A 288,358-nucleotide genomic window follows, 5' to 3' on the forward strand; every position below is an offset into this window, starting at 1 on the left:
GCTGACATGGTCTTTTTTCCCCCTGTAATTCTTCCCTGTATAAATTCCAGTTGTTTCTGGGCGTTGCATAGAAGGATGTTTCCTGAGCCCTTTACCATGGTTTTTTATTGTGTGTGTGGGGTCAGTATAACAAAGTTTGTCTGTAAACCCAGATGAATGAAAGATGGAGCACTCAGGTTAAAAAGCAGAAAAAGTTGGGCAGCCTTAGAAAGCTGTAATGTGCTGATCCCGTCTGGATGAACTGTACCCAGCTGCGTGATATGCAGTAAGGCTGCTCATTTATAGAGCATTTCTTCCAAGATCATACAGTGTGAATACTGAGACATGTTTGTGCACAATCTTAACGTAACATAAACCACAGCTTTATGGGGGTCCCTCATCAGCTCTTTGCTGGCCACTGTATGAACTGGTATAGAATGGGAAACTGTGCTGTCTGAAGTTTATCCATCTTTCTTCTGATACTTGTCTGGGGAGGGCCATCTCCATAGGAATTCAGTTAAGGTGAGACATGCTCTTTTATTTTGTATGAGTAACTGAAACCCTATCCTATAAGCTCATAAAATGTGATTGCATACAAGATGTTGATGGCCTCAGGGAAGTTTTGAACAACTGGGAGTCATTATCAGGATTTTGCAGAAAAAAAAATCCATGATCTGATGCATTTTCCAACAGTCTTTGCAAAAATACCGAAGGAGTTGCAAGCTTCAGAGGCAATACCCATGTAATCCATGTGTACCTTTATAACTGTGGACAAATGAAAAACCAGGAATTTTTCCCAGATATACCCAAATTGTTTCTTGGGACTTCCATGCCTTTGTAATTTCTCATTAAAATGGCTGTATGTAACAATCTGTGCACAGAACTACTTGCAGAGAGTAGTATTTGAGAACAAACTAGTAAGTTAATACCTCCCTTGACCTGTATCTGGTAAAGCCACATTTTAGAAACCCATCATTTCTAATAGGAAGAAGTTAACCTAGTAACGTGCAGTTTTAGAATGATAGATGAGTTGAGGCATATGAGCTATTTAACATTGTATTTAGCAGCACCTTCTTATTCTAAGTCTACAGACTGACAAGAAGCCCAAGGAGGGTGGGGAAGGGGCTGCAAACCTCTCAGTGCTTGCTTTGAGTAATGGGACCAAAGTTGGAGCTGAATAGAAACAGCCTTCCCATCACTCATGCCTTACTCCAGTATTTTGACTGTGCTATTTCAACTTGGTTTAAAAGGAATTAGCCTCATGGCTTCTTACTAGCCTGCACCTTAAATCTTTTACATGCCCTCTACGACCCTGGCCTTTCAATTTATAGACTAATATTGTCAAAGCTGAGTTGTGTGAGTGACTCTCAGCTTGTTTTGGAAGATCTTAGCCCAGAAAGTTATGTATTTGTTATTTGTGTATTGAGAAGGCCAGAATGATGCCCCTGTGTCACAGGCAGTTGTACATCCCACTTTAAAAGTGTCACAGCTGGTTAGCCCAGCTGCCTGGCACTCACCGCTTTTCTGAGAAGGGCTTCACAAAAACCCTAACCTGTGCAACTTGTAACTATTCAATTACATTTAATTTAAAATGTGATTAAAAAGTAAAATGACACTTTATAAATGACACTCAAACTGTTCCACCATACTCCAGGTGGAATCCCACCTACTTCTACTCTTGAACCACATCTTTCCCTGAATGTCTCCCTGCACTGCTGATGGGAAAAAAACATAACTTAAAAACCATTGCAGAAAGCGACAGAGGGAAACACTGCCTCTTTTACTAATGCCTGATACTGACAGCCTGCATACAAAATCTTAAAAGCTCTCAGGCACTTCTTTTGTGCCCACTTTTAAAGGGTTTAATGAAACGTACAGAAACCGACATTGCAAACCTGTAGATTTGGATGTTATTTTGCAGTGTCAGTTTGTTTCTTTTTTTTTTTTTCAACATCACACAGCAACAGTTTTCTACCTTTCTGCCTCAAATTTCAGTCAACAAATAATGAAGGCTATTTTCAGATAATAAAATGTTTCTGTTCTTTGGCCTGTTAATAACAGGTAGGCAGCCAGATAATGCCACAGTAAATATGTGGGAATGCTAGTTACAGAGCAAAATTTTAGTCCTTCCAGGACAAGCAAACACAATTAGCAAGTTTATCACCATACTTATGATTAAGAATAGTTAAGATTACAAGCCTTTGTTAGACTGTGCTGCAAGATAAAAACAAAGGCTCAATTCCTTCCAGGGAGAGCAGACCTATATATAATCCTCATATAGGAATATATAAGGAATATATAAGGAAAGTAGTAAATTCCTTAGACTTAAACTGATATTCCTTAGACTTAAACTGTTTTGAGTGCCAGTTAATGATCATTCATATTCTGCAACAGCCTGCAAAGTCAGATAACATTTCTAGAAGATGTAGTAGATTCAGGGAAAACAGAGATTGGGCATTCCTTCGGGAAGTAAAATGGCTAATATATCACATTTAATGAAACTCTGCAGATTTGCTTTGCTTATGGAAGAAGTGAAGGACTTGATTTTTTTTTTCCTTTTTGTTTCACTATGGAGAATAAGGCCCTTATTCTGCAAATAGTTAGGTATGCATTTAACTTGATGTACAACATATATTCCTGTAGATTCCACAGGACGGAATGCCGTGGATTAACACATCTGTAACTGCTTACAGGACTGGAGCTAAAGATCTTCAAAAGAGAAAATCAACTGAGATAGTTTTTGAAGTATGGAAGCAAGAGAAGGGGAACAGGGATGCTTTCAGACATTGATCTAGATCCCCACTGTGCATATTAATTCTGTGTTTCCACAGCTGGTATGTGCCTAAATTTGGGGGCAGGTGGAAGAAGTGGGCTCGGATTCAGTAATTCAGTTTTCCAGACCGGGGTTCACTCCTAGGACTACTCGAGCCACGTGTTGGTGTACTACCCCCGGCGGCACTTAACACATCCTTAAATCCCTCCAGCTAAGAAGCGGGGTCCAGCACGGGCAGGAGGGAGAGGAAGAGCGCGAAGTCTGTCCTGGGGCTGCGGCACAGGGGGATTCCTGAAAGTCCCAGCCAACAGGTACGGAGAGATTTTTCTCGGCATATTAATCCTATCGACTTAAGTAGGAGCGTTTATCCTTTTTTTCGGCTCCATTCCCCCGTTCGTATGACAGCGCTATCGTCGTCCAAACGTGTAGTCGGCGGCTCTTTATTAAGCCTATATAAATATCACACGGTACCGGCGTTCAGCATCTCCGCGCAGAGCAGGCTCGTACGCCTGTAATCCCGGGCAGTCCTGCCGCTCGCAGGCTTTGCAGCCGGGCAGCCGCCCCGACTCCGCTGCGGCCCGGCTCTCGTCCTCCGCTCGCCCCGGCCGGGGCTCCCGCCGCCGGTGACACACCGGAGAACGGCCGCCCCCGTCCCCGCGCTGCCCCCGCCTCCCGCCCCCGCCCGCTCCCCCGGGGCGCCGCCGTCACCGCCGGCAGCCGGAGCAGCCGCTGAAGCCGAGGGGCGGCGGGGCTTGCCCGCCTCTCCCCCCTTCCCATCCCTTCCCTTCCCTCGCCTCTCCCCGGTGCCTATATATAGCCGCCTCCGCCCGAGCCGGCCGGGAGAGCGCTCCGTACCTGCGGGAGACGGAAAGGACAAAATAAGAGAGGAGCGGCGAGGAGTGACTCCCGGAGCCAGCCCCGCCAGGAGGAGGACGGGCCCGGCGCCGCTGTCCGGTGCTGCCGCCCCGGTGCCGGACGAGCCCCGCGGGGGCGGCCCGACCTGCGCGGCGGGGCGCGAATGGCGGGGGCGCTGCCGGGGCCGGGCGCGGAGCCCGACCCCGGCCCCGGTGGCTCGGGGCGCAGCGGGAGGAGAGCTCCCTGCGGGCGGCGGCGCTAGCGGGGGGTCCGGGGCGGCAGGGCCCTCCCCCCCGCCGCCGAGGCGCGCTCGGCGGCATGTGCTGAAGTGCCTCGCAGAAGCCGCACAAGTTGCCTGCGCGGCGCGGCCCCGGCGGCCGGACGGCGGGGAGCGCCCGCCGGCTCCCGCCCGACCCTGTCCCCCCTGCCTGGGGTCCGCTCCCCGGCGGGGCTGCCGGCAGCCGGGGTGATGCGGCTCGTCGGGAAGTGAGAGGCGGCGCGTCTCCCCACCCCGGGCCGAGGGACCCCCCAGCCTCGGAGCCTCCCATGCCTTCGGGGCCCCCTCGGGGGGCGGCGGCCCCGCGGGAGGCGGGGGCGGTGCTGCCGTGATGGCCCTGGAAGAGAAGAGGGAGAAGCGCCCGCCCGTCACCCCCATGATGATCGAGGAGGAGGCCGCCCTGCGGAACGGCAGCCGAGGGCTGCCGCCGGGCCCCTGGGCCGAGGCGGCAGGGCCGAGACCCCGCACCACGGAGCGGCACATCGCCGTGCACAAGCGCCTGGTGCTGGGCTTCGCCGTCTCCATCCTGGCGCTGCTGGCGGTGACCATGATCGCCGTGCTGCTCAGCGTCCGTTTCGAGGAGTGCGGCGCCGCCGCCGACGGCCCGCCGCGGGCCGGCGGCAACGGGAGCTTCTCGGGGTCGGCCCGGCAGCCGCCCGGCGTGGGGCAGCCCCCCGGCCGGTCGGAGGAGGAGGCGCGGGGCGGGGAAGCGGCGGCGGAGGAGGAGGAGGAGGAGGAGGAGGAGTGGCAGCGGCGGCGGGAGCTGCCGCCCTGGGCCCGGCCGCGGCTGCCGCGGCACCTGCGGCCGCTGCACTACAACCTGATGCTGAGCGCCTTCATGGAGAACTTCACCTTCAGCGGGGAGGTGAACGTGCAGCTGGAGGTGCGCAACGCCAGCCGCTACATCGTGCTGCACGCCCACCGCATGCACATCGAGGCGGTCCGCGTGGCCGAGGACAAGCTGGCCGGCGGCGTGCGGGTGGCCCGTTCCTTCTTCTACCCCCAGACCCAGGTCTTCGTCGTCGTCCTCAACCGCAGCCTGGAGGTGCAGAGAAGTTACAACCTCAAGATCATCTACAACGCTCTCATCGAGAACGAGCTGCTGGGCTTCTTCCGCAGCTCCTACGTTCTCCACGGCGAGAGAAGGTACCGGAGCGCCCGCGTCGCCTCAGCTGAACTCGGGCCGAAGTTGGCAGCCCCCGCCCCTCCGCGACAGCTCGCGCCGAACTTCGGTCGGGGCGGCGCTAGGACCCGGCGGACCCCGGCGCCGCCAGGCGGCTGAGGCCGCGGGCTCTGCTCCGCCCGGCGCCGGCGGCTCCGGGGTACGGGGCTCGGCCGGCTGCCGCGGCGGGGCGGGGGGAGGAGCGGCGCGGCCCCCGCCCAACGGCCGCCAGGGCAGCGGGACGCCCGGCCCGTGGGGGAGCGCCGGCCGGGCCTCGCCTGTAGCCGGCGGGACCCCCTCCGCCGTCCGGCTGCTCCCGAGGGCTGGGGAGGCGGAGCTGCGGAGGCTCGGGAGGGCGGTGGGAGGTGGTGGCCGAGGCTGAGGGGGCGCGGCAGCGGGCTGGGGCCGGGCCGGGCCGCGCTGGGGTTAGCCGGGGCAGGCGCCAGATGAGCGCTGCGGCCCGCGGGCCAGGAGCTGCTGCTGCGCGGCCTGGAGGTGGGCGGTGGTAACGAGTGACCGTGCACGGGTGGCAGGGGTGAAGCACACCGCCCGCGGTGTCCCTGGTGGGGGCAATCCCGGCAGGGAGGCTCCGGCTCCCTTTAATAAAGGCTCCCTCTGTGTCCGGCTACCGTGTCTCCTCGTGGGCAAGAGCCTTGTCAGGTCACGACTGGCAGCGTGTAGGGGAGCGGGACTTCTCCGCTCTTGTGTTTTTATTGCGTTATCGAAAGAAAGAGGCGGCGGGCAGTGACCTGAGACAACGCGAAGGCGCTTGTGCCACCTGCTGCAGCTGAATCGCGGCGGGGCAAACCTGGTTAGTGTCCACCGTTCTCACGCAGAACAAGGCTCGATCTTGAGCTGTGTTTACTCCTGTTATTGTAGCCCTTGGGTCCCTGTCGAGGCCCTTGTAGGCAGGGTCACTTCGGAGGCCCCCTTCATGCACTGAGAGGCTTTTTTTTTTTTTTTTTAAAGTAGTTTTTGAACTACAGTCAGGGTTTGTAATAGAAAAGATGGCATAAGCTTCTTGATAGTTCTGGCATGGTTTATCATTTTAGAATTAATTTCTTTTTAAGCTGTCCTTTCTTGAAACATCCGTGCAGTGACAGGGTCTCTCTGAGTGTTGCCGTGTTGTACTGCGAAGTGGAGAATTTATGGTTGGAAGAATTGGGCAAAAAAAGTAAGTCAGACAGAAAAAGAGCGCTCACCAACTCAAGTAAAATCAACAGCCCTTGTATTAAAACATATTTTTGTTAATATGGTTACTGGCAGTTTGAAACAGCCCGATGTTAGAACCACAAGTAGGATTGAGATTAAGTTTGTGCAACTTGTCGTCACAATGAAATAAAATGGAAATTTGGAAAAGCATGGTTGTAGGAAAAGAGAGATAAAATGCTTTTTACCACTGAGGAGTGAATGACTGGGATAATTGGGGGTTCTTACAGACCTGTGTGGAAATGGGCAAATGAGAAAACAAAATACTGTTTACAGCAGGGGGTATAATTCACTTGACAAACCCAAGAAATTATTTAAGCAGTTATTATTCTTGTGTATTTAGAGTTTGCATAGGAATAATTGAACTGTCAAATAGGTGTTGCAGTGGCATTTCTCCAAAGTTATTGTATTACACTTAATACAGATGTCCCAGTTACGATTTAAAAAACAACAAAAAAAGGCCTATTCACTTTTTGAATCATCAAGATAGCTTAAAACATGGGGTGGAAGGCAATGGTAAAATGCGTTTCCCAGTACTCTTTGTGTAACTTTTCAGATACCAGTTTGTTTTTAATACACTTGAATATTGTCATATTGGGTGACATCCTTACTTCGTGTAAGGTGGCATTGTTACATTGAAATCAGTGGCATTTTTTTCTTTACACCAGCTCAGTTTTATTTCTTTCAGTAAAATGTTGTTTTAAAAAATGTAATCAGTGCGTGGTTATAGTTTCAGGTGTTTAATAGAAATACTGTTTTTCCTTTTCAACTCTCACAGGCTGAACGACTCACTATAGTATAAAGTAAATAGTACACATTCTAAACCAGGGAACTTCATTGTTCAGAGCGTGCTCTTGCAGAGTAGTGATTTGCGTTTTGATGAATAACCTGTTTTTAATGTAATACATGTAACTGTAACCCATTTTTAATGTAATACATATAACCATTTTTAGTCCTTAAACATGGACAGCTTCTACTATGATAGATAGACAGGCTTCTGTCATGCTCTGAGAGACCTTGATGTTCCAGCAGGACTTCAACTTTTTGACATCTTTATATTTGATTAAAATACAGCTGTAGCTGTATCAGTGGTTGCTATAAAAGGGTCTAAACCATCATTTTTCATTTCTGTTGTACCTGAAGAGTGAAGAACTGGCTAACTGTGAGGCTTCACAAACATAGTAATGCCTTCACTCTATAATTTTTTTTTTTCCATGCAGTTACTTAATTTTCTGTGGTCTTCACAGGTGAAAGTCATAAATCAGCCTGAAATGTTGATAGTTGCGTAAAAGTATTTATTTTCTACTGAAATTTTTCATACTTTAATTGAAATGTAAAATGCAAGTGATACGCTACAAACTTCCTTTGCGTTATGTGCCAGAATTTACTGGCAGTAATCAACAAACATTTAATACAGGGCTGCTATAGAGTACCATAAGAATATGCACGCATAATTTAAATGAACATCAAACTTTGGCATAAATGAAAAGGAAAAAAAAATCTTACATTTTGCAGACAAAACAAACAGACATGTTCTTCTATCTCATAACAACCAAGATGTCAAAATAGATAGGTTGTTGAGGAAACACATGTCTTCCTTTAATAGATGAGGTGGAATTAAAACACCTGCAAATTACTGCCGTGGGTATGCTGAGAAGACAGGCTGCAAGGCTGTCATTCCCAGAAGTACAACTTTTTATGGTGGTATTTTTTGGGACTTGGAGATAAAAATGTCAGTGCCCAGAGAGGTGTGTAGGGAGATGGATGAAGTACTCAACCTGCTTTTCACTTTTGGCATGCTAGAGAAGTTTTGCTTGGTTTTTCCTCCTAACATAGAGAGAAATAGATAAACATAGACAGTGTTTTTTGGTTTGGGTTTTTTTTTGTTTTAAATGTGTAAGGGTTTAGTCTTTGCGAAGCAGTTTTTAACTTTTTTGTTTGTTTTGCTTTATGGCACAACAAGCAAATCGATGTTTGATAGTAATGCACATGTTATAAATATCACTCTTATTGGTAGTTGATGTATTTTTAGTATGAAATATTGATGGCCCAGTGTTTGCCCCATTATGTGTATGCAGATATATCTATCTGTCTGTGAGAATGCAGAAGATGCAGAGTTTATCAGGTTCTGTTAGTCTGGTGAAGGGATTTTTTCAATGGCCTAAAACGTAACAAATATTAAAAGACTACTGGTAGGATCTCTATGAAGGAGGGGGGGGAGGTGCGAGGAAAGCTTCCTTATTTAGAGAGTGTCAGAATATATACAGTATTCCCTAAGTATGCATTTACATGTGTGTCTGAGCTCATTAAAATTGTTAATTGCAGAGGGAAGTTCATCATTCTTGCTTTATTAATAACAGGCCAGTACAGTTTTCCATGCTCACTTGAAGCTTCTGTTGATGTCTGTCGCTGTTTAGAGTGTGCCTAGAATGCAGAATGAGGTCCATTTTGCATCAGGAAATACTTTGCATATAAAGTAAGTTGCTTTTCTTCATTTAATTGACTGATTTGGCTTTGTTGCACTAGTGCAAATCCACTGATAATATGGAATTTTGTTGGATTAACAGTGGAATACCAGGACCAACTTTCTACCTTACATTTAGCAACCTTATGCAGAACTATGATTTTGTTAATCCATGTTTTATAATGAGACACGAAAAATGCAATATGCTGAATTCCTTCAATAATTGCTATCCAAATAAGGCTTTTTATTTTAGACAAAGGGCCAGGGCCAACTGGATCTGTGGTGGAAAGTTTTTAAAAAATTAGCCTTATTTGAAAGAGATGATAATTTCACTGGAAAACATGTATCTAGTTCCATCAGGTGTGAAGGCACTATAGCAAGATAAAAGTGTAACATTTCAAGAAGTATATTTCTTTGTTGTTTTTTATAAAATAATGCTCCAAAATATGTATAAAACCCAAGAAGTTTTAGAAAAAGTTAATTAGATATTTTATTTTTCTTATGGGCTACCTATTTTTTTTTTTGCTCCCTTGGTCTTAGAGAGTATTGTATTGAAGGGTAATCTTTATGGGCTGATTAATAATAGGTGCCACCATTTTCATTACATCAAATCTATCCACCCATCTTCTTCCCCTGGAGGAATAACAGAGATTTTCCTCCTTCAGAGATCTTTTCATAATTTGACCAGTTAGCTGAGAACATTGATTCGTTCTGTATAAAATACACCAGAAAAGCAAAGCTCATGTAGAAGAATGGTGAACTACTCTCTGCTTGTTTAATTGTTTGCTTATTATTGTAATTCTGCAAAGCTCACAGAATGATTTTTTAGATTTACAAAGTCACAGCAGTGCTGTATAGTAGCGTGTCTCAGATCTACATGCAGTCAGTACAGGAGGAATCAGCAGTGAAAATCAGTGACCTTCCTGAGTGCACTATGTGACCATAAGTTCTCATGCCCAAGGAAAGGCAAAGTGCCCTGCTGGTGTCTCCCTGAAGGCTGTTAAATCCCGGTTTGAACTGAGGGCTGTGCTTGTTTTGCATTGTGTAACCAATATTGGCTAGCTTATCTTCACATATTGATGAACAAAACTGCTAGGACCTGAAGTTTGATACAAGGCGAGTGATTCTTTCTTTAACATCAGTGTGGCATCTGCAAATTTGTGGGAAATTTGTAGGCTGTTACTTTATATCAATTGTGTTGTACAGGTAGTGAGAAAGTGATAAGCAGTGTTCACTGTTTTAACACTGTATGCTTTGTACAGTTTGTTTTTCCTCCCCCTTAAAGCACAATAGTCAAGCAGTGTCTTACTTGGTACATGCATGAATCAAGCGCTGTGCCCAGTTAGTAATTGCTTTGTTGTTTTTTTTTGTTTCCTTCTTTTCTAGGTTTCTTGGTGTGACGCAGTTTTCTCCTACTCATGCCAGAAAAGCCTTTCCTTGCTTTGACGAGCCCATTTACAAGGCCACTTTCAAAATCAGCATCAGGCATCAAGCAACTTACTTATCTTTGTCCAACATGCCAGTTGAAACTTCTGTTTTTGAAGAAGATGGATGGGTCACAGATCACTTTTCACAGACCCCTCTCATGTCCACGTATTACCTAGCCTGGGCAGTGTGCAATTTTACATACCGGGAAACTTTCACCAAGAGTGGAGTAGTTGTAAGTATTTCTAATGTTGAATCAAATACATTTCGTTGTTTTGAAAACTCTTACTTTTTATAAGGGATCGTAACATCACATACTTAAAGTATTTTCTTGTTTAGAATTCCAAAAATTTGCCAGTTTACTTAATGATAGCATGTATTGTTTGGGACGTTTTCTGAATGTCTGTCTAACATTTTTTGATTGTCTGATGCTTTTTGTAACTGGTTAGTTTAGTAGGTTGTCTGATGAAATTTTAAGCTTTCAGATATGCCATTTCACTTCACTTTGGTTTTCTTGGGGAGTTTTCTCTTGTTTTTCCTGTAGCCTTTTCAACACCAGTGTTCATGGGACTATTTATTAAAAGAAAGCGGTAATACTAGCAGGTTTTCCAGTCTCTTTGCTTCAGTGCTGACATGTCCCTTGGTGTGCTGTGTGCTAGCTCAGGAGGCTGATAAAGTAATTTCTATCTTGGATCTCTTACTCGGGGAGCAGGACTTTACAACCTATCAGCTTCCTATGGAGGTCCAGGTTGATGGAAACACTAACTTTCTGGAGCTGTCGTTTCCAAATATGGGATGGTTCCAGCAGTTATGCCATGAAAAAAAAGAGAGAAAATCCTTTGTTTGTGTCAGTTTTGTTTTTGTTTACAAACATCAAGCTCAGAACTGTATAACAAGCCAAAACATACATGAGAAATGCTGTCTGCTTAATAGAATATTTCACAGCACTGTCATCTTGATTTTTCAGGTGAACATACAGAGAAACCTTCTTAGTTACTGTGAATAACAAAACAGAGGTAGTTTTGGAAGCAGATGGTTAGGCGTCAGTTTAAGCTGCGTGCCTGAATAAAGCGGGTATTTACGTTATACTTCTGAAAATGCTCTGTGACTTTGTGCTATAGCCTGGGGGCATGAGGAGGGACTTCCGTGGCTGATCAGGTCAGGAAACGTCTCCATAAGCACCAGCATTGAGCTGCTATAGAGGGAGCTGAACCCACCTTCTCTGAGCCTAGTGTATTCTTCTTTGCCTTCCTTGTGCCAGCCTTCAGCTCTTTACATCTGTATGATCTGGCTGAAAGCTGTCCTGCAAAAAAAAATCAAAATGTGTTAAGTTTTCAACAAAATCAGTTCTCTGATCTGGCTTTTTGCGTGACTGCCAGAGCCCTAGTACGTATTCAAGGCTGTGCTGGTGGAAGGTGGACCCAGGACAGCTCTCTGCATTGACATTGCTCATTTAGGCTATACTGAAGTGATCAGGAAGTAAGTCTTGGTTTTATCACTGGAGCAGCTGGGTAGGACACTGGGGGCCTTTCAACTCCTTTACAGCCCTTTCATACTATAGCCAGCAGACTATGAGACTACACTCGGGCCACACGAAATGACCGGAGGAAGGATGGCTAGGAAGTGGTTCTCTCAGGTGCTTTAACCTACGAGTGTAAGGATGTGGGAACTGCTGAGGCCATGCTTGCAGTCCTAGTAATTATCTGTGATGGCTGAAAGCCTTTGGGTTTGTGAGTTGTTTTTTTTTGTGTTTTTTTTCCTTTTTTTTTTTTTTTTTTGTCTAGGTTGTTTCTCTGTCCGTTCAGTGAATTGAGGTTAGAAAAGGATCTCAACAAGTGCCAAGGCGAAGAAGTAAGGAGGGAGAAGTAGATGCCTGGTTCTTGGTGTTGCTACCAACAGGTTAATTATCTGTACAAGAGGGATTGCTCTTGGGACAAGGAATTGGTTGCCTCTGGCTGTTGTAATAGAATGGTTTGCGTTGGAAGGGACCTTAAAGATCACCTAGTTCCAACCCCCCTGCTGTGGGCAGGGTCACCTTGCACTAGATCAGCCCCATCCAGCCTGGCCTTGAGCACTTCCAGGGAGGGGGCATCAACAACTTCTCTGGGCAACCTGTTCCAGTGTCTCACCACCCTTACAGTAAAATTTTTTTTTCCTAATATCTAATGTAAATCTCTTTCAGTCTAAAACCATTACATCTAGCCCTATCACTACATTTTATCTCCTGATAAAGAGGAGTGTTCACTGGCCTAGTAGAACAGGGTGAGATATCAGGCTATTTGTTACTCCCTATCAGCCAGTACTGAAACAGACTTCTATCCAGGTAGGAGTTGATGATTTTCATTGTAATGTGCTCTGCTGCTGAAGGATTTAGTCTTAAGCTAGGAGCGGCCTGGTGTTTTTCAGCTTTAGAAAACACTGGTTACTTGAGGTTCTCCTTTAATAAGATGGAAGTTCTTGGTGTATACTCTAGTAGGTAGGTCTCGTGTTCCTTGTGCTCTAATACAGCTTAACACTTGCAAGTTTATTCTACATACTACTACCTTGTTAACTCACTTTGAAATGTCCTAGGCTCATCTGAGAAACAGCTGCAAGCAGTAGCTTCCAACATCAGTGTAAGCAAGTATGTGAAGCATGGGGGATAGACCTCAGGACCATCAGTTTAAAAGATACAGCCTACTTCTTCTTTAACTCAAGGAGAACTTCATTTTCATTTCAGTTTTTCAGAGCTTTTATGCTGTAGACTTTTGCTGCTTGAGTAGGTTTGATACTCTGAATAATTGATAACTTTCTGTTGTTCTCATGTTCTGGCAAAACTGTTCTCAAGAATTCAGGTTTAACAGGAATCCAAAGAGAAAATCCAAGTATTAATTTGTTAGGAATTTTTGGCTACTAGAACCTGATAATTATTCTTGAGCCTGTTGGTTTAGCACATGTAGGACATGCATGTGTATACTACACTGTCTTGACTGTACCACTATACAGAACTTTGCCAACAATTATATAAATTAGTAGGTAATTTTCGCAAAGACTTGAAGACGAAAAGCCTATATAGATTAAGATTCTTATCCTACAAAATTGTTCAGTTATTCTAGAGTTTTAGCTCTTGTTTTTGATAATGCCCCTATCACAGAGGTACATTTATGCCCAGGAATACCAAAATAACTTACACTGAGTTCTTGATTAAATGTGTCCTGCTATTTTTCAGTCCGTTTGTGATATGATCATGTTTAATCATTGTTTAGTTTTGTTGAAAGAGTATTTTTTAAGGTATGAACTCATGGCAAACACTTCAGTTCAGAGTTGTGTTCATTCAGATGAATTGCTGAGGTAATCCATCTTTTTGAGTCTTCTGTATTGCAATACCAGGAGTTCATGGAGACTACTGGATGAATTTGAAATTATCTAACTCCTGGCATATGCAGTTCTAAACTTCTTGGTTTCCTCTGAAGCTACTTTTTCACTAAAATTTGGTTGCTCCCATATCCATAGCAATGAACATAAACATATGATAAAAGTAAGTTTGCTTCTAAAAATGAATTAATGTTCAGTAAAAATTAACCGAACTTCCATATTGAAGTATCTTGATAGGCCATTTCTTGCACTGGGGAATCTTTCTTCAATTAATGCAATGTATATTTTACTTACTTTGTAGACATAGAGTAGACACCTAAAAGACACCAGCTTGCATATACTTTTGCTTTTGTTTTGGCACTTTCATGAACCTGCCTTTGGTTCACAACACATTTTGGGGGTGGTGATGGTGCTGGCTGTCCTTTCAAATTTGGCAGCATGATGATGATTAAAATCTCACCTTTCTTCCAGATGCACAGTCTTACTAAAGTGCTATGGTCAAGGGTAGATAAATTCCCCAGGGAATAGAATAAACAGTGAGATTTAAAACAGATATGTTCCTCAAAAGTGGTTGAGTGTTATCTGTTCAGTTTTTCTCAAAGAATGACATTGACCTCAAAGTTAATTTTAACATAAGTGTGAGATTCAAATACAAATCAAGTTATAAATAGAAACTGACTTTTGGAAAGCTTAGGTAGCCAATCAAAATAGTAATTTTGATATATCCTATATAATTCTTGCAGGCTTGAAGATGTTCTGTATTTCATACACTAAAATTAATTTGGAAAGGGGAATTAAGACAAGCAGTGCTTTTCTGGGAGCACAGCTCAGTGGATGTGAATCATTAGCATTACTCTTTAGTCCATGTGGGTCTGATCAGAATCCCTTCCAGAGCAGGTAATTTAGAAGCAGAGTTGACTTTTTATATGCGTAACAGATACATGATGTGGTTCAGATTAATTTGGGGTTACAGGAAATCACTGCGACTGCCTTTGCCTTTGGGCAGGGGCTTGATTCCTGTGGAAAGGACCGTGGTGCAGTCATCTGTGCTGCTGAGGATTAGGGAGCAGTGTAGTTCTGCCAGGGTGCTGTCTGAGGTAAGGCTACAGCGAGGGAGGAGGGGTGCCCTTACGACAGGCTTAGCTGATCTTTGTATGTCTCTAGCAGTTGTGCTAGAGGTAGCTGGTGAAAATCATGGTGTCTGTGCACTGTCGTCTTTGCACAGTACTATAATCTAGAAAACTCCACTTACCTTCACATGCTTTCTTGCTTCTACTCCTATGTTGTGTTTCCCAGTCATACCTCTTATGTGTGTTTTTTGTCAGTAATTCTTAAAAGCAAAATATTGCTGGCTGGATTGTAATGTCTGTCACGTCATCTCTGTGTCTCTTTCCTTCATTGTTATCTTTATCTGTGCTTTCAATCCACCAGGCCTTTTCCTACTATTGTTACTTTATTTTCCCCAGCTGGATTTATTCTGCGTGTACTTCATGTTTAGCTGTACTTCTGTTCTCTCTGTTTCTCATTCCTTTGTCAGGTGGACATGGAAACTCACCATATCCGGCATGCCTTGTCACTGTCTCATAAGTTCTTTTAATTCCTTTTTTTTTCCTGCTGATTCTTTCTCTTTTCAGTTAGTGGAAGGAGTGAGCACTCAGGGACAAAGCAGAGTGTATCGGTGGAGATGAATGCATTGCTAGAAAGAGATGTTTTGGGGAGATTAATCTTCTACCATTCATCTCTCTTGCTGTGGATGGAGTATGGAGATACGTATGGAAATATTAAAGTGTCAGCTGGCAGTTTTAAAGCGTTGGGCCCTTGTCAAGGGAGAGTATCTGCTGAAAAGAAAAAAACGAATGTGCGTGGGAGGGAGTGGAGTCAAGCAGCACTGTGGGCGCGGGGGTTAGGAGAGCAAGGGCGGGCCAGGGCAGATGGGAGCGAGTGGCGGTGAAGGGAAGTGGCTCTCTGGCTGGGTGGTGCTGGGTGGGAGGAGGAACGCCGAGGGAAGGCAGTGCTGAGAGAAGATTTTTGCGTGGTTTCACTTCTGCTGCTCCCGCTCCTATTCCAAAACAGTTGCAGCATATGTTGCAGGACTGGCAGCGTGTGGGCCTGACCACAGCTTGCTCAGCTGCTCAGGGCAGGGCCTCCACTGGCTGGCTGAATCCATGCGTGTTACATTTTGAAGAGACCTCTAGAGCCGGGTACGTCTTGGTTTCAGTTATATTAAACATTGCTATGGAGTCATCGGTGCCGAGTAATTTGTCATGATACAGAGAAAGACCTTGAGGCTAAGAAAGATCTTATGCGAAGAGTCATACCACAATAAGGCCAACCTTTATTGAACTGCTGTTGTTTTGTTATTACTTTATCTAAGATGTAATTGGAGATCACAAGTGCCTGGTTAGTAAAGATCTTACTTCAGTACTTCACAGCACAGTTAAGTCTTATGCTGGCCGTTGAGGAGGAGCTGTAATAATCTGGCTCAAGAAAAAGAAGATAATTACTGTTTCCATAGTGCTCTCTGGCTTGCAGAAAGCCTGCATAAATGTCCCAGGACTGAATTCTCTTAGGCATGTGTTTGGAGGAGGGCTCACTCAGTTTGGCTCAGCATCACACACAAAGGTAGAGTGGTCTCAAAAATGGGATCAAGCATACCGTAATAGTTGCTTGATTCTGCACAAGTGAAAAATCATTTTTGCCCCGGAAGAGCTAGTGAACAGTCACATAAGTAAACTTAGGTTAGAATCAGTGCATGTCCAATCACTCAGTTTAGGTCCAGCACCATGGGACCATGGTTTTATGTTTGTCCTTAAGACAGGATGACTGCAGGTAGCGTAGTGCTTCTAGCAATCCATGACATGCTGGAGAGCTGGGCTGGGCATTCCCTCATCTGCAGTGCAGTAAGCAGTCTAAGGAGACTGAAGAGCTGACGTTCATTAATAATATAAAAAAAAAAAATCAGGTTAAACAACTATTCAGAATAACTTTTTCCCCAATGGGTTCTGTCATTTGTTAGTTGCTAGAAAAAAACCCCCAGAACATCAGTTCTTTCTAAAAAAAACTCTGCCCTTATTGTGCAGTTCACCCTGTAGCTTTTAGTAAATAATTCTGTATTTGAAAAATTTTTATGTAATAGCAGTAATGACCTCAAGACCAGGCATTTTCTGTTAGTTAATGACTACCTGGGTTAAAGGCCTGAGGCTTTGCCTTAGGCCCGCTCTTCAGCTGCTGGTTATTAACTGCCAGCAAAGTCTCTCCATTAGTAATTATTTATCAATCAGTATTGGAGCAATTACACACCAGATAATTCTTTGTGAGTGAGCAATTTGTTTACAGCAGCATGATTTAGCTATCAAAAGTAGAATTAGTCCGCAATTAAAATTAATTTTTCTTCCTCTGCAACCTAAATTTAGTCCAGCTCCAGAGTTGAGCTCTACTTTCTAAGCCCACCTATACCTGAAAAGTAACTTTTGTTAGCCCTTCACTTCCACTGGGAGGCCACACATGTATCTGATAAACAGATAGCAGCTAATATAGGAAGCCTGGTGCGATGCAGACTTGTAATGTTTAATCTTTCTGTGTCCTTGGAATGCTGCTCTGATAGTGATATGGTGAGATTCACTCATGTTTGGTTTTCATTACAAATGTCCCACTCTTGCCTTCCCCAAAATAGCTTTCATCAAGCAGTTAAAAGTAAATGAATGTTACAAAGAACATGGTGGGAGGTACGCAGTTACACTGAGCTGGAAAAGCACACACACATGTGAATGTGGCTCGGTGTGTTGCTGCTTTCTTTTGCTTGTATGAAATTTTCTCTGCAGTAACAACAGAAAGGCTGGTTCTGCAAGTACCTGTTACCCAGTTCAGTGCTTACTATTGTGAATTGTTTAATTGAAGTGGGAAACTGTAATATAATACATTAGTAATCCAAAGAAATGGTAGCTTTTTCAGATTCACCGCATCAATATTTGTTTACGCATTCTGTTTCAGGTTTGTATATTGAAAATTACTTCTAGTTTATTAATTTTTAAATACTATAGCTACAAAATATTCTACAAACAAAAACCTATGTGATCAGCATCCATGCTAAACTGAATATGCCAGGGAATCTGTTAAAAACATAAATTGCAAACTTGCAATCTATTATTATTGATTTCTGGTTGAATTTGCAAGTCAAATGCCCTAGGAAAACACTGTACATGTGCTTACTCCTTTAAAAAATGCTCTCCATCAGCACTTGTAGTACATGCAGTATTTACATGTGATATTTGTTTTATTAACATAAACTCCCAGCTGCAGTCTGCAAATACTATTATTGAGTTGAAAGACTTGAGTATGGTTTGTTTTGGTTTTGGCTAGGAAGATCACCCGTAAGTATCTGGTGGCAGTGGTGTACTTAACTTTATATGTAGTAGCAAGAAGACTGTTGAAAAGCACAATTCAGTTTCTTAATTTGTGGCTAATTTGTATGTTTATGGCTTGCCTGCAGTAACAGGGAGCAGAGAGAGATGCAGCACGTGTTATTCCCAGCCTGATGGCTGTCAGAACAGTATCCCAATTGCAAGAGCAAAGTACCTTCAAGAGCATTGCTTCATCGGGCTAATGAAAACAAAGAATGGTCTGAGACTCGTAGTACTTTCCGCTCCTTCCCTGCCATTTGCTCAGAGGAGAGTAGTGTGAAAAAGTCGCTGCAGTTCCTCCCATTTCCCACATTACAAGCAGGGGAAGGAGGGAGATGGAAGAGGAAGGACTCTCTTTCCTTTTCCTTTCATGTACTAATGAGCATATGCTTAGCGGTACCGTGACACTATAACTCGCAGTGAAGGCTGAACACTTGAGCTGTACTCTGCTTTCTGTATTACATTCTTTCATGTCTCCGTATGCCTCTTATGTTCTGCTGTCATATTTGACTTCATTAACTTATTCGTTAAGGTCTCTGTCCTTGGCATCAACATGAATTCTGCTCTCTGACATCCAAGGAAATAGCAAGAGTCTATTAACATGTTTCCATAAAAGTCATGCTCTTGCTATAAAAGCAAAAATGAAGTGCCAAATAATCTGTAGGAGGTATCTCACCCCAGGACAACGTAAAGGTGAACACATTCCTGCACCAGCCTGAACATCTGTCAGTCAAACCAGTGTTATCCCATATACCTACCATAGTAACTGTGCTCTGTGCAATGAAAATAGATTACTGAGGCAGGTGGCTTAGTTGACATCTAGTTAAGTGACAGATACAATATTCATGAGGGAGTGGTGAGTACTTTTATTTATTTATAGACCAGTCTCTCCTCCAGTGTTTAGTTAAGTTTTAATCATATTTTTCATACAGGAACAAGAAGTTTAGCCTATTTGTTCTCAGGTTTTATAGCCAGTGGTGGGAAAGTAACCCCTCATTCCAGAGATTTCGATGTTGCCAGTCCAACTCCTCTTTTTCTGACAGTCAAGTGTCTGTAACATTCACCTTTTAGGCTTGCCTTTACCTCGATTTTTTTGTGTTGGAAAACCTGCACAAGTGCAATCTTTTTTTTTTTTTGCCTTTGTCCCAGTATTTTTTACTGCCTGGAGTAGGAGAAAAGTTCTATGGTTTGTGGTGTTACCCTCATTGGTACTACTAGAGGACCCAGTCAGTTTGATTTTTCTGTGAAAGTGTCTGTAGGGTTAACAAGACTCTTGTTTCCAGTGGGATGCTTTCATTAAGGTACCTTTTCTGAATACTTTTTTATCAGATGCCAGAATGGCACAGCTTCATAGCGTAAGTGTGTTTTTCCAGGGTCCAGCCTGGCATAAGACTGGCTTCACATGTCCTTCCTGGCTACTCTCCAAGGATGTAATTTGCACAGGGCAAACTCTGCAGCTGTGGGAATAGCCAGAGTGACCCTCTACCACCTTGCAGTCGGTGGTTTCATTCTTGAGTTTATTCCATTTCATAGCAGCTGCTGTGTCTGCCCAACTGCTGGAGCCCTGCATGCGGCCCCGTCTCCTGGCACCTCTCTCATGCAGGGAGGTGGGGACAGGTGGCAGAGAACCAGCCACGTTGGCTTGGTTCCACCGAACGGTACCCCTAGCAGATCCTCCATTGCTTCTGTCTGGCAGCTTTCTGGCTGCTGTGTGCTGTTGAGACATAGCAAGAGCAGCCAGAGATGAGAACTGAGCCTGTTATCTTCTTATTTGCAACAGCATAATTTGAAAGCAGATTATGTTTCTCTTTGAAGGGTAAATGACCTAAAGTGTATTAAAAAAAGTTATCCCACAGTGGATTATCCTGAAAAATACTTAGCGATGCATTTTGTTTCACAGCATGCAGTCAAACCGTGTGTCAGTGTGGGACAGAATGAGAAGACTAATACCTTATTTATTTGAAATGACTACGGTGGGGGACAGGGTAAGAAGCAAACAGTGGTTATTAGCATTCATTGGGGGCACCTCTGGGGGTACCCACACTTTCTTCCCTCTCACCCTCCCTTTCCCGAGAGCGGTGGTTAGTTTGGTAGTCACAGCAGTTTGGAACCTCAATTAAGAGTTTGTATCCTCAGGACAGCAAGCAGTACCTTAGTTAATAAGGATAAAAGAAGAAGGGAATAAAAGGTGGAGGAGATAAAAGAAGAAGGGAATAAATGGTGGAGGAGAAAGAAGGGGATTCCTATGGATTAATTTCAAAGGAAGAAGTATACCTACTGAATCATTCACAGACCACATATGTGTTTCTTATAGTTCTTCAGTCCGCTGGCTAATTAAATCACAGTCCGTGGTTGAACAACAGTACGTCATGCTGTGTTTTGCTTTACTGAAAAGTGTTCCTATATGTTTAAAGATTGGTAATGTTGTTTTGGAGTAACTTTGTTCATTGTTACCCTTTAAATACCATGGGGGAAAAAAGGGAGACTGATTTATACCTGGTGAGAAAGTTTGATAGTTTTTTTTGTCTGACCTGAGTAATTCACATAGAAGCCCAAATCTGTATGTGGGAATGTCAGTGAGTGATAACATGTACTACTTCATTTAAGTCATATGTATGAACGCGTATGCCTTCGTAAAATAAACACTTGTATTTTTGGCTACCGCTGTGTTAGAGAAGACATAAGCTTTTCTCCCTCCAGACTAAAAGAAGAATTCTCCTCATCTTACTGAAGTTCTGCTAACTGGATTCAGGTGATGGAAAAGGATTGATGCCCAAACCTGGCCTTCTTCGCTTCATTAACCTCTGTTTTTTATTCCTTAGCAACTCCACATGTTTAAAATGTGTTAAATATGCAGGTCTAGAATAAGAGCATAGAGTCATCACAGGGAATATCTGATATATTTCAGTCCACAGTACTTTTACTATATCACCGTTCTGTGATAAGCATGAGCAAAGGCAGTAGTAGCATTCTGCTCTTATTTGCAAGGCTCCTATCATCCCATGCTCAAGCTGTATTCATGCAAATATTTTTCCATGAACTTGCACAGTGAGTATGCATCTGTGATGCATATAAAGTGTATGTTTGCCTTTATGCTTGAATTTAAAAACTCTTGCTATTCTAGGGAAAGGAATGCGTATTATTTCTTCTCCATTCCCTTTGTTTCTTTTGAAGGAGTACATAGCAGGGGTTTCTTCTGGAACCTGAGACCTTCCTCAGTTTGAGGTTTAGTTAGGATTCTCCATGGAGCTGTGATTCTTAGTATGCTTTATTGTGACCTGCTGTTTTACCCATGAAACATGGAGTGATGTTTCCTTTTTTGTGTTTATTTTAAAACCTACAAGGCTATACTTCACTTCCCTTGGAGCTGTTCAACGTTGATTCTTGAGCCAAGCCCATTTGGTCTGAACTGGAAATTTAGGCGCTTAATATGATCAGTTCTAAGCTTATATTGCCGTCACCCATTGACCCTGACAATCACTTTAAAAAAAGTTTTAATATGCAGAGGATTAAGAAATAGAGGAGACTCTATTAAGTTTTCTATTTTAAAATATTACATCTGTTGTGGACAGGGATAGCAATGAGTATTTTAAAGTTAATAGCCCCCAAGGTAGTAGAAAGATGGCTTCACTGGGAGTATGATATCTTGGTGTAGAAAAAGAAAGTTTGAAACTTTTCCTTGTGTCTCTCTATTGCTTGGCTTGTGATGATCCACAGAGGACTCATCATTCAGAGTTGGTGTGGGAAGTATTATATAAAATTTGTCTGCCAAGTGAAGTTACATTAACTTCTGTTCACAAAAAACATGTGAGGCATGCAGAGGAGATATGGTGGTATCTTGGATTTAAGAACCTTGTGCAAACCTTTTCAAAACTGTGCTGTGGAAAGCATGAGGAGGCTTGAGAAAGTGAAAGTGGATGAAGAAGGCCACTTCTCAGACAGCTTGGGACTCCTTGCTATGAAAGAACTTTGAAATGCCTAACTGGCTTGTATGTGAGAACTGCTTGAGCAGCAGAAAAAGTTCAGCGAAAGCATAATTTAGGTATGGAAATGAAGATTTGTAATTTGCATGGTTACAATAGGGCATATTATAACATTTGTCTTTACTACAAAATACTTTGATGAGTCACACATGACTAGGAATGATTATACTACCATGAAGTATTGTGAGGATAAAAAGGATCAGTGAATCATAGTGCAGCTGGTAGTGTAGAGTTGCCTGGTTTCATAGTTTCGTTATTCCGGGGTTGATGGCTAAGAAGAAATATCCCAAGTACTGTTTTGTACGTATGTAAGTACTTTAGCAGCATTTGAAGTATTTAAATACATTTGATTATACAGTCTACTCCCTAATTGAGCTCACCAGTACAATGATACCTTGCAGTACCTACATGAGGAAGTCCAGAAAAGAACAAAACTGATTTCCCTGCAGAATCTATCTGCTCTGGAAGATGCTTCCTCTCAAATGTGGAGGAGGTTTACTGATGCTTGGCTGCCTTCATGAAATTGAAGTACTGTAACAGTTACAAAAAACATATACAAGTTGAAGTGCTTTTCCATATTTATTGAGCTCTGTCACCTGAACTTGGACAAGCTCCCCACTACCTACCAACCCTTAACCACAGATTTTCATTTTCTCTTCTTTTTCTTCAGTGGCTGCTTTGTGGCATCTAGTCACTTCAGACTTGCTGTCTTTCAGGTCCAAGGATTTCTGTGTTTTTGATTTAGCAGACCAAGTTCAAATAATGTTGCTGAACTATAGGTTGCAGGTTAGTCTTCTGTGTAACACAGTGTAACCGAGAGCTGCTACTGAGCAGAGTTGTTCCCCCCACCTTAGCCTGCACGTTTTTGCTATATCATTTCTGTCACATCTAGTGATCTGTGGCTGAACAGTGAGCCTGTGCAATATTCATTGCAATAATCCAAAGTGAAACTAAAGAAAAAAAATTAATAACCTTTTGACCGAACCACCTCACCCAATATGTGGATAGTCCATGGATCTAACTTGGGAGGAGGAAGAAATGTGTGACTGTCCTTTTTAGTGATATGCTATCATAACTGTGGAGTAAGAACAATGTAAAACAAATATAAAAATATGAAAGTATTTTGCCAGACTGAATGGTGGAAGTGTCAGTCTTCACATCCAAGATGATCTCATTATTACTCAGGTGAAGAAGTTAATGCCAGGTGCTTGGTATGTGTGAATTACAAGTGAGACCCTTCAGAGGGGTGAAATGTTTTTACCATTTTTCTATCTGTACCTCACTTTCTTGATTATTAATAACCCATTATCAGTTATTTCCTGGAGTCTAGCTATGTTGGGCACTAGAGTTGGGGGAAAACCCCCCTGTATCATCCACTAGGAAGAGGCATTGTGAAGGGACCCACAGTCAGAACTGGCCTTCAAGTCATGTGTTAGATTACACTGAAATATTTTTTTGTCTTTTCAAAAAAAACCCACGCTTATATGTAAGAATAGCCACAGAGGAAAATATTTTACTGTGTCCTATATGGAGACCAGTTTAGAGATGACGTCCAGTGGAGTATTACTCCTAGATTCTACCTATTAGTGACCCTGACCTGGAGTTATACATGGGCCACTGGTTTAATAGCCACTAAAGGACCTGTTCTCTGTGAATGTACATTATCCGTGTTGGAAGCTGTTGCACTTTGCTCTCCATGACAATTGGTGGCAACAAGATCTGTATTCTACTTACGTGTCTTGGTTACTTAAATGCATTTATTCCACATTTTCATTGGCTGCCCTCTTCTTTTGCTGTGGTGACCAGTGACTGGTCGTTCTTCATTTGCTTCTTGTGTACCAGTCCTGATTTTACAGATGATTTAGCTCTCCTTTTTCAGAACTCAAAAGTACTTAATCTCTCCTTGTATGGGATTCACTTCCCATCTCTTCTTATTCTTATCACCTTTCTCTGGGCCTTTTAAGTTCCACAGTGTCTGTTTTGAAACACTGAGTGAAAGAGGGGGGTGGTGCCACAATTGCCCGCAGTGCTCAATGTTTATATGCTTGAGTTTGTTCTGTGGCATAATAATGTTTTGGTTTTTATTCTTTCCTTAATCAGTTGTAACATTGTGTTTGCCTATTGAGTATCTGCTGAGCACTGAGCCGACGTTTTCAGAGAGCTGTCCACAGTGACTCCAAGAATTCTTCCCTGAGCTATAGCTAATTTAGACTCTATTACCATATATGTGTAGTTATGGTTATTTTTTCCTATTTGTGTTTCTTTGCACTTATTGATGTTCAATTTCATCTGCCATTTTACCAATTAGCAGCTCAGTATCATGAGATTCACCTGCAGCATTTTGTACATATGACTATTCTGAATAATTCTGTACAGACTGCACACTTTTCTACTTAGAAGTCCATGTCAGTTCTGGACACATTCCTTATTTTTTGTGTCTGCTGGTGTGGCAGAAGAGTCCGTGGCTAGCAAGAACATGGCAATTACATGTTCTGTTTTGTGGCAGGAAACTTTCATGGAACTTTACTGAAAAGTCTTGCTTAAAAAGATTTTGACAATGTGATAATATAGAGTCAGAGAATCATTAAGGTTGGAAAAGACCTTTAAAATAAGATCATCAAGTCTAATCATCAACCCAACACCACCATGCCCACTAAACCGTGTTCCGAAGTGCCATGTCTACAAGTTTTTTGAATGCCTCCAGGGGTGGTGACTTCACCACTTCCCTGGGCAGCCTGTTCTAATGTTTGACAACCCTTTTTGATGAGGAAATTTTTCCTAATATCCAGTTGTGCCCTCCCTGGCACAACTTGGGGCCATTTCCTCTTGTACTGTCTCTTGTCACTTGGCAGAAGAGACTGACACCCACCTTGCTACAACCTCCTTTCAGGTGGTTTTAGAGAGTGATGAGGTCTCCCCTCAGCCTCCTCTTCTCCAGACTAACATATATGTGCCTAAATAGGTGAATAGAGAGTATAAAGGTTGTTAGTAGAAGTCATAGGTAATTATGGTTCAGGTCACTGCTATGTGAGAAGTCGTAACATTTGCAATTGCTATGCTGAAGTTGACCAACATCTTCAACATTTTGAGTGTATTTTAGTCAGTGTCAGCTGACCTGTGGTAGGTGTATCTGTTCTGGAATATTCTGAATCAGTCTTTAGGCTCTGTTAACTCTATTGAACAAACCTCCATTGACTGACAGTGGAGGTACAGCTACCATCTTGTATGCAGAGACATGAACATCATAAAGAACTTTAGGACTTGAAAGACATCTGAGGTGTCTAAGCTGTAGTGTTTTGAAGGTAATTGTTATATTTGTTTTTTGAACAAATTTTAGGAAATTAAACATTCTGCTTTATTTCAAGAGGAATGTATTGTTTGTCATGACATTAAAAACTTTGGTTTTGTTTTGGTGGGAAACAGGGTTATGGCAAACTTGATTCAATGCTAACAAACTAAGAATGGCAAGTTCAGCTGATGAACTGAAAAAATCAGTTGTTTGCATGTCCCTGGTGAGGTGCTAACACACTTAAAGGCCAAGTACTAGAACACCGGGAAGATTTTTCTTCGTTCTTTATATTTCCCGTTCTCCTGATTTTTATGGAATACTACTAATCTACACATATAACAAGTTAAATGCAAAAAAATTGTAAAGTTATTTTAAAATATGGAAAACTGTTTTTGCATTGGTCACTTTATTTTTTTATTAGAACTTTCAAGGCTGCAGTGACAGGAAGATAATTTATCTTCTTAACAGAAAGCACATTCAAATCATGAAAGAAACATCATGCCCTTGTTTGAAAGTCGGTCTATTTGAGAGGACAGCTAGTGAAGTATTTAACCGATCTTTATATATCTGGACAATGCCAAATATACAGCTTCTTTGGGAGCTCCAAAATGGAAAAAAGTTGGACCTTCCATACCTGAACTTTTAATCTGAAAGAGCCTGTCTGTGGTTTTGTACCATTTTCTGCTCATCAGCATTCAGCAACACGGCAGGATAGAGGAAAAATAGAGAAGCATAAGAAAAAGATAAAAGGAGACTGAGAGCTGAAAAAAGATAAATGACTTTGCCGTCAGTGCAGTATAATGAAAATCAAATCAGTGCTTGGCAATGCACAATAGCCCAGTATGGCTAACCCCAGACAGTGTTTTAAGTAAAATACATGCCTTTTGTATTTTATTCTTGTTTTCATATAAAGATAAATAATTTTTTTGTTAGTTGATTGCAGGGGAAATAGACATCCTGATTCTGTAAAGTCGTGAGTGTGACTTACGTGTTTAATGTCTGTTCATTTATTGGCTTTGCCAGTAATGGAATTTTGTTGTTGCCAAGGTAAAGCCTGTTACAACTTCTCTTTGGTTTGTTTGGGCTGGGTATAAAAAGATTCTGCAAACAAGATACACTCATCTTAAAAGTGTAAAACCATTATTTGTTTGATAACGCACACTAAAGCTACCTAGGAGTTAATGAGCTGCTAGGCTCAGTGCTAGTGTGCTCACCGTCGCTCACAATCTTTGCTGACCTGGCAGGCAGTGGCTGGGGGAAACGGTTGTCTTGCATGGCTCCTTTCAGTAGACCCTCAGTCTTGGTGAGCTGCCATCTTCCACCAGCTCTGATGACGCTGATGGTGGTGATGACTGGAGGTGATGATTCCCCATGGGACGAGCGAAGCTCTCTTTCTGTTTTTGTACCTTTGTGTTGGCATCTTCTTCTTGAATCCCTGAGCTAGCGGTGGTGTCTCGATAATCTTCTGTTTAAAAAAAACATGAAAAACTTCCATGTTTTTATCTGCCTCCAGACTTTCTCATAGCTCTTCTTCAGTAGTTACACAGCTAGGCAAAACCACAGCTGACACTTGGCGTGCAGGCAGCTGATCCCCTGGGTGGTGAAAGCAGAGTTACCAGAGAGGTTTATAGGCTGTAGTGGCAGTATTTACATGACCACATTACATTGTAATCGAAAGTAGTATAAAAAATAATTGTAACAAACTGATCAATTTCATTTTATCAAAAGAAATTAAAAAATCGTACCTTTTCTGTGTTATTTTCAAATAATATTAATGTTTCTAATTATTATGCATTGCCAGAGTGCTGCACTGTTTGTGGGAAATGCACAATGGAAACATAATTCATTTTTGAATGTGCTTATACTGAAACCAAAACATGAAATCGAATCCACAACAACTTCGAAAGACTTCTGCAAACTTGCATTTTGTTCCCGATTGGATCTGACAATGTATTTTTAATGAATGTAGTCTTGAACATCTGCAAACTGTTTGCAAGCTGGAATTTTCTTTTCGACTAGCTGACTGTGGAATCACAGAATCTGTAATCATGGATGCTGTGTCTCCACAGTACCTATTTGCAATATAATAATCATAATAATAGCAATAATGAAATCCCTTCCCTCCCAGTTAAAATTCAATGTTCTGAATAGCATTTCATACTAGTATAATGTGCTATTGGCTGTTTATCGTGGCTCACAGACGACTGCAAATGGCCTCCAAACACCTTGTACAGCTGAAAATACCCAGAAAACAAGGGTTGTTCCTCTCCAGTGTCTTCATTTTAATAAATGAATCCCAGAATCTACAAGTGTACAGGAAACTTCTGAACCAGACCTCTTTTTTTCTTTTCAGATTAGATTACAATGTACGAACCTGTTGGGAGCCTTGTTTTTGTGTCCACAGAATGAACTCGGGTTGCTGCTAACTCTTTCATCATGGGAGTTAAATGAGACAGAATTGTTCACAGGGTCATATTGTTCCATCCATTCCTGTACTTTCTAAATATTTGTGTTGTTAGTGATTGTTGTAGATTTTAAGTCCTTGAATGCATCCATATGAATGCAGTGCAATATAGGAAAGGTACCAGTATATAAACTAGCAGGGGTAGGTAACATACCCACGAAGATCAGGTGTAGAGACACCACTAATTTAAATGGAGAGACTGTATAGTTGTGATCATGCTGTGTAACGTGGGAGTAAATGCATCACAGATCAACTCTTCAAACATTGCAATGTTCAGTGTAGACAAACCCTTAATCTTGTATTTGCTTTCTTGGCTCGGTTTTCTTTTTAAGCTGCGGGACCAAAAGGGAGTGAAGTGCTGTCAGATCTTCTCCTTGCTGCGCTTTCTGGCTTGCTTATGTGATCGACCTGGTAAGTCGATCTATTTCCATAATTCCTGAGCCCTCAGTGACCAAGGACTTGATGCCTGTTCCAAAATACCTGCTCTTTCTAGCATGTGGTGAAGATGCTTCAGTTTTTATGAGCTCAAAGGCCACCAGCTATTAAAATGCTTTTTTTCCATTCAGTACTACCCTAGAGCTTTCAGAACGTCTGTTGCTCGAGAGACTGAAAAACCCTTAGCCATCTCAGCAGTAATGACAAAGTAAAAATCAGTATTCAAAGATGAGTAATTTCTCAGGGTCTTATGAGAGTGTGCTTTGCAGAGTGTGCATCAGTGAAACTTGGGTCAGAGAAGGCCAATGGAGTGGCCTTTGCTGCCGCTTAAGGGTCTGCGGTATGGTGTCCAGATACAGAAAATGATGGAGAAGAATGTGGAGAATGATGGCTGTTAGCTGACTTGCAGCTATCGCACAGCTCATATTTGACCCCGTTCCTGTGTTGGCGTAAAATGAATGAAGCACATCTGTTCTTTTTAGGGAGAGATGAGTAATCCTCAGTGGAGTACAGCACAAGTACAGCATGGTGATCCCTTAATTGGCACTGATTTAGCTGCCTCTGGAATGGCAAGTGGGATGGTAATGTCAGCAGAGCGTCGTATCCCAGGTCATTTACTGTGCTGCAAGTCAAGGCTTATTAGCTCAGACACGGCTCTGCCTCTGCCGTACACGTGTCTCTGAGCAATGCTGGATCGTAACACGCAGCGATGCCAGCGCGCCTGCGAGCTCCTCTGCACCATGCTCCGCTGCCTCGGGGGGCTCGCTCCTCACAAGCACGGTCCACACTGCTGCTAAGGTTGCTCAAGTCTCCACGTGCCCTCGCCTCCAAAAGCTTACCATTTTCTGAGACTGAGCTCACCATCTATAGGCCTGCACTGATCTTGTGGTTAGTTTGTTGTTTTTTTTTTTTTTTTTTTCCCCTGTGAGTAATGAGGCCCTTTTGTTTTCTTAGAAAGAAAAACAGAGGTGAAGTACCTTAGTAATTGTTTACTGTAGTCTGTGACTACTAACCTTTTTAAAATTTTTTTTTCATGAACAAGCTGAGCAATGATCAAATGCAGCTGTAAAAGTTACAAGACCTGTTTGAGTTTGTAAGTGTAATGCATGGAGGCACTTGGGGATTGCAGCTGGCTGGGTAGCGTTTGGGAGTCCCTGAAGCACAGTAGCTGGAGGCTGGCTGTCTCTCGTAGGCTTAATCCCTTGGGGTGCTGCTGATGAGATTGACTCATCCTTGAACCAGGGAACTTTTTAAACTTTGGCCTATAGTTTAAGAAGGAGTCAATGAGCACTGAGGGGATGCAATCCAGCAGTGATGCTTCTCTCTGGGATTTCTTTCTTGTTCCCTCATCATTTTTTTTTCTTTCCTCTGCCTAATAGGAGATGGCAACTTTGAAGACTCTCATGGGAAAAGCGTAGTAGATATTTTAGAGGCGGTAGCAACAAGCTCCTTGAGAGCTTTAAGCGAAAATGGCAGCAGAATATTATTCAGTGATATTTATACAAATGTTTTTCTTAGAAGCTTCTGGTAGCAGTTTCCTTCACTTCATATGCTGGTCTGAAGAGTCTCAATTCAGTATTAGTTTATGCTTTCTCTGCTTAGCTCCTTCAGTCCCCTTCTCTTTTTAATAATCTTCCCATATCCCCATGGCATTAGTGGCAGTTTGCCTTTTACAGAAGTTACAGGGACCGGTACCTCCTCATTAATAATTTGTTGCAAATAATTAGAGTATACAAATGGTGGGACAGGATCGAGTCATTTGTCCTTCTCTTCTGCCCTCTCAAACACAGAGTCAAGCACCAGAAACTTGGGGGAAAAAAGGGTACTGGAGGTCCTGTTCTGATACACTGAACCTAGAGAAAGCTTCTGTATAAAGTCCCTGCTTTATCCTTTCCAGTGTTTATATCCCATGGAAGCTTCCAAAAGATTGTGCATTTATGTCAGTACTTGCTAAAGTGCCCAAATGCTCTTGCTGCCCATGCATTGTTGATATTGCCCCTAATAATTGTTCTTAATGTTTGTTAATCGGGATACTTTGAGGTGCAAATCCTCTGGTCATAGGCATAGCTTATTCTGTGGATACAGACAGGGTGAGAGCAAATAAAGCCTGCCGTTTTAAAGGTTCACCTTGCACTGTGCAGCCAGGGTATGTCTCATGAGAGGGAACATTATCTGAGACTCTAAGAAAGTGTTAAAAAGAGAGAAACTAATGAAGCTGTTGTATTGATGTGGATGTCAACTGGAAGCTAAGCGGGGGAATAGCTTTCTTCATCAGCTAAGAAGAGGGAAGGAAAGACTGTTCAAACGGTGGCAATCAGCTCCGCTGTCAGCAAATGAATATTTCTGTGGAGTCTGTTTTATTGTGCTTGGAATTATTGTGGCAAAAATGCTTCTGTCTTCTATTTGCCTGATTGATTGGTTATTTAAGACTTAAACCTTTAGTGTGAGTTCAGTTTTGCCTGTGGTATGACTGCCACACCTGCAGCATCTAAAAGTTTGGAAAGCCCAGGTTTCAGAAGTATTTATCTTTTTTCCATTTTCCCATAATCTGTTGGACCCTGGTGTTGCATTTTATGCTAGTTAGCTTCCTGGGGAAGGAATTGCCTTGACTTTTTTATGAGAAAGTGTTTTAATCCTCTTTCTTCTTAGACAGGATCCTGTTCTAAATAAACTATTTTAATCTAATGCTAACCAGCACATCAGTCTGAACGAAGAAGTCAGCTGTCACCAAATTGTTGCATTTTGGGAAGTCTGTCTGATAGTCATCCAGACCTAGTTTAATCTCAGCTGGTTAGCTGACTGGCTAGCTGTCCAGATGTGGTCCAGATGAGAACCAGATATACTGTTTGAGCTGTGGCTGATCAGAAAGTGTTAGCAAACAGCCTTTTTACATGCATGCAGGAGTCATCGCTGATTGACTAGCATCTTCCTAATAGAAAATATATCCTGAGTAGTGGAGGTTTTAAGATGAGGAATGTAATTTGAAGGATAAAGTATGCAAAAAGAATTTTTCGTAATAATAAACAGCTGAGCATTTCATATATTGGAAAGGATTTGATTAATAAGCCTGGAGTTGGACATTTTATAGTATTTTTTTTTTTAATTTAAACAATTCACATGTTATATTAGTATGTGTTCCGTAAATTAAAACCAGTGTGCCTCAGTCTCTTGTTTATCACATTTGTCTAAGTTTGTATATGTCAGAGCACTTGAATTTTGCAGCTTCTTCTGTCTTCAGGTGCAAAAAGCCTCTGTTTGCCAGTTCAGATTCTTTGTGTATATATGATCTGCCACTTCTAATCTGTGTTTCTGCTGGCTGCTGGTTAGGCGGTTAATCACTTTGATCCCTGGTTGTGGCCTTGATCTTTCTCAGATGGGAGTCCTGAGACAGGAATAATGTTCTAATTGATTCAGCCCTTCTATTTTGCTTTCTCTATTTATAATTGTAATTTGCCTTTGGAATTTTTTTTTCCTAATTTTCATGTTTTACAGTGAGGTTGGTGTGCCCAGAAGGGGGCTGGAATCCTTCCAGCCATGGATTGGAGGTGTTATTGATAGATAACTGCCTCTCCCCTAATTTATCTTTTCTGGCTGAAGTGCTTATTCTGCCCATGTTTTTTTCAGAAGCTAGTTGTGCAAAAGTGTTTGGATGCTACTAGTAGATTCAGCTTTTTTGTTTTATTTTTATATGGTACTGTGGATTTGGAGGGCTTTTAAAAATATTTAAAATATTAGTTGACAGTCAGAAACAGATCATTAATGATTTTTTTTTTAGTGGATTTTAGTGTGTGTCCATATGAAAAATTTGATTTCTTGTTTCCCTATTTCATGGTTTATGGATTTTGCTTTTACTGGTCAACTTGTTTGTCTCTGCTCCGACAAGTTTTTAGCCTGAAGGAACTCTTGCTGTTAGTATGGTTACCGCTCTTATTGATGTAACCCGTTTTTGTTATGGATTTTATACCAGGCAGAGCACAAAATTTCCCACGTGCATATTTTTCTTGCTCCTAAAGGCTAGGTACAGTTTTTCAAAAAGTATTGTGGGCTCCAGCACAATGCAGACTTGTCTACAAAATGCTGAGTTTCCTCAATCCAAACAAGTTTTAAAGGGTACTTTAAAACTCAGCACCTTAGAGTACTAATTTGTTTACCTTGCAAACAGTTTTTCTGTTAAGTTTACATGTAGCTCACCAGATACTTTGCTGTGTTCCTTTATCGCTGCTGTTATAAGCTATGCGTTAAGCTCACAGATGAACTGTGCTCCTGCTTTGCTTCTCTTAGGACAGTATTTTGTCATCTGTTCCCTTTAGTTACCATAGGTTGTTTGTTTTTTAACTAATACCAGTCAAGATTTACTGCAAACATATGATGAGTATGGTGAAATGTATCTTCACCAGACTATGGTTTCCACTATGATTGTGCTGAATTTATGTGAAACATGAAAGTACCGATGTGCCCTTGCAATCATCTTTGTTGGATTTACGTGTACAGTCTCTGTGTCTCCTCACAGGTTTTTTTGTTATGCTCTGGACAAGTACATCACTTCACTTGGTAGCTATTTTGTAGGGGATGACTTTGCTGAAATCTCTTGAAGTTACTTCTTTTAAGTAAATAACAAAATAGCCTTTCCCTTTAAACAAAGCTAAATGGTCTCAGTCACTTGACGAAAGATGTTCTTATAGGAATGGGATGGTTACTCTTAGACATGAGTGAAAGTGGGGAACTATTTTTCAGAATGTCTTCAGAAGTTGAGCAATTTCAGTTCGCGATATAGTTTAGGTCTGGTTTTTGAAAAACTTGTTGTGACTGAGGGACTTGAAAACAGGATTCTAAATTTAAAAACAAATTTTTTAGTAGAAGAGGCTGTTTTCCAGAAAATGTGTTTTAGGAATAATAATTTGATGATTTATTATGAAAAGATGATTTATCACTTTAGGGCAGTGAGGAAATTTGAGTTCTATTTCCAGCTCTTTTTCAGATTTTCTTATTGCTATTAAGGCCATCTTTCTGCATCCTTCATTTATAAAATAGAGATGATAACAGTTCATTTCCCTCCATGTTTTGCCTGTCTCTGTTTAGACGGAAAGATCTGAGAGTAACAGTCCACCCTTGCTCCTATTTAACGTAGCTGGCTGAGCACAGGGGAACCTTGTTGTCATATCGACAGCCTCTAGACAATGCCAAAATATAAATCAGCAGTTATAATGGTTGCATATTATAATTTCAAATGAAATCACTCTAAGGTAACATCTGTGTGCTTGTGACAGAGCAGTCGCTAGCCAGGTGAAATTGGTCATGCTGTAGGGCTGCTGAGTGTTGTAGGTCACTTAATAGCACTTTCTTTAAACTTGTGTACTTCTGTAACTCTGTTTTTTATCCAAGAATAGGTGAAGTATTATTTATGAATGATGTGTGATGTGAATGCTTTGACTGTAAAATAGCCAATGAAAACTACTCTGGATAAAATAATTCTTTTAAATGCCAATCCAATCCCACTTACACCAGAGGAAAGTTAAACTGGCGTTAACCCTTGGGATACATCTACTGCAGATTTTTCCTGGAAGGAAAAGCCACTCTCACATCATCTTAACACTGGTGTTGTGATACAGAGCTGTTATGTGTAATACGTAAATAATGTAAATCTTAGTGCTTTGTTTCTTAATGCTGATTTTTTGCTTTCTACAAAAAACTGGAAGGACCTTTAATCACTGAGAATCTCAACAATTTAGACACTGAATTCCCCACTATAGCAATGTTTTTATTCCTAGGTTAAAGTTCTGTAATGACTCAAATTTATCTGTATCCAGTCCGTTATGGTCCTCTTTTCTCTCCAGAAATGCTTTCTCCTGATGGCTCTAGCACCAACCTGATGGGTGGCCAGGTGAGGAAGCTGGGCTGCCTGGACAACTACCCAGCTGGCTGGCATAGTTAGTCCACTTGTCTGGTTGACAGCTTGCTGTGAGATGAGATGAGCTCTAGTGCTGATCTAAGGAAAGAGTCAAGGCTGAATGACTGTGTACGTGGTGGTGGCATTGTGGCAGTCTTAGTCGGCTGAAATGGCTCTGAAATGGTGTCTGTAATTACATTTGCCATACATTAGTTGTTAACATGTTCACTTTCTGTCCCTGAGCCATTTCAACAAGATAATACAGATCCTGAGTGCTCTAAATTAATCTTAATGGCAATGTGGTCAGTGACATAGTCAGTATTTTATTTTATGCCAGCTGAGCATTGGTCGAATTTATATGTGAGTGCAGCTCATTAACTTTCCAAAGTATTTTATGATGTCTTCTCAAGTTAGAAATTGTAGCATGTCTGCATGACAGTTTTGCCTCCTAGAGGAATATATTGTTGCTGCTTTGGCTGGAGCAGTCAGCAAATACTTGCATTTGTTTTTGTTCAGGTGAGAAATTGATGATGCAACTAGATGTTTCCCCCGTGCAGTCAAGTTTATTTAGAAATAAGATGCACAAAACTATTTTTTCTCCCCCCTGCCCCTTCACAATTCTGAAGATACATGGCAATCTGTTTGCTTAATATTCCTCATTTTCCCACTGTCACCTGGAACACCAGAAGTTTCTTTCACTTCTTTCTCCTTCAGGATCATGCTTTGAGGTTTTTATTCAGGAACATCTGCTATATCTGTTTGAAGAAGCCTCTTTCCCCTTGCCCTGCAACAATGTTCAGGCATCCCTGTGCTTGCATTTAGTTTTCTGAGACACCTCTCTACCAGTATAACTCCCTCTGTGACCATTTCTTTCATATACACCTTATTTTTAGTGATCACTTCTCTTATTTTAACTGGTTTATTAAACCAGTTAAAGCTGTCTTGAATGAAGACGCAAAGGTGATGTTTGTTTACTTAAAAAAAGTTCCACCCCATTTGCAGCAAAACAGTGTTGTCTTAGAAAGTATCAGGTCACTGAACTCTCACTGTTTCCAGCTAGCTTAAAAAAAAAATTCCTTAATTTATTAAAACATTTTTGGTTATAATTATATATAAATTATAGTGCAGTGCTGTGTGTGACTGCTCAGTTTGGAGAAGAGTCGTCTCCTTATAAAGATGAGCTGTCCCTTTGGTATTCAGTAAGCACATTTCATTACCGTACAGTCTCTTTTGGGTATTGTCCATGATGAATAATGAATAGGAGATTGAAACAAGGCATTTTTCTGTCATTCCTTCCCATTATCAAGTTTAACTATGTTCATTACAGCAGAATTGATATTTCACTACAGCTACCTCTCTCTTTCTCTCCTTCATTCATCAATGTAAAATTTATTGCATTTGAACACACAAAACTTACGCAGTTATGCACACATGTGAAACAACTCATACGCATTCTTAGTGGAACTTGGCTTGTAGCTTATTCGTATATGTAGTGAAGTGTTACTTCTTTTGAATTTATCACATTTAAAAACTCACTGAGATGCAATGCCTTGTTTGCAGAAGTGACCAAGGGAGGTTGCAGCCAAGACTGTTGCGTCCGGACATCTGTCTGCTATATTAAATGTGTAATGTAAATGTATATTCATCTCTGTAGCAATAATAAAAGCAATACCTGTGCCTAAAATATCCAGTGAGGAAAACAAAGATAAAAGAGATCTCATATTATCAAGTAAATGGAAACTTTTAAGTGCAGAGGCAATGCATGTGTTTTTCAGCTGAGAGTGTCACTTGCTGCAGAAGTATTATGGATCTTGAAATAAAGAGCATGAGATTGTTTTCTCCCCCTTGATAACATTTGTAAGTTGCCGCTCTGTTGAAATGTTAGGGCCTTCTGAAACATGTAAATGCATGTTTGAGGTTAAACACATATTTAAAATTAAACATATGCGTAAGTGCTTTCCTGAACTGAGATTTTTAAATCATCGTGAGATCCCAGATGTACCAGCGCGCGGCTGAGCCTGTGGGTATAGTCACACAGAGGACTGGAGCTAGTTTGGAGGGGCCTCCCAAGAACAGTGCTTTATGTGGAGTCTGCTGGCTTTGAGGAAGGGATTAAAGAAAAAACATTATTCCCAGGGTGGTATTGCTGACACCAGTTGATGTGCAGAAACATCTGTTTCATAGTGGGAAAGCACTCTGAGCTGCTTTAAAACACCTGACAAAGTTACTTTTAATTCTGCTTGAAGTAGGTGGGAGGGGGAACTATCCTTTCTTGTGAAATGGATTCCTGTGTTGATACAAGGTTACCTAATCCATGCTTGCCTGAGAAAACAACAAGATTTAAGGTTGTCATCAGGCTTTTGATCAATTTCCATACCCCCATTTGCTCCCAGTCTGTTCAAACTTCAGTACATGTAGCAAAATGGACCAAAGATAGAAACAAGGCGGGGGCGGGGGGGAAATCTAGACAGTAGCAAAACAGGTAGATGCCATCCGTGGAATATGAGCCACATTTGCTTGGAAAGATGCTGTAATAGTGCCAAGCTAAAGGAGAGAGGGATTCGGGTCTCCTGAGGTCCAACGGGCCTATGTGATGTGGCAGTGTTCAGGGCTGGGCAAAAGCTCTCTGTGGATGGGGCACCTTTGGGAGTGGTTTTGTGTAGTCACGTGTGTGGCAATGTCCATGGCATCAGATGGTGTGAACCAGGGGCTGGGGTTACAGATGCATCTTCTCCACTTGTCGGCAGCAAAGCTGGCCTTGTTGTACCTGATGCTGTGGCAGAAATACAGCAATGGTTACGGCTGTGTAAATTCTGCGCCAGGATGTTTTCAAGATATAGAGAGCTATTTTCCTTATAGCACATGGGATATAAACGTAAGATCCAGTCAGTGGTCCTGCTTCTTATGATCTGAAACTATCAGTGGTCATGACCAGAGTAAGGACTATTTAAAGTACAATTTTTTTTTTCTGTGTGCACTGCTTAACAAGGACTACGTGAGTGGTGATCTAAAAACATAGACTGTAGACATGGCAGATGCTGTTGGTGAAGGTTGCCTTGGCAGAAGTATCCCTAGCTCTGGGGCTGGATTGGTCATGTCTCCTCTGAAAGTCAGATTTAAATCCCCTGTAGTTATCAGAAGTCATTCAGTTGGAGTCATTCAGTTGAAGTCAGCGGGTGTTGTGTTATGTCGTTAGAACCCAACCAGCCATCTGCTCTCACAGCCTTCCCTTGCTAAAACAGAGGTGCACTTTGTTCCCTTGGAGCAGTATTTCTCATCCACTGAGCTGTGATCTCCCCAGGGCATCAGGGAAGGCAGTGATGGCAATTGGAGTGGTCTTAAAAGATGGAAAAGATGACTAAATATTTAAAGAAAAGGTGTCTTGCAGAATGAATGCAGACTATTATATGGGGTTGTTGTAATCAGTGAACTTTACTGTTACAATAAATAAAAGAATAAAAATATGTCATGATATCAAGAAAAGTGATACTCCCCTAAAAAGATAACACAACTCTAAGAACGAAGGTTTCAAAGGGGGTGCACACATCAAATAGAATGTGGTGTAGAGTACAGTGTCTTCAAGAGGCATCTTCAAATGTAGAAGTGGACATTTAATTCTAAAGTAAGAAGTGGGCTCTGGTGTATGGCACACTTCAGGCTTGCAAACCTCTTGCTGTAACATCCTGATTTCTGCCAGGCTGTCAGCTTCCTTAATTCCCTGGGGAAGCAGGTTGTCAGGCTTGTGGTGTCTTTAGCAAAGGTTGTTAGTGTCTTCCTCTAGTGCCAGAGGAAAAACATATTGTGGTTATCTCTGGTCTTCTTTCCTCTTTGGTGAACTCCTGTAGAGGGAGAAGGTTGGACGAGTCTTTTTGCAATTAGACGTGTAAATAATGCATTTTTACTTCTTATTTCTGTGGTCAAAATGCTGAATGTATTTCGTATTCCTCCTACCTGCAAAGCAGACTGAACAAAGCCTGCAGTTGGACCTGTAATATTTCACAGAATGTGAAAAAATGACTACAGTTTTTTCCTGACTGTTCTTCATACCTTTCATCCTTTTTTTCTTTTCATGTATTTCAATTTTAATGAAGGAGGGGAAAAAAAAGTTGTGATTTTAAAATATCAAAATAGAACAGTTCTTTTTCTGAACCCATTCCTCTGTTTATTATGTGCTGAAATTATAGTAGTCTTCGAAACATTTTTAGTGAACATAGTATTCACCAGAAACTAAGGTATTCATGCCTATTTACAGTTTGTACTTGTCAGAATTTACCCATTGTTCCTTGTACATAGTTACTAATTCACATTTTTTTGAAACACTCTGAAGTAGTAAGAATAAGACAAGAAAAACTATCTTTTTTTCCTAAGTGTTAACTTTCTTTTGATGAATAATTTTTACCTACTGTAGACAGGAAGATTTTCTCACACACAGTACTTAATAACCTGACTGTAGTTAGATGTGGTTTGTTCTAAATCTGTTGCACATTTCTCAGCGTATATCACAATTGTCCCTCGCTATGGGAAAGAGCTCTCATTTTACAATCGCATTCATCTGTTCTGGCGACCTGGTATTACAAATACTGTTAAATTGCTTTGACTTATTTTATGTAACAAATGCTGAAATATTGAGAGACTACAGAAAATGTTGTAATATGTATAAATTATTTGTGAAAGTACCCTTTTTGTACAGCAAATGCTTTTGGCTAACTATAGAAAAGTAGACTATTGATCACGTGTAACAAATACATGGAATTTACCATCCAAGTTTCAGGAATATATATTTTATATGTATATACTATAAAATAATATTTTATCTGATAATGCTGCCAAAGTAATTCCAAGAACTTGAGTTAGGTTACTAACATTTTAAAATTAATCCTTCAGGATTTTTCTGTGGTGGTATCTAAGTGTGACTATTGTATTGTCTTTATTTAAAGTTCTAATGAAAATAGCTCAGGGCTTCTGGAAAGGAAACAAGGGGAAACAACTTACAGTTTTGCTCACTTTAGAAACGAATGTGAAAAAATACGCTGTAGCAATTTTATTTAGGATCTCTTAATAACTTTTTGCTCTACCGTTAACGAAAGTGAAAATAACTTCTAGCAAAGTGTATCTGGTCTCCTCCATCAGTGACTGTGCAAAAACAACAGCGTCTTACAAATGTCAAAGGGGAGGTGTGGGTTGTAGGGCTGAAGGTGCAAACCTAGTTACTCAAACTTGTGGTAGGAAAGAGACAGTCAGTCTGGTTCCATCTGAGAGAGAAATGAGGGGGTTGGATTTTTTTTTTTTCCTCTTAGTAGAGGAAAAAATTGACAGATTGGTAATGGCTGCAAATGTAGGTGCAAAGGAGGTAAGAAAAAAAACCCAGAACTGAGGTTGACCATGTGAACTTGGTTATATTCATAGGTATTATGACCCTGTCATTACTACTATGATCCCTTACGATATTTTTGCAGTATTTTTGTTTAGACACACAGGGAGCTACGCTGCATCAGGACACCACCAGTGTGTGGTTGTCTGTTGTCTGAACAGTATCGTCCTTACTAATTCCCAAATGTGGAAGATGCTTGGTGCAGGCTGTCAGGTGGCCGTGAGGCTGAATGCCATCTTTGAATTCCCTCCCTGCCTCTGCCACCAGTTGTTATGAGATGCTGAGCAAATCACATAAACTGACACAGTCTCATTTAGTCACTAATTGTGTGTTACTAATTTTTTTAATACCCAAACTAGGGCACCTGTGACCGAACTCAGAGCTGTATCAAGTGTTCACCACTGCAAAGGAGATATAATGGGAACAGCGCTTTAAGTGTGTGCAATAAAACTGTTAAGTATACTTGACATTGAGAGGTGTCGGTCTAGGTACCCAGAATTAGTTTCAGTCTCTCTTTGTTCTCCACTTTCTTATGTGAAAATAATAGTATAACCTAATCTTGCAAAAATTGTAGAAAAGAGCACTAATATTTGCAGGGCAGTAGGTGCCATTGCAGTGAGTGATGAATTATGCACCTAAGCTAGAAACCTATTTATCTTTTGTAGGAGAACATGTACTACTTTTATTTATATTTAGGTCAGACTCTGCAGAAGACTTCCTGTTCTTTCACTTATTTAAATTAATTTAAAATTGAATTCTTAGTATAGTGATCAAACAACCTCTGGGAAAGTATGTAATAATTATGCACTATTGTTCAGTCCAACATAGTTATAAAGTAACACAACCTATCTGCCTTTTGACATGAAAGCAGTAAGCAAAGAAAAAAAAGATGCTAAACAAATGTCATGTCTTAATCTTCATTCTGTTTTATTTACTTAAGCTCCTCTTTGGAGCAGGATCTGAAAACTTTGCCATCTTTATTACTTATCACTCAGAATGTTCATATAAGCTAAGGAAATAATACAATCCCCATTTTATGGACTTGGAGGTAAAACATGGTCAAGATAAGCCCCTAGGTGTTGAAGGACATCGGTGTGTGGAAGTTAGGGGGCTTCAGTTCCAAGCTCATGGGTGCCAGCCTTTAGCCCGAACTCTGGACCAAGTTCCTTATGTTGTGAATGACACCCGAGAAGGTGTCATCCAGAACAGCCAGGCAGGTAGGCAGAGTGTCACAGACCGTCCCCTGTGGTAGCCCTCTGCTAACCCAGAGGGAATTTGCTGGGCCCAGGGGTAGGTCTGCGATGGTGCCTTTAAGGTTCCTCCGTACGTTTCATGTTCAGCGGTTGTTGCGTGACAAGCAGACGCAGACCCAGCGTTTGAAGATGGCCGGCATGCTTCGGCAATGCCTGTTGCCTCAAAGCCCCTGAGAGACCTGGGCAAAGGCACAGGTAGTTTCTGAACTCTGTTCCAGCTTAGGGCTGGCCTCGGCGTGAGCCATGCAGCCCTGGCAGTCTGGAGCTGTGCTAGGCAGGCAGAGAGGCACCCAGGGAAACTTTACAGGCAAAATAAAACTATATTCAGTGTTAGGCAGGTGGCAAATGAAAGTCTGCAGCATTGCGGTTTTTGAGCTTTGGTACCGGGGCTGCATCTCGGACACCATTAAATGCCTTTTCTGTGTTTGCCAAAAGACACGCGTTGTAATGCAGCAAGTTGAACCCTGATTTTTCTTGTGTGTACCTATTTTTTTTCTTCCCTTCTGTTGTCCTATTCCTTATAATGGACACATTTGGCCACTGTCAAATTGAATGATTTTTTGCGTACTTGGTTGGCTGACTCTTTTTTTACTAATTTGCTGATACAGTCAACTGTGCCAGTAAAGCAATTATGCAAAATTGTGTATAAAGGTTTAATGATACAAAACAGTGTTCATCACAAATCTAATTATGATTCTTACCATCCTTCCATACACGAAAGGTTTTGAGATGTTTAGGATCTCTGTGGTTAATATCTATTTTGTTAAAAATTATATTTAGTTGTAGCAGATAAGGGAACATTTAATGTACCTGTCCCTGTTAACTTGGAAGGAAGCAATAAGAAATAGTGACTTGGAAGTGTTCAGATAATGGTTTATGTGCTTTCGGGTGGTGATTATGAGAAGTCTGCTTTATTACATGTCTCATTAGGTTACAGTGTTATCTGTTTTACATTACAAATGATAACGATGTATGGTTGATTGTGCACTGAGTCTAATACAACACAAAGATAAAAATATAAAGATGGACAGTAACAAAGCGTGTGTCTGAATACTGAAAACAAAGAGATAGTGGGTTAAAACAGAACTGACAGGTACAGTGTACTGGGGTTTGATATTTGGTTTCCACTAGGGTAACTGAACTGGTTCAGGAAAAGAGCAGCAAAGTAATACTTGGTAATGCTTTCACTGAAGCTGAAAATCCCATTGGCTTTTCTTGGTCCAGAATAGAGCATTTAGAAACATTTCAAAACTGATATTTCTGCTTCATGTTTGCATTCATATTTTCTGATTTCTGCCCTGCTGAACCTTGGGAACCCTGGCTGGGATTTAATCCTACCACAGAAAGTATTAGTAAGTCAGATATTATTATTATTATTAGGACTGACATTTAGTAGAGTCTCGTTTGTATCAGGTCATCATATACTTCAGGGAAAACACCTTCTACCACAGCCAGTAGAGGCAAAGCACACACTGCTTCCCCTTGGGTACGTCCATCAGACTGCGTCTGAGGAGGGAGAGCAAAAACCGTCCCTCCTTTCTATTCCTTTCCTGGTTAACAGTCCTCGTTAGCTGTATGTCATCTTTGCACTAAGGAAGCGTTAAGGACTGTCAGGACAGGGAATAATGAATAACCTGGTGGTGCTTTCTGCTGCCTCCTTGATGGGGAGGGAAGCTGGTCACACTTGGGTGCTGAATTATGAAGGTGAGTTCTGTTCACTTGCATGCTCCTTGTAGTCAGACGTGAGCTGTTTTATACTGAACACAGCAGTCTGTGGCTTGTATAAACAGCTTGAACTTACTGCTTTCTGAAAACAGAGGCCTGAAGCAGTCATGGAGGTTTCAGGAATGTTAATTGTTTGTGTACATGAATGAGCTTATAAATGGTTGTTTTTGCAGTCTTCCATAGCTCTACGAGGGTAACTGTGTCACTGCCAGAAAAAAGAAGAGAGAATGATTCCCCCCCCCAGTCTACTAATACTTTCAGGGTTCGATATAATGTGCCTTTAACAAACCGTGAACTTCTCTCCTACTGAGCCACTGCATCCTGCCTACATTCAGTGTGGGCTGAGAACCATTATACTAATCCACTCTCCCATCATATCTCTAGCAAACACATGTAAGTGTTTTTATTTGAATATTTATTTTGATGCAAGGAGTGTTAAGTCTTTTATTTGGCAACACAAACAAGTAGGAGATTGTGAATTCTCAACTTTGAAACCTTAACTGTGGAAGTGTGGTTTTCAGCTATGGCATGTTCTGATGAACGTATGACAGTCACATTTGGCTTTAAGAGAAAAATCTTGCCACCTCACAACAACCTTAGAATAGTTCACCTCTGCAGGTAAGAGAGCCTTAAGATGTAGATGCTGAAATGATCAGTCTTTCGCTTTGTTTTTTAACAGGTACGGTTATATGCAAGGCCTGATGCAATCCGGAGAGGATCGGGGGACTATGCTCTAAATATTACAAGGAGACTCATTGAATTTTACGAAGATTATTTTAAAGTGCCCTATTCTCTGCCAAAATTAGGTAAGATTTCCCCTAGAACATGAAGTTTACTCAGAGACAGGAGATTAAGTCAGCCTTTTTCAAGGAAATTTAAGACTGCAATGTACTAGATTTCAAGGTGAGAAATGTTTGGGTTAAGAAGGAATATTTGTTTAGAAGGCTCAATAAGTAAGGAATTTTTCCTCTCTTCCTTGCAGAGGAAGGGAAGTCCAATTGTCCCTTTTCCAGCCTTGCACTGAAAGCAGCAGGAGGCAGAAAGTACTTAAATTTGTTAGGCAGTGGGACTCTAGGAAGAGAACGTGAGATCTTTCATTGGTGAAGTGGGTTGTTTGGTTTTTTTTGATGCTGTTTATTTTGGTCCTTACTTTCCTTATGTAGCCACTGGGAGATGTTTGTTCTGTAATATTTGTGTCTTGATGCCTCAGCCTTAAATGGGGAACAGAATTGAAAATATTTGTGGAAACTGGGGACCTGTGCAAGTACAAGCAGTATTTTTTTTATGCTGGCTTATGTGGTTTGTTAATGATGATTAGTACATATGCTTAATTGTATTGTTGCTTATCGAAAGAATTGCTGTGAACTTGTTTTGCTGCTCAAGTGACCTAAATGTAAAAGCTGTCAATTTCTATTATGTTTTTAAATAGTTTCTTCTCCTCCTCCATTCCACTACAACCAATTGTTGTCCTACACACTTGAATACTTTACACCATATTATTACACCCTCCCTCCTTCAGGGCATGTTTGATCAAGATCCAGAAAAGCCTATTGCTCAGCAGCAGGAAGAGAGCTTGTATTTGATCAGAAGTGTTAGAGTTGGAACCACAGGTGATCCTCCCAGGAACTCGGGGTATATTTCATTAAATCCCTTGCCTGCTGAGTAGCTTTATTAGTCTTACAGCTAACAGTGTAGGAGATAGATAAAGTAATTGATGTAGCTAGATGAGGGTGTTGCATGAATTTTTTGTAAGAATGTTGTGGCATTTGTTTCTTGTCATCTTTAAATGATGGGTTACAGGCAGCGTTCTCCTGGAGAAATATGCAGATGTGTTAAATATGGCACGTGCATCAGACTTTGTGTGTGTCCTTTCATACCCGGCTTCAGGTATGTAATGATGATTTCATAAAGGACGTTATAGACTTACAGGTGCCAAAAATTTAAAAGGAAAAAAATAATCAAAAACTCTCCGTTGAATATAAAGGATGAACAGTGGGACTCTGATGATTACTTCAGGTAGTTTACTGAGGATGCCAGGTAGCAGCAGGCACTAGTGACTGTATCTACTCCAGAATACCTTTCACAGTTGCAACGTACAGTCTTTGAACTTAACATGCTGTATGTGTTCTCATTATGCTGTGGCATATCATTCTCCATGATATTTGGGAAGTCCTGGCAGTCAGGTGAAGTCCCTGGTGACTGGAAAAAGGGAAACATTGCACCTATTTTTAAAAAGGGTAGAAAGGAAGACCCTGGGAACTACTGACCTGTCAGTCCCACCTGGGAAGATCATGGAACATGATTCGAGACAGCCAGCATGGCTTCACCAAGGGCAAGGCCTGCCTGACCAATCTAATGGCATTCTATGATGGAGTGACCATATCGGTGAACAAGGGAAGAGCTATTGATGTTGTCTATCTGGACTTCTGTAAGGCCTTTGACACGGTCCCCCACAATTTAGAGAGAAAGATTTGGTGGGTGGACTGTTTAGTGGATGAGGAATTGGTTGGATGGTCGCACCCAGAGGGTAGTGGTCAATAGCTCAATGTCCAGATGGAGGCCAGTGTCAGGGGTCCATACTGGGACCAGTACTCCTTATGTGAAGCACTTCTGTCATCTCTGTGGTCATCCATTCAAACTCTCTATATGGTAGGAATATCTGAGGACATTTAGGCTCTTTGGATGTGTTGCTATATCAGATGGACCTGTGTTAATTTGTTCACTTCTTATGTCACTGAGTCCATTTCCAAGGATCCTTGGCATTTTAAACTAGTGCTTGTCACCTGAGTTTGTAATAAATCAACTGGTGTTCTCTATAGGAACCACTTTCTGCTTACGCTCTTGACTACTTCACTGTTTTTGACAAGGCTTTTTTACGGTGCTAACATGAAGTCAGATGTCAGTGGTTACTGTTGCCAGCTGTGGGCTCCTCTGACTTCTTGGCATCCTCTGTTACTATTGGGGACTGTGGAGAATCTGGGGGAACCTTTCTGTCACCCAATGACTAAGATTTTTTAGCTCTTATATGGCCTGTACTGACTTCCGAGTGCACTGGAACAGTAGATTTGTTTGCCAGCTGCTGTGAATTCTGGTAATGAATGTGAAGTGGGGATTTTTCTCATTTGAATAATGTATTTTTGCTTTTAAGTTCTACTTAGGTTGTAGATATGTGCTTTCTTTCCACATCATACTCTGAACTGGAAGGTTTTAAACTAATAAGTTTTGTATGAATTTAATTTCTGAAAAATAAGTCAGATCTTTAAAAAACCCAGATTTTTACAGTACTGTAATATCATTTTAAACACTAGTTACAATGAGGGGTGGATAAAGCATTGGGCTTTATTTAATTCTAAAAAGATATGCAGTAGGGTTTTTTAATTGTGTTTCTATGGCTGGTGAATATAAAATAGATTTCTGTATTTGTATTACATATTCATTTTTAATCCACTTTGCACTACGCACACAAAAAAAATTATTTGTATGCTTTTTCTTATGAGGATCTTCAAGACTGGAATGGTTTCCCTGTGGGGAATGATTAGGTAAGCAAGCACTCTACATGTGGACAGTTGTGACTCTTAAGTTTTGAATGATTTGGGGTGGAGAGGCTGACTGCCTTTTCCAACCAAGACTCAAGGGCCACCCAGTGAGGTTAGCAAGAGGCAGGTGCAGAGAACACAGAAAGATCACCATTACTGCAGCAGATGGTAAATTTGTGAAACCTCTTTGTCAAAAGAGATTGTAGATGCAAAAAGATTATACAGATCCAAAGAGAGACAGGACAAGTACTTGGAGAGGCTCTGCATCAGAGGAAATCCCATGGTTTTAAAATAGAAGATGGGAAATACTCAGGAGAATGCTATTTATATTTCCCTGGTCTTACTCTTTCCTGAACATCTGGGTCAATGTCCCAAGCCTGTTGGTGTTTAAGAGGCATTTGGACAATGTCCTTAATAATATGCTTTAATTTTGATCAGCCCTGAAATGGTCAAGCAGTTGGCCTAGATGATGGTTGTAGGTCTCTTCCAACTGAAATTATCCTATGCTATCCCATCCTATCCTATTTTAACCCCTGAGCTTAATTTAAGTGTCATTTGTACCATTAAACTTTCACAATATGCAGACCTGGGAAGGAGATGTAACTCAGGCAGTTTAGTGATGGAGAGCTGTGAATAGGGTTGGGAGGAACTCGGGCTTCTCGGAAAGCTTTTAATTCCCCATTGAAAGTGTCCTGAAAGGTAGGAATATGAAGAGCTGAAGAATCTGCACTGGGACATGGCTGCGTATGTTACAGAAAGGCTGAGTGAAAGTAAATCCCCTTGCTGTTTTGTCTTGAGTTCAGAGGATATGAATCAATATTTAATACATAAATACTGCAATTTGTGTGTGAGCACTCCAGTGTTAAAATACATGGTTAAATTCCTCCCCCCTGACTTTAGGAAGTGTCTTTTTCTGTAGATTTGCTGCACAGCAAATTTTGGGGTTACATGTGATGTATTTTATGTTTTTTTTTTCTTACAAGTATGTTCAATATACTAATTACCTGGTTTATGCAAAAATGATATGGTCTTTTTTTCATTATGTTTCATAAAACACTTTAGAGTAGTGAATGCAAAGTCTCAGAAAATGATTTTCCAAGGGATTTAGTGTACATGCACCAAAATGAAAGACAAGATTGGACCATTAACATTTGCTCTTTGAATATTTTTGGAGAACAGGATTCAGCTTTTAAAGTATGTCACAGAAGAATTTAAACTCTTTCTTACGATGTAAAAAACAGCCATGTAAAGAAAAAGTTCAACAAGGAACTGTTCTGATTTTTAAAGAAAACATGTACCTCTGCTCTCTTCCCTGGCTGTTGACTTAATATTTGGGTGAGAGAGAATGCTGCAGCCTGTTGCTGTGAGAGGCATCGCAGGCCCAGAATAAAAGCGTGAAATACTATTGTAGGATGGCCAAGTGACTTGCTGTGAGCATTAGTGATGAAGTGTTTGTTTTGATTTAATTGCTTTACTATTAGCTTGACTGTTTGACATGTTCCTAACATGTTCATTCCCATATTGCCTTCTGCCTTACTTGATCTTCCATCATCTTCATCTGCTTTCTAACTTCCCCTTTGTTTGTCCTTCCTCCTGTCTCTGTTGCTCCTTCTGTGATGAACCTCGTTGTTGCCTGCATTCTCTGCTTTAGTTCTGCTAAAAGTTTCACAATTCCTGCCTTTGTACTTTGTCTTTTTCCCTACCAAGGGGGCTTCCTGCCACCTGTCGAACTCTGACCTGGAATTGCTGTATTACAGCAAGGAAGATAGCTAATTTTTCCTTCTCCATCTGTAAAATGAAAACAGTAATTAGTACTTTTTTGGCCTTGTTTTTACAGTAGTTGAAAATGATCATCAGTTTGGCTGCCTCTTGATTAAGAGGTTGCCACCCTGAAAATTTAAGTGCTTATCTGATCTGACCTCCAGCATGGCAAAGCTTGTAGAGTTTCATAGCATTCTTATGACATCATAGCTGTAGTGTCTGTCTCAACTGTACATAGTCTTTCTGAAAGATGTCCAGTCTTTTCCACTGACAGAGAATCTGTCACAACCCTGCAGGAGAGAGGGAAAGGAACATTAGGCTCTGTTAAGTCTGAATGAGTTGTTGTGCGGTCTTCTGAATCAAGAAGAAGGAAGCGTAAGAAAGGAGGTGCCCTGGGAATGGGACATAAAACTCCTGGAATGAGGAAGGGTGGGAAAGTAGACATTAAGGACTTGATTCATGTACCTAAACATAGTTATCTGGTACTATTTAAAATGCCTTGGGGTGTCCTGAAGATCCCTAGCTGCTGCTCTTGCTGGTCTCCAGATGAGAGCCTCTTGGTCCATGGCTGGTCTATGCCTGACAGCTCCACATGAATTTTTTTTAATAACTTTCAGCATCTCAATTGGGGCTATCACCCATATTTAGGCAGCAGAATTGAACCTACTATTTTCTTTGACTAGGTACTTGAAACAAGGCTAATGCCTCTGCACACAGAGGACTATTTGTTGGTACAGAGCATTTGTACATGGAATGAACAATGTCAGTTTTACACTGACCTTTGAAGCCTCTGTTTTGAGGTGGTTTTTTTTTTTTTTTTCTTTTTAAATTTCTAAGCTGTGAGCACTTCAAAACAGCAACTGGTCAGGGCTCCAGAGGAAAAAAATTCAGCTGCAGCCATAGGAAAAAGCCATGTTTTTTCTCAGACCAACGCTTTGAAATATAAAAAGGAACTGTGAGTTACTAAACTGAAACAACTGAGTAGGAAGTCAGTCCTATGTATGATGTTAAGAAACAAGGGAAAAAATAATCCTTGCTTAGGACTTTTACTGCATTGCTGTAAAGTATGTTAAATGGCAAGCCAATTCATTCCAGTAATTAGTATAATACAGCTCATAATGGGCATTGCAACTGGTTTTGGAAGTTCATTAAGGGGAACCTGATCTCTCTCTGGTGACTTGGCGCAACAAATCTGATACTGTTTGCAGGAGACAGGAAAAGTTACATACAGGAATAAAGCAGCTTTATATAGAACAAAGATGAATGGGCCTTGGTGGAAATAATCCTCCTCCGAGTGAAATGTTTTCTTTTCATTATGTAGCAATTTCCCTCCTTTCTTAATTGTGACATGAATAGAATCCAAACCTCTCAAGGAAGATGTTCAGACAGTAGCACTGTTGCCAGTAGTAGTTCAGCTAGCCCATAGTAAAAGGGTGACCAAATCCGATAGAGTCCCCATGGGCTACTCAGCTAAATCAGCTTGGCTTTTAAATGATTAATTAAAAAAAAAAAAAAAAAAAAGAAAAAAGTGGGTGATGCTGTTGTTATGAGAGTGTAATAGGATGTGGGATTGTAGGAGACTGAATGGAAATGTGAGGGCTTTTTTGAACTGTGAGAATCATTCATCTGAATGTAAATAGACGTTTTTTTAAGCTGCTCTTCTGCAAGTCATTTGAGCAGTTAGTACTAATGTAGAAGTCGGTGCACTGAATTTTAGCCATCTAAAAGCAGTGTCTACTCTAAGTTATTTACCTTTCAAGAAACACAGATGCCTTCAGAAAATGATGCATTTTATCATAAATTAGGAGGAATAAATCCTCCCTGCAGAGGTACCAGTGGAGGTGTCTCTGCTGACTACAGAGAAGGAAAACTAATCTGACTGGTTTAGATTTGATGTCCGATGTTTAGATGGCTAAAAGATGAGGTGAATCCACCTGCATAATTTATAAAATGGGATAAGATCTTTGACAGATGCAGAAGCTCCACAGAAATTATGGGAATCACCAGGAAAATGTGTGAACTTTTACCTGGTACGAGATGGTTAAATGCCTAAAAGCACACGAATCCAAAATACTTTTTAGATAGCTGTGGCTAAAGTAGTTTTCATTATAGCTCCTTTCACTCTGCTTGAGCAGAGCTCTCATCCCTGATTGTCTTCTCCAGTGCGGTTAGTGATTGTCTTTTTGTTAGCTTAATCATACTGTTCTTGACCAGAAACGTTCACTTATGAATATCAGGTTTTTGAAGGGTAGCACTGATTTCTGCTGCAAAATAGTATTGTTGGATGGAACCAGAATCCTCTTGATCTTGTTGAGCTTTTGATTTTTTTTTTTTTTAAGAGAGGCTACTGAAGATTGTTAATAACCTGTTAGATCTGACAGTTGAGAAAGTTCATCAGAGACTTTGACCAGCAGCTGAAACCTTTTACACCAGCAACTGTAGCTTTGTCTTAAGCAAGCATACGTAGAAAAAAAGTTTAGGCCTTGGCTCCACAATGAACTTTATGTTTGTATAGGCATTGGGAACTGTGGTTTATGTTGTGGCATAGGGGCTCTATGTCATTCGGATATCGGGAGAGTTACTTTCTGTGCATGGTATGGCACTATGCAAGTTAGCATGTGGAGATCAGAGCTGTGTGGAGGAAAAATGAATATAGAAGGCTTTTGAAGAAAGAGAAGTGATATCACTGAGGATACTGGGATAGATTTAGATGGTGTTCATGAAGAAGGGTCTGTGTGAATCCTTGGCCAGTGTGTTGGAAGATTGGATTGCAGTAGGATGTGCTAAACTAGGAAATTTTTCCTTTTAAAAATCATACCTATAATGTTTAGTTTGAATGAGAAAAGGTCCTTTTCAACCTTAATGATTCTGTGATTCTGTGAAACTAGGTAATGTGGTTGGTCTATATTAATTAACTAGAGTACTAAGAGGAAAGTAATGGCCTTTTCTCTCAGAATTGAGGTAGAAACCTGATGCTCTCCACATTTGAAACAGTACAGAAGTGTTATACAATCTGCTCAAGTATTTTATCTTTTGATGGAAAAGCGAAATGACTGTTGTTGACCTAATGAAACGTATGGTTCACCTATGCAGTCTTATACAGTGAGTGATGTTCAAACAGCATCTTTAAGATAGCTGTATAGCCACAGACAGAGCTAACAGAATATCAGCAACATGTTTGTAAGGACACCATTTGAGTAAATATGAAAGTTTACAGAAAGGTAAGTCCTCAGTAATTTTGTGTGTATCTGGTTCATATTCATAATCATGTGACAAATTTTAAATAAAGATAGTTTCGAATTCAATTCATGAAAGTTGCAGTTTTCATTTAACCATGCAGTTTCAAGTGTGGGGAAAACCAAGGGTACTATGGTGACTTCTGGTTTTTCTGTCTTATATGTGAAGCAGAGGCTTTCCTGCCTGAAGAATGAAGCTCATAATAGCAAAATATTGTACTGATGAAGGAAAAAAAAAAAAGTGCCAGAGTAGAGTACTGTCCACATCAAACACCAACCTAGTTCACTTGGACTTTTTTTTTTAGTATGTGCAATTTGAGTACAGGACAATCTTATTCTTTACTAAGAATTTTTGTTGTGAATGGATTGAAACAGGTAGTTTTACATACTGGAGCAGCAGCAATATGTTTCAGCAGTATTTTCTTTTCATTCAACGTTGTGGTAGAGATTTTTGGCCTCTTGGATTTTGTTTGAAAAGTGAAGACGATTCAGTTTCAGACTCGGACACAAGTTCAAATGAGTCTAACAGGGGCTATAAATGATTACAATGGACTCTTTCTTCCAGTCCTGTCTATAAACATGTGTCATGTACTAGTTTTACCTCTGCCTAGTGTTATGCTTTCTGAACCCTGTAGTTGCTGCATTGGCTTTCCAACCCTGGAAGAGCTAATGTCATGACAAAGCCTGTTCAGACTCTTATTTCAGAAGTACAATTTTATTTAGCTTGAGACTCACAGAGCAACACCAGTATAGCCTATTTCCTAGGTCGAGGCAGGCTAGAAAGGCTTAAAATACTTTTCGCTTGCCTCTTGCCCTCACTCCAGACACTTTAAAGCTGTTATGGTTTGCCTAGCTCCCTGCGTTCCTTCTCTTAGGGTAGGCCTGATGTTTGAAGAGTTGTTAGCTAAGTGTTTCGGGATGCTTGGCTATAATTTCAGAGTCAATCTGTAACTTCTGCCACTTATTCTGAGTCTCCGAATGGCTGGAATGACAACTTCTATGCAGAAAGACTAAAAGATAAGACCAAGAAGAGATTTCAACAATACTTGCATTGTTTTCTTCCTTTTTCAGCAATTGTTTTCAGAGCAATTTTGAAAAAACTGCCATAATTTTCATGCTGATTAGGACTTTTAAGAATGTGTGGTTTTAATTATTTTTCATATCAGTATCATTGCTAAACTTAGAACAGAAAACAAGGTGGTGCTGCTTTTTTCTTTTTTTTCTGCAGCACTGGAGAAGTGTTCCTGTTAACTCTCCATGTTTTCAGTTTTGGAAGGATTGTGCTTTTTTGGGGTAGTTTTTTATGCTCTCCAGATGGTATTGTGACAAAGTTTGCTTTCCATTAGATGATGATTTGAGGGCACCAAATATATTACTTAGAGAAACAGAAGTTTCACTAAGCAAAACTGATGAGAAAGCGCTTTGTCCACTGACTCACTTAAACTGACTTGCGTTTGCTTTTGTTTATCTTATGTTTCTCTTGAAATAGGCATATCTACTTAAATTTTTTTACCTTATTCATGCTTACTGTAACACCAAGATCGGGACAAATCCTTAATTGTCCCTACCAAGAACATTCTTCTTCACTATGGATCTTTTGTGTCAGAAAGAAAATAGATGAGGGAAGTAAACACACACACACACAAATCTGTACAATTAATATTCTTATTTCCTAATAAATCTAGAACTTAAGAGCTATGCATTACTGGTGCACTGAGAGTTACAAAAAAAGTAACCACTTACTAATGATGTCCTGAATATTAGAAATAGTTAAAAGTCTCTATGTAGATGTATAAAATGAGCTTTCATATCTTTCTTCTGTACTGTAAAAAAACCATAGATACAGACATAAAAAAGATACATTTTCATATATCATCAAAGAGTATGAGGAGTTTCTTTCGAGAGATTATGACAGTGTCTTGAAAAGGATTATAGCACATTAAAGTGGGACTTAAATAGGCCAGAGATTTCTGTTCATACAAAAGATGTGAAGAAGTGTATAACTACAGAGCTGAATAAACCTATTGCCGCTGCCTAGATTCTGCTGGCTTAGTTATAAACCTTCCACCTGTACTAGCTAGTTTCTGTAAGCTACTGAAATTCAAAGGGATGTGGGTAATCACCTTTTATTACTTTTGCTAGGGATATTGTAACTGAAAAGATATCCTAACACAATGAATTATGCTACGTTTGCAGCACCATGCCTGAAGCAACTTCATTTTTGCATTAAGAAAACCAATGATTTTCAGTGTAAAGATGAAAATATTAAGATGGCTGAACAACTTTCATTAAAACAAGTGAATTGTCACTATAGATTTCCTCCCTGCCTCCCCCCCCTGTATGCTGGCAAGCTTCTTAAAATGGTATACGAACATTAAAAGAAACACTGAATAAAAATGCTGTGGAGATCTCTGGCAGATACTGCTAAACGTGCTTTCCCTGTTTTCACTTGCCATGTATAAATTCTCCTTTTCTTTGCTTCTAACTTATTTAAATGCCATCTGCTTGTGTATTTAAAACGTAACATTTCCAGGCTCAGGATCAGTTCTGTGAAGGCTGAGTTTTCCTTTGCTTTCTCCGATTCTTATCAGTAACACTTCTAACAAAGCTGTCCTCATGCAGATATATATTTGTCATAGTGATAGCACACTTCAGAAAGTGTATTAAGCTAAGCCAACTCCCACTGTTCAACTCAGAAATATGTTCCTTGTCATATGCTACTCCTTACTGAAATTAACCTCAGGCAATATTTTAGTCTAGGGAAGTCACTTGTTCTCCTGGCGTGTTCAGCTTTGGCATGGATAAGTGTTGTTCTCCTGTTGTACGTTACTGGGCAGTTGAATCCCAGAGCGGGTGGGAGTGGGAGGCAAGGGGAAAGATGCACAAAGATGCGTGATAGTAATTAGAAACGTGTTCTGAAGACCCTTGTCGTAAGTTTCCGCAGCAATTGCTGTCTTTCTGGGTGGCTTTGATAAACCTTTGGAAACCGTTTGAGAACGGCCCCTGAGTCTGTGGCTTTGTAACTGATCCCTCAGCTCTGCAATGATAGGGGACTTCTCAGTGGAGCTGATCATGGCAAGAGAGCTCCTATATGTATTTCATTAAGCAGGGGGTTTGCTCTATCACCAACACTATGACATTATCTACTGGTAGGTTTGTTTTGAGAGTCATGATGTAAAAGCACAAGTATTTTTACAGAACTTTAATTACACGCGGCTATGTTTGTGATGCGACACTTAAAGCAATAACAAAAGTCAGTGGTTGAATTCCTCATATGAAATTATAGAAGATCTTCCTATAATTGTCATAGTACCTAAGCATTTTATAGTCATTACTGGCTGTTTACACAGAATGCATCTTGGTAATGGACAAGTACCAGGGTTTTGTTGTCCTATTTAGAAGCACAGAGAGTGCTGGGAGGTGAAGGCAGGCAGATATATAAAATGTTCACTTGTCAGATAAAATTTGAGTGTGTATTGAAACAGAGGTTAGTTGGAACTTGCATCTTTTCGTAATTAAGTATTGATGATTCAGTTTCAAGTGAGGGGCATACAAGTGGCTCCAATATTTCCTACTTTAAAATTAGTCTGAGAGTTGTTCTTCCTAGGGTGCTAATTCTCAGGCATGGAAATATATAAAGCTTCATGAGACTGTCAGCCGTAACTTAGATACATAGAAAAATGCATTATATGTCTTTTCACCGCTAATGTAAAATCATTTCCTAGGCATCTTTTCTCCATATTCTTGAAATGTTTTAAGTTTTGGTTCTGTCTTAAGGTAATCACAGACAATTGAATTTTATGAAGAAGCACGGCTGTTACTCAGTAACAGAACGTTAGGAATGCAGGTTTTATGCTGCGTGCCGTCTCTCCAGGTATTTCTGTAGAAACCGTACAACAGTTTCCAAGCGATTAAAAGCATCTGAACTGTACATGCTATGATTGATAACAGAATGATATAATGTAGCTCTTAATAAAACCTTCCAAAGATAAGAATGTTGTCAGATGACACCAAAGGATATTCAGGAATCGCTATAAGTCATTCAGAGTAACAATGAACAGAGAACTTTCTCTAATATATAATTACATTGCATTTTGGGACAGCTGGATAAAAGTGCAGCCCCAGAAGATTTCACTTTGTTTTATCTTTACCAGTCTATTTCTTAAAAAAAGAAAAGAACAAAGAAAAAGATCTTTGCAATCAAAATACCAGTGCTGTGTGGCAACTCTGATATTTGTGGATACGGAGTATAAAATGGTCAAAACCAAGTACTCAGCTGAAGGATAATTTAGTGTTGCAATAGTGAGGTGGAGAAATGAAACAGTACAAGTGAATGTAATGCAATTTTAAACAAAAGCAAATCTTCCTACAAGTAGTTTTAACCTCTCAAAACTCTACATTTATTTGTTTGTGAATGCTCGTTTAACATTAATCTATCTTTCCAACCATACATATGCACACGCAAACATATGTATGTACTATCCTGGCTATATTTTATGTGTATACGACTGTAATCCTACTAATTAAGGTTATACAAATACTTATCTACAGATAAAATTTTAGTCAGCAGGTATCACAGACTTTTATGGAGGCTCTCCCAGGCCATAGTTCCCACCTTTCTGCTGTCACATGTAATGGGGCCAAGTCTGACCATGCAACCAAGAAATGTTTGCACCATGGGTTGGGGAGTCTAGGAACAGGGAGTCTCACTTTGAAGTGTGGGATGAGTTTGGGTCTGTGGATAATTAGAGAATTGGGGCGGTGAGTTTGCTGGTTATGGACTAGATGTCCCATATTTCACAAATCTCCTGACCATTTTTTAGCTGCTCCCTCCACTTACAGATTTTCACTGTAGTACTCTGTCATCAGACCCAAGAAAGTTGAAGCAAGCAGACTCTGTCCTGCATGCAGTGTCATAAGACACTAACTTCAGTGGTGTAAAGTTTTCTTTCTCCCTTTCTCCCTTTGGTGTTTGGGGGGTGATTTTTAACCACCTCTTCCCAGAGATCTGCTTTTCAGGCTGGTCCTGCAGTTTTGCTGCACTGCGGAGAAGCAGTGAACTGTAATGTGGAGATGGGGACTGGTGGCTGGGCTATGGGTGAAATCCGTAACTTCTTAAGACAGCTCTGCTGCCAGTATTCGTGAAACTATAACCCCAGGAAGATTATAGTCACCGATGGTACAGCAAGGTAAAGTTAAGTGTAATTCCAAAGTAACTGTTAAGACTCATGTGTAAAGGTTCTTATGTATGTTGTATCTTTGTTATCAGAATTAGGGACCTCAGCATCAGAAAGCCCCTGGTTGCTGTCTGTTAGCAAAATAAAGGTGACACAGTCAACTCACCTAAAAGAACTGTCTCATATTCTACCACCAGCAGCTTGTTTCCATTATTCTAGTAGCCTATAAGTGAAAGTTGACAGACACAGAAGTTGTAAAATTGTTTCACTTTGATAATCATATTTAGGAAGCGGGCTCCTACAGTCCTCCTAGGACTAGAGGCAATATAAATGTCTCTCTTCATATCTCACAGAATCACTAAGGTTAGAAAGGACCTTCAAGATCATCAGGTCCAACCATTAACCCAGCGCCACCATGCCCACTAAACCATGTCCTGAGGCGCCACATCCACACGTTTTTTGAACACTTCCAGAGATGGCGACTCCACCACCTCCCTGGGCAGCCTGTTCCAATGCTTGACCACCCTCTCGGTGAAGAAATTTTTCCTAATACCCAATCTAAACCTCCCCTGGCACAATTTGAGGCCATTTCCTCTCGTCCTATCACTGGTTACTTGGGAGAAGAGACCAACACCCACCTCACCACAACCCCCTTTCAGGTAGTTGTAGAGAGCAATAAGGTCTCCGCTCAGCCTCCTCTTCGCCCGACTGAACAACCCCAGTTCCCTCAGCTGCTCCTCATAAGACTTGTGCTCCAGACCCCTCACCAGCTTCCTTGCCCTTCTTTGGACATGCTCCAGCACCTCAGCATCCTTCTTGTAGTGAGGGGCCCAAAACTGAACACAGTATTTGAGGTGTGGCCTCACCAGTGCAAGAGTTTTGACTTTGCAACCAAGCTATTTTATATTTTGGGAAGTAATTCCATGCAGAAGCAGTCTTGTGACAGCATATTCTTTGATTTGGATGACTGGTGAGCTTCACTGAAACTCACTTTAACACTAGCTAGGAATTTGCCTTCACTGCACATCCCAGGATGAAGGCATTTTGACCTAAGGATCATGAACAAGTCCAGGCGGCTCAGTGTTACTCTTTCATAGTGTGAAGACAGAAAATTCCTCATAATGTTGGTATTGGTTCATGGAGTTAAAACACAGAACCACTCACGTAGGTATATTTAAAACCTTTTTTGGCTGTCTTTATCCATCTATCGTCACTTATACGGAGTAATGCTTTTCTGGTCTTCAAGCTGCTAAAACCTCATCTCTGATGTAGGCCGTTGTAAAACTGGATTGAGGTAAACACCCACATGTGGATGGGTCTCTTCAGTAAGATATCTTTTCTCTGTCCTAATACTCTAGCACTGTGTTCTTTTTTTAAACTAAGCATGCTAGTGACACATACGTGCCATAGAAAGGTAGTGAGTTTTGATTTGGTGGTGGTGTTCCCTCAATACGCAGGTTTCTAATTGTTTGGTCAGTAGCTCTGTATCTCCTGCTTCGATGGAGATGTTGCATTTGCATTCATTTCAGATGCATTTCCTTCTTGTCTCATGACTGACACTTTTCTAGAGGTGTGTGTGGAGTACCCCAATAAAGGTAGGGCATCTTCTTCATCCTCTCACAAATCTGTTATAGGGGATATGTTCTGAAATGTATGCTGCATTTCTTTCAGCCTGAGTTGGTTGTATTTTTGATATAATCTATATTACACAGTTTTACCTCTTTTTTTCCTTAACAGGGGTGGAGAAAATCAAATGGCAGATGCACACACTGGGTTTTATAATAAAGAAATATTAGAACCTCAGCTTACATTTCTCTTTATGCTGATCACTGAGTTTTACTTCAAAATTAATCTTTATATTTTCTCCTCTTTGCTTTCCTGGAGAGGATTGACTGTATAGACTGGTTGCCAAGTGTCATAATTACAGGGCTAATTGCCTGTTATCCTTTTCTCATCCTTTTGGGTGTGCCATTTCAGGGTGGTAACCAGCTCTGAGTCAAGCTGTTTTCTCATTTGTGTGTGATACTTTTCTATGCTATACTATGGTTTTCAGACTTGATTAACAGGAAGCTGAAGCTGAATCCTGTACCTGATTGTTTAAAACTATCATCTGAGATTTACTTGAGATTTAGAATTTATATGTACTCAAAATGTAGTAGAGTTCTGATGGGTTTTAGCAGCATACTGAGATTTGTATTCTTTAAAAAGAGTTTTTCTTTAGCAGTTAAAATAGAGAGGAAAATGGGTTTTTTTTTCCTTCCTTTATTTATCTCACCTTCAGTTCCACCTTATGACATTTGGTATTACAGACTTGGATCTTGTCTTGAGTGTTTGGTTTGCCGGGTAGACTGAACAGTTGGCTCTGTGGATAATACTAGCTTCTCTATGTTACTATATTAAGTTCTGCATCCCTGCCAACGTGATTGTGAAGGCAGTATAGTTGTAGAACTCAACAGCATATAAATAACCTTTTGTTTACCTGCTCTGCCTTCATTGTTAGTTTTAGTCCACTGGAGCTGTTCTAACATTGAACTCAGCTCTCCATCTTTAAATCTGAATGTGCAGCTCTTTTCTATTATAGCAATCTTTGCTTGACATCTTCCCTTCATGTTTCTATGCATTGTGATGAGCAGTGAGATTGGGAATCCCAGGTGCTGTTAGATTAGAAATTCAGCACGTGGTTGGAGAGCTTCCAGGAGCTGGGATGAGTTGCAGATTTGAGAATCGATATGAACTGCCTGACTTTACTTGTGGACTATCAGCTGGTGGTCCTTGGTTCTCAGTATGCATACTTGATTTATGTATTAAATGGGATTGCACCAAAACATACACTTTAAAGTAAAGATGATTTCTGACATGAAGATAATGTTCTGTCTGCTTGATCTTAAAAAGGTGATGTCCCATTTAAGCCTTGGAATTATCATAAATCTGATGTAGAATGTTTTCAGTTAAGGGATTTTATTCAATTGGATCAGACTTGATTCACTTCCTTTATGTTTCTTTTAAATCTTGCTGTAATTAACAGCAGTTAATTTCTTACTATATTGTTTTATTTGCTATACAAAATGAAAATGTTGTACAATTTTAGAAGATGAGATTGGGGAGCATTCATATGCTGTATTTATGTAGAAACAGATTTTTAAAACAGTTCTGAACAACTGCCTTGCTGAATGTACAATTAAGGTACAGTGTATGATCAGTGCACATGGGTTTGTGCTTAGATTTCCCATTACTGTGCATTAAAACTGAGCAAAACTGTAACATATTGAGATCAGAGTATTTTAGATTTTTTTTTATACTCATCACCATTGATTAATGTACCATGGCTACTTATAGCACATTTGTGTATTGTGGGTTGCCTCAATTAGACCGTAATCCCATCAGCTATCATAAATCAAACATGGCTAGGCACGATAGAATTTGCATGGAGGCTGTCTTGTTGGTAAAACGGTCTTTTGAGTTGGTTGGTGGTGGTCTGCTTCTGACCAGCTCAATTCTTCTTTTGCAATAGGATGAAAAGCAAACCAAAGAAATCCTTCACCACATCATGCCTTAAAATAGTTGTACATTTTGGGACGTATAAATATGGATGCTTACATTTGGTGAAGTTCCAGCATAGTGTAAATTGTGTTTGTATATAAATGAATCTTCAACATCTAAAGCTCCGCTAATCCAAAATACCTTCAAAATAATAAATGAAGTGATTAAGTCAGCATTGAAGTGCTACAAAATCTGTCATTGCTCACTGTTACCCAACCTAAATTGTGTACTTCACATAGAATTTAATTTGTACTCTTGTGTTTTCTTCAATGAAATTGTATTGTTGGATGCACTGAATTTATTCTGTATATTGTCTATTTAATATATATAGTACAGAATATGAAATGAAAGTCTTATGTTGCACTAAAAACATCAGAATAAATTACATCCCATATATATTTTCATATGGTGATGGGGTAAAGCTGGAAGAGTATCTTTGTGACCAGAAATATTTGACATTATGAAGTATGATGACTATGAGGTTGTAGGTTTTATAAGTTTTTACAGCTTGAAAATTTGATTTATAACAAGATTAACAGTGTTGCTAAAGTGATTTTCTGGAATTGGTAACGTTAGAGTGTAGAGTGATAATCTATGTTAAAAGCATTCCTGTTGAATAACAATTGAAAAAATATTCTTGTATTTTATGGTTAAAAATAATATTATTAATTTTTGTTTTTCAAATAGCAGTAGACATTTTTGCAAGAAAGGTAGTTTTAAAATGTGTCCAGTGTGGTTTTTAGGCCCATTAATTGGCATACCCTCAATGGACATAGAAAATAACTACTTTTGTCAGCAAGAATATAATAGAAGAGAAAGTTGTGCAGCCCTATACATTCAAGTGAAGGAGCTATTTCAGAATGTCATGTTATTTGACTGAATTTAAGTACATAATTATTTTTACTGACATAAACATAACGTGTTTAAGTACCTTATTGCCCTGAACTTTTCAACAGATAGCTAGGAGATGCCAGTAGGTGATTTCTATCTGCAGTGGTGTTAAATGTACAGAATGTTCAGTAGCTAACAGATGTGCATCAAAGTGCTTACAGAATAAATATTTAAAATTCATGTAATATAATATAAATGGAGAAGTTGAAATAGATGTAACGTATTTATTTACTTGCAAAAGACTTTATTTTTGAACAAATGGGTATGCTTACCTTTTTTGGCTTTGACTGTGCTGAGATTTATAATGCATAAAAGTGGAAAAAATAGGTGATAAGTAATGGTTTGCAATTGGCTGTGGTAAGTTTTCATTGTAAAAATATGGCCAGTATTGATGACAGATTTTCAAACAGCTTTTTTCTGGTATCTTTGATTGCAGAAGAAACCATTTTTCAGATTTCCTTCAATAGTCTTTAGAAAAGAAGAATTTTGTAGAATAGTTCAGTTAATGGAAGGTCCTCGAGACAGATTTTACTTTCACCTGTGATCAATGGAATTTTTGATAGGGATTTTCAGTCCTAGGTTTTTGATTCGAAGTAATCCTTTCCTCTCAAATTGTGAGATGAATCCTGGTTTGTGTGTCATTGCATACATTGCAAGTAAACTGTGAATTATATTAAAGTGCCATGTGCAGTTCATAAAAAGGTGATCTGCTAATTGATGTGTCATAATGTTAGAGATCCCTGAGTAGTAATGTTCTTGTTGGTGCATGGTACAACTGGTTGGGGTCACTTTCTCAACTAATACCTACCTGAGGAATCTCTGGCTCTTTTGGGCAGTGCTTCAAGATAGCATGGCTCTGCACAACACACTCTCCATCAGGATTTTTTCATTCTGGAAATACAAATATTAGTAGCAAGAGTAACAGACTAGTAAGCCCTCCCATCACCACTTGGATTTCCTTGAAATTACTGGCTTAAGGACTAAATCTTAAGTTACTCAAATGTAGATTCAAGTTAAATAAAAAATGAGTTTGCTTTCCAGACTGAGAACTCCTCTTCCATTGAGCTTTTGAATCCATGATCTCTTTTTGAGTTTGCAAGTCTGGGAAATCTTCCCTGTTAGGTCCTCTTAGACTTTTATTTTGTGGTATGATGGTACCATGTGGCTTCAGGAGAAATCTGGCTTATGAAGTTATTCTGCCCATTACTGCTTGTTCCTGCTTTCCCCACACATGGGCCGTTAAAACTGTTTATTGGATACTGCTGTAAATCAGCTTGTTGAAATGATACAGCTTAAAATAAGCTGCCAGGAAAGATTCCCCTGAACATTTGGATGTGTTTAAAGATACACTTAACATTCACTTTTTAAAAGATACGTGAAGAAAAAAAAAACACCTTTCAGCAAATAATTAAGGTCCTCCAATATGCTGCATATTGATATGAGGCATAGATATCTCATATGTCCAGAATCACGTATTCAAAATCCAAAAGCAATGGACTGAAGTCAGCATTTCTCTAAACCAGATTTATAAACATTGTGTGGTTCTTTGTCAGCCCCTTTTCTAAGAGTCAGATTTTTCCTGTGATTTTTTTTCTTTCTGCCAACAAACATATTTTATTAGTTTTCAAATGTTTTTCTATGCACACTTGCCATAGGTAGTTGAAATTCTGTTTCCCTTTGCAAATGATCCTGAAATGAGTCACCACTTTTTTTTGGTGTGTCTGGGATAATGTTAAGGTAGCTGGAGAAGTAAAGGGACAGATTGTTATTGTTGCTAGAAAGTTGTTAATCAGCTGAGAAATACTCTTCCTCTAATGTTTTTTCTCTCTTTCTGAGAGATCTTTCTTCAAGCTCATGTTGACAAGATAGAAGTGAAAAAGATTGTTGAGAAGGGTATGGCTGTGGTCCCTTGAAGAACCAGTATAGTCCCCTGTACACTGACATCAAAAGATAGTCTATGCCAAGTAAATTATGTAAAAAGAGAGAGAATCATTTGCCATTGACTTTTTAGTGGCTGAGAAAGCAAATTGTCTCTTCTATGATGTTTGGAGAATTTACGTTATTTTGTTAAACATTTTCTAGGGTAGAATAAAAGCATCTGGCGGAAATAATCACAGAGAAAAGCCCAAGGGATAATCTTCAGGTACAGCAAGATAATTAGAGCTTTAGCTACACAGGCTGTTTGAAGTGTGATTTCATGCCCAGTAGAGTCAATGGGAAAACCCTGAAATGGTGTCCACAGACATCGATTCAAAGCTTTGAGCTGGCAGAAGCAGCAAGCCAATTTCTTGCAACTGTTCTGTGTGGAAAAAGGTACACTCTGCTCCCATCAAGCAATTTTATAAATTCAGAATTTCTTCACAAGCTCTTAATGCTGGGCTCAGGACCAACGGATGTTGTCTGACCTTTGCTGCTTTCTTTTATGGCTAGAAACACTCTTTATTGCAGGGAAACACTACACAAATCCCTGGAAAAGAAACTGTCTCTTTATATATAATTAGTGATTGTTTCTTCCTGTGTCAGACCAGGGAACAAGGTTCTCAAGACAGCAGGGTCAATGTGCAGTAGCTGAATATATGTCCTCCTGTGAGAGCAGATCCACCCTGTGGTAGGAGACTCTGGTAGATGGGCCTCCTAAACTGGTCATGTTGTTCATGTGAAGAAGGTCTACTGTGCCTTTGTGTTTTAGATGGGCTGCTGGGCATTGCAAAAATGAGGTGCTTGGTGGGCTGCTGAGAGAGAGGCTAATATTGTGCTTCTAAATATTGTTAGGGCTGAATTGTGGAATGTGGGGACACCATGTGGCATATGGCAAAAAGCCCCTTCAGAATTCACTGAATCTCAGTTCACTGCAAATCTGACTCAGCTTTAAGTTTGTAGATGGTAGCCATGAATTTGAATTCCCTTCTGGACTGTGGAAGCAACTTAAGGTTCTGCACGAGCTATGGAGTACATATATAGTAATCTCTCTGTAGGATAGACCTTTTGTTGATCGGGTGCCGCTGTCAAGTTGTTGTGCACCAAACAGGCAAGCAGTCTTCAAGGGAGGGGAGCTGAATTTTGCACTTGGGTTTCTGTAGGAGCCTGTCAGCAAGGCTTCCCTTGGTTTTAGATAGATCGGCATCAGTACCTTTTCTTTCACAGCAGCACCCGCATGCTTTGGCTGCAGATCGATCTGAGGAAATAAGGACAGGAATGACATTACTCTACAACAGCGTGATCTCTATCTAACCTTTTGTGTCCCTTGAACTGTGGGAGACAAAGCCAATGTCATGTGTACATTGCTGCTGCTGTTGCTAAATTATCCCACTCAGTAGTGAATCGGGATTTCTAGAAGTAGATTCTTTGGTCAAAGGTTGTGTTATCTGGGGAAATGCTGAGCGAGCGAGTGCTTCCTCCCATCTATCACTTCACTCTGAACACCAAGGAACATGTTCCTTTCAGTGTGGTGTCCTTTTGGAAGACACCAGAGCAAAGAATTGAAAAAGATAAAAGTGAATTTTACTTTAGCTGTTAATATCTCGCCTCTGCAGTGCTTGCATAAGCATCCCAAGCTTATTCTCAAGGATGGGGAACAGTGTTTTTTTTCCATGTTAATTGTGGGAAATGTCAAGTAATGAACACATTTTTTAGTAATATTTCTGTCTGCTTTCCATGTGTGCTTCCACAGCATATATGTGGTTTATGTATGCTGGGTGATTTATGGGTCAGACTCTTGAGATTCAAAGCTGTTACTTTTTTTACTATATATTAAAGGAAATATGCAGAACTGTCCTTTTGATATCAGGTTTCCAAAAGGGCTAAGAATGTCTTCAGGTATCTCTTCTTGGCACACATGTGATATTGGCATCCTTTGAATAAGTGACTGAGAAGCAAGCACAAGTGAACAGAAATAGTTGTGTACCACTAGGGTTTTTTCTTTCCAAAAATTGAGATTTCTTCCCAAATGCTGTTGGGCAGCAGCCCCAGAAAGATAACTTGTACCCCTGCTATAAATAAATAGACTTATTTTCACAGTGAGTGGTAGAAATTGACTTGCCTTGGGCCCACCCTAAGCAGGAGAAAGTGCCGGGATTTTTGGGGCCAGGCTGACAGAATGCATAATGTAGTTGGGGACACAGCCTGGAAAGGGACCTCCTGGGTCATTGCACCTATTTTTGTGTTTTCACTGCAAGCTATATCAGCAACTCATAAAACTCCAGTTTAAGTATGTCTATAGAGTTTTCTGCTTCTGATATTCCTACCAGAAAATATTGTGGATTCAGAATTTCTTGACAGAAGTGAATCTTTTTGTGTCTGAATTCTAGTTGCAGTGACTGATCGGATTCTTCATGTCTAGTTTCTCAAAGTTCATTGTGACCTTGAATGTTTAATTTTACACTACTTTTTGGAAGAAAATTAAAACAATTTTGAAGCATGCCATATAAAGCATTGTATAGAAAATTTTGCTTTTTCTAAGTATTCTATAGGTATATTTTCTAGGTATATTCTCTAAGTACTGTATTGTTTCTCCTTTTCAGACTATGTCAGTTCCACATCTTTCCCAAATCCACTCAGTTTCTTTCTTCTTCATGTATTGATAGGCACCATGCCAGCTTTACTACAGGCAGTTCTTTCCTAGAGCTGGGTCTCAGAAAATCCACGCTGTGGCTAGGGAGGCAGATTAATTTGTAAAACCTGGTGCTTCCAGTTGTCATCAAGGCCAGAACCTTGCAGGTATTGTGAAAAGGAAGAGTCTCGCATGAATAAAAGCATTCATTTACAGTAGATTATCTGAGACTTTGTAAGAGAGGTAAAACCCTCTTGCTTCAGCACATAATACAGCTACTGATTGACAGGGATGGAAGGGCAGAAGGGAGAGAGAGGCTAACAAGTGAAAAAAGGGAGAAGCTTGTGCTGTGGGTTTTTAACAACTGTTCATTCCCAGTGGTGCTGCTCACTGAAGCGTTTGGGTGAAGCAAGATGCAAGAGTTACATGGTCACCGGAGGAGATGGTGAATTGCATTTTCTAATTCTGGGTGCAGAGTCATCTTAAAATACTTGTTAGGGTATCACCATACCCTTCCAGACAGGATTAAGATCGGTTCATCCCAAACTCATTATCATTCCAGAAAGGCTTGTTACCATGATAGCTGCTCTCTGTAAGAAGACAGTGTTGCCTTTTGTGTGGGTCACATGCTTCCGCTGTGTACCTCTCCATAAAATACGAGAGATTAACGTGTTTCAGTCAGCGTCAGGCTATGCATATGGAACGGTTCCTGCTCTGACGGAAGGAAATAACTCTCAGGAAATAACTTGTTGAGTGTTCACTCATTGTCAGTCCAGGCAGCTAACACTGTTTGGGTGTCACCTCACTCTTTAGCACTGCCAAAGCAGGACATGGCAAGATGATGGGTGGAGATGCTAGATTTTGTCCTGCCTGGGTTGAAGTATACAAATAAGTGGTTTTCTGGCAGAAGATGGAGAAATGAGAGAAGAGACTGGAATGTGAAGGATTCCACCGATAGATCTGGATTACAGGAGAAAGAATGCATCTTGTTATTTGGGCTCTTTTCTGGTGAAGAGTGAAGACTACCCTAGGAGGTAAGGCATGTGTGAAAATCACAGTAGCCAGAAAAACTACTGGCTTACCAACTAAACCGTACAGTGTGGGAGAAACTTCTAAAGCTGGTTGAAGTGAAAAATAGATCCAAGCCTGCTTCTTTCTTCTCTTTAAATCATAGTTACACTTTTTTTTTAAACTGTGCAAACAGGTGTTTGGATTTAGAAAATTAATGTGTTTGTTTCAAGTTAACTTGATTTAAGGCTGATTTAAAAACAATTAGCTAACATCAATATACTCCTCAATACTTGTAATAGTCCTTAATAATGGGCTACTGGAGTACCCTATCAATAAAGTACCCAGCCCCCAAATTCGAGAACTTCTTTCCTTAAATGACATCAGATAGTTTTTGATTCATTGATTTGGGAGAAGTGTCCCCCAGTGACTAGTGATAATGAGGGAAAGTCTTTGCCATGCGGTTGGTAATGTGTGTGTTAAGGGAACATCTGCACATTGGAGCATACAGAGTCATTCTCTGTGACTTCTGTGAGATACATGCCGAGCATAAGTGAAATATAATAGAAATATATACGCATAGGAGAGGGGGACAGGGCAAGACAAAGAAAGATCTGCAGTGCTGGAACAGGAGCAGATCTCTTAACAGGCCCTAGGGACCTGACTGCATTAGTTTACATTTCCTACGCCTGTTTTGCAGTGAAAACAACTATTTTTTTTTTTTTTTAAACAACCTATAAATGGAAGTCTTTTTTCTTTGGCTTACAGATTAGCATTGTTGACAAAGTACTCATGAGTTGCCTCCAGGTTGTTGCTGTAAGTTGAAAGCCACTGGCAATTTTGATTGTTAGGGATGAAACTGCTTCAGAAAGAAGAAAGAAAAAAAGGAGAGGGGAGGGAAAAAAATCGAGGATTTCCTGGGGGTTGTCTTAAAATGCTATCTCCATGCTTTGCACCTGCTGAGAAATGAGGACTTAAGCTATCCTCAGTTCCCTATGTCTACTTGCTGTCAGTGCCTGTTTTGGCAACCTCTGAGCAAACAGCGTGGAACAGCTTTGATTCTCTTTCTTCTCCCCTCCTTCCCATCTGTTGCTTCACTCTGGATCATGAGGTGTGCCAGCCTCTTGTGCTGGGAGTGAGATCAAGCAGAGGCTCCTCGGCAAATCCTGCCGGAGTCTGAGGCCCCTCTAATTGTCATTATCTGCAATGTCCCAGGTAGCAGCCGAGGATCAATGCAAACAGCACAGGAGGCAACACTCGGAGCCTTTGCACTGGTGTGAGCGGGATGCTGAGAAAAGAAGCCTGGTCCTGCAAGTTTCTTGCAATCTCCTTGTAAGGCAGTAAGAGTGTTCGTGTTCTTTGAGGCTGGTTCCTCTCAGGAATCGGTCGTAGGGTTAAAGTTACGCAGCCAGTGCTCTCTCTATTTTTTTCCAGTATGTGCTGCACTAGGACTAATGTCAGCTGAAGGTAAAAATGTATAGAAAAGGCTGGTGAAACTTCAAACCGAAGGCAGAGAGAATATTTTATCTTTAATTTTTTAATAATTAACCCATTTTCTACCAAAGCTGAGAGCAGAACAGCAGCCAGGTGTAAGCCAATTCAAGGATTCAGCCTTTCCTAGGAGCAGTGCCAGGTATGGGTGACCAGAAAATATGCAAGATGTGACATTTCTTTCCTTGGCTGCGTACTCATGATTTTGAAGTGTGATTATGAAATTCTTCTTATAACATGTGAATTTAAAGATTTTATTTCATTCTGACTGCCATTTTTTCAGAAATGAAGGTTTCTGCCCTACTTACAGGAGTTTAGAAAGCTAGTTGATATACGAACTAGTAAGAGTTTGTAAAGCTACATTAGACACAGCTCTCCAAATTTGGCTGTACCTTTCAGCAATGAAGACTGACTTTTTTTTTCCCTGTTGTAACATTTCATCCTGAACGTTTTTGTAAACTGGACAAAACCAGTAACATTCTTTTTTATTCCCTTGGTTTCAGGAGAAAAGGAGGCTAACAGCAAAGTGCATTTTGCAACATTGAAATGATTTAGATAATTATTCTGAGAGATGGAATTTAAAATTAAAAACTACTTTTAACTCTCTTGCTCCTGTCTTTCTCCCATATGTTTATCCAAAACTGGTTTGACTTTGAGTACAAAATACATCATTAAGGGGATTCTTCACAGAGAGTTTATTAAAGGGAAAAATAAAACTGTAAATTAATTCATGCAGAACTACAGTTCATCAAATCATTGAAAGTGACAGGAAATCGGTTTAAAACAAATAAAAGAAAATACTTTTTTACAGAATTTCTAGCAAAGTACAGAAGAGAATTTTTGATTAATTTCTTCCAATAAGAGATCAAAAGGAAGCTGCCACTTTTTTACCAGTTTCTGAAACTGATACTGTAGTTACTACAAATTTAATTTTTAATATTTTCAGGGTACACTAGTGTCTTCTAACACTGGCTTTGCTGGTTCCTGGAGGTTCAAATGGCACTTTTAATGTGTTTGTTTATCTCTAACTATACCTCTGCTTGATATACTTGTGAAATAAAAAGGAAATGAACTGCTCCTGTAGTTTCCAAAACTGTCATGCTAAAATAAATCAGAAGCATAATTTGGGAAACTTGTCAAACTGTAATTAGTATTAGTTTTATTGAAGACTCTGTTGTGGTGGTTACTAAGCAAAAGATAGAACATAATTAATAACAGCCACTTCAAGTCACCTCGTATTATATGCCTTTTAACTGTTGATTTATTGATGCAAAATTACAATGAGATGGCAATGCCTGCCAGTTCAGCATATTTGTGTGAGCCATTCAATCAGCTCCAGCATATTTCCTATGTGGGACGGCAGACACAGCTCTGCATCAGGTGGCTTCACTGCCAAGAGAAGATAGATGTAGCCTGGAACTGTGCGGGCAAATGCTGCTTCAAGTATGTGCGTAAGTTGGTGTTTTTCCTGAGCACTCTTCTACTTCATCAGCACTACCTTTGTTCGTGTACCTATACAGAACCTTGACATAAAGAGTCAAGGAAAGCAGATTGCAACAGGACTGCTCTTCTAGACACATTATGTTGCAAGGAAGAAGAAAGATCAGTGGTCCTGCTTCAAGCAAAGTAACACACAGACTCTTGCAAATTCAGTAACTGAATTGAATTTGCCCACTGAAAAAAAATTTAGACCTCAAGAGTATGAAGTCTAGGAAGTGGCAGATAATTACAGTTTTATGTCAACATCAGTGTATAACCTTCAGCCTCAAATCTGATCACAGATATATCTGTGGTTTTCTGATATTCTGTGCTGGAGGAAGAGGGTGGGATAGAAAATTATCAGACCATCAAGAAACCAATTGAAGAAACAAATCTGGTCACCTTTAATTGCAGGTGACTATTTAGTAGTCCTTTAGTTCAGAGGAAGCCACGAAATACTTCCCACCTGCTTGTAGCTTACTTAAAACCTTCAGTACAAAAGGTAGAAGCCTCAAAAGTTGCTAAGAAAGCAGGGGAGACCAAGAGGTCTAAATCATCATTGTACCTGGAAATGTATTAAACATAATTTCCCATATGAGCTTGGTAAGCCTATCATAGGTCATTCAGTGGGCTAGGTCAGAAAAAATATGATTAACCTGTGCCAGTGTGACCTAGGGGAAAGTGCCTGGCATGTCAGTGTGATACAGTAACGGGGTGGCAAAAAGATGCAATTGCTGATGCTGCATAAGAAAGGCAGATAAAGCTGTTACATGGGTGATTCCTTTGGGTATATGATTGCATACACCCAAAGGAATTTTGAGGATTGGTGACTGCACTAACTTTCTTTCTTGTGGAGTCACATAAGGTTCAGTTCTCTCTTCAGTTTTCTCTTTAGTCCCTTCAATCACCCAAACACAGTAAATTGCAAATATGCCTAAGGATGTGAAAGGCAGTAGTCTGATACAGGTAAAAAGGGAATAAAGCGTTTTAATCAAGAAGGAAGCATTATTAAAGTATTGGAAGAGGGAAGGAGTTAACAAATAACATGAGCTGGAAGAGGTATGCTGGAATTGACAATGACAGTTGTGGGGAGGCCAGACTGGACAAGCTTGGATTTTCTGCAGGCCAAGTGGAGAAGTCGTTACAGGGATTCATGTGCCTGTAGACGTGCTCCCTTAACTCTGATTTCAGCAGTGCTATTGTGGTCAGATTGCATCCTAATACAAGTCAAGACATTTCTCTGAAAAAAACACTTCAAGAGGTGGATTCTCTAGGAATGACAGCCTTTGCCACTGTCAGAGGGACTAGTATAGACTATATAGCTACTGTATAGACTAAGTAGCAAAATTCTGTGATACCTTTTGTTATCATGAGGGTTCACAGAATCAGTAAGGTTGGAAAAGACCTTTAAGCTCATCAAATCCAACCATCAACCCAACACCACCATGCCCACTAAACTGTGTCCTGAAGTGCCACATCCATCCACGTGTTTTTTGAATACTTCCAGTGATGGTGACTCCACCACCTCCCTGGGCAGCCTATTCCGAAGGTTCCTTGCCTTTCTTCATTAGTTGCTAGTATATGTTTCTATAATCCATGCATTTCTGTGTATTATAGATGTCATACACTTAATTCATTGTGTTTGGACATTTGTTTTGAAATGAAGCTAGCCCATACATTTATTGCACAAAATAATTAATAAGAAATAATGAGAGAATGTCTGTGGTAAAAGGTAAGTATCTATCTAGGACATTATATACCAAATGGATGAATGTGCTCTTCTGGATCTTAAAGCGATGGTTGAGATTATTCATCTTTTGTCTGATGCTTCTAAAATTTCCCATTGGTTACTTCAAGTGCTGAAGCTTGAAAGGGCAGGTTACAGTCTTGTTCTTCAACATTCTGTCAAGCATATTACTCCATTCGCTGAAATTTCTGTTGTTACTGCAATACTGAATATTCACTTGTAAATGAAATAGTAGTTCAGAAGTAGTCTATAGCTGTGGCAAGAGACAAAAGTGCCTTTTGATAAATACATGTTTCATTTTTTCTTGCTGGCAGGGTAGCTGGTATTCTTGAAGCCCCTAGTAATTTGTCTCTGTGGATGATTATCTTTGGTCATCACTGTAATAACCTGCAAGCTGAACTCCCAGGCAGAGCAGACAGCAAGGAATGTACTGAGATAATATGTGGTGATGCAAAGTGCAGTACCCTTCCTGTCATCTTTGAAGAAGGATGCATTGTACTCCTTTTAAAGAGTTGTTGAAGCTTTGAAGAAGAAGAAAATTGGGATTGGGATATCCATAAAAAAATAGTCACAGCTGTGGGTTTTGATTCCAGATAGCCAGAGGAGGTTCAGCACCTTTGAAGGTAGTAAACAAAATCAGCTTTGCTTGTTTTAGCTCTATTTGAAATGCAGACGGGGTGGAGGGGGGAATCAATGTTTGCTAAATGAGAGTGAACAAAATTGGTTTTAAGAGTAAAATATCTTCTTGGGGAGCATCAAAACAATAGCATGAACAACAAAACAAAATGAACTGTCCTCTTATAGAAATGCTATAATGTGCCTTTCATCAAGTAAAGCCATGACATAAGGAGAGGGTTCCTCCACTGGTATAATTGTCATTGTTTAATTTAAATCAGTAGATTTTTAATGCTTGCACCAAGAAAGAATTCCCAAATTCTCCTTTGTTTTTCTTCATCCCCTTCTGCATCTCTCATTTGCATTCTCAGATGTCAGTCAAGTGCTAGGCTTTGATCTTCCACATACTTAATCATTTGCTTTAAGCAAGTCCTTAGTCCTTTTGAATCTGATTTACATTTGAACCAACACTCTTATACCTTGTTCCAGCACTGAAAAGGGATCAGGAACCACATGAAAACACTGTTTCATTCAGGCTGTTTTATAGTCTGTCTGTAGAAGGAGAAGATGATGTCTGCAGTGTGAAGGAGAACTTTGTTCATAGACTTCAATGTGAATCTGACATTCTTTCAGTGCAGATGATTTGATGACTTGGGGTGCCGGCTTACTAAGTTCACTACAGGAATGTGGTGGTCCTCTGTATGTTATTATTAAGATTTTTAAGAACACTCATGTGGTGCACATTGAGTTACCTGTGTAGTCTGAACTGTGTTGATAGGAGTGAGAATAAATAGACTTTCTAGATTCAAGGACTATTAAATCCTGATCTCAAACCAGTTGTTCTTTTGTGCCTTCATTATACTGAAGATCTAATAGGTTATTCTTTTTCTTCCAATAGACTTTGCAATACTTATTCTGTGCAAGTTATTCTTACATTTTCTGAAAAGAAAAGCCTTTATGCCCTTTGATAGTCTTCATCAAACATTACTGATGCAGCAAAATCTTTAATTGGATTCTTTTTCTTTTAAGTGGAATGATCAGAAATTGTTTTTTCTGTAAAGAATAATGAAGCAAGATGGTATGGAAAAATTATCATTCTAAAAAAGAAAAGTCGTCATAATAGAAACACTTTAAAGTGAAAACTATATTATTTTAATGTAAATTATTCATAGGTTATCAAGTTTAGATGAGGTTTGTGAACCTAACTTTGTTATGGTTCTTTAATATAACTTTAATATAACTTTAATGTTTAAATCTATGATGCAGGGAATGAAATTCTACTCAGGGAAACCATTCTGATTTCTGTATAATTGGAAAAGTTTATGTATTCAGTGGGCTAGTAGCACTGAGAGCAGACATTTATCTCCATGACTTTGTAATGCCACATTATAACATGTGGCATAGACAAGATTGTACTTGGACAAGTAGTACATTTTCAGGAGAAGAATATGCTGCATCTGTTTCAGTCTGTTTCTTGTTGCCAATAAAAGGGCTGATCAGGAAGATTCTCAGCTTCTGTTACCTGGTAGGTGCAATTGCTCATACTGAATTCCTGTCTGCTTTACCTTCACTTTACTCACATTTCTTTTTTATGTCTTCTTTTGCTAGATCAGCTTATTTAACTGCTGTTTTTTTCCTTCAACATCTTTGAATTGTGGTCATTGAATTATCTTTGTCACTGCCTTTTGTGTATATAATTTGCTGGCAAATACAACTTCACCATGTAAAGCTGTTCCTTCAGTAATCCTCAAGCTACAAGTTCTCCCAAGGTTTTATTCATTTCCAGAGTTACTAAGAACTTCTCTACAGCCCTTCTGGCTATGCAAAGTTCTTCAGAAAGGCAGAGGTACATGCATGTCTGAAGTGTTGACATCTCTAGTTAATAACCTATAATAATGATGCTGAAGTGAGTTTTTTCAGTACCTCATGAACCTTCAGCTCCTTCAACTCTTTGTACTTAAGAGTGGAAAAGACAGGATTTTTTGTGGGTTTTTTTGTTTCCTCTTGTTCTATGCATTGAAGATAGACAGAACCTTATCGGAATGAGCCTGAGGAATTGCAAATGTGTCCTAACAAGGTGTCTTCATCCAAGTGTAATTGAATCATGTATTCAAGATTAAGCCTGTATTCTCTCTCTGCATTCATTTGCTCCCTCATTTCTTCATCACCTCAAAATGTTTCTTCTGTTTGTATTCATAGTCCCTTTGGCAACATTTCCTCAGCTTCTAGGCCCTTACTTACTGGCTGTCTCAGACAAATTTTTAATTTCCTTGACTTGTTTCTCGGTTTGTCTGTGTTTCTCATCTATTTCAACTGTGTGTCTCAAGCCTTCTGGCAATACTTTTCAGCTTTTCCTACTCTAAGGCATGTTCTTTCACTTCCATCGGCACTGAATCTTCACTTCTTCAGAAGTAATCCAGTCTTTTTTAGCTCAAGCTAGTGCTTTCCTGGTGTTCCAAACTACCTTCTTAGCTCTTTGCTCATCACTCTGAAATTTGTGAAACAAAATATCTGGGGAAGAAGTAGGAATAGCCTCTTTGTTTGTCTTCAGTTCTTAAGGCTGTTGAGTACAGAAAAAAATAATTTCACTTGGATGTTACAGTAGTTCCATGTTTACTACAGAGTAGCATTCTGTGTAAAATGTAAATTGTGCACCATAACAGAAAGATATTTTACAGCAGATGTATTCCTAAAAGTGTACAAAATACTGCTATTTAAAACAATTTAAATCAGATTTTTCAAAATTTTAATAAAATTTTAAACATAAAGTATTCTCTTTTGAACTTGGATTGTAAGTTGTAGCAGCTTTTGGGGGTCTGCCTGACCTGTGTTCTTTCATGCTAATTTAAATTTGATTCAAACACTTTACTGTTCTGCTGAAGTTTTAAAGAATGTCAGGCTACTAAATTTGGAAAGGTAATTTGCTAAACCTCATGAAAAGAGAGATTGTTGAAGTGCTGTATCAGTATTGGGTAGTTGTAGCTTGTGCTATAGGAAGAATAAAGTTTTATTTATGTTGATTTATTCTGTTTAGTTTAGTTCCATGACTTGTTCAACATGGAGTTGAAAACCCAGGAAAGCTAGATCTTCTTTTTCAATTTATGCTGAAGATCTAAATTTGAGAGGGTGCGATTTATTAGTTCAGAAGTCAAAAAGGACATACTGACTGAAGAAATTGATTTAATTCGTACCCTGTAGATAGCAGTGATGGGTGATACATCAACAGAATGGTTATATTGCAGCTCCAAATGTAGGTAATTCTGCATTACAGATTATTTGATGTCGATCCTATTGCTTTATTTCTTATAATAGTCTTGTACCTGAGTCTTTATTATCCTGCCTGGTTTGACCTCCCTCCAAACCTGTTTCCTTGTCAAGAGCTGACCAATACTGTCTTCACGTGCCTGGAGTCAGTTCCCCAAATGGGAATGCTGATGGGAATGGTTTGGGGGTTGTGCTAGGAGAGAGGTTATGAGAGAAGGACCGTGCTTACAGACTACAGTGCCAACTTGCACTGAAGTTTCTAGCATGACATGGAGTTCCTCTGGGTCAGGTTTCAGCCCTAGGAAAATGAGATTGGTAAAGAATATAGAGAATAGTGAAGGAGAGAGACACTGGCTCAACTCATAGCCATCAGCTACCAAAAAATGCCTCAGGAGGAGCATCTTGCCTATAGATTTAAATGCTGGTTTATCTGTTGTGTGCATCTCATTAAATCCAGGATGCCTTGTCTTTACAGATGTGTCTAGAACTTTGTCTTCTGACTAGTAGATGGACTTAGACTGAGTCCCTACCTATAATTTTGTCTGGGAAGCAGAACCACCTACAGCTAAAATTCCTACTCTCTGATCTTTTTTTCTTCAGCTAAAACGTAATATTAACCTAGCAGGGACATTGAGATGACATAAATTCACCAATTTTTTAACCATATTCACAAACCAAACTTAGGAAAAGTATGCAATTAATCACTGATTTGCTCAAATTTATGAGTTTACTGTAAAATACTGGTATTTTACCTGTGCGGAGATGATTAATTCATTGTGGTGTCTCAGGAGTGATTGCTTAGGGTTTTTTTTTTTTTTTTTAATTGCCTAATTACTTTCCTTATTTCTTCATTCTTTTAGGGAACTGTAGAAAGAGTGCCTCTCTATCCTCAGAGAATACTTGTCTGGAGTGATAGCAATATACTGCCTTGGCTATCCTGTCCTAAAGGCATTGATTACTTTCTGAAAGGCTTCAGTTCTCTGGCAGTCACAGGCCATGTTTTTTCTGATAACAACCTTTTTGTTGTTGGTATAGACAGTAGCTAGCTCTAGATTTTGTTCCCCGCCTGTCAGTTAATCTAGAGCACTTGTCTGATTAGCTAAAACTACAAAGATTTGAACTAGGATTCATACATTTGCAACACACACACAAAATTCTCTGTTGTATCTTCTAGGAAAAAAGGAAGATTTTCTCACCTTTTTAACAAAGAACAAGATTTCTCTGAAGCAGGTTATCTATGCTATGTTAGGAAAGTTCCTTTTCAGCTTGGATATTGACTTCCAAATTTTTGTTAGTGTCCATGGAAGTGGTCTTTAGTTTTAACCATATGTTGGTTTCATTCGTAAGTGTATGTACCCCGACAGGATGCACCCATGAATGCTGAGGGAGCTGGCTGATGTCATTGTCAGGCCACTTTCGATTGCCTTTGAATGTCCATGATGACTGGGACAGGTATCTGAGGAAAGCAAATGACACTCCTGTCTTCAAGAATGGCAAGAAGGAGGACGCAGGGAATTACAGGCCAGTCAGCCTCACCTCAATCTCTGGGAAGGTGTCGGAATAACTAATCTTGGAAACCATTTCTTGGTACATGAAGACCAAGACAGTGTTTGGGAGCAGTCAGCATAGATTCATGAAGGGACAGTTGTGCTTGACCAAGCTGATAGCCTTCTATGATTAAATGACTGGCTTGGTAGATGAGGGCAGAGTGGTGGGTATTGTCTACCTGGACTTTAGTAAGGTTTTTGTCACTGCTTCCCATAAGATCCCTGTAAAGAAGCTGATGTAGTGTGAGCTAGATGAGCAGAGAGTAAGGTGGATTGAAAACTGGCTGAACAGCTGGGCTCAGACAGTGGTGATTAGTGGTAGGAAGTCTAGTTGGAGGCCAGTCATTAGCAGTCTACCTGAGGGGTCAGTGCTGGGTCCAGTCCTGTTCAACATCCTCATGAATCATCTGGATGGTGGAGCAGGGCATACCCTCGGCAAGTTTGCAGATAACACAAAACTGGGAGGAGTGGCTGATACCCTGGAGAGTTGTGCTGCCATCCAGAGGGACCTTGACAGGCTGGAGAAATGGACTGACAGGAACCTCATGAAGTTCAGCAAAGGGGAGTGCAAAGTCCTGTGTCTAGGAAGCAACAACCCTATGCACCACTATATGCTGGAGGCCGACCATCTGGAAAGCAGCTTTTCAGAAAGGATCTGGTGGACATGAAGTTGACCATGAGCTAGCACTGTGCCCTCAAAGCAAAGAAGACTAATCGTGCCCTGGGCTACATTAGGAGGAATCTTGCCAGCAGGTCAAAGAAGATGATCTTTCCTCTCTTCTCAGAACTGGTGAGGCCACACCTGGAGTGCTGTGTCCAGTTCTGAGCCTTACAGTACAAGACATACATGGACATACTGGAGACAGTTGAGAGAAGGGCCACAAGGGTGATTGAGGGACTGGAACATCTGTCCTATGAGAAGAGTCTGGGACTGGTCAGCCTGGAGAAGAGAAGGCTCGGGGGGATCTCATCAATGTATATAAATACCTGAAGGGAGGGTGCAAGGAAGATGGCACCAGGCTTTTTTCAGTGGTGCCCAGTGACAGGACAAGAGGCAATGATCAGGAAATTGAAACACCGGAGGTTCCCTCTGAACGTCAGGAAACACTTTTTTTTTTTCAGTGAGGGTGACTGAGCACTGGCACAGGTTGCCCAGAGCTTGTGGAGTCTCAATCCTTGGAGATACTCAAAAGCTACCTGGACACAGTCCTGGGAAACCAGCTCTAGGTGTTCCTCCTTGAGCAGGGGGCATTGGAGAAGATGACCTCCAGAGGTCCCTTTCAAATCTCAACCATTCTGTGATTCTGTTAGAGCGCTGCACTGATACCATGTTAAAGATACTTGAAGAATTTAGTTTTATGATTCCTGTCATACGGTTTCTGAGTTGGCTGTGGGATTACAGGGAGATCTCTTTATTTAACTCTTTCAGTTCTTGTTGCCTTTTCAAGGACTTTTCTGATGTCTGTAAATGGGATTTCTCAGTAGTGCTTACAGTAGTTGCTGATTAAAAAACCCTACATTTGGCACAAATTTGGTTGCCTAACCCATTATTTCTTGGAATCTTGGTATCTTTTCTATTTGCTAGACATGATGATAATGCTGTCTGCGTAGTTTGCCTGTGCATCTTTGTGCACTAACAGCTCTCCGTACTTCCAGTACAGTACTTCCATTGTATGCCCTTTATGCTTTTCTTTGTGTGTTTAGTTTTAGCTTGGCTTTTTTTTAATCTTTCCGAAGCTGTCCAAAGCCTCTTGCCAGTCTCTGTTCCTTGTTTTTCCCATATGCAGTGTTACCATGTAAAACTGGATACCCTGTCTGTGCCATCACAAGATGAATGCATAGCCTTTTCAAATGGCATCTGCCAGAATTTTGCGTATTCATCTAACATAGAAATATTTGACATCAATGGTCTCTCAAAATACCTCCCCTTGTAGGCAATTAAAAAAAAGTTCCAGTTTTACATGGGTCCTTCGTTGTGCAAAAGCAAGGGAACACATACCTTCTTTGTGTTGTCTTACTTGCTAGATCCTGCAGTTGTTTTACGCTGCTCTCTGACTTCAAGAGCAGTGAGGCTGCAGTGGGGATCAGTCGCTGCTATCCCAAAGTGGTTCATTACTGGTGTGTTAGCATTACTGGTCTCAGTTAGCAGTCAGTAATGAGCTGCATACATTTTATTCTATTTAGATCTTTGTACAATGCAGGTAAAGATTAATACAGAATGTAAGCTCCAGTGGAGGTCACATTACACACTGAAAAATGCAAATGAATTACCAAAGGGAGGGGGAAGTGTTTTTATCCCCGTATTGAAGTCCTTGAAGTAAGAAGCTGCTTACTTCAAGTTTAGTATGGAAGATAATTTCTAGTCTAACAAACAGATATTTGCATATCTGAGGAAGTGAAGAAGCACTATTAAGAAAAATGGACAGACTGTGTCTTGAAAATAGGGGAAACAGAATGAGTCAGGATGAAAGATTAAGGCTGTTTGGATCCCAGGAACATTTCAAAGGTGAGATTAGTAAAAGCCCGTTGTGGTTTAACCAAGGGACGTGCAGGAATATGAAGATCTGAGAGGGAGTGGAGGAGTGCACCTGAAAGTGCTCCGTGAGAAGTTCATCTCTTGCAGATGAATTCTCAGGCCATAACTTCTGAATAAATTTTCAATGATAGGGAAAACATGAAACTTAAGGTGTGCACAAAGACTGGAGCCATGATTGCCTGCTTGTCAGCACCAGCTCAATGTGGATGTAAGTATGGGTAAGTGTAAATACGTTATGCATAGCTTTTGTCTATTTGATGGTAACTTTTGTAAGCATTTGTTACAGTGTTTTCTGTTTTGAAAGTTATTGATAAAATTTGTTACTGATTTTTGACCCTAATTTGGCTTAAATGAGACTTAAGGGAACTAACAAGGCATATTTTGTACAAAAGTGTAGCAATACCATACCCTAGGGCATTTGTATGCCATAAAAGTACCCAAGAAATGCAACCAACGTGTTGCTGTCGTCATCCCCCTTATCAATAGTCACTCCATTGGTGGAGGGAAGAGGTTTAATCCATCACCTTTCCAGTATTTTTTCCCGAACATTGAAGAGGACTGTCGCTCGTCCAGGCTGTCATGGTGTGCGCAGCTCTGCATGTTCTCTGTGCTCTGCGTGATTTTCTGTCTTGCGTTTCTTTTCTGGTGGGATATTGGATTATCAATCTTACTCCCTGTGTCAGAGATCTGACTGATCTCTATAAACTTTGTTCTGGACTGGGTGACTTCCGCTGTTTATCAGGCTCTGCTTTTCCTTCTTTCTGAATCTTCTGGTAGTCTGTCATTGAAGTACTTGTCCCAGGTCTGTCACAACCTCTTCTGTTCTCAGCTTTTGTTAGCTCCTTGCTGAACTTCAGTAGTACAGTTCAGTTTGTATCGACCACCAGTCTCTCTTTAGTGTGCCACTTTTCTTTTGTAACCTCAGATGAAAAACATTTATTTATAGAGTTTTACTTTTACATGGTTTGCAATATTCTTCCATTTTTGTAACACATTTTCATCTTTGGGTTCTAGTCTCTGAGTTATTTTAAACTATTAAACACTTCAGGTGTATCTGAAACCACAACTGTCAGAAATAAGGCTACTTTCTAATTATTGTCTTTCTCTTCACTAGTGTCTGTTGCTTCCAGGTGCAGAATGAAGCAGCATTTCCATCTCTTCCCATTGTTTCCCATGCTCAGAGAGATTTGCAGCTCTAGTGGAGGTTTCAGCTACTCTACTTTTCCATCCTGCTTATTTCTTTTAATTCTGTTTTGGTTTTTTTCTCCCTGCTGATAACCATGTGGGGTTCAGGAACAACTCTGGGCCTAAGATCCTTAAAAAAGACCCTCTTGATTTGACATATTACTGCCTGGCTCCACATACCAGGGCGAGGGCTGAGCGGAGCCCGTGGCTCAGCCTTCCTGTGCCAGGGAAGCGAAGTTTCTTAGAGGTTTGGGTCCTGGTGCTGCATTTTACTGTGGGAAATCTGGAGTAACTGCATAGAGAAGGATGATTTTTTTTCTGTCACAATCTTGCATACCTGCTTTTGAACTGTGATTTTTCACCTGTGATGGGTACCTGCACAAATCATTGCTGGGCCCATGCTGACCCGGAACAGAATGAAGGAGTAAATTCACTTGGTAAAATCTCTCCAGGATATTTAAATGCACTAAGAAGTTAAGCTTTTACTTGCACATTTTGGTCTCACTGGTCCATTGGGGTGTTCCTGTGAGCCTCTTGTAAGGGTGAATATGGATTCTGTGAGAAGACTTAGTTTAAGTGGTTACATCCTTAGGCACGAGTAGGGAGGAGAGAGTATGGGCTTGCATGAGTACAGAATGAGCTGAGTCCTCTGTTATTTGCGTTTCTCTAAAATTCAGGATGTTTTTTTTGGTGATATATCACGGGAAGTTATTGATTCTTGCTGTATTCAGTAAACTGATGACTAGATTACTATTTTTGCTATTAAGATAGGAAAAACTTATCCTGATCTAATATTGTCTAAAGAATTTGCATAAGAATGTAAGATAAACTTTACTTTAGGGCTTAGGATAAACAGCAAGACCTAAAGACAATATCTGAGCAGCTATCCAGGACAGTCCATTTGTATTTCTTCATCTTACTCTGGAGGAGAGGAGAAGATAAATAGATACAGTCCCCACAAAAACAGACGTAATGCATGTGATTAGCTATATTGTAGTTTTATCTCCAGGTGGTATACTGTGGTACATGTTTTTGAGATACTGGTAATGTGAAATACCTGCCTGTGTTCCCAGAATTTCTATTTCGACTTTCGCTGCTAATCTGTGCCTATCACCTGTGAATACGTTTCACTTTAAATCAAACATAAAAGAGGTAAATCTGGGTATATAGAGTTTTGTACTAATGGAAACGTTCATGTCTCTATTACTGTGATGCAAATCAGTTTTATGTATGCCAGATGAAAAGATTTATTTTACCTCATTGTTGTAATTCTTAAGTAGCATGGATTTCTGGAGTTTTCTGTGTACCTGCACCTTGGTTTTGCGGTGAAGGGAAGGAATATGGCAATGGCAATTGATCATTTTCTTTGCAGCAATATTCATACTGGAAGTGCTCGGTAATCAGTGGTGTGTTGTTTTCAGCCGTAGAATCCTCATGCTCTATTAACTGTGGTGGTAGGAAAATGGCTGTTGGCAATTTTCCATCATGTCAATGCTGTTAGTATTTACGTTAGAAACAGTATTTATGAAGGCAACAAAAGTCTTTTTTGTTTTTTCCTGTCTCCAGATCTTTCAGTGTTGAGTGTTGGAATGTATTTTCTCTGTTTATGTGTTTTGTATATACTGTAAGGGATGCACATACAGTACTAGCCCTGGAACTTGGAGTAACAGAAACCTGATTTGATTTCAATCTGTGTCTCGGTTTGTTCTATGTAACTCTTTATTCTAATGTATGTCTCAGAGTTTAGAATACCTACATTAGACTGAAGGCTGGGAAAAAACCTTTATACATATATATATATATAAAAACTTTGTGAAAGATTTTTTTTCCTTGTTTGTTACTGCGCAGCAATTCATAATGATCTGTCCGGGTATTATTTAAAAGAAAGGCATTGTTCATGTGGAGATCGATACAACCAAGATGATACATAATTCAGCCTCAAGGGGCGGTTGCATTCATTTTTCATTTTAACATTGAATCATTTGATATAGTTTGAAATAACAAAGCAATGATCTATAATTTGGGTTATGAAAACTGAAAGCAATTTAATAATATGCTTGTCTTAATAAAATCAATGGGTTTCTATTTTATTTTCTTAAACTGTAAACTAGCCATCACCCAGTGTCAGGGCTCAGTTGCTTGAAAAAATAGCAAAGTTTTTCTTTCTATATTACTGCTTATTCTGCCCCTTTACCTTCTCCAGCTTTCTCTCCCAGATTTTTTTCCCTCTCAGATACTTTAGTATTCACATTGCATTAAGCATGTGCTATTCGTATCAAACACTCTGGAAATCCATCCATTGTTTATGTCAGTTAATGTTAAGTAATTGTACAGCAACAAGAAGCAATAAAAAACCCGGCAATAAACTGCTGTGTGTCAGTGATTTCTGCTCAGGGTCTGCAACAAGCCATTTGATTTGACTGAAATAATGGCAAAGAGTTTTAGACCTTTATATTAGCTCTGCAGGCTAACGTCCGTGTGGGTTGGTAAGTGTCATGCTTACAAAAGGATATTAGTAGTGTTGTCCCAGAGATAAAAACTGATGGGTGCCAGAATAAGCGTTTGGGTAAACAGAAATGGTAGTTGAAGATTTCCCATGGGGCTGTCATCCAGGTTGCTTGTGACTTCTGTGTGTTTGAATACTTTGCATGTAGTGAGAAAAGATAAAATGCTATTTATTAAGTATTAAGTTAAATCAATGTAATAGTTAAAAGACAGCTAATTTAGGGTATGTAGGTGCCCTAATTTTTACCCTAATTTTAGGTACTTAGTGCCAAAAGTAAGATACTGAAATGATGTAGTTTTGAGGAAACATGCATTTTGTATTTTCTGCAAATCAGGCATCTCACAGTGTCCCAAGGTGAACCCCCTTAGTTGTGTTTCATTGTGGTGTTGCAGTCAGTTGGAGACCTTCCTGTCGGCTTCAGAGAGCTTTCACCAAGCCCTGGGATGTAGAAAAGAGAGTTTTTCAGTAACCAATTTAGGTATTTCTTATAAGTACTGTTATCAGTAGTTCTTTAACAGTAGAAAATTTTGATATTTCTTACAATAACTACGCATGACTTCATGTTTTTTAACCAGAGCTGTCACTTTTTGTAGTTGCCTTGTTCCTTAAAATCTGCATAAATCATTAAACGGTATTCTGTTATAGAAAAGCATCTTATATTTATTCTTAGTAAAAGAAATGGCTTTGATTAAGGAATCTGAGTCGCATAAATATATAAAACCTTTTAGCAGATAGCTCTTCTTTTTTGTACAAGAACATTCATTTAGGAAATTGCATGAGACCTTTACAGAGATTTAATAAAGCTATTGATTGCATTATGCAGCGTTAGGAAAGGACAAAACCATACTTAGGATTTTCATTTGTCAAGACTAAAATAAACTGATATTAATCCATGCTTTCTCTTAATTTGTTGAAATTGTTGTCAAAAAAGTGAAATACTTGGTAGCAAGAAATCTATACCTGAAATCTTGAAGAAAGCAACTCTGAAGAACTGAAAGAAAATAATGAGGCATGTAGGTAAATTCAAATTATTATTATAGTGTCATTTTAAAAATAAATATAGGGATTATAGGGGACAAACATGGAGTTCATGGAGTGAATAATTTACCTCTTGTGTGCCTCCTGGTTTTATTAAGGAAAACATATGTGTAAAGATCTTTGACAGAAAATTCTTGTTTCTCACTGTATGCTCTCATTTACAAGCTACAGTGTTTCAGGGCTCTCAGATTTATTTGGTAGACTTATCTTATATGATAACAGAAAATTTGCAGAGATTGTTCACACGTTTAGTTAGTTATTCTTTTTCTTTCCTCCCCAGTAAGTGCTTTTTATCTTCCACCTTGAGTATTAGAAATTTAGTACTGTCATATGTTCTGCAGGATCTACCCTTCAGTTACGTTTCAACCAGCAGCTAAACAAAATAAAATTGCAGTACCTAATATTAGTAAATGTGTTCATGTGTGTGAATGTCTGTCTGTCTGTGTTTATACACACACTCATATTTATATGTATAGGAAGTATGTGTGTCTGTTATACCAATATCCCCATCAATCTTCAAACCAAGGTGGCGAAACAGTGGAATCACGGTGGTGGAAAAGGTGCTTTGATGTTTGTAAAAGAGTAGGGTGATAAAGGAGCAGGGAAGGAGCCCCAGATTCAGGGTACTCTGCATGAGAGACTCGGATCTTGTTTCACATTTAGTCCTATTCAGTTCTAACCCTGCTCTCATTTAAAGCAAGAGTGATGTTCCCAGTTGTGTGGTTTGGGGAATTTAATGGTTTTTAAGGGTGCCTAGAAAATACTGTAACCAAGTGGGGGAAAAGGAAGAACGGTATCGTTTCTTCACATTGCATAGATACTAAGTTCATAGATAAAGTTAAAAAAACATTGAATGTTGATTCACTTTGTGACCAGCTTAGGTGTTAAATTGCTAATTTCTATTTTGCACTATGATGATATTGTTAATAATGTCAGGCAATTATATTTTGGTGTAATCTCCCATAGTTATGATGCCTTAATTAAACATTTGGAAATAAAAGAAGCCACTGAGCTATGTACAGTTTTTGTAACTTGAAATGTTTTTCATGAGATTCACACAGAAATAGATTTTAAAAACATCCAAACGCTATCCTTGTATTCTAATAACTGTACCAGTATAGTATGTTAGTGTGAAGTTCCAACACGTTTTTGTCCTGATGGCTTTTCTGGTGATTTTATTTTAGCTGTATAGTTTTTACTTCTTGGTCATGAATTTAGTCTCTGTGAAGGCCAAGAGGTGGAAACCCTCTATTATTCCAGCAGTACACAGGACTCTCTGCACTGCTGTATCAGGAAATCTCAAGTAACAGTTTTATGATGTATGAGGATATTATTCTCTGCAAGCAGCAACGCGCATTTCTATTTCCCCAGCAATATCCACATAATCAAACATTCGCAAGTGCTTTACAAAGAATTTAATTAAATAGTGTGCAGAATAACTGGATGCAGCATGCACACAAGCTGTTATATATTCAGTAGTTCACATTTTGCAGTTAGTGCAGAGCACTTTTGAGCAGTAATATGTGTGAATCATATTTCTATCAAAACGTGCATCATCACCTCTCCTTTTGTACCTTGCTCCTTAAAAATTACACTAAAACCTTAACAGATGTGACTTCCAGGAGCACAAGATACCTTCCTCAGTGCTCTAATGGTGTGATAAGCAGAGGGAAGTACAAATTCTCATGTTGAGACTGGAACATCAAACATTGTTCCTCTGAAATCAAACATTTATGACTCCCCAGAGAAAGATATACGTTATTGTATCTTTTAGCACAAAACTAGGCGTGTTTGGAATTTTATTTAAAGGTAGTAGAAATTTGTGGTGCAATCAGGACAGTCCACTGAAAAATTTAAGTTATAAATTAACACAAAGACTTGGACGTTCAGAGTTTAGACATGAACAATGAGAAGCAAAAAATTTTCTCATTTTGTGATAATGAATGTATTCAGAGTCCATCTGTCAGTCACTGGAGATTAAGAAACTCTCTGGCATTAAAGTGCAGTGCATCAGACCCTGCACTAGGAAAAGGTAGGAGTGCGTTCATACGCTTTTTAATTCATTCAGCATTATTGGTATGCTCATGTCACCTGCAAGGATTAGCATTCTGGAAACCAACAGGGTTATCTATTACGTTTTGTTTTCCCTGTTCAGAAAAGCCCTTTAAGCATTAGCCGATGCACGAGAGGAGTTTCCAGGCTTGCAGAGCAACGGGGCTGTGTTGGATGAAAGTGATTTAGGATATCCCTGTGCGCTTGTCTACCTGCAAGGCAGTTAGCCGTCCATCAGATCGGAAGGTTTTATTGGTATGTCAGTGCTATAAAGTATCACTCTAAACCAACAGACCAATACCGATGACACAAACAGTGAAAGACAGTCTGTAATTAGCCTGTAAAGGCATTTAGTATGAGAACTCACCCTAGTTTCCCAGTTCCACAGAGTTATTCCAGTTTATTACTGGCTGACACTGACACAATCTTGTCAGTGTGTTATGACTGGCAAGAAAGACCAAAAACTACAAATGAACCTGAAGGAGAAAAAGGAAACAAAAGGATCAGTTAAAAGTAGGGAACTGTTTTTTCTTTCATGGTATATCTATTTTGGTGTCGCTTTGCAGAGCAGAATTTTGTTGCAATTTTGAGGCAGAATTGCCGAAAACTTAATTGCTGTAAATAAGAATAGATTCTCTCTCTATTTTTCTGAAGATGCCTTTTGGAGGAAAGTTTAATTGCTGTAGCAGGAGTTACATCTTTACAAAGTTGAGAATGGGAGAAATCTCTGTTTAATGTTAATGAAGATTTGCCATTAACTCCAGTGATGTCACCCTGTAGCCTTTTTGTCCTTTTTTTTCAGCCTTAGCCCTTCTTTGTATAGGAGATGGGAGTTTTTAATTTTGCATGTCATTTATAAAAAATTGCAGTTATTCTAAAAAATTAGTACAGTTTGAGCTTCAACTGAAGAAGAAAAGGAAAGCATGTAATTTTGAATTTACTTGCATGTCTAATCTTGAACACCATGTTTTGGATTTTTGCTTTATTTTCTTTAATTTAGGCTCTTGTTCTAGTGTCTATCTTTATGTAAAATATTTATTCTTTACTATTTGTAGTATGTCTCTGTTTGCAATTTGGATATTTTCAGTTTGCTTGTATTTGGAAATAGCTGCTAGACTCTCTCTCTGCTTCCACTAGAAGGCTGGTATTTTTATGCTTCTTGCACCAGGTCCTTTTTGGGAGTGCTGGAATATATCCAAGTTCTCTGTTCCTGATATTTCAGTGGCAACTTCCTGAAGTAGAGCTCCTGCTGTCATGTTGTTCTCCAAGCCAATTCCACCACATGTATCAGCAAGCCAAAATAGACAAACTTAGGAGATGTGTCAGTGCTGTGGTATAATTTAGATTATTATTTAGAATAAGCAGGTCAGAATTTTTCTTCTTTAGGTTAGGAAGCCAACCCAGAGACCTTTCATTCCACCCAGTGGAGTACCACCTAGATATACTTGTGTTAACTGTGAATGTACTAGCTTTGGGACCAGAAATAATACAGCCAAATGAGCGGAGTGTGGCAGCCAGGCTAATTAATTAGGAGCCAGACTAATTAGTTTGACTGGAGGGAGCACCATGCTGATGTGACAATGTAGCTTCCAAAATTCTGGCTGATTTGAACACAGGTTGCACTGGGCTTCTTGTAGACATACAAGTTGTTTCTGGGTTCTTTCAGATGTTTTTGCCATGAAGCAGCATTGTGTCTTGGTTTATTCTTTATGTCAGTGTACTGTAGTTTTAGATTTATTTCCAGACTGATAGTCAATTTTAGTTCCTTCTCAATCTTCTGCAGTAAGATTTTTGTACTATATGGATAGACATTGTAATATTGTCATGTTCAACCTCACGCCACTCAGGGAAACTGCTCACCACTTTTTTTTTACCTGGTAGAGGACCTTCCCATCTTCTTCCTAATAGTTTGTCACTTACTGAAACTAAACAAAACTAAAGTAATACTCCTGGAGCCATGTATGGCACCCTTGTTTCAGCCTGTGGGGCTGAGAGGTGACTGTCAGCAGTCTTGTTCTCAGAGGACGCGTGCTAGCAACAGTGCACACTGAAAGATGTCTTGTTTTGTAAGAACTGGTGATTCTGAACAGTTTGCCATCTTTCTGGCTGTTATGAAACAGTATTTCTTCAGTGCTTCCCTTAATGCCAGTCCTTACATATAGGTTGATGTGTAAGATGTTCTTAAAGGAGTCACTTTAATGAAGAGGTAAAAACTACTTGTGGTAAAAGTCTGTGTTACTACATAGATATGGTATAGTAAACATGAGAAGCAGTATCAAACCCAAGAAGGGTTTGGTCAGAAACTCAGAATCAACAGCGTATTGTAAATAAGCTGGATTCCCTATAGAAAACGTCAATTAAAAATACTAAGTACTGTGTTACAGCAATAACATGGTAATCCAGTGTGAACGGGTAGTGGCATAAGATAGAAAAATGAATATTTTATTAATGTTTCCTAAATAACATGATTAGAGATCGGAAATTAAGTTTTGTTTTTCACATGTATGTTATTTTAAATGCTTTTAGTGATCATTTGTGGCCTTACTTAAAGTAGCTCTTCAGCATAGTAGCTCCCACAAGGAGTTAACTTATATTTTTTCTATTTCTAGATCTGTTAGCTGTGCCTAAGCATCCATATGCTGCTATGGAGAACTGGGGACTGAGTGTTTTTGTGGAGCAAAGAATACTGCTAGATCCAAGCATTTCTTCTATATCATACCTACTGGATGTCACCATGGTCATTGTACATGAGCTATGTCATCAGGTATTAAAGGTGTTCAGATATTTGATATTAATGTCAGAAACCATGCATTCCCTTTCAAAACTCCCTTTTCAAATTTCAAAAATTCCTTTTCAAAATTCCCTTTTTGTTGTTCATATAGACAGTTGCAAGTTGTATTGTAACTGGAGTCCAGATAATAGAGATCTGTAAAACACATCACTACCATGCAGAAACTGGAAAGACTCAAAATGGGGATAGAAAAGAAAATTAGTTGCAATGAACGACTTCTCTATCTTCTGTATAATTATATTCTATATGTTTGTGTGTGTGAGTGTGGTGTTGGTGTGTAGACTAAACACGTTGATAACTGTAGAAAATTATTTATTGCAGAACTATAGCAGATTCATGCTGAGTTTAATGTTCATGTCAAAAATGTTTTGGTGGAAATCAATTTGATACTCATATTCTTCTTCCCTGACATATAACCCTACTTCCATTTTCTTTATCTTTTAATTTTTTTTTAATTTGGTATTGACCCTCTGTTCACTAACGGTGGATAATTGAGTCTTTATGTGTACAGAAGTTTTTGCATCAATAAGAAAACTTTGCAATAAACCCGTATTACAATTTATTTTACATTTCTTCCATCCTTATCTCAAACTAAACACATTATGAAAATTTAGTAATATTGAGTAGAATGCAACTGTTATTGAAGAAATTTGCTACCGGGGCAGGAAACCCTTTCTTGCACTCATAAGAGGCATAATCATAGCCTTCAGGTTAAAATGAATGAAATCCTACTGTGTAATCAGCATGGCATACATCTGTGACTTTACACAGTATTCTTTAAAAGGCAATGCAAATTCTTAACACTTTCTGCAAATAAAAAGTACCATATAAAAGGGAGCCTTTGTAATGGAGTTCTGGTAGATGAACCTGGAAATAATAATGTTTGGTTCATATTCATGTTTCACATTAAATGTGTCGATGAATATGAAGTCCTCAACTACAACATGAAGTTTTTATTGAAAGTTATTGCTGGTTTGTTCTCAATACGATCATCAGATTTTGTTATACACTCTTTATTGTGCTGTACGATAGAGTAGCACACTGTTCAGCTAGAAAAATTGCAGTGCCTTAGGAATCAGGTGTGGAAAACACATATTAGGTCATCAAATCCCAGCTCCTGTTAATATTAGATTCTTCTGTGTGGTGCGTTTTGTAGTGCTGGGCTCAGTGCTCCTGATTACAGGGTTATGCCGCTTCCCTTAAAACCTTTTGATTAAATCTGGTGGTCAGTAACTTTTTCCTAGCATTCAGCTTAAGTCTTCCTTTTTCTGAAGTCATTCCATTACATTCGGTTATTCTTTGTACTGCTTTGATAATTTCCTCTGCTTTCAAAGCAATTTATACTTCAGATGTGGGCAATTATCACTTCGGGAACTTGCCAATTTTGTTTATTTGATTCTCATTGAAACCGAAGCCTTTTACATTGTTCTGGGAATATCAGAGGATCATGAAGGGGGTGAAAACTATATCTGAATTTATTTTAGGGTAGCAGTGCAGTCATAGTGTTTTTGTGACCTTAAAATTGCATATGAGAAGATTTACTTGGTGTCTGTGTTGATATTGCTTCCAGGGCTGTTCGCTTAATTAAAAGTATCTTCCTCCATCCATGTTACTGCTGTTTCTGTTTTAGTACCATGCAGATCAGGTCCTTGCTCAGCTGCTTCACTGGATAACTAGACAAGATAGAAAATATTCATGTGGAAGAAATGTTATTTCTACTTTTTAGATGCAGAAGTGAAGCACAGAGAATATGGATTGTTCATCTGCAAATAAAGTTTAAAGGCAGAAACCTTCCAAAAATACAACCCACAAAACACTGTCTAGCACCTCTATCACAGTATTGTCTTTATTTAGCCATTTTTTTCTGCTTTTATCTTACCATACTCAGAAGCCCCTCAAGGAAACTTTAGATGTGGATAGCATAGAGCAGGAACTGTAAACAATACTAGCTTAGCTGAAAATGTTTTGAACTGAGACCAGGTTGGGTCTAGGATCTCTTGCCTCTGCTACTTAACTGTTAATTATTCACTGCATATTTCATCGTCTTTGGCTGTGCATCATCTTGCCTGCTAACCTGGGGTGGCACATGAATATTTCTCCCCTTCACTCATTTTTACACATAGAATAACAGAGATTAACCAAAATCGCTTCTGGCACAGCCAAAAGTAGAATCCACGTCTCCAGTTTTACTTTTTATTTGGTGATTTTTTTGAAATTTCAGGTAAGGGGAAAGGAAACTGTCCTAAAATATGTTTTCCTAAAATACATTTTTTTCTTTTTTTAAGAATTGTGTCATTGTCCTATTTTCCCTATTTTAAACCCATGACTTTAAGACTTACAGAACATAGCTGAATGTGTAGCAAACTGACCTGTATGAGACCCTTGTTACTTAGGGTAACACAGCAATTGCTTTTGCTAATGTTGTTCCCATGATTAGAAAAATCAGGTGAATACTAAGAATTGGGGTTGTTACCTTTAGATATGACTGTTTAAAATCAGAATTCCCAAACCTGCTGGGTATTAATGCTTGAGCACAGTGTTCAGGACAGGTAGAAAATGAGAGGCAGCATTGCAGAAGGACAAAGAAATTCTGTGGTTGTCAAAATATGGGCAAAAAGCATGCAAGAAAGAATTTTACGCCTGATTTTTTCAGGTGACATTGTAATACTTAACCAGATAGTTATTTTAGGTACATGTTTTAGGAGGGACACCTTAAAGTTGCACGGGTAACTTTAGTAATTTTGTAGGTTGCTAGTGCTTGGTATTTCAGCCTGAGTGTTCTTTCAGAACATTTTGTGTGTTTAATTTAAAAAATTACTAATTGGAAGAAGGAGTATTTCGACATAAAAGCTTCTCCTCCAAGCCCCAAAACACAAATGAGGTATTGGTGAAAACACACATATTTCTAGTAACTTCAGTTGATAGCTCAAAATAATTACCATAATTTCTTAAAATAATTCTATTAAGGTAGTAATCAGTTTTATTTGCATATCACAGATCAGTCCCACCTACAGCCTTTGAAGAAAGAGTAATTTGAATTTATGCACCATGATTTTTTCTGATAGTTTTCCCACCTGAGCACAAAAGTTGGTGTGACAGATTGAGTTAGAGAGGCATGAAAGCAGAAGGAAAATTAAAAATTTCTAAATCAAATTTTTTTAATAATCTGTAAAGAAAGCATAGGAAAGAGTGTTCTTTCAAGTGTGTCTGTAAAGTAAGTTTCTTCTGCATGTCATTCTGAACATAGTATCTGAAGGAGATGAGACTTTCATGTAATCAATACCTTTAAATTCATTTTTCTATTCCAAAGTAATGAACTTCACTCCAGGCAATTAGTGTCTATAATCAAATGCACAACTAAACAAATAAACAATTACTTAAATAAATTAAGTGCTTTACTTAATGTTTTCCTTTCAGACAAGTAACACCTAGGAAGATAATAGCACCTTTCTGCTGGAAAATTTGGCTTCATTAATTGCAGTCTCTGGGACTGCTCTGTCTCTGACACTGCTCTGTCTCTGACATTCATAACTATCTCTGACACTATTGAAGACTAGTTAAAGAAATTCCCTACATTTTCATATTGGTATCACATGCTGTTTTAATGCCTGTAAACCACTTCTTCCTTTAGGTGGATAATTAAATGAATACTTTCAATTGTATCATTAATAAAAAACCCACAGAAAACTCACAAAGGAGTGTCAGAAATTCTCTTATGTCACATCATAAGTTAATGTTATTAATTCTTTTGAGCTACAGGAGGATGTATTATGAACTTTACAACCTTTATTTTTTAAAATCTCTCTCTCAATAGTCATAGCATACCATGACTGTTACTGATTTCATATTTGTTCAGCAGTCCTCCTGTAATTCAAGAAATAAACTCTGTGCTACTGTGTTTAGTCTGTCATTAGAAATCATTTAATCAACCTATTCTAGTATAAATATAACTTTCATAGTGCTCTGGTGGTATGCTACTCTAACATTGCAAATTGTGAAAAGCGCATTATCTATATGATGCATTGCCAGTGTTTCTTTGTCTTTCCAGTTAAATGTTCGTAAGATAAGGATCTATCTCTACTGGTCCTGTAGAGAGTTAATTTATTGATAGCCTTCAACTAGATCATGATCACTGAGTGTCCATTAAGTTTAGTTTCACTTAGTGTGTGAATACGACTTTTGTCAACCTCATATTTTCTCCCTAAATTCTTAAGTTGGTTATCAATGACATTCATTGTCATGTTTTCCTTCATTTTTTTGTTCAAATCCTACTTACTGAACATTGTGTGGCAATCTGGTAATCTCGATTTCTGTAGTCTGTTCTTTGGAGCCCCTGTGTTCACTTCACTACAGATCCTCGTCGCAGCATTGATCCTTCCTTGGCGCTATTCTCACTCCACAAAGACATGCACAGAAGCGAGACCTTTCATTCAAGTCCCAGACAAAGCCTTCAAATAAGCCAACTGTCATGAAAGCAAACTGCTTACTGGCCAACTCTGCTTTCATTCCATTCATCCCCCACTCTCATTACAATGTCAGCAGCAGCTCCTCTGCTTTGACATGAGTCTCTCCACCTGGAACACTATATTCTGTGTATTTTCAAAGCTTATGACTCTATGAAAGCTCAAAATTCTCTCTATTTATTATGAATTAATCTCGTTTGTAATCACATTAAGAAAAAAACTGGCAGAGAATTTTCCTGAAGCAAAGTTTTTGTATTTGTTTTGCAAAACAGATGCTACAAAGAATATGAAATATGTTCTCATAATAATGTTATGTGTTTCTGCTCTTACCACTGGTGTTACGATACCCAGGTTGCACAGGGCCATTACAATCATTTAAACAGGGTCATCCATCAGCAGAAGAATTGATGATGCCTGATTTCTTTTGAATTTTTGTCCTCATTCCTTTTCCAATGATCATCTCAGCTCTGTCTAAAGTCCCTCTGACACCCACATGTCCTGTACTGTGACAGGTTTGTGGCTGTTAACGGCTACTGAGCAGAGTATCTAATGGCTGCATTCTTGCCTTGCCCTCAGTTTAGGTCCTTCTCCTCTTTTCAGATGCTGAAACAGCTTCATGCACTTTTGTAGGAGTTTAATTATCTTTGAGATCTTTGTCCTTCTTTCTAAATTAGATTGGAGTCAGTGGGGAAATTCAAAAGCGACCTGTGGGGAATGGGAAAGGCAGTCAGCTTGGGTCGGGTTCCTTTGCCCATGCTATCTTAGATACACTCTGCCTCGGGTTGTTGTTTGGGCAGGCTGCAGATCTGTAAGTCCTGTATGAAATTTCTTAGGCCTGTGTGGGTATCTCAGATACCCTAGAATGTTCTTTAAGTGGCATCAAGTACCTGCTTGTAGGCATCTGAGTCCTACCCACAGAGAGATGGCATGACTGTATAAAACTGCTTTCCTTGGGAAACCGGCCAATGAATGGAGCATCAGTAACACTGTAAATCTTAGTGGGCAGATACCATGGAGGAAGAAATGCTAAAATTTAGGTCTGGGGTATGGAGACTGTGTTCCCAGTTTTTCAAGATTCGCACTATATGTAGTGAAGTTTCCAGGTAATGGATCAGACTACTTGAGTTAGAAGCCTGTTTCTGTCCGTGGTGTATGTTAGTCCCTTAAACCTAGGTGAGCATCTGCTTTAGATAACTAAAGTAGACACTGTGAATACCCTCCTCAAAACTTGTTTTCCCAGCTTGCTATTTTCTAATGGTTTACTTCACTAACTTGTGCATTCTGTAAAGGCTTAATTCATTAGTACATGAGAAAATAGTTAATAAATTTCAGTGGGTGATATATACTACTGTTTTTATTAAAATTTGTGAAGAGTGTGTTCTGTATAAATGAAAAGTATGCAAACAGGATTTTCTAAAGGTTGTTTATTTGAACTTTCTTTGCAGTGGTTTGGTGACCTTGTGACTCCAGTTTGGTGGGAGGATGTATGGTTGAAAGAAGGTTTTGCTCACTATTTTGAATTTGTTGGGACAGACTACCTCTACCCAGGGTGGAACATGGTGAGTAAGTTTTATTTTGTTAATTTGGAGAGTCCACAGAAAAATTGCTCTGCTGTTATGCTCCTGCTTTTGTTAAAGACAGGGACTGCTGAAAAGTACCAAATGATGCATGCAAGTATCGGATATCCAATGAAGCAAAATCACTAGGTGTGAAATAATTTGACAGCATTCCAAAAGTGTATTCTGCAATTTATTACAAAAGAAATAGTATCATGTCTATCATAACACAACATTAAAATAAGTACGGTTTCTCTGCTCAGAAAAGTCTCGGATTAAAGCAACTATGATTTAACATGGACAGTTTTTTAAAATATTCAGAATATTGATTTTATCCACAAACACAAGACAAATTGGAAAGAAACGATTGGCTAAAACATACTGTAAAACTGAGCATACTTTTTCTTACAGTATTCTGTTCTCCTCTCCCTGTTTACTCTTTTTATCTTCCTGCTATTACTTGGCCATCTAGCAGTACATGCTAAGTTAATATGGGATAAATAAATTGAGAATCTAGGTTTCAGTATGATTTCCAGCTGTACATAGTTGGACATGCTTTGTCAGCTGGTGTGGAAATACTGGAGCTCTCTGAGAGCAAACCGTGAAGGCCGTGCTGGGACACTCTTTTGGAGACCTTCTGTTATATACCTAGTCAAGTTCTAACAAGAGATACAAGACCCCAGGACAGGTAAATTGTGTATGAGACCGTGTTGAAGGTTGCTATATAGATTTTATTGTCCTTTGGAGAAATTTTTGTTTGCTATCCTTTTGTGTTTACACATATTTAATTATGTGGCAAAATATTTGTTACAAATACAGATTGACTGATAGAGTTTTGTTGTAGCTCGCATGTTTTGCTTGAAGTATTGCATACTAACTTCTGAAATGTTTTTTTCCATTTCTGGGTGATTTATTGAGTATGCTTATCCTGTTAACTTTTGTGTGACATGAAATGAAGATGCTATAATAATGAGTGAAAGCTAATTTTTTTAAATAGTTGTATACAGGTACTCTTGCTTTAGGTGTGCTTCTTGTGAAGTTTGAATTCTTTGTAGTATTTTAATTTTTTCTGTCAGGTGTCAATTTTGGTTTAAAATTGCATTATGAAAAAGAAAATAAATCTGTCTTGCATAGGTAGGCTTGTTGGGTTTACCTGGCTTTGGCTGTATTAAAACTCATTCTCTTCATCTTTATGAAAAACACATCTTGAATTACAATGTAATGGTTCTAATTATGAATGCAATGAAATCTGGCAGCCCTTTATGATTTTAGCATAGTGAAATGTCATAGATGACAACGTTTATACACTGAATTTTATCTTCAAATCATCAGTCATTTGTTCTTCACATAATCAGTTTAACAAACGCAGAATAACTTTGCTTTAGAAGTCATTTGGAATATGGAATATTTGCTTGAGATTTCTGTGGAATGAATACAATGTTCACTGTTATGCAAATGACTTGCCCATCACGTGAAATCCTGGCATCTTAGCAGAATACAGGCAAAACGAATGGGTTGAACAAGGTGTGACAGTTAAACTGGGAAATCAGACACGTGCTGCATAAATTAGAATTAACTACAGTAATATTGCTGTGCCTGAAAAAATACTCTTCTGTCAAGTTTTTCCTTAAATCAAAAAGAAGACGTACGTAAACTTTTCATAAGTCTTTGGGTATCATTGGACTTTGATATAAAGTCCTGACATATTTAAATAATTAGAAAATTGGTGGCAAGATGGAACACTTGATGAGTTAAACATTTAAACATGCTGCATTCTTTTGCAGACTGGAGTAGGAACCAACACTGTGGTGTTTCAGCCTTACTACAGAGACTGTGGGAAGAAGAAGCAAAAGTTACAGTTACTGGAATTTGGCTTGCTGGATATTTTTGTTATTGGTATAAAGCGTATTTGCTGTTTAGATCATACTGACATTTGTAAACTTGAAAAAATAAAAAGTGAGCATTTACAAAAAGAAAAACTGTTCTAAACAACTTATTTTTCTTCAAAAGTGAAGGATACAGTACAAGCTTCATGAATCAGTTGCAAAAACAAGAACTACAAACCTTTTTTTCTGTAATGATGGTTAAACAGAGCAACATTCCAGCATTCTGGGTGGTGTTTTGTCAGCAGTAATTCATACCTGTGAAATAAAAATAAAAGATGTTCTGATGTATGATACCACAGCTCTTTGCATCAGGAAAACAGCGTTATATGCCAAAATCCTCTTTCTTTCTAAAGAATTGGTAAAGTTAGACAAAGAGAAAACTACTTTCTCTTGTAGTTCTGAAATGTTACCCTTGAAAATTTCCTCAAGAAGCCCGTGGACTAAAATGTCAAATACAGCTTATTTTCAGTTTATTAAAGATTTTTTTGTCACAGTTTCTTTTGGATAAGTGTAGAATCAGAAGACTGGTTGTCAATTGCAGAAAAAGGACTTTTGTCTGGAAATGCAGCTTGGGCTACATGGATGCATCTGAATCAAATGGATCTATCCATGGCTTCCTACCTAACTTGATGGGTGCTTATAGGCTACAGGCACATAAGCTTTCCCCATTAAAGCTCTGTAAGCCCCTAAAGTTTTGCTACGACTTGTCTGAAAATGCTTTTTTAGTAGACCTGAGCATTTTTCAGTGCCCATGTTATCTGGCATTCATAGACTTGGTATGGCTAAACCTGAGACTCTTGAGGAGAACTATCCATGATGCATGTTCACACCATTATAACTTAAACGAACAGGACTGAGTTCTGCACAAAGCAGAGAACCATGGGCTTTGTCTGAAACCTGTTTTCTGGCTTTTCCTTCTTCTCTAGGTTCTTTAGCTTGTTTAAACTTTTCTTCCTCCTCTGAGGTTCTTGATTTTATCAGTTTTTCTTCAGTTGTCTTTTTAGGCTGCCATGGAGTTCTAACACTTTATTGAGCCTTCCAGCATTTCTTGTCTTGTCCAGAAGGCGTTTATGTACTTCATGAGGCTTGCATAAACTTAATGAGAAGTGAAATCCAGTCTTTATTAAACACTTGCCATCCTTATGTCCTGGATCCTCCTATTAAAATTTTGGGTGAAGAACAGAATGAAGAGTCATTCTGAAGGAGGCATCCATTATCTATTGCAGTTAATATAAGATACATCATAAGTCTCCTGAGGAAGTCGACAAAAAACCCCCAGCAAGATAGCTTTCTGTGCTGAGATCCTTCATGGTTCCACCACTGGTCTTTTAACATTTAAGTTACTTCAGATCAAAGCTAGACATTCTAATTTCCTTCCCTTAGCTAAAATATAAGTCCCTGCACATTACTTTTTACCTCTTAAAGGTGAAACTACCTTTGATTTTGCAGGAAGTATGTCCCTATTAAACAGTCATTAGACAATTGCCATGGATGAATTCACCATTCTTCCCATTTCAGCCTCTTGCCTTACCCGTCCCACAAATTAAGAGTTTTCTGAAGTTCTTATTCTGAAATGTCTCAAATTCTTATTCTTAAATCTCATTCAGCAAGGTCTTGGAAGTTTAAACAATTGTTTGTGTTATCAGAATGGTTTTAAAATGAAAGCTGGCTCTGCAAACTCTTTTCCCCAGAGATCAGAGAACTTAGCTTGGTCATGTGTGCTCAGAGTAGTCATCTGCCTGTGAATTCCCTGGCTGTTGCTATTTCATGACTTAGAAAGAGATGAGGTTTCTCTGTTAGAGGCTTACCATATAACTGGTTGTCTCTCCATGCCATCAAAAAGCGACAGCAGCTGGATGTGAGTTCTTGAGCTGTAAGTTCTTACGACTGATACGAGGTAATCTCACCTCTGTGGAAGGTGCCTCTTCTAGTTTTAGGATCAGAGAAAAGAGAAGATTAAAGCAGAAGACTACATGCTGGTAATTTCCACTTCATAGCTGTGTCTTTTCTCATCTACCCTGCTCACCTTCCTCCATTCAGAGGCCCGTTTGCAACTATATATTCCATCTTCCTGTCTGCTTATTTCTTTCATTATCCTGAAGTCCTTTCTATGTGGCTTTGTGAAGGAAGGAATTCAACTGAGAAGTTTATTGACTCATCTTCTGCCTCCTTATTTTCTGGTAGAAGGAACCATCATGTTTGTCCTTGAATGTCTCTGGTATTGGGGTAGGTTTTAAGGACTATGACAGCAAGAATTACGGGCATGTAATTTTCCCTTTCATCCATCATGCGAGCATCATATACTTTAGCAGTCAGTACCCTACTTGATGCTGAGAAAGCATTTCACAGGGCCCAGCTGCCTTCTCCCTTTTCTTTATTATATAAAAGTTAGGTTTGCTGACAACTTTATTGGCTGAGTCAAGGTGTAGTACATCAGTGATAGCTTTGAACATCTGCCTTCTCTATCCATTGAAGCTCTGATATAAGATCTCCCACTTTCTTTTGTGCTTACTACTTTTATAATTAAGGATCATCATATTTGCCAGAAATTTTCTTAGTATTAAACAACTGTGATGAAAATATTTGGAGTAAAACTTTGTGTCTACATGGAAAGGCATCTTTCATCTTTCTTAAAGGAACGGTGCTTCCTTCACACTCTTAGGTTCCACAGTCTAGATGATCCTGCCATTACTACAGGAAGCTGAAAATAATAATGAGGTTGCATATCAACATTTCTGTTTTAAAAATATGTGCTGCAAGAAATTACCTGTGCCTAAAAAAGTTAATAGGAAACCATTTAACTGAACTTCGTTATATTAAGTACTTTGAACATCATGCAACATGCTACCCAAATTCTTGGTAAATGATCTTAATTGCCCATTTTTCTCATTGACACAGTTGGAATAATAAAAATGAATACAGCCATTAGACATGTGCATATCTTTAATGTGCTTTGACTCAGATTGCCTTCTAATGCATTTGTCTCCATCTGCAAAGTTTTTTGAGGCATTGTTTGACTTATAGAAAACCCAGAAAATCATTGTAAGTTTTGAAATAGACTTAAGACATGGGCCTTTTTGATTTTTTTCATTATTATTTTGGCATTTCAGACCTGAGCTGTAGCCTGCTTGATCCTTCTAACCCAACATAAATATCATGCTGGCTCAGCATTGAGAGAGATTCAGCCTCTCATTTTTTAAAACTACTTTCATCTCTTCTTTTTTGGTTAAAGACTCCCCATGATGGTATAAAGTAAGCCTTTAATTAATACCACATGGACTGTTTTTTCCCCCAGTAACTGCTCAGTGAAGTCAGTCCTCGTATGATTTTCTGTTTTAACTCAACTATGGGGGAAGCTTTCAATGTAAAATTAACTGGAATCTCATGTATAATTGACTTTGGCAGGAAAAAAGAGATATGTAAAGGTAAGCTGCAAGATCTTCTGGTTGCTAATTACTAGTCCTTATTAAGTATACCACTTTAGAAATCCTTATGCTAAATTTAGCTTATAACAAAGAAAATAAATTTCCATCTCCACATGGTCTTCCTTAACACAGTTTCTTTTTTTATGCTCTGGCAAGGTGGATTAATATATGGAACTCTTAACTTTAAGTAGTTAACTCTTTAACATTTAGAGATTAGACATAAATGAATATCAACATTTGGATGAAACGTTTATTCAAGAGATTAAGTACAGGTTTGGAGAATGTCAGTGTCTTTTCTTTCCTTGTGTCATTATCTGCTCATCTTGAGAGAGCAGTTAAAATGACATTATGATGAGAGCTTTTTGGGTCATGTGAGTTCAAATCTCCTGAGTTCAGGGTTTAGCTGAAGCTTTGGTTTCAGAAAGAAACTTCAGTCAACTGGCTGAATTTCATATAATTTTGAATTAGTAACCACTTTGTCTTCAGTAAAAATGAGAAAGAATCTTTATGGCAATTTTTGCCTCAAGACAAGGACTCATTGCAGCGTAGCCCCAGTGAACAAGAATATGCACTTCATCAAGAAGTGTAGTTGATATGGGAAGTTCAATGGCAAAGCTGTAGCTGTGTATTTGAGGGCATCCTTACTGAAAGACTCTGCTTAAATTTTCAGTTGTCCTGAATGTGCTGCCACTTTATTTTAAAATTGCAGCAGTGTGCAGTTACTTGGAGCACAAGCTGATAAGTAATTTTTGGTGTGTCTGCAAAACATCTCTGTCTCCTTCAGGACTTAGCTTACTGAATCTCATCATTTTCAGGTTGAAACAGTGTAGGTGTGCCAAATCCATCCAGAAAGTGTTAGAGCACCCAAAGACTCTTCTCATTGATGGTAACCTCTGGCAGTTGTTGCTGGATGTTGACTCAGCATACCAACCACATCTCAAATATTATTTACTGTTTCTTGAATTGAGATGAATTTCCTCTGCAGATTCACCCTGTGGAGTTTGAGTTAGAGGATAAACTTCATACTTTGTGGCCTAATGTTTAAAATGCTCTGGACAGACAAATACATAAAGAGGCAGTGGATCTGAGTTCATGCATTTGCTTAACGACTGTATTTCTGTGAAGGCAGCTACATACAAGGTGACAAAACATGATCTTGGAAGTTGAAACTGGCCTTTTCTTCTGCAGCGCTGGTGGTCAGTATGTGTTTCCTTTTCTAATGCTGCCTTTTTTGTACTGCCTCCTCCCATTCTGTAGGCCTACATTTGGCGTAATGGATCTGGTATACAATCAAATCAAAGCTATACCTGAAAAACAGAGTGGTGAGAGGAAACAGCAGTTGAAGTAGCTGATGAAATTGCTTAAAAACTCTAAATCAACTGTCCATCTGCTTGGCAACTTAAGCAGGTGGTCATGAATATCTGGTTTGGCACTTCACTGAAAAGAAAATACATATCCAATTCTCCTTCCTGATACTCAAGGCCATTGGTCTTCCTTAACTACAAACTGCTAGAATGTTTATGTTGCTTTGTAACAACAAAAATTGTCAGTCAGTGTGAAAATTTCTCAAGCACAGGGACAGAAATTTTGCACGAACTTTGACTGAACATGCAGAAAATGAAGGGGTTATGAAGGTAGACATGGAACTGTGACATATTCACAGCTGATAAATGTAGGAAGTGTTGCAGGCCTCCTTCAACAAACTATGCACATAATTGAAGCACACATGCAGAGATGCGAATTTAAAAAAAAGCAATCTGTTAGCTGCTCAAGCTATTTACAAAAAATTACTGTGGGGAAGAGAGAAAGAGAAAGAAATGTTGCTTTCATTTGCAAGTACTCGGGAGACTTCCTGTGCTATGACAACTTAGTATTTATAAGCATGTAGACAGAAAGAACTTGCTTTTGGCCCCCAGTGGATCTTTTCTGGCCTTAAGGTATTTTACTGAACCTTACGTTTCCTCATAGATGATATTCCTCTGTAGTTTGTTAAGCTTCACCCTGAAATATATTCTATTAGAACTGAACTGCTGGTAGCGTATATGCTGGTGTTCTTTGCCTTCAAAATTTGCCCCTATTTCTTTTTCCCTAGGGTGCGCTTTCCCTATAAACCCAAGTATTGCGCCTTGCAAATGCTTGTTTTGTCAGGCATGAGAGATCACTTATCTCCTTTGTATTCCTGATGGCTAGTAAAGCTCTATATTTTGGAGAAGATATTGCCAACAAATTTGTCAGGAAAATAATTTGCAGATTTGCACACCAATATTAAGCTTTATTCATGTAGATTTCTCAGTCCATAAACTGTTTGAATGGCTGTCCCAGAACAAAGGCGATGCCTTTAATACTGAGGCCTTTGATCTTGTCTGTGTAGTAATTATCAGTTTTGGCTTTCATTGTGCTATTCCTTTTCTTCCACTGTTGGATGTTTTCCAGTTTTTTAATTTTAGTTCTTTTCCCTGGTATTTCATACTAATTTTTAGAAATTACTTCTATGTGACTAACTTTAAGGATTACATTATTGCCATGCTAACTTGTACTCTTATATTATGCCTCAATATGATATTGTAAAATCTCCAGCAGCAACCCCTTTCCATTCCACCATTGTTTCCCCGTTACGCACAATAAATTTTTAATGGCTCTTGCAGGTACAGTTTTTTCTGCCAAAAAATGTTATTTCACAGTTGCTTTCTTTCCATTTAGAGGTAGACTAGGTGGGCATCCTGTTGGAGATAAATATACAAAGAGTGACCACTACCTTTCCATAAACCATGTTCCCTAGAACAAGGTGAAAATAAACCAGAACCAGAAAGTTTTCTTGTGGTTAGCCAGTTTTTTACTCCTGATTTTTTTGCTAGGGAATGACTAACACTACAGATCCACATTAAAAAAATCTCCAGATTATTTCCATAAAGTGGAGGAATTGCTATAGGTGGAAAGTTTCTGACCCTGTTACCCGTAACATTTGTGCTGCTTTTACCTGAAGCAGTGAAATTTGAATTTTCACAATGACTAAATGTTGGCTAAGGAGGGGAGAGCACAGAGAAGGGATAAGTCTTTCAGGACAGCCTTGTACCAAACAAAGTCTTTTTGGCAAGGATTAAAAGAAGTCATTCCTATGAAGAGACAAATACTTGAATTTAGTGACCACAGATGTTCAGGAAATAACCTGAAAACGTAAATCTTTGAAAGGCATGTTCGTCTGATAACAGCGCTTCTGTCCCTGCACCTGGAAGCATTCTCAAGAGTAAGAGGTAGAGCAACCAGAAATAATTGGCATGTTTTTTCTTCCCAGAACGGGTCTGGTCTACCAGACTTTGACTATCGACAGTACAAGGAAAGCTCTGAGCAGAGATGAAGAGATGGGATTCCAAGTGGGCAGTAGGAAGATAAGGAGCAGAGGGGCTTCCTGCTTGCCTTTAAAGAAAGACACAAATTTGAGTGGAAGCATCTCTGTCCTTATTTCAGACTAGGCTTCTGCTGCTGTCACACCAACTCCTGCACAGGCAGCTACAGACAGTTTCCAAGCGAAGCCTCAAGATTCACCTGAAGCCCTCTTTTCCTTACAGGCAGATCACAGTCTTTGGCTTTTCTCTTGCGGTTGAACTGCCTCAGAGGAAGGTCATCTTGAACAACGTTTTGTCATTGTTTTGTGTCTAGCTGCGAACCTGTCACCTACAGTGTTGACAGCTCGCTGGCCTCATTAAATGCATTCCAAGATTGATTTTTCTTTACAATTTCTGTGCTAGGTGTTTCTTTAGTCCTGTAGGTATCATGTTAAAACAGATCAATTCCGCTGTACTGCGTATTGTAAAATAATTAGGGAATAGAGAGCCCCTCTTCCATCAGTGTAAAGCAGTTTGGTCACATGTATTGGCCTTTTCCCCTTAACGTGCTGATAGGACTTTAATAGCTGAGGTAGTGTTGCTTCAACATAATTAAGGCAGTTTTAGTTTCTGTCTGCATTTGTTTCCTGTTGCCTCTTCAAGCTGCAGGCCTGCTGTCAACCAGCAAACTCAGTTATATTTGAGTCTCCTTTTGAAATCTGCTCTCAGAGGCTTTGTAATAAAGGGAAAGGTGGGAAATATTTTTAAAGCCTTTTAGTTCAATAAATTTAGCTTTATAGGTCAAAAGCTGTCTTAATTCTCACTGAAATGCAGGTTTACATGTTTTGAGGCATACTAGCTAGTTCCAATTGTATCCCAGAGTGACGGTCTGCCATAAATTTCAAGGAAGACTTTTCATGGTAACTTGAATGAGCCATCATGAATCTAAAATGCTGCTTTTCAGCCCTTCAGGAGATAACCAAACAGAAAACCAGATTCTAGCCAGTTCTTTTTATATCGTTTGTATTCTTTTTCTTATAGCTGCACTTTATGTTTCCTACATGCTGATTTTCTTGATTCCAGGTTCTGTATTTAAAGTATTCATTTGTGATTAACAAGGGTCCTTTTACTGAGTTAATTCCAAACAGTAGCAATCCACTCCCGCAGCTGTTTGTCAATTGTGATATCCAAACTTGAATTTGGAGACAGGTCCATACATCTGTGTGTTCATACCTGTGTGTATTTACATACCATTCATCTAATGAAATTGGGGCGCTCTTGCTGACCAGTAGAGAATGAGAGTGAGGTGTAACCAAAGCATCTACAATCCTTTACACATCGGCAGTTTTCCCATGAGTAGGACTGTCATAATAATTGTTTCCCTGCACCCTTTTTTCCCCATTAAAAAAGGGCAGTTACTAACTGTGTATGCCTGAGAAAATTTGGAAATGAGCAATAATATGAACAAGTCATTACTTTTCCCTTCGCAAACCTTACCTCACGCAGCCAGCTGAGAACACTGAGCGTATTGGGTAATTGGCTTTCCTGCATCCCGTGTTTTTAATTGCCTGAATATACAATCAGCTCAAGGTACATTTCTTGTGCTCTAATGAATTTTAACATAAAAGTTTATTTCCAGATGGGTGAACACTGGAAGAGCTTTTTGTCTGTCTTATAAATATAATTTAAATTAACACAATGATACCAAAACCTTGCCACCCAAGAAATTAAACATAGAATTTATTATGTAATTGTGTGGTTATTTTATCTGTGGACATCAAGGTGATTTTTCCAAAAAAATGCATCACTCCCTAGACTTTCTTTATATTATGGCACTAAGTTGACAGTAATTCAGGAACTGTTGTAATTTAGATAAAGTTTGAGATATGTAATTTCAGGTGAAAAAAACTTATTTAAAATTTACGTAATTTTTAATTCACTCTTTGCATTTATTTGTGACTTGAAAAAACAAGTAAATGAAGCTCTTCTTTCCTGACACAGTCTTTTGGATTAGAGATAACTATATGAATGCAATATGAGGAGTTTTTAAGGCATGTCATTTCTCAGCTGCAAAAGTCCTACCTAGTTTCACTGTACAAGTAAGTGCAGCACAGTTCATAGAGTATACATGAACATTTAATTAATGTTGCTGCCAGAGTAAATATGCAGCAGTTTTGACTTACCTCTGCAATCCGCTATATTTATAGAAGGTATAGAAACAAATTAGTATGTTGGATGTTGTTTGGGTTTGCACCTGCCTCTGATGTGGCTATGACTTTGACTATGTCATTTAACTTCTACATGCAGCTATTGTCCCACTTGTAAAGAGAAATAATAATGGTTTCCTTCAGATGGAAGTTACAAAGTTTGTAGAGCACACGCGCTCTTGAGGAGAAAGGATTTCTATACCAGAAATATGAAAGACAATGCAGGCATCTGCTGTGACACTTCTGTGTGCCCTGTTCATTGTCCTGTCCCACGATGACCTGCCGTGTGAACTTGGCGCTAAGAGCCAAGTGACTTAAACTTCACTAAATAAAGCAGTAAGGACTGTGTTTACCCATCTCTGTCAAAAGTTGTTGTACCTGCGTATGCAATGAGCTTCATGATTTGTAGCATCCGTATATTTTTGTGATTGAAGACTATGCCATTTCACCTCTCTCCCCACCCCTCGTAAGTGTGAGTGAATTGTCATGATCAGAATTGCAGTCTGCACCTACAGATACATTTCAATTAATTTAATAGTCTTTAATTTAATTACAGGCAAGTTTCATTGCAGCAAAAGATCTCAAGTCAGAGGGATCCCTGATGCTAGAATTGGTTCCTGTCTCTTCCATATACCTGTTCAAGATTGCAGGAGGTTGTGGTGGCTTACATTCAGACCAGAAGGTCTGATTTTAGTCAGCTGTCATATAGAGGTTGCCTCTGATATCTGTGCATTGATCTGTATTGTTGTAAATGTGTATTTGTCTGTGATATTGCTGCGTGTGCTGTATTTCAGGAAAAGCAGAGATTTCTGACAGATGTCCTACATGAAGTGATGTTGCTGGATGGTTTGGCCAGTTCACATCCAGTATCCCAAGAGGTGCAGCAAGCCACGGATATTGACAGGGTGTTTGACTGGATCGCCTATAAAAAGGTGAGACTAACTAAACCTCTCTGTATATATAGGTATGTCAGTAGCTATTAGAAGATCATAATCCATCTGTAAAACAAATACCATTGTAAAAATACATACACCACAGTTGGTTACTAGTTGAGAAACTTTAATATGTGTGGAATATATTTGGAATATACTACAGTGATTTTAGCCAATTATATTCAACACAGTTGGCGTTACTAAATGTTATAAGTAAACTTGGGAGGTTGTCAGAATCCAGCAAGAAGATTTGGGTTTTTTTATTACTATTTATTTTTTGTCAGTGTCTGAATTGTGTTAGATGCTTTAAAAAGGAGAAGGATGTGTAGTCTTTGTCCTACTTAAACTCTCTAGAAAACTTTTCAAGTACTAAAGTTAAATGTAATTTTTTTTCCTGTTTTTTCTATGCATATGAATTTTTCTATCAGCTAGTGAAAACTCTGAAGTCATTGCTGGACAGTGAGAGTGAAGGAACTGCCTTGTGGGGTGGTGAAGGAATATATATTAAATTCAGGCAATTTCAAACTGTGTTTCAATGATACAAAGCCTTTTGGCCAGCTTTGGAACTGACCAGCTTCTGCACAGAAGTGAGAGGGCTGCGCACTTCCACCTTCTCCATCGTATGACTGGGCTTGCTGTTAGTATATGGCCCAAAAGCTGGTGGCTACCATCATACCACGTGACGATTCTCTGCTACATGGTGTGACGTGTAATACGGTGCCCCAACTTCATGACCAAATGCGCTTGATGTGTGACGCAGAGGCTGCTACCTGCAGCCTTCTGCTATGAAGGCCATACTGGAGCTCTCTGCTGGCGATTCAGTATTATGAGTCTTTTCACTATCACCCTTGTATTTGATAACAACGTTTCTTTGCATCATTAGCTGCCTGACGTCAGACAAGACAGCAGCAGCATAGCACTGACTTGCCTACTGACCCTACAGTTTAGACAGTGCTCATTCTGGGCTGAATAGAGGTATATCCTCTTTTATAGTTACCAGCTCTTCCCTTTCAGCAATAAATTCAAGTTGATCCTTGTCTGTGAAAGGATCTTAGACCCTTAAGGATGGGCAAATGTGAGTGTGTGTATGTCTGTGTTATAGGCATAGGACATACTATGCAGACACAAAATACTTGGGAAAACATTTTAAAATGCTGGAGTTGCTCAAAAATCTCTTCGCTGGCTTTGAAAACATTACTCTTGGTCAATTAAGCTATAATAGCCAGCAGCTTTTAGCATACTGAAGTATTCTCTTTGTTTAAATGTTTCAATCATCTGTTTACTGATGATAGCTGAACCTCGGTAGATTCAGAAGCTTATCTCACATCAGTATCTTAATATTTCAAGCTAATTATTTTTTCTAATTAATATGATAATAGTAATATCACACAGTAAACTGTAATACTTGACACTTATCTTTTCATCTTATGAACACTTTGCAAACATTAAGTAATTCTCATTTACATTGAAATGACAAATAGGACAGTAGGACACATCTGTATACTGTTAGCTATTTTACGCTGGCTAATAGGATCGCTTTTCCTGTGCGGATTAGAGTACAAACTCTGTCTTGTATATCTCCATTTAAAGGTGCCTTTTTCAGTGTACCAGTGGCCACGCCAGGTGGGTATGGCAGTATCTCCACTCAGCTTTTCTGATGGCCAACTCTTCCTGAGCCCTAAGTGACATTGAATGTGTTCATATCAGGGCCTGATCCTGTCGCTTTTGAACCCAGTTAACAGATCTAGCAAACCACTGAGGAATGGCAATGAAAGAAGTGAGGAGATGAAAAGACCCACTCCTTCACTCATGAATTTTTTGTTTTCTTGTCTGATAACTTGTCTGTCTGCTATTCTGTGTAACCATTCATCCTTTTGTTTTAGATACAAGCAATATCTAATAGGAAGAAACTTTCCCAACTGACTTCATAGAGTCTCTTTTCACTGTTTCTGTATGTTCCTCCAAGCACCTGATACTGTTTCCTTCTGAGGATAAACTAGAGCAAATTTAACATGTTGTAGATTTTATGTTGTTTCATTCCTACGTAACCTTGTATGCATACATGCATAGTTTGCACTTAAAATCAACTAGGGAAACAAGCTCACTTATTGTGTAGGTAGAACATTTGCCTATCCTTCTAGCTCTCTAGTCTGCCAATATAAATGCTGTGATGAATGATATGTCAATAAAGTCCAAACTGTAAAATTATACTGAAAGCTTTTACCTCGTTAGGCATGTGCTCAGATATTTTCAGATGACTCAAAGGCCTCCTCACACCATGAGCCCTGCTGGAGGGATATTGTTGCTGGTGTTTTGGGGATGGCTTTTTGGTTGTTTGCTGACTGATTTTTTAAATTGCTGTCAAGTATTAAGTTCTTGGGATTTTTTTCTGTTGACTCCAGTAAACTTTGGATCAGGACCATCAGTGAGGACTTTTCTGCTGTCTTAAATAAAATGTTCATTTTTAGATAGTCTAGCACTATGTGCAGTACCTTTTCCCTAAATTTTTTTTCATTCTCTTTTAATTCTTTTGCAAAATGTCCACCTTGTGCTCCCTGTGACCATGGATTGTCCAAGTGATCTCTTTTCTCTCTTGACAATTTTCTGCATGATATTGAAATGATGAAACTTTCTCCCATCTAATTTTTGTTCAGTGAAATGACAGTCATAGAATGTCATTGTCATTTCATTGTCTTTACTGTCATCAATATAGCATAAATCAGTGAGACACCATTAAAGTGCCCATCTCTGCTGGACGCTCAGCTGTCATTTTAAAGGTATGCTCTTATTCTTTCTCTTTCTATGCATCTCTTCAGAGATGACCATTGAAACCATGCTATTTATGTGCCTTGGAGCTGAATATTTTTTTTGTTTCCACTGTCTTGTCCTCGGTGATTGCACATGTTAAGAAATCTCATGACAGAAACCCCTGAAGAATGATATTCAGGTAATCCCACAAGCAGGGTGAAACAGTACATAGTGTTTTTCTACTTAAGCTGTTGAGGGTAATGTTTTGCGTCTTTCAAAAGCATCATACTAGTCATTCTTTAGATAGTGTGTCATCCTCCACTAGGGCCACAAATATATAGAGAAAAATGAGAAGTCGTGATAGTTCATTAGTAAACAGTACTAGTCGATGATTCAAGGCTCTCAAGTTACATCAGAGAGTGGATATGTCTTCCTAGTGCAGCTGGAAGTGAGATAGTGTCCTCCCACGATGACGGGAAAAGTAGTTACATCCCAAGTGCAGCAGGAAATATAGCCTGTTGAACACAAGAGTGGATCTGAGAATTGTTAAATCAAAGCAAAAAGCGTGACAGCCTTTCCACACCAGAAATAACTGACAGCAGGAATCATAGCCCTGGAGAGCTGCATCAACAGAAGAGGAGAGAGTGCAGCAAGAATAACATGAGGAGCAACAATCACCAAGGAACAACCAGCTGTAATAAAATGGAGAAACAAGACAGCTGCATCTCAAAGGGACCAGCCAGTCCCAGAGCAGCATGAGGGAGAGAGATCCCAGACAGAACTAAAGGAGTCATAGCCCTAGATGAGAAGTCACAGCCAGATAAGAGAAGGGATGAAAGGGTACCGAGGACACTGTAGAGAGCTAGATGATATCTGAAGTTGTTTCCGTCAGCCTGCTGCATGCTTTGAAGTGTGTTGGTTGAAGATCCTGGCAGCAATCAGAGCAAGCAAGGCCAGTATGATGGAGTGTAACTATAAAAGTACCCCCAATAGAATATGTCTTGGCAAGTGACAAACAATATTCAAAACAAGGAAGAGGATGACTGGCATAAGGAAGAATATTCTTTTTTTTCCTCCTTGTAAGCAAAATTAACCTCAGCAGTGAGATCAGTTACTGGTCCTGGTTTCGTAATGCAAACAATTAATTATTTGCTAAACCTTTGTATGTACAATTTCCTTTTCCTTCTTAATTCTGTGCCACTTCTTTAAAAATGATTTTTCCTGCTTTCTGTGTCTGAGTGATGGAAGGAAGATATGTTTCTAATAGTAATAAAGGGGGACTGTGCTCCCTGCCTCCCTTCAAAGGCAATGTTCTTGTTAGGAAATCTGTTCAACTGAAAATTTGCACAAAGGAAAATGCTCAGCTTCCCTGTATGTTGTAATAACAGTCCTGGCAAAAGAGAATTTAAGAAATTGAAAGCAGTGGCTTGCTCACCCTTTTGAGTGCAATTCTCTGAAAATTTACAGCGTAACGGCCAATGTGGAGAAACAGGAGGGCTAACTGTAGTCACTGGAAAGGCTCTCTAAAAACTGTGCTTTACTTCTGTTTCTCGGGCACTGGGAAGGATATTGGCACTGTAATAACACAATAAAACAAAAAAAAAAACCCAAAACATCTGTTCTGCCCAGTAAAACCAGGTTTGGTATCAGAGTGAAATCCACTCAGTTCATGAGTGTAATGAAATTGTGGCAACATGTGTCTATGAAATGACCACAGAAAAGTGAGAGCAGCTCATAAACAGTGAATGAAACACTAGATAAATAGTTATAAATAGTAAAATAGGTTTTATTTTTAAATAGTCACATAACTAAATCAGTAGCATAAGATAGCATCCAGCTAGTTAAAAGTCTTACAATACAATCCAGGTGGCTTTGCAACCCATTATTCCCTTACAGCAGTGTAAAGGGGGAGCTTTTTGTTCTTCCTGACTAATTTAGCCGGGATGTTGTCTGTGAATGCCATTAAGTCCTGGGTGCACATTCGCCTGATGCTGGTTTCTGTTCCATGACTTGCGAGTGCAGCAGGTCAGTGCCCAGGTTACAGAAGGTACTTTCAGGAGCTATTTGTTCGTAATGCATTGTAATGGAGGAATTATCTTACAATGAAAATAATTTCTTTCTGTTTGGATAAAAAGGTTGTAAGTCATTACTGCTTTCAATAAGAAAGCCATAGAAACTCAGAGTCAATGAAACCTTTAGGTTCAAGTGCAGAGCAGCCCAAAGAGTGCCTGACTTAAAGTATGCAGGCTGTCCCACTCCAGCTGGTGGGTTCTAGTGCATAAAACTAGGCAGGTGCTTCAAGATACTTAAAGTACCTATTTTAAATCACAGAATCATTAAGGATGGAAAAGATCTTTAAGATCATAAAGTCCAACCGTCAATGCAACACCACTATGCCCACTAAATCATGTCCCGAAGTGCAGCGTCCACATGTTTTTCGAATACTTCCAGTGATGGTGATGCCACCACCTCCCTAGGCAGCCTGTTCTAATGCTTGATCCAGTCTAAACCTTCCCTGGTGCAACTTGAGGCCATTTGCTCTTGTCCTATTGCTAGTTACTTGGGAGAAGAGACCAACACCCACCTCACCACAACCCCCTTTCAGGTGGCTGTAGAGAGCAATAAGGTCTCCCCTCAGCCTCCTCTTCTTCAGACTGAACAACCTCAGTTCCCTCAGCTGCTCCTCACAAGCCTTGTGCTCCAGACCCCTCACCAGCTTCGTTGCCCTTCTCTGGACACGCTCCAGCACCTCAATGTCCTTCCTGTAGTGAGAGGCCCAAAACTGAATACAGGATTCAAGGTGTGGCCTCACCAGTGCTGAGTACAGGGGCATGATCACTTCCCTACTCCTGCTGGCCTCCCTGTTTCTGGTACTGCCTCAAATAAGGCATTTGAGCACCTTCCTGACTAAAAAAAAAAAAAAAAAAATCTTATTGACCTTTTACACTGTTTAGCATATACTAAGAGTATTTACTGAAGAAGAAACATATAAACCACTGTGTGGTATATAAAGAGCTACACACCTACAGTGCTTCAGGAGCATTACATTCCACATGCTGGGGACAACTGTATTTGGGTTTGATTGGAAATATTAAAAATGGAGCACAAATGTTAATAAAAGCATTTTATTTTAAAGAAGAGCTCATTAGACTAGATTGCTCTGTCAGGCTGATACAAGGCAGAGCAAGCGGGAGGATGCAGACTGTGGTGGTTCAAGGCTGTCTTCTGCTTGTTCCCTGTTGAAAGGTAACAGCAAACAGCAGCTCCCAAGGGCTGGAAGAGGTGATCAAAGCAGAAATGGCAACGGTGGCTCAAGACATTGTGCCCTGCCATCATTTCTCGTACTTCTTTCACGACTGGGAGTATAAGGAATAGAATAGCACATCCATGCCTCAGAATCACAGAATCACAGAATCATTAAGGTTGGAAAAGACCATAAAGATCATCAAGTCCAACAACCAACCCAACACCACCATACCCACCAAACCATATCCTGAAGTGCCATGTCTATACACCTTTTTTGAACATTTGCATTGATGGTGACTCCACCACCTCCCTGGGCAGCCTGTTCCAGTGTTTGACCACTTTCTCAGTAAATAAATTTTTCCTAATATCTACTCTAAGATGTTTCCATGACTTAAAATAAAGCATTGATAAAGTGGTTGTACACAGAGGTACCAGCCAATACGCCAGAGTTCCTGAAATGCACTGGCCTTTTCTGCTTCTCTGACTCTACTTTGTAACGGTTATTTTCAGCAAAGGGCCAAGCCGAAAGTACCCTCGTAAGCCGTTACAGGTACTTTCTGTTTTTTCCCTGAAGGAGTCCAAAAAACAACAATGCCCGAGTAAAGGCAAGGGATGACTTTTGCTGACACACATCCCAGTTCAGATCAGTTAAACAAGAGCAACAATTAGAAGTACTAATGTAACTTGGAACAAATTGTAAGAATTAGAAATAGAAAATAAACCGGAGGTAATGAAATAGACGAAAAGGAAAAAAAATTGACATAAGAATATGATCAATATTTTGATCAAAATTTGATCATGCAGGCCTGCAGTACTTCTGTTCAGGAGGGAGCTCTCTGGAACCACCTCTGCCACACTGTTTTGTTGTTGTTGTTTAAAGGTATGTTTAAGTACTGGATAACTTCTGCAGCTTAAAAGAGGTATTTTAAAAAAGAGAAAGTACGATGGCATGTTTAATTATAGTTAGTTGCAAATCAGTCTTAGGCAAATGGATTGAGATTCTTATGTGGTATCTAGCGAACTGAAAAAAAAGGTATATTAGTTTTCATGCTTCATGGAAACAAACCTGGTCAAACAGACGTGATTTCAATCTTTGATGAGATTAAACATGTGGTTGCTAAAGATAAATTATGTTGAGACATAAATTTTTAAAATCTTTGTTTTATTACGGCATAATACTCTAGTTAAAAAAGACCAGTTCTATACCATATCACTACAGAACACATTGGCTGGATTAATAGATAGCTATCAGATCAAACTGATCTCCAAGCTAGTCATCAGTGGAGAATCATCACAAAATCTGACTTCTATTTTACTTCATTTGCTTTTGGATTCTTTGTGGAGCTGGTTGGTAAAATGGTGATGCATTTCCTCTTTGAAGTGAAGTAACTGTGACCATGTAAACACTTCTGTAAGTACTCATCATAAAAGGGAAAATCTTTTCCCATTACTTCTAATGGAAAACATGGATTTGTGGAGCCAGTTTTATTATTACAAGAGATTCTTAATATAGTGGATATTAACATATACTAGTTTGTTTGCTACTTAAATTCTGATGTTGGCCCATCTATGTAAATAATGTCATCAACCTCTTGTGTTTGTCCATTCTTGAAGATTTCTTCTTACAAGCAGTTAATGAAAAAGTATAACGTGCTTTTGTCCTTGCCAATGGTGTCAGTACATGTAAGAGAGATTTTGGTGGCGAGGCTAAATAAAACTCCTGTTGTAAATGGAGTCCCAATAGCATTTTGTCTAGGCAACTGATATGTTTTCCTATTCAAAGAAAATTATGTGACAATATCCACCTGAAGAACATGATCAGTTATGGTCATTTACTCCTGAATTTTGTTCTTTGTGTCATGTTCCTAAAATTTGCAACAGAATTTATGTCTAAGACAAACATTTCACCGAAGCTGATCTTACTATCTGACCATTTTGGTATTATCCAGCTCTAGAACAGCTGTGTTTGTCAGAATAGAAAATGATTATGATTTCCCAGTGAAAAGCTCTCCTTGAATATAATGTTGCTTTTTCAGTGATGTTTTGGCATCAGATAAATGGCCTTACAATCTATAAAAACAACGTAAGATGCCTTTATGCATCTTTGATGATTTAGCACAGTACATTACATGTTTATAGGTATATTTGCTGATTTTGAAAATATTGACTCAACCATATCGTGAATAAAGTTTTAAAAATAGCATGTTTAATTTGTTTATTAAAATATATTCTGATTTTATTGCTGAGTTCAACAACACATTAACTTGTGGATGTGCACTGCTTGTTAAGCAAATATCAATTGGAAATTCTGTATTACTTTAAAAAGTAAGGAAGATAAATTAAATGACTGATTTTTTTTCTAGTCCGTACTGTTAAAATCAAGCAGGGATAGTTTTTTGGGCTCCTTTTAATCAATGTAGTCCCTTTTAATAATATGTTACCAAGTGCAGGGAAACCCATCACACCCAAATTCAGCCAAATACACAGTTACTTGCTTAATTTTACATGTGTAAGCTGTGGAATTTAAGTGGGGTTGATAATGTGTTTAAGGTATTTCACTGTGTCACTAAATCATGACCTGGTTTAAGAACTTCAGGATTAGACTCATACTGTCACATTTTGCACTAGTATACTGCATAGTCTGCATATCCCTATCTCCTCCCATACTTATTTTTCCAGCTTTTATGTGGGTTTTCCAAAGGGAAAGCCTTTAGGAATTCATTTGAACACTTTACGTTTCTGCCACAGGGAAGAATCAAAGGCACATGTTTACTCATTTAAACAAATACATTCTGTTATCCTAATCAAATAAGGAAGCATTCACACTCATCAAATTCACATGCATTAAGCTTCATTTTTCTTGTAGTATTTGGAGGTACCGTTGGAGAATACAGAAAATAGCCAAGCTGCTGTATTACAGTCCTCAGTTTCTGAAAATGAGAGAGAGATTTAGTGCTGGTGACTCATGATACAGTCTAATTAATTCCCTGAAAAGAATTTCTCAGAGACTACTTCTGCAGTTCGCAGAGATGAGATATTTTGGATAGAAACAGCTGAAGAATTCCAGAGAAGGTTTTGCAATTATCTCTGCTTTTACAGCTTGATAGAAGGACTTTAGCAGAGGTCTCTCAGGAGCCCGCCACAGTACCGTGTTGTAGCTGATGGCATGAACAGGACACACGTGTTCCGCGACTATCAGGGTAGTCTACCATGAAAGATGGTTCAGATTGCAAAGGTAGGAAGGTAAAATACATTTCAGCATGACCTTCTGAGTTGGAGCTGAGGAATGGTCGACTTCTCCTCTTGGGGAAAAAGGGAAAAAGCAAGAGTGTATGGTGAATATATTTGCTTAAGGAAGCACAGATTAAATGCAACACCTGGATTTGAAAGTGGTTACCCGGTTTTCAGTTGTTCTTAGAGGAGAACTAAGGGATGTCCGTTGATTTGCTTAAGGTCACACAGACATTGCAGCCAGACTTCTCCCATCTCTTAGTCCTCTTCTTTAAGGTGCTGAGGATGACAATTCAGTTAATTCAGTGCACTTAAAGGTACTGTGGCACAGCATCTTGGTTGACCACATTTTTGAATAATTCATTTACACACATATACACTATTCTGTATCTACATTTGAGTAAATTCTGCAGGTGTGACTTAGTCAAAACACATTTTTTTGTGTTAAATTTCTCCAGGATTCAACAGACTTAATTTTGTTTTTTTAATTTTATGTAAGAGTTCTGTAAGAAGTATTTAAATGTCACATTTTTGCTACATGTTTGATGTACATTGTTCTTTCACTTTAATTCATGCTGTGTTTTTCCCAATAAGCTAAATTTCATAGGGCATCCAGCTGTGGTTGCTTAGTACCAACAAAGAATGATTGTTTTGGAAAACGTGACTTGGATATTACTTGTTGGCTAGTGTTCACATTACAAAAATAATGTGCAAATGTGCATTCTTTGTGTGAGTGCTTGGTAGTGTGCTCTTCTAATACTTGAAATGAACTTAGAATCAAAGGATTATCTAAGATTTTGAGAAATAAAGAATAATGTATGAGTTCAGGAACTTTGAACTGAAATGAAATTATACTCATTTACTTAAGAACACATTTGACTGTGGATACCCCTAAGCTTCTGTGTGACACAGTACTATAAAATCATGTTCAACGTTAAAAAAAACACAACACTGTGATCTGTATGCTGCTTTTATTAAACTTGCAGTTATAAAAAATCTCTTTCTTCAGCACTTTTTCTGAAGAAAAGATACATTTCAACCATTATTCAAAACATACATATTAACCAAAATCTGAAAGTTTCTGTGTGTTCTTAAGTGATTCTGCTAAGGTAGTTCATGCCTGACTTGAGTGTATAGAGCAGGTGTGGCTCTGGGTTACTGGTGAGGGGCCGCATCCTGGCCAAGGTGTAAAAGGGGGACTCAGTTTTTTAAGGATATAGCAGAGAAATGCGGTGAGTTATTTGTATTGGACTTTGCTGCTGAGCAATGGGTTGATTCCCATGCTCAATTTATTCTTTGTAACAGATAGGTTGCAGGAACTGTCAATTTGAGGTAGGTATATGGGAAATACTAAGTAAAAGAGCTGACTTAGTTGTTAGAAAGTCTGCAGAGCTGGGTGGCATCCACCTGCACCCTCTGAAGATAACCATATGTGGAGCTGCAGAACTTCTGGCAATGGGACATAGACCAAGCTTACAAATGGCCGCTGTGCCAGAGAATTGCTGGAGCCAATGTACGGAAGGGGCTCTGGGGGAAGTCCTGGGAGCTGTAGACCGTGATGAGTTTGACTTCTTTCTCCAGCAAGGTGGGGACTCTGTAGTGTATAAAGAGTAAGATAACTGAGTGGATGTATAAATATGTTGGTCTTGCCTGGAGATAGCTGCTGCAAAGGGAGGCTCTGTCTCATTAACCAGCTGGAGTTCTTGGAGGCAGTCAGTAGACACTGGATTTACAAAAAGTCTTTGACATGGCACCTGGCTTATAGCTCAGAGTAAGTAGTTTAAGGAGGGAGCTATTTAATGTGTGTGTAACGTGACTGATTCTTTAATGAAGAATACTAGTATGTGTCAGATATATATTAGTAGCCATCACACTTTGTATATTGATACTCATCCTAAATCGGGAGCTCTTCAGGAAAGAATGGTACCTTTCTTAGTGCCTGTATGTGGTCTGAGCCTTGTTTTAATCAATGAAGATGAAGGTGATTATAAGAAGTTATTATTGATAATAAAAGCTTTAACAATAATAGGAATAAGATCTACTGTAACTGAAGTAGAGGATAGAGTAACTCACATTTCTCTCAGCTAGAGAGAAAGTAACCTAATCTTGAATTGCAGGAGTATGAGCAATAATAAATAATAACTGTATAAAAAATAACTGTAGGCCTCCTATCATATTTGAAAAACAAGCAATGCTATTACATATAAATCAAGACTGATTTTGAACTGAGTGCTATACGATAGAAGAATGCTAGTAAATCACCTGTATTTCAATGTGTTGTGATTTTTTTTTAAATGAGAGGAGAAAAAGCAAAACGGTTTTGTGTAAAATTGACATTTTTATTTTAGAAATTCAGTTACGTAATTTTTGTTGGTAGTCCAATGCTCCTCTCCTCAGAACCTCACTCTCCGCTGACACCTTGGATACCATGGTCGTGTTTTTCATACTAGGATACTCCTGATTTTAGTTTTTATCTCACAAAAGGGATTTTTCTGAACTAAATCAAAATAACCAGCTTTCATTCCTAAACAAGGATTCCAAGGTAGACATTCCGTGAAGAAGGGGTATATTGGGGTCTGTATTACTGATATTTGGTGCTGCGTGAGATAAATGGATAGGTGAGCCTGCAAGATGCTGTCTCAGACTGCAAACTCAGGGAGGTGTGTTTGCACTATTTACACTTTCACATTTTCCAAGGCTGCAGGGTAAAATATATTCAGAGAGATTCATGTCATCTCACTTGGGACGTTCACTGTGTAGACTCCTTTAATTAACTAGTCCTCTGACCTCCCTGTATCATCAGTGAAGATAAACAGGCACTTTTAGGGTGAAATTAACCTGTCCTATTTTAGGTGCATGTCTTTGGATGAGCTGAATCAGGAGGTGCTGAAGTGCTTGCTTCTCTCTCCATTGCCTTTAAAGGGAGTCCTAGGCAGCTGGCTCAGCTGGACACAACTGAGTAAGCATCAGATAGCTACTATGTAGGCAGCTGCATTCAGTCAGAAGAAGCTCAATTCTACGGTTAAAACAAAAACAACAAAACACACAAAAGCAGAACCAAAAAGAAAAAGAAGTTGATGTTCTAGGAAAAAATGACAAGTTTTGGTGGGAAGGAGGATGGAAGAGCTATGCTTTTTCAGGGTCAGCCTTTTGTGCTCCCTTTTCTTCTGCTACTCCAGTGCATTTACAAAGCAAGAGATTATTTCACCCTCACAAGAGTCAACTGTAGCTCATGGGTTCTCTTGGTGGTATTTTTCTCTCATGAGTTCTTTTTAGAATACCCACATAGTTTTTGGTCCTGAAAAGAATAATGCTGAATGAGTTTACAGCTCATTTGTATCTCTTTACACATAGCCCCTTGCCCTTGCCTCCTTGCTTCTGCATAATCCTTTGTGCCGGTTTACTGATTTTTATGTTGTTTCCTTCACTGTAACTGCCTCACCAGTTCATTATTGTAAGTGCTTTTCTTTGCTGTCTGCTCCCTACAGAACATCCACCTTCAGCTAGCAAGGACACTGTCCTCTCTTCAGGGCCCTCTCCTGAATACCCACCTTTGCTGGTTTTCTTATATGAAAGTATGACAATGTAGAGTAAACCAAGATATATGATACATGTCATATGACTGTATATATAGAAAAGGTTGGTGTCACACCAGTTTTGTATCTCCACAATTCAGAAATTCTTGAGAACTACTTACTAGTACAGAACTTTTGTAACAGAGTGGAGAATCAGTCTCTGTGTGGCCTTTTTGGACAATGCAGTTGAATTCATCTCACTTTAGATGTCTGCAGTGCAGATATGTACGTATGAGCTAGTCACCTAAGGCTTTTTTTGGAGTGAATTACAAGAGATGAGTGCTTTTAGAGTACAATTCAAGAATCACAGAATCACAGAATCACTAGGTTGGAAAGGACCTTCAAGATCATCAAGTCCAACCATTAATCCAGCGCCACCATGTCCCCTAAACCATCTGATCTGTTTGGAGGTCCACATTAAGATGAGATAAAGTGCACCCAGAAGTGACTGGTGCTGTTCAAGGAAGTCTAGGCAACTAAAGTAATTGTAGGCACAGATGCTCCAGACACCTGCATTTAGTCAGATGCATCCCATCCTGTATGGCTGTATAACAGTACTGTGTAGTATGCAGTAGTCATATTTTTGTGGGTTCGTACTTAAGACTCACTTTTTTTCCCTCTTAAAAAAATTCTATTTGGTACTTTCTTTGGTATAAGAAGTGATTACAGGATGCAAGTTGCAGGTGAAACAGTTAGTTTAAGAATTCAGATATAATAAAATTGAATCATTCAGTAAGTTAGAGGATTAAATTAACTTACAGTAATTGTGACCTGTAGTGATTCCACAGGATTAAAAAAACGTAGGACTGAGTCTTTAAAAATTAGTTTCATTTAATCTGAGATGAAGGTTGCAATCACATTATTTTATATTGGCATGGATAGAATTAGATTTGATGATTTAACTGTGACTCTGCATTTTGTAGAGTTCAAAACCAAGTTCAGCTCACACATAAGTGAATTTTGCTCCTGATTTTAATTATGGATGGTCTTTACCATGGTGTGAGTGTGCAAACAAGTTTCTTCAGGGAAAGAAAGAGCATAAACTTACAGCACTTCAGCCAGTGTGTGATGATTACCCATGAGCATGCTTTTTCCCAAGAACACTTTGCAGAAAAGGACCGTGTGTGCAGTTGATTTCCATGGAGTAGCCGATATGTTCTACCTTCCTTTCCTATAGCAGTGCTGAGGATGAGGGAGCTTCAGCTGTGTCATAAGTTATATGAAGAGCATGCTAGGTGATCTTCAGCAAATTATTTCAGTATGATGTGCCTCAGTTTCCCTTTAATTTCCAGGTTATTGATATCAGTGTCTTACAAAGCACTTATGAGATCTGCTAATGAGCAGTGCTTCACCAGAGCCAGGTAGTGCCATTAATCATTGACTGAATATTCAATGTATTTGTCTGAATAGGCTTTTAGTAAGATGGGGTACAATGGCTTAAGGTGAGTCAGATTTAACACTGTCAGGAACAGAGGTATGTTTTTTTGAATAGGAAAGAATTGCTTTCCACTAGACCTGTTAAGCCAACGTGTTTTACCTCTTGACAAGGTACTGAGTCATCCACTGCCTGCAGGAAAGCACTTAAATCATCAATGGCCATTCTGCCCTGTAAGAGAGCCAGGTTCACTTCTCAAGACTCCATACGTCATTCCTCAGTTGGAAGAGCAGAAGTGGCCCTGAGAGTGAAGTGGGGAGCAGATCGGTTGCATGTCAGGGCATTCAGGGAACTATGCTGACAAGTTCCAAAGAGCATCATAGAATCATAGAATCTTTGGGTTGGAAGAGACCTTTAAAGGTCATCTAGTCCAACCCCTATGCAGTAAGCAGGGACATCTTCAACTAGATCAGGTTGCTCAGAGCCTCATCCAACCTGACCTGGAATGTTTCCAGGGATGGGGCATCTACAACCTCTCTGGGCAACCTCTTCCAGTGTTTCACCACTCTCATTGTGGAAAATGTCTTCCTTACCTCTAATCTGAATCTGCCCTCTTTTAGTTTGAAACCATTACCCCTCGTCCTATTGCTACAGGCCCTACTAAAAAGTCTGTCCTCATCTTTCTTATAAGCCCCCTTGAAGTACTGAAAGGCTGCAATAAGGTCTTCCTGGAGCCTCCTCTTCTCCAGGCTGAGCAACTCCAACTCTCTCAGCCTGTCCCGATTTAGGATTTTTCTGTAGGGTTAGGTCTAAGTCAGAGAAGCTTTCAGAAGGTATGGAAGTGCAGGTCCTCTGGACTCCATCTAGTTCACTGCTAGCTAGGCAGATAGGCAGTGAAAATGCTAGCACATTGGGCCATTCATATGACCCCAAGGCCATGTGTTCCATTTCTTCTGTAACTGAACTTACTGCACATACCTTCCTTATCTCCCAGGACTTTCTGGTTAGAGTTATCCCCCAAGCTCCTTTTTCCAGTAAGCCCCTCTTCCGTATGCCAGTTACTCTGCATACCTCTTGCTTTTTAATCCTTCTCCCTGCAACCCATTTCTCTTCATCTCCAGTCAGAGTGCCAGTGTTTGGTGCCTTTCCCTTTCTGACCCAGAGCTGGGAATGTATTGATTGCTTCTGCTCTTCTGATCAATGTATTGCTGTTCTCTGTTCTGTCTGCTTTCAAAGTGCAAGAAAGGTTGAAATAAGTGGTTTCATCCCTTTTCTTCCTCCCATTTCTTTTCCCTCCACACCAAGGGCCACATTTGCTCACATTTCTCCTTCCTTCTCCGCAAGATATTTTTTTCCCCTTGAGATTTTCTGGCTTTCTGTTCTCTACTTTTTCTTCAGAATTACTTTCCTTCTCTCCTTTCCTATAATATCCTTTGGCAAGTAAAGAAGGCATTTGCCTCCGCTGTGTGGGGAAGATGGCAGAGCTGGGACAAGCATATTGTTGTTCTGGAAGCTGTAAATAAGTAGGACTTCCAGATTTTCTGAAGGTAAATAACTGGTAGAAAGTACTTTTAAAGTAGCTGTGAAAATGGATGGCTCCTCAGAGAATAGTCCTGTCTTTGTGCCTTGGATCTCCTATTCAATCTTTAATTGCATTTTTATTTTGTTTGATGTGTAAGGGCCATCCATAGTTCCATTCAGTGTGCCTAAATGTTATGTGTGAGAGCAATTTTTAAATTTTTTTTTTAACATGTGTCTGACAGTTCTTTGTCTCTGGATAGAAAAAGACTTGGTGGGCAAGATCATATGAAGGTATATGCTTGCTTGCTTCTCACAGAAATCAATAGAGTTAAGGTGCCTATGTAAATATATGCCTGTTGCTACTATGTGAAATTTAAACTATGAGGAAGAAACAAGGGGACCCTGGAATACCAAGAACTGAGTAGGAAAAGGGATATGTGATGAGTGGAAGAATGTCTTTGTTGTTAAGGACCTAGACAGTTCCCTTTTATATATTTTTGGATCTTCTACAAATGTTTTGGGTTGCCCTGCCCAAGTTACTTATGGGATAAATAAGATTTATCTGTTTCTTAGATTATTTTTTATCTGCTGTTTATCTACTTAGACAGATGTGCTGGTTTTGACTGGGATAGAGTTAATTTTCTTCATGATAGCTAGTATGGGGATATGATTTGCCTTTGTGCTGAAAACAGTGTTGATGATTCAGGGATGTTTTGGTTGTTGCTGAGCAGGGCTTACACATCATCAAGGCCTTTTCTGCTTCACACCCCACCCCACCAGCGAGTAGGCTGGGGGTGCACAAGAAGTCTAGAGGGGACACAGCTGGGACAGCTGACCCCAAATGACCAAAGGGATATTCCATAGCATATGGTGTCATGCTCAGCATATAAAGTTGGGGGAAGAAGAAGGAAGAGGGGGACATCCAGTGCTATGGCATTTGTCTTCCCAAGTTACCGTTACACGTGATGGAGCCCTGCTTTCCTGGAGATGGCTGAACACCCGCCTGCCCATGGGGAGTGGTGAATGGATTCCTTGTTTTGCTTTGCTTTACCTATTGATCTGCCTTTATCTCAACCCACGAGTTTTCTCACTTTTAGTCTTCCGATTCTCTCCCCCATCTCACTGTGAACGGAGTGAGTGAGGAGCTGCGTGGTACGTAGTTGGTGGCTGGGGTTAAACCACGACAACAGATTTATCTACTATGTATCTGCTTAAATATTTCTGAGGACTTTACTCATTCAGCTCCTCTGGTGAAATCAGGGTAATAATGCTTCCTGACCTTTGGTCTTGTCTGTTCACATAATAATCCATTTCAATAGGGATTATTTTCTATGCTACTGTGTGTTCCAGGCATGATTGGTGTCCCAGTAAGATTAGGTACCACCATAAACACATGGAATAGAGTTAATAATGCAAACACCGTCTTTTGGTTTATCTACTGTTCATTTCTATAAACAATTACAAATATCTCCTGAATTTATTTTTTTTCGCTTCAGTTACTTTAATAACTATATATTATTTGTTATTGCTGCCTATTTGAAGAACTTGTCTTGTTTTCTTAAGATTTACTAATAATTTACTAATCTTTTAAATCTATGTCTTTATTTAAAATGTTGGTTATTGCAGATAATTCCTTCAGTACTTCAAAAATAGGCACTATACAAAAAAATGAGTAGAACTTGTGTTAAATGGTCTAAAAATTGGACAACTGTTAAATTCCAAAACTATTTTGAACTTCAGTCTAGTGGGAAAGGACATAAAATGTTGTTTTAAAAGCTGAAGCTAGAGAAATTCAAATTAGTGAAAAGGTGCACATTTTCACTGTGAGAATAAATATTAGTTCTGAAAAGTTACATAATACAGTGAAACATTTTCCTTTTCTTGAATCTTCCTAAAATAGATGCTGTTGTGTAAAGAAAAGCAATAGGGTTTTAACCTAAATTACTCTTTGACTTCTGTTAATGCAGAAAGTCAGTTTATGTTGTTGAAATAGTACTCTGGCTTTAGAACCTGTCAGTTTTTGAATCTGTGAAATGTTTCTCTTTTTTTCATTTTCTAATTAAGCGTTAGCCTAATTCCTGAACCTGCATCTGTAGCTGAGGTTGTTGAGTCCTAGCATCATGTTTTCTTATGGCCTTCGAGTCACTGACTTTAAATCAAAAGTGTCCTCCCTCTCATGCGGTGATCAGTACTAAGTATAACATTTGATTAATGGGATTGGAAGGCTGGTTGTCTTGAAATTGGATTGCAAAGTGGAATATTATAGCTAAATCATCAAATCAGATCTGCAAAGTTATTTGTGCTTGAAATAGAGGACTTGTGCAAGGGGAAAATACACTGCAGTTGTGGTTCTGAGAGGGAGTGAGAAAACACAGAAGGGATGCCCCAAAGAAAGCTGCTCTGGCAAGTATGTATCTGTTTCTTGGTGTAAGTACTAAGAATTAGAATCAACTGCGAAACAAAAGAATTATTTTAGATCATTCTGCTTTGCCTGAAGGGGCAAAGGGGTAAGAACTGGTATAAGTAGAGAAAGAGTTATACGAGCACTTACCTGTTTGCATGACAGTATGGGAAATAAGCTGACTCTTAATATGTCAAATATCCGGATCTTATAAAATTCTTATGAAGATGATTCACCTCCAGATCATCAGATCTTGAAGGCTTCTACAAAGGAAAGTAGTATCACTAAATCCTGATTTACAACAGTATAACGAAGGTAAAAATGTTGTGACTAATCACTGTGGTAGAATTTAGCATGGACATTCTTTTTTGCCCTCATTTAAAGCTGTGCGGTACTGCTGAGTGCACAGAAGGGCTGGAGGCAACCAGCTGTGGAGCTGACACATCCATGCTCCAGCAGCGGAGAGAGTGTGTTTTATGATCTGCACCTTATTCAATATATGGGGCAGGATACTAACAATAGTAGTCTACTTCCTCACTTACTCCTTGTAAGCATTTGCAGTATCTTCTCTCTTTTTCACTCCAGCACGAATAAAGGTTATATTAATCACAGGTTTCTAAGATGATAGTGTTGGATGGAAATGCCTACTTCAGATTGTTATTGTTGTATAATACTGACATGCAAAAATGGTGACTTCTTTTTTTCTCTATTCTTTCCCACAGGGTGCAGCTCTAATTCGAATGTTGGCTAACTTTATGGGTCACTCTGTGTTTCAAATGGGCTTACAAGTAAGTAAAGGCATTTCTGTCTTTGTGTAGCTGTGGATGTCTAGCAGTTTATCTTGCTCTCACTTTTTTTCATTTTGAACTGTATTTGCATCTATTTGTGGAAATGTTTCTTCAGGACCACCTGAGTCACCAAGATGTCCCTGTTGCTGAATTTGATGGAAGATGCTGGGCAGTGTAACACACGTTGTGGTGCCCCCAGTTACACCCATATTTCTTGGTGTATCAAGCGATTGCACTTTTAACTGGGACTCAGTTTTGTGTCTGTTTTGTGTAGTTTGCCACATAAAAGCCATTTTAGCCGTGTGGCAACTGTGTGAAGGGTTAGCTGAGGAAAGAGTCACTTCTCTTCAATTGTGGTTGCATGCGAGTATGAAAATAATAACAAATGATGTCAAGCCAGCTAGAAAATACACAGCCCTAAAACTAGTAACTCTTTTCAGATAAATATTTTTTCCTTCCCTTCCCCCATAGCAAAATCCTTGAGCTTTATTTTCACCTTTGATAAGCATGGAGGGCTCTCCGCCTTAACAAGGTTTTGAAAACTCACTCTGCCTTGTAAAATAAATTTGAAAAGGTAACATTTCTGTACGAAGAGAAAGAAATTCAACATGCTGATTACCAAGGATGAACTCTTTTCGGCAATAATTCAGCACAAATGAGTGTTTCATAAACTACTTAAAAACAAACAAGGGAAAGCATCGAAAACAATGTGACTCCCTCTATTCCATTGAAATCTGCTTGAGTAAATCATGTTACAGGCAGCTGTGATTGATGAATTATGTATGATGCAGCCTGCTACTTAGAAGTGTCCTTTAAAGTAAATTGATGTTCACCTGAAATACAATTATGCTAAGATGGAAAGAGCAATCAATCTTATCTGTTCTTAGTAAGCTTTTCATTTTAAAATTTAAATAAACTACATCTAGGATCAGGACATTTTTTAACAGAATAATTCTACCTCTAACCAAAATAAATTGGAAGATAAAATATAAAACAAAAGTTAAATAAGTGCATTGGTTATGTCAGAGAGGTGTGTTCTGTGCAATAAGCAATGAAAGGAAACCTGCTGGGGAAATACAGCTTTTTGGAGAGTTTACAGGACATTCAGGTTTTGCAACATAACTTATTCACAGGACCCAGTTGGATGATTTTCTTAGTTGTAATACCAGGTCAGATCAGTTAGATAATCTTCTTGTCAAGATAAGAAATCTTGAAATCAAAAGTTTCCTTCATAAAATCTTCTATATATCAAGGGTAAAACCCTCATCTCATTTAAGCCAATAAGACTTCTGTCCTTAGTCCAGCAATCTCCATATTCCAGCCAGAAACTTTTGCCTGCACAGATGCATTCATATGGAAATTCAATAGCTCTTTTTCCCAAAAAAGCATTTCACTCAGGGTTTTAGAAGGCAAAAGTTTTAATACATACATCTCAAACCCCGTTTTTCTATTTTCTTCTACATTTGCCTGAGAAATAACAGTGTGCAAGTTGGCTGAAATAAATTTAGAAAAAAGTTCAGATCAAAGAATAGGGCTATGCAGGGATTAAATAATCATAATTACTATAAAGTTGTAACGGAGCTTTGTTTTTTGATTTGAATGGTTTCCTATTATTTCTGCTTTTCACTGGTTCTGCTGTAAATAGAAACTCTTCAGTTTGCTAATGAAAGTCTATGAAAAATCTAACTGTGAAAATCTGACTAGTGAAAGTCTTGGCATCAGTTCAGTAGGCAGATGATATTCCAACTTCTTTTATAAAACCTGTTTGAAATCCAGATAGAGATTTTGTATATGTATGTCTCCAAGTTGAACAAAATAAAACATAAAGTTCATAAGCTTATTCATAAGCTATGAATTATATAATTGCAAATGTCTGTCCATCATTTAATTCTTTGTGTTTTGTGTAGCTAAAAAAATAGTGTTCCTGCACTGTAGAGTTGGGAGGATAGCTCTGCTAATGATAAGGGGAAATGGAGGACTAATTTACCCTTTCTATCATGCATTGGTTTAGGCTTTTTAGCACTTTAGCCCCGGTACCATGATTTGGGATTTAGCATTATGTTGCCTTGAATCCAGATTTATCATGGAATCCTGATATTAAACTAAAAGGCCTTTCTCAAGGATAACTGCAAAATCAAGTAATATTACTATTTATAAATCTCTTCAAATAATGAATACTCTGAAAGTGCCCTTGATGGTTCATTCCTCCTGGGTTATTCTAATGGCTTGCTGGGTAACTGAGTTCTAAAGGACCGTTGATTTATCTTATGATGTGCTTTGTTTTCCATTAGACTCCAGTACATGGAGCACATGAGTGTTAATAGTATTAACATTGTTTCAGTTATTTTTAGTGTATTATGTATGTCCTTAAATGTTTAATACTCCTTAAGAGTATTCCTGTAGTCCAGTTACACTAGCATAAACCACAATGAGTAGCCCTTTACTTGTGTTTGTGTTGAGTGTTTGTGCTTTCATCGAAATCAAGATATGATTCACCATCTAATTAAGAGCTACAGAATTAGAGATTTTATATAAGAGAAGCTACAACAAATACGCTAACCTTTGGGTTAAGGGGAGGAAAAGATAAAGTTTAGAGCAAGAAGCAAATGGGATAGCTACCTTTTCTGTTCATTACCACTTTTTTCTTAATCTAATTGCATGCTATCACCTGGCAGGTGGACTTTTTGAAGAGCAGATCAAGATACCCCAGGGGAGAAAAATGTATGTCAAATAAAACAATAAATTTTGTTAAAAAGTTGAAGAAAAAAGTTGATGGAGGAGAGTGGGGCTCTTTGCTGGGTATGCTTTAACAATGAAAATGAGCTGAAGCAAATGTACAAAGGTGCCCATAACCCCTACAGTTCAGGAAACTGTTCTATTGAGGAGTCTGCGAGGAGGTAAAATTGTGGCAGAAATGCTCAGTTTTACAGTGTAGGTGGGTTTGGAGAGATTCATATCTGTCGAGAATAACTAGCCTATTCCCTATCCCAGTAAATATACCATGCAAGAACATTGGATTGTAGTGTGGAAGTTCCATGATAAAACTGCAGCCAAAAGGCTACCTAGTGAAGGTATGATTTTCTGGAAGCCCTTCAAAGACATATGGTGTCTTGAATCATGTGACATTTTCAAACAGAATATGTAGTAACAAAACCAGAATTTTCTCACTGTTTTCACATAGCACTCCAAAGACAAAACCAAAAGAGAACATATTTATATTGGCTGTAATGAATAACTGAGTAATGGCAGTAATAGCCACAGCTGGTAACACTACATTAATACAAGAAAGTCACAGGTATTATTTTTGTAGAGAATGTCTGATAAACCCTTCCTTCTCACAGTAGGCGATTCCTTTCTTTCTAAAAGTCCTGACATATTTCATGATATGCAAAGTTTCTTATGCTCCAGGGAAATTCAAGAGGTGAACATCGTTGAATGCCGGTACCCTTCTTACAAAGTGGTGTTGCTTTTCAGTCAAAAAGCCATTAATCAGCTAGGACAGCAATTAGAGTATGAAGAGGCTTGGTCAGCACCACTGGCTCTGATTATGTTTTTGAACTGCATAGATTGGTAGAGGAAGAAGCTGTAAGTTGGCCTTATCATTCAGTCATCACTTAGGGCAGTAATATGCAATATAATATTAGATTTGTGTGAGATTTTCATCTGTAGGCTGTTGTTCCTAATCTGTGTACTTGAAATAGGTCGTTGCTTACATGACTGGTGTCACTATATTACATTTTCTGGAAGGGTTTACTGCTTTTTGGCAAGGCATTTTTTTTTTTTCACATTAAATGTGGAAAGAAAGCCCAGTGATTTGAAGGTCTGGTACTTAGATATGTGTAAAGAGGCACCTCCTGCTCTGTAATGAGACGTTTCTGCACTGGTTTATTATAATTTTTCTTACATTTGGTTTGATTATTTTGGAGCCTCATCTCTATTACTGTACGTTTGTCAACACTGCATTTCATTTGCCATGTGGCAGCTCATTGATCACATAGATCTGTATCCTTTTGAACTTCACTTTCTGCTATGTATGTGTTCATCACTCACTCTGATTTAGTGCATCATCAGCAGTTGGAATTAGTTACTGTAGGAATCTATGCTTCTGTGATAAATTAACTGCTTTTGTACTTTAGGCTTCACATTGTACATTTGGAAGAATTTCCATGCAGTGCTTTGGATATACGCTGTCTTTTTTGGTGCTATTCAGTGGCCACTGTATTGAAACAAATTGGTCAACCTTTCAGAGGAGCTGTCTGGGGAAATGTGACATGCAAGCTGTTAAATACAGCAAGGTTCAGATTTCAATCACTTTTTGCTATCATAAAGCTGGCTAGTTAGACTTTCTTTCATCCACACTGCTTAGTATTTCCTGCTTTTTAGACACCTCTGTGCATTCCTGTGTTCTGTTTGAATTGTGGCAGTCCATGTGAAACCCTATCAGAACCTTTCTAGGTGTAAAATAAAGCTCTAATGTGCTATTTTCCATATTCTAGTAGTACAAGAAAGGTATTAATCTATTTCTGGAGTATTATTTCATAACCTATTTTTTACATAGTATATTAAACAGGTTTCAGTGTACCCGTTTTATCATACATATTATATCTTTATTCCCAATTCACTGTATGCAGTTTAAAATGAGACATTGTTAGAGATTTCTTAATAGAGTTTTCTGTAAAAACAAAAAAAATCGGGCATCTTAGGATCAGGCTCAGTGAAGCAATGAGCTGTGATGCTGTCTCTGGATCAAGAGTGCCCATGCAAGTACCTGGAGTCTTCCTCTGCTCACAATGTGACTTTTGCCACCAGCTGGAATACCTCAGGTGTTGCAGGTCACCTTGCTGGTGCATTTAGTAGATGTTGAGTAAAGTACTTTTTAGCTAATTCTGCACCCATCTCCTCTGGTTTAGAAGAGCACAGAGTGTATGGCCCTGATGAACATCGAAGTATCACCATGGGCATACTAGCTACCACCTGTCCTTAAGTTAGTTGCTACTGATCATTTTATTTTTGAAACTGTCTCACTTCTACTGACAGTTGTCAACAAGGTAACTTGAGCATGTTAAAAGCAGGACATAGGAAGTCATAGGAAATCTCAGAGGAGCTGACATCACTGTTTTCTACACTGCATGTCATATGAGATTGATAACATCTTTCACCTTTTCTGGCCTCTCAGCATTTCTCATTTCTAATTTACATCACTCTGGATTTTAGGTTTGCATTTGTTAAATCAATTCAGTTATGGACTTTTTCTGTAGCTTTTTCCGCCATGACTTAAGTAGGTCAGTAAAAGTTTAATTAAGAAACTTCTGTAACTTGCGGTGTTACAATATTTTTTTCCTTTGAAAGTGTTAAAAGTTGTACAGCGTAGTAAGGGGCCAGACTCGCGTATCACTGCCAAAAATGGAAGTCCTTCTAGCTCCAAGAGGGTTTGAGTATGCTATGTGTATACCAGAATGCTCCTGTTTAAGGAAAAAGTGCAACTGAAGATGCATAATTTAAATGTATAGTTATTGAGAAATGCTAAAGTTAATTTTTTCTTTGCATTCTTTTCCTTTTTTTTGTACACGCTTTAACCTGGATTTTTAATTATGGAGTTGCCCAGTGTTTTCTACATAGCACAATGTCTGATTCAGTTCACAAAGTGACCATGCTAACCGAGTTGTCCTTCTATTCAATAGTTTTGTGTACTTTTCATTTGCTTTGTAGCCTCAGTTCCTAGCAGCTGCATACATTTTTCTTAAATGCCATCCAGTATGGTATGAGAGTGCATCACCAACCGTTAGTGAACAGAAAACATAAACCTCGTAGGGAGGGAAGGGGTGGTGCTAGCCTCATTTTATGAATGGAGATCTAGGCCCACAGAAATTTAAGTTAAAATTTGCACAAGTATGGAATATGCAATATGAGATGCCCAGTGCAGCACTTTTCCCTCCCATGCATGTTAGCACTTATGGATCAGAAAACGCACAGCTTCCACTGGCTTCGCCGTCAGCTGTGGGCGCTCCGCGTGGCTGCATCTCAGCCTCGGGGCACCTAGGTGGGCCTCCAGAAAGTGTTGATCACACAATTAATGTTGCTTTAAATAAATCAGTGAGAGTGGAGTGTCGGCACATTTTGGGGGAAATTGGACCAACGTGATTAAAACAAAAAAGGTCCATGAAATTTAAATATCTATTTTGAAATCCAAGAAGATGTTCTGTCAAAGTATCTAGCGTTATAAACTATTTCAGGTACTCAGAACAGACTTCACACCGGGTTCAGTCAGAGTCCAGTTCTGCTAAAAATCAGTCCATGGGGCCAAACGCAGCGCACCCACAACTGTAGCAGCCACCCGTCATGACTGCTGGTGATTTTTGCCCCATATAACGCAGGTGCTGTGCAGAGAGAGCTTTCCCCGAAAATGTTGCATTAGCAGAATATTCCTGTTTGATTATATTAACTCCTTTCCCTCCTTTCTGCTCTGCTTTTTGTCCCCGGAGCGTTTGGATCAGGCAGTTTTCTTCCCCGGCTGTCGGGGGTGGCCGAGTGAAGGGAGACTCGGGCTCTTCCCGTCTGCTGCAGGGCTCTCACCTCGCCCTGAGCCCCTCGGCTGTGAGCAGGTGGGTGGGTGCAGGGGGACAGAGGGGCTCTCCAGCGGCTGTGTCACCTAAAGTTGATCGGCGCTACGAAAAAGCGCATTCCTGAAACAAGATCGCTTTCCTTCTGACCTTTAGACCTGTGCTCCAGTGCATGGGGACAGCAGAGCTTTTCAGAGGAAAGAGTGACGAGAAAATGTAAAATGTGATATTTTTTCATACTTTCTTTCTGGTGCTGACTGAGATTTTGGAGAGGAATTCAGTCTGAGGTGGACTTTTTGAAGGTAAGGTTTCAGCTCAGTTACATCTTGGCCACTTTGGAGGTCCCAGCAGGGAGAGTTATAAGCAGTGCTGCTGAACCTCGGTAGCAGGCGATGTCCCCAGCGCCCACGTTCAGAGCAGGGTTACAGTCGGTGTCGCCTTTGTTGGGAGGAAGACACGCTGTCCTTCAGCTAGGATAAAATGTTGCTTTACTGTTCCGTTGCTAAAGCCTCTTACAAAAAGAAAAACAATTAGTATACACATGATTTACTGAACTTGTTAAGTTAGTTTCGTCAGAACACGGTGGCCCTTTATGACGATGTTACAGTCAGCCGTATTATAGCCAGCGTGTGCGTATGCACTTGGTGTGCTTTCAGTGAGCCGCTCTTATTTTGTTACATGTGAAATTCAGTTATGACTATTTTATCTTTCATTTTTATTATAGGAATTATTAAGAGGAAGAATGATAGGTATGACTTCTCAGATAATTTCAGGGGGTTGAGCGGCTATTTAAGAAAATGTTTCCTTTTGGAAACAAATTATACTGTTTTTCTGATAGGAGCTCGGTGACAACCTTGCCTCTGTTGCGATGAGGCAGCACAATGGACTTTTCAGGGTGCTGGAAGTATATGTTTTGTGTGTGATTTTGCTGTCCTCATGCAATCAAAATTTCCCTTAGCTCTTTAGAAGTCAGTGGGATATTTCCAGCACAAAGGTTGCAGGATGGAACTCCTAGTTAACACTTAATACATGTTGGAAATTAAATAAATCTCTTTCTGTTCAGCCTAGTGGAGGACATTCAGAAAAAACCAGAATCCTTACTAGATAAAACAGGCCATCATCAAAACTTTCTCCTCCTTCTCCTTCTCCTTCTCCTTCTCCTTCTCCTTCTCCTTCTCCTCTCCTTCTTCTCCTTTCCATTTCTGGGGCTTCTATAGAAAAAAGTATTACAGAACAGTACAGCAGAGATTTTTTTGCCTCGTTAGCAATCTCTGGGCTTAGTTCAAGTTAATACAGAGGAATAAGCAGCCAACCTGTTACAATTAGCAGGTGCCATCCAAGTATCTCTGGAAAACATTCCATCATTTTTTGTATGCATTAAAAATGTATTTATTGAGCAATATCTGGTTTTAGGTCCAAACACATTATACAACCAAACAAGGCAGAACTAAAATGAATGTACAAATTCAGTCAAATATATGCAGTTCAATTTCAATAGTACTTTATTTCTATAAGATTTGTTCTTAGCTCAGTAGTTTAGTGCCACTACGAAATAATACATCAAATACATTTTTCTTTAAAGCCAGGCTTAATATACTAGCAGGTTTCTCACTGCACAGCGGATACCATCAGACTCTGCTAGGCAATAACCCCGCAATCCTTCTAACTGTTCCCTTTAGACTTTGCATGCCAACTGTTTTGCCACCACACTGCAATTGCTGTTGCTGTGTTTGAAAATGGAACCTCCTTCCTCTTCATGTTAATAGCTGATAGGTGAAGCTGAATTTTTCAAGGGAAATAAACCTTTCCATTTAATAATACTGATCTTTTAATAAGGTTTCCTAGCAAAGCAGGAGGTATTTTAAAGTAGCTGGAAATTTGCCTGAGTACAAATTTTGAATCTGTTTTAGGTGCCCCATTCATATTGGATTCACTGAGTTGCAATGCAGAAGATGTATTAATTGCAAAATTGTGTTTCTTACAGTGGTTGGAGGTTTGATTCTTTTCTCGTGTTGGAATGAAAATGACAGGGCTGTATTTATTTCAGTTGGGTTACTTCTGATTTACAGTACTGGTTTCTTATCAACAAGAAGCAAGTAGAGCAAAGCAAGCAGCCCGTTGACTTAACGATGGCTCTTACTTCGTCCTTTCTCTTACCAGTTTCTCTTGTGTCTCAACCTGGATGGCATGCTGTCTGGGACAAGTCCTATCTATATCCTCTAAATGAATGTTACGCTTCCCAAAACCGCGGATAAGATACTCTCAACATTGCCCTAATTCTTCTCCCACTAAAATGAACGCTAAAAATCCCATTGACCCATATAAATGCCAGAATTGTCAGTTCTGCTGATCTGATTATTGTTAGAGCGTATGGGAGTATTATGAATTACAAAGGAAAAAGGACAAAGTAAAATACTGTAATTATGTGGCCTATTCAGCATCATTTGCTCTAGAGAAAATTAAGATTTATTTCCATATATGGTTCCAATATCACTCTTCCTGATTAGTAGTTATAGCTTGCTGTTTGGATATAATGGTTTAATTGCAGATACGACATATTGACAGTGGATATTTTCCAGTTGCTGCTGATTGCGATCATTGTATCACTGTTGTGTATGAAAAAAATCTAAATATACCTTTTGAAAATAAAGGGTTGGAATTTCAGCTGGTGTATATTGATGGGATTCCACTGATTTCCTTCCCTAGGATTTTATGCATTGACTGAGATAGTAGCCCAAAGAGAAGGCCAAACACAGCTGAAGTGAATTACATGCATGATGCCTCTGAAGTGTGTTGCACACCTCTGGCTTTTTTTAGCTTCTTTCTATCTATTTGTGAGTGTGAATCTAGAAGTTAGCTAAGAAGTTCCTGATAGTGGACATTTTAAACACCGCTTTCCTGTGGTAACACAGTAAAATTTTTGGGAACATTGAAAGTGTTACTTGCTCTTAAGAATTTTTAATTGCTTAAAGCAGCTTATGGTAAAAATACCAGAGGGATAAATTAGCAATTGAGAAAGTATGATTGTATATGGAGCAGATAAAATAATTCTTTTGTGTTATTATTTAAAGAAAAAGACTAACAAGATTTGGAGAAGATTAAAAAAATAGAAAAAACCCAGTTCTATCTGCCAGGCCTGGACATCTTAGAGCAGCACCACTTTCAGAAAATGAAGATACAGATAGAATTACTAATCACTTAAAATATTTTAGCCAATAAATTTCTATGTGGAAGAGATTCAACAGATAGCTCCACTGATATGTGTAGAATTATTAGAAATAATAAGAAGAAAAAGATTATCCTTAGCAGGATAATAATATATTCTTTGATTCTAACGATGTAAAATTCTAATTCAGAGTTTTATTTTTAATGCCAAGTAAAGAAGGTTTAAGCTGTGTTTATACAAAGATATATACTACTAATCCAATTACTATTCACACCTTCAGCTACTTTGTGTAGCTGAAGGTGTGAATAGTAATTGGATTAGTTAAACCTCATTGTAGCACCATGTGGGCACTTTCAAAACGGAAATTAACTGTTACTTCGTTTACTTTAATTCATTATAGTGTTTTCATTGTGAGTTGAAGTCACTGAGTTTAGTCTGCTTCAGTTCTGAATGTCAGTGTCTCTACATGAGGTTTAATGAAGGTTAACTAATTCACTGTAAAAATTAGCTTATTGATGAGGAATGATACCATCAACCATTAGTTGAACATATGAGCGTCGCTTTTAGAGAAATGCACTTCAAAATAAGCTTTTTGTTCCCCTTAAATGTGATACATTGATAATCTTTCTCTTAACTTTATCTTCTGAAATCACTACTGTGTTTCTTCGTGTCTGGTCTGTTTCATTATACTGCGCGTGAACTTGGGCAGGACACTGGCTTTGGAAACCACCCTTCTGTTTTCCTCAATGCTGCCTCCAGCTGCTCCTTCTCTTCCACGCAAGGCCACCCAGCGCCACTTCATCTGTACCAGTGGAAGAGTTTGGAGTCCTTCGTGGTAAACTTGATCAAGGAAGGAAGGGTGTCCGTGGTGTAGAATGATAGATTTACATCCTAGACAGGCCGTTTCAGAGGTCTAGTTTGCAAAGTAGCCTCATAAACAGGAGGATGGGGACAAGGAGGAGCAGAGGTTGTGGAAGGTACTTAGTCTTAGGCTGTACCACCAAAGTGTCATCAGGAGATAGAGGAATGCATTTGATGCGGTGGCTGTATATAAAACAGGTGTGATAATTTTAGTAGTAGGTGGGGATTGCCTACGCTGCAGGCATGGCCTTATACTCCTTACGTGCTTGCTGTTTCAATATAATTTTGGTGCTGGTTTTTTGTTATTGTAGATTGAAATGCTTTTTTAGTTAGTTTAATTCTTGTCTTGTTGTCCAGTGAGTAACTTAATTTTTTGTTGGAGGAACACATTTTGATGCAATAGTAGATTAAAGTATAGGAAGGATATAAACGGTTTTGATCCTCTGGTTGAACTCATGAAAGTTAAAGTATATTCTGTGACTCCAGTGTATTCTGTGGGTTGGTGGTTTCTGACAAGACTGCCTGGAAGCAGTTTTGGGCACTCTTAGTAAAACTGATGTCGAATGTCAAGAAGTTGCTTGTCTTGCTTGACCTGGAAAAATCTGTTTTCAAGGTTTTTCTTAGCTGGCTTTGCAGTACTGCTTTGATAAGTGGCCTGATCACAGCTCTTCTTTCAGTTTGGAGGTAGCTCTGCAGCTTGACTCACTGGTACAAATTAATTCTGACACAAATAGAGTTAACCCCCATCTAATTTGCCTTATACAATGTTTACCATGACCAATAAGGTGAATTTACCTGCTCCTTATTTTGTACTCTACTGCTTGTCTGCCTGGCCAGGAAGGTGGTCACTTGTCTTCCTTAAGGCTCTTTCTCAAGGGTTAGTCTGTTGTACCGCTGAAAAATGCTGCAAACCGAGTTGGCTATTCTAGCTTTTTTATTCAGTAGTCTTCCTTTTTTACAGGAAACTTCATTTCTTTGTAGCTTGCTGGTAGTGCTTTACCACTGGTTCTCACTCCCTCTTGTTTGTCGCTCACCATTGCAAACATATGCAGTACCTTCCTTCCTCTGACCCTTGCCCAGGCTTTTTTATTTGAATGTTAGGCAATGCCAAGATAATATGCGATAGCAGCTTTGATGTTAGCACTGTGAAGGAAAGAGGAAAAAAGGTGGCATGTTACATTCAGTGAGTCAGCGTCTGTCAGATGGTGTCTGGTGGCTTAAGGTTGAGCACACAAATTTCTGGGAAAACAAAAATGCTGGATTTGAAAGCCAGAACCTTAGAGCCCGATTTCCATCTGAACTAAATGTTTTTATTAGTAGCTCTAAATCTTTGGTGAGATAGAGCGGTCATGTATAAAACTATTCAACAAGAACATGCTGTAGGCTGAAGGGAGTGCACCCAGGAGTGGGAATGAAATACAAAAGAGGGAAGTAGAGGCCAGACCGCTGTTTCCTGAGCCCTGAGAAATGAGGCCATTCAGAGGAATGTAGTCCCAAGAATTTGATGCTAAAATATTTTGCTACTTTTTCCTAACTCATCGTATATAGTGGAATTTCCCAGTTAACTTTAGGAGAAGTAGTAAGTTCTTCAATGTTAATCTGTTTCAGATCTCAGCACCACTCATGTAAGTTGGGAGCTGTTCCCTTCAGCCAGTCAATCGACTTCATACAGATAAACGGAGAAAGGAGTTTGGTCCTAGAATTGATGTTTCAATTCCTGGTTATAGATCTGAAGTCTCCCCTGAAAGTAAGATACATGTTTGGAGACATATTCCCCCTTTACACTTGTTTAACCTCTTTGCATTTATCAGTCACTACCTTTTATTAGTTGTGAGTGTTATCGTGTTTGGATGGTGGGGTAGTTAAGTTTTTCAAAATGAAGAGGCTCAATCCCTAGTAGTACTGAGAGAACTAAGATTGCAAAGGGATAAAAGTTTTTTTCCTTTTTTTAATCTCCTTTTCTTAAAAAAATCTAATACAATAAAAGGCCTGCAAACTTAATCAATACAACATTACTACAAACATGTTTCAAAATCCTTTAGCACTTGACTGTACTCCTATTTCTGCTACTGTTCAAGCTATCTGCTTCAGTATTCAAGTAATAAAATAATTTCAAAAGAATTCAGCCTTTTAATTTTTTTGAGGGGATTAAGATTACTATTTGACAAAACTTTATATTATACTCCAAATGTCTTGGGATTTTTTGCAAGATTTTAGGTTTTGGTTGTGCAATAATTGGACTTTGTTTTCATGCTGTGACAGATTCTGGATTTTTTTTAAATTATGTTAAAAATTACTAAAACACATGTCAGAGAATCACATTGTCTGATTAAATTTTTGTTATTGATAGAGGTGAAGGGATCATATTGCCTTATTCTTTTTGGCAGAGTGGCTTCATGTTTTAATGCCAGGATGTTGAGAAGAGTATTACAAGAGGATGCTTGCTGAAAATGTAAAAGCAAGTGATCATTTTTGTGTCTGTGTTTGATTAATTTTCATGTTGACACTGCAGTAGGGTCTGTGAACTCTCTTTCTACTTTCTCCATGACAAAAAAAAAGTTCAGATGTTGCATTACAGTGAAGGAGAAAGAGGCAGTTGTAGACGAGCGCTCTTGAGTCTTGGGTTGTTAAAGAGGTTTTCATGGCATCTTTTCTCCTCACATGTACCACAGGGTTATAGCTAAAGGTTAGGAAGGTGTCTGAAGCATAGCTTCATGCTCCAGCATACTCCAGTTGATGGAACAGCTTTCGTAGGTGATAGACTTGCGAGTTTATGATGGGAAGCAGCCTTGCAGCGAGATGATTCTGGGCATATGTGTTTGTGAGAAGGTGGCTTTAAGTCACTTTACCTGCTTTGGAGCTGTGCTGAGCGCAGCTTAGACTCAGCTGTGTTTTTAGTGTCATCCTCCATTTCTGTTCAGTGGCTTGCATCTCTCTTCTGTTTGCTTTGGTTCTTTTCTATTCAATGTAAAGGTGAAGGGGTGGCTAATACTCCCGCCCTGGAGAATTACAGTGAATGAGAACATGTATTCTGCCCCTTTGCAAGCTACTTAAGACTTAGATATGGGTCCCCAGGAGGAAAACTGGATTATATTCCTGCTTGTTCCATCCTTAGAACAGAACTTAGAACAGGGTACGTATAGATGTTTGGCTCCTATTTTAATACTTCCTGGGATGTATTTAACACTGATATGTATAAGCCTTTTCTCTTCCTTTTGAAGTAGAATGCCTGTCCATGAAAGGTACTTCAAGAGAGGCTGATAATTTGGTAATGAAAGTTCAGGCTGGGTCATGGTAAACCTCACTAGCTTTGAAGTCAACGGCTTGCATGCTGGTAAAAAAATGTAACTGCAGCATAGCTGCGAGTGGTTGGGTCTGGTGGTGTTCTCAGTATAAAACCAAGCTCTGGTATGAGGACACATACGATACAGATCTGTAAAAGCATGAATGGCTTGGTGTGTTGCATGTACCCTGGCTGGACGGCAAGTGCCCACCAAAACCGCCCTATCACTCTCTGTCCTCAGCTGGACAGGGGAGAGAAAAATATAACAAAAAGCTCATGGGTCCGGAAAAAGACAGGGAGATCACTCATCAGTCACTGTCACGGGCAAAACAGACTTGATTTGAGGAAAAATTAATTTAATTTATTACCAATCAAGTAGGATAATGAGAAATAAAACCAAATCTTAAAAGCACCTTCTCCCCACCCCTCCCTTCTTCTTGGGCTTAACTTCACTCCCAATTTTCTTTAACTCCTCCCCTGGAGTGGCGCAGGGGGTGGGAAATGGGGATTGTGGTCAGTTCATCATACATTGTTTTCTGCTGCTCCTTCCTCCTCAGAGGGAGGACCCCTCACATTCTTCCCCTGCTCCAGAGTGGGGTCCCTCCCACAAGAGACAGTCCTCCATGAACTTCTCCAACATGAGTCCTTCCCACAGGCTGCAGTTCTTCATGAACTGCTGCAGCCTGGGTCCCTCCACGAGGTGCCGACCTTCAGGAACAGGCTGCTCCAGCGTGGGTCCCCCACGGGGTCACAAGTCCTGCCAGCAAACCTGCTCCAGCCTGGACTCCTCTCTCTCCATGGGTCCACAGGTCCTGCCAGGAGACTGCTCCAGTGTAGGCTTCCCATGGGGTCATGGCCTCCTTCGGGCAGCCACCTGCTGGGTGGGGTCCTCCCCGGGCTGCAGGTGGAGATCTGCTCCACCGTGGACTTCCATGGGCTGCAGGGGCACAGCCGGCCTCACTGTGGTCTTCACCATGGTTTGCAGGGGAATCTCTGCTCTGGTGCCTGGAGCCCCTCCTGCCCCTCCTGCTGCTCTGACCTGGCTGTCTGCAGAGCTGTTCCTCTCACTTACTCTCACTACTCTCTCAAGCTGCCATTGTGCAGGTTTTTTGCCTCTTCTTAAATATATTATCCCAGAGGTGCTACCACCGTCGCTGATGGGCTCAGCCTTGGCCTACAGCAGGTCCATCTTGGAGCTGGCCTGCATTGGCTCTGTCAGACATAGGGGAGGCTTCTAGCAGCTTCTCAAAGAAGGCACCCCTGTAGCCCCCCTGCTACCAAAACCTTGCCACGCAAACCCTGACTTGGTGAGAGTGAAGTAGGGATACTACTACTAGTAGTCCCCCAGTAATGCACTGTGTCTTCTAGTGCCAGAACTAGGGAGCAGCAGATGAAACCAGCAGATGGGCAGATATTTCAAAAGGGTATCTTCACACAACAGGTCACCGAAGTGGGGAATGCTTTTTCATAAGGTGTTGCAAATCTAGACAATCATATGAGTTCAGAAAGCAACTGGCCAAATTCACAGGAGATAACTATTAAATACAAAGATACTAATCTGCTCAGGATTTCTTGTGCCATAAGTGCTGGATGATGGGAGAGCATTACTGGAGAAGTATCACTGTATGCTCGTCCCATTTTATACCCTTTCTAGGTGTCTGCTACTGGTTATTATTGAAAAGAGGATACTGATATATAAGGGTGTTTGACGGGACTGGGTTCAGGAACCTTTTGCTCTTGTGCCTGTAGAAAGTGCACTCATTTTGGATTACAATGTAGATTTACTATTGGAAGCATATTTTGATGCACACTGTCAGTTAGGACTGCTTTTTGTGTACTATGCATTTGATAACACTCCTAGTGTGATGCTATGTATATGGTCTCAATGCAACTTTCATGAAATAATGAAAATATGAGTGATCAAGTTGTATGGTACCAGGACTGTACTCATACGTTGTGTTTATCATTGTATTGTCATATTTCATTGTAAATGTTAAGATTCCTTTTGTTTTGCTTTGTGTGATAAATGTGTTAGATTGGCGGATAATAGATTTTTAACTGAATGACAAGCCACATCTAAACCTCCCAATCTGTGTATTGGGAGAAAAAAACAAAAGAAAAGGATAGACACATTTCATCTCTTTGCAGTCTTTCTGAATGCAAAATGTAAAAGTCAAATTTAATGTCTAATAGTAGATTGGTAAACAGGATTATTGCCTGGATGGAGTAAATCCCCAAGTGTTCCACCCATTTTATTTTGCTGTGTAATGATTCTGAAAGCAACTCTCAGAAGGACCAATACATGCAGCATTTTCTAGTACCACTTAGAATGCACATGTATATTTGTTGTTATTTATTTACTCAGTCCCATTTTTGTTTATTCCTATTTCAGCTTTTTAATTTGCAATTCAACTTCTTTAGCTTTGAAAGCTATTGAATATTTCACTGTGCCTTAAATGATTCTGTTTTTTTAGGCAAAATGGAAGCACAGTGTGCTATAGGTGCAGCCTATATAATATTGTCTTTTTTCCAAGTTAGTCTCATGACATTGTTAAGACTCGGCACTGCATTTAGAGTCAGTGTGCTCATTTAGCCTTCCTAGCCTGTGATTAAATGGGAGTTGCTGCTTCTTGTACTATGAGTTGGCTGAAAAAAGCTAAATCTGTCACAGGTGCTACAATTTGTGTATCAGAAAATTTGCTTTCCAAATACTAATTATTCCCAAAGTATCTTACTTCACACAAAGCACAGATAACAGAGTCAGCAAATTTGTCCCAGTTTTATCATTGTGCTGTAAATTAGGGTTTGTCTTCTACCATTGTGTAAAGTGGAGATGGTAGAAATTCAAATGCAGGATAATCCATTGATTTACAACCTCTGATGTGTTTTTTTACTTAAATATTCCAATCAAAATGTTTGAAGTGTATTTTATTCAAATAATTGTTGCTGAATTTCACTTCTGTAATTGAATGAGCTGTTGTCTAGCGACATAGAATGGTGGGAAACTAACAGTATTGTCTCTCCAGATGTTGCTAAAAATTGAAAGTGTTTTGTGCCTGAAAGCTCCAGACCTACTGGTCATACGCTTAAACTATTAATTTGGCAAGTTAAGTTAATATGATGGTAGCTTATCAGGAATTATCTTTCTGGTTGCTATGGGAGAAGAAAAGACCCTCAGTCATTGAAACGGCAGCTGAATAAGTGAAAGCATTCACTTCATAACCTCCTGTCGTGGTTTAAACCCCAGTTGGCAACTAACACCACCCAGCCGCTTGTTCACTCCCCTCACAGTGGGATGGGGGAGAGAATCGGAAGACTAAAAGTGAGAAAACTCATGGTTTGAGATAATGACAGTTTAATAGGTAAAGCAAAAGCCGTGCACGCAAGCAAAGCAAAACAAGGAATTCCTTCACCATTCCCCATGGGCAGGCGGGTGTTCAGCCATCTCCAGGAAAGCAGGGCTCCATCACGTGTAACGGTAACTTGGGAAGACAAATGCCGTAGCTCTGGATGTCCCCCTCTTCCTTCTTCTTCCCCCAGCTTTATAATGCTGAGCATGACGCCATATGCTATGGAATATCCCTTTGATCATTTGGGGTCAGCTGTCCCAGCTGTGTCCCCTCTCGACTTCTTGTGCACCCCCAGCCGTCTCGCTGGCAAGGTGGTGTGAGAAGAAGAAAAGTCCTTGATGCTGTGTAAGCCCTGCTCAGCAACAACCAAAACATCCCTGAATCATCAACACTCTTTTCAGCACAAATTCAAAACATATCCCCATACTAGCTACCATGAAGAAAATTAGCTCTATCCCAGCCAAAACCAGCACACCTCCTCAGACTCTGCATCACATATGTCGTGAAAACACAGATGAAAACACATATGACACCAAAGCTGGGATTCAGCTGAAAGTCAAGACATCTGCATTTCTCTAGACAAGCCAGGTATACACATATAAGCTAGGTTTACATGTTGGTACCTGTGAACAAGCACGGAGTTGGGTCCCCATCACCCCTCTTCCACTGCTCTCTGGAGAGCCTTTGTGATAAGCTGCTACAGCCCCAGTTGCCAGTATGATGTATTTTGACATTGAAGCACCACGATCTCCCTAGATAAGAGTTTGTAGTTCAGGTAGGTTATTGCTCAGTTAAATCTTTTGTAACAAATCTAGCTGTCATCTGAGTGAGCATATTTTTGACACTAGATGCAGAATGATCTGCTAAAATAGCAACTGGATCTGTGTTTCAGCAGCTTCTCCTTTCATTGCCAAGAATTACCTAGGAACCCCTTCTGGCATTAGATAAGTATTTTAAATATATCTACAAAATATTTAGCTTATAGAGTGACTTAGAAAAGAGAGAGCATTGAATGCTGTAAATGAAATTTTTAGCAACAATTTTTGCATTGTAAACTAGCTTAAGAAACTGTTTATTTGCTCCCTTAGGATGAACATATTGTGTATTTGTAGATTTCTGACAAATGCAAACATTGATGTGATTTAACTTCTAACAGCAGTGATTCACAGCTCTACTTTTTTGGCTTGTATATAGTAATACTGACTTGAATTTTTATTTTATTTCTGTAGGACTATTTAACCATTCACAAGTATGGCAATGCAGCCAGAAATGATCTCTGGAACACATTGTCAAAGGTAACATGCTTTAATCTATTACATTGAGGGAGAAGCAGGAATTTACTGTGTTATTTTTCTTGGTGAGGTCAGGAGTGAATAGTGCATATTGAGATCTTAAGACCCCAGAGCAAATATAAAAATTGATGCAAAGAAATTCCATTTGAGTTAACCCAGTGGCAACATTGAAATACCTTTTTTTCAGCATTTCTATTCTTTGTTATGTTGTGCTTGTGCTATGTCACTGATGTGCAGTAAAAGATGGAATCTTCTGTCATTGACTTTAGTGGCAGCATGCTGAGGCCCATAAGCTGGAAAGCATATGAAAGTACTTCATTGCTTTGGCATTTACATCAGGTGTGTTTGTGATTTTGTGTGCAGTTATGATTTGTGTGAAGGACAAAACTGTTAAAGCTTTAAAGTTTGTCATAAACAGATAAGTACTTACTGTAACATTTGGCATGCTGTAGAGACTTACAGTTGCTATGTCCATGCTCCCTTTGGTTTCTATGCCCAAGCTCGGCCTGAGTTTCTAGAGTCCAGTCCAGGGATCTATAAGGGCAGAGTCTAATTTTCATAAAGTGAGCCAAATATGCCCAAATTTCTCGCCTACAGCGGTAGTCTGGGCACTCCACAATAAAGACAGAGTGCAAGCCAATGTAGAGTACTATCAAGGGAGTTTGGGCACAAGTACCAACTCAAGCCATGTGTAAACATGGTACTCTAGTTGTAACTATTGACACCAAAGCTGGGATTCAGCTGAAGGTCAAGACATCTGCATTTCTCTCGACAAGCAGGTATATATATATAAGCTAGTCGTCCAAGCTCCTGTTGTTGTCAGTGAGGGCTGGACTCGGTTGCCTGTTCATAGACATCTAAAAATTTTTAGCTTAATTTATCCTGCCTGGCTTCCAACTGCCCCATGAGGTAAGTATGTCTGCTGTAGGTCCACCAGTTCTGCAAGGATGTGTTGAATATTTTAGGACATCTTATTTGACACTTGGTGAATAGGAACAACTGGAGTCCCAGAAACCTTGTCAATACAGTTGGCAGAGCATAGGGAGCAATTCGGTTGGCTAGCCACTACACGATTATTTTAAAATGAGCCCAAACCACTGACTGTTGACTAGGGACTTGAGGCAGTTGCTCAAATACAGGCAGCTAGTGCCAGATTAGGTGCAGTAGGGTATTCAAGACATCCAGGTAGGTCTAATCAATTTCACACAAGATCTGTAGGGAAATCTCTACCCTTCTTGAGTGGCAGGTCAAGGTCAAATGACATTAGCCACCTATGTGTGGGCAACTGAACTGAGTCCTATGTCTGTACTGACTCTAATGAAAGTTGACATGTGTAACATACAGTCAGGCTCTTAAATCTATGTCTTAATCTGAAGTTGAATGCCACTGCAAAAGTCTGTCTTGCTTCTCACCTGGTGTCTTCCTCTGTTAAAGCCTTTAGGGCAGTTCTGGGCGACGGGAGGTCAGAGGAATGAACAATCTTGAAAGATCACCAGAATCCACAGCTAATAAAATAGAACAAAAATGAGACTGTATTCTGGTCCATAACCACTATGGCTATACTGTATGCTCAAATCTATTATTAAGGCTAATAATTCTGTTTGCCTCACCTGTAAGCACATTTGTTGCCAGCTGCTTTGTTCCTAATGCATTGCAATTGCAGCTTCAGTACTGAAGACTTCTTGCTGGGTTCTGCTTGTATTTGTCAGAGGTTGCTCAGTCTGTGATCTAGGACTGTTCAACAGCGAGGGACATTTCTGTCGCTGAAGAACAGATGATGGCTGTCATTCTCCTCATACCCAGTCTCATCTCCCATGATGCCATAGTATCTCTTTTTGTTTCAGATGAAAATCCACTTGTAAAACAGCATTTTTATTGACATGGTATCAAATATGAACACATTAATCCTCCGTGTGTTATGACAGGTGCAGTTTATGAAGGAGCTGAGGATATCTTTGGCCTCACTTTGGACATGAAGGACAGTGTTTTCAAATAACTAGTAATTTGATTTTCAGAACAGAGAAGCTCTGTGCTTTTAGAAATCAGGCCCTTTTAATATGCCTTATTATAGGTGCCCTAGCTCAACTAACATTGCGTCTTTTTTAACCTCAATTGGTCAAGAATATCTTCTGGAGACAGCCACCCAGTATTTCTGTGGCCTTTGTTAAAACCCTGTAAAGCAGGTTGTTTCTTCTGTTACGGCAAAAGTGCATGATTGATGTGGGAAACATGACTTTCTGACTGTTATTCTCTCTGGCAAGGTTGCTCAATGTTTATTTTTAAGATACTCAGAGACTGTTGATTAAACTATGTAGTGTGTGTGTTCTGGGTGTTAATGTTTGTGTGTGCATGCGTGATGGTTATCTAAACCTCTAAAACTAATTACGGTCCCTGGAAAAAAAAGAGGTTTGTATGTTGGATGATGGTATTGCTTCAACATATTGAAACTTTTCTTTTTTCTTGAAGGCTTTAAAAAGGGTTGGAAAATCTGTAAATATCCAAGAAGTAATGGATCAGTGGACACTACAGATGGGTTATCCTGTTATCACTATCTTGGGAAATGAAACTACAGACAATGTCATAGTCATCTCCCAAGCACGTTTCGTTTATGATAGTGATGCTAAACCCAAGGATCCTGCCCTTGGAGACAACAGGTACTTGCATTTCTCAATTAACATCTTACAAGAGGCTGTAGTTGTTTAAGTAAGTGCTTCATGTGTGTATTTTTATGAAGATGGCTCTTTAGAAATCTTTGAGCTTTGCTGGTTGTCAGTAGCGTTTCGTGGCCCTTCCATTCGAATGGTAGTAAAGATGAGGCTTGTTGAAACAATTGAAAAAAATCATTAGAGTAATAGAACAAGATAAAACTTTCGATGTGCCCATTTGCATCCTGACAATTCTCTCTATGACTACATCTTACATCACGCATATGTTTCTTTCTCCTGTTCTTTTGATTTTGTCAGAGTCCATGAAGTAATTTACAATGTGGTTGGAAAGTCTGATACTTGTTTCTGTAATTCTTTGGAGTGGACCCCTCCATGCTCATACCTCGAATAGGCAGATGTAACTGTGTGTCAGGCATATACCTCGCTTGACTTGGGAAGCAGTCATGAGCTGAACTGGACCTCTCTACAAGGCAGGGAGTTCCAGCTGTTCCAGTTTTGAAGCCAGCTGAACTGGTCCTATGGGGACTGTTACATTGGCTGAAATCAGCAGGCACACATCTTTGCCCCTACCCTTTTTCCACTTATTTTTCCTTCCTGCTCCCAGCTGACTCCACACGCTTCTTTCATCGCAGAGAGAAGCTGACATTCCCGGCTGATGCTGGGGAATCCTCATCTTAGTGTTTAAAGCAGTTTTGGCATCATATTTTAAGGCCAATGGTATAGAGCTGATGCTAAAGAATTACAATTTAGCCTTAGAAGCTTTTGTGTTCACCTCTTTCATGCTCAGTGGGAAAGAGGGCATGCTGTCAACCTTGAGTACTCTGTGCTTGTCCAATAGATTTAATTCATTAAAAGGTAAAATTTAATACTAAATTTTGCTTGATATGTCTGGAACTTATAGAATATTCTTGCTGAGGAAGGCCTAAAAATATAATTACGTTTATTGGGAAATGTTTAGAAGTTCAGTATCCTTTTTTAGAACATGAATATTATGGAACTCAAACATGACACAGAGTAAATTGTTGTTTTTCTGGCTGTATTGGAGCAACCTAGCAGGGTATTAAGCATTTGTTTAAGTTCTGGGCTGAGATTAGTTCCTTTGTGAAAAAGAGATAAAACAAGTGAATGTGGACGGTTGAAGTGTTAATGATTCACAGTTCAGTGCAGCATGAGAGTGATTCTCCCTTACTCACTTGAAAGTTTCTTTTGTGCAAGTGTATATATGTGTAATGTAACATGAGTGGATTTTAACACTCAGAAGAACAGAGATTATTAGGTTTTTTACTGATGAAAATAGAGATGTTAAGCCTTCTAAGTATTGTAGAGACTTTCTTAAATATATTTGTTATAACCGCTACTGTAATTCATGAGTAAGGACTACTGGGTGCATAAATGTTTTGTAAGGTGGAACATCAGGGGTGAGAATAAGACTTAGTTTTATTTTTATGTGACATTAATTCAGAATTTAAACTGTATCTAGCGATACGTGGAAGCATAGTGTTCTGCACCAACAGGGCAAGTTACGCTGAACTGCTTAGGAAATTTTGTTTACATAATTTATCACAATTGTAATTTCTAAACATGGGAAGTAAGGTTTAGTGCATAGACAGCACCAAAAAAGATATCAGCATGGGCCCTGCCAGGAATTTACTGTCCTAACAGAGAGTACAATACATATTATATGTATCTCCTTCGGCAAGTCTCTTTCCCATTCGCTTCCTCCTTCAGATTTCTTTTTTCTTTGTGCTTCTATGTCCTTTTAATCACAAATGGGAAGGAAGCTCCTTGCTCAAGGAAGTCTTTACAGATGGCATGTTTACTTCAGCCAGTTAGATGATAGAGCTAGTTTGCCACTTCCCAGTTAAAGTTGTTTGAAAGTCATGTCATGCAAGTATAAATACAAAAGAACAGGAAACATATATATTTAGCAAAACGTGAAACTTACCTGTGCCTTTCACCTTTCCAAAATCATCCATCAATTTATGTTTAAGTCCTATGGTTTAGTTACAAATTGGTGTCTAGAGTGTTATAACAATGACCATGCGATTCGTTGGCGCACTGCCCACGGGCACATGTGGCTTGGTATGCGCAATGGCTCTGTGTCATTAAATGTCCTTTCATACTATCGAATTAAGTAGAAAAACAAGATTGGCAGACTGAAAATAAATTTACTCTTTCTGACAGCAATGACTTAGATCTTTTTTACTTTTTTTGGTGTTTTTTTTTAAACTGGAAAAGTCACTTTTGCTTCAAGTATTGTGAAAGCAGTAGACAGGTAAAATCACATTAACATGATGTCATTTGATAATTCATGATAAATTACTCCATGTTGGTTTTTAACATTGCAAGAGATGAAGTTTGTATGACATGATACAAAGGGGCAAGTTTTTCTCCAAGTACACGAAGCAGGGTGATAACTGGAATGGAAAAAACACATTGATGGATGTTCAGCACTCTCGCGAAATGCAGTGTTCTGGCTGATTCTGCAGGTGGTTCTGGTCAGGCAGTTGGTAAGGGTTTACTGACATTCAGCGGGGCCTGATAGCACAGGCAGATCTGTGGGAGGCACAGAGGTATATATGTATACACACACATATATAATGTCAGCCTGCAGGCTTTGGGGGTGTTACGTATCAGTGGCCTAATTCACAGTCCAATAAAGTTGGTGCTCATCTCCCCTGCGTGACCCATGAATTAGGTGTTGGACGCATGGCTCCCTGGGGAACCATAATAGGCGCTGTAAATAATGGGCAGCAAATGGTATTTATGCCACATGTGAGGCCCCGCTCTTGCAGAGCAGGCAACACTGGCTTCCTTAGGGTGGTTTGTCTATGGATTAATTGTGATGGTCATTTTAAACACCATAAATAGTAGAGCTGCACAAAACACAGAAAAATGTACCAGTCCAGGCCTTTCCAGGAGTTTATCATCTAAACAGACACCACAGTATGCACTGGAAGGCTCTGGGGAAGGCTCTTAAAGCATCCATCTGCCGCGTAGTCTTTAGTTATCCAGAGGTGGGGCTATAGTTTGGCATGGCACAGCAATAAACGTCAGTTCTGTTGCCTTCAAAGTGATGAGGAGTTTAAGCTTCTGATTCAGACCCTCTCTAGGCAAATTTAACTTTGCCTTCCTTTAGAAAGAGTGACTTCGGAGTAGATCTTTCAGATCTATCTGCTGCATAAAAAATACAAATAAAGAGGCAACTGAATATTTCAGAACCATTCCAGTTTCCTAAAATGTCTCTGCTTTTATTTATGCAGCAATTAACTGTTAAAAATGAAATGTGAAGCAACATACTTCATTTTTTGTCTGAAATTGTATAGAGGAATATACAAGGAGTAAGCAGATTTTTCTAAGCGGTAAACAGTGAAAGAGAAAATTGTTGATATGTTTAACAGTGGTTTACTCCTAGATCTACCTAGTCCATTCCTATAAGTGTCTTTAATTTTACTGCAAAAGAGAATGATTACATATAGTTGATTTTCCCACCTCATGTACAGTTGGACTACCTGTCTCTATAACTGCAGAAAAAATGCGTTTCAAGGTCCATACATATATAAACTGTGATTTATTTGTGTGTGTAGCATTGACTGTATGGCATGCTAGGCTCTAACATTTGGCCTGAAATTACAGAGTTATACAATTTCACTGTTTCTCAAATGCAGCATAGATTTTACTTGACACTTATGCCTTTACATGATCCATACTTCTCATTTTATGAGAGAATAAACCTAACAATGACAGACACCGTTTCTCAGAATGCCATTCCTCAGAAGGGCCAAAATCATCGGGCTTTGATTTGAATGTCAAAGCCTGTGGTTGGTACAATGTTTCAGTAGAAATTGCAGCTTATCCAAACAAAAGTTTAAAACTTCGTAATAACTGTATAATTCACATTCTTCCCCCAAATAACAATCCTTTAGTTATGTGTAGGTTCAATCCTGGACTCCTCTATACCCCTGTGAGAACAGATTATGCCCTTACGTTATAAGGCTACAGGGGATGAGGTGATATTCCATCTGACAGGGTTCAGTGGGTTTCCCTGCTGACAGAGAAAATGATGATTTTAAGGCACCAGTCTCATCCATCATTACAAGAGTGGCTCATAGATATGACAAGAAATCTCATGGAAAATAATCTGTGGTCTAGACAATAAACTAATCAGTTTTGATGAAATCCATAAACCTTTTATATACTCTATTGAAGAGCAGACCAAAGCTTTCTGGTTATGGATATAAGTTTTGCCTTTTAAAAATATACAGAGCTTTTCTCTTCAAAAGTGGAGAAGTAACCTTTCCCGTGTTATCAAAATAATTAAGTTCATGTTGCTGAGGTAATATTCATTTGTATAATTTCTTATCATGCACACGGTTTCCATAGCTAATCTTTGCTTGTTCGTGATAATATCCTAAAGGGAAATGTCTTGCTAGGCATTGAACATAGCTGTGAGGAAAGAGAGAACAGGAGGAGGTACGAACTGGGGCTACGGACAGGGTTTTCATACGTGCTGTAGCGTAGTAATCCTTGGTGCCTTTCTCTGTGTGGTTGGACTAGGGAAAATTCAGTCCAACAGTGCAAGCCAGGGACATGACCAGCAAAACTAGACCTGTACAGACTCATGAGTCTAACACCATGTAGTAATTACAACAACTGAAAGGTTTTAAAACGGGCAGCAGAGCTGCTCAGCAGACACTCCAAGATGAATGATTAACTGCAGAATTTATTTCCCTTCAGGTTTCTTCTGAATTTCCTGCACAAAGCTCATTTATTCAGGCTTTGTGGAAAAAGGGCTGTGCTTGTCCCTTTACTGATAACTATTTGAACAGTGAAAGCATAGCTGTGTTTGGATATTGCCATGTGTATTCTTACTTATTCGTATGGCTTTACCACTTCAGCAGCGATGGGGAACTTACTCTGTCCACTTATCAGCCAAGGGGCTGGTTAAACACAAAACGAAATGTTAGGAGCATGAGGGGAATGCTGATAAATATCTTTGAGATCTTCTTAGAGCAATCATGGAATACTGTAGCATATGTAGTATAAATTATGTAATAAAAAGGACCATAATATGAACAAATATTGTTCCATAAGCTGAGGAAAACTGCCCCTGTACTCGGCACTGGTGAGGCCACACCTTGAGTCCTGTGTTCAGTTTTGGGCCCCTCACTACAAAAAGGACATTGAGGTGCTGGAGCGTGTCCAGAGAAGGGCAACGAAGCTGGTGGGGGGTCTGGAGCACAAGTCTTATGAGGAGCGGCTGAGGGAACTGGGGTTGTTTAGTCTGGAGAAGAGGAGGCTGAGGGGAGACCTTATCACTCTCTACAACTACCTGAAAGGGGGTTGTGGCGATGGGGGTGTTGGTCTCTTCTCCCAAGTAACCAGTGATAGGACGAGAGGAAATGGCCTCAAGTTGCGCCAGGGGAGGTTTAGATTGGATATTAGGAGAAATTTCTTCACTGAGAGAGTGGTCAGGCATTGGAAGAGGCTGCCCAGGGCGGTGGTGGAGTCGCCATCTCTGGAAGTGTTCAAAAAACGAGTGGATGTGGTACTTCGGGACATGGTTTAGGGGATATGGTGGTGCTGGATTAATGGTTGGACTTGATGATCTTGAAGGTCTTTTCCAACCTTAGTGATTCTGTGATTCTGTGATTCTGTGAAAAAGGGATAACAAAATATAAATAGAAAAAGTACTCATTTAGCTCCCTGTCTCTGGGAAATATCCTCTAATCTTCCATTTTCTCATGTCCTTTGAGTGTTTTCTTGTTATACCTTTCATCTCTACTATACCTGAAAGACCACTTATATCAGCATTTCTCCTAGAAACGTTGTCTGTGTTGCTACCTAGGGAGTAGATGTGGTACCCAGGTTCATCTTGACTGACCTGAGTGCCTCTGTATCAGCTATAATAACGATGAACGGTATGGGCTTCAGGAGAGGAAGGTACTGGTATGAGGCACAGAGGAAATGGAATTACCAGGAACAAAATTAAAAAATCAAGTGAAGCACAGAACTGTGCGTGAACATAGCCAGATACTGATTTAACCAGGTTTTTTTGCTGGTCAAGCAGGGACTTGAAAATACTTGTTCTTGCAGAAGAGTGAGAAAGTGTGGGGAGCTCCTTCTCTTTACATGTACACTGGTGTTCAGTAGAGGACATCTCTATGACACCAATAGGTTTTGTCCTTCAGTGTGTTTAGGAATAGTCCTTAACCTCAGCAGCCTGAGAGAGGACAGTGCTGTGCAGAGTGCTGCTCCTCCGAACGGGCAGGCAGCAGAGCTGCTTCTGTGGGTGACCTGGAGGAAGCCTGCCCGCCTGGGGCACGTGCAGGAGGAGTGCCTTTGCTGTCAGATGCTGGCGTTTTCCATCCCAATACTTGTGCCACGCACTGCATGCTACAGTAAGATTTTTTTGCTGTAGAAGCCACGGGAGAGACCCCAGCCTTGTCTTGCCTTTTATTTTTTAGAGGGTCTTCTGATTGTTGTATTATTATTAAATCAGAATGAGAAGTGCTCTTAAAATTTGTTCCTGCACATGATGTCTCTTCAGCAAGATTTTACTGCTAGCAAAGATCTCAGAAATGCCAATTTTAATTTAACACTTCATTTCCAAAACCACTTCACAGCTTCTATTTGTGAGAAATGCTTCTCATTCGGCAAACTTCCAGGATATGGGCAACTTTCAGTGTTACAATTTGCAGAATGCTAAAGAAGACAAAACTGATGTGTTGTGTCATTGCTTCCTGTGTGGTGGCAGCACTTGTATCCTGACAGAAGTTAGGCTGACAGGGAAAAGCTGCCGCTGTATTTTATTATCACTGCAGACTCTGTCACTTCCCTCATCTTATTAGCTAATACTAACTCTCAGGAATTGCTAGATATCCAAACGAGTTAATTAACTCATGTTAATTAAATCAGTTTCATGGTGGGAGAAGGAGCATGTACTTGAGGGCAGCACTATGTTTCAATTCAGAGTGAGGTGGGGAGGCAAAGAGGAGGATCAGGAGAGCAGTGCTGGTGGGGAGCTGCCTAACATGCAGGGGGGTGGAAGGGGAACGCCGTGTCGCAGGGTGCAGATGTGAAGCAGGAGCTGGGAGCATTAAAATTGTGTAGCTGGAACAAGCAAGTGTGGAGAACCAGGGAAATGGAGAAGGTGGGTTAAGATCGGGGGTTTAGTGAGGTAAAGAGCAGATTGGGGAAAGCCTAAACAGCATTTGGCAGAGACAAGGGTAATGGGAGGAATGAAGGAAGAAATTTTTGACAACGAGGGTGGTGAAACACTGGCACAGGTTGCCCAGAGAGGTGGTAGATGCCCCATCCCTCGAAACATTCCAGGTCAGGTTGGACGGGGCTCTGAGCAACCTGATGTAGTTGAAGATGTCCCTGCTCATTGCTGGGGGGTTGGACTAGATGGCCTTTAAAGGTCCCTTCAAACATAAAGATACTATGATTCCCCATTGTAGATCAGAGGATGAAACTACTAACAAGCTTCTTTTTTTACCTCTTCTTCCTCTTGCTTTTTTAAGTTGCTAATAACAGATTTTTTTCTTCATCTCTGTATGTGAGGCTTCACGTCAATAGCAGCGTCACAGATTTTATGGAGAAGATACTTTCTTGGGGACTCTTAGGGAAGCTTACTGAGGAAGGAGAAACTACCATAGGAATTATATTTTCATCTTGCTTAAATTCATAATATTCTGAGGAAAAATCAGAACTGAACATTGGAATACACTGATAAATGCTTGGCACTAAGTATCTCCGAACATATTGGAGGATTGTAGGCATAGCTAAAATGCTACTCATATGCCTGCTGGGGGGTATCCATCCTCAGCCCATAACACATCCTTCCATTCCTAATTACACTCAGAGAAATCTCAGATCTGCACTCTATAGTCAAGGGACTATGCTCACAGTTAAAGGACAACATAGAGTTGGGGTTTGCATGATCAGCACCACGTGTGCTATTCTGCAAGGACATTTTCCACTGCTGCAGGATGGAACAGAGGATGCTGGAGAGATTAAGGGCCTTTATTGGAGGGTAAAGAGGCAGCTGTTAGAATAGACACTTAACACTGCTTAAACCCAGCTTCTTTCTATCCATCTCTGACTCAGTGCCCAAAATTGCTTGTCAGTGTTGAAAATGAAGCCTTTTGTGTTTTAGTGTAAAAAGGTAATGTTAGGCAGGGAGGAGAAAGCAGGTACCAACAAAGAATTTGTAGTATTTGTTGTTTGCCCACAACATTTTTCTAAGTTTAGTATGGTACTCTGCTAGCACCGACACTGAAATGAGTCAGTTTTAAAGAGGCCCATAATATTTATAATCACCTAATTTATAATTTATTTTCATATGAAATGGTAAACTAAAATCACACAGAACTTTATAGAAGATTTAGTAATCAGATTATTATAATCAGATAATATTATATTATTATCAAACTATGCAATTTTTTTCCTTTTCAAATTGGGTAATTTAATTAGAATTAACTCATTTGAATTAGCTTGTGTCCACCCTTAAAAAAAAAATCAGACCAAAGGAGAGTGGGGTTTATATGGGATGGCTGAAGACATACAGCTGTTTTCTGACAGAATATGTATGCTGTTATTTTAAGGTAGTCCCACAATCCAGAGCACACATGGGCTTTTTCATGCTAGTGCTGCTGTTACAGCACTGAAGCCTTTTCTTATGTCTGGGACTTCGTGGTTTCACTGCATTGGTAAGGGCATAATATTTGGCATAAAATTGATAAAGAATGCAAATTGTGTTCCCTATTTCAGCTCTAGTACTTAGTTATTGCTGAAAATTATTCCAAAGATTCTTGTGAAATCCACAAATGGCAGAGTAAAGGAAAACCTCAAAATCTACGTCTGTAGTACATTGCTGTTAAACATGTTAATCATTGTTCTGACTGCAGATGAATTACAGTGTCAATGACTGAATTAAAATACATGTCTCTAAAACACATTGCAGCAATACTGTATTGGCATTGAAAGTATTTTTCCCTCCATATCTTTGTATTTAGATCCTTATACAGAAAACCTCCAAATGATCCATGATCTATCCTAGAAATAGTTGCTCTTAGAAGCAACTATCGACCCTTATTTTTGAGTATAGCAATATGATTGCCTTTTTTAACATGAGTTTCTAAATGAAAGCATATATAATAGACAAATATATAAAATTAGCAGCTGTATTGAACCAGAACTGCAAATAAAGAGGCTTACCATCCAAAGCAAGTAATCTCAGAAGTACTAGCATCTTTCAAGACTAGAATATAAACTTCCTAGTCAGCCTCTCAATTCTAAATATTTCTTTAAACTATAAAGATTATTTGTACTTTCCTCCATATTTACTGCTAAGTATACTTTGTATTCAAAATGATAATAGGCCCACAATTCCACATACCTTCCAAATCCCCAAGTTTTGCTTCCCCCTGAAATATGTATTAGATGGATCCAACTACACATCTAATCAGAGCCTTTGAAAACCTCAGACAAAATAGATAAATCTTAAAAGGCAAGACTGCTCTACAAATTGATTTCTGTTCATCAATGAGGCATCTGTTAAGTTCCCGTATATTAAAAACTTGCAATACTCTTAAAAAACTGACACCTCAGGCATGGAGCCCATTCAGATCCACCAGGTCATCAAGCCATTCTCTGCTTGGCAGCACCTATCTAGAGCTGACCCCTTTGAGTTGTTTTGGTTGGTAGGTTGCTCTGACTAAAAAGTTGAATTCCTCCATAGGTGAGGCATTGGTGAGAATGAAGAAACTGATACAAAAAGCTCGGTTAGGTTTTGCCACTGTTGGGTATAAATGATAACACAAAGACTATTAATTTTTGAGTAACGTGTGCCTCAGTTGCAGTTTTGTTATCTGCTTAGACAATACTGCAAGTGTGTTACACGGCATCCTGACTCCGTTATGTCTGGAATCATGGGTGAAAAAAATACAGTCTGTCTTGCAGTGAGTTAAAGCCCCCTAAAGACTATCCTGGAACACTGTCTTTAATTTATAGAGTGCACCAAAGTCCAAATTCTTACCTTGCTTTTGTAAAGGGGCTGGCAATGCCTCTGCCCAGCATAGTCTAGGATAATCTTGGATTCCACAGTCTTTTTCTTACAATCTTTTTCTAATTAGTCATGTAATCATGTGTTGATAACAGTGCCCCTTTTTTTGCCTTAGTTTACCTGTTCGTTGTTGACCAGTCTGTTAATCTTGTGTGAGGGTAGAGCACCTGGAACCCCAGAATCCTAATATCAGGCCAGTGAATACGCTCCAAGCTGAGCTTAGTTGGTCACAGTTACTTCAAATTATTCTCCTTTATCTGTTTTTCATCTTGATTTTGTCTTTGCTACAAAGTTAGTGAAATCTTCCCTTCTTATCTGCCATCTTCTGTGCTGACGGTACAAGGAATCCCTTGACACCCTGGCTTAGTGTAGGAGGTGTAATATTTGTGAGAGCGGGAATAACATCTTCTTCGGTTGTGTTGTGCCTCTGGGCACAGCCTACAATCACTTTACTGGCATGTATTAAATCTAATGAAATCTCTGTGTTCTTCAGTCTTGTAAGAATGATATTCACAACATGAATATATCGTCAGCTCGTTATCCATTAAACAGAACTAACAGTCTGTAGAATCACACTTAATTAAAGTATGTGATTTCCTAACATATTCACATGAGCTTCCCCTGGAACCTGAAATATTCTTTACTGAATGAGATACTATATGATGTCATAACCTGGGAAAATCCTTATGATGCTTTTAAATTATATTTCCCAACACAATCTCTCTAGAAAGCGTGGTTTACAAAATTTTATCCTGGTACTGCTGAGTTCTGCTTCATGTATAATCTCTTTCTGTAGTAGGAGAGCTGTAAAGCTGTTGTGCTGTTCAACAACTTTCACTTGTTTCCCACTCATCACCTTATGTCTACTTGTGCTTTCAGCCTAGGAATAAATGCTTCCAGGTATCACGGCAACAAGGCTTGTAATTTCGTAGGTCAGTTGAATACATTTTCAGGTTTTCCATTAACAATGGAAACATTAATCTTTGAACTTTCCACTGTCTTAATATTCAAAAGTCACTGAAAATAAAAGGCCTTTTGCCTTGCTGAGAGAAATGGCAGTCATATTGTCAAGGACAAGAAATAAGAGATGTCTAATTTCTTCCTGTTATACTGGTTTAATGTCTAAACTTCACACTATCATTTAGTTAGTTCACATGTTATCAACTTTCTGTGATCTTTCTTTTATAATAGGCTTTAAGTTTATTAAGGCTTTTGCTTTTGCAGCCATGCAGCTAAATGCTTCTCTTACCGGCCACTGTTTGTATATGTCTCTGCAGATCAGCCAAGTATGCAACTGAAGAAAAAATACAGATCTTTAATTCTTAGTTTTCATTTTGTTCTGTAAGACTTGCTTGCTTTCCAAAAGGTCACATCATTCTCATTACTTTGCTTTCATGTTCTTTTGTCTCTGAAATCCCAACAACATGAGTTTATGTGGATGGCCCACAGCTAGGTATTCCTTTGGTAAGAAACGCCCCTGTCATCATCCTAACCTAATAATTGTCACCATTGGCAAGGGCTACACTGGGAAGGCGTCTTGTCCTCAGACTCAGCACTGCTCACCCAAGCATACGTCTGTGTACATCAAATTTCAGCATTCTCCATCTGGAGAGCTGAAAGTGGGAAACTAGTGCCAAGGCGTCCTTGGTCCCTATTTCTCAACTTCAGCCCCTCTGGATGTACCAGACTTCAACTAAGGAGACAGAGTTAGCATTTTGGATATTAAGTTCTGGTGGTTAAAACAAGGAGCCAGGTGTCTCAACCAGTCAGTTTTACTCCTGGATTTTCTTTCTATCCTTTTTACTCTTAAATTATTTTTATGCCTTACTTTATCTCTCTGTTAAATATCTTTAATCATATCCTTCAGTGATATGAAGTCTTAGATTGTTTCGTTCTCAAAATACTTTACAAAATGTGAGTGTTACAGATGAGCAAGAAATAGATTCCCATCCCACAGAATTTTTCAACATATCAAAACATTTCCCTGTACTGAATCGGGAAAAAAATCAAAGCAAAAAATTGGGGTAAAATTGCTTTAGAACATTCATATCAATTCCTTAATTTCAGTACCTTACCTTTCAGTTTTACTCATTTTAACTTCTTCCTTCAATTAACTTGTGTTTCAATCCAAAATTAATTTTGAATCAGCAAACTGGAAGTTTTTATTTAAACAGTAGTTATAAAATATTTCAGCAGTGCTTGTTTTAAATGTTATAGTTTAAAATCTGTGCTGAAGTCTTCTCTTTCTTATGAGAAGCTTGGTTTTGAAAATTTGCCTTTTTCAGTTCAAAATGAAAAAGTTTCCTTGGGAATTGTGGAAGGTACCATTGTCAACATCGAGTGGATGGAAAGGCTCATTTAGTTGCTTGTGCAGGTGCCATGCACCATTGGAAGTGCCCTCAGCTTGACCTTGTGCTGCCACTACATGGGTGGGAGCATCCATAGGTGCTGTGCCGTATCTTTCAGCCCCTGGCAGACATCTCAAGTACCCCATGGCAGGTCATTTGACACCACTTTGCATAACTGAATTTAGCCCAGAGAAACTAAGTCATAGAATGGTGATGGCTGAGATTTCACCAGTGCCAGCTGATGGAAGATAAATTATTTCTTTTTTTCCAACCAGGGATAATTTAGACAATTCACAGTCTCATTTCTCAGCCTAGTAAGCTGGCTGAAGGTATATACAGCTTTTGGTGTTCAGCTTTTCTGAAAATAATTCTGCAGATGCTTTGCACTGGGAAGGTTTAAAAGGGGCAAGAAGGAAGATCTGGGAAATTATAGACTGGTCAGCCTCACCTCCATCCCTGGGAAGGTGATGGAACAGCTCCTCCTGGAGGCCATCTCTAGGCACATGGATGAAAAGAAAGTTATCAGAAGTAGTCAGCATGGATTCACCAAGGGGAGATCGTGCTTGACCAACCTGATAGCCTTCTATGATGGAGTGACTAGCTGGGTAGAATGAAGGGAGAGCAGTGGCTGTGTTTTACCTTGACTTCAGTAAGGCTTTTGACACTGTCTGCCATAACATCCTCATAGTGAAGCTCAGGAAGTATGGGTTGGATGAGTGGACTGTGAGATAGATCAAGAACTGGTCTAAGCAACAGAGCTCAAAGGGTTGTGGTCAGCAGCACAGAGTCCAGTTGGAGGCCTGTAGCTAGTGGTGTTCCCCAGGGATCAGTACTGGGTCTGGCCTTGTTCAACATCTTTAGTAAAGTTTTTGACAGCATCTCCCACAGCATTCTCCTGGAGAAACTGGCAGCTCGTGGCTTAGACAGGTTTACTCTTCGCTGGGTAAAGAACGGCTGGACGGCCGAGCCCAGAGAGTTGTGGTGAATGGAGTTAAATCTAGCTGGTGGACGGTCACAAACGGTGTTCCCCAGGGCTCGGTTCTGGGGCTGGTCTTGTTCAATATCTTTATTGATGATCTGGATGAGGGGATCGAGTGCTCCCTCAGTAAGTTTTCAGATGACACCAAGTTGGGTGGGAGTGTTGATCTGCTGGAGGGTAGGAGGGCTCTGCAGAGGGATCTGGACAGGCTGGATTGATGGGCAGAGGTCAACTGTATGAGGTTTAACAAGGCCAAGTGCCGGGTCCTGCACTTGGGTCACAACAACCTCATGCAACGCTACAGGCTTGGGGAGAAGTGGCTGGAGAGCTGCCTGGTGGAAAAGGACGTGAGAGTGCTGGTTGACAGCCGGCTGAACATGAGCCAGCAGTGTGCCCAGGTGGCCAAGAAGGCCAACAGTGTCCTGGCCTGTATCAGACATAGTGTGACCAGCAGGAGTAGGGAAGTGATTGTCCCTCTGGACTCAACACTAGTGAGGCTGCACATCGAATATTGTGTTCAGTTTCGGGCCCCTCACTACAAAAAGGACGTTGAGCTGCTAGAGTGTGTCCAAAGAAGGGCAACGAATCTGGTGAGGGGTCTGGAGCACAAGTCTTGTGAGGAGCAACTGAGGGGACTGGGGTTGTTCAGCCTGGAGAAGAGGAGGCTGAGGGGAGACCTTATCACTCTCTACAACTACCTGAAAGGGGGTTGTGGCGATGGGGGTGTTGGTCTCTTCTCCCAACTAACTAGTGATAGGACGAGAGGAAATGGCCTCAAGTTGCGCCAGGGGAGGTTTAGATTAGATATTAGGAAAAATTTCGTCACTGAGAGGGTGGTCAAGCATTGGAAGAGGCTGCCCAGGGAGGTGGTGGAGTCACCATCACTGGAAGTGTTCAAAAAACGTGTGGATGTGGTGCTTCGGGACATGGTTTAGGGGGCATGGTGGTGTTGGGTTAATGGTTGGACTTGATGATCTTGAAGGTCTTTTCCAACCTTAGTGATTCTGTGATTCTGTGATTCTGTGATCTTCATCAATGACCTAGATGAAGGGTTGGAATGTATCCTCAGCAAGTTTGCTGATGATACAAAACTGGGAGGAGTGGCTGATATACCCGAGGGCTGTGCGGCCATTCAACGGGACCTGAACGGACTGGAGAGTTGTGCGGAAGGGAACCTCATGAAATTTAACAAGGACAAGTGTAGAGTTCTGCACCTGGGGAGGAACAGCCCCATGCACCAGTACAGATTAGGAGTTGACCTGCTGGAAAGCAGCTCCATGGAGAAGGACCTTGGAGTCCTGGTAGACAATAAGTCATCCATGGGACAGCAATGTGCCCTGGTGGCCAAGAGGGCCGATGGTATCCTGGGGTGCATCAAAAAAAATGTGACCAGCAGGTCAAGAGAGGTTATCCTCCCCCTCTACTCTGCACTGGTGAGGCCTCATTTGGAGTATTGTGTCCAGTTCTGGGCTCCGCAGTTCAAGAGAGACAGGAAACTTTGGGAGACTCCCCCAACAGAGGGCTACGAGGATGATTAAGGGACTGGAACATCTCTCGTATGAGGAAAGGCTGACAGACCTGGGGCTGTTTAGTCTGGAGAAGAGAAGGCTGAGAGGGGACCTTATCAATGTCTATAAATCTCTGAAGGGTGGCTGTCAGGAGGATGGAGCCAGTCTCTTTTCAGTAGTGCCCAGTGATAGGACGAGGGGCAATGGGCATAAACTGCAGCACAGGAAGTTCCACCTCAACATGAGGAAAAACTTCTTTACCGTGAGGGTGACGAAGCACTGGAACAGGCTGCCCAGAGAGGTTGTCGAGTCTCCTCCTCTGGAGACCTTCAAAACCCGACTGGACGCGTTCCTGTGCAACCTGCCCTAGGTGATGCTGCCTTGGCAGGGGGGTTGGACCAGATGATCTTCAGAGGTCCCTTCCAGCCCCTACCATTCTGTGGTTCTGTGATTAAGGAAAAAAGCAGATGGCAAATCATTTTCCACATTTGACTTTACTGACTTTGTGTGATGCTGCTGAATGTACAGCCTGTGTATCCTCCTCTGATCTCATGAAAACTCTGTTTTCCTGTGTTAGCACATTTGAGCAGAGGGTTGCCTCTCCTGAGGTCCCTTCCCACCTAAATCATTGTATGATTTAAGTTCATGATTGCTACTACACTTTAAAATAATTATGCTTCTTATTTCCTGCTAAGAGGCAAGTCACTTAATTTGCTTTTGTCATAGCATTTTAATTTTGCCCTTTATTCTTCTGTTGCTAGATGTACTAAAAAATAGTAGGATTTTTTTTCCGAAAGTCTGTACATTGTTCTGTTCTTCTATCTTGTCATGGTTCTCCCCCTTTGATTTTCTAACTAAGTATATGATCAATGACTGTTAATAGATGTCTTCTATATCTAGATGAATCTAGCCTCTTATTAGTTTAACTGTTCTTTATGTATTTTTGGAGGTCCAGCTTTCTAATTAACAATTCCTAAAGAAGCAAAACTGTACTGGGATAAGAAGGAAGATCTCAGTTAAGAAATATAAGCAAAAAAGCGAGAAATTAAATGGTTGAATTTCTCAATGGAGGGTGATAGCCCATTAAATTCTTGAGAAACCTGTGCCTAATTATTTACTATTCAATGATGTGATAAAGGGCATGGAAGAGTGAGGTGACAGAGTTTTCTGGTAATAGGAGGTTTGTGAGGGTAGTAAAACCAAAAGTTAATTACCAAAGAAGTATCCCTTAATGCTGGCTGACATGGTGGTAAAATGACTGATGAAGGTTAATGTTGGTAAATGCAAAGATGATACATGTGGGGAAAACAGTTCTAACTTAGATGCTCAGTGGTGAGTTCTGAAGAAACTGTTCTCTCAAGAAAGGGGTCTTGAAGTTATGGTAGATAATTTTCTGTAAACATCAGCTCAGTGTGCAGACACAGTCAAGCAAGTAAATGGAAGAGTAGGGATTAGTAGGATCCTTTCCTATTTTAAAAAGTATAAAAGTAAAAGCATTTTAAAAGTCTAAAGAGTGTAGAAGAGAAAAGATTTATGCCACTCTTAATCTGTGGTAGACCTGCCTTCAAAGCTTGGAGGGCAGGTCTGGCTTTCTAACCTGGAAAAGAGTATAATAGAAAAAATATAGAGGTGGACAATACAATAAGAAGGATTAAGTATAGTTTCTCTATAAAGAACAGCAGGATAGATTAGGAGTCTTTAACCCAGAGGTCTGTAAAAGCAGAAGGATATAGAGAGGGATGTGGTTGTTCACATTATCTCCCATTCAAAAAGCAGTTTAGCTGAATTCTGCTGTGGTATTTTAGGTACAGAGGTTCTGTCACTTTACATGAAGCAATCACATTACTTGTACAGTCTTTATAATGCAGCCAAGGCTAATAAGCTTCTGAATATTGAGCAGATATCTTCATTGTTCTGTGAGTAATGACTAGGAATAGCTGAACTTCTTTGTTTAGATTTGAATCTGGGGAGAAAGAAATGTCACTGGAAGCACATGGTACTAGAGGCAGTAGCTGGAAGCTTGGTACCTATCATTACTGGGAGGATGAATCTTGAAAAAGTATAGATTTACATCTCAGTGAAAACGTTCATTAATGTGAAAAGGTAGTTGAAAAGGTGTGCAAAATCTGAAACTCCAGGAACCTTGCCTTTTCTTTTTTAATGATTTAAGAGTTTTGTTTTGTCAGCAGAGGAAATAATCTACTGCCCTTTTTTGGCTTTGCCTTTCTCTTTACAAAGAAGCCAACTGAAAATCCAATGTTACTACAACATTACTGTTAATCACAGGCAGAAGTGTGAGGTATCACATTTCCTTAATACTTTCTGGTCTTAGAATTTGCCCACAGGGGGATCTCAGTTCTTATTTGTTTGAAGTCAAGGTGTAAGCAAGCACTCATCACAAATATGAACATTTCCTGAGTGAGATAAGGTACACTAATACTGGCTATGTAGTCATTATGTAATGCTCAAGACAAAAAAATCTGTAACTAAGCAGAGCATAATTAGCTAGCTTCTAGTATTCCATGTACCTTGGCAGATGCAAGATTGTATTACTTTATCAAACAAGTCCCTCTGATTATTCTTTAAGCTGAAGGGAGATCTTAATACACTTTGGTATTATGCATTAATGTGGTCCTACGAGGAAAAAAAAAAAGTACCAGTGCATTCCCTTTAATTTTGCAAGTTGTCCTGTCAACCTAAATTTAACTATTTCACATTAACAGTTTCTCACTTGTAAATCAACAGTAAAAGGCTTATTTATACTACCTTTTGACAAGATCCCCCTTCCCTACACCTCTTTAAGACATTTATGACTGAACAATGTTGTGTTCAGTACAGTTCGTATTTACCATGTCTTGTTCCAATTTTAGATGTCTTTCCTCCTCATCCTCAGAGCTGGTTTCTTAAATTCCTGAAATAGCCCTTAGTTTCCCCACAATTAAGTGGTCTGCCTTTAGCTCCCTGTTAAGGTGATCAGGTTTGTATCCAGAGGGACATGATGTGTGGGTCCCTCTGAAGCTTAGCAGCATCCCAGGCAGATTGAACACACAGCTCGTTAGCTCCATTTCACCCAGGGGTTGAGTGTGCTACCTGAACAGACAACTGATTCCTGCAGACATACTCTTGAGGGTAGGAGGACCAAATGGGTTGCTTCAGGTCCTACTGCCCTAGTCACTGGGCCCTCAGGCTAGATTCTTATTTTCAGTGGAACTGGTTTGTCACAGCAGGCAGCAGATGGCCAGGTGGAACAGGATGCTTTTTTCTCCTGGTCAAATATGTACAGTACTGGTGATGATCACAGTGTATAAAGGATAAATAAAAGATCTGCACTACTCACAGGCAAAGCAGGAGGAAAACAAGCGAGTGGTCCCCTTTTTTCCTCTTTTCTCTGTAAAGTAGAAGAGTGTGATAGAAAAGTGCAAAAGCCATTTGCTTCTTCCTAGTCACACCTGGAGAACATGGTCCATACAGATCCCTCAGAGATGGTGTGTGGAAGCCATCCTAACAAAAATTCTTGAAAGGTGAGCCAGATACATCTCTCTCAAATACATATAAAAAACGTAGCCATGTCTTCTTCTGCAATAGATGAATGAAGATGACTGGAAGGAAAAAGCAGACACATAAACATACAGAGAACAGCAGCAGTAAAATAGGAAAAATGGGTTTCTAGAGATGTCTATTAAAAAGAAATCTGTGATTCCCCTGCTAAACCAATAACCAAGAGGATGAGATTTGGAGGTTCTGGAGAGTGCTCAGAACATCACGAGGTGTCTCATCTTGGGGAGGTAAAAGTTAAATCTACCAGTACTAATATTCCCAACTAAATCCGTACGTGTTTTCTGAGGATGGGTAGTTTGTGTGACTCCTGTTCCACAGGTAGATCACCTTTCAGAGAAGGATCTGTCCTTATTTCAATAGGATTTACCTTAATTGTAGGTAACATAAAATATAATATAAGGTAGTATAAAATTCTCCTCTGTGTAGATATTGCAATGTACAGAGTATCTTTCTATGAAGTTCCTTCTCAAAATAACAGGTGTCCATGTATATGTTCGTACACGAATATTTGTGTATGTGTATGTATGTGTTTAAATCAGCTACATAGGCAGCTCTCAGTATCTTTCATTTTGCAGTTTATCTTTTTCAGTAGGCGTTGATCTCAAGAGTCATAAAAATACCATGCAAATGCAGTTCTTTCATTTTTTCAATATACCAAAGTTCCTGTTCCTTCGAATAATATATGAGCTTTATGCTTAATTTTGCCTCATTTTTCTCAATCACAGTTTGCCAGCATCGATTTCATTCTGGGGAGCTGATCTATTTCCTAGAAGAGTCTAAAACACTTGTGGGTGTCTAGTAACATATAAGGTGTTTAAGAGAGTAGTGAATATTCTCTGGTGCATCACTTTCCATCATCTCCTGACTGTCCTCACCTATCGAACCCAGAAGTTATTGCTGCTGTAGCAGAAGCAGCAGGACACAATACACCTTTGCACCTCATTACTGCAGTTCACAGTCTAGAATATTAGTTAAGCCAACAATGAAGGTAACTTTGTATGAAGACCCCAGGCTGCGAACTGGAGAAGCTAATACACCAGTGGACACCCTTTTCTGCTGGCTGTGCTATGGAGGGTGGTAACGTCCAGCACAAGGAGTGGGCAGACTGACAGAGGCAGTAGCATCTTCAAATGCCACAGCTTAATTATCCAAAAAGTATCTGCCAGAGCATGTGCTCATGAGGAATGTGTCTTCAGTGCATGAGTAGATCTAATAATTTTCCCAGGGTGTCATGATACCAACATTCAGAGAGCCCAAAATCACATGGGACGTTTCTTCTTCTTCCATATGGCGATAAATGCCATGTTTTCTTTCTAGTGTCACTCATAGCTCTTTCAGCCGTTCAGTTCTCCAAATATCTCCCCCTCTCTGCTGAATCACTGCTGTATGGACAAGTGTTTCCCGGCACACGCGGTTCTGTTCCGAGTGCTGCAAACCCCCGTGTGTGCGGGGGGCTCTTCGCGAAGGGGTGGGCAGCCGAACACGGAAGCAGGGCCAGCAGTGCAGGGCTCTCTCCCTCCCCCAGCCTCCAAGCCAGGCCTGGGGGCAGCAGCAGGGTTCAGCCTGGACTCCAGGTCCCCAGGCAAGTCCACGATGGTGAGGCGGGGCTGGGACATCACATCGACCCTGAGTCCCCACGGCCAGACCTCCCAGAGCGGGGCTGCTCTCAGCGCCTTTATGTCGAGTGTTCGGAGTTACTCATGTCTGGAAGTGTTTGCTGGATCTGGCCTTTGAAATAATAGAATCAAATAATCTTCGTCTTATTGTTGAAATCTGAGAGTAGCAGGGAACAGAAATTACTGCAGTAGTCTGCCATTTCTCACTGAATTGGCAGAGAGGGCATTCAGTGCTGCGTGATCCCCGTGGTTTCCGGTGCTGAGAGGCAGGCATGTTCCCAGACACGACCCTTGCAAGCCGGCACGTGTCAACTGCAGTTGTTGCACATTTGGGTGGTGGTTGTAGATCGGTGGAGCAGGTTTCTGTGTAAGTGGAAAGGGGCAAACCTAATTTTTATGGTACCGTAGGCTACTTTTGCAGTGCTGTGTACTAGCAGGATCAAAGCTGATGTAGACATCAAGAGCTTGCCCACACTCATCCTTGCACGATTTTAATGCAATCAATCTAAAATTATATTCTTAATCGGTATCTAAGTATAGCATACAGTGATACCTGAGTTGGGGCCATTCTCTTGCCAAGCTGCCTTGCTTAAGTGCACACATACTCCCTGGGCGCAGGTACCACCTGTACCATTACTGAGTGCGTTTCCTTGACTGGTGTACCAAATGACCTGGAAGGCCTGTGGGGGAACGCCTGTTCTTTCAGTGGCTGGTGAAATGATAGTTCTGAGAGTTCAGGAATAGAGGTGACGATGAAGACACACAGGACTTCATCCTTTCCCAAAAAGACTGACTTCATGTAGTCAATTTTTGTTTATTGAGATAAAGATATTATAAAAGTCTTAGGTAAATTATAACATTATTCCAAATGAGAAACAGTTTGTGATACCCTATAAGGTAGCTGAGGTCCATTACACCAGCGTATCTTGAAATCCACAAGTAGCATGTTTTGTCCAGTTTGCATAGACGTAAATGATAATAAATGGTGCAAAGAAGTGGAGATCCATCCTATTCATTTTGTTTTTATAAACCAGCATCTGTGAAAACCCATTATAGCTTTTTAAGAAGTTGCTAGAAGGGTATGTTATTTTAAGGTTTGGAGTCCCTATAAATCAAAGCATGTTTTACCTGCAGGTTCTCTTTTTCTAAGTAAATGTAAAAAAAGTGTTCTTCTTTCTATGGGAAATTAGTATTTCCTCTTTTGTGAATCATTTTGTTAAATTAGGAAAGTCTTGCAAATAAGTCCTCATATGGTGATAGTGTGTGAATAATGTAAAATATAATTTAGGGTTTTTTTAAGATGAATGACTTTTTCAGTGTTTTATTGCTAATAGCAAATGCATTTCAAAATCAAAGTAACTTGTTAGAATCCACATCTTTACACTGCTACTGAAATTGTGTTTTGATTTCTTTGACATGATCCCTGATTGCTGTGAGAAGAATCACTTCAGTATTTTTGTTCTTAGATTCCCCCTCCTTTGTCTTGCAGCTACTTGTGGCAGATTCCATTAACAATTGCAGTAGGAAATACGAGCCACATCTCATCAGAGGCAATTATATGGGTGTCTAACAAATCAGGTAAAAATAAACTTTCCTCCCAGTAGAATCTCATAAAGCATACTTGTGTTTTCCTCAACTGTTTCTTTGGAATTGATCCTAGATAATTGTTTAGTTGCTGTGCACCCTGTATTAGCTACTTGAAATGAATTACAAAAAAAGGAGAGTTGGGAAGGGAGGGAGGAGGAATGAAGGATGAGCAACAAGCAAGATTTATAATTATCGCAGAAGTTAGACAGCATAATGAAAAGCTTTAACATAGAAATGTGTACCTATGTGCTAAGTATTTTATATTTAGTAACACGTATCAAATCACTGATGAATGCAGTTCACTTTATTGAATGGTGAAAGTTAAATGTAATATTTTTATAGCAAAGCATCCGATGAGTATGACATAGTAAATGCAAAGTATTTAGAACTCTGGCATTTTTAGCTCTGATCCATAGTCTGAACCAAGGCTAAGTAATGTTTGCTGTCATTAAAAAGTTTCCTTATTGATCTGTCAAAGTATTTCTTCTCTCTATTAGATAACCAGATGCTGGGCCTTAAAAGTGCATTATTCTGCTTACTACTTACTTTCTCACTCCTCAGTTCCTACATGGTCATAAATAGTTATTGTCCTGAGGACATCTAGGGCTAGATACCAGTGGTTTTTTATCACCTAAAAAAGCAATCCTGCCATAGAAATTTCATGAAATATTTCTCTATGTCCTTATCAGTTCATGCTATATCAGCTGACAGTTTTGGACTGGAATTGAAGAGAGTGAGGGAAGAAATCTGGAGACTTGAACAGAATGATTATATGGAAGACAAGAGAAGGATCCATGCCTCCCCACAACACATGGGCTGTAGAGGGAAAACTGACCCCTTCTTGTAAAATTAGAAGGGTGTAGAGATTACCCTCTGACAGAAATTTAACTGGAGAGAGTAAATCCTTTTTTTCTCTTTAAGTCACTAAAAGATAATAGACACATTGAGCTTAGCAGCCAGGAGGACTAGAAATGAATGGTGCACAATCAATGGAAATCTGAGTATCCCAACTTCCAAGTGGTATAAGGTGTGTTTTCAGCCTGTTGGAAATAACATGTTTTATGCTGCTTTCACAATATAATGATCTAGAAATGTGCCTGGGACCAGGGCACTTTTCATACCTGGGAAACATACTCTAGTCAGAGCATACAGATGTTGCCTGACTTTGCAGAAATATATTGTGTTGGCCATACTTTTTAATATTAACACCTCTGGAATTCTTCAAAACCTGTTTGCACTTTTACAATCTGCCTTAATGACCTGCTCTACTTTTGTCCTTTAGGGCTTGATTGAACTCTCATTGAAGTTAATAGAAAGATTCCCACTGACTTCAGAGAGAGTTGATCATCTCATCTCATCTCATCTCATCTCATCTCATCTCATCTCATCTCATCTCATCTCATTAGGTTGTACATGCATGCCTCTTTCCCCTCACTCCTGCCTTGAAAGTTCAGTATATCACTATTATCTGGAAGTTGCTTCCTCATTGCCTTTTACTTGCAGAGTGCTGTGGAGGAACAAGTCCATAAAACCACTACCCACTCTTTTAAGATCTACTGCGCCTATTGGAATGCCTTCAAGAAATCAACAAATTAATGATGGCCAGTGTGAGCAATGATTTTGGGGTGTCTGGTATATAGAAATTAAAGAGGAACCTTTCTGAGTCATCAGTTTCCTGTGTAGCGAATCAATGCCACTGTGATCTATTGTCATTATCCTTGTCCTTCCTCATTACTTTCCCACTCACTCACTTGCTGTGCCTCATTGAAAATGAGACTGTAAACTTATGAGTACAGCAAGGATGTCCTCTTGCTTCTACTTATTGTTGTCTAGCTCAACTGGAGAATTTATCAACATAAAAAAGTCAGAACATCCCTGGATGTACTCAATGGATGATCCATTGTTTGTGCTATTGTGTATTGGGTCTGGTGTAGATGATTTTGTAATACTCCTGGAGATCTTCTGCAGGTGGTATTGTTGTTTCATGGGGATGTGGGAGGGGTTCTGAGACTGGAAAGGACAGTTTCCAGGATTGATTCTTGTGGACAGGAAGAATCCTGAAGCATTTCTGTTGTGCAGAGTGCACAGTTTCAGTGTTGTAGTAGCAAGTAGTCTGGGAAGAACTCTGCAAGCTGGAGGTAAAACAAACTACTCCAGAGGATATTTGGAAGATTGGAAGTGGTCACGTTGTTCTTCACATAAGTGTAATTAAATGTGGATACTCAAATCAAGTTTGGACGAAGTGCTGTTCATGAGGATGGATTCCATGCCCTCTTTAGGAAGGAGTGGGCGTTTCCTTCTTGTTGACTAAACTGCTGCGCTAAAGAAGCTTCCAGTGTAATCTGAAGAGTGGATAGGAGATGATGAACGCTCTCTGTTGTCTGTCGTGTCATACTGATTACATACCTCATTTCAGCTGCCAGTAATGAAGAGGGTCCATGTTAATGACTACCATTATGATATCTTGGCATATCACTTAAATTTTTCAATAAAATTAACCTTGTCTCTGTATTATCTGAGAGGAATGAAACCACAGCAGTTCTGAAATAGCTACATATATTGCCATCAAGCAATATTCCTTTTTTGTGGTAGTTTAAATAAGAATTTCCCAGGGGAGTACACCCCCTGCCTTGCACTAGAGTTCACCAGGGGTGTTTTTTTGCTCTTGGAAGAATCTCTTCCATCATGTACATCCAGAAAGACAAGAGAGAGAATTACTGATTTTTGCATCCTCTTTGCTACTGTGTCTGTGACCTCATCAAGGTATTGTAGGATGCCAACTGGCATTTTCATGAGCAAGGGATAAAAGGCTGCTGTCCAGTCTTGTGAGAGCCACTGAATGTAGGATGCTTGGGTTTATGCTGTCTACTCATCCTGGTCACGTCTGGTTACATACTAGAGGTGGTGAGGTGTGCAGATCTCTAATTGTTCAATATGCTGAGCAGGATTAGTTCACATAATTGCAGATCATCCCAACTGCCAGCAACAGAGCTCATTCTGTCCACTCTTCACAAAACGAAGGTGAAGAAACACGCTGGAAATTACAACTATAAAGCATCTTTTTGAGATGTAATTCATTGTCCTTTGCAACAAACCCTGTAGAGCCAGGCCTTGGCAACTTGCCTGACAAATTGCCTAATCTCCAAGATGTTTCATATTCAGTGTATCTGTTCACACGTGTATGTGGAAAGTATGTAGTCATAGTTTTGGAAGGTTTTCATTTTGCAAGTGCTTCTGTCAATACCTCTTCTCCTTACCCAGTGAGCCACAGAATTTTTCTACTCATCAGTTCATATACCAGTGATCAGATGACCCTCTTACTGGCTCAGTTTGTCTGGGCATGTGAAATGGAACTGTCTCTTTTGCTCTCACAGTGCTGCACAGATACATCACCACCACCTTTTTCCCTGTTCACTCCCCATAGCCATGGATGAGGCCGTTCTGCTTCAGGCGAGTGACAGCTATTAAACCTCTCAAAACTAAACCAGTCACAAAGCAAGGAGACATCTCATGATTAGCCTTCCATGCTGAGGTCAGAAACAAGACACTAAGATGGCTGAAATGCTCTTTGTGCTACAGTCTTGCAGGTCTGCTGAATGATAGATTTCATCGGCACTGTGGAAATCATTGGGGTTACAAACTTCTGTTCTGTCATAGATCTGGGGCTTTTTTCTGTTTCTCCTAGATAAGTTGTCTCTTCTGTGGTCGCTGTAATGATGTATGAACATAATGTCCGCAGTGTTTTGGAATCAGCCCCAAAACAGTAGTGGGCAAAAAGTCAAGGACCAGCTTTGAACTCAGCCCATCCCCACAAGACAACTGCTTAGCAGGGCTTGTGGGAAGGTGTTGGCGATTGCTGCTGAAGGATTACTTAGTGTGGAAGCACAGGCACATCTGTCACGTTTCTGCAAATCCAGGAGAAGTGACGTTAACCTCAAGTGAGGAGGTTTAGCTAGCGTCCATTTCAAACGGGTGAGCAAGGCTTTGGACGAAGGCGTACTTGCCGTTCCCTGGGCATCACTGTTCTGGCGCTCAGGCTCCAGGTAGGAAACATCACACAACTCAACAAGTGCTACTGAACTGACTGATGCAGCTTTACAGTCTGTCTCCCTGGCCTTTCCATCCCCACCTCCCGTACCTTGACTGATTCGTTATGTCCCAGGGAAATATTCCTCTGATAGACCTTCCGTGTCTCTGGTAAAGTGACTCTCATTAAGACTCCTCTTAGAATCTCGACAGGATTGCCATGAGATGAGGAAAGAAAGTTCAACAGGGCAATTGCCTTTCAAACAGCAAGTCCCAACTTACTGTATTATGCCACCTCCTACTAGATAATCTCTACTTCAACTGTAAGCCCCTTGACAGTGTGATTCTCCTCCATGAAGCGTTTTGTGGAAGACAGCTGCTTCTGAGCTGGGTTTTGCTGGTTACCCACTGGGGAACAGAGCATTAGTGCAGCATTAGAAAAATACCCTTTCTTTTCCTTTCTGAGACTCAGCTGCTGAGCTTGACCCATGTTGCTTCCAGACTCCACTCTTTTATCTTTCAAAAGTGGGAGGAAGGGAAGCACTGTGAAGTAAAATAAATATATAGATCCTGCTTTACAGCTTTAGCCAGCCATGATGAGGACCAGGGATATGGGACCTGCAATCCTGGTGCTATTTTGCCAGTGAGGCAGAATCACTCCCCTTATCCCAACAGCTGAGCAAAGATGCTGACAGAACACAGCTGCTTATGTTGTGTATCACCTAGACATTCGCAGTTCCATGATATAGGAATGTTAATGGATGCAAGGGTAGTCTGAGGAAAGAGTTTGTGACACTGAACGTGATCATATTTACTGATGTGCTCCATTTATTGTGTTGTTCACTGCCCCAAAACATTTTCTTTCAACATGGAGCTACGGCAACATGACAAGTGAGATGGAAAGAACTTTTTCTTACGGTTTGCCTTCTCCTCTTATGAAAAGTTCTTGCAAAAAGATTTGGAGAATTTAGTTAAAGCCAGTATCTTTTTACAAAACATTGTGATTGTGATGAAATTCCTCATGGGACATATTCTTCATCAGAAAAATTGTTGTTGGCATGAAATTGTGCTACTCTTGTGCAGTTATTTTTTCAGGAAAATTCAGTCAGTTCTCCCAGTAGGGGTTCTACCAGCATAAACAAATTTCCTAGTATGCTAGGGGTTGTATAAAATGAAGCGTTAAAATAACAACTGTGAGTCTGAATGCTTGAAATGGTAGTAGAACTGTGTTTAGCCCACATTCTTGTCAGCATTGGAGTAGTGCCTTGCAGAGGGGTGCCCTTTGCCCAGACCTGCCTCACAAGGTGCTCATGTTGCCGTGCGGAGGAGCAGGTTTCCATCATTCCTGGTGGTTTTGATGGAGTTGAAGTTGCTCGAAAGCTGGGAATGCTCAGAACTTCAAGCCACATGCAGTTAGCACGAGCTGGAGGACTGTCTCACGCTTCCAGAGCAGAGAAAATGAGAATCAGACCCTAACTGATTTTCTTACTTCAAAACAAATGTCATAAAGTTTAACCATTTCCTCCTAAATGTCTCCTGTATGTATGTGGCAAAACCATAAGTTTCAGAGCAGTGTTATTTTCCGAGGCATCCAGACAAAACATGACCATGGAAAAACACTTTCTGATCAAAGAAGATTAAAAGAATTTCCCTTTAATCTCAAACAAAGACAACTGTATATGTATTTTAGATTAAATTTTAAGCGGTGACTTAAAACTTTCAAAGATGGTTCTTCCCAAATGAAATCTTTGTTGTTGTTTAGAAAGTCATGAATGGTTTAATATAGAATTTAACACTGAACGACTACCTTTTCCCTAGCTATAATACTTTCAACAGCAAACTAATAAATGTGTTTGTGGTCAGTGGAGAAATTGCCCAGGTGTATAGAAATTTTCCGTGGTGTAATCACCAAAAGAAATATTTTCTTTTACAGGAAGGCATAAGAATCAACAGACTCAAACATAAAATTCCAGTAAATCATATAGAACTATGTGAAGCACATGCATCAGGCAGTCCCTTAAAATAACCACCTGCTTATCTGAGCTGGAAAGGTGTGAAAGATCCCTGTCCTGTATTTCAGGAGAAGGTCAGCACATGAGTGGTCTTATTGAAAAATAATAGCAAGGGTTTATGGTTGGATTTAAACTGACCAAAACAGCAATAATGCCATCGAGCTTTGAAAAGACACTGTTCTACATTAAAGCAATATGTGTTGGAGGTGTTGCACAGCTGTTACTTATGAAATAGGTTATTTTGAACTTGTCATATTTGACTGGCAAGTATTAAAGCATAAGTAATTTCCTCACTTTGGAAATCAAAATTCAATACAAATACTCAAACAAGAAAAAATATATGTAGTTTTTTAATTACATCTGATTTTGAAAATTTCCATTTAATGTATTTATTTACACAGATACTGATTAATGTGTGCTTATAGCTCATTTGGGATGCTTTTAGGCATAATAGAGGTGCAGGGATTAAACAGTTACACGTAGCTACTTTCAGCGATGGTGGAATTTGAAGGTTGGTATGCAACAGAGAAAAGCATGGGTGGGAAGTCGCTTCCCTCAACAGTCTAGATATAGAAGTGGGTATTTTTGCTGTTGCTTTTAAGAAACCCACTAGGTTGATACATAACATAGCTGAGATTTAGTGGTGGCAGGCTGTATTCACAGAGCCAAACTGGGTAAACTAAACAGGATGGGGTAGATCCAGATTCAGATGCCTTCTCTCCCCATTTTACAGCAGATGTTTGATCCGAGTCTGGTCTAAGAAAGTGCCTTTATCACTATGCTGTAAGTTGTTAGAATCTTTTACAGTATTTCTACAGTAATGTTTTTTCTTTGTATAAAATTCAGTCGTTTACACAGCAACCAGGAGTCAAGTCTTCCATAAGTAAGCTGGAGCAACTGGATTATTCTGACTTCAGATCCAGTAAAAAAAAGTGTTTAAACAGAGGGGGGACTTCAGTATAGCAGTCTAAGAGAGTGTGCTTAGGACTGAGCTATAGAGCCCAGTGTTTAACAAACCCCTGTGGAAGGAAGGACACCCACTGTTAAAACCTTGTTCCAAATAAGATTTTGTGGCAAAAGGAGCTTAGGTGCTTTGACAGGGTGAATGCTGAGTATCGGGAGTCTGCAGGGTCACAGGTTGTAAGAGAGTCGTCTGTTCCCAGTTTGGACATAGGTGCCCTGAAAGGGTGAGTTTAGCCGTGCCCCAGAGTCTGGTGTATCCCATTAACGAGCTGGTCCAGGTCCTCATACAGTTTGATCACACTGTACCTTGCAGTCTTAAGTACCTACGTCTCTCCACTTTGCTTGCCTTTTTCAAGCCTGGGAATCCCCCAGAGCTGTAGGATTTAATTCTGTTTTTCTCACTTAGTCCCATTTCTGCAGGATACTTTGGCTCCTAAAGGATGTGTCTGCTTGGCACTTTTATCAAAGCTAACTAAATGGATGTGACCAATATTTTAACTGAAAACAGCTGTCTGTATGTCTTTTTCTCAATTGTTTATTGAATAATTAAATTGAACTGGTGCAACTCAGTTTGACAAACCCTGAAAGAGCAATAACAATTGAATTGAATAGGCAACAACTGAGTTATTCTAGGCTTAATACTTCTAAGAAGCATATTTTTATGAGATTTTAATGATGTCAAAACTACCTAGGTGAGAAGAGGACTTCTTTTTCAATCCTGCAGGTTTTTATCTGAATTTGTGTATGTAATGCAATTCCATGAATTTAAACACATAATTAAATGGTTTTAGGATTGGGGTCTTGCTGCTCTTTGTATTTTTTGCACCTTAAAGTGATAGTTATTTGTGTGTTTGCTAGAGATATTTAGTCAAGGGAGTAGCATAGCTTTTATCTGTAGTCCTAGTCATCTATTTTTTCCTCAGAAATTACTTTTTTTATAAGAAAGGCTGAAACAAATCAATTTCTTTAGTGAGTTTAGGTACTAGATAGTATGTGTGAATTGTTAAGACTCTATTGTTAATTTTTTTTCCCCGTTAGTTACTTTCAGGGAATTCAAGCACACCAAACAATTCCCTGTTGGAATTATGTTTAAAACAAATTTTGTGTATTTCTCTTTTATTTTTAAAAATGTATGAGAAGATTGTTCCTTTTGTCCACAGTGTACAAACTAATTTTGTTATAGTAGAAAAAAAGTGTTGCTGAATTTGTAGTGAGTTCTGGTTCATGATCAGTTTTGTCAGAATAATTTACTAGCTTGAAGGCTTCTTCAGGAGACACTGAAGCCTGAGGCTTCATTCCATGATGTTTCATTCCATAGTGAAAAAAGCACGTGTTGTGAGTTCAGGGTGTGCTTAGTGTTGAAATCCCTGTACGTAGCTGAGGACTGGATGACTTCTAGCTTGTACAAATACTGGAATAAATTTACACTTTCAGCCCCAACGTGATTACTGAAAAAGAGGGGAAAGAGGAAGAACAGGTTAGTTTATATAAGGTTAATTGGGCTAGCTTTAAAGGGGAGCCTCTCAGTGGTTAGTAGCTAGAAGCTCTACAACTGAAAATACTTTAATTTAAAATCCAATATAAAAGCTTCGTCAACTACATGCAGAAACGCTTAAGAATTATTTTATTTTAATCATAGGTTTTGTCTTCTCTCTGTAGCATATCCATTCAGTTGAGTTGTGGTTGTAGAAAGCTATTTTAGCATAGCCAGAATCAGGGTGCCAGACTTAAAATGTAGCCTCTCATATAAATACTATTTGCCAGAAAAAAAACACCCTTGGAGTTATGTGTTGGTAAATGGTCCCCATAGGAATGTCATCTGGTGTCTCTCTATATCATAATAGATAAAGGAAATTATTAATCAAAGACAAATGTTTTTGTTAGTCTTTGAATTAATTTTACTGCCTTCATGGCTACTTAAAGAAGGAGAGAATTTAACAGATATGTCTTTAGAGTTTTTAAATTTAAAACCAAGTCCCCTTCCCATCTTGTTCTTTATTTCCAGAACACCACAGAACTCCTGCTTTGGAAGAGGCGAGTTGGTTGCTGGGGAACATCAACCAGACTGGCTACTTTAGAGTTAATTATGATATTAGGAATTGGAGGCTGCTAATTAATCAGCTAATAAGAAACCATGAGGTAAGCTCCTCTTCTCATTCCTAAAATCTGCTTTGGTAAAGTGAACTTTCATTGTTTCATTGCCCTAAATGGTTCAGTTTTTCTGCTTGTCCCTCACAGGTTATATCCATCAGTAATCGAGCAGGTTTGATCGATGATGCATTCAATCTAGCCAGGTATGTTTTCCTGAAGAGAATCCTCATACACATTCCTACAATAACTCATGCAATCATTAACTTAGTAGTTGAGTGTGTTTCAAAGTTAAATATGTTTTAAACACACTTTAGTTCTTTTCCCCTCTTTTTTTTTTTTTTGTATGGCATATAAACATAGTCTGTAGTACATCCACTGCTCTTGATCAATAATTGCCGTAGGGTATTTCCAAATTTGGAGAGGTCTGATCAATTTTGCAGCAAGTTCAATTTAACACTATGGAGGTAAATAATCTCTTTCCTCTTTCACTAATGAATGAGGTTTTTTCCTTCTGTTGCTCCCTAATGCCCTGCCTCCTCTTTTTTTTATAACTGACCCTTGTGCTGTATTTAATTTGTGATGGAAGGCACTGTCAAGCTTCAGGAACTTTTTTTGCACTGACTTGTACTTTTATATCATTTTGCAATATCTTTCATTTCTTGTAATCTACTAGAACAGACTCTTTTTCTGCATGATGCTTTTCATGCAGAATGGAAAATCAGAGTTCTGTTAAGCATTTCTGGAATATACACAACATTTTGTCTTTTACTATGATCAGAGTTAATAATTAACCCATATAGTGCTGGTTAGGTAATGCCTTCTTTACGAATTGAGGCAATGGAATTGTCCCCATTTTGAAATCAGGACATCCAATATGTTGGTAATGAAAATGTAAAACGAGAGGAAAGTAGTGGAACATTTCAAACTTTTTGATTCTTGAGGTACTTGGGAACATTGCATCAGTAAAACACGGTGATGTCAAAGGCAGCGTGAAAAGAATCCCTGATGATACTGGCTTTTCTGTTTGCTAGCGTATTTACAGACATATTTGAGCAGGATGTTGCAAGAATCGGCAGTGCATTTCACTACAAACGGTCACCAGAGATGTTTGAGATTCAGGCACAGCGTTACACAGAAATTATGGCTCGGTGATGTTCCAGCATCTCTGCAGTAAAACACAGTTGTGTGCCCTACCACTCTGTTCCTGCTGCCAGTGCTAGACTGAATATATGACATAAAGTAGTGATTAGCCCTTACTTAACAGTCCAGAGATGAAGTAGGGAAGGAGGCATCATGGGGAGGGAAGGAGTATCCATTTGCTTTTTGCACTGCCCTTCATTCTTGCCTTCCGGCATCTTCCCATTTGGCAACAGTAAAGGACTAGAAACAGGTCATCACTTCGGTGGACCATGATTTGTGTACTCCCTGGCTAGTAGAATATTGCAGAGTATTCTGAAATATCTACACTATTAGAAGAACTACTAAATATTCATTAATGTAACAGTCTGTTCCAATTTTATTTTGTTTTGGCCCCTCAGAGAAGTAGTGTGCAGTTATACAGAATCAGCATGGCACTTTCTTCTTTTTCCATGCACTGAACACAGTCAGATGTGGCTAGACTTCCCTAAATATCTAGGGGAAAATCCCCTGAAAAAAGCTGCTTCTTAAGCTGATTCTTATAGGTGGGTGTTTCAATTCTGAGTCGGTACTGAGCCAGTGCTCTAGGATGTCTTGTTCATGAAGCATAAAGGCGAGGTCTTGGTTAAAGGCCCAACCTTCATCAGCTGGTCAAGTTTTGTCTAGCTAAAAACCACCCAGAGAGTAGATGAGTAATGCATTCCCGACTTGCTTTCCAAAGCAGTTTTATGGTGATACTGGATCCTGCTGCTTTTTCGGAGGTAACTGCACCAGAGCACTGTGAAGTCTTTCACAAGATTTCACATTGTAAAACCTTGACTTTCTTTTGGTAACGATGAGCTGCAGTGGACTGCTGCTGCATTTCTCACTCACGCACCGTGGAGAAAAGTCGTTGAGCTAAATATTTACAGTGTATACACATGTGCATATGTAGATATTACTTATGAGGAAATGTTCTTCTAACAGGGATATGTAGCTATATTCCTGTTTCCTTTAAATCTCTGCATGAACTCCTGTCAGTAGGATTACCTTACAAGCCCTACAAGCCAGTCTGGGTGGAAGAAAGATCTGCACGTTTGCAAACGGTAGATTTATGCTCTGTATTTGAAGAGTAGCAATAAGATATGTAGACCTGGCTAAACTTGCCATGTAGGGTATACTTTTTTGTTGATCTTTTTTTACTTTATTCTTCTTTCATCTTTCCTATTAAAAAAAAAAACAAACAGCAATTATAGCGATGCTGAAGTTAGTCTAATTGGCTAGCTGACTATATGGTACCTTTTTAGAAAGTTTGGTATTTTTTGTTTTCATTTCCCCTCTCCCAGAAAAAGAAATATCAGGAATAGACCTAATCATTGCCCTGTTCCTTTATCAGGAGTAGGACTAGAGGGGAATTAAGAAACTCTTAGGAGAGGAGTGTGTTGGAGGCAGGCCTTGATGGCAGAGCACCTGAACTTGCGGACGTACGAAAGCAAATGGAAAAGCTCTTGCTGGGACAAGGAATGGAGAATCGCACGCCGATGCTGCGGTGCAGCACAGCTGCCCCTGCCGTGTTGGGTGCTCCGACGTGACGTAGCAGCGTTCCTAAAACAAGCTATCAAAATCACACAGACCCTTTAAATTTCCTCGAAATGTCAGTGTTCAGAAGGCCGCCATCAGCCTAAAAGCAGCTTAGCTTCCCCCAACTTGGCTGCGAGGCGCAGTGCAGAAAGTCTCTTCACTTTCTTTTGGAGCAGTACCACGGTTTGGAAGTTGCGTGCCTCGTCAATGCAATGCTGATTCCGTCTCGTCTCCGATGCACAGCATGTGTTCCTCCCTGCCCATATAATGTTACGTGATGGGGAGATTAAACACATACAATTGTCTCTGACTGTGACTGGGGGAAAGGTGAGTAACCTTATTGACCAGGCATAGAGGTAGTAATTGGTAGTTCAGACCTGACTTCTGGGAAGACTGGCTGTTTTTAAGGGTAATTCAGTGTTATATTCTTGTCTACAACTATAAACAGACACATTTTGAGAGAGAGGGGAACTGTGGAATATATAATTTTATTTTAATCCCTAGCTATTATTTTCACTGATAAAATAATGCAAAAATGAAAACATCAATTCTTAAGTTCATGCCGGTCCTTTTTAAAAGAATTTCTAACATAAACAGTTCTTTTTACTGTACTGAAGAGAGTTAAGATAGTCTTAAAAATGCCCCATTCTTAGAAACTTCTGAAGTTCATCCTAGTGTGTAGGACTTGATACAGATAATGTCCATTCCACACCAGAAGGGTTTGACTCAATCTTTCCACTGTCCTAATATTTTATGTCCCAATATATTTCTATGTAGTTTTACTGCTAATTGATTTTGTTTGTGGAACAAGTACAGGTCTTACTTTTAGTAAAATTTAATAATATTTAGATCTGGAGAAAGAAAGGTGACAAAAAATTCTCATGTAAATTACTTTGCAGCATCCCCCTTTTTTTTTTTTAAGTGTGTTTGATTTTATTCCTCCAAAACGTTTATTATCCTTTTACTGTCCAGCATAAGGATTTCTCAAAAATAAACAACATGAATGAATTGATACCCCGAAGGAGTGTTTTAAGCTCTATAACTTAAATTTCGTAAAGTTTTGCCCATTTTATATGGAAATGTATTCCTCCTTCTTCCTTCTTGCTGTATTTTGGTTCCATAAAATTAATCAAGCAGAGTTGAATTGAATAATAATAATAAAAGAAAGCTACAGCTTGCCCACTGTGTTTGAATTCTCGCAAGCTCGTTTCTTTTTCAGATTTTTAAGCATAATTCTGTTCTCAGCTGTAGTACATGCACACACCCTGAGGATCTTGAGAGCTGTAGCCTTGGCAGTAACATAGCTTATGGAAATACATGCTGCAAATTCCTGAGAAAGAATAGCACCTTGGCACACTCTCTACTCCCTTCTTCTTGAAGATTCTTTATCTTTTGAGGATGTTTTGTATGAAATTTCAGTACAATTTGAAAATACGTTGATTGTAGTAAATGGGATATGTTGACTGAGAAAGCCACAAGAAGACAAATAGAACTGTGGTTCTCTTCTAAGCTTAAACTGAGCAGAGGGCAGTTCAGATAGCTCCAATAAGTAGTGTCACAGGAAATAACAAAGATCCTACTGTTTCCTGAGAGTGTGAGTAATGTCAGCTTCTCCTGTCTTTCCCTTTCCTTAGGATAAGGGGTCAGTTAGTCAATATGTGAGGTGGGATGCTTCACACTACTTTAGGCATCCCAAAGGGCGACCTGTAAATCTGAGCTTGTCACTTGCAGTTTACTGACAGTTAATGGAGGGAAACGTGCACCTGACCTCTCAAAGCCACTTAACCACATAGGATAAGATAAATTACCCTCCTTATGTCAGGAGTGTTGTGTCACACCTAGTTCTTCCTTGCTGGGCTCTAAATCTTCATATTCACTTCCCCTCATTAAACTGGTTGACTTAATCCAATATTATGTCAAAGAAGTAGGTCTGGTTTGTACTCAGCGTTAATCAGTATTGGATCAGATGTGACTGTGGATACCTATTTTACCGTCTAAAACAGTAGACAGTAAGTTACTAAGACAGTAACTAAAACAGTTACTGCTTTTTCCAGTTCTGGAAAAATCCATCAGTTTTGTGTCCTGAAACCTAATGTGTGTCTCACACCCCTTTGATCCTGCCTGCACCATAGTCAGCTCACTGTGTTAAGGTGGCAGGTGCTTGGTTTGCATGCCAGTTGCTCAGGAAACAGTTTTTTTGATGCTGACAATCTGTCTTGCTATCAGTTAATATCTTGTCTTCTGTTCTGCGGTTGAAGAGATAGTGGCGGAGTTCCTCTGATACTCAGAATTTCCTGACAAGTTCCCTTTTGGGTGGGTCATAGGCCTAGTGACCACACAGTGTGTGTCAAGACTACACTCATTGGTTACACACTAATAAAGGCCAAAGATAAAACCTGACAGTAGTTTTTGAATATTTCTTAGCAGCATTTCTTTTATGTTTATCAGAAGCTTTTTCTTAACTGGATTCATGAGAAAGCATGAAATGGTGATGTTAAATAATCATTCTTCTGCTCCAGGGTTGGATGGCCATATTGGAGTGCTGCCCGTTTCCTTTCACAGATTAGGGGGAAGTGATCGTGCCCCTGTACTCGGCACTGGTGAGGCCGCACCTTGAATCTTGTGTTCGGTTTTGGGCACCTCACTACAAAAAGGACGTTGAGCTGCTAGAGTGTGTCCAAGGAAGGGCAACAAATCTGGTGAGGGGTCTGGAGCACAAGTCTTATGAGGAGCAGCTGAGGGAACTGGGGTTGTTCAGCCTGGAGAAGAGGAGGCTGAGGGGAGACCTTATCGCTCTCTACAACTACCTGAAAGGGAGTTGTGGCGATGGGGGTGTTGGTCTCTTCTCCCAACTAACTAGTGATAGGACGAGAGGAAATGGCCTCAAGTTGCACCAGGGGAGGTTTAGATTAGATATTAGGAAAAATTTCATCACCGAGAGGGTGGTCAAGCATTGGACCAGGCTGCCCAGGGAGGTGGTGGAGTCACCATCACTGGAAGTGTTCAAAAAACGTGTGGATGTGGCACTTCAGGACATGGTTTAGAGTACATGGTAGTGTTGGGTTAATGGTTGGACTTGATGATTTTGAAGGTCCTTTCCAACCTTAGTGATTCTGTGATTCTGTGACAATGCCAAGGCCTCATCAGCATAAAAAAATAGTCTGCTGCCTTAGACTACTGACTGCTTTGCGTGCTGTTTTAACTTGACTGCACCATTGCTCCTCAGAAATGATCCTACTTTTTGGGTTGATCTGACTGCTGTTGGCCAGGATTGTTGTCTAGAGGAGGTCTGGTCTTTGTCAGTGTATGCTCTATCTGCTTGGCAGAACATACTGCCAGGGTGAACTTTCAAATTCAAAGTGCTGATTATACTTTCAAGTTTTTTTGGCCTCCATTTGGTGTTTTTGTAAAGCAGTTTTTTAAACTGTAGGCTAAGGTCCCTTTGCTTGATAAGATTTAAGAGAAGTCTTGGGAATTAATGTTGTCTTAGTTAACCTCCTTCCAATTTGGTTAGAAATGTGTTTTCTTCCACCCAGAAATCAAACAATAAACAGGAAGGACGGTGCTATGACTGAGGCGCTGCACAGGGACTAGGGAAACTTGGGATGCTGTTTCTGCTATAGATTTCCTAGGTGATCTTGGTAAAAATCACTTAAACAGTTTGTGTCTGTTTTCTCCCTGTAAAATGAAGATAAGAGAATAGGTGAGGGTTTATGAGAATTTCAGAAAGTCTTTCATTATAAATGTGTTTAGAGAGAATTGCTTTTACAGAAATAATATCCAATTCTGTAGATATTCTGGCAAACAAAATTCAGATTGTATGTATATTTTCAAGACCAGGCATCTGTGCTTTCCATATGAAGTCTCTAGCTTTTAAACACATATTTCGCTTGGCTGACTGATATGCAGCTTATAAACATTAGAACAGGAAAAAGAGAGATATGAAAAAGTATTGTGCATAGAATAAACAAATTCAATTTTGAATTTGTTCAAGCATGCTCTCATAGATACCATTGCCTCTTGACAAGTGAAGGAGTAGAAGGGCTGTTTCATTCTACTCTTCCCAACAAAATCATCAAGAAAGAAAATAAATACTTGTAATAATTGAGTCATCTGAAATTGACCTCTATTAGCCCCTGAAATATGTTTAAATTTCCTTAGTTAATTTAAGTGTGTGAATGACATACTTCTGAAAAATCAGGGTTTCATGATGATGAAAAACATGACATAATCTAACTCACTGCATAGTCTTAATTTTCATCAGTAGGATTATTCCTTTTCGTCTTGCACTACTCTTTTTTAATTCATTTTTTTTCATATGGGGAAGAAGAGGAAAGGAGAGGTACTGAACTCCGGTTTGAAGGAATTGTTTTGGCATTTTTACCAACATGAGTTTTTAAGCTTTTTTTTTTTTTCTTTTTTCAATGAAGGTGATTAATTCAAATTAGTGTTAGTCTTTGCTTATATGGCAACTCTAAAGATGTGCAAGATAATTTAAGCCACGTGGTACTCTGATAATTATGTTGAATTTGAACTATTCTTTGTAGGATGCTTCAAATGCTCTTGTGTGGAGTTGAATGTCACTTGAAGAGTCCTCAAATATTTTGCCTGTAAGAAAACATAATAATAATCAGACTTCACTTAAAACTGTCATACTCTCTGAATCCTTTGATGTTGGAGAGACTGAATGCTGATTAAATTTAGTACTTAAAAAGAGCTTGCAAGCCAAATGTTGCTGTCGTATTTATCAAAGAGCACATGTGTATTCCTGTCCTGTTTACGTGGAAGTGCATGGCTGGTATAAATCATACTGCCTCCATTAAGTCCCTTTGGATGTCTTAGAAAAGCAGAGTCCTTATCTAGTCCTAAGTCAGCCCAGCCCTGGGAATGGAAGATGAGGTAGATCTTTCTTTGATACTGGAGATCACAGAGCCTTTTTTACAGGTTGCCAATTAGTTTTCTATGAGAAAACATTCTTTTTCCAGCTTCCTCTGTTGAACATGGACGCTGGTCATCATAAGTTTTTAATCTTTGACTTCCCAGGCTTGCAGGAGTTGAAGGTGAAATATGTGACTGTGAGGGTTAGTTCCCCTGTTACATGGTTTGCCTTGCTGAAAGCTTTTTTATGTGTCAGGGTTCAACATACCTGTTTTTACTCAGCTGCCAAAGAACTGCTGTTAAAGCACTGTGGGAAAGAATATCCTGAATGCATCAGTAGGGCACCAGTCCTTGGTAGGTCCAGAAGAAATGAATAGGGTTAGAAAAAAACAAATATGGTTAAATATGAATGTTCATTGGCACCAAGTTTCTCTGTGAATTATTCTAATCCACACACTTGAGTTTAAAGATAAAAGAATGAATCAATGGCTGAGAATCCTAACTTATTTTAAATTGTCCCCTTATGGGTTAATTAATATAGTCTAATTATTCATATATTGCACATGCACAGAAACAGAACTGAAGTTAATCTGAATTGCACATCTATGTTCTGAAGAGCCACATTTTCCCTCTTCAAAATTATCAAGACAAAAAGCTAGTCACGTTTTACATATTTCATAAGAAACAGACAATGCAGCGTGAGTTTTAAAGCAGCAGCAAGTAAATCACCTCATTTCCGTTGTTTCAACAATGCAGACCAGTTTGCTGCCAGCTTGGATTTTCTAATTTTGATTTAAACACATGACTTATAGTGACTTTGTTGGGTGGTGGGACTAAGGGATTTATGGTGCACTTGTATGTGGGACTCTCATCACTGTACGGCAACCCTGTCGTTTTTGTGACAGAGTCTGTTTGACTGGTGCTGGATTTATGATAGAAATAATTCAGAAGAGAGTAATAATTTTCCCTTAGCAATTACACTACCATTTGGTACTTTGTCCCTAAGGGGAAAATGAATGTGCTGGGATCTGTCCATAAGTTCGGTGGCTCAGTGTAAAGAACAAATCAAGGTCAGAATGCATCTGAATACACACTGATGTTTCATAATATAATCTAAATCTCCTGCTTTTATCTCACTCATTAAAAGTTCATGTAATCTAAAGATTATTTTTTATTGATATGAGATTTTTAGTGGTAATTCTTTGAAAGGGATATTGCATTACCACGTTCAGTACTTTCTTTTTCATTGCCTCTTTTCTCTGTCGCAATGGCCACCCTGGCAACTTCTTCAGTGTAAGCAGGACAGGAGCTTGCTATGGGTTGGTGCTTATGGAATGATATAGTGTCATAAGCCACTTTATGTATATATTACTTTTGAAAGGTCTTTTTCCAACTCTGCCCTTGTCATAAAAATGGGATATCACCTTTTCACCCCTTTCACATCAGCAGCCTCTTTAGGCATGAAAAACCTGCTGGACCAGGATGTTTGTCTAGAGGCAATTTGTCTAATAATGCAAACAGATCTTTTTGCTAGTCTATGTTCCTGTTCTTCTGTTCTCCTGTTCAGCAGGAAACACTGATGACAAGATAAACCTCATGTGGAGCCGTGTATCTGACACATGCTGAAGTTCTCATGTGTAACAGTGGCTACAGAATGATTGATATGCTGGTAAACTGAGGGATAGGGACAGTTATATAAAAAGTGGTGAAACAACCAGGGATCTCAAAAGTGATCCTTATGGTTAACTTTTGCAATTGTAGTCATGTTTCTTAAGCGGCTCAGTATGGACAAGGCTGGCTCAGAGCTGGCCTGTAGAGGCTCTTTTTTAAATTTGGGCTCCTTTTTGTGTGACCAGTGTTGTCAATCAAAAGCATTTAATCTAGAATACAGTAAAGAGGGACTCCTACTTCTTATAGCTTATACTGAAGCTGCATAAACAACATTTCATTTTAGGGCATGAAATGTCCTAAAATGGATTTGTTAGTACTCTTCTGTGAATATTTACAGGGCAAAAGACCAGAGTTGTAATATTCTTATTATCATGCCTCTGAGAAGCAGTGAAATTCTGATGCTTTTAGGATATCCATCACTAGAGGCCTATATAAACGAAACTAGACGAATTTCTCAGGAATGGCATTGGTATGAACCTGCTTTGCATAGGGCAGAGACTAGATGAGTTCTTAAGGTGGCTTCCAGCTTTTTCATTCCAGATACTGTAGGTGAAGTTTTGTAAACTTTTTAACCTGTGCTTGAGAAATGCTCAACCTGAGCATCAGTGTGCATTCAGCCTGTTCATGAATGCTGTTCATTCAGCATTTGGCTGTTTTTGAATCAAACACTGTTTGATTTGACTATTTTACCTGTTAAGATACTTGCCAAGCCTATCCCAGATTCCTCTGCAGAATTTTTTTAGTTGTAGATATGTGCTTGCTAAGATTCTCAGGTGGCTACTGGCGACATGCCTGGAGAACCAGTGTGAGTGTTTCAGACCAGACATAAGATTGGACATCACAGTATTTCTGCAGTGTTTATATTTGTTACCTGGTTTTGGTATAGCCCATAATCAGTTATTCCCCAAGTGACAGACAGTATTTCAATTTTCCTCTGAGATGGCTAAGCTGGAAAAGAACCTTGTCTCTTAGCCCTGGCTCTTATGCATTTGGACTTTGGCAGCAATATCTGATAGTACTTTTGCTGGACTTTAAGGATAAAAATATGATTGATGGCTAAAAAGACACAAGAAAATAAGGATTTCTGTGACTGACCTTCCAGTGACATTGTTGGGAGAGTGATAAATCAAGCCGCAAAGCTGCATGTGTAGAGCATGTACTTATATTATACTCCATAGTGCCTTTGAGTAAGTATTTCCAGACAATTATGTGACAAGGAAATTATTTCACACTTTTTTCCTTTGATGGGAAGGTTGCTGCTGTTACTTTTCTTATTATTGTAATGATAATGGTTAAACATTTCTGTTCAACATTTCTGCAGGTCTGTGTTTTTCCATCAGAGTTCACAGAGAACAGACCCATTCTGCCTTCTTTCCTTGTCTTGGTTATTATCCTCCTCCATAAATGACACAAGTGGCTTCAATTAGCAGCTGTCGGCCAGTTGGTGATGTGTGTTTGTCACAAGTCCTGTGACACTCGTGAGCCTGACCACTCCTTCCTGTTTTGCTGGATGCAAAAATTTTGCTTTTGCTGCCCAGATCCTGTGTAACCATCTTTAAACTAAGTTCTACCAGGCTAGCGAAGGAGAATCCTAGAAGCATGCCAGCACCCCTTGGCTGGTGAGTTTGCCACTGTTCAAGTGAGTCAGAATGTCTTGCTGGATGCAGCATCCCCTGGGAAAGAGGAGTCTTGTGCTCTTAGTGCTGGACAAGCTCTTAGTGTAAAGTAAAAGAATACGATTGTACTAAAATGCAAAGTTTAAGAAACCAGCTGCTGTGCATTCTGAAGATGCAGAATACTAGAGCATAGCTCACCACACAGTCATGCTGCTTTGGCTAGTTTCTGTCTTCTGCTGACCTGGTTGGCATGATAGTCATGCTACCTCCCAGGACAATTCACACAGATCCTAGATCTGTGATCTGGATTTTAGAACTTTTTATCCATTTTATGGTTCATGGTTTATCTCTTTTATCGTTTAGGGTGAGAGCTTCTCCTTATAGAAATAGCCTATTTTCTCAATTATGAATGCCAAAAATTAGCAACCTTAGTATTTGGCCTTACCCTTACCAAACTCTTTCCTTCTTTTGTGAATGAAAATATTCCTCAAGCTTTTTAAGCTGTAATATACATTTAATATAACATATACGTTATGTACCACATTTTACACAAAAAGGTAAAACAATGCGTGTCTTATCACTACCTCTTCACAGAAACTGATGGCAAATAATCTGGGAGTGTGGTGTATTTGGAATAAGAGGTTCATAAACATGGCTTAGTGGCTGACGGTGAAAGAATAGGGCTATCGTGGTTTTCTGTAGGTATCCATACAATAAAATAGTGTAGAATATAAAGAATATTCTGCCAAGGCAAGGTTCCTGAAGCACTTCTGTTTCGTTCAGGACGAGCTTCTATCTTAACTGACACTGAAAAAGGATTTTGGATATGTCTCTTGCTCAGGTTCCGTCAGAGGTCCAGCCTAGAAGCTATACTTGAAGCACATCTGCCCAACATGTGCTGATAGAGAGTTTAACATTGATCGTAGCAGCCATAACCATTTTCCCTGAAAATCATGATCTGAAGTGATTTGTCATTGAATTTGTTGTCATTTATACAATAATGTCATCCACAAGGACATCCCCTCATCCCCATCCCTGCTTTTAGGACTGATTCTTTTGATGTGGGGGTGTTGATTTTGATGATACTGTCATAAGCTCAGGTCATACCCTGAAAGAGAAGTTCAGGAGTAAACAGGACAAACCCAGACTTTGCCACGATGTGTTTTTGTGAGAAGGAATATATCCTTGGGGAAACATGAGGAAAACTAGGGAACGGGGGAGCAGCAGGCAGGATTGAATGGTCTGATAAATTTGGAAGTTAGAAGCAGTGAGTGATGAGAGTAAGAAGCAGTGAGTGATGAGAGTAACAGTTTCTGTTGTGAAGAGGATGAGTATCATCATCTAAGAGTCACAATTTTGAAACTCATTAGGAAGGCCGAAAGCTCAGGAATAAGTGATAGATCTCTCTGAGTTCACTTCTTATGTGTCTTTATGGAGAAGTTAAGCTTAAAAAGACATAATCTGTTTGTTTTGCAGCAAAGATTTCCCTTTTGTGCTTAGCATATAGAGATTTAATTTCAGAAGCATGATCCTAAATGTCCATTAGTGAAGCTATAATAAACATTTGTCTGTTTATTCCTTAAGCAGCATGTTTCTTAGAGCTATTCCTCTTGTTCCTTATTCCACACTTTCTCATGTCAGTCAAATTATCAGTAACAATAATCACAAATCCCATTAGGAACTAATTACATATATGCAACTTCAAGCTAGTTTACCTCTTTGCTAACATTATCTCCAAGATTTTTAACTGCAATCAATCCAGCTTGCTTCTGGCTCTATTAATTATGGTTACACATGTTTACAAAGTATTAAGACCTCAAACTCATCTTGATGATATTCTGCTGCTTCAGAAATAAGAAAGACCTATACAATGGAGTAATGTACAGTTAACTTACTTTCTCTGTCTTCAGATGCATTGAACTCTGGCCACCAGACACTCTTAAGAGCACCACCATTCTCATTCATATCTGCTCAGTTCCCGAGTGAAACAGTGAGGTCCCCAAGTGATCTTGTTTTTCTTGCTTATGTGCTGTAATTGGAGTTGAGGACAGAGCCTTGCTGACAAAATGTGGACAAAGATGACATGAAGCAGACTGGAGAGTGGGGCATCATAGGGACATGGGATAGATACTTTTGAAAGTATCTTTTTTCTGTGAAAGATGTTACATGAATTCACTTTTTCCCTGAGAACATGAAGGGACAGGGTGTAATTCTTCCAATAGGGACTCTGAAAAACAATGGCTTGCACGGATGTGGTGCACCTTGCAAGGAAGCTACGGTTTTGGACTGTACCAAAACCAACAATTTATTTCAAATATTTTAGTGAAGTAGTTTTTATATGCTGTTACAACTGAGATCAATATTTACATCAACATGTATATATTGGCGCATTTCTATAATAATCTGTGTAATTGTCTGTCTTTGCTATGTGCATGCATCCCTTCCCCAGACAGTGATGGAAATTAAGGGGAACATTTGCAACCAACAAGGAAAAAAAAATAGTCTATGAAGATATATCATACTTGTTAAAGTGCCACTTGTGGCAACCAACTTGCTGACTTTATGTGTTTAATGAAAACAGAATCGGTATCTCCTCTCTAGGTGGATAGAGAACTCCTTTGGGATTTAAACACGTGCATCAGGAGAAAAATACACCTGTGTATTTCTGGAAAGTTCACACCCACAGGGTTGCACTTTGTTTCTGCAGTCTGGGTAGTTAAGAAAAAATGCTCTTTGAGAAAGAATATGAGAACAAATCCTAAAGCTTGGTGTTTCCAGTACTCAGTTTTAAAAAGCAGCTTTCAAATACTTGTGTCTGTATTGCACTTTACTTGTAAAGCTATTAATTTAAAAAGCCTTCCTGAAACCCCACTAAACTCTTTCCATTGCAGGGAGAAGTCCTTTATGACTGTAAAAGAATGGGGCAAACTTCCAGCTGATTGATTTATAAACGCCTGAAGAAAACATAGTTTATGTGGAAAGTGGCGAAACATCCTTAACCAAAGTGATGTCACTGGATGCCACTTCAGTTTAATAAAATAAGTTGTTCCAAAATGACTGAAGGTAGATAGAAGGCAAGGCAGCTCTAAAGGACAGAGAAAAGAGTGGGAGGAGAACTGTGAAACTAAAGGATGCTTCTTCTCCATTAGTTCTTCCCAATTGCCCATGTCCAGTAGAAATGTTCTCTGAAGAAAAATGCTTTGGGTTATTGATTTTATGCAGAGAGCTTTCTATCTTAAAAATCAGCAAAGCAGCACCTTCCTTTTGTTTTTTTTTCTTAAAGTCAGTTATTTCATCGTTCATGTCTTTTGTAGCCACAGGAACCCATAAAAAGTCGGTATAGTTTGTCTAGTTTTCACGTGTCTTCATGCCTTCCTTCATCCAGTAAGTATGCTTGCATGTGTGTTGGGAGAGACTGTGAGCTGCTGTTTTTTATAAGGTTGACTTTTATGTCATTATAGTGTGATGAGTTTATAATGTTTTTCTACCTTTTAATTTCATTTGGAAAAAATGAAGTCATTTTTGCCTCATCATGTATGTTCTGCAAAAACAATTTAATACTAACGTCTTTTATTATGCAGAGCTGGTTATTTGCCTCAGAATATTCCTTTGGAGATTATCAGATACCTTTCAGAGGAGAAGGATTTTCTGCCATGGCATGCTGCCAGCCGAGCTCTTTATCCTCTAGATAAATTGCTGGACCGCACGGAAAACTACAACATCTTCAATGTAAGAGACACAGTCTCCCTCCCCCCTCGGAGAGAAGCCCCGTGCCTTCTCTCTCTCTCCTTTCATTGCCAGGAGTTGAACTATTCCCCAGTCAGATACTGTGAATGACCTAGGGGTATTAGCTTTCTTCCTAATTATTCTTTATTTAAACATAGCAATTGTCAAGCATTTGCATTTGAACAGTGATAACTGTTGTTTGAGGCATATATGATTAGTAGAAGGAAAGGTAATTATCCCTCCTACAAAATATTATGACAAAGTATTTCACTTAAAAGAGCCAAAGTAATCTATTTCCAGATTTTCTCTTTTGAGGAGCCCTGCAGCGATGTTTAGATTGATGCCCAAGCTCAGCAAGGACACCAAATACAGGCACAACTGAATAGGATGCATGCAACTGAAGTAAAGAATTGTAGTCAGTATTTCATCCAAAAAAACACGGTGAATTCAATGCAGTTACCTTAATTAACAAGGATTAGATCACCATTGAATCAAAAGCCCATTCATAATTGGGTCCGAAGGGACAGCAGTAACAGCTAGCAGTAGATAATTAAGATAGACATGACAAACATTTTACCATTTTACCTGAAATAAATTTTAAAAAATGCTAGCTACACTGAAGCATGTTTGATGAGGTACACAGGATTTGATTGCAGTCAGTGACAATTATGAACTCTTGGGGTTTTTTATTCACTACGAATTTTATGTCATCTACATATTTTCAGTGGCCAACTGTAATTTTATGTAATTTTGTAAAGCCTTCAAATGAAGGAAGTCTCTAAAGCCTAAAATGCTTAAAGGTGCTTTTCTCTTCTTAAACATATATTTACTTGTTGTGTATGTCCACAGACACACATACTCAGAGAGCAGGAAACTAGAGGTAGCTGGATGTATGTATATATGTAGAAGTACATACATGTGTATGTACACACACAGAAATACCTGCTGACATGGCAGATTATTTTTGTAGAACGTATAGTACAGATTAATAAAGACACATTGAAATTCTTTCTGTGCAATGTAGGCGCGCATGCAAACCAGAGCCATAATATAAAATGATGTGGAGATAACGTGCATGTTTAGTCTGTTGTTAACTGCACAGAAATATTCTTATGAGTCTGCCATTGCTATTTCACTTTTAAACATGGCTGTGTAAAGAAAATATAATTTTAATAAATAAAACCACTAAAATTTATGTCTGGGTTGTGTTTTATCACTATTGATGTGAGCTTTGAAAGCAGAGGTGATAGCAGAGGAAATAAAAAGTGGTTTTAGTCAAAGAATAGCGTATCTGCCAGAGAAAGCTGCACTATGAATCTACTTTTGTGTTGGCATCATATATACATGCCCATGCATCCATAAGAATAAAATAGATGCTGTCCTATGCGGTTTTTTATATATCAGTTCTCTTTTTCAAATTGGTAAATTCCACTGGTAAAAGATTATGCTGAATACAATGACAGTGGTTTTTTTCACAATGGGCCAGAATATGTAAATAAGTCTCCTGTCTAAAAAGTAAAAGTAACTAAAATAGATCTTGGGCTTGTTTTGTTCTTTAAGCACACCAAGAACCTAAACTTAAAACATAGTGTCATTAAATGTACAAAGCTTATTTGCAACCACATTGTTCAGTATTTTGAAGTCAATTGACTGTACTTAGGTAAAGTTTTTTCTATGGCTATGGATATTAAAAAAATATTTTTTTAAAAGTGAACGTGCATGTTGTAGTTGAGATTGGCCATAGAGCAACAATTAAGCTGTTGACACTCCTGCAACTTTTTGACTGTGTATTTTGAGTTCAAAATATCATGTAAGAACCTCTTCTTAAATCAATGAGGTGTATAACAATAAATTGTCTTATACCGGACACCTAACCAAATAGCTGTTCTATAGATTACTTTTCACTATAGGAGTGAAGGAGGATTATATATGGACGTGTTTTGGTAAATGCAAATCAAAGTCTTTGGAAAGTAGGACATTATTTGAGGTTAAAAAGAGAGACAAAAACTCAATAGTCAATAGTATTTCAATTTTAAATAAAAAATAAATGTTAACGATGAATATATTTTTCTTTTCCCTCTCAGGAGTATATTTTAAGACAAGTTGCATCAATGTATCTCAAGCTTGGATGGCCAACGAATAATTTAAACAAATCACTTGTTCAAGCATCCTACCAACATGAGTACTGTTTTTTTGTGGTTTTTTTTTAATTGTTTGTTTGCAGGATGTAGTTGTAATAATGCACTCTCCTAAAATGTGGTGTCATCTTCAGCATGTCATGCTTTCCTAGCTATGTCTTCCTTCTGTTTTTCCTTTCTGGGTTAGAGGGAGAGCTGCTGTGAGGTGAATTCCGCTTTCCTGAGTTTGGAGAACATGATTTCCCAAGTCTTAATTTAAAAGCTGACTGCACTGGATATTTAAGAACTTGGACTCATGTGACCACAGAGGTCAGGAAGAGTGCCTAACTGTAAATGGGGGCTGCTTTTGGTCCATGACCTTTCTTTAGTTGTTGCAGCAGCTGTAGGTATTAAATTGGCACTGAGATTTGTGTAGCTGGATTATCTTTGATACATTGCCCAAATATCAGTTGCTGCCACTGTTGTAAGAAATAGCTTTTTGTAAACGTGCAAACACATTCATTAATGCAGCCTTACTGCTTTCTTTAATTTGGACAGAGAGTTGCGTCGGGAAGTCATCATGTTGGCCTGCAGCTTCGGTAACAAACACTGTCACCAGCAGGCTGCAACGTTAATCTCGGATTGGATATCTAGCAATAGGAACCGGTAAGTGCAACTGAAACGTGTATTTCCCGTTTCTCCTGCTCAGAGGCAATATAGCTGGCATGCTCTTCCTCTCCTGCCCACCACCACCTGCAGTGCCCCATTCTGTGGTATGGGAGGAAGCAGAGGTTATTGGCTGTTGTTTAAAAATGCCGGTGGGGCTTCAGAATGAATTATTTGGCTTTGCATGTATGAGTGGATGGAGGGGACACCCATGTAGCCTCTGCTCGCTCCTGATAAATTGCTGTCAGATAATTATACGCTAGAAGGCGAGAAGATGGGTTTGAAGGAAGAAAGATGAGTGAACACCGCATTGGCAACAAACACAGAGCCTGTGTCGGGGCAAGAGAGCAGAAGGTGCTAAGTGATAAAATAAGTGAGAGAGGTTAGAGGCAGAATGACGGAGAAGTAAGAAAGGAGGCAAAACAACGTGTTTGAGAGAAATGTTATGAAGTATTTCAGGGTGACGACTTGGAAATTAAATGTGATTGAGGAATACATGGAAAAGCTCATGCAGGGTTTCAGAGAGGAGATGATACGATGCTGACGTGTTGAGTATTAGCAGCACTGTAGTGGTTTGACAGCAAATAGGTAAGTTAGGCTGTCCAGACACGGGTTTATTCAGCTGAGGCAAGGGAACACAGGCTGTGGATGGTGTATGAAGTTGTGTCTTTTACATGCAAACATCTAAGAAATATTAAATTACTAAAAATACAGGTATTTAAGTATGTAGTGACCTATGGACAATGAGATAAGTACAGAGTATAGGTTAAGACCATGTCTTCTTGAGAAAGAATGATGGATTTTCTGATTAAGTGGAATGGGTATAGAAGTGTTTGCATAAGTACATCACATGATATTTTGGCTTAAAGGAAAATATTTTACTTTCAAGTAGCAAAGAAAAAGAAGAGAAAAAGTCTTACATTTTTAGTCCCAATTTTGTATTAGGTCTGCAAAAGGATCAGATCTCTATAGACATATAGGCATGTAGGATTTTTCAAAGAAGTCTTGGGCCAAGCAGGTGTTTATTTGCAATTGAAGTATGTCTGTCTCTATTTGAAAGTCCCTATATGACTTTGAAACTTCTGAAAAAAATTATCTTGAAACTATGACTATATACCTTTAAAACAGATGTGTGTGACGGCGAGGGTTTTCTTGTGTAAGATAATAGCAGGTATATTTACTATGAGATATATACCCCAGGGTTTTATATGATTCTTACCATCAGCAGCAACTATCATTATGAAACTATTCAAAGAGGAGATTAAAGAGAAAGAATCATTGGAAACAATCTGCAAAAGTAATTTACTTAGATATTCATTTGCAAAATTAGTTAATCAAACCTAGCACCATCTATTAGCATGCACAGCAGTAGATTATTCAGTGTTAAAAAGCTGTCACCCTGCAAAGATTTCTCCTACCCTGTGTCTTCATCCTTTCCAACAGGATTACAAGAACGAGGCATAAAAAAAAAGAAAAACCTTATTGCTTTACTAACAATAGCAAGAGAGGAAAGGAATAAATTTAAGAAGCCATCTGAAGATTCATCTTAGCCTTTCTGTGGGGCCATTCTTGGGAGCACAAGATTGTGGCTGCTAGCGTATGACGAGTATTATGATAAAAGCATCACAGCAGGGCAGAGGAAGAGAATGGCTAAGTTAAAGCAGTGCATGTCTCCAAAGGAACTGCACAGTTTTGAAAAATAGCTGCAACAAATAAAGTAATTACAGCATACAATTGGCAGCCAGATGATAAATAGGGGTGCAACTTGCAGAGAAGACAGACACATGTTTTTATTTATTTCTTAAGATTATAGGATTTGTTCAATTCCCCACCCCAGAATTTACCAGTTGCTATTCTCAGGGCAGTCTCACATACCAAATGTAACACACGAGCAGACTCATTTCGTAGCTACTTACACTGAAAAGGCATTGCAAAGGCTAGTAGTAATAGCAGCTCGGTAGGTATAACATCAGCTTGTGTTTCACGGTAACAACATTTGCAGGGGTCTGTCAGTGTTCTCGCAGGAATGTTCGGATTCCTGCTGCATCAGAGGTACCCCCATAGCTCCTTTGCTCTGTTTAAACCAACTCAGACTGAAACCTGAGAATAAAGCAGGGTCTGTTTTCCCTGCTTTCCCACCAAGAAATGATGATGATTCTACAATAAGAATTTAAATAGCATGGTGTTTGAGTCATGCCTCTGCCTCTTTTAGCACTTCAGAGACGGTGACTAGCTCAAGTGCAAAGGGCAAGCAGATAAGTACAAGATACATTCAGAGAGGACATCAAACAGGTGCCATTTTGTACTCTTTCTCATCAGTCAAGTGTTTTGCTCAGTTTGATGCTCTTAACAGCTGTTTGTGAATTTGCTGCAAGCAGCCACCTCAGAATCTGTAGGAATCCCTCAGAGCTTGTTTCAACACAAAAAAAAATGGAAAATCATGCTGCTCATCTTTCTCCAGACTTCTCTGACAGCTCCTGGTGAGGAAAGCTGATGATAGTCACAGAAGCTATATGTATCCTTGCCTGTTCCACTCCTTATCAACGATAAGTAAAGTTGTATCTGCTGAAAACTACTCTAAAAGTTCTCGCAGATGCCGTTCCTTCTCCTGAAATGGAACAAAGACATTGACTGATGCATTGCAGAAAGCCTGGTCTTGATTAGTTTGCATAGCCAGAGCATGAAGACAGAGTTCCAGAGAGCACAGACGTATTTTTATATACAAGTATAATTTGAGTTCGACTATAAGAGTAAAAGTAAAAGCTGATTTGCAACCTTTCCACCCATCCCCTCCCAAAACCCTTGTTCTGGAAGACGAGTTACTTCATACAATGAGTTAATTCACAAACAGTGCGTGTTGGAAGGAACACAAATTCTTCAAAGCAGTAGACCCCAAAATGTGACTAGGGAATTAGGCTTGTGTCCCAAAATTCCAATCAATACAAAATTAGGGTAGTATTAAATGAATATGTCATATTAAATACCACATAAATGCACAGGCAGTAAATCACATAAAGGAGGTTTTTGATTCTGCGGCAGTTACTGCAGTTAAAGTTTGAATAAGCCTAACAGAGAATATGCAGTTAATAATACTGTACAAATGCTAAAACTCATAACTTTTTAGCCACATTTTTAATCTGTGGCTTTTTAAAAGTTCTTTTGGAATGTTTTTTTTCTTTTACTTGTAGCATTTAATTATGGATAAAGTGTTGGGTAATAAACAAACACAGTAACATCTAACTGTTTTACCAGCATATGCCTACAGTTGCTGTGGCTTCTAGTAATTATATTTAGTCTGGTAGGTCCAGAAATTAATTACCATCTACTCTTCACTGTAGGGGATTGAAATAATCATAATAATCAGTTACTGTTTGTACTTTGTAATTACACGTTCTTTACCGTGCAAATAATTTGCCAACATTCACCAAGTAAAATGGTCATTCATAGCACAAAGCTAGAGGTCCTCTTTGTGTTTCCAGCACTATTTGAAAAAAGCCATTAGATTTCCAACTGTAGCACCGCAGATTTTCTTGTGGAATTAGTAAAAATACCCCGTACATGTGATCTGCAACATTAGCCTCCATGCATGAAAGTGGAAGTCAGATGAGACTTGAAGGCCTGAATTTCTGAAGTGACTTAGGTGTTACAGTGCTTCATTTTTAGATGGCTGCCTCACAGGGCAGAATCAGATGCTTGGAGTTATGCTTCCTACGAGGAGATTTGGGAACCTCTAAATGAAGTTGGTAACAGCCACTGTGCTGAGTGAAGAGCCTCTTAACATGAGACTGTGAAGAGAGAGTGGGCCCTCTTAGGGTCCAGCACTACAGGTAGAAAGATACTTATATCAAATGAATATGTAAATAGTGATCATAGAGTTAGGGGTCCTTGCAAAAGATGCCATTCAAAAGTGTCACTGAAGCAGGAAAAAGTCTGCTCCTTTTCTTTTCAAACACAGCTGGCAGAGAAGCTGCTCCTCAACCCCCTTTAAAATAGTAGTTCTGAGGTTGTGGTAGAGCTTCAGTTTAGTACCTCGGCCCTGCATTAGCCACATGCAGAAGACCACCCTGATGGCCTATCTTTGAGGTGTTTGAGACAGTATTAAGACACTGCAACACACTTTCCTCCTCTAGTTGAAACTCAGCCACTGGGATTTACTTCATTAGGAAGAGAAATAATACAGCTCTCCAGCCTAAAGATGAAAAAGCATTCATCTAAGGGAGGGAGTCTTGAGTACCTGAAATACCAGGATTACTTAGTGTGCAAAGGGTTTAGTATGCTTAGGTGGTATTGGTCACTACCACTTTTGCATGGCAAAACATGATGCTGAAACAAGGAACATAACTCTAAAAAAGAAGTTTGGCCTTACAAGGAGCCATCACATGTAAAAGAGGCTATAAGGAGCCATCTGGACGTAGTGGTCTAGGAATTGATACCATATTTTAATCCTTGCAATTGTTAAAAATGAAGCGATTCTTTCTTTCAGCTGAAGATCTGAGATTAGACTTCAAGGTATGTCTTACTGTCTTTTTAATCAATGAATCTAAGTAATTTTTCTCTTTTTAAATGGCTGATGGCTCCAGCACATTTTGTTTGAATGTCTACATTGACTTCTGGCTTGATAGTTCGTATGAAGGCAAACCTTTTCACTCTGTTAAGTTGGGATATATGGTGCTCCTGTACTGGAGCAATGGAAACCCTTGAAACGGTCATGTCAATGTTCAAAAGAATACAAACCTAGAAGAAAACATAAAAGCACGTTGAAATTTCCCTTGTAGTTTGAGAACATAAGGTTACTGGGATTCATTCAACAGCAGAATGCTGTACAAGACAAGCTACTGTTGGCTGAAAATTAAGATGTTTGCTTCTACCTTCATTTAACTGAGCTCATCCCTGTGAAACTCTTTCATGTGTGAAGAAATACATTATTCACACTCCTTAGATATAACAGCATTGTGGTTCAGCCTAAAAAATTAACAAAATTACCATACAATGCCTGCCTGAGCTTGAGAATCAGCCTTGTTAACCCCTTTAACCTTCACTGTGTGTCTATTCTGAAAGAAAAACATGTTTCTAAGAGGATTAGCATTTTCAGACTTTCTGCCTTAGATAGACTGGATAAGCATGTATTTCTAGGTTCAGGGAAGAATGTGTGGAAAGCTGTAAATCTGTAAACTCCTGACAGGAGATACAACAACAGGTAGCGTGAACACACACTATGGTGGCTCAAAGTATAACTTGCCCATAGACACAGGCATGTTTTTGCAAACCTCTTTGTGGGTGCAGACGTGGTTTTCCTTCCAACTGCTGTTACCATCCATCAGCTACAAGTTGCCATGTATACATTCCTGCCGGCAAAGTGGACTGTGGATGTACGCTCACTTGAGGCAAAGTTAGACAGGATAGCGTGAACATGCGAGAGAGCTGCTTTGAGTTGAGACCGCTGATTTTGCCTTCAGCAGAGAAAGGAGTGCTTGTATCCCGGTTCTGCTAGTAGAGCTATGGTGATGCTATTCTTTTGCTATTGGGCAGGAGAGAGCAGTGGGAGATGACAGTATTGCATCAGACACAATTACATGGCAGTGTTTCCCTATGATGTTACTGCATCCGCTGGAAGGCCCTTAGCTAGTCATAGCCATTTCAGTTTGCTCTTATTGTTTTCTGCTTTAGAAATGTAACCATTGCTATTTATTGGTTTCTGTCTTTTAAATGTACAAAGTTACATTATATACCTTAATTAATTGCCTCAATAGCCCTAGAAAACTTACAGTAAATGCATTTGATTGATCTGGGCTTCGTATCACTTTGGGGTGATTTTAGGTGTAATGCAGTTTTTACTATTTATACTATTATTCTTCTGCATGAGCACTCTGATCAGTTTTCTTTGCTTGGAATACTGCCTTGCAGATATCATCAATTAAAAAAAAAAGGAAAATCCAATATTCTACCACATGAAAACTTGTGTAAAGTGAGGGTTTGCATTCTGATGTCTGCAAATTTGATGTCTCTTGTCCTTGCGCCTGTTATGTTGACTTTATGGTTGATAACAATCTGCTAATCCTTGATCAGCAGAGCTAAGCTGACTATGCTATTTGATAAGTAGAGCTAATGTTCAATACTTAGTTTCTTTCTAATACTTTTTTTCTTTTTTTGTAATTCTGAGTGTATGTTCAGTCTACAGTTTCTAACACAAAAGATAGGAGGGACTGAGCTTTTTTTTTTTCTTTTTTAATGAAAGCAATGCTCAAATGAATAGATGATGTTTGCAGTGGAGTGCAGGCTGCTGCACTGAATTAGACAGCATCCATTCTGTATCCCATGGGTTAATGAAGTTTGCATTCATCCATCTTAATGAATGAGGAGAAGTAGAGATTGCTGGACAATCCTGAATGCAAATCCAGATATTTTGAATCTGTTCTTGTCTCTAATCATTCAGGTTGTTCTGAGAAGTCTTGGGTTGCTGAAGTGGGGCCAGAGATCTTTGAAAAGAAAATATGCCATTAATTTCCCTGTTCAATCTGTGGGTTTCAAGTCAGAACACATCTGTGTGTCATTTTGCGCTACAGATGAACCACTTCTGGTTACTAAAAAATGAAATCAGGATCTTGGATTATTGTATCCTAGTACTCAGTTACCTCATTTAATCTTTTTATGTGTAATAATGTGGGTATGGACTTTTCCAGTGACTTCTGTTTGCCATTTCAAAGACTTTTGTCACATTGCTGTGACTGTTAGGAACACTAGTTAATTCTTTATCAGTCTTAGGAAAGGTGCAAGTAATGAAGTAAGATGACTTCCATCACATAATCTGAGCAAAGGCAGTAATAACCAACAAGCCTAATCATAGAGTACTAAATCTCCGTACTTGTTTGTGCAGAATTTGTACTTACTCTGCAAGGGACAATGTATTCATGTCCATCCACCTGCCTAAATTGGCAGTGTGCTTACTTGATGGACCTTTAACTACTCAATTCAAATGCCACCAGAAAAACAAATTGCACTGCAGGAGTGTACAGGAGACTGTAATGTGTCTATAAATGAAACTATCCATAGATCTGAGGGAGTGGTAAATAACAGATTACCAGTCATTAATTGAGATCATGTCAATGAAGTCTGTCTTAGGTGATAGAAAATCAAATTTTTTTCCAAACAAAGGATTTTTTAATTTCCTTTTCCTACTCCCTTATTTCTCTCTCTAATGATTCGAGATACACAGTTTTGTTGCGTTGTTTCACATGGGCACACTAGTGCTACAGTCTTGCAACAACTTATAAATGTACATAAGTTTAACCACTTACATAATATTTGTGGGAATGTGGCCAGTAGGTTAATTATTTTTGTTGGTTTCTTAGAAGAGACACTAGCTTTTTTCACAGGCTTGATGCCCATCAGCTGTTTTTGGAAATCATTAGCAGCAAACATGAAAAAATGAGAGTTATTTTAATTTTTTTTCACACATGAATGTCTGATAAATGTAAAACAATAAAATGGATCCCTTCTGTGTTCTCAACCTCTAGAAGTTTTAATTACTGAAAAAATTGAAGCATAGCTATTCATGCATTTTGAAATGTTAGTGGACCTTTGCCAGCTAATGTCAGCCAATGTTGCTGAAGTGATTTAACTAATTAATAGGTAGTTACAACATTTGAGTAGAATCTTGCACTCAAGTCAATAGAACCGTTTAAGGAGGAAGAAAACACTGTTGAGTGCATGAGTTAATCAAGGAGTTAGGGCTCTGAAAGACCACCTGGGGAGTATGTCTTAGAGAGGATTTAGTCTTGTGGAAGACAAAACTGGGCTATATAGGGCAGCTGGTTCAGGTAGCATTTTTACCTTCTGACTTCTGTGTGTGATCACAATAAAATATCTAGCGATTATGGATTAACAATAATTAATTTGCAATCCTTAGAAGTTATACAGATTCGTCTCCAATTTTCTCCTCAGGAATGACCTCTCCACAACTCTGCAAAACAATTGCACAGCAAGGACCATATTTTTGTTGCAAAAGCTGTCCAGAAAGGACAAAACAAGGCATATCTACTCAGAGATCAGCCTCGTAAAGAAGTGCTTAACTCACCACTCAGTCATTAAAATCAGTGAGTGTCCTAGTCACATGCTCGGTTATGGCATATCTGCTGTGGGAAAGGAGCAATAGCAGTAACTGTCACTTGAGGGATGATGTATTCTCTGCCTGCCTCGGTCAGACCCACGCGGTACCTGAAGCTCTGAAGCACAGGACTGGGTCTGAGGAGACCTGGCGTCCGTGCATGGCTTTGCCACAGACACCCCGCGTAGCCACATCCTCGGTTAATATCCCCTGAATTCAATGCGTGACAGGCACCTGAATGCCAAGCCCATCACCGCTCTGTGCCTCAGTTTTCAAGGGGAAATTCTGCCCTTTCTTTTCAGGCTGGGGCTGTGCTACGGCAGAGGATCCTCCCCTCCTCTGTGTGCACAGCGGTGCCAGCAGCAGGTCCTGGACTTTGTAATGGAGAATGGGAGTATAAGCTTTGGGACTGCTGAAGCAAGGATCTAAAACAATTATAAGGTTTTAACATGTGTCACTAATCAACTGTAAGTTTCGCAAATTTCTTAATATATGGAAGGTTATTGATTACATGATTAGTTTGACTTTAGTATAGAATTCTTTAGCCTAATAACTATGTGATTATGTTTAACAGCCTACTCTCATAGTGCTTAGGCTGTATTTCCTCAATGCCAACATTGTAACTATGTGTAAACGGTTAATCACGACTAAAGCAGGCCTCATGAAAATTAAAACAAAGAAGAGTTAAGAGACTCTGAGACTGAGAGATTAAAGAAAACAGAGAAGATATCTTAACCTTGAGCATAGAGACAGACTGGCAGGAACGCTCTAACAGGGATGATAAGAAGGAACGGCTTGACTGGACAACAGAAAGGGCAAACATCCAAGGAGAAGAAATTATCCTCAAGAGACCCGTGACCATAAGAGAGGAAAAGGAGTAAGGGACTAACTCCCCAAACGACCACCGACGACCACCCGAGACCCCCGCGCATGTGTAGTGTAGTTTTGCAACACCAGCATTATGTAAATGTAGTAGATAAGGAAGGAGGCGGTGATTTCTTGGAAAATGTGTGAATATTCATGTCTTTATGTAAAGGATGAACTTTTGTTTCAGCGCACGCATGTTAGGAGGAGATATCCCCCATGCGTCCAGCGCTGCAATAAAGATGTCTGCTTAATAACACTTTGATGTTATTGAGTTTAAATTTCTTAAGTTTGGATTTTTTTGAATCACTGCCATCTTAAAAAAAAAACTTTGTGTGGTGCTGTTCCTTGTAACAGAACCTGTATTACAGATCTGCCAACGAAGTACCAATACTTTGTTGTTATTTCTTATCTGAGCCTTGTAACCTATTAAAGAAGACTATAAATATAGTCATCAAGAAAAATAGGCTTAAGTTAAATGTTAAATAGTTGCAAAAATAAAGAATAATGCTTCTGATTAATTTTCTTTGTCAAATAGCACCCTAAATGGTATTGAAATTTGTCACTTAATCAAAGAACTGCCTAAACTGTGTGCAATTACATTTTAAAAAATTAGAACACAATTTGCCCAGAAGATAAATAATTATGGTCCAATTTTATAAGTGTAGCTCCAATTGTTAGAACATACTTTAAATAGGAGCAAGTATGTACCAATTAATTATAACTTAGAAGATTATTCTTAGCTCATTGTAGAGCTTTATTATTCACTCTTGAAAAAAAAAAAAACCCTGTAAAGGCACAGCATGATTTTAATTAATTTTTTTCTAACTATTTAATTTTTAACTTTTTTCCCAAAGTGTTTAATTTTTAAACATGAGCTCTGCTAGCTACATATTTCATTCTCAGTGTCATATCTCTTAAGCAAGAAAAATAAAATTAAATAAATTGGATCAGTATTCAAATAAAAGCCGTTTAAAGTGATGCTTTCAAAAGTTAATCTTTATCTTTATTCTTCTGAAGTATCCATCAATCATATTAGCTCTTTAAAAATGAGAGCAGCCTTGAAGGCCCAGATGAAGTTTAATATAACAAGGGGATACGTTCTGCCATGTTACCACCTAAGTGGTACTGAAACACTGGTAATTTTGTCCCCTTGATTCAGTTAACACAGGGGGCAAACATTCCATGTGCTGATCTAGTGCCTTGGACCTGCAATTTTAGAACAGCATTTTCCATGAAGCTACAAAATTAAAAAATCTGTAGACTGGGGAGATTTCACATATTTAGAGAACGATGAAATACAGGCCCATAATGACTGGAGGAGAGAGAAAGCAAAAATCCCCACAAATGGAGAAAATTCAATTAGAAGGCTCTCTGTTGAGGCAATAGTTAAAGAGAAATGACTTTGGGGATATTTGCATTTTCATAAACAATTTTCATTTCCACAAGAAGAACTCCCCTGTCTACAGTCCTGATTACAAGCCTCTCACAGGAGTAATTTGTAGCTTTTCATAGCTGTAAGTTTTGTAGTTTCTGAAGCTAAGCCGTTTAAAGTCAGTATTTGTTTTAATGTCTTGGTTTGTAGGGGCTGATTTTTTTCATATTGTCCTAATGACTTACCTTATAGATAGAGACCTAAAACCTTCCCTGGAGCAATTGGTTGGATTATATTGAGTAGATCTGCTGCAGCACTTCAAGTATGCCATTACCTATTCATTGGCAATAGAGTTTTCTTAGCAAGAAACATGGTGACATCTAGGCTATGGGCATGGGATCGCTGCCATTGTCTTAAGTCCTCCTTCCTTTCCAGAGCATGCAAATGATCCTGCGGTAACTGACTGCCCTGCTGCCAAAATCACTAGTGTTGACACTTGGAATGTAAAGGATGGAGTAGCTGGGAAAGCCCATTGAATTGATATGTTTTACTGTAAATTTCAAAAATGTAAAGCTCACAAGTGAGGAATGCTGAACTTTCTGGGGTTAAACATCCACTTCTAGGTACCTCTGCTGCTGACTGTACTAGCAAAACACAGAGTGACAGTCCTTCCAGCACACAGTTCCTACCTGATTAATGGGGGAATCAACAAAAAAAGAATTACCTTTTCCAGGCACCTCACAGTTCCTTAGAGTATCTGTTGGCTGAGTCGCATCTCTTGCAGTACACCAAGGATAATATTTCTGCCAGAAAAGCTCAGAAAGAACTACATGTGCTTCTAAAAAAAATGATTTAGTGTTTGTGTGTCAAGATATAAAGTCCTTCCTTCATTGAAACAAGGTTTGACTGGGTTCAGTTGTTCTTCATATTCAGATATCATATGATAAGACAGATTTGGGGCAATGGGTTGTTTGGTCCCATGGTCAGGATAGCATCCCTTAGTCCTTTTGGTTTAGTATATGTTCTTACGGCTGCTGTCAGTGTATTAAATCCCGAATTAGAAGCAAAAAAAAGACATAAGCTGGTAAGAAAATTGTGCTTTAAGGACAAATAACCTAGCATATCACAAAATCAGGACGCAATGATAATGCCACTTTCATGTTCTATGCAGTGTATATCTATATGGCTGCATAGTTATGTAACTGTAATTGCTGACCCAATGTTCTGAGAGAGTTATAGTTATTTAGAAAACTTTAAGCCTCATTCTAATATAAGCCGACACAAAGGGAGCACCTAAATATCTGCTCCATTAATTTTAGTATGTCTTGATTTCTTGTGTTTAAATATGTAGTCTTAATTTTCTGTAATAGACTCAATTATATGCAGTTTCCTTTATGTGCACTTTTTGAAAGACAGGTTAAATAGGGGAAGAATAAACTGTTGATATTGATTAATATTTGAAATATCAGAACAAGGGCTTAATGATAGACCTTCAATTCAGAAATGCAAGTTCCATTACAGTGAAATGGAAATTCGCTGTAATAATGGTAATATCCATAATGGATAATTCTGTAAATGTCAACCAAACTCACATTTTCCTAATGTTAACTCAGTTTTTGAGAATCACGACGCAGTAGTATGGAATGGCTGGTGAAAGTGATAACTTTTTTTTCTTTACTGCCCGTGTATGTTTGAACACTATTTCTTTTAATGGATCTGGTCAGCTTTAAGTCTGGTTTCCTTGGTCTTGGCATAGCAATTCTATAGAGACCACAGAAGCAATTCATAGACCATACATAAGCCAAAACCTACTGATCCTGGGTAAATCTGAGGAGGGTTACTAACTTTTTTCAGTGCCAAGCTTTTTAGGTCATCTGAAAATTGAGGGAAAAAATCTAAGAAGGTAATAGGAAACATCATAGGGGAGGAAGTGTGGAGCATGCATTTTTTGGAGATCCCATCTGTGTGTCAGTGACATGTAGGAATTGCTTGAGCTATGTTGTAACCATAGCAAGGCTGATAGCCTGGCGTGGCTCAGGGCAGGCAGGTTCTCACACAGCGATTTGGTGGTGCAAGGAGAAGAAACAGTAAGGTCTCGAACCACGTCACGATCTGCACTGTAGTACCAGTCTACACTGGCTAGATGGTAGCAGTTCATGGCAGAGATGCTTTAGAAGGCAATATTGCTGGTGTGTGCTGTGCATAGTTAAAAGTTTCATATCCCTAGCAACTTTAAAAATGGATTACGTTTCTCTTGCCTACCCTTTAAGTTTTGCTTTGTAGAGTTTACTCCTGAATGAATGTCTGGATGTGTCTGCATCAAATGCAAAATACCTCAGCACTAGTCAAAGCAGCCCTTTGTGGCTCTGTTGGCATGGGACTCTGCTAAAAAATCTCCAAGCAGCAGCACTATCCTGAGCCATGTCAGCCCAGCAGAAGCAAAATTCATGTGACTGCATCTAAACCTGCAGATACACGCTCTGAACTGATGACTACACTCTCCAGACAAAATGAATAAAGCCTCAACCTCAAAATTTGTAAGAATCAGAAAAAGCATAACAAAAGAGCAGTAGCCATTTGTCGTGGTTTAACCCCAGCCGGCAACTAAGCACCACACAGCCTCTGGCTCACTCCCCTCACAGTGGGACGGGGGAGAGAATCGGAAGAGTAAAAGTGAGAAAACTCCTGGGTTGAGATAAAGACAGTTTAATAGGGAAAGCAAAAACGGCACATGCAAGCAAAGCAAAACAAGGAATTCCTTCACCATTCCCCATGGACAGGCAGGTGTTCAGCCATCTCTGGGAAAGCAGGGCTGCACCACGCGTAACGGTTAATTGGGAAGACAAACGCCATAACTCTGAACATCCCCCCCTTCCTTCTTCCCCCAGCTGTATATGCTGAGCATGATGCCATATGGTATGGAATATCCCTTAGGGGTCAGCTGTCCCAGCTGTATCCCCTCTCGACTTCTTGTGCACCTCCAGCCGCCTCGCTGGTGGGGTGGTGTGAGAAGCAGAAGAGACCTTGACTGTGTAAGCCCTGCTCAGCAATAATGAAAACATCCCTGAATTATCAAGGCTGTTGTCAGTACAAATACAAAACATGTCCCCATACTAGCTACTACGAAGAAAATTAACTCTAGCCGAGCCAAAACCAGCGGAGCATTAATTCCCCAAAGTTCTTTAGCCAGTCAGAGGAGTGCACTTTTTTTTCCAGTTTTGCCTTAATTTAGCTACATAATCCTTTTATTGTTTTTCTCAAGAAACCAGCATAGTTGGTGGGACCAGCTAACCCCATAGAGGCAAGAACAGTTTGTAACCCTTTACAGTCATTCATATATGGTTTCTTACGTTGCCTACTTCCTTCTGAAGTACTGAACAGCAACTAAAACTTTGAAATGCTGAAAAGCCACACTGGTTTCATTTTCCAGGGACTCAGACATGGCCAAAGAGATCAGCTGAAGTTTTTTAACAAAAACTCTCATCACAGAGCCCAACAACAGAAAATTTCATTTTCCAGGGACTCAGACATGGCCAAAGAGATCAGCTGAAGTTTTTTAACAAAAACTCTCATCACAGAGCCCAACAACAGAAAATTTCAGTGGAAGAAGTTGTTTTTCTGGAGAATGAATAGATGGGAGTAAAAGAACCTCTTTGTTCTTGACTGGGATAGCCCAGTCTATGGTATAAGAATTTGGTGAAAGTCTTATAATTAAAGTATTGATGTAACCTTTTCATTCTGTGTTGTGTGAGATTTGATATCAAATTTTACAGAGATAATTTCATTCTTTGTCCCACTGTATTACTGCCCAGACACTGGCAGCAGGTGTATGTACTTCTAGATTCTGTAAAGAGGTCTTGCATATGAAGTTCTAGAGGTGTTTCAGCCCAGCTATTAGTAAGTAAAGAACTGTGGTTTTGTATAATTTTTACCAACACAAAGAGGGCATTCTTTCCTGCAAATCAGAAACATATTCCTCTGAGTAATGTCTAGCTTTATCTGCAGGAATACCCTTTAGCTCGCCAGTGTTGCAGCATCTATGCTTTTATAGGAAACATAATCAGGGTAGGAAATTGAAAACCCATCTGAGAACTTTTTAGGAGAAAATGGTACATATGCACATCCTGTACTAGGTTTGAACTTGGCTTCAAGAAGCTTTCATTTAACTGTAGTCTGAGTTTATATTACTTGAGCTGTAATCACAGTTCACAAACATCCTGTGACAGAGCTTGTTTTGTACTGGTATTGATATGCTGAAAAAAAATGAACCGATCTTTCTATTTTCTTCAGTCCTGAAAACATCATTTTTACGTAGCGTTGTCTCAGCACATCCTTCCTTACTTGTATGTTACTATGTGAAGATGAAGCACTTTACAACACAAGCAAGGAGGAGTTCCTGTCTGATCAGATCCTGTTCTAAAACCTCAGTACTGCGGACAAGAAGAGGAGATTTGGCTTAGAGCCCAGTAACAGAGTGATAAGATCCCGTGCTAATTTGGAGAGCTTATGTTACCTGTCCTGCAGGTTATGTGGCACATTATGTGTTCATGAACTGGATGACCATAATTTATAGTCTCCTGACAATGTGACAGCATTAGGAAAAGAATGGCAAGCATGTGTTACACATTAGAAAATCCATTAGGATGGCCTGGAAGATTTTGGTGGCAGTAAAGAGATGCAAATGTAATTTTACAAAAGAGATTACTGTTGCACTTTAATTCTGGAGTCTCATAAATGTAGTGATGTTCCTCCTTTGTTTCCAATATCAAGAGGCTGCTTATTCACCCCAATGCTGTTATTGATTTATTTTGTAGAATCCCACTCAATGTGAGAGACATTGTCTACTGTACAGGAGTTTCACTGATGGATGAAGATGTATGGGAGTTCATTTGGATGAAATTTCATTCTACCACAGCAGTGTCTGAGAAGAAAATATTATTAGAAGCCTTAACTTGCAGTGATGACAGAAACTTGCTCAACAGGTACAACAATATTATATATCTGTAGGTGACTATTTCCATTAATCACTTCAACACTTACGGATCATCTCTTGAGCTTTGGTCTAAATGAAAGAACTTTGCTTTTCAAGCAAAGTTGTCTGTTGAAACTGTCTTACGGTTTTGCATCAATGCCTATGACAATTGACATATATTAGGTCCTTTCATTTCCAGATTTTCCTATGTTCATTGGAAATGTTTGAAATCCTATAATAATTGCTGTTATTTTTTTTTGTTAGAATATCCTTTATTTAAATATATTGACCAGTCTATCTTACTGATGTCATAAAAAAAATGCACATCTGAAATTCCACTCAGCTTTCTACTGAAATCCTTTTACATCAAGATTTTTCTGATTCATAAATCTGTCTGGTTTTTGGAATCATAGAAATAAACCACTGAACTCACTTGGGGACTTAAAATATTTGGCAGTGATTTTTTTTTTTTCTGAGAGTTTTCTGATGTGCTGTTGTTAGACTATGTGTCGGTGAATCTAAATAGGATTTTTTTATTTCCTTGTTTCTCCCACTAGGCTTTTGAATTTGTCTCTCAACTCAGAAGTCGTCCTGGATCAGGATGCAATTGATGTGATAATCCATGTAGCTCGAAATCCACATGGAAGGGATCTTGCTTGGAAGTTTTTCAGGGAAAAATGGAAAATATTAAATGCTAGGTAAAGATAAAAAGTCTACATTTATTTTCATTTTCTTATTTTGATGTAATTTGTGTAAGTATTGTCTATTTATATATTCATGTAAGTTCCTGAATCTAGTCCATTCTCTAATTCATAGAGATGTCTCTAAATATGAAATATATACGTATGAGTCACAAATGCATTTATTCATAGATTATCACACTCATGCATAGAAACATTTATCTCTTAGCAATCATCTGTATATATATCTATTACTGTATTGTGTCTGCACTTATGATAATGAATTCTGTCTATATGTCAGGTGCTGCAGTTCTACTTTTACATACATAAAAAAGCAGCAGTTCCCAAAGGAATTTTGCTGCTTTTAAGTCCGATAGAAAAAAAATATTTTCAAGAACATTATTTCGACTGTGGGAAAAAACCCACCAAACTCATTTTAAAATATTTCCGTTTTCAAAAAGATGTTAATATAGTGTCATCCCCTTTCCTGCCACTCTGTGTTTTAAGATGAGTTTTAAGTAATGGAGGAGCAATATTTTAAATTAAAAATAGATGAACAGGAAGGAGACAAGGTTGTTCCTTATACCTACCTCTCTTTCTCTTTGAACAGTGCTCCTACATGCTCCTACTCAGAAGGCCAGGCAACATTTTAAAATCCTTTTTGATGAAGATTTTGATATTAATTCAATGAATGAGAATTTTTTTTTAGTTCTTTAGGGAAAGCCTGAGGGTCTGAAAGATTTCACAGCAGCTCATCTGATACCAACAGGTTAGAAGGGACTACAGCTCAGATGAGTTTCAAGGTCTTAAAGGCAGCTGCCCAAGAACTTCAGACACCCCACACCAGGCCATTCCCATGGTGTTGGCAGAAAAATTATTAGAGATCTGTTTCATTCTGGACTTGTGAGGAGCCATCTAGTGTACCACAGAATATTTGAAATGGTCTATTTAAAATGCTGTATTTAAGCAACTAAATCCTAAGGCCTGATGAATACAGGTACAAACTTACTATAGGTTTCACAGCATCAAAAGAAGAGTCAAGGAAACTCAAAGACTGTGCAACTTTCCTGAAGATTCAAAAAGTTGTTCATGCTTTTTTGGATAATACTTTATAGTATAGAGGGATTTTAGAAGAAATTCATCTGGGAAAATAGGTTTGTGCTAGAACTGGTTTTGGAAGTTTATATTGCAGGAGCATACTATTTGAAAACAATTGTCAAAAAGCTTAAAGACTGCTGAGGGTTTAAAAATTAAGAATCCTCCGCTTCTGGTATGACTATTCCAGGAACCAGACTTCTACACAGAAAGTGGATGGCAGACCCATTACTAATATGAAACCCAGTGCAGTTAGTTATGCTCTGGATAGCAAATATTTTTCAGGTTCTTCCAGGGGTTTATACAGAGTTCAGGCATAAATCTGTCAAAATCTGTATTGCTGCAAACACATACACAGAAGTTGTGTCTTGCCTTAGCAAGTACGTTCATCTGACAACTTAGCTAACACTTGTGATTTTAGACATGGACAAGATTAAGCAGTGTAGAGAAATGGACAAGATTTAGAAAGCTATGCCACATGCCAGATTTTTTGTGTTTTCATTTTAAATAGCTTAACTTCATCTAGAATTTGAATTTTAGTTGTCTCACTTGGAATGCATCTCTGTGTTACCTGAGTTCCTAACAGTCAGCAAGGCCTCATCGAAAACCAGTTATTGTCCTTTTTTTACTGAGAAAATAACAGAGAGTCTGTCTCTTTGCCCAAGACTAACTTTATGTTATCTATATTCAACAACTCAGAGCCACCAAAAGGATTGTAGCGGTTGCATTTTTCTGAAACGGACATCGAGCTGGGTTTCTGTCAACTGCCAAAGGATTCAATGCAGTGAAATGAAATAGTTCATGCAAGCTGTACTTATGTGATGTATATTAAAGATAATTTTGTTTTGTAGTTATGGATTAACAACTTTTAAGAGAGACTTTGAGAGGGTGGAATTAGTCTAACACCTTGCCCTTTAATGTTCAGTGAGACAGTGACATGACAGAATGCAAAATTAGGCTTCTGATTTAAGCTTGCCACACTAGTACATTTTTAAAATACAAGCTTTATTGCAGAATTATAGTTCAAGTATACTCTGTCCCAAGGCATCTTTTTCCTACAATTATAATTTATTATTTAATTTTATTTACAATTCAAATGTTTTGTACGAAACATTAATTTAATGGGGTGATATCTCAATGGTATTTTCCACTGAATTTATTATAAAAGTTGTTCATGTTTGTAATAGTAATATGAAATAGCTGAGGGTTATATAATTATACTATACATATATAGTATAATTATATATTATTATATTATATATATTATAGTATATTATTATATAATATATAATTATACTATAACTGTTTCCTCTAACTTTAAAACACAGCATGTCAAAGAGTTAGAATGACAACAAAATACTGTTATCCATCTATATTTTTACAGTATGCTTGTATTGACATTGTCCAGAAGATACTAATAATGTATAAAGTCTTCAAATTCACTGATATCCCATTTACAAAGGTGACTTAGAAATTGAGGTGCCTAACAAGTCTTTTGTAAGAAATCCATGGGACTAAGACTAAAATTCTGAAAAAGAGAATTGCAAGTACTGTGCTTGAATTTCTGTCACCTGAGCATGCATTACCTTGCCTCCTAAATAATTTTTATTGTGTTTGCACGCTTGTGTCTGTTGTGTGGAAATTAATCCAACAGCTATTATATATACACCTATAAGAATTCTTTCATCCTCAAGCGCCGAGTCATTTGTCAGCATTTGGCAATTTGACAATATTTGGGAAGCCATTTACATCTGTCCAAAGTAAATGGACTATTCTGCCCCTCAAGCTGAGTTTGCACAAGTGCAAAGCCTGCACAGATGTGAGGCATTGGAGGTTCTCATCCCCAGAAATAAAGGAGCAGGTGGAGAGCCCATGACTCCAGGATTTTTCCAGGGTGCTCAGGACTGTAAGGTCCTGGTTCTCCAGGGCTGTCATCTTTCCTGTGAAGAGTGGGAAGACATACTTGCAAGACCAAACACTTTTTCTGTTTAGTCTTATGTTTTACACCTGCAAAGTACTATTTTGGGAGGTGACTTTTCTAGAATTTTTGCCAGCAAAGCCTGTTTAGACATGGCTGCTAGTGGCTGACTTTTTACCTAATATGTGTAATGGGCAGCAATCAGCACAGCTATTTATGAAGGTATGCTGTGGTTACGTGTTTTGTGTCCCGAAACCAGGACAGGTGTCATTTTCAGTAGAAGGAATTCTGCAACTCCTTGTTTGCACTGTGGCTACGGTACAGACTGCAAGAAAAATAAAATCCCTGCAGCTGTTTTTATGAGGTCACTTCTGTAAAGTGGATTGGTAACCTTGTCAAAAGACCCCATCAAGAGGAGCTTCCAATTTTCCAAGCAGTCAATTATGAGGCTAAGCTGAGACTGTAATAATAAAGGGCTTTGTTAGAAAGCCTAAACGTGCTTAAAGGACCATGAAATCCATACTTCCCATAGGAGGTGTTTGCCTCTGGATGTCTGTATATGTCAGTGTGACTGAAGTTTTGGAAAAAGAGATGTACTTGCTGAAATACCCATGAATAATTCAGTTATTAGTGGTCAGGGAATAGGATTTTTGATACCTATAACTGTGTTTACCCTCACACAAGCTCAAGGTGGCAAGCAACACAGTGTACACCTTCCCTAAGATGGAATCTTCTTAAAAAAAAACAATTCTCTTCCCTCTTCCTCTTTCTATCCTTCTCCCTGGGACTATCCCTCTCCCTTTCTCTTTCTTTCTTTGGAAAGGACTGGAAACATTCCAGGTCAGGTTGGATGGGGCTCTGAGCAACCTGATCTAGTTGATGATGTCGCTGCTCACTGCAGGGGTGTTGGACTAGATGGCCTCTAAAGGTCCCTTCCAACGCAAAGATTCTATGATTCTATGATTCCATGAGACTGTGGCTTACAGTACCTAAGCATTTAAGGGTAAATAATTTAGCATTAATAGAAGCAGAACAGAAAGCTGTGACTGACTTTGAATTTTGAATCCCTCTTCTAAATCAGTTTGTAAAAGTGGGGTATGAACTGAATTGTTCCCCTAGATGAATTTAATTGCCATGAAGTCTATTGGTATTACTTACACATGTCTGGCAGGAGAGCTGGATTCCCTATCTTAAAAATGGTCATGTTCAGATTAGCTAGATATTGCTTTGGATGTATGTGCAGATAAAGATAGGGATAACTATTTGTCAAGTGCCTCTTGCCAGGCTGTATGACATCTAACTTGAACAAAAGACTTGCTTTCGGTTTCCAATGGAATTACATTCATCATAGTAGAGACTTTGAAAAGAAACCCCACAAACTACTCCAACGTGAACTGCAAAACGTCGAGTAGTCTGGTTAATCTTATAAGTGATGTAGATGCTTCATTTGGGGGACTGAAAAAAAAACTTGTGGAAAAATGAGTGAAACAGCAGGATTTAAATGACCAGTTTCAAAGCAACTGCCTTCAGAAGGTCATTGCTGATTGCGGCTGAATATCTTACCCCATTATACATAGGCCATCAAGCATTCCTTGCCCATGCTTTCAAATTTTCATTCCAGGTTGGTTCTTTGAAGATGCTGCATCATGGCCGAGGGCATTATTTTGGCAGTACTATTCTGTATCAGTATTATTTATTTTAATTATCAGGTACTGGAACAAGAGAATTTGATTCAGTTCATCTACCTAGAGGCTATTTGTAATGTAGATGAGGTAGATGAGTACAAAATGCAGAGAAGGATGCAGCACTTCAAAAAGTCTGTTTTAATGGTATCCCTAGAAGGGTTCCTCAGAATGCTTCTCCATAGCTGCTGCTCTGCTCCTTCTTTGGTGCCTGTATTTTGATCTGCTTCATGTCATTACATGGAAGGGTCTTTCATTAAGCATGGGGTGACGTTGTGGTTTGGTACTCTCCTCCTCTGGAGCTCTCATCGGTGGCTGCAGTTAAGCCCATTCTGCTTAGCAGCATCCAACTAAAAGTTAACTACAAATAGATCAGCCTAGAAGGAGGTCCTAGTCCAGGTTTTTAGCGTGAAACACTGGAATAACTGTCCAATTCCAGTACTGTTCCCTTGGATCCCCAGAAGAGATCTCCCTTGCTTACAGAAGACTACTTTCTGACTTTCAGCTGGCCTGGCACTTGCACTAACTCTCTGTCCATTCTGTTTTTGCCCTTGCAGGTATGGAGAAGCATTATTTATGAATTCAAAGCTTATCAGTGGGGTCACAGAATTCCTCAATACCGAAGAAGAACTGAGAGAGGTAATTTTTAAATTCCTTTCGGCACGTGAGGCTGTATTGGTTGCAAGCAGGGAGCAGGGCAGGAGCAATAAGGTGTCAGTTGTCCAGGAACTCTGGTTGCTCAGCTGGAGTCGCAGGCCCGTGGTACAGCTGGGACGCACGAGGGTGAGGAGCAGATCGCAAAGGCACCCACGTGGTTAGAGGTGGTGTCAGGAGGTGGGTAGTGCAGGCCCTTGTCTGTGCTCGACTGGATATATAGGTTTCTTTTTTTTCTCTTGACCATTGGTTGAGAAACTATAGATGAGATCTTTCTATCCACATTAGTTTATGCTGCAGAGGGCAGCCCTAAAAATACCCAATCTTGGAAGTAGAAGCGGACAGTGCCTTCTCTGTTTTCCTTTTGCCTGCAGTATTTCCATGTGAGAAAAACTGTTAACCTGATGTTCGGGCCAAATGACACCACAATAATTTGTTCTAAATGCTAAGTACTTCTTATTTAGATTGCAAAGATTTCTCATTTTAACTTAACATTTGCCCTGACCGAGGTAGTTGTGTGGTTGTGTTATGCTCTTCTTATCAGCTGTTCAACATTACCCCAAATGGATCAAATACTTCTTATGCAGCATAATCACCATTAATTGAACTCTGTGCTATGATATTTTGTGTCCAACCATTTCTCTGCACTCAAATCTAGTGGCCTCAGGAACTTAGGGAAGAGCCACAGCTGGGTTCCTCAAAGCTACCCAGGTGGGAGTGACAGTGCTGGTCAGATTTGAGTATCTGCACTGCACAAGGAAGCCTTCTGTATTCTTAGTTTCCACCTCCATGATAGCATTGGCAGGCTGCTTGTTTATACTTCCCCTAAAAGAAACTGGCCATGTAAACATTTTGGTATAAAAAGTCCAGAGATCAGGTAAGGTCTGATTTTGGTAGTTTTCAGGTCCCTCCCATGCTTTTAACTGTGGTGGGAATGACATAGTTGCAGGATGAGCCTTTTCAGTTTTGTGCCCATGCACGAAGAGATGTTGTTGGAAGATAGATTTAAACAATCAAGGTGAATTTGGTGTCACCAAGAAACAAAAATTACCTAGTTAATGAGTGTTGCTAAAACCACCCAATTTTATAAAAGTCAACATAACCAGCAACCTACTGTGCAGATCAACCTTGCAGTTCTCACTTAAAAGGAACTCTTAATTCAAAGCACACTGGTGCCATCAGCTGTAATAATCCAGGTGATAGTGCTATAATTTGAGTATATGCAAGAACAGAGCAGGGGCCTTTTAGTCTGCTGAAAGATTTCTCATAAAGGAAAGAATCTGTTTCAGGCTTTCAAAGATCTTCAAACGAGTGCCCACTTGCTATTTTGCCATTCTCTTCACACTGTAACCATCCCTTCCTTTTCTAAACAACTGACCTGTATTATATCATCAAAAGGGTTCTGCAAACAAAGATGAAATGAATTTATGAAGCTTGATAAAACCAAAGGGCATCAAGACTACCTTCTGCTGATATTTGCACATAAACCTGAATTAGAAGCATTTCCAGTGCTCCCAGTTTGATTTCTTAGGTAGAAATAAAAGTTTAGAGCAGCCCAGCTGTCTGTGCAATGCAGCAGCTGGGCTATGGGAGAGAAGGAGATAATGACATTAATGTGATCCGGCACTGACATGTCAATATCTTCCAGTGCAATTTGAAGCAATTGCATCACGTATAATTGACAGTCTGCTGTCTTATTACATTTCCTAGTAAATCTTTCTACACAATAGTACCTTTACTTCAACGTTGATCATGGGGGTTTGTCCTAAATGCCTGACTTGTTTGTGTGCACTGGAAATAGTTCCTTTGCAGGAAATTTGGTTCCTGCAAAATTAACCTGTTAACCTGTATTTCCAGCTAAAGAACTTTATAAAGAGTTATGAAGAGGGAGCTGCTGTCTCTTTCTCTCGCGCCGTGGAAACAGTGGAAGCCAATGTGCGGTGGCAAAGGCTTTATAAGGAAGAACTATTCCAGTGGCTAAGAAAATCCTTGACACACTAGTCTGTCTTTCCAGCGACGATTTAACATGAGGCTCTGCAAGAGGAAGAGGAGACGGTTTAGGAGTGTTCAACATTAAAATCGTGAAGGCAAGATCAGATTGCAGGGAGGTTTTCTTTTCCTTTTTTTTAATTGTGGTTTGTTTTTTTTTTTACACTGGGCTCTTGTGAGATTTTCAAGAAGCTTTTCAGAAGAGAAGATCATGAATGCTTGTGAAATCCAGTCCTCAGTGTACACAACCAAACATGATATTAAAAGTGGTGCATGTAAATGTTGAAGAAAAACAAACAAAAACCCCTTCAAAGACTACTTTGTGCATGCTTGTACCGTCCCTGCCTGTATTCTAGCATGCTTACGTATAACAGCCACATTTTGTATGTGAGTTCCAGTTACATCAAAGATGGGCATTATACAAAGCACAAAGACTATCTATGACAATCAGTGTTTCAACGAACATAAGGAAAGCAAGGAAAAGGAAATGCAGGCGGCTTCCAACTTGGGGCAGTATGAGATGTAAAGTCAACTTTCCTGCTAGCTGCCTATTAGTCTACCACTCAGATTGTCTCCTAATGATTACAAAGATGCCAGCTCATATTTTCAGTTGCCAGTTGTTGTATCTGCAGTCTCCATATTCCCGTATTTACGTAAGTGGAATACAGAGAGAGAGGAGGAAGAGAAAGGGCGGGTGGGGTAAGCAAGAAGGACATCATCCATGCATTATAATCATGCACATTTATTCACTGCTGATCAATGGAAGAGTGTAGTTTTAGCTGTGAACATATGCAGTGTTGGAAGGGAACTTTGTGTTGATTTCACAGAATCCACAAACCACCTCTTTTCAGCTATTTTACAAGGCAGTGATTGATACTCACTGATGGGTCACCCAACCTGTGCGTTAGTAAGTTATGCAGCTGATAGTGGACAAGTAGTATAAATAAACATGAGATTCAAAAGGAAATTCGCAAAGATGGAGAATATCTTGCATGCAAAGACATAAAATTACCCAAGAGAGCTGTCTTGCCTGTGGTAGACCAGCCTCTGTAGCGATTTATTATGATAAGACAGGTCAGATTCTCTGTGTGGGCAATACTTTTGCAAATATGGGATGTACCATTTATGCCAACTTAGAAAAGCGAAATATGGAGAAAGAGAGGGGAGTGTGTGTCTGTTTATTGGTACTGGCTCTTTTCTTTCTGTTTCCTTGTATTTCACATAGACTATTGTAGCCGAGTGATGCTTTTCTTAATCACTTGTTTGTTTCTTTTTTCTCAATCCTTAATCTGAAAGATCAGTGACACAGTGGAACTGCTACTTGTACAATGACTATCAGCACCATTGGTGCTAAGTGTTGAGGATAAAACTGGGGCCGAATACTCTGCCATGTCTACACTGTGGAGAAAAAACCCACAAAACTACAGAGAGATTTCAGGAGACAGATTGCAGCAGCTTCAGAGGGGGAGTGTAGATATACAACAGTGTTTCTTTATCCCAGCCCAGCCTATCACAACCATCCGACCACATCATGACCCTGTACATTAGGAGCATGTGGTGAGCCAAAGTAGAAAGCAGCCATTTCATCTGGTTGTTTCCTTCACAAGGTATAGAAGTTATTAACACGCTTTACAGTTGCAACTGATTATCCCCACTAAGTTGTGAATTGAAACCTTAGTGCAAAAAGAATCAAACCAAAGCATCTTCAGATGTTATCAGAGTTGTGTGGAGACAGTATTGGTTTCTTGGCCCTCATTCCCACAGTACTCTGCTCCTCAAGAACTGGTAGACACATCATATAACACTGCATGTTAGCTTGACCTCAAATAACCAAAAGAAGTAGGAATCCTGCGCTCTTGTACTGTTAACTCTTTGCCTTATAGTAAGCCCTAAACCTTTGTGCTATGTTGCAATGCTAGTGAACCTAATGCCCAGAGACATTATCATGTCCAAGTTGAGTGAAATCCTCCTCCTCCTATGTATTTTACCTACCTCACAGGGGTGTTGTGAGGCTTGACTAATGTTGGCAAAGCACTTGAATATTCTCTGAGGGAAGGCATTTAGAAGTGCAAAGTATTATTTTATGTGGTTGACCAAACTCAACCTCAATGCCAGTATGTAGCGTCACATTTTTAATTTCTACTGAACAAAATCACATGCAGATTTGTTATAATAAAAAAGCAAGCCAAATATTATTTAATGTAACCTCTACCCTATAATGAAGGCCAAAATTATGATATCCAAAGAGTGTGCAGAAAACCAAGCCCTCAAACATGAATTGCTTTGAGGATTTCAGAGAAAAGAAGTGTGCATAATGGTCTGTTCCTTTGCAATTTTACTCAAGATTGTCTTTGATGACTTTTCTTTTTCAGCACCACAGATTAAACCACATACCTCCAGGATGTGCATAGGATTTTCTACTCTTTCCACTGATAAAGGGCAGGCTAACAATGTGTTCCAAAGTTGAAAGTTTATTTCAGCCTGTGTATTCTGCACAGTGCACAGAAATTTCCACTGTTGTTCATTTGAATTGAAGTTCTTGCACATTTAGCTGGTGTTGGATGTAAATTAATATTTTAGTGGCCTTGAGCAACTGGTCTACCACAGATATCAAGCCCTAAATGTATCTATTATACACGCCTATTGATGTATTGCTTTTAATTGTTGTTTTCTAGTAGTGCTGGTATTACTGTTATAGGTAAGGTTAAGCTGGCCTTTCCGTTATAATACCCTATTCTTTTATTTTTTATATTTCGTATTTTACTGTTTCACACTGAATCAGGATTAAATTTAAATGAATTAAATCCAACAAAACTATAGCTGTTTTCTACAGTGTTCATTCACCCTGCATTTAATTATATGTCTTTAGAAAATTTTTAAAAGAAGAAGTTCCATACAGGTCTGTGTTAAAGAATAGTTGATACCTCATGGAAAGCTGTAATACAGTCTGCTTAGAAAAATCTATTTATCTTATTGATTTTCTTTCTCCTTTACCAGTCGTTTTCTTCCTTTGTCCTTATCTAAAGATGAACCCTATTTTTACAATTTGGATTGTGATTAGGAAGCCAAATACTCCAAACTTTTCAGAATTTTCAAATCCAGGATTTAATTGTCCTTTCTAGTGAGAGGAGATGCTGCATAATGTGGATCCAGTGTGGACATGGATCTCACCCAGGACCTGCGTGTCATTTTATAGAGATTTGATGAGGCCTGTATCTCTAATCAGCCTTTGTATGACTCGGGATCCTTTGCAGTTATTAATTGATATGGCTTACTAAATCATATAGGAAGAGATAAGAATAGACATGATTTTATGCCAGCATAACAATATACCTATTGTAAAAATACCTATTGTATTTTTATAACACTGTCCATTACAAAAATCTCAGCCTATTACTTTGTAGCTGGTAGAATTATTCATGCATCCACTGCTAATAGCTCTTAAAATGATAGTAGCTACTAATTGTGACTAGGACAGAACAATGTGAAAACGTTCTTCTGAAATGAAATGTCACTTCTGCTGTTACTGGGAGTACTTGGATATTGACTTTGAAGATAAAAACTTCATATGTCCTTAAGTACATCCAAATTTGTGGCCTTTGATGATCTTTTCAGTGAATATAGCAAGAATTCCAATCTATGTTGGAAACTGAAGATGAATTTTGTGTAGCTTTTGGGCTCTTGTGGATATTTCACTGAGCTTTAGAGTGTCAAAGGAAATACATCCACTGATGCAGAAGGGTGCTTTCACAGCAAAAATCCTGAACCATACAATTAAATCCTTGGTAGTAAAGAATAAAAGAAGAAAATTTTTTTATATATATATATATATATATTTTCACGTGAAAAATTCTCCATAGAGATAATTTTCCCATAAAATGTCAGTAAGTCTGATTATTTGGACAGGATAAAGTGAAGCCAGTATTTGCAGATGAGGGTACCTTTCTTTAGATACCTACATAATAAGGTTTTGGTTTTCCACATGATAGCTGGCATGTTTAGCCGACACTGAAGTAAATTAAAATAGACTTTGAGTCAAATGTGCAACTTTCTCTCTGACAAAAAGAGATGTGGCTTTGAAAACTGTTCACACATGTAATCAACTTAGCAGCACTCCTGTAACGAGTACTCACCATATCGGGCTGCCTGTCCTAAGCAGGGTTTATAGCCACAGCGTGAGTATGAAGGAGGAAAAGTGCCGTCCTGCTTCTGCGCAGCCTGTATGGAGGCTGTTTGCCCAGCTTTGGATGGAGCGGGCTGAAAACTGCTGGCTCTATCACCCAGCACAGTTGCCAGCCCAGCTGGGTCAGGAAGGCCCCTGGGAGCCACTGAAGTGCACCAGGGCTCCATCCAAGTTTCTCTCAGCTAGACGGGAGGGACAGAAGGTTCCTTTGCCGGTTATGGGCTGTGGGTGATCTTCAAAGACTAGTGTCCTTGCCTTTTGCAGGCAGGAAAAAAAGGTCCAGCTAGTGAGCTTGCATTGCCCAGAAAAACCTAAATCCCTGAGCTCTGGTCACCCCAGCTGGAAAAAGTTGACAAAAATATTTGTAAAGGTCTGGAATATTATAATGTCCATTCTTCAGAAGTAATTTCAAACAGTCAAATATTTTGAACTTTCAAGTATGCAGAAGAACATAGACAGTCTTTTCCTTTACGATATTTTTGTTAATATTTGAAAATGTGCCTTGAGTTTCTTGGGCCTTTTTCTAACAAATGGTTTGGAAGGTTGTCACTACAAATTATTTGTGGTAATAATAGTAGTAATAGTAGTTACTCTACTAATCAAAAAATTCAGATGGCAGTGCAAATCTCTATGGCACTAGTGACTGTGCAGTTCCCTTTTTGCATACAAAACTGTAAAAAAAAAGCCACTTTGTTTCTCATACGACTGTAATCTTCTACCTGTCTTAAAACCAATACTGAAACCAAGTAAAACCATTCTGACTTGAGCACGTAGTCCACGATGACATGAGTAATTTAGTTTTCAATGAAAGGGAAGAGGAGAAAGGGACTGCTGTGTGTAAGGATTTTTCACCAAAGTAAGGTCACATACCCTAGTTGGAGCAGAATTTTAAAATCAAGTATATTTTGGTTTTGGAGCTGGTTAAACTTGGCTCCATCTTGTGTCCATGCTGACAGTGGAGAGTAACTTGACTTCAGAATACCTCTACAATTGAGATCAGATTTTATAAAAGACATGTGGAGCTGGTTTCATTGAGGTGTGTTTGAGGACAATCACCCATGTGAGCAAGTGCTGTGGGTCAGACCCAATGTCCTTTCTCAGAAAAAAAATGCATTTATATTTGGATGACTTGTAACTCGTGAAGTAAGCGTGACGTTGCCAAATAGTCTTTCTGAATACTTTGCTTATTTTACGTGCACCGTTTCCTAAGGATATCAAAGTGATGTTGGTAGAGAACATATTGGTGAGCAGCATTGTGAGAACACAGCGAACTGTGCTGCAGCAGGCAGTCACAAGCTTTAGCCAGAGTGTCCCAACGTTTCCTGGACAGCATTGCTTGGATTTGCCTGTTAAGGATAACCTTGGTACAGTGGACGAGGCCAAGAGCCAAGATGCAGTCTCAGTTCTCTGCAATACATTTCAGTCCACTTAATATGTTCATTCCTGTAACTTCAAAATCACATGCAGCCAAACTGACGACACGTGTGTGGCTGGAGATCCTCCGTTGGCGCATGGTGAAGTAGATCTGTTGAAGTGACTGATGTGAATTGCAGCTGAGGATCTAACCCATTGCTTTCAAACAGCTCCCTGAGGTGATGGCTGGGCTGGTGTACAAGATGTTTCATGTATTTATATCTATGTTTCAGTAGCAGATATTGGATGGCAAATGTTTTTTGTTTTCCTTTTGCTTTTGGTTAGAATGATGCTTTGTGATTTGTTCCAATGTGATAAAGCTTTATAATATGTTTGGAGAACTGCAGAAAACTGTACTGTGAAGAGTGTGGCTACTACCCTCTCTTTTTCCTGCAAACAGTAGATTTCAGTGGAGATGGACTTCCCTGGGCTTAGAGACTCTGTGAAAAAAAAAGTTCTGACAATTTCTAATGAAAACATCATTGTAATTACTGTATAACTACCCTGTACAGACAGCTTTATTATGTGTGTAAAAATAATTTTGTTATGTTGGTTTTATGTTTGAGGGACAATAGGCTTTGGTGTGGGTGAGACGTATAGCCTTACAAAAACAGAGATTGTAGCTCCCTGTCGTATTTTACTGAAAGATGTTCAGTTGCTCTATTTTTGCAAAAGATCGACGTAAACTAGTTCCCTGAAAACTAATGATCTATTCCACTACACACACATCAATGACATGAATGGATCATACTATTGAAAATAAAGGCTTGATAATAAATTGCATTATTTTCCCAAGAGACTCCACATGTAAGATCTTTTGACACCTTAAGAAGAAAGAAGTCCTGCAGCTATTAATGCTGGCTATAATAGATCAGTCCCTTTATTAAGTCTCTCAGCCTTAGGTTAATTTTGAATACTGTAATGAGAAGAACATATTTTTCCATTACTTCTCAAATCTGTACACTTTGTCATTCAGTTCATTGTCAAATAACAGGTGGAGCTGGCTCAGTTTAGATACAGTTCACCAGTGGTTTCACACAAACAAATGTTTGCAAGATCAGAATGCCATTTTCATTTAAAGGAAATATAGATCATCGCATAAAGTCACAGTTCTCTATGTACCATGTGTACATGCGTGTATAGCTTCTGGGCCATTTTGCTTTGACAAAGTTTTCATTGGTTATTTGTATTTACAGTTCTTACTCAAAAGTTTCAACTCAGCAAAGCAGTTGGGCATAGGCAGGATGTGAGGCTGTGTTGACCACGACTCAGCCATATATATAGGCATGGAGGCATTCCCACCAATTTCTGAGGGATTCATCAAGTGCATCAAATTATGTATCAAATGATGCATCTGGCTGAAGCAGCCTCTCTGGAAAGTGATTTAGGCTGAAACTTGTTTCTGCACAGGTTTCAGGTGCAGGATATGGTGATGTGTTTTTGCTGAATTTAAAATCACAACTTACTTTATATAGAGCCAGCTGTTCTTCTCTTTTCTTTTTTATAGAAGAGCATGTATTTTGCATATAGAGGCATGATACTGATTATCAGTATATCTAAGAATGCCAGATTTAACAAGGTTTTTCATTTATTGTTTGAAGCATCCTAGGATTTGAGAATAAAAGCAGAATTATTCTTAGAATGTTAATTAATGAATACAAATCTAATCATCAATTTAAACCATTAGCCAAATAAAATGTGTGAATTTCTGTTACAGTTTACCAGAAAAGTGTTTTTCTATGATATGCCTTTAAAAATGACTCCATAAATATGGGACCACTATATGTTCAACATAAAATTTTTATTCCACTCTAACGAAAGACTGACTAAATGGATTTTTTTTTTAAGATAAGAAACTTTATCTTCTGTATTTTAAGCAGAAAAAATTTGAATTTTGTCTCTGATAATAAAATTTTGTATAGTAATGTGTAATTCATCACTGTCTTAATTTTCTGACGTGGAGACATGGCTAAGATAAATAATACCCAGACTTTTGATTATGTTCCCATTTCAGTTGAGATAACAGTTTAATAATGCTGAATAGATATACTGAGGTTTTACAATGAAAAACATGCAAGAAAAAGTATTTTTTGACGTGAGGAATTTTTCAAAACACATTGAAATTCTGGGACTAGTAGAAAGCAGAGATCCACAGAAAATACAAAATTTGGGCTTGGAAGTACCTTTAAGCACTCCAAGACCAATAGGACTGAGACTGGAATAGAGAGCAAAGTCTGTCTTTTGTGCTTTTCTAATTATGTAAATTTTGACTAAGCAAGAAAGATCTTTTCATTGGTAAAGTGATTTCAACTGGAATGCAGTTCAAATGACTTTTTAATAGAGTCCTTGAATTCAGGCTATTATTTTCCTTTTTTGAAGAACACTTTTCAGTAACAATGAGATGTGAAATATGTGCAATTATTTACCCATTGGATACAATCATGTTCCCACTGAAGTCAATTGGAGCTTTGACATTGACATCACTGGGAGTAAAAGCCAACCCTGTATTTTTCAAAATGTACATTTCAATGACAGAATGTCTTTTTCTTTTCAACAATAAAGATGTTTTCTTCTGTACTGCACATCTTAGTCTACTGAAAAGCCAAAGGGAATTTTTAAGGTCCTGATTTGGCAAAGCACAATGGGCAACATTGATGCTTTGAGCACAGGTAAGCCTAAATGAGTATGTTTGTAGTATCCTGCCATTAAACACTTCACTGTGTTATCCTGGGGCTAGGATTTTGACCATCCTATATACATGTGTCAACAGAGTATGGAGACATACCCCTCATACCTCTTTTTCCTGAGTTCAGGTCTGGGGCAGGAGTTCAGGAGGCCCAAGGAAGTGGCTTGGGGGCCAGTAGAGAGCTTTCACCTTAAGAAGGGATACTGGTATGTAGGATAAACTCTGAAAGGCTAGGATGTACTGCTGCCCCCAAAAAGGGAGCTCTTCCCTCCCTTTTCTCCTGCATATACCTCTCCCAGAGTATTGAAATGGCAGAGACAAAGTGCCTGGCCACCTTAGAAGCATCCCTGAGAGAAGAGGCAGGATGTGAGGAGGAAGAAGTGGCAATTTCTTCTGAAATTCCAGTGGCAGCACATCTCCTAATCAAATATCAAAAAACCCATACCTGTTTCTTCCCCAGTGTGGCCACTGCAATCAGCAGCACTTCAGTCTGGCTGAGCTGCTTTCAAGTTGAACATTTTCATACAAGACCAAATGAAGAGTTGTTTATTTGCTCTCAGAAAAGTGTCTTCAGAAAGAGCAGAACTTTAAAGGCACCCATTTGCTTTGAAAACTATGTGGCTGAGCTTGAGGGAGTAGGAGGGAGAGCAGATAGAGCCTTTGGTTTGTAAATTGGTTTAGGAATATTTGCTATCTTAATAACAGAAAATCAGTTTTTGCTGGCTAATTCCCTGCTTCCTCCTATTCTTAGCAAAAATTATCTAGCTTCCTTTAAGCTGCACCTTCTGAAGAGAAGCCACCATGCAGAGTCCCACTGCTATCAGAGGTCTCTGACTTCTGAATACTCCAACTGAGCAGGACTAAGGCCTCAGGAGAGGGGAGAAACAATTCAGTGAGCTGGTCATAATCCTGGCTTTTCTGAGAATCAAGCACATAAACCCCATGTTGGAGAAACAGTATTGAGAATGACGTATTTTGATGGCCAAGGCTATATTATGGATGGGATAGGGAAATGAGCACAAAAGTAGTTGTCAGAAAAGTGCAATGAAGGTAAGGCTGAAATGATATGAAATAACGAGGATGTGCTTGGGAAATTAAAGCTTCATTATTTGAAACTTAGTCTTTGAGTTAACAGCCACATCTACTGTGGCCAAAATCTAATGAGAGTAAGCAGAAATTGCTGAATGGTTAAATGGAGGCACCCTACTAGGGATCGTTGTTTGCATCTTGGGGCTGATGTCAAACCACAGAAACTCCTCTGTAGTGAATCTAGCCCATACCGTCCTGTATGTCTGTGCCAATTTGTCCTAAGTCAACCCATTAGAATTTGGACTAATGGTGCAAGGCTGAATGAGAACTGCATCAGCAGGGCAATGGTGAGACTTGATCCTCAGGCATCCTTCCCATGCATCCCCTCCTCTCATTTATGTCATGGTCCTGCTGCTCTTCTCAGGCCACAGCAACTGTAGGAACAGCAGGTACAGCCTGGGTATATTTTGTATATATATAGGTTTTGCCTTCGTATGGTTTTGCCTCGCTGCTCAGCAGTAATTAGAAGGCTGCAATGAAGAAACCAAGGCAGAAGGAGCTAAGTGGCCTTGATCTTCCATGGTGCTAACTATCCTGCCCCTGACACACCAAAGTGTCTCTGTCTGCTAAACTGCTAGGGCCTAAGCAGCAGCATTAGGGCTGAAGCCCTAAGAGCACTTTTATTTTGCAGTGTATTGAGCACAACGTTAATTGCTTATTGCACTGCTATAGCATTCCTTTTAGCAAACATCTTTTTGCTTCTTGAACTTGCTCAGGAATCACTTTTGTCTGTTACACTTACCATCATTTTTGACCTGCTCATTGCAGAAGGTTAAGAAAAAGAAGGAGGAGGAAGAGGGGGAGGATAATAAGATGCTATTACATGACATGTCTATTACAGTAATTCATTTCATGTGGCACAGAACCGTTGCCAGTGATAAATGCATGTTCCTGGTACAATTATGAGATGTACCTTGAACTTTTCAACAATAAAACTGTCAAAAGGTTGCAATAAGCACAAGCACAAATGTGAATCCGTCCCTTAAAAATATGAAATAGCTCAAAAATATGATTTTAATAAATGGTATTATTTTCAGAGATGCACTTTTAGTTCCATTAACTATTTATAGTTAATACAAAAACTGTATATTGTTTCCACTCTACAATCATGGATGTGACCCATTTTTTCCCATCCCACTCAGTTCCTTAGCTGGTTGACACATTTCAAACACATTTCTATGGAGGTTAGAGAAGCGATGTTGTAATACCAGTCTTAGCACAAAATCAGCATGTATTTCCAAATGTACAAACGGAAATCAGAACAGTTCTGTTCTTTTCAAAATGTCTGTAAGGTTTTGGGTGGTTGATACCAAAAGTTGGCTACCCCAAGCAGGTAAGTAACCTCAAGGCAAATAAGTTACTCCAAAGGAGAGCACGTCAGCTTGGAAAGCAGAGACACTTTTGGGAGGGGGAGGAGGGTCTTTCTTGATTGGTTTCTGAAGATTTGTGCAGCTATAAAGGACAAACAGAGGAAAACCCCAATCAAAGAAGCTGGAGCAAAAAGTCAAGACACAAGCAAGAATCAGAACTGTGGCTCTGTAAGCACAGCTTACAGAGAAGGCACTTGGGGCTAAATGCTGAATTAAAAGACTGAAAAAATATGTACATTGGGTTATTTCACATCAACAGGTCCAATTTAATGCCAAGCAGTTACAATAATCTCCAGTGGAACCAGTGTGATAGGAGAGAGCTCAATTTTTTATGTTAAAAAGTCTTCACTGGCCAAAATAATGAGATTAATGAAACACATGCATTTTAAAACATTCCTTCTATAGTTACCAACAACTGTAAGACAAGTTATTTCTGCTTAAGATGAACACTGGGTGATGGTCACCACTAGATGTGGTGGGTTTGAGAAGCAGTAAAAGATGAAGACTTCCTTAGTGCCTATTTGTGACTGGTCGAGGCCATTGGGCCAGGAGTCTTGGTTCAGATTTCACACGGTGTGCTATGCAACTGCAGATTTTTCCCTTTAGTTTTAAAACAATGTAAACCACAATCTGTACCATGTATACAGACTGCTTGTACCGTATTAAAATATATGAACTGCTTAGGGGAGCTCTTGCTTGAACTAAGATTAGTTCACAGAATTCAGTAGCAGATAAATGGTTGACTATGGAATTTTTTTGTTCTTTTTAAATCTCCTTATCACTGAGGGTATTTTTCAATAACTTATAGTTCAGCCTGGGAAAAATAGTCAGATGAATAAAAAACTAAGGACAAAATATCAGGATCATGGTTCATAAAAACTATCTCTGCATCTGTCTTTACATAACACATTCTTCTGTGACCTTGCCTAATACCAAAATTGCAAAGGCATGTATGGGGTTTACGTATTACTATTTTTGTGTGCACAGTATGACACTAAATTAAAATGGACAAATATTTAATTGTTATAGCTGCATGGAATTTCTATGGAGTCTAAGTACTCAAAATTACGCATATAATAAATGGAAAAATGAAGGTCCTAGGTTTAAAATTACGTGTGCAATTGCATTTCAGTTGTATTCAGCAATTGTACTTTGTAATAGGGTATAAAATGGTGCTGCACATTTTAAGTGTCTAAGTGATTTGTTTAGGCTATAAAAGGACAGAAATCTACTACTTCCTTCCTACATATGTTACAGTTGCAGCTTCTGCTAACCAGATACAAACCTGACAGGGCATAAAGGTACAAAATGCTAATTGTGCTATATTTGAAAACCTGAAGTAAATAATGAAGTAAAACCAAGGGATTAAGGGAAATATACAATGACAATTGACTGTACAGACTTCAGCAAGTTAAGTGCAGGCATGTATAGACGAGTAGGTAAACTGGAATAAACAGAGTTGACTCACTTTCAGCTGGGCAAGATGGAGTTTGTCTTCCTAATAAGTAAGTATACTCACTTTCTCTACATTGTGCTAGCAACTTCTAATTTGTATCACAGTTGGTGACAGAAGAATTGTATCCACTGGTCTGAAGGCACAGCAGGACTGGGACTTCCATGTGTCCTGGTAGTAATGATTCAATTAATGTAGTATCCAGTCCCATTTTAGCAGAGCTAGAGATTTGAACAGCTGAGACAAAGCAGTGCAACACACTGCTTCCGAAGAGCCTACAATGTGTCAGACTTGCTAAGTTTAGTTGTCTACTAGATAGATATCTGCATCTGAGCTAGTTATCAAAGAGTTACTAACACGGAGAAAAAAACAATAAATCACATCATAAAATATGCAACTAATTCAGTAAGGTGGATAGAAAAGGTGAATATCTGAATATCATGAATTTCAGTAGTAGGATAATGTACATAGGAAATTTTAAGGCATAACCTGAAGTAAATTATGAACTTCTTGGAAAAACTGACTCCATCTACTGTAAATGAAATCAGTAATTGAAGCCCAACTCAAGGAGTTGGTTAGAACCTGAATGTAAAAAAGTAACCATCAAACCAAGGGAGTTTAAGTAGGGCACTTTTTTTTTATAGACCTCTGTCACTTGCATTAGATTGGAAGCAAAATATCCTAGTCAAAATATGCTTGAGGATAGATGCTGTCTGTTCTGACAGATGACAATCCTCTGACAGCAGGTAATTGCTGCAACGTTGATGAATTGATTCTTTCTTATATCCGGATTTAAACCCATAAATTTTTTTTCCACACTACATGTGGGATATTAGCTTTTGTTCACTTAATTTGTATTTAGGTTTTGACTGTTTCCTGATGACATTACTCAAGAACAGACACAAAGTAGTGCTTTTGGCTAAAACTAGCATAGCTGCTAAAGTACTCCAAAGGCAGAGAGCATGTGCATTCTCTGAGCAAGGCTCTAGTTTGTTTTATTCATTAATTACATGCTATCCCGAGGGACCTGGACAAGCTCGAGGAATGGATCTGTGGGAACCTCATGAGTTTCAACAAGGCCAAGTGCAGGGTCCTGCACCTGGGTCGGGGCAACCCCCGGTATCAATACCATGCTGGGGGATGAAGGGATTGAGAGCAGCCCTGCCAAGAAGAACTTGGGGGCACTGGTGGATGAAAACCTGGACATGAGCTGGCAATGTGCGTTCGCAGCCCAGAAGGCCAACCGTATCCTGGGCTGCATCAAAAGAAGCATGACCAGCAGGTCGAGGGAGGTGATTCTGCCCCTCTACTGTGCTCTGGTGAGACCCCACCTGGAGTCCTGCATCCAGCTCTGGAGCCCTCAGCACAGGAAAGACATGGACCTGTTGGAGTGGGTCCAGAGGAGGCCACAAAAATGATCAGCGGGATGGAACACCTCTCCTGTGAGGCCAGGCTGAGAGACTTGGGGTTGTTCAGCCTGAAGGAGAGAAGATTATTGAATTAAGTATTTTGGTACTTAAAGGGAGCTTATAAGAAAGATGGGGACAGAATTGTTAGCAGGGCCTGTAGCGATAGGACAAGGGGTAATGGTTTTAAACTAAAAGAGGGGAGATTTAGGCTAGATTTAGGGAATACATTTTTTTACAATGAGGGTGGTGAAAGACTGGTAGAGATTGCCCAGAGAGGTGGTAGATGCCCCATCCCTGGAAACATTCAAGGTCAGGTTGGATGGGGCTCTGAGCAACCTGATCTAGTTGAAGATGTCCCTGCTCATTGCAGGGGGTGGGACTCGATTTTTAAAGGTCCCTTCCAACCCAAACTGTTCTATGATTCCCTATAATTTCTTCCTGACTCTTTGATGCCATGGTAGGGGAGATGTTGTCTGAAATAGAAAATCTGTTATATCGCCCGAGTCTTTTCAGTTTGTAATGCCTTACATCATAAAAACAGAAGTAATATCTAAGCATTATGTAGTGGCAAACATAAGGTGGTGCATAGTGAAGGCAACTGGCAATAAGCTATGAACAAGATGGCTGTAGCAAAAAAAAAAAAAAAAAAGTAGGTTGTAGGAATATAAAAAAAAAACCTAAAAGTGCCCATGGCCTTGAATAGGGACATTGGACTGAAATGGATTAACATATCACTTTAATCTTGGACAAGAAAAGAGCACCAGAGAACTGAGTACTTAGTGAAGAAAGATATTGAGAGAGAAGTATGGAAGTGGAACATTACAGTACAGCGCCAATAATCTGCAAATTATGTATAAAGGTGAACTATTTCCTTTGACCAAGCAAGACGCAGCTTTAGGCTTCACAGCCTCTACACACATTTCAAGCCATTATGAGAAACATAGTAGGGAAATGGCAGAATAGAAATGGAGGAATAGATTATAACAATTATTACCTACTACTGGGCTTCAGAAAATTGAAGGTGGCAATACACAACGATTATGTACACCTAGGCAGCCAGAGTATTACCCTTTAATAAATCTAACTTTGATCATTATGATGCTAAAGAAGAAGTGTTGGGGGAAAAAAGGAATTTCTGGACTTCTGGAGGATAATGAAAGCAACAGCATTAAGTAGTGTGAATTTACCAAGACAGATCTTGCAAGACAAACTCGATGATTGTTTTTTTGATAGAATTGCAAAATTATTGGATGAATTCAGAGCAGTAGCTATCATTTATTTGGATTTTAATAAAGCATTTGACAGCAGCTTTCAAAATTAATTCAAATTGGTCAGGGAACAAACATGTTCACATGGACTGAAGTTGGCTGAAGAACTGTTAAAAGATAATGAGAAGTGGCAATCTGTAAGACTTGAGTGAGATATCTAGTGGATGCCTGGGTTTGCTCAAGTTTTAACATCTTCATTAATGATTTCTCAGAAAGGAAGGAAAAAGCAGCCTCTTAATGAAATTTACAGTGTGAGGGACTTGTTAAAAACAGTAAGGACGGGGAAAATTTACGAGACCCTACCTAAAGAGTTGAATAATGGGCAGGAAATAAGAGTCATCTCTAAACGCAGGCTAATTCTCCTGGGAAGAATCATTCACAAACTCAGTTACTCAGTAGAATGGAGAAACCTCAATCGTACCAGTGCAAAATAGTCTAGAGGAGTTCACAGAGCAATGCAGGTACAAGTTTGCAATGAATTATAGTAGCAGAATGAGGTAGTACCATTATGGGATTACACTGTAATGCATAATATCACCAAGCAAGGAGTTATAATCTTTGTCTACCAATTTTGGTTTGACTGCAGCTGGATATGGTTTTTCATTCTCAGAAAGAATTTAAGAAATAGGAAAGGATTCACGATGAGAAATAAAAAAGGATTTAGGGAGATGGTATTTGATTGCTCTAATTAGATGTCTCAACTTGTTCATAGAATGAAGTCCTTGGCAAAGAGATTATGAAAATAAAATGTGTCTATGTATTTATATGTACACTTTAATAGGTAGAAGGCAATCAAGAAAATCTTAAATGGAAAGACTAGTGACTAAGACTGTCTATGAGTAGCCTAAATGCAGTAAAGGAGAGGAGGTTTCTATGATTATATCTGAAGACAAGAGGAGACCTAATACCTATAAGAAGAGTATTTGCAATGTCATCTTGAAATACTTGGATCATTTATGTGTTTCATATTTGCATCTTTACATCAGCTATGTACACTAATATGTGCCTTTAGAGGCAATAGGAGTGGGAAGGAAGAGGTGCCATAGCTTAGCTATCCCAAACTTCCTAGAAGGGACACGGAATTCTCTGGTAAGAATAATGACATGAAATTAAGAAAAGGAACACCAGACCCAGGTGAGCGGTCTGCAAGTACTTTCCATTGACTCTCTGGCCTGGAAAACATTGCAAAGACTGAATCGAAATCAACAGTGGGACATATTTACTGCCCCATCGCATCTTTAAATTTCTCCAGCTGCTGTCAGTTGCTGTCTTTAAAAGATGTTTGAAGAACATCAAACACCTTCACTCACTAGCTAAAAGGTGTGTAGATTGACATCTGCCACTGTAAATGGATTGTACCTACCTGCTAACAGAATTGCAAAGACCTTGCTAGCCTTACTGGGAGCTGCAAGAGCATGGGGAATGGGAGGGTTTGGGCTTACTGTCCCCCTACCAGGGCCTGGAATCAGCCCATGACCAATCTAGCATAGTGATTGTCAGAAGGGATGGCTTAGGGGTGAGTAGTTATTGATAAGAAAATATAAAGCATACCATTTAATTTTAATTTATTCCTGTCTTTAGTGGTTTTGGTGTGATTGCGGCTATACCTTCAAAAGCTCTTACATGACTCTGATTTCTAATCCTCAGACTCGCCCAGAAACAAATTATAGCAGTGCTGAGAAACTCACCCCATTGGTAATTGAAAGCACTTTGGGCATCTTAAAAATGAGATTTTGATGCATAGATAAATCTAGCGACACATTACAATATTGTTCTCTGAAAGTGTGCAAGATATTCCTGGCTTGCTGCATATTACATAACATAGCCATTAAATGCAGATTATCTTTCAAAGGAGAGGCAGAGATTAATGAGTCAAACAAAAATGATGAATTAAATGAGCCCGATCAGACACACTTGCAAAATTAGCTAGCAAAGAGTTCTATAGAAACAAGAAATATTAGAGCTAGATTGCTCAAATACAATTTTAAGAAGAGTGGCAATGCATATAAACATACATTATCACATTATAGTGTTCTTCTTATATTCTATTTTTTTTCCTGTCAAATACATAATGCAAAGACATTGCAGACATTAGTCCACAAACAGTACCTTGGGCAAGAAAAAGGGTGAATGCCTTCTCCTAGATTATGTACTCAGACTCACACTGCTGGATTCTGACCCTGCACTGCCTCTTTCTCCAGTGGGGGCTGGAGATTTCAGTGGGGCTTCATGCGAATCCAGAAAAGTCTTCCCTTGCAGTCAGGCCAGATCAGAGCTATAAATCAAAGCTACTGATTTGCTCTGTGTCTTTAGGCAAATCATTTATCCTTAGCAGAATGCAAGTCATTTAGCCTTTGTATAATAATACTTTCCCCTCAAGGGATATTGGGAGGTCTCAGTATTGGAAGGCGGGAAAAAGTTTGGAGAAGTTGTTTTGTGAATACAAAGTTGTCTTGTTTTTACAGGCTATAATGGGCAGGAAGATGGTGACTTGCTACTTACCACACTTAATGCTTGTGTCCCGCTCATATCTGCTAACAGATTTCCTTGTGTGTTGGCAAGGCTGTCACTGATGCAGTTGTTATTCAGCTATCAGTAATAATGACCCTGGAACAGAAGGTTAACACCTCAACCTCTTTACGTTCGTGCAAAAGGAACACTTCCAATGCAACAGGGACACAGCTTGTCTTCGGAGCGTTTCATGGGATCCCCAGACTTTTGAGGCACATCTGCCGACACAGTGCAGTACTCGGCAATTAACACAGTTAAGTTAAGCAGCAATCTGAATTTATCTGTAGGTTGTTCTGTTTCAAAACTAAAGAAGAGCTTTTGTGCTCAAAAAAATCTTAGGGATTTTCTCCAACTCTGTCAGTGGGTTGAATAAAAGATCTATTTCTGCCTATCATCAGCTTCATACAGCCTTCACGCAGAAAATCCTGGCAACAGTAACAGCACCTCTGCAAAAATTTACGAACTGTATACTCAGCGGAGACTGCCAAGATGCCTTGCTGACACTACTTTAATTACCATTTCATCAGATAAATGACTGCATAGCTTAGTGAGATTCCTTTGGTGATGGAGATCAAGACACTGGCTCCACCAGACTGAATACAACCTCTTCACTTAATTTATGTAAATCTCGGAAATCAGTCATATCCCCAGCATATGTTTCGGAACTCCATCCATCACCATCATGATGTCTTTATCAGTTGATGCTAATACTGCTGTTCCTAACTTGAAAGCTAAAAGAAGATGTGAAAATTGATGGATAGATGAATAGCTGCTACCCTGGAGATTTCTTATTCTTGATGGAGTTTGGCCTGACAGGTATGTGGTGAGTGAATTCGACAACATCCTGACTGTGTTTGTAATTACATTCTCTGCCCTTATTTTTATAATAATTCAGTATTTAGCATCAACATTCCAAAATATTGGCATAAAAGAGCTGTGATCTATAACACTCTAACCAGAGCTTGAACTGAGAGTAATATATTTTCTGAAAATGGGCAACAGAAATCACTGGAGAAAATGAAATAAATTCAGGCTCTTGATCACTTGCAGAGGCACTGGCCTTGGAGAATGTAACTCTAGCAAGAAAAGGAACAAACAAGATCTATGTGTGGCTGTGCTGACTGCGGCACTGTTTAATTAACTTGGATGGCCAACCTTCCCGGATGCCTTCTAATGTGAGGGATTTTTGTTGTACTTTACAAAGAAGATGGAGAGTACCCTGAGCAATGTCTCTGGAAGAGTCGAACAAGTCAAGGCATGGAAAAAGCACTGCCGCTGTGATTCATATCTGCTGACAGAGGGCTGGAAAAGGAGGTTTCAGTCTACAGGTGAGCTGCATCAGGCGGGAGCTCGTGCCCAGCACCCTTGGAGAGGCACGGGGCAGCTGCCAGGCTGTGACTGCAGATGAAATCAAAAAGTGGCTGCTTTAGGGCTGGCCTTTTCTGAGGCCTCTGCCCCCTTTCTCATCCCAGCAGCTCCCGCTGTCGGGCCACGCTGGTGAGCCCTTGCCTGGGCACATGGACAGCCAAGCTGACGTCTTTCATTGACACAGGGCACTGTGGTGAGGTGACCGTCAGCTCTGCCTGTGCCCTGGCTTCCCAACCCCAGGGCTTGACACCCTCAGACTTTATCAAATATCTCAATGAAAAAGGTGGCTGAGGTCTATTTCTGCTCTTGAAATACCAGTTAACTTTTTCTTCTGGTCCAACTTAGCTTATAGTATTTTTTTGACACTTTCATCTGTTACTCATCCAATTCTTGGCACTGCTGATTCCCAGGAGTTATTTGGTCCCTGTAGTAGCCTGAGACACAGACACCAGTGTAGTTTGGGGAGATCCCTACCAAATTTTTGCATGTTTTCCCTTGAGAAAGATGGAGACAAAGAAATCCAACAGCAGAGCCCCTCTTCCAGGCTTCTGGTGCTCTGCTTCAAGCCAGTGTCTTGAAGCAGAAATAATTTCAGTGGTTAGTGATCCCATGGGAAGAGCAGCACTGCCTGATCAGAGAAACACTTCAAAGCACTATCAAAATTATGATAATTCCTTCATTTAAGAACTCTTTCTGGCTTCCTATCAAAGTGTATGCTTACACTATAGCCACACAAGTGTTATTATAGATAGCTTTAAGCTAACTATGTAGCTTTCGTAACAGGACAAATAAGCCGATACTTTTCTGCATGCTGCTTCTGAACTGAGAAACTTCAGACACCGCTCACAGGCAGTTCTCACGTGATGTTTACAATCTTTAGCTCATAATCTCTAGTTTAATATATCATAACTTCACACTAGGGTAATTTTCAAGTTCTTAACTGAATCTTTCTTGTTCCAGACTCTCCAGGGAAGACTTGTGGCTAAAAATTACTCTCCTTGCATCCTCACATGCAAATGTCATTGTTTCAATAAATGCCACTTCTGCTTCAGGGCAAATTCAAAGCTATGTTCTTCTTGGGGATAATCTTCAAGGACATTCACTCACCTTTTGTGAAATGTAGAAAAGCCCTGGTTTTCTTTTGGAAGATGAACTGAACCCATTGGATATTTATAGCCTAAGCCAACTAACATCTGGTGAAGGCCATGAGATCAAGTCCAAACTTTCCAAAGTTTGGGAAGGACACCAAAGGACTACCAAAGGGCAGCAGATGCCATCGTGGGTGATGACATTGCATATTCAAATAATGGTGATACTGTGATGGCAATCATTAAAACGTTCCTAGTGATTGGCATTACCATAGAGAACCAATTCACCAAAAGAAGGTTATCTGCCTGCATGAATAATATTTTAGACTATTTAATCATGAGCAACACGCACAACAATTGTCTTTAAGCAAAAATGACAAAGTAAAAGTTAGCATAATAATTTTTCTTACATTGTAAGCAGGCATATTTAGTAAAAGATGACTGTCATTTTCTATCAAATGACTTTGATCAAGGCTAGTGACTTTCCTTCAAACTCCTGTTTTTCTTCAGATCACCATACTTTCTGTAAAAACTAAAGGTTTAATTATATTCTTCTTCCCTAGAGAAGGACTTTTATGAAAACAAATCTTGAGCTTTGTACACTTCATCATTATACTGTTACTTCCTATTATTAGTATAATTATACAAGTTGATTTCACAGAGCTTATGGACGCATTTTTATTATACATTTCAAGCTCTACAAGTGTACATCATTCTTTCTACAGGATCCTGTAATCTCTCTTCTTCGACCATATAATTCTGGGACTCTAAGAGAACAGTTTTCAAAGGGATTGCTCTTTGCTTGCATTTTGATGGGCAAAAACAGGAGGAGCTGGAAGCCATTGTGCAGCAGGAAAAATATGATATAGTTACCATCATGGAAACATGGTGGGATGACTTGCACAACTGGAGTGCTGCAATGGATGGCTATAAACTCTTCAGAAGAAATAGGCCAGGAAAGAGAGATAGTGGAGTAGCCCTGTATATTAGGGGGTGTTTTGATTGTCTAGAGCTAAATGATGGTGATGATTGATAGGGTTCAGTGTTTATGGGTAAGAACCAGGGGAAAGGCCAACAAGACAGATATCGTGGTGGGAGTCTGTTATAGACCACCCAACCAGGATGAAGAGGAAGATGAAATATTCCATAAGCAGCTGGGAGAAATCTCATGATCATTAGCCCTTGTTCTCATGGCAGACTTCAACTTGCCAATGTCTGCTGGAAATACAATACAGCAGAGAGGAAACAGTCTAGGAGATTCCTGGACTGTGTGGACGTTCCTGACATAGCTGGTGAGTGAGCCAACTAGGGAAGGCATCCTGCTGGACCTGTTTGTCAACAGAGAAGGACTTTTGAGTGATGTGATGGTTGGAGGCCATCTTGGGCATGGAGATCACAAAATGATAGAGTGATAGAGACTTGGAGAAGTAAGGAGGGGGATCAGCAGAACTGCTCCCTTGGACTTCCAGAGGGCAGATTTTGGCCTTTTATTGGCTATTGCCATAAAAGACAATAAAAAATGTTTCTATAAATACATTAGCAACAAAAGGAGGGCTAAGGAGAATCTCCATCTTTTATTGGATGTGGGAGGAAACATAGTGACAAAGGATGAGGAAAAGGCTGAGGTACTTAATGCATCCTTTGCCTCAGGCTTGAATACTAAGACCTGTTGTTCTCTGGTACCCATCTGCCTGAGCTGGAAGACAGGGATGGGGAGCAGGATGAAGCCCCCATAATCCAAGGGGAAATGGTTAGTGACCTGCTACACCACTGAGGCACACATAAGTCTGTGGGGCTGGATGGGAACCCCTGAGGTTCCTGGTGGAAGTGCTCACCAAGCCACTTTCAATCATTTATCAGCAGTCCCAGTTAACTGAGGAGGTACCAGTTGACTGGAAGTTAGCAAATATAACGCTCATCTACAAGAAGGATTGGAAGGAGGATCCAGGAAACTACAGGCCTGTCAGTTTGACTTTAGTGCCATGGAAAGTTATGGAACAGATCATCCTGAGTGCCATCATGTGGCACGTATAGGATAACCAGCTCATCAGGCCCTGTCAGCATGGGTTTATGAAAGGCAGATCCTGCTTGACTAACCTGATCTCCTTCTATGACAAGGTGACTCGCTTAGTGGATGAGGGAAAGGCTTTGGGTGTTGTCTACCTAGACTTTAGTAAAGCCTTTGACACTGTTTCCCACATTATTCTCCTGGAGAAAATGGCTGCTCATGGCTTGGATGGGCATAGTCTTCACTGGGTAAAAAACTGGCTGGATGGCCAAGCTCAGAGAGCTGTGGTGTATGGAGTTAAATCCAGTTGGTGGCTGGTCACAAGTGGTGTTCACAAAGGCTCAGTATTTGGGACAGTTTTGTTTCATATTTTTATCAATAATCTGGACAAGGGGATCGAGTGCTCCCTCAGTAAGTTTGCAGACAACACCAAGTTGGGAGGGAGTGTTGATCTGCTTAAAGGTAGGAAGGTTCTACAGAGGGTTCTGGACAGGCTGGATCGATGGGCCGAGGTGAACTATATGAGGTTAAACAAGGCCAAGTGCCAGGTCCTGCACTTCATCACAACAACCCCATGCAATTCTATAGGCTTGGGGAGGAGTGGCTGGAGAGCTGCCCGGCAGAAAGGGACCTGGGGGTGCTGGTTGACAGTCGGCTGAATATGAGCCAGCAGTGTGCCCAGGTGGCCAAGAAGACAAATAGCACTCTGGTTTGTATCAGAAATGGTGTGGCCAGCAGGAGTAAAGAAGTGATTGTCCCCCTGGACTCAGCAGTGGTGCTTGCACCTTGAATACTGTGTTCAGTTTTGGGCCCCTCACCACAAGAAAGACACTGACTTGCTGGAGCGTGTCCAGAGAAGGGCAATGAAGCTGGTGAGGGGTCTGGAGCACAAGTCTTATGAGGAGCATCTGAGGGAACTGGGGTTGTTCAGTCTGGAGAAGAGGAGGTTGAGGGGAGACCTTATTGCTCTCTACAACTACCTGAAAAGAGATTGTAGCAAGGGGAGTGTCAGTCTCTTCTGCCAAGTAACAAGTGATAGGACAGGAGAAAATGGCCCAAAGTTGAGCCATGGGTGGTTTAGTTTCGATATTAGGAAAAGTTCCTTCACCAGTAAGGGTTGCCAAGCATTGGAACAGGCTGCCCAGGGAAGTGGTTGAATCACCATCCCTGCAGGTATTTAAAGACCTCCAGGTGTAGATGTGGTGCTTAGGGACATGGCTTAGTGGTGGACTTCACAGTGCTCGGTTAACGGTTGGACTCGATCTTAAAAGTCTTTTCCAACCAAAATGATTCTTTGAATTCTATGAATTTTTGAAAGAACTTTGTAGGCATTGTCCTAATTCTTTTCCCCATGAGGTCAATTTTAAATTTCTGTTTATTCTCTGGGAGCAGAGTTATACAAAGCTACTACCCTCTAACTACATTTTTATGCATTAAACTTAGTGAATTTTGAGCAGCTTGCTCAATCGATATTTATTAAATGATCAGTCACTAACAATGAAGTGTAGTCAAAATAACTGGTAGGCCTAAAATACAACATTTTTGATTACTACAGATTTAATCAATTGAAGAAAACAGCTAGGAAAAATGAGTGATTGAAATATTGCACATGAATCATTTTAATAGTCTAATTAAGCTAAAAGTAATAACAGAGCCTTTGTCAAGCTTGTCTGCAACAAAATGCTACCGTGCTGAAACTCCAGAATCAAATTTCACATTCTCCATCACATGGTGCAGAAGAAAGCAAACGAGATAAATTCGAGCCTGAAGTGCCAAAGGCAGGCACTTGGAGGATAAATGTACCTACATATTGTCAAAATACAGCACTGTACTTTTTTTCCATCCACATCAACAATAGCTGCCATGGGAGAGAGAAAGGTGTAAGCTGGAGGAATTAGATTTAATGTATCAAATACTTTAAGGAGTGACAGAATTTGTCCGGCAGTGTGCCGTGTTTTGAGTGATCTGAGTCCTAATGGAGAGAGCACAGTGCAGCAGTGGCACTATATTCCACTATTGATAGGATAATGGAGTGAGAGGATGAAGAGTATTTCAGTTTAGATAGAAGTGTGAATGCACTGCAATTATTTATTATCCTTTTTTCCTAATGAAATGAGTTACTTTGACATAGAAGTGCTAAAAAGCACTTGAACCAAAAGAAAGCACAGGTTGAATTCTGGCATCTTGGCTCATGAAAGGATTGTTGTCCACATCTTTTGTCCCTTCTACATTGTAGAAAATTAGCTATGGTAAAGCAAAACTGTAGTGCCATCTCTTCAGGAATTGCCAAAGATGTGTTCAGCTCATGCACTTACACGAAGAGGGAGAATGATACGATTCAGAATTACATAATATGAAGGGTAAAGTGTTAAAATGTGACACAGTGAGTCACTGGCTAAGACTGCATTAGCAAGTCATGGTTGTGTGCGTGTGTGTGTGTGTGTGTTAGGAGAAGCAGTTCTATAGAGAGAAACTGGACCTAACACCAGGAATTTTATTTCAGAGTAGCTCAGGTCTGCTCCCATGGACTAAATGCCTGGTAGCTGCTGGAGTATATCTTCTGGCTCAGTTTCCTCCAGAACGAATCCAGAGCAAGCTTTCCAGTATGGATCCCTGATGTGAACCGAAGCACAATAAGATTTGGGGCACTGATGGGAAATTCTCTTCAAAGGTATGTTCCTGATCTTTGTCATATGATGCACAAGTATAATTTCAAGGTTCTCACCATAGGCTGTTTGTATATACAACTACGTTGAAAAAGTAAAGCCCTAAAAGGCAGAAAAATATTAGCTACTGTATTAGAGTACAAAACTGTTATTTCACTGATCTTATTCATACTTACTAAAACAAGAGTAACAAAAATTAAAGTTCTTTTTAAATATGACAGCCTAAATCCGTACATGGTAAGTAAGCACATAAACCCCCCTAAATCTCATAACGACATAAAAACCTTAAAAATTATTTTAATGTCATCTAAAGAGGAACCTTAATATCAAACTTTGAGGTCTTAAATTTGATTTTTTTCTTATGACTGTGCATTATGAAGTTGCTTAGGGCACTCAGAGTTTAATACTATGCAAACAGGGACAATAAGAAAAGTGTATTTGAATTAGTCATCTGTTTTTTTCACAGTTAATGGAGAGAAACAGTGTTGCTCATCTCATTGTAGAGTGGATATCAAATCTAAATCAGGTGGTCATATATTGCATGCGTTGCCCATGCAAAAGGTCTAGATAATCAGAAGGGTACAGAACAGATGAATATAGGTAGGTGAGGTGAGATAAGTATCAATCATAATATCCAAAGTGTACAGGATATTATTGAATCTTACCTTGATGCATCATAAATAGCTTTTATATAGTCATTACTTCATGCAAAGATAATGGACTTCATGCTTTTTATGTCTATGCCACAGCTTGTATATACAACTCTTTTGAAATTGAGTGGTATTAAACCAGTATAAAAACATTATAGAGGGCAGGGCAATCACATTTATGTTCAAACTACTGCAAAAATGTTGATTTACCTAACTGACATTAATTTAATTACTTCAAAACTTTGAATTATTCACAGTTTTTAAATTAAACCCTAAGCCCCATTTTCCCATTTTCACTCAGTTATGCTCTTGAAATGAGACATACAAAATGTTAATGATTTTTTATTTTAACTGCTGGTCATTTCAAGTAGTAACATAAGTAGTGTTCATCTTCATTTTTATATAGTTAGGAATAAGATTGTCTCTGTTCCTGAATCTTCAAGAAACCGTAATATGCACACACAAAAATTACCTGGATTTTATTTGTTTACTGCACAGAAAAAGTGTGTGCACTTACCATGGCAACCTTACTTTCTTCAATAACACTTGGCACATCTGCCAGCCACTAACCCTAATGGAATATATTTACTCATGTAAGCTATGAATGCACTGAAAATTGCATCAAGCGTAGGATAGGGCACTGCATCAAGGTGAGACACTCAGCTTCTGTCTCCATTTTTCCCACTAATAGTCTGACTGTTTTTTTTTTCAAATAAACTAATGTCTCTAAGCCTCTGCTGCTTGCCCTGTCATTTCTTTGTCTCCCCATGTCAGATGTTTTGCTGTGGTGAGGGACCAGCTCGTCCTGATGCTCACGCAGCTCCTGCCAGGATGGGATCCAGCCCTTGCGAGTGGTCTGCTGCTGATCTCATACCATGCACAGCCACTGATCGGTAGAGGCAAGCCAAGAAATTGCTGTCAGAAATTACTGATGATTGATTATCTCTTGTAAAGCTTTCTCTTTCTAGTCTTTATAGTACTGAAAAATCGGTCCCATTTACATGGTGGAGATGATATAGCAACCATACGGAGAACTGTGTAGTGCTTTGCCCATGTTTATGTATTTCCATGTTCATTTACCTGTGCTATTGTATCTCCTAACATGTGTCCATAGACAGGAGTCAAGAGAGCCCCATGCTGTTGGTAGCAGAGCACACAGACCCTGAGATAACGTCCCAGTCCATCCTCTCCTGGTGTGATTCTGCCTGTGACTCCAGATCTCAGTGGTGTCATTTCCTGTGGTGTAGCAGCTGTTACAGGTTTCCCTCCAGAATTCAGCCAGTATTTGCACCTTCAGTCTCTCTGGGCCGGAAGGTGGTCTTGCTCACCACCAGGAGCAATCTCCAGTGACTGATACTTCGCTGAACAAAGGCATAGAGTAGGCAAGGTCCTGAGCCCCTTCAGAGCTTCTGTAGCTGTCTCAGCAAAGGATTCAGGAAGAAATAAATGACGTCAAGGTCCACAGTGACATTTCCATGACTGTCATTTTGTTTTCCACAGGTGTGGAAACTTCTGAGGGAGATGACTCAGTTTCTGAAGCTGCTGGTATCTAAGGGCCTTGCAGAAAATCCCCAGCTTTTTTCACAGCAGACAGCTTCTGTGGCTGTTTTAAGATGCCTGTGTGGGACATAACTCCGTTGATGGTTCAGCCTGATTTCCAAGAAACCTTCACCTCTTGGATGATGCAGTACAGACATCTTCCACCTCTAGGCTATGTCCATACTAGTGCTAAAAGGCACTTGCCCTGGGGAACGGTGCCTAGCTCTGAGGCCAAATCATAACATTCATGTTGTTCTGCAGGCTGGGTTCATGTGTTTGGGCTCTTGCTAGCATGCTTGTGGCCTTTGAAATAATTGCTTGCTTGCTTGCTTTGTGTATTTTCTCCAGTTCAAAGAAGATGTCTGGAATAATGTGAGTGCTATGTTATAGCCTGCCAGACTGCTTTTGTTTTCTGTTCTCTCATGATGCTGTTTGTTAGTGTGTACTGCGTGACCTAGGGCATGGTAGGGAGATGCAGGACACAGTTTGAGGGGTGCAAGGCCTTTTGGGCTAGTTTTTGAGGGCTGAGGTAGCCAAAGTTGTCTGGTCATGGTATTAAAGTATGGGCTGTATCCCAGACTGGCTCCTGTTCCCGAGTCGCTTCACTTCAAAAGAGAGCTGGAGGGTGACCTTCTACAGTGAGTGACCTATAGTTTGTGTAAGATCAGGGGAGCAGGGCCTGGGAAGGAGCTGGGGAGATAAACTGTCTGACAGCATAGGCTCATCCACAGTAAAGAGTGTCTGAAACAGCTCCGTAAGTTTTGGCAAGGAAAAAATGCACAAAAAGGATGATAATTATCATAACAATTGAAATGGATGGTTCAGAAGTAAAACAGAAAGTTACAACTGTAATGACAAACGATATCACCAGAGTAAGATAAATGGGATGAGCTTTTGCTTTGTTTTTGAGCAGGATGGCACAGTAAGAAGGTAAGGTCTTTTCCATTGCATTAGAAACATGCAAAATTATTTTAGAAAGACTCCATCCACTTATTTTGGAAAAGAGTGCCATACTACAGAAAATATCCTGCAGGTTTTGGCAAGAGGTGCTTTTTAGACCTTTTTTTTAAATACAATCCTGTATATTACATGCGCTATAATTGTTTGCATTCTGAGAATATGGGATAGCATATGTAATTGCACCATTGAACATGAAAGAGCCCACTGATGCATTTGCCCAGGTATAGCACACATATTGTCTAGGGATGGTGGATAACTCTATTGTTTCTTTTCTGTATGATGCAATTAAATTTTCTTTTCTGTACAAGTCACAACAGCTTGTCAGTCCTCACTGGAGACTTTGGGAATTGCTAGAATGTCATTATTTACTCCTTTTCTACCAATATATAACAAATATAAAGTTTCTCTCCTCATATATAAGTGTGTGCATATGTGTATAATATATTATACACATATGTATATATATATTATATATATAAATATATATTATATATATATAAAAATATATATTATATATTTATAACAAATATAAAGTTTCTCTCCTCATATATAAGTGTGTGCATATGTGTATGTCAAGAAAGTACTCTAGAGTCTATAAGGGTTAATCAGCTACGGAGTTCAAAATTAATATAGTTTCCAAAGACATAAACCACTGTAAATGAAATGTTTATACAAAGATGAACTCAATCTCATTGTAAATGGAAAAAAAAATACTGAATATAAAAACATATAGAATAAGACAGTAGCTTTCCCAAAGGATATATGAAAGGGAAAAAAGCAATACAGATTAGCCAGTGTTTGTAATAGTATTAGTGTGAATATGTATTTATGTGTTAATGAGAGGATAAGAAGAATGCTCTTCGAGATATGATCGTGTTTTCCCTGTAGAATGAGGAATTATGACCGCAGCTCTTTCATTTGATACCCTCAGGAGGAGTGAGTTTAAGCCCTCTTACATCAGAAAATCTTAGCATGAGTGGTGCTACAGTGGTAGCAGCAAAGAGGAAGAGATGTGGTGGCAAGAGGAGGGCTATGTGTTTAATTTTAATGAAATGATACATGTTGCATTAGACAAGATGGACCTGACAGGAAAGTCCAATGTAATTTTTAAAAGCTTTCCATACGTTTTTGACACAGACTTTAAAATTTAATGAAAATATTATGCTTGTTATAGTATTCTGTTGCATGTATTCAGTATGCCTTTAGATAGGGTAACATTCTCTATTAAAAACTTTCACGTTAAAAAGAAATTTAGACATGCTCTTTGTTTCTGGCCTATCATTTGCCTTTTTTCTGGAAAAAAAGGTCTGATCAAACAGATAACTTTTTCATATTTTCACTGCCTAGTCTTGAAACAGTATCAGGGATCTCTTCAGCAATTTCTTTGCAAATGTATTTTCTAAAGTGTCTTTGTAGTACGTGTTGCCTGATCCAGACCCCACTAAATTCATCATCAAAAATCCCACTGATTTTGCTGGACTTTAGATTAGATCCTGAATGATCTTGGAAGAGTACCGTAGTGTGAATGCCTCAATCCATATTCTGTACACCTTATCTAGCCTGCAGGATCACACAGACTTACCCTGGCAAGTATGGGGGAATAGTAGATTGGAGTGGTAGAACAAATAAATCAATGTGAAATTATCAGCTGAATGGTACACCTTGTCCCCAGCAAATGGAAACTTTAAAAGGAGATGTTTAAAAAAGTAAGTTACTTCTTAAAAATACGCTGGAGTGTATATATGTATCTGATATGTGATTTCTGCTTACATAACTCCTAAGGCTGCACAAATATTCTGCATATCAGATTAAGAGGTCCCTATAATTTTAGACAAATTCTTTTTCTGACAAAAGTACATTTTACTGAAACACCGTTTTTGTAAATAGTGTCTGACTACTTTCCTGTGGAAGCTGGGAAGCATAGATTAGTGACACAAGCAGGGAAAGGGTAATATTTCATAGTCCTGCCTTTTAAAACAATAGAAAAGTTCTAAAAGAAGAAGTTTGAACACTGAAATGGTAACAGATCTGATAATGATCTGTGGTTTGGGGCATAAAAGAGACTACTGTGAAGTAATCTCAGGGGCCAATGTGACGCACTCATACCTACTGCACAGCAGCTCCTCAGGTAGGTGCTCATACCCACCCCCCCACCAGTATGACAATGTTTACCCTCTTCCATGTTCCCCTTCGGCTAGCAGCATCCATGCAGGAAATTCCCATGAGTAACCAGCATGTTGCAACACCTTTCCTGTCCACAATAACCTGCGTCTTTCTTGGCCTGTGGTGTGTCTACAAGGATGAGAGCTATCTGAAGGGGTTCAGCAAGCTGGGGCTGTCTCTGCCCATGCCGTTGCTGGCTCTCTTTCTTCCAACCGCAGCAGCCTTGCAATTCTCTTAGGCATGCCAGCTCCCTCCTTCCCCCTGGACTAGCTCAATTGCCCTAATCTTTCAACCGCATAAGGGAGAGCACAAGCTCTGGTGGGCAGATACCAGGGGAGCCAGAGGGCCATGTGTGCCATCTTGCCCTTCCTCAGCCAAGCGGAAAGCCAGGAGCCCTGAACGGCTCCGACTTTACCAGCACACAGCTGACAGTTACGCAGCCTCTTTGCCAGAAATCCCTCTTGCCTGAAGCACCACGCGTCTCGCCAAAACCCATTTTGACTGTTTTCTGGATCCTATCTTTTTCTCCGCAGAAAGCTTTTTTTGGTAAGACCTGCAACAGAGTTCAGAAACTGTAGTCCCCAGGGGCAAGTAGTAACACAGAGGGGAAGGAGAGGGAGACAGAGAAAGCGTCTGTAGATGACAGCAGGGGCATAGGTCAACTTGCAGACCTCTCCTGTCCTTGCTGCTCAGCTACTCCCCTCTTCAGGTTAGACTCCACTTACGTCTCAGACTTGAGCGTTTTTCCAGACTGATCTGACTCAGGGATGAGGACCGAAGAATAAGGATGTGGCTGCGCAGCGCAAGATGTGGCCAGGATTTGACTCTGGCAACACTTTGCCAAAGTGACTATAAACGCAGCTCTTCAGCGGTCACTGCAATGTATTAATTGAGAAAAAGTAGAAAAAAGGGAGAATTAATTAATCGTACAGTGGAGCAGAAAACTCACATCTGTCCTTTATACAAGCCAGTACACCCCATTTATTAATGCTGTTCTCCACTCTGCCAGGTCTAGGCAATTAACTTCCCTTGACTGGCTTCACTAGTGTGAGGAAGGATAGACAGTATGTTTATCATGGGAACATATTGATTTCTTTTTTAAAATTCTTGAGTAAATTGCATGATTTTCAATATGCTAGAGACTGGAAGATAAATGTCTGGTCACTTGCAATAATTAAGGGGTGAACTTAATCCTCTAAATTCTGGGTCTGAAATACCCCTTAAAATGTAAACAAGTGAAGGGCAATTCTGGGTAAATCAAGATTTGGTTTCTTTATCCTGCAAATTAAGGTCTAGTCCCAAACTCCAGGCACGTCCGTACCCCAGAAAAATATATAAAATTTTAGCCCTTCACATGTGCAAGCATTAAGAGCTTCAAATTTTCTGACATAGACAACCATGTCCAGCATGCATCTGGGATTAAAATCCACTAGCCCTAAGGCACCTATTTGTAAAAAGATATTTAGGTCATTTAAGTGCCTATTCTTTGTGTTTTCATGTGGAAAAATATGTAACACTAGTTTTATGTAAAGCCCATGCCTTCATCCTGTTAACTCTCCTTCCTCCCTCCTTCGGCCTCTCAGTCATATCTCACAGCTGCTATAGTCTAAGCTGAAAGGAAAGAAAAAGTTCAAAATTAAGGACTGACAAAACTTTCAAAGCAGATGGCTGTACTCAATACACAGAAAACTGGATGATTAAGATGCGCTGTCTCCTCCAATATTTTAGAAAGATTTGGCCTGTTTACTCCGAGCCTTCTTACCCAAATTTTATTTACCTTGATGTTTACCACTTTGAACAGATGGTGAATCAACCTTCCGGGTGTAAGGCTGGCTGGGCTTTTTGAAAAGGGATTAAAATAATAAATAAAAGGTTGAATAAAGTGCATCATCACGGAGAGGCTGTATGAGCAAATACAAAGCACAGCGCACGGCTCAGCTTAAAGGCAGAGAAGTGGAAGCTGCATCTGTCAGGAGCAAGGAAACATCCCAGGTAAAACATCGCACGTTCTTGCATCCCGAGGGCTGGGCTCTGCCAAGGGGTCTGACGCCGCACGGTGCCTCATCCTGCAGGTTCCCGCTGGAAGCGGGAGTCAGAGCCCGGCCAGCACCGGTAAGACGGCAGGGCACTTCTGCCAAGCTGGGGGAGCGGGGACGGCTCCGCAGGGCGTGCAGCATGCTTGTCCAACCCTTTTGGCTTTAATCAGATTTGGGTGGCCTTTCTTTTCTCAAGAACTACTGTGGGGCTTGCAATATCAAGCTCAGGAAATCTGAATTCCAAATGCCATTTGAATGAGCCTCACATGAAAGAGGTAATTTAGGATCAAAGCCAGGAGGAAGCGTTGCTCTAGAGGCTGAAAGCAGCAGTCCAAAGAGTACGGTCAGGCTGATGGAAATGGCAATAACAGTAAAAAAATGGAGGCAATAGCAACAAAATCAAAAAACAGGTGGAGACTCATAAAACAAATATTAGGTCAACAAATCAGAACACCCGAATATAAAACATCAGGAAGAAATGACCTCTGAGGAAAATGTCATGAAGATGCGAAATAAAACAGAGGAACATTAACAAGAGGCAAGAACTGGCTAAACCAAATGCAGAATTGAAGCAGAAAACTCAGGCAGGAAAAGACCATAACTAGAAATAGAGAAAAAATCAATTAGTGAGAGCAAGCTAAAACTGGGTGTACGTTTAAGAAGCTGATTAGTGGTGGGTGGAAGCCCTGGCAGTTCCTGGCAGCAGAAAGCCCCTTCAGGGTCCGGGCACTGTGGTGCTCACGGCCTCAGTCCTCACTGCACCCGGGAGATGTGCCTACACTGCGCGTTTTCCAGGCAGCTCCTGCTGGCTAAGCTCTGTGAAATCTGGCTGGAGTTTAAAGCCATCGTGTTGTTAGCCATCCACTGGGGTGGATGTTTCCACTGGCAGAGAACTGCTGGCAATGAATCAAGCAGTCAGTGAATGAAAAATAAGTACAGCCAGACGTTTGATAACAAAAATATTGTCAGCGAAAATCTCCGGCTCATTTAGAGCTGTCTGTTGTTGTGCTCAAGGTATCTGTATGCTTCGAGAGCTGGGCAGAAAGCAGAAAAGAAGCCACACTGCTTCACTAAAGTGTAAACACACTATGGATTTTGATCTGTTTCGACAAACTGCTTTTTTGGGAAAATTTTCAATGGTCCACAGGAAGTGCTGGTGAAAAACCAGAACAGGATACTGTCAAACATGGGACACTTCTCCGAAAAAGGCAAGGGGTAAATATCTGTTCCGCTTAACTCTGCAGGTGATGTGACTTGGGATTGTCCCTTCTAAGGTGGGTACCATTACCACCGTGTCAAGAATTAACACTCAGGCAGAAAATTTCTCATGCGTCCAGCTCTGGCAGTTTAAGAAGCTGCTGCCTGCAGTTGCCCGCTCTGTCTCTCTGCCAAAGTTTGCTGGCAAGAAGGAGAGCAAAGCAAACGTGTGCTTATGCTTCATTTCACAGCCCAGCATATCCACATAACCCCTCCGATAAAGGTGGGTTTGTATTAAGATGTCAAGCTACGAACTCCAGTGGCCAAGATATGGGTTCACTTTAATCAAGCCTGATTTGTAATCCCCGGTGAAGTGTTGAGTTAAGCAGTGATTAAGATGGTCTTAAACCACCTTAGCTATTAGCTTCATTGCAAGTGAGGCAGAGCTTTCACATAGTTCTTGACCCAGTGGATATTTTAAATAATTTAAATCCATATAAAATGGAATAGCAGCAACAGAAGATATTAAATAATCTTTGCAAATAGTCACCCTGAAAGAGACTCACAAAAGGATCTCATAGTATGCGAACTCTACTCATAAGGCACTCACATAAATACATGACAGCCTTGTACTAATCTCTGCATAAAACTAGCAAAACCAAGTAAAACTAGTAAAACCCAAACCCAAATTTTTCACATCTGCATTGTAACTTAGTGGTTATTGGCTGTGCCAGTATCATTAGAAATTTGTAATACTACTACTACTACTAAAAAGATTTCTCAGGTTCTTCCTGATTCAGGGCAGGAAAAAATGTTGAAAATGACAGAAAAATCCCCAGGATGTAAATTCATGAATGTTTCAGGACTGGACTAGTACCTTATTATAGATAGCTGTCCTACTGATAATCAAACTGATTTTGTAATGCATCTGTTTTTCTCTTCATTATTAAAGATGGATATTGCAGGAAAACTTTCTGTTTTCTAGTTAATGTTACTTTCCCTCCTTTGTTTTTTTGTGCTTTGCTGCTTCTATTCATTTCACGCTTCTCTTTTTTTTTTCCCCATCAGCCCCTTTCTTCTCTCCAGTCATTTTTCTTCCTTCTGTTCTCCTTTCACCAACATTTCTTTCTTCTTTGCAGTGACTCCCTTTTCATCACAAGAGAAATCTGGGAGAAAAATAGTGGAGTGTTTTCTCTGCCTCACTAGAGGAAAGCCACTGCCATAGTGGGCCATCTCTCAAAGGGGCAGGGTTGGGCTCCTGAGGTGCACACGCTGACTCTACTGGTTCTGCTTTTCTTTTGCTGTTACATACTGTTACGTCACGTGCTTGTTCCAGGCAGCCTTGGATTCATCTTTCCCTTTCCTGCATATCTTCTATAACACATTCTTTGTCTCTTTGAATAGTCATACACAAAATGTCCCTCCTTCAGATTGTCCCCCTGCACCACTCCTTGGATTTTCTTCCAGGTGGGATGTGAGGGCCTCCTCCAGCCGGCAGCTTTCACCTCTGGTCTTGTATCTGGTGGTATAGATGCACAGAGAAGACAGCCGACAGGATAATTGCCCAATTCAAGCATGAGTGAATCCACAGATGGACTATTCCATCTGAGCGTGCATTCTTTAAATGAACAAAAAATAAACTAAACAATTGTGACATTAGAGCAAATCCGAACAAAAATACAGAATATTCAGAATATGAAACTGGGACGCAAGAGGAAGAGAAATACATTCACCGTGTCTGAGAGAATAAATGACGAATAATAGGCTTCCTTGCACTTGTCCACACAAATGTATCTAAAGAGGAAGAAAAGACCTAAAATTGGTTCAACAATTACAGAATACTGTTTGTGAGATTCCATAAGTCAAACAACTTCTAAGGGTTTCCTTTGTTTTTATTTCTTTTGTCTAAATTTGTTTAATTTTTCTTTGTATTAATAGCAACTAGAGGGAAAAATAAAACATTGCCATGGCAAAAGTACATGAGCTCAAATTAATTTAATGATAACATGTGGGGGTGTTTTTTGTTTTTTGGGTTTTTTTTTCTGACTTTAAATATTTCAGCATCAATTCGAAGTGCATGCAGTACTGTAGCTGCCTGTGGCAAATACATGTTCTTGCAATCACAGGACTGTGAAACAGAGATCAATATCACGGAGGGGCTATAATCAACATGTAAATTAATGAACAGGATTGTATCCACCAGGGAACAGTAGAACAAAGAGTAGTTGTGCAATTTAATTGCTGAGTTGCTACTAAATCTCAGCTTTCTATCAATCTTTCTCCCTTATAACTATTGATGCATAGCAGACATTAGGAAGAAAACAATAACATAGTAATTCAGAACTGCTAGGGTTCGAGTGAATTTGGGACCTTCATGAAAAAATGTCAGGATTATTTTGTACCTCTGAGCCTGTGAAAAGATCCAAGAGATTATTCCCAATTCTTTCTTTTGGTAATCCTTTTGCTCAGTAGTACTAGCAAAGCAAATTAACAGTTAAGTAAAACCTTCCTGGAACAATTTTAAGTCTATCCGTTTCAATGTGCTTTTGAATGGAAGTTCCAACTTTTCATTAATTCAATTAAGTGAGGTGCTATAGAAAATTAGTGATGGAAATGACCTCTAGGTATGTATTATTTAGCTTAGCTACCTGTAATGAAAGATTGTTAGCTCCATCAGACTGTCTTTTTAATGCTTGCTTTGGAGCTTTTTATAGACATATGGTTCAGCAGTTCCTGAAGAGGCTGTTCTTCACTTTCATAGGCTCCACTTGTGGGACACTTTCTCACAATGCTCACCATTAAATTTCCTGCTGCTTCATATCGTTTCTGCTCTTCCCCACCCTTATTCATACCCTTTAGTTTTCTGAATCTTGTTCCTTCTTAGTTATACCCATCCATGTGGATACCTTACTAAAAACTATCCCCCTCTTTTTTTCCCTTTATCTCACTTTTCTTTTTTTCTTTTTTCTTTTTTCTTTTTTCCTTTTTTCTCTTTTTTTCGTTCGTTTTTTTTTTTTTTTTTGACAAAGCTGAGTACCTTGTTTTCTCCTATTGGCGTTACAGCACTGTTAGTTAATCCCTTTCCATCCTTGTACCATTTTTTTCCCTTCAGCTAATCCCCATAGAAGCATGATTGTTAATTACACCTCTCTCAATTCTTTCCTAGCACGTGGAGGAAAGGTAAAACCCCAGGACGTGATCCCTTAGCTTATTCAACAGCTTCAGAAAATTGCACTGACTTTCTGATGGCCATTATTGCTTATTACAAACTCATCTCCTGTTGGCTGTTTACATAGCACTTTCTCAGCTCTCAAATAGTTTATTCTTTGGGTTTTTTTTAACTCATTGCTTTCCAATCCTCTTTTGTGTTGACTGTCAGTATTTTTATTAATCATTACCAGATAGAACCACAGATTCTTCCTGGTCCAGTTTAACTGAATTTTGGCACCTGTAAGGCAGCTGCATGTGAGAAATATATTGAGGTTGACTATGATTTTACTATCTTCCTAGCCATCATTCCCCAAGTTCTGCATAACCCAATATCTGAAAATCACATGTGGAATTTTTGCTAGATCATCATGTCTGCTCTGTCCTTTCAGCTTCATAGATAGCTGATCAAACACACAGAGCTTTTGCTTATTGTTCATTATGTAATGTTGTAAAGCACCCTCATCTCATTTTTCTAAAATTGATATTGAAATTACACGTCAATATAAAACTTGTACTGAAAGTTTAGAAGAGTTATCTTCCATCTTTCCTTCTTTCCTGTTGGGTATCTTAAGTCCTGTTTAAAGTTGATGTAAGAGGATGTTTTTTCCTCCTCCCACAGGGATTCTAACTGACTTCCTTCCTGGCACTAATTCTGCATAAATAAATGGACACTTATCAACATGTCTATTCCTTTGCTAACAGGCTGAAGATTATCAGAGAGGATTGCCTGTGAAGATGCAGCTTCTGATTTTCCTTTCGAGGTCACTGAGGTCGCCTTAGAGTCTTTCCTACCTTTCTCCAGTCAGAGGTTTGCATACGAAGAGTGGAAATTCCCCAGCACTCTTCAGACCATCCTTTAACCTTCTTGTCACAACTCCTGTCCTGGCACCCGCAAGGCAACAAGCCATCCTGCTCTCTCTAACTGGGTCACAGATGGCCCAAGCCACATTCTTCACTTCCTCACTGAAGGAACATCCATGAGATAAATTAGAACAGATGTACGGCAACTTCTTCTTTTGGCATTTACACCACCCTCCGGTCTAATTAATCCTGACATTGTGACCATCATAATATGAACTGCATCAAAGGAATGAAATAGCAGATTGTCCTCTCGATGGCAAATATGCTTATTTTCCCTTCCAGTGAGACATGATTTTTCCCTTTCTGTAAGACAAGCTCTAATTTTCTCCTGCTATCTCTAAACTTATAACAATGAGACAAAACATCATGAAGCCCTTTCACTGAGGTTTGTTTAAATTCCCATGAAGGGAAAGCAGATACATTTAAGAAAAAAACAGTCTACTTTCACACATGTCTTCTGATACAGAATTCCATATCAGAATTATCATTTGTTTTTTTGTGTAATAAGGTACTGTGCTAACAATTTTGGGTACCTGTTAATAATATATGTGGCAGTTATATATAATTTATACTAAAGGCTGTTTTAAAAGCTACAACTTTATAGGTAATAACCTGCTTAGAAAAACACTTTCTTGAATTATTTATACTTTTTTGGAACAACAAAATCAACTAGATTTTTATAAGGTCAGGTACCATACAAGAGTCATTAATAATATAGTTACATATCTTGAGACTAAGGTGGCTTAATATTTATTTTTTAATCACATAGGAAAGACAGTTTGCTGCAATATAACTAACCAAGCAAGACTTGTCTATAAAGCATTCTAATGTTACTTAGGTTAATAGAAAAATTACTAAAAGGAAAATGTCTGAGAATGCTTTCACATACAGTGATAAGGGGGAAGGGAAAAATGGTAAGTTTTGCAAAAATTCATCTTTCTGTGAAAACCTTAAAAATAACAAGTACTGACAAAAGTGTTATTTTGAAAAATTTACAAAACTCTATTAACATTTTGGGTCAATGGTGATAATTAACATCAGCAGACTGAAATAGGAAAAGAAGTCTGCCACAAATATAGCCCCATAGCGAGAACCTCATGGGCAGAAGTCTTGCCTGAATGGACAATACCAAATGTAATAGCCCTGATTCTTCATTGCCTTAGACTTTTGCCATTGCCTGTAAAGACAATGTAAAATCCTATTGGTAGTTTATGGCATTTTCACACAGTCTGTGCCAAGTATTCCTTATTACTATTTGTATCATCCCACAAGAAGAGAGGATCTTCCTGGGGCAGTTCCTTGTGACCAGCCTGGTCTCCAACAACCTTCAGGCCACTTTCAAGATCAAAGTCTCCAGGGTCTTTGCTTTTGGTCATATCTGGAATGGACAGTAGAACAAGTTGCATCACTGGAAAAGTTCCATGGGAATGACGTGGGAGCAGTTTTGTGTGGGTCCAGGCCTGTCCTTTCCTTACCTATCTTGGCTCTGCCTTTTGAGGAACCCTGGAGACAGGAGCAGCCACAGAGATAGCTGACAATTTCTGTGTGAAAGAGGGACAGATGCATTTATGGCAATACTGACATTTAGTACCTTTTGTCAATAGCGGTTTTGCAACACTACCATACTCCAAGAATAGCAAATAGCAGTGAGCTGTTTCTGTTTCCTTGCTGAGTGATTCCCAAATCCACAAAGAGCTTTCAGCTTCCCATATCAATTCATGAATGCCTCCTGAGAAAATGCTCCCATGAAAACATAAAAAAAAATTCTCCATTGGCTTCCATTTCAATGCCAAAGCTATCTCCCCTCTGGCATAAATTTAGTGTTACTTCATTTATGTCTCCTGGAGATAATTCACATGGACAATAAAAATTTATGAAAGTGATATTAGAGAATGTATTTCTATTCAGAAAAAAAGCCCTCATAGCATCTTAATTTCCCTACCTGAGTATTTTCTTTGTGCTTTTCACTTTCTGTAATTGTGTCCTACATTTATGACTCAGAAAGCTGGAAGAGCTGATGCACATTGCCGTGTACTAGGACTCTCCTTTCTTTGAACATTTTTGCAACCAAAGCTTTTTCTGTGAGTATTTGTGTGCACTGCTTTTGGAGAGTCATAAACATCTGTGAACCCAGTATCCAAGAGAAGAGTGAAATGAAGAATGTTGAATGAATTTTTGAACATACTTTCCTCCATGTTACTGCCCATCCGTGTACGTGAGATACTGCCAGTTCTCAAAAAGTTGTGTTTGCATTTGTGCACTATGTTTTTCCAGAGCACATGAGTGCACACGCTAGGCTGAATGCGTGCTTAGATACCTAATACTATATTTCTTCCATAACCACTTGGTTTGTATTATGTCAAACCGAGAGCAAAAAACAATTGCTTCTGCTGTTCTCCTTTATTGTTACTGTAAAAAAATAGAGAGGAATATTCATACAGATGGATCTTCAGTGTTACTTCCTTTTGTGTTTGATTTTCTTCTTGGCTGGGGTGGATGCAAACTTTTAACAAGAGACAGGTATTAATGGAACTGCTTTTGCAGAGAAATCAGCAGTCTGTGAAGCAAACTGCTGCCTCCCACTCAGACGGGGAAGAAAGCCCAAAAAGCTCTGGTCTTTTGGCTGCAATCTTGCTACAAATCTGGGTGGAAATAGATTGTTACTGTCATTCATATAAGAGCTGTGACAAAACTTTGAGACAGGACTTTGATTACACTATAAGGGCAAGTTGGACCAGATCTAACCCTTACTAATGCTCATCAGAACTTTCCAATCAGCCTCTGCTGAGTGCTGCACAATGGTTTCTGATCTCTTTTCAGTCAATAATTTAAAGATTCACCAAGAGTCTTCTGGCTGTTGTTAGCATCTGTGGAAATACTAGCAGAAGTTTTTGTTGGACATCTTTAGGACCAAAGGAGAGAACGTGCTGACATTTTAATATCAGCTGATGCTTTTGAAAAATTCATTGTGATGAATAAAGCGGGTTAATTTGGGCAAACTTCTTGAAAAAATAACATTCTGGGAAAGGAAAAAAAAAAAGCTGCAGCTAACTAGGACTTTTCATTTTCCTGTTTTCTTCTTCGTGTAGTCCTTTTTTAATTTTAATGGCAATCTCTGTCATGTTTGTTTGTTTTTTTTTTTTTAAATAATGCCCTTTAGAGCCTAACTGGCTAACTTTGCACCCTATATCATGTGTTCAGGCAACTATCCCATTGGATGGAATCACTTTTTCTTGAGGGCACTACCAGTGCTCTAGACAAGCAAAATGCATGAATTCACGTTTGTAATCTTTCAATTTCTTCTTTGCTTTTTCTGCTATGTTCTCTTTTAAGCCCTGCTGATACATGAAATTAATATTCTGTTTGTTCTCTTCACTTTATATGTTTCAGGGCGGGTGGAAAACTTAGAATTAGTATTTGGTAGCCTATTGATTTGTAAGAGAAGATTGTTAAAATATTATGTTGGCAGAGTAAAGCGACCAAACATTAACATTATAGTCTCTACCTTAAATCAGAAAACACTTTAGGCTTTAAATGTCCATTTTTTCATAGCAGCACCGATTTTTTACTCCAGTGTTGTACAGTTCTCCAATAGCAATGTTCCCTAGGTATCAGTCAGTAAGTGACCTGTTGAACTGTAACTGAACCATGCTGAAAGATAAAAACCGTGGGCTGTAAAGAAAACATAGGTCTTGCAGGTTTGCAGATATGAAACCTCTTTTGCTATTGCTACAAGTGAGTGTTTGGAATGAAGACCATTGGCCACTTAAGACATTTTGGATCAATTAATCTTAGCCAAGAAATAGTTTTTTACAGTTCATCCTAATAACAATGAAAGGAACCTCAATAAAGTCTAAGAATATGCTGATGTTGAGTTCACTCTGAGAAAATTGTTAGTCTTGTTGATAAAGGTAAGTAATTGCTCAATTCTATTTGAACTTTATAAGACCTTTAACTTAGCACTGCACGATATTCTGATTAAAAATGGTCACTTTACATTGTCACTCAAGCACATATTACATAGGTAAGAAATTAAGAACTCAGTAGCCAGCAAATCCCAAAAAGCAACTGTCAAAGGGAATCATGGACTGAAGAGTTTTCAAGGGTACTGATGGTATTCAGATGAGGCTGGATGCTCAGTATTATCTTCAATGATCTTAAAATATATTTATAATCAGAGTTAATAAAATGCATGGGTAAGACACTTTATAGACAGATAATAATGAGGATTAAATGTGTCCTCAGGGCAATCTGGATTACCTAGTAAATTTTTCTTATTCATGGGGGATGTATTTCAGTGTAGCGGAATACTGAGCCAAAAATCTCACAACTGTGAATGCAGAGCATCTGCACAGTTCAGGAGACTGCCTCTTGGAAAGCCATGTCTCAGAAACAACGGAGGTATTCCATATATATTTGACACAAAAATTTATGTGATGCAGAGCAAAACTGGAGAATGACCCAAAATGTGTAAAGTGAGGAGGAGCTGTGTGATTCATAACTTTGACAGCCTCTAAAGGCTTCTTGGCACGAGATTTAGGCACAATTGTAAAGTGCTGTCTCTGACAGTGGTTTGTACATAGTCACACAGTCAAATTAACATCTGCAAATCCTGGTAAGATCCTGAAATTGGACATTCCCTGTCTCACCATCTGCAAGACCTTTTTTTGTAGGCATCCTGAGAGATGGATCAGACCTTGCATAAGCGATAGACATGAGCACTACAGTTAGCAGCCTGCTTAAGCCAGTAGCTGGAGTATTCAGGTGAGCAGCAGGAGACCTGCTTGGATGCTGAGACCAAGTCTCTCACTTCTCACAAAGGGCAAGATCTCCTTTGCAATTTTCTTGGATGACACTATTGCAGTTGTATGAAATAGTTAAATACCATTTTGGCCTGAGAGAGGAGAGGAAAAGGGTGAATTTGCCTTTAAAACTTACAGGCTAGGACACTTGGTTGGGATGCAAAAAGCCAGGAGCAAATCCTTGCTCTAAATGAGCAACAACAGAGATTTGGAAACGTCCTTCTCCTTCCAGGTGAGTGCCCTTGTCATTGACCTACTGGTTATATAAAGTAGCTTTTTGTTCCTTTATGACTCTATTTGTAGTTAAGTCACGAGCACAAGAGCACAGTGAGCCTTCTTTGCAACACATTTGCTGTGCAGATGCTTCCTGTTTCCAGGTGGATCACGTACAGTGTGTATATACTGCATTTAGGAAAAACAGTGAGGGTAGTACACGACCTGTAACTTAACCACAGTCTTTGGATATTCACAATGAGGGTGGTGAAACACTGGCACAGGTTGCCCAGAGAGGTGGCAGATGCCCCATCCCTGGAAACTTTCCAGGTCAGGTTGGACGGGGCTCTCAGCAGCCTGATCTAGTTGAAGATGTCCCTGCTCATTGCAGGGGGGTTGGACTAGATGGCCTTTAAAGGTCCCTTCCAACCCAAAGGTTCTATGATTCTATGACTAACAGAACAGTTGTGGCTTTCAAGCTGTGCCCCTTCTCACTGAGACGGGCCATAGCCCATTGCCCCATTTTTTCCTGGCCTCTTTCCAAGAAGTACAACCCATAACTTTTTTAATGACATAATGACTCTGCAACTGTGATGATTCTTTGTTCCATTCTTCCACACTTTGATATTCTCTTCTGTGTAGATGTAAGACTGTCCAGGACAAAAACTCCTACTATGTGTGAATAAAAAAACTAACCTTACTTGACTTTATTGGAAATAGGAATAAATTAAGGTAGTGCATTTCCTCCCTTCTTTTTTTTCTCCAGAGTTTAATCACCCTCACTTTTAACTGTTAGTTTTGTAAGTAGTAGAAACAACATCTTGTATCTCAGATTCAGATTTTCCAGTGTCTAGCAGCATGTTATGTGTAATGGAAGCTTTTACTTATAGTTAGAGCGTTGATAACAGCTCTTCCAGTACGGATTCTTTGGTGTTTAATGGGATCTGAGTTCATGTCTTTCCCTCACTGGGGACAATCGACACAGTCTTTGTCCTCTAGTTGCTTATTTTCTGGCAGCTTGCAGAGACTTAGTCATTTCTGAGACAGTACTTCTGAGATAATAAATCTACTTCTGTGGCAAACATGGTGGCAATTTATCAAGAGGCTCAAGCACGAGCAGGTAGAGACAGAGAGATAGGCAAAACAGACACAACACAATTCCTTTCTTTTGGAAACCAAATGAAAAAATACATGCTGAATTTTTAAATGTTAATTTGTTTAGCTTCAGCCCCAAACAGTGTTAGTGTACTTTTTCTGCAGATTAGAAAGACATTTGGAACTTATTTTCTTCCTGTCAAGGCAGTTCCATGCTATAATCAAGTTCCAGCTCCTGTTTCTTTTGACAGACTCAACAAATTGTATGCTCTAAATCTGTCAGTTCAAGGTATTTTTATTTCAGACCCGAGATCAACTTTATAGTTCTTTTCTAAACATTTTCCACGTCTCTTAGTATCCTTTACAGAAAACACTTGCCATACATATATGCACTATTCTAGTATCAGCCTTCCCTCCTTTTGTAGGTTTATGTAGCTTGGACCATGAATAAAGTATGTTTAAAAAAAAAGGAAAGTAATTCTGAATATTTAGAATCTTTTTCAGAATTCTTCAGGCTTCTAGCATAGCCATAGCTCTGATAAATAAGTTACAATTGCTGGTTTGGGCAGCCACTGGAGATTTCAAGTGCTTGATGCCTCATAGAGCACTGTGTTTGTTGTAAATTGTTTAAAATGGACAAAATGTAATAATTTAATGGACGGTTAAAAAAATTGCATTTAGAAAAATGGAATAAGTGCTCTGCTTCTCACTTTATAAAACAACAATCCAACCCTCTGATTATATTAAATGAAAAGATGACAAATCTGAGCTTTAGAGGTGGAACAACATGTTACAAGCTCATTACGTGACTGTGATGTGCCAATGCCTCCCAGCTGCTGCATGACTGTGTTGTGTATTATTTTTTTTCACAAATACTTTTCTGAGTCCTGGAAATACTGCACCACATCTTTGGACACATTCTTCATAATGCTTCTGAAGGATGTCCTCATTACAATATAGTGCACATCTTGTTTACATGTGCATTTTATAGCTGTTTATAATCTCTTTATCTATGCCTGGGGATTAAGTCTGTAGCTTTCCTCATCAGTTCTTCTGCTTGTTATACGTTGTTTTTTTTTTTTTATTACAGCACATCAGATTTCAAATTTATTTTAGATTTTTCCTTTTTCCTTTTGTTATTGAGGAGTGACTACTACAGGATGTAAGTCTAATCTAAGTTGGCCCTTTGAGCAGCTGTTAAGACCAGCTGACCTCCAAATGTCCATTCAAACCTGTTACTCTTTGTAGAAGAAAACAAAACCAAACCTGAAGCAACCTGGAAAATAGTTTATTAGAAAATAATAAACTACTTTTTACTTTTTGTGTAAACTGGAAAATTTCTGACAGAAAAACAAGGGGTGGCAGAAGTTTTCTTATGACTCTGGGTCTCAGTTATCATTTTGGGATTTGCTTTACCTTCTGTAGAGAAGTAAGATGTAGTTACATGAAGTGAAGGAAGCCAGGACTGTCCCTGCTGTAAAACATTCGGTATTTCTTTAGTGCATGAGAATATCAGTGCAAGCCGGTGGGCATCTCCTCTGTAAAGCCTTTGAAGCAGAGCAGCTCAGGGTGTAGAATTTCTGAACTGTGAAGAGAAACATTCTCAGCCTTCTCGTAGACAAGTTGTAACCCTCTCTTAAAGTAGAAAGAAAAATTTTAAAAGAAATTGTCAATTTCTTCAATAAGAAACTACTGTTTTAATTTAAAACATGGAAAATCTCATAATTTATTTAGTGCTATTTTTATTATTTAGTCCTTTTTTTCTTTAGAAAACAAAATAAATATTGTGGAACCTGTTCTCAAACAAGATAAATCTGTGTTCTTCTTGTTGCTTCAGCAGTCTCATTTTGATTTACACCTGAACAGTATCTGACAAACTGAGAAGAGGGCACAGTTCCTTTCCTCTGATAACCATGCTTATGCAGTTGTGAATCATGATTTTTTACAGAAGGAAATGACACACCCTAATAACTCTGATAACTCTGATACCAGAGCTGGATGTTAGTGCACCGTCATGTGTCTCCTCTCAGTTATTTCTACTGACATTGACTTTTATGGTTCTGATTTAAAGCAGGACTTTCAGTAACAAATCTTTAATTTGATCCTTGGATAGAATTAATGTAATTAAAAAAAAGTAAGTACAGTTTTAAGAGAGAGGATTTATTTCAGAGCCGTCTGATTTATTTATTCACACATAATTATTATGCATTTATTGCATTTATGGTTTCCTTTCTTTCAACGACTCACACTGAACTTGAAGGACACTTTGACACTTTCTGGCACAAACTGGTACAAGTGATGGTTTAACTCACAAAAGAAAATTATTTCCTCCTCTAAAAGTATTTCTGGGAAATATAGAACTAGTGTATCATCAACTCAGTTCAAGTTTTCAAGTTCAGGAAAAAGGACTGCTGCTGTTGTGGCCCTATATTTATCACATCCAAGAGAGTCTCACATGTCCTCTGACAGTAGGAAGCCAGCAAAACTTATGTTGCTTAGAAGCTGATTCAGGGATATAGTTAGTACCTTTTCAAAAAGCATTTAAACACCAAACAAAATTTTAGTAGAAAGTAAATCACGAATTCCAGCATAGGTATTTCTGGACATAGATGGGCAAAGAGGGATGTTTTCAAGGCTTAGTAAGTTCTGGTCCTTCTGCAGGGCCTCATGGAAACAGGTATCAGTAATCAAGCCTTGACTGAAGCAGACGAGATCTGGCCCTACAGATTTACATTTACAAATGTAAAGCATTTACAAATATTCAGCCAAGGAACATTCTGTACTAAACCTGACTGCTTTATCTTGGACTTTGGGAACACACTGACCCTCAGCAGGATTTTGAGAACACAACGTCTTCTCATGGACCATAATTCTTAACCACTGACTGTTGGCACAGGCTGCTTTCACAGAAGCAGCACAGTTCATTTTGACTGTTTGTTACTGATGGCATGTGGTTAGTCATCTCAGTCCAGTTAGTTTTGTTTTCTCTCACTCCTGGATGATAGTTTTTTAAATAGAAGGTATAAATACAGAAGGATGAATAGGCAGCAATGAATAACTCTCTGCTTTTCTTTAATGTTTGAAAACATTTCCATGAAAACCTGAAAAATATGACTGGTCATATACCAAAGGCTTCTTAATGATCTGCATGATGCTTATATAATATTTTCCAGTGAAGTGAAGACAACCTATTTGGTTATGAATATACCTGAGACTCCACATTTCCATTATGCATCCCCATTAGACCTTGGAGTTTTTGTTTCTGAAAGGAAACAAAGAAAACCAAGGGAAAAATCTAATTCCTAATCTGAAGGCAGACTAAATAGTGAAACTTAGAGGCGGGGAAGGAAAGAGGAAAATATTCCAGGGATATTGTCTTCTCAGTTGCACTTTCAGCTGCCTTTTCTGGGATTTTTTTTCTTTCATTTCCATCTACTTTCCAGCTGGAAGAGCCCAGAGACCAAATAATGTGCAAAGACCAGCCATGGAATAGCAGGAATTGACAGTAACTTCAACATGAATGAAGCATTTCTTCTGGATTGTTAAGTGTATTTGCCTGTTCTTGACTTTATATTCTAGGGTTTTTTTGGTAACAATGACTGCTTTCTTTTCAGCATATTTTGCCTATTGTGATGGTGCTGTGTATTATAACACTTTATAGAGATTGAATTGCAATTAAGTTAGGAATGTATTTCAGGTTAAGGACTTGAAGTCTACTTTTGCACCAGAAGCAGCTCTTAGAGTGATTGTGCTTGTCTCGGGCATTTTATATATTACAACGGGTTTGTTGATGTAGCTAAGCTGGTGCAAGTCTAATGGCAAATGTTTTTTCAGTAGAGACAGCCTGTGCCAGGAAAGGGAAGTGTTGTGCTATAATTTATATTATTTCTTCCAATAAAATAAACTATACTGGCAAAAGCATTTTTTTTCCTTTCAAACACAACTGTATAAAACACTGGCTCAGTGCTTTAATAATCCTCAGCAAGTTATGGTACCGGCACAGAATGACTATTGGTGCACTAGAGCTGGCTGAGAATTAAATATACTGCCCATAGAAACCTAAGATCCTAGGAGCATGGAATGCTTTTACTGACACTTTTGGCAAGAAAGATTTCTCTTCTGTGACTGAAACTTCCATGTTAGGCAAACCCTTTTTGCATGGGCTGATGGTAACAGACTCAACTTGATGCATGAAAGCAGGGTTTATATTCACATTCTGTGTGATAGAACCCAGTGTCTCAGCTGAGACCTTTTCCCACCCTGAGTGAACAAGCTGTTTCAGGTGCTCTGAGGTCCATAAATCCCACTATTTTGTGGCAGCTATGGACACAGTAATTGTGATGTAGAACAGAAAACTATTGAAATCATAAAAATCTCTGCAGTGTGGAAGAACTCTTTCCAATCACCTCAACTGGTTGCTAATATTTCTTCTGTGTTGCTTCTCTCCGTATAAATGGTGTGAAAAGGAACAGGGGAGCATTTCACTATCTCCATGTATCCCATTAGCTCATAAAGCTGTTAGGTATGGATCTCTTCTTTTTCCCCCATGGTCATACAGCTCCTACAGAGCTGGGTTTGGGGATGCTTCTGTGCCACAGTGCAGCAGGAGATGAAGAAAGATTCTTTAAATCTCTTCTCTTGGGACAAAATGACTTGATAGCAATTTGAAATATTATCATACAGTGATAGCTAGAAAAGAAAAACAGTAAACAACAGGGCTTTTTGTTAACTGTTGTGTAAGCTGTTGCAAAACTAGTTGCAGCAATATTTGTTATTAAAGCTCATACATTTCTCTGTGAATATATTTCTGTAAGTGCAATACGCTTAAGAAAATATAGTTCAGTTCATTGGACTATGCAGTCTACCTCAGCTTTGGGGAAAAAAAAAAAGTATTCTTTCCTTGGCTGATCCACTGTGTTGCATATTCAGAACACATATTCAACACATCAGTTATTTCCATGTAATTATTGGTTACCAGACATCTACATTCCAGTGGTCATAGGAGTGAAAATGTTTTTTTTTTTTCACTATTTCCCTTCATTACATGACTTTCATACCACTCTAATTTTTGTTCCTTTCGTGATCTTTTTGACAGGAGAGATTTTCTCTTATGCAAAATGAGCTAGCTTTAACCAAGTTTAAATAAAGACTGGTGTATTTTCTACCCTGTTTGCTCAGCTCTAGTTTCTGCTCTTTGATGTAATTCTAGGCAGAGAGCAGAAAATCCCTCTGTTTTGACCTTTTAATTTGAATTGCTGTTAACTTGCAACTCTTCTTTTTACTTCGTCAGCCACCTTTGAGCAACAAATCAGATTCTCTATCAAGGCACAGGATGTTTACAGCTCTGTACTGCACAGAACCTTATTAAACACATCTCTATTAGTCAACCACGAGTTATTTGTACTGATGTGGTTTGTAGTGCTGCTATCTAGAGGCCCAACAAATGAGAAGAATAATCACAATCCTTGTGTAAGACACTGTGAAGACCAGGATCATGCCAAGCTACCAGAGACGTATAGAGTGGTGACTTGGGGAATAAGATAATGGCAACAAGGTCACAGTAAAGCATTCTTACGTAAATGTGGTAGGTTGACCCTGGCTGGACACCAGGTGCCCACCAAAACTGCTCTATCATTCCTCTCCTCAGCTGGACAGGGGACATAAAAGTATAATGAGACACTTGTGGGTTGAGATAAGGACAGGGAGAGATCACTCAGCAATTACTGTCAGGGGCAAAACAGACTCGACTTGGGCAAAAATATTAATGTAATCTATTCCCAATCAAATCAGAGTAGAGATAACAAGAACTAAAACCAAATCTTAAAACACCTTCCCCCCACCCCTCCCTTCTTCCTGGGCTCAACTTCATTCCTGATTTTTCTCTGAGTGGGGCAGAGGGATGGAGAATGGGGGTTGTGGTCAATTCATTTCACGTTGTTTCTGCTGCTCCTTCCTCCTCAGGGGGAGGACCCCTCACACTCTTCCCCTGCTCCAGCGTGGGGTCCCTCCCACGGGAGACAGTCCTCCATGAACTTCTCCAACGTGAGTCCTTCCCACAGGCTGCAGTTCTTCACTAACTGCTCCAGCCTGGGTCCCCCCACGGGTGCCGACCTTCAGGAACAGGCTGCTCCAGCCTGGGTTCCCCGTGGGGTCACAAGTGCTGCCAGCAAACCTGCTCCAGCCTGGGCTCCTCTCTCTCCCCACGGGGCCACAGGTCCTGCCAGGAGCCTGCTGCAGCGTGGGCTTCCCACAGGGTCACAGACTCCTTCAGGCAGCCACCTGCTCTGGCTGGGGCACAGCCGGCCTCACCATGGGCTTCCCCAGGGGCTGCCGGGGAACCTCTGCTCCGGTGCCTGGAGCCCCTCCTGCCCCTCCTGCTGCTCTGACCTGGGGGTCTGCAGGGCTGTTCCTCTCACATATTCTCACTCCTCTCTCCAGCTGCAATTGCTCGGTGCTGTTATTTTCCCCTTCATAAATATGTTATTGCAGAGGTGCTACCACTGTTGCTGATGGGCTCAGCCTTGGCCAGCGGCGGGTCCATCTAGGAGCTGGCCGGCATCGGCTCTATCAGACATGGGGGAGGCTTCTAGCAGCTTCTCACAGAAGTCACCCCTGCAGCCCCCCTGCTACCAAAACCTTGCCACGCAAACCCAACACAATAAAGGGGTGGAAATTATCACAGCAGTATATTAATGTATTGATTAATATATTGGTGTAATATATATTATATATATAAAAGACACTATATAATAATCACAAATAATGATCTGCCTTACATAATTGTATTCTAAGTAATCTCTTCTGTTATCCAACCTGTTCCCTTCTTCCTCTACTTCACCTTTTCCTCTTGTTTTCATTTTTCCATTTGCACTGTAGGAATAATTCAAATGTCTTATAAATAGTCCTGTTCTGAAGTGATTTCTGCAGATACAGAAACTTTAAAGTTTTGACTTAAATTATACATTCACCTGATTAATATTTCTTGAGAGATACTGCTCTGAAAACTTTCAAGTTAAAAACATCAAAGTTTTCATACATGCTCAAACACTGCCAGACTGATGGATGATTGTTATAACTTATTAGTTTTGGCAATTTCTATCTTCGTATGATAATTATTGATGAACTCCAGAAGACTTCCTTATTTTCTTCCTTATGGTTTTACCAGAATTGGCAAGCGAGTAAGGATGGTGAGCTTTACTCCTGAGGAATCTCCACAGCAAACTTGGAGGTTCAGAAGGAGAAATGCTTTCCTGAGGTTTGAAAACTGTATCAGAATTGGTCAGGAACTTTTCTTGACCCTTCAGAAGCACCAGATGTGTCAGAATGGAGTGCAAGAAATCATGGACAAGCTGTCTCAAACTAAATTGACATGTTGGCAGACTTCAGGAGCCTTAATAATGGTGGGGTTTGCCTGGTGTTTGAGACTACTTGAAGAGGGAAGAGGCTGTGGTGGTCTTTGTCTCCGGTATAGTTTTCAAGGTTTCCACTCATATAAAAGTAGAATTCCTACTTATACAAGCTTCACAAAGAGAAGGTTCACAGGCCTTGGTTCTGCCTCTTTTTCTAGGGCCCAGTTTAAGCCAATAACTTCAGCAACTGTGAAGGACGATGGTGTACTCTGCATGGTGCTATCTTTGGGAGAAGAAAGTCTGAAAGCAACTGAAGTGTGTTTGTAATAGAGATCTGATTCAACTTCTCACATAGACATCAGAGTTATGCTCAGACCCCTATTTAAGGGTCTACCCTAGAAGCAGTTAAATTAAACAGACCAATGCTTGTCCTGTCTATTCCTTGCAGCGTTGAGATCACCATGGATCCCATTGCCTCTGCAGTTTCACTGCATCTTCTACAGGTTTTAAATTCTATCCACCTGCCAGACTACTGCCTCTAGTTTTCTACTAGGATTTGATCCTAGTCCAAAGCTTGCTCAGGTGGGTCTTCACTGCTGTCTCGAGAGTGCAGTGTAGTTGCCATTCATTCAACTTTAATTTGCAAAACTGTTTTGCATCAATCTTCTACCCTGCAGCTGGAGATGGAGATAACACTTTCTTTCAGATCCTTATTCTGAGTGGTACTGCTAAGTTGCAGTGCTTCTTAAACAGACCCTTTGTCCAACCTGAGTAGTTCATTTTGATGGAGCCACTGAAATGCATTCTGGTTACCAGTGACACCTGTGAACTCTTTTGGCTGAGCTGAAAAACATGACCTCAATATGAAGTTCTTATACAGTACTCTTTTTCTTCCATTTTTACTAGAGTTTTAAAGAATTCCACAGCTTTGTTATGATAACAAGTGTATCTGAAATTATTTAAAGCTATGGAGTATAAATATGTATTAATATTTCTGTTATTTTGTCTGTGGTATTAATTATTAATAAGATTTCATCGAAGCTCATAGCTGTAAAATACAAGGCAAGTTGAGAGAAGTAATTGCTAGTTTTAATAATATTTCTGGTAGTATGTTTCCTTTAACGTACCAAGTGGCAAAGAAGTCCTGAGCTATGTCATTATACCAGCATGTGCAGGACCTTTACAGACTGAGCTGGTCCCAGGGCAGGGTGGTTCTAACCCAGAATGGGTTCAGGGGAGCTTAGTCCAGGGGGTCAGAGGGGTGTGCCCGGGACAAGGTGCAAACCTGCTGCCGAGATCTGTGAGCCACGCTGTCCCCAAAGAGAGAGAGTGAGAACAGGGGGAAGCAGCAGTTGCTACTGAGTCTTTCAAGACAAAGTTTTCCAAACTGTGGGTTCTAGGAGGATGACTAGAAAAGGGCAGGGAAGGAGGCCTAACAGTAACCCACAGAAAGACTGTGGGTAAGCCGTGAGAAAAGGTGACAGTTCTCTGCATGAATATCTCTCATCTCTGTAAAATGGATGAAGCTTGGGGACATCTTTAAAGATCTTTCTGCGTGCTGCTTTGACTGAGTAAGTCTTTTTGTTCACCATGCAAAATGGATCAACTTCTGGTGGCACCTCACCCAGAATAGATGATATTCCTGTGACTATGAAATCTTTTGGAAATACAGATTTATCTCTTATCAGGTGATGAAGGAAACTTAACCCAGGTTCCCATGCATCTCATGGATGCTCTAACTACTATGTTATGGTGTAAAGCACACATAAATATGTAGTCTGTTAACTGTTGTTTTCCTGATAAAAAGGAGTTAGATTATTAGTAGCTTGACATATACCTTTTAAGAAATATTGACGGAGATGAATACTCAGTGCTAAAATCATAAGATGAATCCAGTGAGGTTTCTGACAAGATGAAAAACACTGTTTACAGTGTGTCACTGCTTTTTGAGACAGTAACTAAACAAGATGACATCAGTTCTGCTAAATGGTGTCTTACATGAGCTTTTTAATTGTGTCACAAAATGTGCTCTTGCAGCGTCTTATTAGGCACCGAAATCAGAAATTTTTCCTATGCAAAAGGTCATAGTGATGTGGGTAAAGATAGGCAGGCAGTGGTATCCCAATAGGAGGGATCTAAAGGTTCAGTTAAAATTTCTTTCAGAAGTGGTGTCCTTCTGAAGAAGACGTGGAAAGTTTATGTAGTTACAGCTGCTCAGGGTTGAGGCTCTTGCTTTCACAGTTTTTAACAGTTTTAGGTGCCTGGAATGTAGAAATACGTAGATACAAAATAAATGTTCTTTTAAGAATTGGAATCTTTTACCTTCTCTGTGCAAACACGGAGTAAGTAATTTGCAATCACAAATACATTTGAGTATTACTGAACCACTCAAAGATACCTTTAGTACTGTTGTTCTTCAACCCCGGGCAGCAACTAAGCACCACGGAGCCGCTTGCTCACTTCCCTCACAGTGGGATGGGGGAGAGAATCAGAAAGGTAAAAGTGAGAAAACTCATGGGTTGGGATAAAGACAGTTTAATAGGTAAAGCAAAAGCCGTGCATGCAAGCAAAGCAAAACAACGAATAAATTCACCACTTCCCATGGACAGGCAGGTGTTCAGCCATCTCCAGGACAGCAGGGCTCCATCATGTGTAATAGTTACTTGGGAAGACAAACACCATCACTTCTTAAGTCCCCTTGCTTCCTCCGTCTTTAAAGCTTCTTCCGCTTTATACGCTGAGCATGATGTTGTATGGTATGGAATATCCCTTTGGTCAGTTGGGGTCAGCTGTCCCAGCTGTGTCCCCTCCCAGCTTCTTGTGCATCCCCAGCTGACTCGCTGGTGAGGTGGGGCGAGAAGCAGAAAAGGCCTTGACTCTGTGTAAGCCCTGCTCAGCAATAATGAAAACATCCCTGAATTATCAAGCACAAATCCAAAACATAGCTACTAGGAAGAAAATAACTCTGTCCCAGCTGAAACCAAAACCAGCACAAGTAATTAGGATTTCATTATTGTCTTAAAGAGATGAAACTGATAGTAGAACATCTTTATGTCTAAAGACATAATTATCAAGTTTTGCTGTTGGGTGCAGGCTAGTGTATGTAACAGAAGAAGGGAAGACAGTGTGATCTTTTAAAGATGGCTAAACCATAGTTTTGACATCCTTCTTGTTTAATATCTTTTATTAACTATTCATTATTCACTGTTGGAATACATTACTCTGTGTTTGTAATATCTGTTTTCCAGGAGACACACATTTTAATTACCAAAACTTTTCTTTAAAATTAAATGCAGTAGCAAAAGTTTGGTGAAATTTAGGTACAAGCTGACAAAGTTAATATTTGCTTAAGCAGGGAAAAAACATTAAAAAGTTTTTGTGACTGAAGAACAAAGAACCATGAAAAAATGTAAGGGTAAACAATCTGAATCATCAACCACTCAGCTCAGACTGCTAAATTCTACACTAGAGAAGAAAACAGTGGCAAGGAGCAGTGCATACAAATTATGAAACATCTGATGTTTGGCATTGTATTTTTTTGGACTGTAATAGAATAATCACTAGCTTGTAAATACCAATTACAAGGCAGAATGAATACATTGAGAAGGCATTGATTTTTTATTTTCTATTTGGTTCATGACCAATAGAATATTTATATGGAAAATCTATCACAAAGAGCCATACAATAGAAGCATACAATCTATATGTGACTAAAGGTGTGTAAATGCATAATTAAAATTCTTAATAAATAAATTTTCTCTGATTTATAACAGCAAGAAAATAATGAATTTGCAATTTAATGTATACAGGCACAGATAACTGCATGCAATTGCAAAATCATATTTTCTTTCAACCTTTTTACTGCAGTATCTGTATTTTTCCTCAAACTTTACTCTTCATATTTTCTCATTTCCTTCTCATTTGGTTTTTGTATATAGTTTCTTTCATATTTGAAACAGTCTATTAGCCATCAACAGCAACAAAAGAAATAAGTGTTTTATCTAGCCTGTTCTGTACATAATTTTTGAAAGCATTTCCTATATTTCTGCTGCCAAAAGGAAAAAAATAAACTGTAGAATAGTTTGTGGATGTCATGTGACATAATGAGCTCCTTCTGTCTGGACATAATAAATGGACAGAATGTTAATCCTTTTTCCCCCAGGACGTTTAGAAGGTGTTTGACTCTGGAATATAATAAATCCAGCTGAAATCTAGTCAGTTACAATAGAGAAATTTGTTTGGGAGCTGATGTGTTGGGGGACTGTTTGTTTTTTGGATAGAAAACAGAGTTTTCTGACAAAATTAAACATTTCAGTTGACAGTATTTCCCTTCTTTATATAGATTGATCATTTCATCAAACAAGCAAACAAGCAAAATGTAAGTCAGAGGCTCACTTCATGCATCTCCTTTCTATATGGAGTAGGAAGAAAAAGGTGTATTTTGGAAGCTGAGTCCAACCGTTAACCTAGCACTGCCAAGTCCACCACTAAACCATGTCCCTAAGCATCACATCTACACCTGGAGGTCTTTTAAATACCTCCAGAGATGGCAACTCCACCACCTCCTTGGACAGTCTGTTCCAATGTTTGACAACCTTTTCAGTGAAGAAATGTTTCCTAATATCTGATCTAAACCTCCCCTGGTGCAACTTGAGGCCATTTCCTCTTGTCCTATTGCTGGTTACTTGGGAGAAGAGACCAGCACCCTCGTCGCCACAACCCCCTTTCAGGTAGTTGTAGAGAGCGATAAGGTCTCCCCTCAGCCTCCTCTTCTCCAGACTGAACAACCCCAGTTCCCTCAGCCGCTCCTCATAAGACTTGTGCTCCAGACCCCTCACCAGCTTCGTTGCCCTTCTCTGGACATGCTCCAGCACCTCAGCATCCTTCTTGTAGTGAGGGGCCCAAAACTGAACACAGGATTCGAGGTGCGGCCTCACTGGTGCTGAGTCCAGGTATCACTGCTTTGTAAACCAGCTTCATGCAGACCTCATTTTTGGGTTTTGTAATTTAACCTTGTAAATTAACTCGTTATATAGTTCCTATTGTGCTTTTACACACACGAGAGCTGTACTCTTGCAAGGTACATGCTGTGAACTGGCAAATGCTGGGAAGTGGCACACTGCTTGTCATTCCTTAAACCTTTTTTTTTTTCTCCTTTGCTCTCCTTCTGTTTTATATGACGTCTGGAATGACTGGCTACCTTCCCTGGGATATGTTCAGTCAGTATGGATAGTAAGTGAATTTATGAAATCAGACAGTATTTTTAGTGCTCAGTGTTTAATGGCCACTCTTTACGTGTGTCTGCGTATTGAGATATTCTTCAGTAAAACATTGTAATGTATCTTCTGCCACTTGGAGAAAGTTGATAATTTCTACCATGGTGACACACTTATTTCCTAGTTAGAATGTGCATTATTCTAGTCATCCTTTAAGACTTATTGCAAAATATTCTGATAGTTCTTTTAGACTCTGTAAGATGAAAAGTTATGGCAAGATTTGAAGAGAATTAATAGTAATTCATACGGAATATATTGTGGAAATTGTGAAACCAGTGTCATCGCTGTCTTATTGGACTGTATGTATACAGCATATTCTTTCCATTTCCATTTGGTTTATATTCATTAACCATTTTTCAGTGACACGGAAAGTGCAACATCCTTGACCTTATCTTATTCTGTGATAATCTCAGTGTTTAAAGCTGTACATTCTCTTGATCACAGTGTTTTTGACTTCTGAACTACTAAATGATCAGGGACGTGACTTCCTACCTGATAGCTTGAACAATAAAAGCATTCAAAATAACAATCTATGGTCTTCTAAGTGAAAAAGATGAAGCTCAGGTACCCCAAAAATATTCCTGAACTTCATTCTGACACAGCTAAGAGTCATTGATCCTTGGGGCGTTCGCTGTGATTCGTCTATCTCTCTGAACATGCCAGGGAGGGTGGTTGCATTTGTGATTTTTGGTTGGTGTGGGGAATTTTTTGCTGTTGTTTTTTTTTATTATTATTATTTTTTATTTGGTTGAATTAGTAGCACTCTGTAAAATCCATCTGAAATATTTTTTCTTAAATATTTATTTGCCCTTTTCAAGTATGATCAAAGTGGAACTATCTAAAATCAATGTGACCTCAGGGTTTTTTAAATAATACTAACCTTTTTTTTTTTGTAGCAGTTTCAAAATAACTTTCCTTCCACCTTTACTCTATGCAAATTTCTGGGCTTGGTTGTAGACTCACTTAAACTTTTACTTCCAAACTTCCTTCCTGTAATGAATTAATTAACTTTTAGAAATGCAAAATACTTCCCCTCAGAACCAGAAAAAACTTCAGGACTAAGGTATTTCATATCTCTGCTGAACTAATATTCCGTACTACAACCATTTTTGGCAGTAATTTCTGCAAAGAGGAATAAAGTATTGCTAAATCTTTTCCTCATTTTTATACACATCATCACTTGATTTCAGTGGTGGGACACTCTGTAGGAATGCTAATTAATACATTTCTGTGGAACTACCTTCAGTGAAACGAATGCCTTTCTGCTAGGTATATGTACAAGATCATCACATTTCTACTGGGTTGGGAATAGATTGCTTTGCTGTGAGCATGGGGTAGCTGATGCAGAGAGAAAAAAAGGATGTGGTCTAACTCTCATCTGCTGGGTATATGACCTTTGAACACTATTACCAGTCACTAGGACTCTCCTATTTTTTTAGATCTCATCTTTAAAAATATTTTATGACATAAAATTTGGGGATATAAAAATGCATTTCTGCAACCACACAAGACAATAGTCCAAAATATCTTACCTTTGCTCATAGAAACAATATCTATTCATACCAGCATCTGATAAACTAAATGCCCAGGATCTGACTGAATTAGCTGTGTCACAGTTTCAACACTGAGCTTGCTCACTTCTGAGAAATCGTCCAAAAATTTATGACTGTAACCCTGGTTTAGGCCCAAGTTTTTATCAGTAAAATATTGAGTTAAGGCTATGACTTTTTCCTGTTAAACTGAGATACTTACACTCTTATAACCACATACAATGTATTCAGTCAGACTGTTATAAAGATTTTATAGAAATACAATCTCTCTCCGATATAAGAGTAGCTATCCTCAGTAGACTAGCTATATGGCTATATATTTTTTTTTTAATTGAAACATATTGCTAGACAGTGATGCAACTCTATAGTAAAGGCAAACCTTTAAGTCTTTAACTCTGAATGAAATCTGGATTAGATAAATAAATGGGTCGTTTTCTTTTTAAAACTCTGTGGCCAGAATTCTAGTCTGATATATGTGTGAGGAACTCTCATTAATTTCAAAGGGGTTTTCAAACTTATAGCTGAGAGTAGAATTTTGCCCCCTTGAATTGCCTACTCACTATTTCTGAGGTAAAAGCAGAGGAACAGTGACAAGGAAATTCCTATCCTCTTTGTCCTCTTAATATACACTTCATAAGCGTTTTATTAATTTGTTTATTTTACTGGTAAAAATGCATTTATATGTATTTGCACCCTATTCACACCCAATTCAAATTTTGAGAATATGTAACAAACCCCATAAATAAAGAGAAGGAGCTAGATTACTGAAGTATTATGGAAAGCGGAATATATAAAATATGAAAATACTGATTTTACTTCTCAGGTGCCTCTTGGAAAATTATATATCCATTGATAAACTGCCCTGTGATATAAGGGAAAAGAGGCTTTTAGCAGAGAAATCAAGAAAAAAGTTGTTGGCCAGAAATTACTTGTAGAGCATGATGTCATGTAATGATATAGAAACAGGAATTAGTGTACCCATATCACACAAAATGCCCACTGCACCCCAAAGCTAGTGACTCCAAAAAGAATAAGAATTATTGATTTGTGACAAAATTTGTCAAATTACCCTAGAGCTTTTTGGATGGAGGACTTTGAACAAGTTCTCCAAGCAGATCTTAAATCTATGTCTCTTGAGAGATGTTACTTTCAGAGATCATCTTTGAGCCACTTGATCTGTTCAAAGTTATGAACTTTCATTTGAGTGATAAAAAAAAGTTACCACAAAGTAAAAAGCCTTTGTATTTTTGGAACTACAGGCTGACCTACAAAAGCAGAGTCTTTGAGATGGGAAAAGCTATGCACATCTCAGGGAAAATATATTCAACAGAAAAGCCCTCCAGATTTTCAATTGTAGAGCTGGGTGTAGCATAGATTTCAATTTTACTTTTCAGAAAGTGAACAATCGGTATTTCACAGCTGAAGGACCCACAGCCATGTAACTTAAATTGTCAAAATTTATAAATCAGCTTTACTTCTGTTAGACTTGCTCTGACAATTAGGGAGGTGAGACTTGTGAAGTTCAGATGCTCGGTACAAGCAGGAGCACTAACTAAGAATAAGTCTCTGAGGAAGCAAAGAAGGTGAGAGCTGTTCAGGGCCCCTGGGACCTCTTGCATCCATCAGGATTGAAAACGCTCTTCTAAAATAGAAATAACCAAACACTGTCATGAAGTTACAAAAACTCTGTTTGTCCTATTCTAAATCAGACATTCCATGAAAGGAGTTGAAGAGATCTCATCTCCAGGGCTGAGGACATGCCACTAAACAAGGAATATTTTTAGGCACTGCAGTCTCAAACTGTCAGACCTACTGAAAAGGGGCACTGGATTTTCACTTTTTTTCCCGACTTGAATTTGTAAGTCACTCAACTTTAGCTAAAGTATTTCTGAGTCTCAGCCCCAATTCTAAACTTAGATCCCAAAGTGAAGTTAATATGATCCTATTTTATTTAATTAGTCTAGCACAATCTTTTAACAATTCCTCTTTCACTAAGAGATAATGAATAATAAATAAAGGTTGAGCCACTGGAGAAGGAAAAACCTTGACTGTAGTGGTACTGATAGGTTTACCCTGTTCTCCCCCAAGCACTCAATAAAAAAAGGAAAAAAATGTTAACTCTATTCCTAAAAAATAGTCAGTAAAATTATTTGGTAATAAAATTGTATCAAGTCACAGATTTGTTACCAAACATTTTTAGCCAACCAGTTCAGTAAGGACAGGTAGAGTACATGACTAAGGAGTAACAAATGCATGCAGTCATATTTAGGAATGGGAGGAATTGTAAACACAGTGGTAAATGAAAAAATGCCATTGAGGTTTACCAAAGAGAGGATGTGACAGATTTTCTTGATAGATTTCTTTTGATGAGAGCTGTTTTTCTAGACAAAGAAAATGCAGTAGATTAGATTGCATCTTTTTTGGACTTTAGGAAAACACTCGACATAGTGGCACATGGGAAATTATGAGTTAAGAGGGTGAAGATGGGGGTTACTAGGAGAAATGTAACATGTTAAAGGAACTGGCTAAAAAAAGATGAGAACAAGTTGCATTGACAGAAAAACTGTCAGGTTTGTTGAAAATTACGAGTGGAGTAATTCAAAAGTTCTTTGTGGAACTGAGTTTTAATTTTTTCAGAAATGCCCTTGCCACCAGAAGTGTCAGTGTGCTGATGAAATTTGTTGGTGGTGTGAAGTTCAGAGACATCTTTCATACAGAGGAGAGAGATGTGGCATATGAAGAACTTCATGACTCTGAGATATGGTTTAATGGAAAGGAAATGATACACAGATATGAAGAGAACAAGGTTTTTCTTTGCTAAGGGGGTAATAAGAAAACTTGTGCATTAAACAGAGACCGTGTGAGTTGGAAAGAAATCTTGGAGGGCAAAGTGCAAAGGGAAGTAGTTGATCTCAATATAACTACGAATTAGTAACATATGCAAGTTTGGGCATTGTCCTACCTGAGAAATATGTACAAGGAATAAACTCAGACTGTGACAAATACAGAGAAGAGGTATTAGTATGGTCAAAGGAATGAAGAAACCTCTTCTAAGGAGACTGAAAGATCTTGGGTGTTTAAACCACTAAGCAGAGCATGTTACTGTTACTACTTCAGGATGAAGGCAGGGAGCAGGGAAGGGGAAAAGCTGTTTAAAACTAGGAATGAATGGTTTTAAAGAAAGGTAAGTTGGAAGTGAAGATACTCTAAATATTCTAACATTCAGAGCAATGACCTTGTGGACTGTCTTCCAGCAGAAGATTGATAGTAATAATTTTGAATCATGTTCTTCATTAAACTCAAAGGGATTTCTTGCTGAATCCCTGAGATAGTGTGGACCCAAAATCAGTGGCTGAGAATCCCTCCCAGCACTGTGTTGTTAGATAAATACTCTACTAAAAGGGACCAGAAAATTATAGCTACAGTTATAAAAGTGTGTTTCTGTTCCTCGATCAATGTGTTTCCATAGAAAATGTCTATGCTTTGGCAAAAAAACCTCCAGCAACCAGCCAACCAATAATCCACCCAAACCAACTCCTCCTACCCCCAAACAAACAACACCAATGCCAACACCTAAGTTCTGGAAAACTGATTTTGTCTGTGAAACCCACCACACTGTCTCTTGGGCACTACTGATGCAGTGGCTCAGGTGCCTTGTCCTCTCATGACCCCCCCAGGCTGGGCTTTCCGCTCTATTTTCCACAGGCACCGCACTCTGTCTTGCTGGTGAACTGCATTGGGCCCAATGAGAATTGCAGCTGGTGGAGAACTGGGACATGCAGGGATTTCTGAGAGAGCTTTTCCGCTTTTAGAAATTTTTATTTTGTTAAAAGTAATGCATTTCCATGGTAACAAAGCTATTTGAGGAAATTCAATTAGTCAAAAATCCAATTTGCAATAACAATATAGTTTTGATGAAAAGGTTTTTTTACGTAGTAGTAATTAACAATGCAGTAATATGAATAATTTCTACACACTGAGGCTAGCTATGAGAAAAACACAGGCTTTGGAGATGGCTAAAATTTCCTATGGCTCTAATAATCTGCTTTCTTAGAACTGAGCAAATATCACACTGATATGAGGAACCTCATCAAAGCTTGATCTTGCTGTCATTGGCTTCAGTGAGAACAAGACTGGACTCTGGGTGAACTTCTGAAATCACTGTTAGGTAGCTTAAATTAATTATCCATCTTCTACCCTCCAGAAGTAGCTGCTGTTAGCAATCTCATTTCATTTTCTGAATTCAAATTACAGTAATGATAAAGCATTTAACTTTGTCTCTTTTATATGACACTATTTTTGACATCTAATAGGAATACTCTTCTGGCATTTACTATCCTTCCTTTATTAAAAGTCTGCTTGCCTTTCATTACATTTTCATTATTCTTATGGTGACTATATTTCATATTTATCACAGTGGTTAAAATTATATCAGTCACAATCAGCAATCAGCTATATTACTGAAATGTTTATTGATCTGTAAGCAACAGGTACAGTAAATTTAAAAAACGTTTTTTTCCCAAAGGACATGAATTAATGCAGACATGTTGGAACTAGGCAAAATACCGTTACTGTGGTAAGGATGTTAATTTATCATGCAATAAATCTTTTGCTTAACTGGTCAATATTGATTATGTGCAATAACTATGGTTACAGTTGTAGGCAGTGGAACAGTAGAAAAAAAATCGTCTCTTTCAAAGAATTGTTTTCATCGTTATTTGAAAACAACAGTGTTAAATGACAGTATTCTTACTACTAATGAGTTCCAATAATAAAATTGAAGACTATAAATCAGTAAACAGCCTGATTTACTAAAAACCAAAACCTCTTACATGTATTCTTGTTCAAACTGTTGGTTGTTTCAGACTTCAGTGTTCATCATCTGTGTTTGAGATTTTTAAGAGATGAAATACAGTTTTTTACCCATTCTAAAATTTGTGTTGACAAATATTCATAGTCAGTACAAATAGACTCGGTTTCATTTAGAAACTGCACTGAGAAATTGTTTCCAGCTCTATCTGAAAGAGTATTAAAAAATAGTCAAAGTCAATTCTTCTTGGCCAGTGTTCCATTAAGAGTCATGCAATTATCCTGCTGCCTTGGTTTCTTAGGAAATTCAAATTATCCAAGGTCCCTAGAGCACACATAACCAGTCTATTAAGGCATATTTCAGTGTCCTGTAAACTCTCTCCTATTAAATCACTGTTATTTTAACTAGAGAGCTATATAGGTACCCAGACCTTGTGTGTTTGTGAGGAAGGAGGGGGCTGAAGCTGTGACTGACCTAGAGTGACTTTGTGCCTCTTCATTGACTCTGACTCTCTCATTTCACCACCTAGTTTTGCCTGTCTCAATAGCTGAGATTCCCAACCAAGCTGAGACCCAAGCTTCCTTGCCACTGGCTGGTTGGCAAGCGATGCTCACTGCTATGGGTCCTCAGCCCCATAGCCCTAAACTATGGGGGAGTTTATAGGTGGGGGAGTTCATTGCTCTAAAATTGTGTTGAATCAGAGGTAAAGCTGAGGAGAAGGTACACCTCTCAGTGCTTAGAGTGCTACTTCAGGACTTCATAGACCTAGTGTAAGTCTCTGAATATCAATATATCCAGGGGACACCCCTGGAAAGACATCTTCTGTCTCCCTGTTCCCCCGGCTGATGACAGAATTGCTTGCAACAACTCACTGCTGCTCACAAAGCAATACAAAAACAAGTTTCCATCCTGAAGTGTTCAAGGAGAAGAGCAAACAGCCCACTCCACCTGTGGAGATACAGCTGAGAGGAAGGCCGGACAGAGAAAAAAAGGACAATATTCCAAAGGAGCCCGTAGAGTAGAAGGACAATTTCTGCTTATACTGCATCTATATAAAATGGCTGGAGTAGTAGCATGCAAGTCAGGTGTCACCCACTAATCTTTGCTGCTTAATGAGGACATGGTCTCCCAGTTCTTCATATGCCAGTTGATGCTTTCATTCAAAGGGATAAAGTGGAGGAATTGATGTTGGATATGGATTCATGCAAGGCTACACTATTGTTCTGTACTTTCTGATTTTTGTTAAGTAGAGGTGTGCATTGATGTGCTGCTGGAGTGTTAAACACTGTTATTCATTCTTTAAATAGACATTGTGCAGAGTGTAAAACACTGCTTCTTTTGACAGGTGAAATGAAGTTTTCATGTTGTGATCATTCCTTATTTTGGCAAGAAATCATCAGAGAAGGTGTCTTAGGGGAAAGAGTGGAGCCTGTGGATGCTGTTTGGGATTCATTTATCTCATTGTTCAACTTCACCAGCTTCACTCTTTTTCTGGCCTTTTAAGACAGTGACTGAGCAAATTGGTCCAGGACCTTTTCCTGGGCCCTGAGTGCAAGTGATGTAATCAATATCATACTGCTAAACTCTCTCCCTAAAGCAGGGGATCTCATCCCAACTGTATATCCCTTGTCTGGGAAAGTACTGGCGAAAACTGTGCGAAGAAATGTCCTTAGCAGCAAAATGATACGGGCATTTGCAGGGCAATGCTTGAGGCTGTGTCCTGGCTAGTTGGCTCACTAGAATTGATGTGTCCAGAATAGGTGAAAAGGAATTAGGAGGATAGTGGGGAAGGAGCAGAGTAATCAATAGGTAATGAGATGCACATTACTAATTGGAATAGGTTAAGCTTTTTGTATTTACCTCGGGAGTAAACTGCTTACAAGTTTTAGCTTAGAACATTAACCCTCTCAAACTCTTACAAATCACAGCATTTCTGAAAATAATGTAAATTATAATGTAGATTTTCAAGTACTTAGAAAATCAGTTGTCAAACAATCATATAATATCACCTGCAGTACTTCAGCTCCTGCAATCTGTCTTTATAACATAAAAGGTCCCCTGTCATTTCTTCCTAGAGCCTTTTTCCCATATATCAAGTTTAACCTTCCTACTGTACTTTCTACTTTTGTTCCTGGATGGGGTGTAACTCCAACAAAAAATCACAGTCTTGTTACATTTGTGTACTGTCCTGGTTCTTAGACGTGTATCTAGATCCTAACCCTCATCCTTTTATTTCCTCTTTTCCTACAAGCTACTAAACCAGGCCTTAGTCAGGCTAGTTTCCTGAGCAGGTTTCCTCATACTGCCAAGAGAAACAAATATTACAGGCAAGAAATAGTTACAGAGAGGGTAGGTGGCTGAAGGAAGTAAAAATCTCTGACAAAAAATAATTAAAATACATAAGATAACCCAGATGCCATCATTGTGATATTACTGCCCTATAAATATACCTAAAATCTGAGTCTTTGATCTAAATGTGCAAATACAATTATTTTAGGTACTGACCTCTATGTAAGTATTTTTCTTCTTGAAAAAAAGTAACTTTTTATGTGAGAGATGAATCAATCTGAAATGTCATTTTAAATTTGAAACTAGATGGTCGAATATTAGAGTTTTACAATGCCACTACAAGAACTGGACATGAATTATTTCTTTGCAGAAGTGAGGCAATAGGATCTGAAATATTCCTGTTATAATATTTAATAGAAAATTACTCCTTTTTTCCCAAAAGTTTAAATCAGATATGAATGCTTATAGTAGGTAGAAGAAGTAGCTGTGATTTAATAAAAAGATGTATCATCAGAGTAACTCAGTTGAGATGCCCAGATCCATGGTGGTGGTTCATGATACTTTTGTAAAAACCCCCATATTTGGTGTTTACATCTTGAGTCACGTTTTTATTCCAAAGCCCATATTCACATGAGACTTGAGGCAGTCAGGACTGCAGTTTGGTTTGTCAAAGACTGAGATTTTTTACCTTAGTATGCTCATACTAAAGGCTCAGAAAGAGCTCCTAGCATTGTGTTGTCTTCAGCAGATGTACCTTCATTTATTTTTGACCACAGAGACCCTTCAATTACTTCCACTTTCCCTTTACTCCCAAAGGCTCTTCAAAATAGAACAATGAGTTGTGTGTCCTGGAAGGCTATTGATCAAAGGTCTCATAAAACATCTCTTGCTCTATAGGAATGAAATAAGTGTTAGTGAGATTTTATTTGTTTTGTAAAGTGATGTGAAGGTTTCACTTTTTTCCCCATTTGGGGAATGAGACATTTCAGTCTGAGATGCAAAAAATAACTTTATAAAAACATATACATATCATTTCTTTGGAACATGTTAAGTGCTAATTATACCAAAGTGAGCTACTTTCCACTGGGTATTAAAGTAAGACATCTAAAACAAACTGTCAAGTACGTGTATATATAATTTAATGAACTTGCTTTGATTTTTTAAACACAGCAGAAGCGAGCTAACTGTCCCTTTGATGCTGTAAACGATGACAGTGAAGAAATCAGAGACTGGATATAGCTGTGAACATGGGCCATAAAAGGCTGCAGCCACTGCCAGGAGCTTACTTCAGGTACTACTTCTTTTGCCTCTGCAATTTACAGAATCAAAAGAGATTAAAAATGACATGACAAGATAATCTCTCATTTTACACAGCTAATTGAGAGCTCAAACACTCATACCAAATACTTTGGCAGAATAAAATAAAGATGAAAGGTAAATGATGAAAATATTTAGAACGGATAAAAGAATTTCTATTTCTTGGGGGCATAAATATTCCATATAAAATCAGTAGTCTCTACTGGATGTCACAGAACCTTTACTTCTCTACTACCAACTTTTCTTCCCTGTCACCTTTCCAGTTTCCTCTGAAATAACCTGCTAATAAGACACCATCAAGAAAAAGTCTCAGAGTTAACTAGTGTGCCCATAGAAACAGTAGCTGCTGATGGAGCCATGTGTTCGGTGAGACGCTGTTCAGCTTTAACCCTCTTACTTGCAAGGCTTTTCTTTAAAGCTTTAAGCAAAGCCAGAAGGTTGTAAAGAATATACAAAACAGTATTTGAAGAATTTTAAAAAGGTATCAACAGCCTGGAGGCCTGAGAGTCTCTTGGTTCTGCCACAGACCTCCTAAATCCTGTGAGCATGGATGAGTCCCTTCAATATATGTTTTCACCATTTACTCTTTTTTTTGGTCAAGACTACTTAGACTGCCAGTCTAAGAAAGCACTGTCTCCCATGGCGTAGTTGTTACAACGCAGAGCACTGTAGGATTCTGACCTTTAATGTCACCAGGTGTTACTACAGTGCTAAATCTAAATAATAAAAATTACATCAGTGCCAACATGTATTCTTAATAGCTTTGGAAAGACTGAAAATTGTTTTGCTCTTGCTTTATTAAGGTACAGCCAATGACACTTCTTTCTTCTAAGGCCCTACCCAGCAAAGCGGGGGTAATGATTTACTGTTTCCCTAATCCTTTCCTTCATTAGGCATTTTTAAAGCTAAAATACTGAATTGATTGAACAGTAGTATGAATTATTCCCATTTCATTTTTCTAATAAATTACTGAATTTCAGTAACACCATTCATCTACCACAAGGTGCCCACAGACCTGGCTGTCATTTTCTGCTGAGGCCATAGACCCATGACAGAGCACATTAGTTTGAGGAGAGCACTCTGCTAAAGTGGGTGTTCAGCTTTTGGGATAGAGTTGGCTTATACTTACCAAGGTTAGTGTGTGTGTAGTGCAAGCTCACACACAACTGAGCAAATTAATCAGGCAAACGGATAAGAATGAGCCTTTTCTCAGGACCCCATCCCTTTTTGTACTCCCTCTGTTGTTCACAGGCTTTAGGTGCAGTACCTGGGAGTAAACCTCTCAAATAGAGTTTTTCAAAATATATGGCATAAAATGCTTTTCAGAAGACAATGCAGCTTGCACTGAAATGTTTGGTAGTTTGAAGTGGGTTCCATATAAATGCAAAATCAACCTTTCTGAAAAAAAATCAAGACACTCCACCTGTTCCAAAACCCAAGCCAACAACAATACCTCCCCATATCTATACAAAGCAAACTGTGGGAGTTGTGATATGATCCAGACTAGAAGTTATCATTTATTTCCTTGATGAAATTTAGTTACTTTTTATTATTGTTCTGTGTGCTACTGGTATAAATTCAATATTCAATACAATTTTTAATTATTAGGAAATGAAATACAAGTCACATTAACAAACAAAACTCTAAAACCAACTCTAAAAAAATCTGTGCAGCTGTTTTGTCCAGTAGAGTCCTCAGATGAAACTTGCATCAAGCTTGTTTTCTTTTCTGCAAATCTACTGCTTTATTTCATACCTAAAAGGGTGCAACTCTCTCTGAAAACAAAGCCTTGTGCCTTTTTTGTGCTTATCTCTCATATAATTTACCTTGCTTTAAAATTAGTGTGCTTTAATTGTAGACTTATACCTGTGAGCTGCAGAATGACACCACTCAGTCTCCATATCTTTTATTTCAGTCCAGGAAAGAAATTATGATCTATTAGAAATAGGTTAAAAAACCCCCACAAATAAACCATGATAACCCTCAGGATTTAAAAAATCTGTTATTCTTGAAAGTAGTGGTTGTAAAAGGAATGCGGAAGGAAAAAGGATATATAACAAAGGAGAAACAGTTTAAACTAAAAGAATAGACACAAAACGCTTACCCCACTGCATTTGTACAGCGTCTGTTTTAAGGAAGGAAGGTTACCAGAAAGGTGCTTGCAGACTGTAGTGTAAAAGTTACTGTGTAGTGTAAAGGCTACTGTCTTAAGAAATGCAACCTGAGATCATCAGTTGTGTTAAATCTTAATAAGTGATCAGAGTGCTAAAGAAAACCACAAAGAGCATATGTTTCTGTTTTGTTGACTGTATTCATGGCTCACATTTCATTTATTTCACAGATTCAGAAATGCTAGCAAAAAGAAAAATACTGGGTATTAATTGTTAATATTTCAGAGGAAATGCCACAAAACATTAGGCAGAGAGATCACCGTAAGCTAAGAAAACACCATTCACCATTCACTGCCAGATCCAAGACCCTTATCGATGTTACTCAGCTGAATGCAAATATGTAATTTGTCCACAGCCTAACAAAATTCTCTTTACTTTTGCACCAAGATCACGTAATTGAATATGAGGTCTTTTTATTCCATATCTGGAGTCTGAGGCTTCATTTTGGATGGAGAGACACCCAAGAAGGCACTGTGTATGGGCTGCACACCTGGACCTGCTTCTTCCCATGCATCCCAAATGGTGCAATGTGGGAGAACCAGCTGAGGATGACCTAAACCAAGCATGTTCTTCAAATGTCCTGTGCAATGAGTTGATACACGTCCATGCAGCACTGACACACCCCTAGTTTTGGGGATGGTTTGTGAGAGCGTCAGGGAATGAGCAACAACCCTAGGCCCCTCTGTGGTCCTCCTCATCTGGAGAATCAATCTGTACCATCCCAGGAAGGGAAGCCAACAACAAAATGACAATGGGGCCATCCACTCTGAGTAGGAGGCTGTGAGATTACTTTATAATGGTAAAGTCATGGCTAAAAGAAAGGTTTTTTAAATACTTCTCTCCCTTTTTCTCTGTTATTTCATTTCTTCCCTCATCCTCTTCTCCATCATTAATATTCATTCAGCCATTTATTTATTCAAAATTTCCCTTTGACCGGGGGTGTCCTATTTCAGATCTCATCTGATTAAAGCTTTTGTCTTAACGTACTATATATTTCTTATGAAAATCTACACATTTCTGCTGAATCAATGCAGTATTTATATTTTTTCTTTTTTATTTTTTGTTTTTGTTCAAACACAGATGTGAAAAAAGACAGAGTAAAGGAAAAGGAAGGGGTATGATTGTCCTCCATGTTTCACAGCTAATTGTTGTGCTTAGGAAAATTAAGGTTTTGATATGGAAATTTAGCCTTACACTTCCGAATAAAGCCATGGCAGGAGATTAATCTATACAAGTCCGGCAATATGATTAACTAATCCAGTCTTTGTGTCTGTGGTGGGTATTCTAGCCTAAACATTTGTAATGTAATCTATCATGATAATCAGTTAAATGTGGATACTTTGCATAATACTTTAATAAGTGTGTTTGTGCACGGAATAAATCTTTAATTGCTGGTTTGAGGAGGCCAATTTTAGCAGTTCTCTGTCAGCCTTATTATGATGAATCAAGTTAATTTATACATGTAGCTTACTTCTCTGTCTGAATTCATCTTGCATTTCCACTGGTTTTTACTGGAAGAAATCACAGGGCAGATCTCTGAGACTGGAGTATTGGCCAGGCAGAAGATGGTGAAGCTGTGAACAGCCACAACCTCCTTCCAGGTGGGTATGGGCACAGCTGGAAGTGGCCACAGATGGCAAGTACAGAGCCCGAAGTATGCATGGTGAGTCAGAACACCCAAAAAATTACTCTTCATGAGTGCTTCCTGCAGAATATATGTTTGTTGTGTGTCATGTGGAGGACAGCAATGGAAACACCATCTCATTTCACGGATGTCTCATTTCCCTGTGTAAGCATTTTTTTCTGGTGATCAGGGCTTTTCTAGGTAAGGCGAGGTAGCTTGAAACTGTCTTTTCTGCTTTAGTGAATCAAAATCATGGATTATAATTGTGGGCCCAATCCAGCAAGCTCTGATACACTGTTATATACTCTTCTGCAGAAAAAGTATATTCCTGGAATGGCCCCATTAAAGCCACTTGGAACCATTTCTCTGAGTAAAATTAAGCATATGTGTGAGAGTCTGTGGCATCAGGATCTATGTCTAAGATGGCTGGTGAAACACAATATTGCCTTGAGAACTGACTTAAGAATGCAAACTTTCTTTGCTAATGAAAAATTCTCCTGAAAAAAAAAAAAAAAAGAAAAAGATGGGGTCAATTAGTACGCATACCTGCACCTTTTTTCATGGGCAGTTCTGCATTCTGTTATATCCAATGCTAATTTTTCTCTGTACTGCCTGAAAACAGAGCAATTAATTTATGATGATTTCAATTACCATTTCTAACACTGAATAGACTTAAAACACAGTATCAGGTCAGTATAAAGTAGGGAAATTGCAATTTTTTTTGAGCCTCTGTAGTATTCAGACATCTGGTGTAGGTTCATTAGGAAAATTTGAAAAAAAAAGAAAAACCACAAACAGAAAACAAACTAGTGAAATGAAACCACACAATATTTTTCATTCTGTTTTTGGGTGAGATAGCTGCCCTCCATTTTCCAGTCTAATAACTCTTTCAATTCCATTGCAATAACTGCAATTTTGTAAGTTTTAACAATAACTGTCTGAAATATTATAGGATAAAATGACTATAAGAAACTGGAGCTATATAACCTCTAACAGTTTCTCCAGTATCTAAACACCAGGTCAGAGAGTCAAAGTGTAAGTCTCGGCAGCAGCTGTTTACCTCAAATATAATGCAACTCTGAGGAGATAAAAAAGATCTCCTTAAAATAAAATAAATGGAATAATTCACTGACTTTATTATATCTCCCCAAAAAGGTGAAAAAC

General features: G+C 39.3%; 1 protein-coding gene across 1 annotated transcript; it reads left to right on the plus strand.

The window, feature by feature from the left end:
- Nucleotides 1-4,215: 4,215 nt before the first annotated feature.
- On the plus strand, nucleotides 4,216-217,950 carry TRHDE (thyrotropin releasing hormone degrading enzyme; the record flags this gene model as incomplete). The annotated part of the gene is made up of 19 exons (XM_081996334.1): nucleotides 4,216-5,030; nucleotides 10,106-10,379; nucleotides 42,985-43,111; nucleotides 88,073-88,227; nucleotides 94,163-94,276; nucleotides 105,909-106,046; nucleotides 124,866-124,931; nucleotides 143,381-143,446; nucleotides 145,910-146,097; nucleotides 167,677-167,765; nucleotides 176,781-176,914; nucleotides 177,014-177,069; nucleotides 191,310-191,457; nucleotides 193,539-193,636; nucleotides 194,130-194,237; nucleotides 209,395-209,562; nucleotides 210,110-210,250; nucleotides 215,485-215,566; nucleotides 217,439-217,950. 19 exons carry the CDS (start codon nucleotides 4,216-4,218, stop codon nucleotides 217,580-217,582), a joined length of 3,111 nt encoding a protein of 1,036 aa, XP_081852460.1. The 3' UTR covers nucleotides 217,583-217,950.
- Between the last annotated feature and the right edge of the window lie 70,408 nt (nucleotides 217,951-288,358).

This window comes from Phaethon aethereus, assembly GCF_964289735.1.
Source record: "Phaethon aethereus genome assembly, chromosome: 1".
NCBI lineage: Eukaryota > Metazoa > Chordata > Aves > Phaethontiformes > Phaethontidae > Phaethon > Phaethon aethereus.